This window comes from Pinus tabuliformis, chromosome 3_2 (assembly GCF_031772625.1).
Source record: "Pinus tabuliformis cultivar Carrire ecotype Pingquan chromosome 3_2, CPIR1, whole genome shotgun sequence".
NCBI classification, from domain to species: Eukaryota; Viridiplantae; Streptophyta; class Pinopsida; order Pinales; family Pinaceae; genus Pinus; species Pinus tabuliformis.
Window position 1 is genome coordinate 1,222,434,160 of NC_142302.1, and position 288,358 is coordinate 1,222,722,517.

General features: G+C 38.6%; 1 protein-coding gene and 1 pseudogene across 2 annotated transcripts; both read right to left on the reverse strand.

Moving 5' to 3' along the window:
* Nucleotides 1-72,598: 72,598 nt before the first annotated feature.
* On the reverse strand, nucleotides 72,599-193,679 carry LOC149185140 (putative inactive purple acid phosphatase 9). The gene is made up of 2 exons (XM_089417778.1): nucleotides 192,735-193,679; nucleotides 72,599-74,018 (listed from the first exon to the last, which is right to left on the reverse strand). Exons 1-2 carry the CDS (start codon nucleotides 193,485-193,487, stop codon nucleotides 72,816-72,818), a joined length of 1,956 nt encoding a protein of 651 aa, XP_089273904.1. The 5' UTR covers nucleotides 193,488-193,679; the 3' UTR covers nucleotides 72,599-72,815.
* On the reverse strand, nucleotides 125,887-127,153 carry LOC149185141 (putative inactive purple acid phosphatase 9; annotated as a pseudogene). Its single transcript, XR_016257386.1, has 2 exons — nucleotides 126,934-127,153; nucleotides 125,887-126,726 (listed from the first exon to the last, which is right to left on the reverse strand). The product of XR_016257386.1 is annotated as a putative inactive purple acid phosphatase 9 (transcript).
* Nucleotides 193,680-288,358: the final 94,679 nt, after the last annotated feature.

Below are 288,358 nucleotides of genomic sequence, written 5' to 3' on the forward strand. Positions count from 1 at the left end.
GTGAGAATCTTCATCAAGCTCAAAACCGCATGAAGCAACAGGTAGACCAGCATCGCTCAGAGTGCCAATTTCAAGAAGGGGATCAGGTCTTTTTGAGGCTGCAACCATATAAGCAAACATCACTCAAAGACAAGGGTTGTCAGAAACTATCTCCAAAATTCTACGGACCATATCAAGTACTTCAGCGCATTGGAGAAGTGGCTTACAAGTTGGCTTTGCCACCTACTGCAAAAATCCATCTAGTTTTCCATGTCTCATGCCTCAAGAAAGTGATTGGGAACAATTGCAGAATTCAAACCAGTCTACCTGAATTGGACGAAGAAGGGTCAATCTAGCTCCAACCTGAACAGGTCCTAGACACACGAGACAGGCACCTTCAAGGCCGCATGATTAGGGAAGTCCTCTTCAAGTGGAAAGACACCTCTCCGGAAGATGCAACTTGGGGAACCAACCACTATTCTTCAGCAATTTCCGCAGCTTCAGCCTTGAGGACAAGGCTAGTCTTAAGGGGGAGGGCATGTTAGGGTCCCACCCTAACCCCCTTATTTATGTAATGGGATCGAGTCATAGTCAAGAGTCAATAAAGCCCATATTAATAATTGTAAGTGGTTAACCCGCAATTAATGACGGGACCACAGTTAGTTGCAAATGGGCCGTAGTATTAGATAGATGGTATTAATAAAACCATGGTATTGATCCTTGGTATTGCATGTATGAGTCATATATAAAGGATAGAGACTCCCTGCGAGGAGCATTGTGTCTTATTTTTGTATCGAGCTCTGCTCTATTGGAGGTTGCCCCCTCGAAGAGGCCAGTGAACATTGCTTTCTGAATAATAAAATATTTGCTGTTGTCTCTCACTATTCTATGTTCTGGGTATCTTTCTTTGCATATTCTGTATTTGGGTATCTTTTGCAGGTTAAGAGCATAACAATATATAGCTGGTTGCAATCAGTTTCAAAGCACCAACTTGGACTTTTGTGAGGCTCCAACCTCCAAAGCACCAACTCTATTCTTCCAAGGCAATAGTTCTGCACTTAGGAACACCAACTCCTAAGGATTCTAGTCCTTTTAGTTCTGAGGCTCCAACCCCGTGGGCTCTAACCCAAACCTAGTATAAACTATTTTGTTGTAGTTCTCTTCTCCCAAACCTGCTGAGCTTCTGCTTCACTCCTATTCTCCTACTTCTCTTGCCTCTGCTGCCTCTGTCTGAACTTTGGCTTCCTCTCACACTGATTATTCGCGCACACTTCCATGTTTTTTCTTGTTTTTGTATTCCTATTGCCTCTGACTATTCGTTTTCGCTTCCCACTGACTCTTCAGCTTCTTCAATGCTCGCTTCAGCTTCCTCTCCACTGGCTTGTCCTTTAGCTTCCCTCTTCTCCATTGATTTGGTTTTTCGATTTCCTTTGTGCTGGCTTTCCATTCAGCCTCTTGGTTTTTCGGTCGCTGTGTGTTAAAAACTGTAACAGAGCCCTGTTTTTCAATGATAACAGGCATACACAGAGACAACACTATTTAACGGACATGCCACGTCCAATATCAATCACAATTGGCTTTAGTTCAACCTCCTGAACTATTGGGAGCATTCCTTAATGTATTTTTGCCTCCAAACCCCGTGCAAGGCAAATATTCAAATACACAGGAAATATGAGAAAAACAGGTGAAAATGTTAAAGGGCGGACTTCAAGAATTATTACACCCGCATCTATACTATATCGGGTCCATAGTGTAATCGCAATCGACGCTTGTAGGAGGACAACCCTTTGTGTATCATTGCGATGGGCGGATGCGATACAATATTAACCCATAGCACAATGTTGTAGCGGGTCCGCGTATATATGTATCGCAATCGGGGGTTTAGGGTGATGGCACATAATCGAATCGCCGATTAACATATCATCGATATATATATATATATATATATATATATATATATATATATATATATATATGTTGCTGTCGGGGGTTTGGGGTGATGGCACAGAGCCGAACCGCTGATTTCACTGTCGCTGATATATATATATATATATATATATATATAGATAGAGAGAGAGAGATAGATATATATATATGCCCACTCCGATAGTGTATTTGCATATATGTATAGGTTTTTGCCACCGATAGTGTATTTTGCGCACACATATATAAACTCTGCCTTTTCGCTCCGATAGTGTATTTTCATATATGTATAGGTTTTTGCTGCCGATGGTGTATATAGCCTATATATATATATATATATATATATATATATATATACGTTTTTTCCGCCGATAGTGTTAAATGCATGCATATATATATATATATATATATATATATATATATATATATATATATATATATGGGTTTTGGCCTCGGATAGTGTTAATGCATGCAAATATGCTCTCCGATAGCTCTGTCTACTTCCTCCAATGGCTCTAATAGCTTTGATTGCTTCCTCCAATGCCTCTATCTGCTCTTTGCTTTGTTTGCTCCTCTGGTGGCTCTGTCTGCTCCTCTTGGCTCCTCCGATAGCTTTGTTTGCTCCTCTGATGGCTTTGTTTGCTCTTCTTGGCTCCTCGAATATTGCCATATTTACATCAATGATAATCTATGTCAACACCTGGAAGAGTTAGGAACAATATCACCTATTATGTCCACTCCCCATTACTTAAAAGGTTGCTCAATGCTAACTGACTATAAAGGTAAGGATGGTTTATTTTGTCTTCCTGAAGCAGTCTGATAAAATTTGCATTTTTTTACATAGGCATGAGTGCCCTTGAATAGAGTCAACGAATAATATCCAACATGTAGATTCTTATGAGCACTGGTGTCTCCACCATTGTCTCCACCAGTTGGTCCATCATGTAGCTCCTGCAAGACTTTTTTTACTTCAGATTTTTCTAGACATCTTAATAAAACATAATCATAATTCCTCTTAAACAAGGCATCATTGATAAGATGATATTGATTAGCTTTAAGTCTGAGAGTTCTTTTCTTTTTGTAATTGAGTTCCAATGGAGCATAACCATTTTTCAAATAAAAAATTAAATCAGCATATTGAGATTCAGTGTCGATGGGGCATACCTCTGTGATTTGAACATTATTACCTGAATCTTCATTAGTTGAAATGTCATAAGCTCCAGTAATTAATATAAAAAAACCTTGACCCCTTACTATTTTAGCTGGTTTGATGTCTAGGTCATATTCTTGTAGGGCAGTAACCCAATTTGCCCTTTTCTCTCCTAATTATTTCTAGATAAGAAATTTTCTGACTGCAGGGAAAGGAACAATTACTTTTGTATGTGCTTTTAGGAGGAAAGGCCTGAAATGTTTTATGGACTTAAAGACTGCAAAGGCTTGCTTCTCAACCTCTAAATAATTTAGCTCAGCTCCCTGTAAATTGGAACTAAAGAAGGAAATTGGAGCTTCAATTTGTTGTTCATTAGGTTGAGTCAACACTGCTGCATAGGATTGTTCGGAAGCAAAAGTATAAAGAACAAATTGTTTAGAAAAATTAGGGGTTGATAATGAAGGGGCATCAATGATTGCCTGTTTTATTGACTCAAATGATTTTCTTTCGATCAATCCCCATTTTAAAATTGACTTCTTCTTGATCATAGCTTGTAAGGGAAGTACAATTTGAGAGAAATATGGGACAAATCTTTTAACAAAATTAATCTGCCCAAGGAAGGATTGCATGGATTTTTTGTTGTGTGGTAAGGGGATTTCAGATATCGCCTTAATTCTATCTGGGTCTATGCAAATTCCTTCTTTAGACATAATAAATCCTAGAATTTTACCTTCGTTAAGAGCAAAAAATGGCTTTTTAGGATTTAAAGAGATTCCAATTTTTCTACATCTTTCAAAGATTTGTTTTAAATCATGTAAATGATTACTCCTCTATTTAGAATAAATTTTAATGTCATCTAAATACACTACAATTGTCTTATTGATCAAACCTCTGAAAACAATATCCATAGCTCTTTGAAAATTAGCTCCAACATTAATCAGTCCAAAAGACATTTTTTGATAAACATAGGTCCCACACTTAGTACTAAATGTGGTTTTCAGTCTATCATCTAGATGTGCAAGAATCTGATTGTAACCTGAAAAACCATCTAAGAAAGACATGATCCGAGAACCAACAACATATTGTAAAATTTGTTCCATTGGATGCAAAGGAAAGTTATCCTTTTCACAAGCTTTGTTTAAATTTCTAAAATCTATACAAATACGAATATCTCCATTCTTCTTTCTTACTGGCACAAGATTTGAAACCCATTTAGAATGCCTGTCTGGAAAAATGATTTTAGCTTTGAGAAGCTTATTCAGTTCAGTCTTAATTTGGGCTTCCAAGTTGGGGTGAATTTTCCTAAGCTTTTTTTGAATTGGCTTGACATCTGGCAACATAGGAATGGTGTGTTGAATGATGGATGTGTCATAAGTTTTAAGATCATCATAATTCCATGCAAATACATCCTTGTATGTTTTCAATAGATGAATGAAAGCAGATCTCTGATCTGGTGAAATTTCAAGGCCTAAATTGATGTTCAGACGCTTATGATTAGATCCTAAGTTAATGAATTCAAATCTCATAGAACTTTGAAGCTTGCAATTAGTCACCTTTATGAAACCATATTTCATATCATATAATCTTCCAATTTCACTACAGGTTTAGGTAAAGAGTTTTCCTCAAAAGATTTATTTAGCTACTTGTCATGCTCATCTTCATCAATAATTTGATCAGAGTAAGACCCTTCAGATGTTAGAAAACTTAAGATGTCATTGTCATTGTTAAACACACGCCAATTATTAATATTGTCCGAATGGAGGGGCGAAAAATTAATTCAATAGGAAATCTATTGGGACTGAAATACTTTGGTGGAATGAATTTGGAAGCAACGTTTTCTAGGAGGTCAACCCCTCATTCTCTATTCTTTGGATAGGAACTATATTGAATGCATTGAAATGAGAAATGAGGTCTTGGATCAAAGATTGGTAATGTTTAAGGTGACTAGAAACACAGTGGATGTTGTTTATAACTTGTTTGTTAACAATATCCGAATCACCAAAAACTTTGAGATATTTGATATCAAGACTAATGGCTTTCTGTAAGCCATGTACCAATGCTTCATATTCAACAATGTTATTGGTACAGTCAAATTCCAATCTGCAAGCCAGCATAGTTTTTCCTCCATAAGGGTTAACTAATATGCAACCAGCTCCCGCACCTTCATTAGATTTCGATCCATCAAAATAAAGAGTCCAAAATAAACTATCATGCTTGTTTACAAGGTTTTCTACAATATTAATACACTTAGATGAATCTGTTTGGGAAAAAAATCAAATTGAGATGAAACAAATTCCACTAAAAAGACAAATTCTTGTGCTTGAAAATTGCCAAAGAAATATTCAAAAGAGTAAATTCCAAGAATGTTGTTTGTAAATACTACTGGTTTGTTTTCCTCATCAAAATTAGTCATTGAATATTTCATGTGTTTTTCCCTATCAATAGGAATTTGATTGGGTTTTCCATTTTAGGGAAGCCACATGTGTGACCAATCAGTTGCAAAGTAACCATGTAGTTTTTCAGACCAGTCTCTACTTAGAATAAGACCATAGAATTCAAGAATGTCTACAACTAATATATCTATTATTTGACAAACCTTTGAATTGGAAGATAATCTTATTAAAACATAATTCATTTCTCCCAAAACTTTGACTTTTGTGCGATCTAATTGAACAATATGAACAACATATTTCTGTGGTGAAATATTTAATTTAAGACACACCGCATAAGGCATGACATTTGATGATGCACCAGAATCTACTAGACAATTATGAACATTCTTGTTAAAAATATCAAAAGTCAATAAAAAGGGAGGAGTATGGGAATTTGATCTATCTCCAATCAAAATGGAATCTGATGGGTCAATTTTATCTGAAGAGACATTAGGAGGTTTTCCTTTCCCTTTTGAGGCCTTTTCAATGACAACAGTAGGCAATGAAGATGCGAGAACATCATTCAATTCTTTAAGTAAAATCTTCTGTTGTTGTTTTAATTTGCTAACCTCATAAAGGGAAATGTTGGCTTTGACATTTTTCATGTCTTCCACAATATTATACTCCATAGTATTAGAGATTATCAAAGTCTTAGATGAAGAAGGAGATTTGGAAGTAGTTGGAACAGAATCTGAAGGAGTAGAAGACTTCTTAACTGTACCTTTGTCTTTAGTAGGAGCAGGGGATTTCTATTTTTGATTTGCTGGAGAGGTATCAACAAGTCCCTTACTTCTAGTACTTACTGGTAAGGCTTCTTCTTCTTCTTCATTTTCTGAGGTAGTTAGAATGAAATCCCATAAACCATGAGCTTCCGCTAATTCTTCTTCTTGGGATTCTTCAGTAGATAAGGTTGATTCTTCCTCTTCATCATCTTGGTCAGATTTTGCATTTGATATAATGGCAGGTGGTTGTGATTGTGATGGTTGATTCCTTTTGAAAGGCCGAAAGGGATTTTTAGAGGATTCAACTACTTGCTTCTTAATTTCTACCATTTCGTTAGACATTATCTTCAAAACCTTTTGTAATCCTTCCAAGTCAAAAGGATCTTTGGGGGATTTCTTCTTGGATTCATATTTAAAAGAGACCTTCTTGGTCTGTTTTATTTCCTCAAGGGTGGTTTTCTTCTCAAGAGCAAGGATTCTCTTTTCCACAGATAGAGCTTCTTTCATGTTATCAAGAAATACTATTTTATTGGCTTTATCTACAAACATAGAAATATTTAAAGGAAGAGAATAAATATACCATTCAATTTGTACATCAGTTCCTGGTCTAAAAGCGTCTAGGATTTTATTCAACAATTTTTTGAATCTAGAATTAAAATCTTTAATATTTTCATTTGGATTGGCTTTAAGATTTGATAAGTCATTAATCAAAGTGGCGGTTGTTTGGCCATCACCAAATTTTAACAAAATTTGCTCTTCGAACATATCCCAATTTGTTATTGACCTAGCAGGAAGAGACAAATACCATGATCTTGCATATCCCTCAAATTTGTATGGGAAAAGACTGACAACATAATCTTCTTCTGTGACTCCATTCAGATTGATGGCTAACATGAAATTGTGAAGATGCCCCTCTGCAGTGAGCTCATCATCAAGATTAAACTTAGGAAGCCATCTCTCTGAATGTTTGGGAAGAGGGTGTAATGGGGGAGTCATCTCTATTGCCCCAGGATTGTTGTTATGAAACTAGCTTAAGAAAGAATAGAAAAGATAGATCAACGCCTTAGAATTCAGCCTCTTCGAGGGGGCAAACTCCTTTACATTACATAAATGAACAATTCTTCGATGATACAAATGAAAAGACCTCCTTTCTATATATATGAGTCTAAGGGGTCATAACATAATCAGAGCCGACATAACAATAATAATGTAAGGGCACAATAATAACAATAGTGGGCTTCTGTGTGGCACAATAATAACAATATGGGCACTACATGGGTACATCAATATAATAAGTGGGTTGTACTAATAACAATAAGGGGTTACACTAGTAGTATAGGGGCCTAACATGGCCCTCTCCTTCAAAAAGCGTTGTCCTCAACACTTGAGTAGTTCTTGATGCTTCTGTATAAAATTTTTGTCCTCCGATGTGGAATCTTCAGCGGGTAAGTTCTTCCACTTGATGAGATACTCTGAAATTGATCGATTTCGTAGCTGTCGAGTTCTTATTTCTGTGACTGCTCCAGGTTCCAATATGATTTTTCCTTCCTCTTCAATTTTTGCCAATATTTTTTGAATTGGGATCTTTTGCAACTTTTGAATAAGTGGCCATACTTCTTCGTCCTTCTTCCATTCATACCTTGCTTCGTTTATCCAATCTGGTTGGATAATAGAAATAACACAAAATAATGCTTCCACATCCTTATCCTTGAAGAGTCTTCCCATTCGGTAAGGTCGTCATTTTTTAAGTGCATGTAGTATTGCCAACATTTCCTTCTCATAAATAGCTTGCTTGAGATGTAGCAGTAAAAATACCCAATCACCTACATCAAAACATTTTTCACTATGATGTTGATCTACCTGTTGTTTCTTTTGATTTTGCGCCGAAGTGGCGTTATCCTTTAAAAGTTGGATAACTTGTTGTTGATGCTCGATGTGATCTTTCTCTGCTTGAACCTTTTTCTTCTTGATATGTCCTTCTATCTCTAGAGTTTGAGGAGTGGTAATTTCTTCCAATCCTTTACAAGATATGGTCGGATTCATTTCTTGATGCTCAATGTGATCTTTCACTTCTTGAACATTTTTCTTCTTGATATGTCCTTCTATCTTGATAGTTTGAGGAGTGGTAATTTCGACCAATGAATTACAAGATATGGTTGGATTCATTTCTTCTTTCTCGATGTGATCTTTCACTTCTTGCACCTTTTTCTTCTTGATATGTCCTTCTATCTTGAGAGTTTGAGGAGTGGTAATTCTTGCTAATGCTTTACAAGATATGGTCTGATTCATTTCTTCTTTCTCTGGGGTGGGGTCCTGGCGTATATCCTCTTCTTTTGATGTTTCTTGATCCTTTTCTTCCTCCTCTTCATATTCTATGTAAAATAATTTCTTCTCAATACGCTTATGACCTTTAGTGCATTTGCTATCACAATTGTAACAAAGCCCTTTTTCTCTTTTTTCTTCCAATTGTTGTGGTGTAACCCTTGTAGGTTGTGGAAGGCTGGGAGAAACAACACTTCCATCTTTATAGTTGTGAGGGGTATGCTTCTTAGTTTCCATAATTTTGCTTTCCACTATGTCACAAAGCCCTTTTACTCTTTCCAATTGTTGTGGTGTTGCTCTAAAGAAGGTGTTGCTCTTTGTATCCTCATAATGTGCTATCATTTCCTCCGTGAAAATTGACCACGTAACAAGTTGTTTACGAGAACAAATCCCTTCATACCATAAAAATTGATCCAGTTCTAAATATGAAGATGCAATACATATCTTTTTTAACAGTGGTACACCATGTAGATCAAAATATTGCTCCATCTGAAGTATCCAATTTACCGGATCCTTGCCATCAAACTTCCTCATCTTCCTTTTTCTTGATTTTAGCAGCTTGATCTTGAAACAACTGTAACTCTGTACTTTCGGATCTTTAAGTTCTAAAATTACGATTTGTAGTAGCCCTCTGTGTCCTCTTTCCAATGCCACTAGTCTCATCCAAATTGGATTCTCCAAGGAAGAGTTATGCGAAATCTCCCACAGTGACCTGATTATAGACTAGTTCAGTAGAGTGAACTTGTACGATGTGACACAAGTCACTGTTTCGACCTTTGGCTCTGAAAAATATATACAAGAAACTACAGTCCATCCTCTTTCTATACCTTCTTACGAAATTTCAATCCGATGCTCAGAGAGAAAGTTATGAATATTTTCCCCAGGTCACCTATTTGAAATGTAATTCAGGAGTTTGCAAAAAGACCAACTTACTCAGATCATATCTCTGCAAATATAGCGCGAAAAGCTCTGAAATTTGGACCCGAGATTCAGCATGATGTCTTATCAAATGGTTTTTTTTTTAGCTTCTGAAATGTCTTAGAAAAAAAGTTATAGTGAAAATGCCACGATGACTTATTTGGAGCAGCGAAACCCTAGAATCCAAAGGCTTTGATACCAAATGTTATGAAACTAGCTCACAAAAAGATAGAAAAGAGAGATCCACGCCTTATAATTCAACCTCTTTGAGGGGGAAACCTCCTTTACATTACACAAATGAGAAATTCTTCGATGATACAAATGAAAAGACCTCCTTTCTATATATAGGAGTCTAAGGGGTCATAACATAATCAGAGCTGACATAACAATAATAATGTAAGAGCACAATAATAACAATAGTGGGCTTCTGTGTGGCATAATAGTAACAATATGGGCACTACATGGGTACATCAATATAATAAGTGGGTTGTACTAATAACAATAAGGGGTTACACTAGTAGTATAGGGGCCTAATAATTGTTGCATGGTCTATTTTCCATTCTAGGAATATAAGGAAAAGAGGAAGTTGTAGAAGATGTTGAGGTTGATGAAGATTGGGCAGTTGAAGATACTGCTCCTGTAGTGCTATTGATTATAACAACACCAGATGTTTTTGATAGAGGAATATGGATGGATGGGATGAGAGGTTGATACGAGGAAGGTAAAGAGGTAGAGGAAGAAGCAGGGCCAAGAGAAGGTGTAAGAGGTGGAGATGATAATGTCACCTAATCCGGATTTAAACAGGAACGCAACAAATTACAGAGATAACCATAAACACAGAGTTGCAACGGAAATGATACTTCATTTTATTATTGTAAAATACTAAAATATGCTTACAAACAGAAATGGAAATAAACCGACTAGGGCGATGGTAGCTTATCTCTGAGAAAAGATGTGGTGGCTACATCCCTTTGAAATGTGTTACAATGAGGCTCGAAGGCATATTTATTGTTGAGAAACAATGGAAAACCCTAAACATCCAAAAACCTAACCCTAGAAGATGAAACGCCAAACTGTGGGCCTCGTTTGGGTAAATTGGTACATCAACTTCCCGGGGTCGTAAATTTGGCATACAATCTCCATTTGAAACACACAATATCTCGTTAGAAAGATCTATCTGAGAACTACAACTTTGGGAAGTAACCAGTTTTCCCAAAAAATTTCGTTTAGGGCCTCAAAACGGCTCTGGAAGTTCAGGACTTGAAAAATTGCTAAAAATAGTAAACTGTGCTACAATTAAGGAAATTGAAAAGCTGAAAGAAACAATGGTGGGGGTCCAAGTGGACCTGGCGGATGGCCACCAATATCCACCAGATGTTTGTGATTGAGGAATATGGATGGATGGGATGAGAGGTTGATACGAGGAAGGTAAAGAGGTAGAGGAAGAAGCAGGACCAAGAGAAGGTGTAAGAGGTGGAGATGATAATGTCACCTCACTAGCAAAAGAGTGAGTCTCTGGTGTAATTTTCTTTCTCCGATGAGTGGGTGATGGGAATTCAAAAGGTTTAAATCCAAGTTTTTCACTATGGGATCTAGTTAATACACTATAAGACTATACAGATGAAGAAACACTTCCTTCCAATATATCAGTTTGGACAATTTTTTCTCCGGAAATGGAAATTTCTTCCAATTTTTGAATTAAAGTTTGAACTTCAAGGGGCTCTGTAGGTATTTGAGTAGAAGTTTGGCCCACTGACTTTGGGAGTGTGATAGGAGTTTTGATGGTTATTTGAACAACTTCAGATCTTGGGTTAGGATATTTGGAATGTGATATGGAAGTTCGTGGTGATTTTGAGGGAGACTGACTCTTAGAATGACCTTTTAATTTAGGAGTGGATATTCTTGCCATTCATAGTCTAAATGACCTCCTTCCAGAACCAAAAATGTTGAAGGCTCGAAATTCTTTGCCTCAACATCAGGGAAAACCACCTGATTTGTAAGTTAAAGCAGCTCCTTTTCCGTTTGGAATGGTGGCTCCGACTGGGATTATGGGACCAATTTCCCTTAATAAAAGTTATAAAAATAGATGAGATATATAAGTGTGAGGCTAATGATGTAAATAAAACTAATAAATAAAGAATAAATAGACTTAAAATATCTATCTTGGGAAATATTTCTCTATATATGTGACTTTAGAAAGATCTCACATTTAACATGACAATATAGATCATCAAGTCATTTATGAGGTTAAAACAAATAAAGATAACTAATTTAATTAAATAGTTAATTAAATTAGTTGATGAAAATCATTACACATATAAGATTTCATTGTTCATGCATATACTTAAAAGATTTCAATCAAACACATCAATAGTGATAAATGCTTGATTGCTTGCAAAAATAACATATATGATAAACACAATTAAAATAACCATTCAACTCTTAAACACAGTAATAATACACAAATAGTAGTACCTGATATATCTTGACTCTGCTCATGAGAGAAACAATAATGGTTCAACTTTCTATTAAGATCACTTCAAGTTACAATAGTGCAAACTAAAATATTTCTTGCCAAAATTCAGAACCCCTTCTTCATATCAATGAAGGGGATTTATAGTTTCTAGTGAAAACACAAATATAGTAAAGTATCATAAAAGACTGGAGTGGTTTTAACAAACCACACTTAAAATAAAGTAAAAATAAAATAATAGATTTCAGTTGTAACAACTTGATTATGGCTGAGATGAAGGTTTCTCTCCCATACGCTGTCGAAGTTCACACATATCTATCATTGGTTTTAATTCGGGTGGATAATGAGGTTGTATGCACATTCGTCCAGTGAATATCACATCATTGAGTGTTGGAAGCAGATGAGTGGTCATGTTGGAGAGACACCTCAGCATTAGCCACTGACTATGAGGTTTAACTAAGAAATTCCAATGGCATTCTAAGTCAACCTTTGACAGATTCTTGATGCTCTCAACCTTCTTCTTCAATAACTCCTGCCATGTTTTAGTTAACAATTTAACATTAGGAAAAGTTTCCTCGGGGTAGTCTGGAATCAGGTTGGCTTGCAATAAACTGTCACTGATAGATTCAGTGAGATTGTTTGAAATATTCCTGGCACTAGAAATTGCCATTTCTACATGCTTGAGTTTTATTTCCCACTTTCGGAAGACAATCTCTTTCTGCGACTCTTCAATTTTATTATCTTTCCATAATATATAATCTGAAATTTTCTCCTCAACCTCCTTATAGTATGTCCTCAGATCGGACAATTGATTCACTAATGAATTTATTGATTGACATAAGTCAAGGATAGTGGCCAGTTTCTGACAGAAAATAACTTGTTGTTGAGCAAGGAGAGTATTTAGTTCTCCTTCTTCTTTCTTAATTTCAACTATCCCGAGATTCACTTTTAACTGTTCAATCTTTTTTTGAAGTTACCGAATTTGAGTATCCCGACTTTTTAGATCAGATTCATGCTGGATCTTTGAAGTCATTAATTTTTTTTTGAATCTATGCAAGCTGTGCTTACCACTGTTGAGTGATTATTTGTTTCTTATTCTCTAAACCTTGTTCTAGCTGCATAATTATTTCATCTTTCTCCCTTAGGAACTGATGTATTTTAGAGGCTTTATCAATAATAGCACTGGCATATGCTCCTACAAATTGCGAGAGCCTCCCGAGATCATCAACAGGAGTAGCTTGAGCATATTTCCAAATTACTTCAAAAGAAGCATTACCAAGGACTAAGGTCTGGGTTTGTTCAATTTTCCTTCTTTTTCTCTGTCTTCTAACCACAAATCTATGTTTTGGACTATAAAACACATCAAGAGGAGGAATTTATTCAATTTTCAAAATGACCTCAAAGGTCGGGAATACCAGGATGACTTCTAAATCATCAGTGTCCACAGATTTATCAGAAGCCCCAGTAGTAAGTGAGGTATTCCTTGTAACTTCTGGGGTCTGTATAAACTTCTTTTGAAATGGAGTCTTTATACTTTTATGATCTATTTATTTTGTGAACTCTTCCCATATTGCATCCAGATTTTTGCTTGTTAGAGTTTCTTTTTCCTAAGAAGAAGAGGAAGTACCTATGTCTTTTATTTGAGATAGACTAGGGATCTGTGTTGTAATGGCCAAAACTTTATCATGTTCTGTATTTTATTGATGGAGCTTCAATAAATCCATAGGAAAGTGGGTTATCCTTTTATTTATGTACTGATTAAATAGAGTCAATTCCTTGGGAATTAACTGTGCTTCTTCTTGTTTCTCAACCTTTGCGTAGGTAGAAGCTAATTCAATTAAATCATCAAACTTGTCTGGCTCATGCATGAATTGCCTATTTTTTTCCTGTGCAGTGACATTCCTGGAAGTATCATTAAGATCATATTGTCTATTGGGAATAGTTGGGAAATTTAAACATTGAATTTCTTCAATCTCAAGACCAACATGCTTGAAATTGTCAAGAGAATAGACACCACATTGAATAGGAAAGGTAGGCCACATTGTCTTTTTAGCATCTTTCAAAACTTTTGAAAGGTCATTCCCTACAATTTTGTAGGCTATCTCTCGGGCTAACAGTTTATCAGGAACATAAAGGGGCAACACATGAGGGTTTATAAGACTACCGAAGATTGGTATATAAGTGAAGGATTCCTCTCCAAACCATCTTCCAATTGATAATAAATCATTGTTGGCTTTAGGTGAAAGTCTAGGAGCCTTATCATCAAAGACACTTTCCTAGATGGGCAACATAACTCCATGGAAAATTTTATAGAAATTGTTAGAGCCTAGATTGACCTCAGGCTGAAGGAAGGCAGGTCTAGGGTAACATCAAACCACGCTTAACCTGGTAGCTATCCCTACCTGGTCGGGAGAGGGCTCTCTCCTTGTCAATCTCAGTGGAGATGACTGAATCAAATATAGATTTTAGGCTAGGTATAGTAGCTCAGAGGATTTGATTGGATTTGTTTTGGGTCGAAACAACAAGAGAAAGGATGATTTGGATTATGGAATTGATGTTAGTTTCTGCTGGCAAACCTGGGGCAAATTAAGTGCCATGTTCAGCCAAGTGAAAATTGTAAATGTGAGAAGTATGAGGGAGAAAGCCCGCTACCCTACAGGCATCAGACAAAGGATGAATCTGCAACAACAACTTTATATGAAAGAGAATCACGAGGTTGCTCAACAGAGCATCTAGCCAAGGATGAATTCTGCTAAGACAACCATTACAACTAACAACAAAATCATCACGAAAGGAGCATCATTATGGATGAATTCCTAACATATCACTTAGATAATGCTGAAACAAAGGAGAAAAAATAATGTGTAAATGAATTACAGGACAAAAAACATACTGAACATTTAAGCACCGTGATGAATCCCAAGCCTAAAGGGAAAAAACTGCTTTATTATGATATTCAATAAAACTTTACACAATCCAAATGCTTCTTTGCTGCCAAAATCCAAACTCTAAACTATGAAATTCATAAAATATATACATTTTCTCATCCTTGTACTAAGGGAATTGAGCTCAACCATCTTCTTCAAAATAGAATCAATTACATTAAACTTGGACCAAATTTATGAAAATAGGTGTTGAAGATGAACTCGTATCTCCTAAAACATAGCACCTGTTACAAAAATGAAAGAGGTTTTTGTAGATAAGGTCATTTTGGAAAACAACCTCTCTCAAATTTTTGAAATTAATTTCCAGTTTCTCGAAATCTGTGCAACAAAATCATCTCTAAAACAGAAAATCATTAAAAATTTAAATCTGTGAAAATGAGTTTAAAGATCTAGTCACATATCCAAATTCATGACACTTGTGAATAAAATGAAAGAGGTTTTTATTATATGACTAGTAGTTAACAAAAACCTCCTTGGGGTTTCAAAATTACTTTCCATATGTTTTAAAATGGCACCGCACTAAAATGACTAAAACAATAAAAAATATGAAAATTTTGCTTTGTTTTAATGTAGGCTTCAAACATCACTGCATATCTCCCACATAATAATGCCTGTGCATAAACTGAAGAAGGGTTTTTTTATTTGGTATGTGATGGAAAAAAACCTCTTTCACTTTTGTAAAATTCCTGTCCAAACTGATTTTGTAGTAAACTTGTCCCTGTGTGCAACAACTGACCTCAAAACATGCATAACCAAGAATCAATCATTCATTTCGATCATATATTCTGATCCAGAAACCGGTTACAGGAGTGTGATATACCATTGGAAATATCTTTCCGTGCTTCTTCTGATGGACACACTTGTGACATGTTTTGTGCTGAATATCATGTGAAAAACATCTAACCAAACCAAACCTAGTAAGAGCTCATGTTGATCCCTGGTGACAGGCTGCGAAGATTGAAACTAACATCGGCCTTATTGGGGATGGTAGCTCCTTGGAGGTGTCAAGAACACTGTATACCAAGTGCCTCATCCATTGGGAAATACGTCCAAACAACTGCAAACCCAAAACAACTCATTACAATCCAAAAACATATACATCTTGCAACCTGTACATAAACAAATACCGAAAACTGAAATGCTACCTTGGGCAGCTTATTTATTTACAAATCCACCCTACTCTGATGCAAAATCAATAGATCAAGTAATGCTATAATTCTAGACCAACCAATCAAGCCACTTTGAGAATGATGTTGTTGTTTGATAGTGTTTGAACCAGAACATAATTGGAAATCCCACCAACAATATATACCCATAGTACCTCTAGCTATGTAAAAGGCAACCTGGTTTTTCTTTCAACTTAAAAATATATTCCATATATGCAACTATAGGATCATAGAAACTGTTAGGGCCTAAATCTACCTCAGGCTGAGAAAGGCAGGATCTAGGGTAACATCAAACCACACTTAACCTAGTAGTTAGCCCTACCAGGTCGAGAGAGGGCTCTCTCCTTGTCAATCTCAGAAGAATATGATCAATAAAGCTTGAGATGACTGATATTAAGACTGATTTTAGGCTAGGTATGTGAGCTGAGGAGTTCGATTGAGTTTAATGTTGGTTTGCTGGCTCAAGTGTGAAAGGAAGATTTGGGTCGGGGGAATGGACACAGTCTTGCAGAGATCTCTATGGGGCAAGGTAGGAAAATGGTTTAGCACTTCAAATTGAGTGAGATGGAGAGATTTTAGACTGGTGAGGAGTTGGAGAGGGCATGAAAGTCTCAGGGATCCTCTTCAAACAACTGAAAACATAAATAACTAAATAAACCCTAGGTAGAGCACTGCACCTTCAATGAGTTCTACCTTTATCGTTGTTTCATTTAGTTAAGATGAACAGAGAGAGATGATGGCATACATAAAACACATGTAGACTTGCAATTACAGAAGGAAAAACAATACCAAATCAAGTTGCCACAAGAATCCCATAAAGTGCTGCAAACCCTGGTCTATTCCTTTGCCAAACTGCTGAAATGAGTGTATAATAATGCTCAAAGCATTCACTGTTAAGAAATTGACTGCATAACATAAATAATTACCGAAAGGAATAAATATAAAAATAACCAGCAATAACCATAATCACATAAACACACATGTTTATCCGGGAAAACCCCAAATCCGAGGAAAAACCCAACCTAATGATTTCTCATTAGCATTGGCCAAAACCCTGGCCAATCCGACCAAGTGAGCCTTCACCGCTCACCTCCAGGCCTACTTTACGATGAAGTCCTTCCAGCCTGTTATAAGCTCCATTACATATAATACCATGGGCAGAATACTATGGGTGCACAATACCATGTTCCCCAAAACCATCAATTTTTATCTGGTCAACTTTGACTCTATCCCGAGTCAAGTTTATCTAACAATTCCCCCCTTAAACTTGACTTGGGGTTCCTTGACTAACTCCAGCCAAACCTGCTAAGTAAGACAATCCCGCTCAATCTAGCCCTTACCCCCCTCAGAGTTTTTACCTGGGGTATTGTTAACCCGACATCCCCCCTATCACCTAGGTCTAACTAGACTTTACTAGTGATTATCCCAGGGTACACATGCCTTACCAGGTCTTACAGTAGTATGCCCATTTACATGTAATAATTTTGACTTCATTAAATATTAAATATTATTTTTTATTTTTTTAATTTAATTTTTTATATTATTATTATTGCTACTGCTATTCTAACCCATCCTCTCTCAATTTGATTTGCTCAAAAAATTTCTATTAAACTGCTTGAACCAACATCACTGTAGAATTATCATCTCCCATGAATTCCTTCATTCCTGTATCGATCTTGACTCTCGTATTATGTGCACAATTTGCAGAATGTGTGGCTGCATGGGATGAAGGCCGCTCCCTTCTGCCTCACCATGCACACACAGTACAATGGATCCAGCCCTCCATCGTGGTTCTGGTTGTGGTTACCGTCCTCCTCCACTACCTTTGCCATTCCCCTGCAGCCCATTCTTCGGTGAAGCCAATCCATCGTCGAGTATTTTCTTGGGGAATGACTCCTGCGCCTTCAAGAAATTGTCCTCTCTGAACCCTTCTTTCTCGTCGACCACGAGATACAGCCCGGAACCCCTGATCGGAAAAGCATAATGCTGAAGTGGAGTTGGCCGGAAATCAGTGTAGACGACATGGCAAGGCTGGGCGTGAAGCTTGCAGATCCACTCGGCAAATTCTGTGGCATTCGACATAGTGGCCGAGAGAAATACCATTTTTATAGCTGGGGGGAGGAAAATTATGCTCTCCTCCCACACGACCCCACGCACCCGGTCCTTCATGTAGTGAATCTCGTCAAAGATGACCCAAGCAACCTCTTTCAAAACCTCGGAACCTCTGTAAAGCATCCCTCTGAGAATCTCCATGGTCATAACGAGGCACGAGGCATTCAGAGACATGGACACATCACCCGTCATTAACCCTACATCGTCGAACTCGTGGCTGAGCTCCCGGTATGCACCCTTGTCGCCTCCGATCACAACGCTGTTAGACTAGATTCCTAGACCAATAATACCGGGTGCAATGCCCGGTATATCCAACACCGGCCGCCATGAGACATGCCCACAGTATGTACACATAAACCTGCCCCCTGCATGGTTCTGATCCCTATAAGCTGTCAAGCAATTTCTACACCTACGCGTCCCTTCTTTCTGCCACTTCGCGGCCTCCAGCGCCTGAATCCTCCTCCTGTCCCGCAAAACCGCACTCCTCTGAAACACGCAGACATTTAAAATTTTCTGATGCTACTCGTTGTTCCACTTGAAGAAACATGCTCATTATTTCATGCCTGCTATTTGGTGTCATCATTCATGCGATTTACCACGCATTCACCTTCTGCTGGGCATCCACGGACTCCCGCTGCGCTTTGTAATCACCACCGCTGCAAACTTTCAATGGAAGCTATGTAATCGACTCCTGGGCTACCATGAACAATCAATGCTTAGCATCACCCAGCCATGGCCTACCAACATGGCCTCCACGCTGCTGATATTCTCCCCGCTGGAGATAATGATGTCCTTCGACCGGTCCTTGATTTCGATATACCTATCCGGGTGCTTTACCGCCAGGTCACTGGAGTGATACCACCTACCACGGAAGCTCTCCCGTTAGCCTCCGAGTTCCTGAGGTAGCCCTTCATGTTTACCGCATGCATCATCGATTTCATATAACCATGGCCTTGAAACCCTTTCTGGGATCTCAGATCTATGCAGCTCAGGCCTGCCACATTATGGATCGGCTCTCCAACCACTTGCGCCTAGATTTGATCTGTGCCCAGATCAACATTGATCTCTCTAACGCATACGTGAGAACTGTATCACAATTCGACCACTAGTAATATAGCAGTCTCATAACCATGCTACCTCAAATCTCTAGATCGAGACCTCCATGAGTGCAGCGAATCAAATTTCTTTCATTCACTAGGCCAATAAAACCCTTGGCAACAAAAGCGTCCCTTTGAAGCCAACATTTGGCTCTGATACCAATTGTTAAGAAATTGACTGCATAACATAAATAATTACCGAAAGGAATAAATATAAAAATAACCAGCAGCAACCATAATCACATAAACACACATGTTTATCTGGGAAAACCCCAAATCCGGGGAAAAACCCAACCTAATGATTTCTCATTAGCATTGGCCAAAACCTTGGCCAATCCGACCAAGTGAGCCTTCACCGCTCACCTCCAGGCATACTTTACAATGAAGTCCTTCCAGCCTTTTATAAGCTCCATTACATATAATACCACAGGCAGAATACTATGGGTGCACAATACCATGTGCCCCAAAACCATCAATTTTTATCTGGTCAATTTTGACTCTATCCCGAGTCAAGTTTATTTAACATTCACAAGAGTCCAACCTTTACTAATGACTGAAAAACTACTAGATATAAGCAACAAACAACTCATGCTAGGCTTTAGGGGTTGAATTCATGAGTTTAGGAGCTATTTCAACAAGATCTAAACTAAGAACTGAAAAGTAGGCAGTGGAACAACTTGCCTCTAAAACCTAGGAAACTGATTCATTTAGTTGCAAACTACCTTTTCATGATGAATCTACCTCCATGAGTGAAAATTTAGCATATTTACATCAAAATCCATCAAGTCACATTAAATTACATCATGAGTTTGACTATTAGAAAGAGAAAAGTCAAACTGAGAAGAAACTAGGCGAAAAACAGAGTTTTTTGGCCAAAATGACAAAATTTCATCCTGTGCGCTGCACTCTTGTCCCTGTGTGCCGCGCTACTTTGGAGCTGATTTTGGAGGCCTTCCCGTGCACCAAATTTTCTCCAAGTGGGCTTGTTGGAAAGGTATACTTGTCTACTTTCTAGAACAAGTAGAATTTCTGAATTTGGTCTCCATTTGCCCCTCCAAAAATGATTTCTCCCAAAACTGCTTCCTGTGTGGCCAAAAAGGGGCAAAAAGGTCATTTTTGAGGTGTTTTTGAACTTTTTGGAAGCTCAAAACTTGTCAAAATTTCTTGGCCATGTGACAGAATTCATATTTTTCCATTAGGAATCCAAAAATGTTGAATTTTCCTCAAAAGGAGGTCCCTAGCAAAAGCGCGCCCCAGGTGGCACAGCGCACCAGGCAAAAAAAGCTGATTTTTAGTCCAAAAATTCAAAATTTGCAAAACGTTTCCCAAATTTCTTGAAATTTGGGCTGAGTGTCCTTCATTAAGTGCTGTGTTGGGCTAAGGAAGCCTCAGCCAAGATCTGGAGTCTATCTTGCTCTTTTCTCTTCCTCAATGCTTTCCTCAACTTGGCCTTCAAAATCCTGATTCTTGCTTTGCACACCTTGTTTCTCACCAAGTAGTGGTAGGCCATGTGCCTCAACATATTTTTCTCTCTGTTGGCCTTCTCCAACATCCTCTCCAAGTGCAAGTTTATCCTCTCAAGCCAAGATTCACGATCAGCTTGAATTTCTTGTTCTAGTGATGTCAACTTGGTTTTCCTCCTCTTGGTAGCTTGCTGGTTTGCCCTTATGTTTTGGAGCTCCATAATGGTTTGTTGATCCTCTAACTATTTGTTTCTCTACTCCAAATAGTTGATTATCCACTTGGCTCTTTCCAGGTTGAGAGACAAATGATGAATGTCATCTTGCTGCTCCCGAATGATCTCTTTGAGCTTTGAGCTCAAATCAGTGTCATCATCCTGAATAAGAATGAAATCTGCCTCTTGACCTCCTGAAGGCCCCTCATCATGTAATGGTTGCTTACCCTTGTCCTATACCTGCTCTACTGATGGAGGAAACGAGACCCCTTCCACCCCAGGTGGAGATAGTACTTGTTTTGCTGCTGCAAACAATCTCCTAGTGCCCTTTTGGTATGTGACAAACACTGGCACACTAGTGGTTTGTGTCTCATGCACCTCCTGCTGATGTGAAAGCTCTCCTGCCTCATGAAAAACTGATGGGGGAACTTAAGGACCTATAAAGACCTCATGTGTAATGAAATCCTTCCATGAAACATTCAATAAACTGAGCTGATGCAAAACCACAATTTTGATTAGTGCAAAGTGATAGATGTTGTTATACTGCTGATGAGGAGGCTTCCTTTGCACCAATGTGGTCATCTTGTTAATATTCCAGCAAATGAAATAGGGGAGGTTCATCATCCTCACCCTAGTAAAGTGCATCAACAATCTGATATGATAGGTGTACAGACGAGAAAATAGGCCCTCACGGCTGAAGTATTTGATTATGAGTTTCGTCAAGGGAGCATATGTGTCCTGTAGGTACTTGAATGGGAAGACCCTACTGACATGTCTCTGAAAACTAGCCTCGATATAAGGCTCATAATGATCTCTGTCTACCAACTGCCCCTTATTCCACTGCTCACCTACATTTGGAATACCGGTTGCTTGAGCTATAGTCTCAGGTGTCAAGGTGAATGTCATACCTATCAAATTGACTTGGCTATTATGAAGATGGAGCATAAACAGTCTGGCAAGCTCATGGTGGTATTTGAATCTTTCCACTATCTCACAAAATTGATAACAAGATTGATATTGGAAGCATGTGACAGCAAGAGGACAAGCCAACAACTCAGCAGGTGAAGTAGGCTCCTCTTGGTTATGTTTTCCACTCTTATGAGGTCTCCTTGGTGCATGAATTTCTCTGGAAGAGTCACTGACTGTTTCCTCATTTCTGTCATAATAAGAATCTGACTCCATGTTTGCCAATGCTTGAGTTTTCTTAGATGAGTATGAAGAGATTTTATGGTGTCAATGGGTATTTGCTGCTAAAAGATAGGGTATGATGATAAGGACTGTGGAGGGACTGTGTATGAGGGGTTGGGGATGCTGCTGGTAGGGTTTTTGGGGAATGAAAGGGTTTAGGGAATAATATTTAGGGTTTGGGATTGTTTGATTAGGGTTTGGGGTAAGTGAAGGTAGGGATTAAGGTTAGTAGTTTAGGGATATGCGGAATAGGGAATGGGTAAATACGAATGAAAAGGGAGGGAGAAAATGAAGTGAGGGAGTGAAAATGATAGGGGTAGGATTTAGACAGCAAAAACAGAGATTTGTAAACCCTAGGCAGTGTTTCTCAACAAACTCTGCAAATAACTAGGGTTTCAATTTTTCCATATTGAATCACCATGAATGCTAAGCAAACTCATACATTGGGCATATTTGGAGTGTGAACTTACTTGTGCAATGAGGAATTGACAATTTGAGAGCCTTAGAAGAAGATTTGAATGCAGTTCGGGCGTTGTAGACCTGTGCGCGGCACCACCTCATAGGTGCGCCGCATTGGCTCGATGCGTCGCGCCAGTACAAAATTATAACGTGGAGTGGGCTTTGTGTGCGCTACGTAGGCCAGGTGCGCCGCGCTTGCAATTTCTCACCCTTTGACAGCAAAATCGCTCCCTTGGCTTTGAAGATGCAAATGCACTTGCTCTCCTTCACTTTTGGCATGCAAATGAACCTCTTTGATATGAATACACTTTATATACCCATGGTTTTAATTTTTGACTCAAGAAAACCCACTTTCCTAATGTTTGATTTTCACTTGCTTTTTAAAACTCTTTTTTGGGCAGTTTGCTTTACTTTTTGCCTTTGATGGACTAAATGCTTTGACATTTTGTTTCTTTTGCAGGAACTGGAGTAGCAGAGGCTTGGCAAGGTGACCAGGGTTGCCTCTTGAAATTATTACATATAGAAAAATGAAATTACATGAGATTTTGTACATGAAACATAAAAAACTCTGTTTTTGTTTTGAGGAAAAATCAATCACTGAGCATGTGATTATTGAAATTATTGTTGCTGAGACTTTATTTGACCTCCTCATGCGCCTGCTGACCATTATTGAGCATTGACAAGACCTTATTGATGAAACCCTAGACCTAATGAGACCTAAAACCCTAAAAATGACTTTTGCAGATTTAAAGACAAAAAATGACTGCAAATGATCTAGATGTATGAAAATGGGCCAGCAGGTAAAGAACATGAGGGAAAATGTATAATATGCCACTACCATCAGATGATCCATGACCCTAATGGAATGTAGCTGATCGGATGAGACACCTAACATGCAATGCAACAAGAGAATTTGATCACTGATGGAGGGATGAAGATACCGACACTAACAGAAACCCGATTCTATCTGCTACCCCAGCTCATTAACATATGCCCTTGGCTGGAGATTGTCACATCCTTGCTGTAAATCATAACATCCTTCCATTCAACCATCTAAGGGAAGCCTTACCTTTTTTTCTTTGGGAGGAGGGAGAGTTTCCAAGAACTGTTTAGGGTCTTGGAATTCAAGTGACTTAATTTGAACATCCAAAAGTTCAATTTCATTTTCCAATCTTTCAACAACTAAGCCAAGAAAACAATATTTATTCTCAGGTGTGAGTCAGCTGGATTTCAAGCTAAGAAGCAATGATGTTAAAAAACTCTGATCAATCTGAAATTTTGCTAACTCATCCCTTAAAATCAATAACATTTCACTAGATAATGGATTTTCCACATACCCTGTCATCGGTGATTACCATCAACGTTTCTGAAAACTGGATTCTTTGGCAGTGAAGTCGAAGCTCAGGATCTTGAACATTGGAGTCATCAGGTAGATGATTTCAAACTTCATAGGTGTCTAACTGTTGTCCACCATCAACAATCAGATCTGCAACTTGAATGATCTTTCCTGGAGAAGATCTGTCACCTCTTCCCCAGTGGAGTCGCCACTATGTTAGAGCCTAGATTGACCTCAGGTTGAAGGAAGGCAGGTCTAGGGTAACATCAAACCATGCTTAACTTGGTAGCTAGCCCTACTAGGTCGGGAGAGGGCTCTCTCCTTGTAAATCTCAGTGGAGATGACTGAATCAAATATAGATTTTAGGCTAGGTATAGTAGCTCAGAGAATTTGATTGGATTTGTTTTGGGTTGAAACAACAAGAGAAAGGATGATTTGGATTATGGAATCGATGTCAGTTTCTACCGGCAAACTTGGGGCAAATTAAGTGCCATGTTCAGCTAAGTGAAGATTGTAAATGTGAGAAGTATGAGGAAGAAATCCCATTTCCCTGCAGGCATCAAACAAAGGATGAATCCGCAACAACAACTTTAGATGAAAGAGAATCACGGGGTTGCTCAACAGAGCATCTAGCCAAGGATGAATTCTGCTAAGACAACCATTACAACTAACAACAAAATCATCATGAAAGGAGCATCATTATGGATGAATTCCTAACATATCACTTAGATAATGTTGAAAAAATGGAGAAAAACATAATGTGTAAATGAATTACAGGAGAAAAAACATACTGAACATTTAAGCACCGTGATGAATCCCAGGCCTAAAGGGCAAAAACTGCTTTATTATGATATTCAATAAAACTTTACACAGTCCAAATGCTTTTTTGTTGCAAAAATCCAACCTCTACACTATGAAATTCATAAAATATATACATTTTCTCATTCCTGTACTAAGGGAATTGAGCTCAACCATCTTCTTCAAAATAGAATCAGTTACATTAAACTTGGACCGAATTTTTGAAAATAGGTGTTAAAGATGAACTCGTATCTCCTAAACCATAGCACCTGTTACAAAACTAAAAGAGGTTTTTGTAGATAGGTTCATGTTGGAAAAAAAATTCTCTCAAATTTTGGAAATTCGTTTCCAGTTGCTTGAAATCTGTGCCACAAAATCATCTCTAAAATAGAAAATCATTAAAAATTTAAATCTGTGAAAATGAGTTGTAAATATCTAGTCACATATCCAAATTCGCGAAACTTGTGAATAAAATGAAAGAGGGTTTTGTTATATGGCTCATGGTTAACAAAAACCTCCTTGGGTTTTTCAAAATTACTTTCCATATGTTGTAAAATGGAACCGCACTAAAATGACTAAAACAGTAAAAAATATGAAAAATTTGCTTTGTTTTAATGTAGGCTTCAAACATCACTACATATCTCCCACATAATAATGCCTATGCATAAACTGAAGGAGGTTTTTGTTACTTGGTATGTGATGGACAAAAACCTCTTTCAATTTTGTAAAATTCCGGTCCAAACTGATTCTTTAGTAAACTTGTCCCTTGTGTGCAACAACTGACCTCAAAACATGCATAACCAAGAATCAATCATTCATTTCGATCATATCTTCTGATCCAGAAACCGGTTACGGGAGTGTGATATACCGTTGGAAAGATCTTTCCAAGATTCTTCTGATGGACACACTTCTGACATGTTTTGTGTTGAATATCATGTGCAAAACATCTAGCCAACCGAACCTAGTAAGAGCTCATGTTGATCCCTGGTGATAGGTTGCGAAGACTGGAACTAACAAAATAAGGTTGGAACTTAGATTCCCAGAGTATGGCATGATAGATATGGATAGGTGTAGGGTCCTCTATGGTCCATTTCCATCCCATAGATGTAAAATCAGAGGTGAAACAGATGTCATCCATTATATAGGTGCTCATATAGAAAGGGGGAACAATGTTCTCAGAAAAAACTGTGATTTTTCCTAATCCAGGATTTGGGTGCCTATAGTATCATACAATATAGTTCCCTAATCCATAATATATCCATCTGAGGCAACATCAATTAGTGGTACCCACTGGTCTGAGAATTTTTGGGTATTAGGGTAACCATAGATTCTACACATCATAGCAGCTATATAACAAAATGGTCTAAAAAGAGAAGCAATAACATACATACCATTTTCCTCATGATTGTGTTTGTTGGGATCTCTTCTCCATTCTTTGATGAGATTTGACTGATCCTCATGTTCACTCATGAATTTATGTACAAATTGCTTGTCGTATTTTTTCTGGGGTAGCGGTAGTTGATACATTTTGCTTAAATCGTTGTTGGTAAATGACCCAACAACTGTCTGCTTTTGAGTTAGAAACACTCTCTCTGAAATATTCACACTATCAATGACCCATTTAACCATATCTGTATGATCCGAATCGGATCCATAAACGACTGTCATAGAACCATGATTACATCGGACGAAACAAATCCTTGAAGAATCCAAAACAGCAATCGAAAACACCCTGAACCAGTGGCCATGGCAGCTGGCGTGGAACGACGAGGACCTTGGTCAAAGCACGCTGACTGAGGCCCATGGAGACTGTGCAGGAGGTCAAAATAGCCCCTGGGAACCCCAGATCGAGAAAAGGAGCTGATTTTCGATGTGCGTTAGCGCATCGCTGGGCAAACAAGGCCGAAATGGGGAGCCTTACGCACTCGGTCACATTGGGAGCCAGAGGACCGTGGGCGGAGAAACGAAAAGCGCCATCGTACGAAGGTGGGACCCACGACCTGGAAACCGGCGGCATTAATCGGGGCGCCCTTGAATGGTAAGCGGTTTTGGAGAAAGCAGAGCGATCACACTCAGCGATCGACGCGTGGTAACGAAGGTGAGAGAAAAACCGCCGCGATCGCTCGTTATCGGTCGAGCAAGTCAACCGCGCTCGACGTGCGAATGACGTTGGATCTGGAGGAGCCTAGATCGGATGGCTGAGATTGTGTCTGATAGACAGAGCAGAATTGGTAGGGGATTAAGCCGCGATTTAAAAGGATTTGGAATCCGTTGACCACCACGGTGGAGTAAGAAACGAATCGATGAATAGGCTGGCGCTATTCCAGTGAGGACACGTGGCTACTTCTCGAGCATTCATGCTGACGCCGAACGGGGAATTCCAAGCACACAGGCGACAGGTGAATCGACGCAGGCGGGAGAGGAACTGAACAGGTGTGGAGGTCGAATGGCTAAAGCCATGAACATAGACAGTGAACAGGGATCAGAAGAGAGATTCAGATCGAAGAGTCGAAGCGACCAAGAGAGACAGTGAACAGTGAACCCTGAGAGGAGGACTGAGCACAGAGAGCAGTAAAGCCAACTAGAGGAGATAGAGGGCCGAGCTGACCACAGGCAGCATCGAGCACCAGAGAGCTTGAGGAATCAAGCCGTCCCATAGAGGAATATGTCCGGATTGAGCATCACAGTTGGCTCTTTCCACTGTAGACCGAGGGTCACAGAGCTGGTAGGAAGAACAAGAGTCTGTGTACTCCAAGTGGTTTGGGGAATCCAAGAACCACCCTACCAAGCAAACTCTGCTTCAGGAGAACTCATATTGAGTCCTTGCATTGTAATTTCTCTGCTGAAAGAAACAATAAAATAAGGCCACCACTAAAGCTGGACCAGAGATGTAGCCCTGGAGAATAGGGTGAACTCCTTATTAAAATTGTTTGTGTCTTTGTGTTGCTTACTGTATTTCTCTGTTGTCTTTCCATTCAAAATGTTTGTGTATTGGAAATCTGATCGATCCGTTGTTTCAATAACATAGAACACACACCAACACATGAGTCTGTAATACCTTTTGTTTAATAAATCTTAATTGAGGTCACTCATAGGGTGATTTTCAGATCACTGTATAAGGTAAGATCTTTGGCCAGGCTACAATTCTGTGTAAGAAAGAATTGGTGACATCACTCCAGGTAGACTCAGAGGTTGAGGTAGAATCATAGGCCGTAGCTTTTATTTCTGTTACCCTGGGTTTTTCATCCTCAAAAATATTGTACATAGCTTCCCATGAGGAGGTTTCAGCGTCTGGAGTGCAGGCCGTATCAAAAAATAATGCAGGCATTTCAGTAGTCTCAAGTGGAGGAGGGACTGACTGTTGTTGAACTGTGGGTTTCTTCTTAGCCTTAGCTTCCTTAGACATTTCCATTGAGATTTTCTTATCGGGGCTGGCCTGCGAAGGGAAAACATGGGAATAAGTGGAAACTTTCTTAACCAAAGAATTCCTTAGAGTGAATAACCAATTTCATATCAATTCATGTCTTTATGAGCAAAATCTAGTGACATCAAGCTGCAATAATCAAATCGTTTAGAACTTCAAAATCATAAATTTGTTACATTTGGCCATTAAATGATAAAACGTGGGTTCACATGGGTCTTTGTACATGTCATCATATTAGAGGATTATATCGGAGAAATCTTATGATTGTATCTTTGAAACATGTGATATTCTTACCTTTCGATAGGCTTTTATTATTAAAAATGTAACGGCTAAAAATATAAGCGGGAAGGGACATCAGAGGTCTTGTATCGAAGATTTGATATCGAGGGTTGAAAAGAGTGAAAGCCGATAGGAAGTTTCGATATGGATAGGAGGGGTTTATCGAAGGATCAGAGGATTGGGAATATCAGAGATCGGTGATATGAGGATATCGGAGTATCGAAGATGTAATATATTAGAGGATGGGTAAAAAGAGATATCAGAGGATCAGGATATTAGAGTATTTTGAGTGGTGCTTATATGAAAAGTTCTGATATTCAGAAGCTTCGATATGCTACGTGGAAATCCTGTGGGTCAGGCCTTTTATTATTATATTCACAAAGAAGCGCTTTATTACTTTAGGCTTAGAATATTTGAAAACTTTAATCGGGGAGGGATTTATCGCAACTTATCCTATGGGACATGTTACAACATTTGAAATATTCCGATAAATTTCTTCCTATAATGCATTTAAAACAAAATCCTATGGGTAACTTATTTATGAATATGTGTTATGAGCCTAAGCTCTGATATAAAAGCTCCAATAAGGGAATTCTCTCATTTAGTCATGTTTTTGGTGACGAAAACTAAAATTGTCTTATTTTATTAAAACTAAGGGATCTTATCTAAATTCAAAAGGGTCCCCATTCTTCATTAGTTATACTATTAACCTTAATGAGGGGGGTGTTGAGTAGTACAACATCTGCCAAGAGCAACAATCCTCTATTTTTCCTGTTTATGAAACATCAAATCAAATATTATTTTAGAACAAATATATATCACAAAAGGATACCTTATTCATATTTTATCCCTTTCACAGAGGCAGCAAATGCAATCCTAACCTTGTTTTACAATAGCACTGTCTCAATACATGAAGATATCTCAGACCCAACTCTATACGAGATTCTCTACCAATCAGATCTGACTCTTGTTGTCGCAATATATCACTGTCATATTCAAAACTTGCTCAAACAACTCTCCAAAGAGGTTCCTTAACTAGACTGCCTCACAGATACCCATGCTAACAACAATGTACTCAACCTTGGTCATGCTTAAAGCTACATAATTTTATTTCCCTGCTCATCCAAGATACCATGGAAGATCCCAAGCTAAAGAAACACCCATATGTGCTCTACTTATCAATAATGTTTACAGTCCAGTCATCATTAGTGCATCCATGTAGTCGTACATATCTTGTAATATACCTTAGACCAAGATTGATCATCCCATGCAGATATTTCAAAATGTGCTCAACGAAAACCTAATTTGCATGAAGCGACTCACACATGAATTGAATCAATTAGTTCATTACAAAGCATATATTTAGACAAGTGTTAACAAGGAACATCAATGCCTCATCTGATGATACATAGATCCAACAACATATCTACATAATTTCTTGAAATTCAATTCCATCGGGGTGTCCAAGGATTTGCATTCTATCTTTCCAAATATCTCTAATAGCTTCATGATATATTTTCCGTGAGAAAGGATGATTTCTCCAAGTCTTTGCCAAACTTCTAATCCCAGAATTTAATGCATCATGCCAATATCCTTCGTCTCAAACTTAGAGACAAACTCCCTCTTACTTTGATTATCAGAAGCTCATTATCTGCCAAGAATAGATCATTAACATATAAAACCAAAATCAAAGATGTACCTTGGACCACCTTGAAGTAGATGATGAAGTCAACATTGCTTCTAAGCTTCACCAGGTAACTGTCAATGCAAACATATATAACAGGCTCGGGGAGCTTTCTCCAAATCATACAATGCTTTATGCAAACATAACATTGGCCAAACCAATGTACCCAACCTTAAACAATCAATACTGTGCAATAAAATCAACCAAGTCTACTTATCAAGCCTTAAATTCCAAACCAAAACTAATATCAAAGCCATGAAAGTTTATGCCAATATTACTATTAAACTTTTCAATCCAAATCCCTAAATAGAGCTCACACCCAAGTACCAGGTTACAATATTATACATTTTTCCTGTCAACAACTACCATTTACCAAGCAATATTAATTAAAACTTCATAAAGTCATCCACATGATCATAATATGATTTTTTTTCATTGAATGTAAGTACATATACCAAGGACAAGTCATATGTTCAATTTGAGATTTCTGCGATAGCCATAATAAAAGTCATTGCATACTAAGGAGAAATCCTTTACTGTCATACTAGCTTAAATGATAAAAAATATATTGATATGCCTACTATAGACTCCTGCAAACACAAGATGAGTTAATACATTCACATTCTCTACAACAAGTCAAACATTCATTGTTCCTTAAACTCTCCTACCCATAGAACTTCCTATCATTTGATTCATGTCTGTAGGCTTGTCATACTCCTGGTGCGGTCCTAGTTTCATGCATAGGATTTTATTTTTTGCATCATAGATGCTCAATTGCACCCATAGGCCTTCTTTTGTGCAGCTGGGAGGCCTATAGTCGTACCCTTAATCCTTTCTCCTAGCGATTGGGGCTTGGAATAGAAAAACCCTCTCAGCCTAGACAAGAATTTTCCAAAACTAAAAAAATCAGATGATCATCTATTCATGTCCAGAAACCTTGCTTCAACAATCAAGAGCCTTCTATTCAATTTACTGCAAAAATAATGGGTGTCAGGATCTCATGGAGATTTTATACCTCTAAATGGGAAGTCTTTTCAATCATAATCAATTAAGACATCAACTTGTCTATCATTATATTGTCATGCATCGACAAAATTGTCAGATCATGAAATCAAACTATATCAGGTTCTGAGACATATATGCATCATATCCATAACAGATAATCATCAGTTTCTTCATCATCACATACGGACATGACATCAAACATTAATCAAAGGTTAGTTTCATATAAGTGTATCTTCATGCTTCAAGGATCATAATCACAACATCACTTCTTTATCATATTACTCAACCATCAAGTTAGGGCATCTAATTTTATAACATTGACAAAATTACTAAGCTTATCAAAACATAACCACGATCAACAAGAAGATCCTGAGTATCATTTTTATTATCAGGTTTACCATGCTTATCACATGCATTGCTAATAGTATCAAGTTTCCATATATCAAATTCAACGTTTCTAGGTTGCTTTATAAAATTAGGAAATCCACCATGTCTAAAATGTAAGATACTTGCCAAATATCAAGTGCACCAATATATCAAATGTACCAGAAATCAAACTTACTTTCATGTGCATGCAAGGGTTATTTATGAAGGTGATATTCTCATCATACCTCAAGGCTTAACTTGCCATCCAATATTGTAGCTAAATCATAATACTAAAACAATATGCTATACATACCTTGTAATATTTAGTTAGCTTGGACACTTATAACACTTATTGTAATTTTCATATTTTATGCTACTTTGAAATTTTTTGAAAACTTCCAACAGGTACTTCTTCCTATTCCAACACCAAGTCTTCTCTTCATACACTAGCTCTCTTTTCTCGCACCTTAGATGATCCTCAAGAAGGAGTTTTTTATCAAATCTCATCTAGGGGTTAGAAGTACTCAAATATGCAGGAAGCAAGAATAAAATCAATAAATCTAAATAAAAAATAACATAATTCTAAAAGGTACTTACCTTTCAACGAGAAGGGATCATCTCCCTCTAGATCGAGCCTTCAAAATCCATTATCCATATATCAATATTTCCAGTCGACTTCATTAGCAACCAGACCTTAAATGAGACTAGCCCATCTAGGGTTACACTAAATCTGTCACAAGAGCTAAAAAAACATCTCATATTCCAAGGTTGTAGTGTCCTATTATTTTCCTGGTAAAGTTTTGTCGCTCCTATCAAGGGTGATTTTTGACGAGTTATATATATGACAGATTGATCACTTGATTGAAGAATACTATTTTATATACATAGTTATATTTCCTTTTATGTTTATGTATGGCAGATTGATCACTCGATTGGGGAATAATATTTTATATAGTTATATTTCCTCTTATGCGTGGTATCTTTGATTATCTGTATTAGATGGTTTTGGTTAAGTAAATGTTATACATATGCTTCTCTTTTTTCCTCTGATTTATGAAGCAAGTGTATGACATGGATGGTGATACATGATTGAGACACATAGACCCATGGATGCTCATGGTTATGTGGAATAGATGGTTAATTATGATTTATGGATGATACATGATTTGTGTGATTATATATGTATAATATTGTACTAATAACGATGTGGTAGGGAACCTAGTAATTTTCCAACAAGGATGTTCAATTATGAATGATTGTGGAAGTCATTTCTTCAAAACCAAAATAACTGTGGAAGTCACGCACCATTCTTGGTAAAATGTGATTAAGTTAGTTTCATTATGAAATTAATTTCATTCCTTTGATCTATGAGATTGTAATGTGTGCAGGTCTTTAAACAAGGCCTTACTAGTGAACCATCAGATGGGTTAAAGCTCACAATCAATATCATAAGGAGAAATGCAGAGTTTCAAAGCATAGTAGATGAGAAGGCATGGAAACTAGGGCGTGGAGTCCTAAATCCAAAAATGATAAAGACATAGAATCTTGTCTATTTAGTGTGTGGAGTCTTGAATATTTAAAAAGATCAAGTTGTGGAATCTTGGATCTTTGGAGTAGATCAAGGGGAGGAGTCCTCAATGTACTAAGGAACAAAGATGCATGAAAAAGGGGTGTAGAATCCCTATTCTCCAGAAGAAAAATACCACTCATGGATGTTGAAAATCGACAGCTCATAGATGAATTTCCTTAAATAAAATTTCATTCTCACAATTCTGGAATGAATTTATAAAAATAGAAAGTCATGTCTAGCATCTCAAGCATGACTTTCCAAAAATAGTAAATCACCTTGCATAAATTGGTAATCAAGCGTAGTTGAAGGAAAACCACTTAACTTATCATTAATCAATCCTAATAGTTCAATCTTGACTGAATCCTCAATATTATTAATATTATTATTATCTTTTATGAGACTATGATATTATTATTAAAAAGGAATTACAGGTCAATTTCATCTCCTCAATCACTTCACACCTCTCTCCTTCATGGCTCTCATGGATCTATGTAACTCTCTCTCTCTTTTAAATAGTACATTACAATATATTTTATGCACTCATCAAACAATGGCATATCCCTTTCACTCATTAAAGATATGTAATAAAATATGTTGGAAATAATATTGAGAGGAGGTGGGGGGTGAATCAGTATTAGCAAGTCAATAATTTTTCATTTCCATAATCAGATTCATATACGCTACTTTAGTTAATGGAACTCGTGTGTATACGCAATTGTGTTTAAGGCAACTAGCGTATATCCTGCAAACTTATGATTCAGTTAATTCATCATATGTTGATCTTTAATCGATGCATCAGAACCATATAAACAATAACCATGTGCAGTAAAAACAGAACAGACAGTCACACACATGAACACAAGATATAAGGTGGAAACCCAATGTGGGTGAAAACCACCTGCTGCAATCGTCTCTATCTTCTTTTTAAATTAGAAACTTATTTTTACAATTTTTGTACTGGTGCAATTTTATACTAGTACACAGGCTTCTACCTGCAAAAGGCTACAAACTTCTCTCGTTCTCTAGTTTATCTTGGAAGGGAGCTACAACCCCCTAGCTCTTGTACTAGCTGCGATGTTTACTAGTACATAGGTTCCGACCTACAGAAGGCTACAACCTTCTCTTTTCTTCCAGGGACCACGTTTCATAAATTTTTAGATTGGATCGATCAATAGCATCATTCAATCATCAAATCAATCAATCTCCTTTGCACCAACCACAACTGAATCAACCAATCACTTTGACAACCCTTCAATCTGATCTTTCAGAATGTTGTAACCAGAACACAGTAACTAGAACCCAGAACACTGAAATAGCAAACAGAAGCAGCTAAAACATATTTTATGAGGTATACACTAATTCAATGTGTTGAACCTGTGTGCATACGCCATTTTCTCAAGGAAAACCTGTGTACAGATCTGAAATCAAATTTAAGATGTATACGTTGTTTTGATATGCAGAACCAGCATGTATACACACCTTTTCTAAAGTGAACCTGCGTACAGATCTGTAAATGATGATTTAAACTTCACAACAATTCCAGACTTCATTTATACCCATATCATCATATTTACAGACTACAACATGTGCTAGTTATTCAGATAAATGATCAAATCACATAAAGATACTTCACTTAAAGCCTTTAGATCTTGACCCATCATTAGATATTATCCTTTATCAAGCGCTAAGGTTCATCCTTGGTTCAGATCTAGCTATGCACCATAACCAAATAACCTGTATACTAGATCTTTCTATTCATCAGATATTCAATGCTTGAGTCCATTTGCTTAATGATCTTCTCCTCCTTTTATAGTCTTAGGCCTTTGTCAATACCATGGACCAAAACTACTTAAGACCAATACCTTGGAAAAAATACCTGGGGTCAACACTTCGGACCAGATACTTTGGACCAATACCATGGATCAAAATACCATGGACCAAAACTTAGTTTTCCAACATGTATGCAGCTTTCCTTCTGTGAAAGAGTGTGTGTACGTTATATGCTCCTTTTGGTCTTCTAACCCATGTGTACACATGGCTTGGTCGATGGGGAACCTGCGTATACCTATCTTTCTTCATTCTGTGAGTTTGAACTGTGATCTGTCATCTGAGTGGGTTGCCATCAAGGACAACACCTGTTATAGTGCCAAATCTGTGTCATAATGCCAACAATATCCCCCTTTGGAATTGATGGCAACCCCAAGTCACTCTCCCCCTTTGTCATCAAGGGCAAAGGGTTATGCTCCCCCTGAGTACATGTTGAATTCTCTGATATGCTGAAGTGTGTTGATTGAGCTCCATGATCGAGTCCATGCTCCCTCTAAATATAAGCAAGGTCTGCAAAAAGATGTTCTAAAAGAAGAACTTGACTCTATACATACATCATAAATGACCTTCCTATCACCAATGATTTATACATGTCAAAACAAGAACATTACATCATCCATCCCATGCATAGTGGGGTAACAAAATATCTGAGACAAGACCATGATAGTCATTAGAAACTATCATCAGTAGCATCTGTCAACCAACATCTAGACCAACAACCATGATCGCCCCCTGATCTTGTTCCACATGAATAAAAAACAACTGTGTGAATTTGTACCACAATCTTCTAAGATAATGCTAACAATGCAGAAGTATATGCTCCCCTTGAACCTGTGCCAGATGATCATTGTCAGATCTGATCGTTTCATATAGTAGAAGAGTTATCAAGGCATCATCATCAATCAGATATACATCAAGTTATCAACAACTTATGAGAGCCAACATATTTCCACATGTCATCCACAGACTGTAACCATCATCAAGCAGAGCAAATAATTCACTTAACCATATCAGACTCCTTTCATCCTGAGTCTGACCCACTGCTTTTCCTCAAACCAACATATACGCGACTGTATCCACAGAAAATAGCCTATGTATGCGACTGCGCTTCATGAAACTTGTGTATAACCACCTTTCTCTGAAACAGATAAGTTTTAACGGCGGGATGATGCATCAACTACTCCCAACTTCTATCTGAGATATTCAAATGTCTCTCTGGGCAGTGGTTTGGTGAATATATCAGCAACCTGTTCTTTGGAGGAAACATACTCCAATTTGACCTTTTGTTCAAGCACTTGTTCACGTAGAAAATTATATTTGATAAGTATGTGCTTGGTCTTGGAATGCATGACTGGATTCTTTGAAATACTGATGGCACTTGTATTATCACATAGAATGGGGATGGGGGGAGTACATGTGATCTGAATGTCTTGCAATGTTTGCATCATCCAAAGGAGTTGTGTGCAGCAAGATTCAACAGCCACATATTCTGTTTCGGTTTTAGATAATGCAATTGAACTTTGTTTCTTGCTGAACCAAGGCACTAATCTGGAACCCATATAGAATGCACCGCCACTAGTGCTTTTTCTGTCATCAATGTTTCCTGCCCAATCTGCATCTGTATATGCATGAAGTGTAAGATTTGTATCTCTAGGATACCATAAACCAAAAGTATGTGTCCATTGAAGATATTTGAAAATCATTTTGACTGCATGAAGGTGTGATTCCTTTGGATTTGCTTGGAATATTCCAACTATTCCTACTGCATGCATGATGTCTGGTTGGGTACCTAGTAGATAAAGCAGACTGACAATCATGGATCTGTAGGTTGGTTGATGTATTGATGTTGATTCATCATTTGAACTGAGACTGCATCCTATTACCATTGGGGTACAGACTGGTTTAGAATCTTCCACGTCGTATTTTTCAAGATCTGTTTGAGATATTTGGTTTGTGACAGAAAAATACCATCTTTATTTTGTTGAACTTGTAGACCAAGAAAATATGTAAGCTCACCAAGTAGGGACATTTCAAATTCCTACTGCATTACCGAAGCAAAATTTCGAATCATGGCTTCTTCATTGCTACCAAAAATGATACCATCAACATACACAACAAGTATTAGCAATTTATTATTGTCAATCTTTGTATATAGATTGCTATCAGCTGATCCTTTTGAAAAACCTTGTTGATGGAGTTATTTGTCAAGACGGTAATACCAGACCCTTAGAGCTTGTTTTAGACCATAGAGAGCCTTTCTCAGTCCGTATACAAGTTTTGTATCATTTCCAAGAATGAATCCATCTGATTGCTCAATATAGACTTCTTCTTCTAAGTCTCCATTAATAAAGGCAAATTTTACATCCATTTGGTATACTTTGAATTTCTGAAAACTAGAAAGAGCAAGGAACATTCTTATGGCTTCAAGTCTAGCAACAGGTACAAATGTTTCTTCAAAATCTATACCTTCTTGTTGAGCATATCCTTTACAAACAAGTCTGGCCTTGTTTCTAATAACTTCTCCATTTTCATTCAGCTTGTTTTTGAATATCCATTTAGTTCCTATGATATTCTTATCATGAGGTCTAGGAACTAATTCCCAAGTATTATTCTTTTCAATTTTCTCAAGTTCTTCATTCATGGCCTTGACCCAACATTCATCTTTGCATGTTTCATTTACATTTTGAGGTTCGGTGGAGGAAAGCAATGTTAGATAGTTGAAGCTTCTGTAATAGTTCTTCTTGTCTGCACACCTGCCTCTTTCTGTACCAAAATTTGAGTCTCTAGATGATTTTTCTAAACATACCTAGATGGAGTCTTTTCTTCTATTGTTATCTGTTCTTCTGGTGCTTCATTGGTTTCTTCTTCGGAATTAGGCTGGTTTGATGTGGGAGGATAATCCTCATCTTCTTCACAATCTTCGGTTTTTACTTGCTTTGGATTTTTGCATGCTTCATCAACCACAACATCAATACTTTCAATAGTTTTCCCAAGTCTTTTATTATAACATTTATATTCTTTACTTCGGTAAGAGTAACCAAGGAGAATGCCTTCATCTGCTCTGGGTTCAAACTTACCAAGTTTTTCATCAGTCCTTTTGATGTAACATTTGCTTCCAAAAACTTTGAAGTATTTTACAGTAGGAGTCTTACCATACCAAAGTTCATGTGGAGTTTGAGTGTTGTTTACCCAAACATTTGCTTGGTTGAGAATAGTGATGGCAGCAAATGCAGCTTCACCCTAGAAGGTTGTAGGAGTTCCAGACTCATCTAGCATAACACGAGCCATTTGTTGAATAGTTCTGTTCATTCTTTCTACCACTCCATTTTGCTGAGGAGTCCTTGCAGTGGATAATTTCCTTTTTATTCCATGTTCTCCACAAAAGTCAAAGAATTCATCCGAGGTAAATTCCCCTCCTTGATCAGATCTGAGGCATTTGATTTTGCGATCTGATTCATTTTCAACTAAAGCTTTGAAGGCTTTGAATTTTTCAAATGGTTCATATTTATGCTTTAGAAGTCCTATCCAACACATTCTGGAAAAATCGTCAATGAACAATATAAAGTATTCTTCTCCACAAGGTGACTTTTTCCTTGATGGTCCACATAAATAAGTATGAACAAGTTCAAGAGGCTTACTAGCTGATCCTTCCTTTTTAGGGAAGTGCGCTCTGGTTTGCTTACCAAATTGACATGATTTGCATATTATATTTTCTGGGATGCTGATATCAGGAAGATCATGAATAGCCTAGAATCTGCATGCTTTTCTTATTTGAGAGAAGCTTAGATGCCCCAATCTTCTGTGCCATAGCCAGTGTTCATCATTTTTGCTTAGATAACACTGTTGTTGTCCTCCCTTGAGTATGTATAAGTTGTTTGGAGTTCTTATACCTTTGATCACGGTTTCTCCTGTATCAAGCTCATGAACAACACATCCATTTGATTGAAATACTACTTCATTTCCTTGATCACACATTTGACTGACACTCAACAGGTTATGCTTTAGACCATCAACATACATAACATTCCTAGCTTTAACTTTTTCTTTTAAGAGAACAAAACCTTTACCTTTTATGACAACAAGAGTGTCATTTCCAAATGAGACCTTCTTTTCCTTTTCTAAGGCATTATATGACTGAAATTTTTCTTTGTCACCTGTCATGTGTTTTGAGCATCCACTGTCGATGTACCACTGATTTTCTTGTCCTTCTGCATACAAGGCTATACCACATCTTTCTGTTTGCAGTTCTTTCTTTCTCCATATTTTTGGACTTAGTGAAGTTTTCTCCTTCTGATATGTTTGCCAAAATTTACTCTTGCATTCAGATTCTTCATGACCAAAGTTGTTGCAGATAGAGCATTCTATTTCATTTTCAAGAAGAGAAAAGTTATTGTAGGTCCGTTTCATGATCCCTATCACATTCCTTTGATTTCATGCTTCTCTAGTCATGATGGTTTGGTAAGCAACACATTGAGCAACTTTGTGTCCAAACTTATGACATGAAAAACATTGGCCATTAAAGATGTTCCCGCGATTATCGAATCTACTGACCTGGTGATTGTAGTTTCTATTGATATTCATTCTTGAAGTAGATTGAGTATGATTTACCTGAGGTTGGTTGTAGCCTTTGTTCATCCTTGAAGTAAATTGAGCATGATTTACCTGGTGATCTGCTTTATGCCTTTGCTGACAATTGTCAAACTGTTCACTGCTCTTTGTTGCATCAAGATAGATTTTAGTGGAGATTGATAGCTTCTGTGCTTGAGATGCTTCTTCAGTATATCCAAGACCTGTCTTTATCAGAGGAGAACACTGCACTTTGATAATTTCATTTAATGTTTCTGATCCTTTAGCAAATCTAAGACTGAGAGCTTTTGTTTTCTCAATATCCTTTCTTAGACCCACAATTTCACATTCTAGTTTTTCATTATATTTTTCTCTTTCAGCAAGTTGGAATGTCAAAGTATCTATAATCATATTATTTTCTTATAAACAGATTTCGAGTTTAGAGATTTCTTCATAAAGGTTATCTTCATCTAAAGCATCCAAGAAATCATCATCTTCAAAAGCCATCAAAAGTTTATAGTCATTACTATTTTCATCTTCATCACTAATTGATAAACCATCACTATCTTCATGCGTATAGTAGCTCTTCTTACTTACACTTTGTTTTCTATTCCATTTAGTTGATTCCTTACCTTTATCAAGCTTATCTTTATGAGGATATTTGGCAGCATAATGACCGACTCTTCCACAAGCAAAACATTTGAAAGGTAGTTTACCTCTGAATCTTTCGGAACCCCATTGAAGGTTCTTGACAAAGTTTGCTTCTTCCTCTCCTTCTGAAATATGTCCTGATTCATTGAGTTCTTCTCTTCCTGAAGCTTTAAATGCGACTTCTCTCATATCTGATGGACCTCCTTTTCTCATTTCGAAAGTAGTTAAGATTTCGTGCAGCTGTGTCATAGTAATAGTCTGAAGATCCTGCTTTTCTTCTATGGCAGATACTTTTGATTCAAACTTAGTAGACAAGGATCTTAAAACCTTTTCAACTAAAGTAACTTCTTTTATCTCTTCACCCAAATTCTTCATGCAATTAACAATCTCATCTATACGTAAGAAGTAACTAGCTATACTTTCATCATTGTGCATTTTGAGAGTTTCATATTGAATTATGAGAGTTTGCAGTTTTGCACGTTTTACCTGAGTGTCTCCTTCACAGCTTAGAACGATCTTGTCCCATATTTCTTTGGTGGATTTGAACTGCATAACTTTGACAAATTTTGATTGTGACAAACTCCCCAATAATGTATTGACAACCTTAGCATTGGTTTCATATTGATTTTTACCTACCGCATCTGTAGGAATTGCTGATGGAAATGTATATCCTCCTACGATTTCCCAGACATCTGTTCCAAGAGATTGAAGATAGGTTGTGGTTCTTACCTTCCAATAAACAAAGTTGCTCCTATCAAAGATTGGTGGTCTGATGGATCCTTCTCTTTCATGGTTACTCATGATGATTTTCTAAAATCAAGAATGGTTGCTTGCTTCATAAATTTAGGGCTTCATTTCTGTATAAATGATTAAATTTAGGGCTTTACAATTGGTGTATGTAATGATAATTTAGGGCTTTACATGTCACCCAATGATAGTCTGAAGAACCTGCTCTAATACCAATTGTTGGAAATAATACTGGGGCGGGGGGGTGAATCAGTATTAGCAAGTCAATAATCTTTCATTTCCATAATTAGATTCATATACGCTAATTCAGTTAATGGAACTCACATGTATATGCAATTGTGTTTAAGGAAACTAGCGTATATCCTGCAAACTTATGATTTAGTTAATTCATCATATGTTGATCTTTAATCAATGCATCAGAAGCATATAAACAGTAACCAGGTGCAGTAAAAACAGAACAGACAATCACACACATGAACACAAGATATAAGGTGGAAACGCAATGTGGGTGAAAACCACCTGTTGCAATCGTCTCTATCTTCTTTTTAAATTAGAAACTTATTTTTACAATTTTTGTACTGGTGCAGTCTTATTCCAGTACGTAGGCTTCTACCTGCAGAAGGCTACAACCTTCTCTCGTTCTCCAGCTTCTCCTGGAAGGGAGCTACAACCCCCTAGCTCTTGTACTAGTTGCTATGTTTACTAGTATGTAGGTGCCGGCCTACAAAAGGCTACAACCTTCTCTTTTCTTCCAGGGACCACGTTTCATAAATTTTCAGACTGGATCCATCAATAACATCATTCAATCATCAAATCAACCAATCTCCTTTGCACCAACCACAACTGAATCAACCAATCACTCTGACAACACTTCAATCTGATCTTTCAGAATGCTATAACTAGAATACAGTAACCAGAACACATTAACCAGAACCCAGAACACTACAACAACAAACAGAAGTAGCTAAAACATATTTTATGAGGTATACACTACTTCAATGTGTCGAACCTGCGTGCATATGCCCTTTTCTCAAGGCGAACCCATGTACAGATCTAAAAATCAAATTTAAGATGTATACGTTGTTTTGATATGCAGAACCAGCGTGTATACGCACCTTTTCTAAAGTGAACCTGCGTATAGATCTGTAAATGATGATTTAAACTTCACAACAATTCCAGACTTCAGTTATACCCAAATCATCATATTTACAGACTACAACATGTGCTAGTTATTAAGATAAATGATCAAATCACATAAAGATACTTCACTTAAAGCCTTTAGATCTTGACCCTGTTAGGAAGCCTTTTTCAGAGCCGTTTTTTTTAAAACCGCCTATTTTTTCGAGATCTATCCATTGGAACACTTACTTTCAGCATCTTCAGCTTCAGTTTTTTTTTAAAATGGATAGCTTTCTTTTAGAATCTGGCTTTTCTAGGTGTCATTCTGACAATACTGTCTACACCAAGAAAGTGGGCACCTCTCTTATCATCCTTGTTCTTTATGTTGATGATCTTATCCTTACTGGTAGTGATCCCAACCTTATCAACCATGTGAAGTCCAACCTTAAAAAGAAATTTGAAATGACAGACTTAGGACACTTACACTATTTTCTCGGTCTTCAAGTCTTGCAATCCAAGGAGGGTATTTCCCTTTCCCAGTCCAAGTATGCTTGTGATATTCTTCGTCATTTTCACATGGAAGACTGTAAGCCAGCCCCTTCTCCCTTTCAGTCTGGAGTCAAACTTTCAGTCTCTTGTACTTCTCCTGAAGTTGATGCTACATTATACCGTCAACTTGTAGGAAAACTCTTGTATTTAACCCATACTCGTCCTGATCTTTCCTTTGCTGTTGGCCTTGTTGCTCGTTTTATGCAAAACCCCCGTGAAAGCCATTGGAAAGCAGCCAAAAGAATACTTCGTTATGTTCGAGGTACAGTACAGTTTGGGATTCATTACAGTGCCAAAGCAGCTCCTCTATTAGTTGGTTTCACTGATTCTGATTGGGCTGGTGACCCTGATGATCGGAAGTCTACTGCCGGTTATGTCTTCACTCTTGGTTCAGGACCTATTACATGGGCTTGCAAGAAACAGGCTGCCATTTCTCTTTCGTCAGCAGAAGCAGAGTATCGTGGTGCCGTGGAAGCTAGTAAGGAAGCCTTGTGGCTTCGTCAGATCCTATCAGAGTTTGGCTTTGAGCAGCAGCATCCTACCACACTTTGGTGTGATAATCAAAGTGCCATTCAGCTATGCAAAGATCCAGTCCAGCATCAGCGCAGCAAACACATTGAACTACTCATGCACTTCATCAGAAAGCTCATTCATGACCATGTTCTTGAAATGAAATATTGTTCAACAGATGATCAGGTTGCAGACATCTTCACAAAGGCTCTCACAGAGGCGAAGTTCACTAAACTTCGATATATGCTTGGAGTTCAGGAAGTTGTCACTAAGGGGGGATAGGCTCTAGTGCCTCCTTCCTTCTCCTATTGTGTCATATTTGTAAATCCTTCAATCCTATCCCAAGTTGTTCTTAAGGGGGGATGTTAGGATATTCCGACACATAGGATATAGTTAAATTCAACTTGGTCTAGTATAGAGTTAGGTAAAGTGTCTTTCTTTACCGTTGTACATTTTGTAACTTACAATCCGACGGTCACGATATGTAGTGATCCGACGGTTCACTCTCACCTCGGTATTACCGACACTTGATCCGTGGCTTGACACCTGATTGGTCCATGAGTTCTATTTAAAGCGCATGGAGGGTCATTGTTCGGGTAATCCGTGCATGAGAGAAGCTTATGTAAATTTTCATTCTTTGATTAATAAATTGCCTGTAGTAGCCACGTTGGCGCAGGCCGTGGACTGTTTCCCTCCTTGCACTTTGAGGGTTTTAACCACGTCAAAAATACTGGTGTATTGATTTGAGATCTGGTTGTGAGCGGTGTCCTTTTGGTGTTCTTTCTGAGGAACTTACCCTGTAAATTCCTACAGACCCATCAATAGATCTTATCATTTGTCAAGCGCTAAGGTTCATTCTTGGTTCAGATCCAACTATGCACCATAACCCAATAACCTGTATACTAGATCTTTCTCTTCATCATATATTCAATGCTTGAGTCCATTTACCTAATGATCTTCTCCTCCTTTTATAGTCTTAGGCCTTACTCAATACCATGGACCAAAACTACTTAGGACCAATACCTTGGACCAATACCATGGATCAAAATACCATGGACCAAATACCACAGACCAAAACTTAGTTTTCCAACATGTACGCGCCTTTCCTTCTATGAAAGAGCGTGTGTACGTCATATGCTCCTTTTGGTCTTCCAACCTGCATGTACACGCGGCTTGGTCGATGGGGAACCTGCGTATACCTCTCTTTCTTGATTTTGTGAGTCTGAACTGTGATCTGTCATTTGAGTGAGTTGCCATCAAGGACAACACGTGTTATAGTGCCAAATCTGTGTCATAATGCCAACAAAATATTCCTCTTACACTCTCTTTAATGCATATGTTACACTCTCCTTAACTAAGGCATGCATACCTCTCCTTAATGTCATAAGTTACACTCCTCTAAATGGAATACATGACATGCACATTTCTCCTCCTTTATGACAAGAATTGGTTACTCCTCCTATATATGAGTCTCATGTATTCTCACTTGGGTGTGTGGATTATGATGCCAAGAGTGGAAGAGACTTAAGGAAGATGGTGAGAGGGGGAGATATGGAGAGTGTCGAATTGCTTTAAAATAAATTTGAAATTCTTACTAAAATCCTAAGAGCTCTAGCTATTGAGATTGAACATGAGTGGTATTGAGAGGAAGTGAACATTTTCTTCCTTAGTTTGCCTTGAAAATCTCTCTACTCTTTTCTTTTGGTATTGTTTGTGAGATTTTGCAACTCGAGGGTTCCAAGGGAGAAGTTCTTCCTGGATATGGTTGGGAGGAAAACTGGGTGGTTCACAATGAGTTGGTAAGGATATTGGAGCTGAAGCATATTCTCATTGGAGCTGGAGCATACTCCCATAGTTTGGGAGTTGTATAAATTCATTGCCAGATATGTTAACAACATTATATTTTGTTTTTTTGTAGTTCATTACATGGTTTTTTCTTATTTGGTTGCTGACTGAAACTTAGATGTATATCAAACGCTGCACACTAATTGTTGAAGAACTTTTGCAATAAATGTAGTTCATTTTATGTAGGTTTTTTTTTGTACAGTTCTATTGCAAGTTGATTGACAACAGGTCTTAATGGCTGAAGCATTCAAGTTGTCATGAGTTTTATGAAAGCATGTTAATAGAATAAATCTGTTTTTTCCTTCTTCTTTTACATTTGTAGATAAGTTTGCACATTATATGTTTGACATAAGTGATAAATGAGATAGTAGGAATTTGTTTTTGGTTGTGGTTTTAAAGAATCACATTTCTGGGCATTTCTATTTCGATTCATCTTAACTTGAGGGGGTATCTATACGTTTTGGCCATGTCACCCCAACTTTTATTTTAAAAAACAGAGTTTCAGAATATGGTTATCTAATTTGGTCTATTTTGCAGATTTGTTGTTGCTGCTAGTGGTTTGTTTTGTTGTTTTTTTTACTTGTGATTTACCTGGTAATCTCTATTTATGAAACTAGCCTATTCTATGAACATGGAATTCTAGTTTTAAATTCTCAGTGGTTAATACATTGATAGTTTAAATAACTTGTGACTGCTTGTTTGATAGTTTAATAGTTAGCAGTTTGTTTTGTGACTGCTAATTGCTGTTCAAAATTCCCCAATGGCTGTAGCTACATTGTTGTGAGCTATTTGTAAAATTTCCTAAATTTGTATAGTCATTTATGTGCCTAAATTGTTGTATATGCATCAATGAAGATGGATGATAGTTATACTTATATATTAGATTTAATTATTGGCATTACTAACAATGAAAAAGAAGTTATGTAATCTTAGATTTGTGTTAGCTAATTGTTATGAAATCACCTTAAGGATTATGGTTGTAAGTGTTTGACAAAATGTCTCAATGGTTGTACATTTCATACTTGCAAATTGTTTGTCATAATGCTTCAATGGTTGATTACATCTATGAATTGTCCGTAAATATGACTAAGTGAATTTAGGATTTGCAACCAAGGTGTTTTTGGAAATATCTCAATGAATAAGTGTGATGATTCCATTGAATTAAACATCCATGCTGACAAAGTCAAAATTGGGTAAGTGAATTGTTGTAATATTAGCTCACATATGAATTCATAATCATTAGATACCACTCCTTTAGAAGTTGAATTATCTTGTTTTTCTTTCCTTTTTTTTACTAAAGAATTGATAGGCATATTATTTGGAACAAAATCAATTAGTCACCCTTAAACACATTTAATTGCAATATAATGAACAATTAGCTTATTGTTAATTGTGGTTTGTAAAGATTGATATTATTTATCCCATTAAAGACTCTATCATTTAAATGTAATTTTAACCTTGAGAAGCAAGTATTATGGTTGTAAGTTTTGGATCTTGATGAACCATGACCCTTGCAGTAGCTAGCTTTGATGAGAATATTAAAATTACCATGGGTTAGTTAGTTAGTAGAAAGTAGTGTGTAGTGTAAAGGATACCGATGGAAAAAAGTAAATATATATAGATATATGACCTTGCATTAACTTTTATGTCTTGAAAACTTAAAATAAAATAATATCGAATTTTGAGTTAGCCTTAGTATAATACTGATGGTTGGTAAGGTGGGACCTTACATATGGTATAATAACCAAGTTAAAACTTTAGGTCCTAGGGCTTTCCTGTTAATATTTATTTACTTACCTAAATTTTCCTTGGTCAGGTTAAGTAATCATGGAGAGAACATTAAGGAGGAGGAAGGAACTGTCATCTCCACCTCCCCAAGCTAAAGAATTTGAGCAATATCCATCAAGGAAGTAAGGGATATGATGTTATCTTTCTAAAAGATGATTGAAGTATTGATTAATAGGGTTGGGGGAAATCCTTCGGTGTCTGGTTCTTCATCTCAAGCAGAGAGGAAAGAAATACCATTTGATGGAGATGTACATAGAGAGTTGGAAAAAGTTAAGCTTCCCATGTTTAAGGGTACCACAAAAGGGGAGGTAGCAGAAGCTTGGCTGGAAAACATGTGCCTATGTTTTGAGTTGCGAAAATATTCTAACAACCAAAAGGCAAAGTTGGCTATATACCAACTAAGGAGAATGCACTATTATGGTGGAGGAACTTAGAATCCCAATTGGGATACTCCATGTCTACCTTGACAGGGGAACGATTTGAAGAGGAATTTCAAGCAGAGTACCTTTCTGTTGAATACTTGGAGAGAAAGTTGAATGAGTTCCATGATCTTAAGCAACGAACTAAGACAATATTTGAATATGAAGCATGATTCATGGAGTTTCTTAGATATGCTACCCATCAAAATACTGAAGCCCTCAAGGTAAAAAAGTTTTTGTATGGGTTGAATCTTATTATAAAGGAAAAGGTGCACATTTTGAGGCCTGCTACGTTGCATGAGGTAGTGTAACAAGCAATTATAGCCGAGGAAGAATTGTTGGGGAACAAAGGTGGAGATAAAACCCCAAATATATCATTCCATGGGAAACCTCCTCGAAGGGGAGGCCAAGATGTAAGAAATAATTTAGGTGGTTCACATCATCAGGGACTTCAACAGAATCATACTTTTAAGAACCAAAGAAATAACCCAAGGCAACATCTTCAAGAATCACCTAATAAAAGGGTCAAATTTATGAAAATTGCTCCCACTAATGGATGTTGGACTTGTGGAGGACCTCATTATGAGTGAGATTGCCCTGAAAAGAAGATTGGAGCACAATCAGAGTAGGAACAAGCCACTGTTAGAGATATGAGAAGATTCCATAGGATTCCTGCAGTAGTGAAAAATCACTAGGTCGAGCATCAGTCTGCAGTGCTTGAAGCATATGGTAAGCTAAATGATATGGTTATTACTATTTTGATTGATCTTGGTGCAACTGAAAGTTTTATTTATCCTAATGATTTATTGAAATGTAAATTGGTGGCAATAGAGAAAAAGGATTTTGATCGGGTTGAGATGGTGTTTAGTCAATTTAATGTTCTTAAATTGTAAGCATAAATTATCGACCAGGGTAGGTAAACTGATGAAGTACAAGTGCACTATATGTGCTAGAATTTGTTTATGTCGTTAAGGTGATTATGTTATTGTTATCTAAATAAAGGTCAAACTCTAAAATCAGTGTTGAGATGATGTTATTATCTATACTAGGATGTTATTTCTAAGATTTGTTAATTGATTACTCTAAATGATATTTCTAGAATTAGTTCCGATTGAAGTGAGCTTTTAGAATGGTTGGATAATGATTCTAACTCTTTTCAATGAATATGTTAAGTTAATATTCTTTTCAACTTATCAATTGTTTTTGGATTTTTATGCTGTAGCTAAACAAAGCTAATTAAGAAAGCATGAAATGACATAAAGAAAATCCTAATTTACCAAATTGGAAATGAATTGTGCTTGAATTCAGATGCTAAGAAAGACTATCACTCTTATCTACCGCAACTTTATTTCAATGCAAAAAGCAAAACAAAAACGAAATTACTAAGCTATGCAATAACTAAGCTATGAGTGAAATGAAATTACTGATTTATACTAGGTATGAAGCAAACGAAATGATTGAGCTTATGCTAGATATTAAGTAAATGAAATTAAAGATACAGAGATCAATCAAGTGAACCTAGTCGCGAACTTCTTTGAACTGCATCTTAAAAATATGAAAACAGGGCATCCATGAATTAAATCTATGAAATAAAAGAAAATCTAATTGCAGTGAATCAAAGACCTGATCTGCGCACAAGGGCCCACCACGAGGTAGTCAGTCGCATTAAATCAATAACACATAAAATGTATGAACCAAAATCTTTGCATTGAATGAAAAAGAGTTCTACATGATGCTCAAAATTACATATGGTGGCGCACCAGTTAAACAGAGTTGCCATTGTTTTTATAGAGTTTTAATTAACAATATGGGAAATTCAAGCCTACAGGACTTTGCTACAATCCTTATCAAAACTAAATCATATCTCTTATTTGTTGATTTTCTATTGAAAAAGAAAATCTATAAAATCTCTTGAAACTCAGACTTTGTTCTAGTGTACTATCCTATCATTGATCGTCATGGTTGACCGTGTTGTAGTGTGGATCTCCTGATGAATTGTCTTGAGTAAACAGGAAGAAATCCATGAGAGGATCATTCCCTATCTACCCATACACTCATTCTTGAGCTGGCGCACTCAAACCCTTTCAACAATGGAAGTAGCTACAAATCTGTGGATTAGCTGTAGAATCAAGTCAATTTTGTAGTTGCATGTAAACTTTAATAAAACAATAAGGCATATTGACAAAATACGAAAAATATGTCATATGAATGTTTACCTTATCAAAACCTTATGTTTATTGCATTTATTTGGATGATAGCGATAGGAAAAAGGAGGTAAATATGGACAAAAAGTATGTCAAGATAAAGCATTTCTTAGACTCTACATTCCCCCACATTGGAGGTGTTGTATGTCCTCATACAACTCATAATTGTCATTTTCCTGTATACCTTTGCCAGCACATCCAAATTTTACTTTCTTCTTCTTCTTCTTGGCAGTCACTGCCATCCTTGGTTTCCTCATAAGGATCTTATACTTCAGGTTAATGATTTCTCTTTTCATGGCCTTGTTTTCTTTCTTCAATTTCTTATTATTTTTATACCATGGACATAAGTGAAGAATGAGGTTATCACTTTTGGCAATTTGAATTCCATTTTGTGCCTTCAGCATTTGATTTTCAATATTGATGTACCTATTTAATATCTCCAACTCAAAGATTTCTTGTTTCAAGACATTAGATGCTGGAGGTTCTTGTGGCTCATTAAACTGGTTACTTCCTTCTTCTGGGCTCTGAATTGATTCTTTGGTTGTTGCTTCCTTTCTCTCCAATGATTCTATGTAATCATAGATTTCTTGTTGAACAGGATCAATACTTGGGCTTTGTACTGGACTCCTTGGAGGTGAAATGAAGGGAGGTGGTGATGCCCTTAGTGAAAGTCTCAGTGATTCTTTCAGAGAGCTCAAGATCTTCAGATTTCTCTTTTGACTCAAGATCGATATGTTCTACAACTTCTGAGCTGCTTCTTTTACTGTGTTCAATTTGGTGCTTCTTCTCAAACCTGTGGTTAGCAACCCTTGAATTTTCTTTTCTTTAACTCTTGGAATTTCTTTCTGAGGAAGGAATTTTGTTTGGGGTAAAACCTCTGTTTCCTTACTAGCTTTATTTCTTCTAAGACTTTCTTTGTTCATTTTCTGCAAAATTTCTACAATTGGTAGATCATCCTCTAACAATTCTTGTTGATGTTGCGGTTCCTATTCTATTACTGTCTCAATTTTTCTCTTTCTTCCCCTTAGGGTTTTGCTACCACTTGATTGTTCATGGGTTTTCTGTTCAAAGTGATTTCTTACTAGAAAATCTTCCCAATTATCACCTATGCTTTGAAGATGAAACTCAATCAAGATTTTTATTAACTCATGATGGTACATTGTGTTTTCTATAAGCTGGGTTTTCTTCTGAACATTTACTGACATTTTCTTAAGGCTATGCAATGGAAAGTATGGAAGATTCATTTGATGCTCTTCAAGGAAATTCATCAATAGCCTAATGTGATAGAAAAACATACACCCAAATCGACCTTCGCAAGTAACAAATTTCTGAAGGAAAAGGAGCAAATTTCTCCATTTACTTTTGAGGGCAAAACTAGGAATACCTTTTTTGAAGAAAATAGTATCCATGCTTGGGTTTTTCAAGAAAATTTTCCAGTCTTCCCCTTCGATTCCTCTGTTCTTGAACCATTTTTCTCCAGCTCTAGGCAGTCTGGTGGCTTCTGCAATCAGGGACTCTGTTACTGCGAACTTGACATCACCTATTTCAACTTCTGTTCCATCAAAAGATCGTGCAAAGGTTTTTGTCACCTCCCTGTGGAAACCATCAAAATTTTCTATGAAATCTAACCACTGAACTTTCTGTAACAATTCTCTGGTCTGGGGGTATCCTTCCAAAAATTTCCTTCCTGTTGGTTCTGTTCGAACAATAACGCCCATGGTGAGAGATGTTTCATCTCAAGAACTGTTTTACTTGACAGGGAAAATGGTCTTAGTAGGGTTTCTCTTTTAGAATGGATAGATTGTATGAATTTGGAAGAATGAGAGAACGAGAAAGTATAATGAAGGATCACGAAGATGAGTTAGCCGTTTGAATGCATTTAATTTAATGATTCGGTGATCAAATCGATGGATCCAAAATGAGTATGGGACAGAAGTTAAGGTTGTGGCAGACTATAATGGATTTGACAAGGACTATCATCAATTCACTGCAATGATTTCGGGTTCCTTTTTTTTTTTTAATGTTATTTCCACGTAATTGATATATGCAATATGTTAATCCCTATTGTAAAATTAAAATGTTACATACCTTAGATTTATTTGCTAACCTTTATTTTTCCTTTGATGTCATTTGTAGGTACTTTTCACTTTGAAAGGAGTCAATCATTTCTTCAATTTGTGCCACCAAGTGTCCCTATTAAATTGGTTGCAGAAACTTTGTCAGAGCTGCAGAAACATGTTTGAGCTGCAGAAAGTCACTAATTCTATAGCTAAAAGATTTTCAAGAAAGGGATGTTTAGAAAAGGGAATTTTTTAGAAAAATGATTAAGAGAAAATTTAAGTTGCCAACAAGAGTTGGTTTCACTTTAAATTTTCTGCATATGCATGCAAACAACTTGTTGGTTTTCATGTTTATATATATATATATATAGAGAGAGAGAGAGAGAGGGAGAGAGAGAGAAAATTAAAATTTCTAAGGTGGAAAAGAAGAAGAATTCTTCTCAACCATCTTCAATTCTAAATTGTCTTGGAAAATTTTGACAAATTCTTCTTTTGTCTATGGCTTATGATAAAGTCTAAGTCGATGTCCATTCACTAAGAGAGGAATTTTCTCTTCATCAACAATCCTGATTCTGACTGCACCATTTTCAAAGACGTTTTCAACTTCATAAGGTCCAAGCCAGTGAGTTTGGAATTTTCCTTGGAAGTTTTTGAACTTTGAATAAAAAAGTAATGCCCAATCTCCTGGATCAAAATTTATTTCTTTGATGTATTTGTCATGCCATCTGGATCTCTGTTGTTGAACTAGGATCGTCTTCTGAAAGGAATCTTGTCTTATTTCATCAAGCTCATTGAGTTGTCCCATCCTTTGCGTTTGTGCTTCTGATAAGTCAAGATCCAACTGGACTGCTATTTTATAGGTCTGGATCTGGAACTCTATTGGAAGTAAGACCTGCTTCCCATAAACAAGTTCATAAGGAGTATGTCCTGTAATGCTTCTCCATGTAGTTTTATAAGTCCATAAATCTTCTGGAAGCTTTTCTGCCCAGTCTTTCCTATGTAAGTGTATAGTCTTGGTGAGAATTGTTTCAATCAACTTGTTTGTAGACTCAACTTGTCCATTGGCTTGTGGATGGTATGGAGTAGATTTCCGATGCTTGATTTTGTACTGTTCCACGAGCTTTTGCACTAATCTGGATGTAAACTGTGTTCCTTGATCTATCACAATTTCTCTTGGGACACCAAAACAAGTGAAAATATCCTAAAAAATAAATGAAACTACAACATTTTCAGTAGCAAAAGGAAGTTCTTTAGATTCTACCCATTTAGTGACATAATCAATACATACCAGAATATACCTTTTTTGTTTTGAAGGTGGATTAATTGGACCAAAAAAATATAGTGCCCATTTCTCAAAAGGTTCAATGAGTACCTGAGGTTGTAATGGAATTTCATTTGAAAGAGTAGGTTCCCCATCCTTTGACAACTGTCACATCTCTTAACATATTCCTTGGTATCCTTGAAAATGTAAGGCCAATAATATCCTAAGAGAAGGATCTTATAAGTAGTTCTTCTGTCAGAGAAATGCCCTCCACATGGTTCATCATGGCATGCTTTAAGTATCTCCGATATCTCATCTTCTCGAACACATCTTCTGATGATGAAATCTGGTCCTGTTTCGTACAATTCTTCATTTATCCATGAGTAAGATGTGATGTTGTGAATTATCCTCTTCTTTTCTTTAGGAGGCAAATGAAATGGTAATTTCACTGTAACTAAATAATTCGCAATATATGCATACCAAGGTGATTTAGTAGATACTGCAAAAAGATATTCATCAAGAAATTTATCTTGCACAGGTTTATCATTATTATCATTCTGAATTCTAGATAAAAAGTCAGCAATTGTATTTTGTTTTTTGGGTTGATCTAGAATGGTGATGTTGAATTCTTGCAACAGTAAGACCCATCTGGTTATTCTGCCATTAGTGATTGGTTTATTCATTAGATATCTAATGGTAGAATGGTCTGTGTGAATGAAAGTTTCATAGCCAGCTATATAATGTCTAAATTTATTAATGGCATGGACTACAGCTAAAAACTCATTCTTAGTTACAGTAGAATTTAGCTTTGTTGGAGTTAAATTTTTACTGGTATGATAGATTGCATAAGGAGTAAGGTCTTTTGGTCCTGACACAGCTCCTAAGTCTGTGTCTGAAGCATCGGTTGATATATGGAAAGGAAATTTCCAATTAGGTCCTTTTAAAATAGGTGCTTAAGAGATTTTCTTTTTCAAAGTTTCAAAGGCATTTTGATAATCAGGATCCCAACTGAATTCACAGTCTTTGGTAAGTAGTTTGAAGAGTGGAGATGCAATTTTTGTGAATTTTTCTATGAATCTTCTATAGTATCCAGTAAAACCAAGAAAACTCCTAACATCTCGTTGACAATTTGGCACTGATAATTTAGAAATGACCTCTACTTTAGATGAGTCTACCTTAATTCCATCTCCTGAAATATGGTGACCTAAAACAATTCCTTCATTGAACATCATAAAACATTTCTCATGACTTAACGAAATATTTGGTTCTTTACATCTATAGTTCATAACTTTTTCTAAATTTTCAAGTTTGTCTTCAAAACAATTTCCATAAACTATGAAATCATCCATATATACTTCCACACAATCATGAATAAGACCAGAGAAAATTCCGAGAACTTCTCTTTGGAATGTTTCCGGAGCATTTCATAATCCAAAAGGAAGTACTTGGTAAGCATAAGTTCCCCATGGACAGGTAAATGTGATTTTATCTTGATCCTCAGGTGCTACCTGCATTTGATTGTATCCATTAAAACTGTCCAAGAATGAAAAATACTTTTTCCCTGCTAATGTGTCCAAGACTTGATCTATGAAAGGAAGTGGAAAGTGGTTTTTTAATGTTGCTTTATTCAATTCCCTATAATTGATACATACTCTCCATTTCCCATTTTTCTTAGGAACGATTACTAGGGGTGAGATTGTCTCATATTGGATAGATGAAGTTTACATTTAGTAGTTTTTGTAGATCCTCCTTAACACTTTCTTTCAGATTTGGATTCATTCTTCTTTGTGGTTGCCTAACTGGTCTCACACTCTGTTCAATGTAGATATGACACATGCAAGTCTTAGGATTAATTCCTCTCATATCAGTGTATTCCCATGCATAAGTAGAAGAGTGTTTTTGTAAAATTTTCGCCAATTGGGTTTTTTGTAATTCTTCCAGGTTTTCATTAATGTTCAAAGTTTTGCTTGGAAAAATTTATGTTGAAGAGTTTCCAAATTTTTCCATAGAGTGTAAAGACACTTATCTAGATGGTAGATATTTGATTCGACTACGTTCATGATGTGAGGAAGATTCATTATTTTCCATTAAATTTAAAATTTGGTCCTCCTCTCTTACTTGTTCAGTAGTGAAAACATGTTGTATATCATCATCATCATCATCTATCCATTCCTCACTCTCTATTTCTATTGTTGCTTTTGCAAGTGGATACAATGTAAACTCCTTTGTAGAACTTCCACCTGATCTACAGCCGATGAAAGCATCAGCTGTAGCTAACCAAGTTTTTCCTTAGGATTAATGGATGTCCTCCTAGATTATTCTTGGGTGTTAAAACCATGAAGTCGACATGATATTCCCAAGAATCAAAGGATACACAAACATCTTCTAACACACCATCAGGTTTAACTACAAACCTATTTGCTAATTGCAATAATGTTGGTGTGTATTGAAGATTAGGAAGCCTTAGTGAATCCATGATTTGTTTCCTCATTATGTTTATGGCTACTCCTAGATCAATCAATGTGTTTGGTATTTCAATTCCATTGATGTGAATTTTCACAATGGGGCTCCCTGGATCTAGATATTTTTGTATTGTTGCTTTCCCCATCATGATGTCTACAATTTTCCCAACTAATTGAATTCTTTTTATGTCTTTTCTTTTTCTTCCTAATCTTTGAGTACTCAATTCCTTGATTATTTTTGCAAAAATTGGTATTTCTTTTATAGCTTGCAATAAATGATTTTTTATACAAACATTTCTTAATTCGTCCAACATATCATAATCAGGCAATGTGATTTTTTTTCTACTCCCTCATCAATTTTCAACCGTTCAAGAAAAGGTGGTCTAATGGATACTAAAGGTTGTTCTATAATAGGAGTATTATCAAAATTTATAGGAACATTTTCTATTTGATTATTTTCTTTCTGAAGAAGAGAGATTTCTCCTTCTTCAGATTGATTTTTATCTTTTTGAAGATTTGTCCTTGCTTCCTAAATAACAAGAAGGGCTTTTCTTTGCAATACTCTACCAGACCTTAATTGAACATTATATAGATCTAGTGGAGTTATTACATAGGTCTGAGGATTTTTCCCCTCCATATTATAAATAGGTTGTGACATTTTATGATTTGGATTCATAAGTGTTTGAGCAGGTAATTGATTTGGTTTTTGTGCAAATGGTAGGGAGAGTTGTGGATTATGATTTTGGATTTGGACTTGAGGTAATTGATTAGCTTAAGGAATTTGATTAGATTGAGGAATCTAACTAGATTGGTGATGAGCACCAGTATTGCAGCAAGAATGCTGCAACTCCTGGGGCTACCAACTTTACTTTATCAACCCGGGGTTCGTACAAACTTGGAGGTGACAGTGTTGTATACACAAGTAAAAGTGATGGTTCTGCCCTTTTGTCACTGTTCAGCTAGCGAGAGACCACTAGGTTTTTTCAAGCCAGACTTCTATGGATTCAGAAGAAGCTTGATTACTGATGAGAGAGAGAAATCTTCTCTAAGAGAAAGCTTGTCTACTGTAATAAGGAAAAATCCTGAAATCCAATGCTAAAATCACACCATTTTCTAACTAACTGGTAAGAGACTATGATTCAGAAAGAATGTTAAGTTAACATGTATGGAATTCTACTGTCCTAAGCATGTAAGTTCAAAACATCAAACATTACTATTGTGCATGTAAATGACTAGAATAAACCTGTTTTTCCTTTTATCTTTTTTATGGAAGAGTGTGAAAGCTAGTCTCTTTTGGTGATGTGGTAGGTGGCTTAGGAATGCTAGTGGATGGTTGGAAGGTTTGGGAGACCCTTAGGTGACCTTGTCTGGCTTCCTAGAAACTTTTCCTCAATTCGGCCTCAAAACAGGCCACTACAGGAAAACCTACAGGTTGTCCTAAAAACCTACAGGATACAGTCGAGAGAAAAATGATGGGTGCTTAAGGTGATGGAAGGCTTAGGGAAGGTGGTTGGTGGATAGAATGAAGTGAGAAAATGCCTAAGATCACTCAGAACTCAAAACCAAGGTTGGGAGATGGTTGGATTTGCTCAACATGCTTGGAGAAGTTTCCTCGTAAAATGATGAAATTGGTGAGGGTCTTAGTGAAAGCAAGGAATTATCATGGATGGATGAAGTTTGAAAGAGGTTGTTGGCTATGAGATCTCTCTTTACTTCTAAAACACCTGCACTGCATCAAACATTGATATTTGCCCAAAAATCATGTAAATAAGGGGAATTTCAATAAGCTAGGAAAACATAATCTAATGAGCTAGCTGTCTACTCCATCCATGAGGAAAACTTGTAGCATAAGATGGAATCATTGATGAGATCTACTGTAAGACTGAAGATGGAAGAAATGATGACTAGGTCCTACTCTTGCAAATTGATCAAATGCTGGCTTAAGTACAGAAAACTCTAAATTCTATGAGAAAGTAGAATTCTGTCTTTTTGGGGCTACATAGGAGTCCTTTCCTCAAATCATGATCCCTGAAGGAAGAAGTGAGGCCAAAACACCTATTGACAACTTTTTTATGGTCATTTATCTCTTCTAAACTACTCCTGAAATAAAACACAAATGGAAGCAAACTAATAAACAAACTAATCAAATCTACACTACTTGCAATGAAATACTTCTAAGGACAATTTAACCATGAATCTATGAAATCAATCTAAGCATACAGATACAAGAAGAGGAGCCTTTGCTGCTAGGGTTGGGCCCTAACCGAAGAGCTTCATCCCTTTGATTTAACTCAGTACTGGATCAAGAAAAATATCATTCTCATTATCAAAATAGAAAATCAATGTCTTCCACAAGTCTAGAGCTCAAAAATAATTAGTGTTTGTACAAAAAAAAAAAAGAATCCTAATGAGGCTCTAGGCTTCTTTATTTAGACCATTGAAGTCTCCAACGACCTCTTTAAATCTAGGGAGGCTCGGCTCCCAAACTCGAGATGAACTAACTCTTTGACTGTCACTTGCTCGACTGCCTTTTGATCTTCATGACTTCACTGCTTGTACTCTGAGCTAGTATGATTGATGGAGGAATATTCGAATGAGGGAGGAGTAAATGAGTATGATTTACCTCCTACAATCTCTCTTCCTTTTCCCATTCGAGTTTCAGCCCTTAATCTTGCCAAAGTTCCCTGATTTTCTCTCACAAACCTGCATTCAATGCACATTAGTCCACTAGGCATAATATCTCACTTTGACTCATCTCATTAAACAAAATATAATCAAAACATGTAATAAATTGTGAGAATAGTTGATTTGACTAAGTTAGGAGGTGAATTAAGGTCCATATAGTTACCCAATGGTGACGCTCATTGATTGGGGGTAACAATTGTGGTGGAAAATTAGGATAGGATGGTAAATATTGTTGATATTGAGCATAAGCTCCATAAGGATTTTTCCATCCTTGATTCCAAGATTGTGATTGTGGCTGAGCCCAAGGATGCCAAGATGGATTCTAATTATTTTGTGAAGACTAAGAAAATTGTTGTGATTTAAAGCCCTGTGGTTGATTTGCTTGAGAATTCTGCCATGGTCTTTTAGCAATAAAATAAAGAGGGTCTACTTGTTCTGGTATCCCTTCATCATTAAATACAGCCTTAAGACTTGGTAGAGAAGAACATTCTTTAGTACCATGGTTATCTGCACATATGGCATAAGTTTCTATGCTTTTTAGATCTAAAGGACATTCTCTTAGAGTATGCTTCTTTCTACATCTGGGACAAAAGATGGATAATGCAACATTGTGAATTTTTGCTTGTTTTGTATTTTAAGGGTGTCAATTTGTTCACTCAGACTCCCTAAAATATATGTCTTAAAAGTATCAAGCAAACTTCCTAATTCTCCCCTACTGACATTCCCAACTATAGATTTATTGATCCTTGATAAGATAGGGTCCCTAGGACTTTTTCCAACTCGTGCTTTACCCCTTGAGATATGTACACATAAATCACAGATATCTGCAAATGGTAGTTCAGAAATATCTCCTTTTCCTGTCAAATTAAGGATATCAATCTACTCATCTTTGATAGATTTGGGTAGTAGGGCTTTCAAAGTTTCCTCATCCAGACTATCCATTTTTGCCTTTTTAACATTATAAACAAATCTCTCGACTAAGTCTTCAAGATTCTCATCTTATTTCTGTGTCATTTTGAAGACTTTGTCCCTAAAGTTGTGAGGCATGCAGTAGTCCCTATATATCTCTAAGAATGATTCTTTCATTTGTGCCCATGTCCTTATAGAATTCGTTCCTAGACTCATGAACCATTTCAATATTGAATCCTTTAAGATAGCGGGGAACAATTTTAATTTCTGAGCATCATGTAGATAATCATATGATCTCATAATACTTCAAATTCAAAGAGAAATGTCTCTGGGTCTTCACTTCTTTTTCCATAGAAATTAGGAAGAATAGAAGGTGAAACATTTTTCATTGTGAGGGTTGTATCTTCATCGAAGGTAGGAAATCCAAAAGGGTCTTGATCTCCCCTACCTCTACCTCCTCGTCTGCCTCTATCTCCACCTCCTCCTCTACCTCTACCTCCTCCAATCCTATTTTGTCCACTATTGACATTGTGTACTTGTCCTTTCTTCATCCATGATAGATTCTTCAAAACTAATGTAAAGATCTTCTACTTCTTCTGGTTCCTATATCAATGGATAATCAAGATAAGTTTCTTGTTCCTCTTCTTCTCTGGGAATTTCTAATTCTTCTCCTAGAATTTGTTCACCAGTGGAAGATAGAAAAACTACTCCTGTAGTTGGGGATGTAGGATCTTCTTCGATTATAACCTCAGAAGATGAAGTACATGAAGTTCCAGATTGGATTTCAAATCTTAAGATTTCGGGAAGTCTTTGTTGACCTACGAATGGAATTCGAGTTTGAGTGGGTGGTTGGGAACTTCGAAGTCGTGGTGGAGTGAGTGGATTTGTGGGAATTAAGCTTCTTCCTCGTCCTACAAATCTACCTCTAGAGTCTCTTTCCCTAAGCATATCATGTTTTTATTTGATGATTTTTTTTTTTTTTTTACTTCTAACTGCACTTCCCTGACAATGACACCAAAATGTTTAGTCAATTTAATGTTCTTAAATTGTAAGCATAAATTATCAACCAAGGCAGGTAAACCAATGAAGTACAAGTGCACTGTATGTGCTAGAAGTTGTTTATGTCATTAAGGTGTTTATGTTATTGTTATCTAAATTAAGGTCAAACTCTAAAATCAGTGTTGAGATGATGTTATTATCTATACTAGGATGTTATTTCTAATATTGGTTAATTGATTACTCTAAATGATATTTCTAGAATTAGTTTTGATTGAATTGAGCTTTTAGAATGGTTGGATAATGATTCTAACTCTTTTAAATGAATATGTTAAGTTAATCTTCTTTTCAACTTATCAATTGTTTTTGGATTTTTATGTTGCAGCTAAACAAAGCTAATTAAGAAAACATGAAATAACATAAATAAAATCCTAATTTACCAAATAGGAAATGAATTGTGCTTGAATTCAGATGCTGAGAAACACTGTCACTCTTGTTTACTGCAACTTTATTTCAATGCAGAAAGCAAAACAGAAACGAGATTACTAAGCTATGAATGAAACGAAATTACCGAGTTATACTAGGTATGAAGCAAACGAAATGATTGAGTTTATGCTAGATATTAAGCAAACGAAATTAACGATACAAATATCAATCAAGTGAACCTAGTCGCGAACTTCATTGAACTGCATCTTAAAAATATGAAAACAGGGCATCCATGAATTAAATCTATGAAACAAAAGAAAATCTAATTGCAGTGAATCAATGACCTGATCTATGCACAGGGACCCTCCATGAGGTAGTCAATCGCCTTAAATCAACAACACATAAAATGTATGAACCAAGATCTTTGCATTGAACAAAAAAGAGTTCAACGGAATGCTCAAAATCACATATGGTGGTGCACCTGTTACACAGAGCTGCCATTGTTTTTATAGAGTTTTAATTAACAATATGAGAAATTCAAGCCTACAAGGCTTCATTACAATCCTTATCAAAACTAAATTATATTGCTTATTTGTCGATTTTCTATTGAAAAAGCAAAACGATAAAATCTCTTGAAACTCGGACTCTGTTCCAGCACACTGTCCTGTTGTTGACCGTCATGGTTGACCATGTTGTAGTGCAAATCTCCTGATGAATTAGCTCGAGTAAACATGAATAAATCCATGAGAGGATCATTCCCTATCTACCCATATACTCCTTTGCTGAGTTGGCGCACTCGAACCCTGTCAACAATGGAAGTAGTTGTAGATCTGTGGATTAGCTGCAGAATCAAGTCAATTTCGTAGCTACATGTAAACTTTAATAAAACAATAAGGCATATTAACAAAATATGAAAAAGAGGACATATGAATGTTTACCTTATCAAAACATTATGCTTATTGCATTTATTTGGATGATAGCGATAGGAAAAAGGAGGTAAATATGGACAAAAAAGATCTCAAGATAAAGCATTTCTTGGACTCTACAGATGGCCTCAAGGCGATCTCAAAAGGTTTAATGCTTAGTTCAAGAGTGCCCTTTAGACTTGAGAGTGTTTGTCACAAATTTGAATCTTTATGTGACGCCACTTGGTCACTATGATGTGTTAGTTGAGATGGACTGGCTCGAAGTCCACTGGGCTGTGCTTAATTGTCGAAGCAAAACCTTTCATTTTTTGAGTGATGAGGGCCAATCTATGGTTCTCCATGGGGAAAGGAGACTTGTTTCTTTAAGACTTATCTCATTTTTGTAGATGAAGAGAAGTCTTAGGAAAATATGTCAAATGTATGCTACAATGACTTTAAATGAGGGAGAGCTTCCATCCTTTGAACAATATCCTTTCCTTTCATAATTCTCTGATGTCTTTCCAGAGGAGTTGCTTGGTTTATCTCCAAAGTGAGAGATTGACTTCTCCATAGAGCTAAAGCTTGGTACCGAACATATATCCAAAGCTCCCTAACGGATTTCTATTGTTGAACTTTGTGACTTGCAAGTGAAACTTCAAGAGTTATTGGATTGGGGTATGATTAGACCCAGTGTTTCACCTTGGGGAGTTCCTGTGATATTTGTAAAGAAGAATGACAGATCTCTTCGGCTCTGTGTTGACTACAGGAAATTGAATCTAGTAACTATTCGAAATCAATATCCTTTGTCTCGCATTGATGATCTATTTGATCAAAAGAAAGGATCCAACGTATTCTCCAAGATCGATCTTTGAAATGGATATCATCATCTCAGAGTTAAAGAAGAGGATATTTCCAAAACTGCTTTTCGAACTTGTTTTGGTCATTATGAGGTCTTGGTTGTTCCTTTTGGGTTATCTAATGCCCCAAGAGTTCCTCGATGACATCCTAATCTATTCAAAGTCCCCAAAAGAGCATGAGAAACACCTGAGATTGGTATTGCAATGCTTAAGAGAAAATAAAATTTATGCAAAAATGTCCAAATGTCCTTTTTTCCAATCAAAAATTCATTATCTTGGACACATTATCTCTAGTGAAGGCATTGTTGTTGACCCAAAAAAGATCATTGCAATTTTGAAATGGCCAACACCCTCTAATGTGCATGAAGTGTTTCACCTTGGGGAGTTCCTGTGATATTTGTAAAGAAGAATGACAGATCTCTTCGGCTCTGTGTTGACTACAGGAAATTGAATCTAGTAACTATTCGAAATCAATATCCTTTGTCTCGCATTGATGATCTATTTGATCAAAAGAAAGGATCCAACGTATTCTCCAAGATCGATCTTTGAAATGGATATCATCATCTCAGAGTTAAAGAAGAGGATATTTCCAAAACTGCTTTTCGAACTTGTTTTGGTCATTATGAGGTCTTGGTTGTTCCTTTTGGGTTATCTAATGCCCCAAGAGTTCCTCGATGACATCCTAATCTATTCAAAGTCCCCAAAAGAGCATGAGAAACACCTGAGATTGGTATTGCAATGCTTAAGAGAAAATAAAATTTATGCAAAAATGTCCAAATGTCCTTTTTTCCAATCAAAAATTCATTATCTTGGACACATTATCTCTAGTGAAGGCATTGTTGTTGACCCAAAAAAGATCATTGCAATTTTGAAATGGCCAACACCCTCTAATGTGCATGAAGTGTGTAGCTTCATGGGTATGGCAGGATACTATCAGAGATTTGTGGAAGGGTTTTCAAAAATAGGCAGCCCAATGAATTCATTGCTTAGGGAGGGAGTACGATTTAATTGGACAAATGAGTGTGAGCAAGCTTTTTCCAAGCTCAAACAATGTTTGACTACAGCTTTGATACTTAAGGTTCCAGATATGGATAGACCATTTATAGTATGTACCGATGCGTCAAAAGATGGATTGGGTGCGGTATTATCACAAGATGGTAGGGTGATTGCATATGCCTCTAGGAAGTTAAGGCTGCATGACAAAAACTTTGCAACCCATGATCTAGAACTAGCAGCTATAGTTCATGCCTTGCGACTTTAGTGACATTATCTGGTGGGCAAGAAATTGAATTGAAAACAGATCACAGAGGTTTGCAACATATATTTACTCAAATTGATCTGAATGTTAGGCAAAGAAGGTGGTTAGAACTCCTAAGTGAATATGATTTTGACATAACTTACATCAAGGGTACATTGAACAAAGTAGCTAATGCACTCAGTCAAAGACCGCACATCTTTTCAGTAATTCCATTGAAGATTGATTTACGAGAGCGTATCTTGAGGGCATAAGATGTAGATGAATGGTGCAAGGAAATTAAAGTTTCTCTTTGTGGGGAGGAGGCTAGGAAAAGAAAGGTAGAAGGGTATTCTTGTGATGACGACGGTATGGTGATATTCATGCAAAAGATTGTAGTTCCAAATCAAGATGGGCTTCATGAGTTCATTTTGAAAGAAGCTCATCATGCAACATATAAGGCTCACCTAGGCGTCCAGAAGATGTATGTTGATTTAAAGAAAAATTTCATTTGGGCAAGCATGAAGAAGGATGTAGCAAATTTTGTGGCAAAATGTTTGGAATGTCAGCTAGTTAAAGCAGAGCATGGTCATCTAGCAGGATTGTTGTATCTTCATAACTTTCCTGAGTCCAAATGGGAAGAAATATCTATGGACTTTATTGTTGAATTACTTGAGACAACCAAAGGCATAAATCCATTTTGGTGGTGGTAGATAAGCTTACTAAGAGTGCCCATTTTATACCTGTTAGAGATACTTACAAAGCATCAGAAATAGCACAAGTATTTATCAAGGAGATCATTAGAATTGATGGTTTTCCTAAAAATACCATATCAGGTAGGGCCTCTATATTCACAGGGAGATTTTGGACTAGTTTCCAGGGAGCCCTTCAGAAACAATTAAATTTCAGTACAACTTATCATCTGGAAACGTCAAACTAAAAGAGTAAATCAAATGTTGGAGGAATAAATGGTTAATTATGATTTATGGATGATATATGATTTGTGTGATTATATGTCTAATATTGTACTAAGCAGGATGGGGTAAGGGACCTGGTCATTTTTCGACAAGAATGTTCAATTATGAATCACTGTGGAAGTCATTTCTTCAAAACCAAAATGACAGTGGAAGTCATGCACCATTCTTGGTAAAATCTGACTAAGTTAATTTTATTATGAAATTCATTTGATTCCTTTGATCTATGAGATTGTAATGTGTGCAGGTCTTTGACCAAGGCCTTTCCAGTGAACCATCACATGGGAAAAAGCTCATAATCAATACCATAAGGAGAAACGCGAAGTTTCAAAGCACAGTAGAGAGAAGGCATGGAATTAGAGCGTGGAGTCCTAAATCCAAGAAAGATAAAAACGTGGAGTCTTGTATATTTAGGGCATGGAGCACTGAATATTTAAAAAGATCATGTTGTGGAATCTTGGATCTTTGGAGTTGATCAAGGCACGGAGTCCTTAATCTACTAAAACACAAAGATGCATAAAAAAGGGGCGTGGAATCCCTATTCTCCGAAAGAAAAATACCACTCATGGATATTGAAAATCGACAACTCATGGATGAATTTCCTTAAATAAAATTTCATTCTCACAATTCTGGAATGACTTTCTAAAAATAGAAAGTAATGTCTAACATCTTAAGCACTACTTTCCAAAAATAGTAAAGTGCCTTGCATAAATTGATAATCAAGCGTAGTTGAAGGAAAAACACTTAACTTATCATTAATCAATCTTAACAGTTCAATCTTGACTGAATCCTCAATATTATTAATAATATTATTATCTTTTATGAGACTATGATATTATTATTAAAAAGGAATTACAAGTCAACTTCATCTCCTCAATCACTTCACATCTCTCTCCTTCATCACTCTCATGGCTCTATGTAACTCTATCCCTCTTTTAAATAATACATTACACTCTATATTATGCACTCGTCAAAGAATGACATATTCCTTTTCACTCATTAAAGATATGTCATAAAATATTCCTCTTATGCTCTCTTTAATGCATATGTTACACTCTCCTTAGCTAAGGCATGCATACCTCTCCATAATGGCATAAGTTACACTCCTCTATATGGAATACAAGGCATGCACATTACTCCTTTATGACAAGAATTGGTTGCTCCTCTTATATATGAGTCTCATGTATTCTCATTTGGTTGTGTGGATTATGATGCCAAGAGTGGAAGAGACTTGAGGAAGATGGTGAGAGGGAGAGATATAGAGAGTAGCCAATTGCTTTCAAAATAAATATGAAATTCTTACTAAAATCCTAAGAGCTCTAGCTATTGAAGTTGAATGAGTGGTATTGAGAGGAAGTGAAAATTTTATTCCTTAATTTGCCTTGAAAATCTCTCTATTGTTGTCTTTTGGTACTATTTGAGAGCTTTTGCAGCTCGAGGGCTCCAGGGGGAGAAGTTCTTCCTAGATATGGTTAGGAGGAAAACCGGGTGGTTCAGAATGAGTTGGTAAAGATATTGGAGCTGGAGCATACTCCCATCTTTTTGGAGTTGTATAAATTCACTGCCAGGTATATTGACAACATTATATTGTGTTTTTTTTTGTAGTTCATTACATGGTTTTTGCTTATTTGGTTGTTCACTGAAACTTAGATGTATATCAAATGTTTCACACTAAATGTTGAAGAAATTTTGCAATAACAGTAGATCATTTTATGTAAGTTTTTTTTGTACAGTTCTGTTGCAAGTTAATTGACAATAGGTCTTAATGGCTGAAGCATTCAGGCTGCCATGAGTTTTATGAAAACATATTAATAGCATAAATTTGGTTTTTCCTTCTCTTTTACGGTTGTCGATAAGTTTTCACATTATATGTTTGACAAAAGTGATAAATGAGATAGTAGGAATTTGTTTATGGTTGTGGTTTTAAAGAATTTCTTTTCTAGGCATTTTTATTTCTATTCATCTTAACTTCAGGGGGTATTTGTACCTTAAGGCCATGTCACCCCATCTTTGATTTCAAAAAACAGAGTTTCAGAATCTAGTTCTCTAATTTGGTCTATTTTTCAAATTTGTTTCTGTTGCCTAGTGGTTTGTTTCACGGTTTTTTTTAGTTGTGATTTACTTAGTAATCTCTATTTATGAAACTACCCTGATTCTATGAACTTGAAATTCTTGTTTTAAAATCTCACTGGTTAATACATTGATAGTTTAAATAACCTGATTGCTTGTTTGATAGTTTAATAGTTAGCAACTTGTTTTGTGACTGCTAACTGTTGTTCAAAATTTTCCAATGGCTGTAGCTACATTGCTGCAAACTATTTGTAAAATTTCCTAAATGTTTGTAGTCATTTATGTGTCTAAATTGTTGTTTATGAAGCAATGAAGATAGATGATAGTTCTACTTATATATTAGGTTCAATTATTGGCATTACTGACAATGAAAAAGAAGTTATGTAATCTTAGATTCATGTTAGCTAATTGTTGTGAAATCACCTTGAGGGTTATGGTTGTAAGTGTTTGACAAAATGCTTCAATGGATGTACATTTCATACTAGCAAATTGTTTGTCAGAATGCTTCAATGGTTAATTACATCTATGAATTGTTCGTAAATACAACTAAGTGAATTTAGGATTTGCAACCAAGGTGTTTTTGGAAATATCTCAATGAATAAGCGTCCATTGAATTGAAAATTCATATTGACAAAGTCAAAATTGGGTAAGTGAATTGTTGTAATGTTAGCTCACATATGAATTCATAATCGTTAGATACCACTCCTTTAGAAGTTGAATTATCTTGCTTTTCTTTCTTTTTCTTACCAAAGAATTCATAAGCATATTATTTAGAACAAAATCAATTAGTCACACGTAAACACATTTAATTGCAATAGAATGAACAATTAGCTTATTGGGAATTGTGGTTTGTAAAGATTGATATTATTTATCCCACTAATGACTCTATCATTTAAATGTAATTTTAAGTTTGAGAAGCAGGGATTATGGTTGTAAGTTTTGGATCTTGATGAACCATGACCCCTGTAGTTTTGATGAGAATATTAAAATTACCGTGGGTTAGTTAGTTAGTAAAAAGTAGTGTGTAATGTAAAGGATACCAATGAAATATGTATATATGACCTTGCATTAACTTTTATGTTTTAAAAAATAAAATAATATCGCATTTTGAGTCAGCCTTAGTATAAAACTGATGGTTGGTAAGGTGGGACCTTACAAAAGTTTCTTCCAAACCCTAACCTCATGTTTATTCATCAAACCCTAATAACCCGATTGCCTAGGGTTTCCTTAAGAGCTAGCATTATTTTAGGTATCCTCAATCTTCTCTTGCTTCCATCAATGGTGTCTTCATAGGGGTGATCTTTAATAAATTTTCTTCAACCCAGCTCTGATACCATGTTAATCTTTCTTAGGGCTATATTTTTCTTTCCTTTAGATAATTGCATTTCGTCATTTATCATATTCACCTCATAACATTTAAACATCATTAGCAATTCTATAGAAAGAACAATATCATTAACAATGTAATGGAACATAAAGGTACAATAGAAGAAAATCTTTCACACATATAAACCCCAAGAAAAACCCCACAAGGGGGAAACCCTTTCAAATTATTCTTCTTATTAGATTTCCATAAAATGTTCAACAAAGAGAGAGTACAATAATCCAATTCTCCATTCACAAGACTATCCAGCAAAACTAACCAAACAACATCCCAGAGATGAACCCAACAATAATACTAATCAAAATCATGATTCAGAAGCCTGCGATCAATTGTTAACATCTACTGTCAACTATCAGAATCTACAATCAACTGTTAGAGAAAAAAAAAAAAAAACCCTAAGTCTGTACTGCACGAAGCTAACCGTCATGCGTGCAGTTGAAGCGATCCGGTCACATGCAGAGGCTTGTATGTGGGCAGCTGCGACCAAAAACTTCTTGTGGAAACCTTGTGGATCCAAACCAAAACATAATCCGCACGTGCGAGCTCAGACCCTGCAATTTCATACCTATGCAAACGAATTTCCCGCGAACCAATTTCAAACCTGTGTGAGCCAAAACCAAAGAAGAAAAAACAAGAATGCTTGATTATTGTCTCCAAACGAGGGTCACTTGACTTGTATTTATAGCTATCCAAGGGTGTTCAATTTCTCTTTTGGGCCGACTTGTCCTTTTGTGGACATGTGGGTTTCCATATTAAAAATATATTTTTCTCAACCAAATTAAATTCTTCCAAGAGCTAGAAGGGGTCTTCCTTGATGAGGAATATTGTCCAATGGAGGTAATTTGTCCCTGAGCTTCCAAATTAAAAGTTGTCATTATTGTCTTCTTTTCATTTCCTCCTTTCCACTTCTTCTTCCCTTCTTTAGAATCTTCCTGGTGTTCTTTCCACTTTGAAACAATCAATTTCCCTTTATTTTGGCCTATGTTTTCTAAGTATTGCACCTACACACAAGCCTCATCCAAAATTCTTGGTTTGAACAACAACATTTGATTTCACAAATGGTTGTGTAAAATTCTTAGATACTTGAGGAGTACATTTGGGTTCTTGGAAAGCCATCTTTCTTAATTTTGTGTTGTATTTTTGTACACTTTTCCCTTATCTCTGCCTTAAGTAATGCCACTGGATCCAATGGTCCTCTACATAACTTATAGAGTAGAATTGGGACTTTATGAGAGTTTTAAAATCCTCCCACTTAGCCACTGAAGGATCCCCCTTCAACCTTAGGGTTTATGTGTGGCTTTCCCACTTAGTCAAGGCATGGCCTTCTAATTCATATGAGCAAATGGAATTTTATGTTCCTCATCTATGTGGTGAACACTAAAGTAAACCTCTAACTACTACAACGAGTGATTTAATTTCAAAGCATTGATCTCACCTTGATATGGCTTGATGTTTGCCATTTCTTTCGTTTTGAAAAGAGACAGTGAATGGTTCATGATGCTCAAACTCAACCACTCTTTTTTAGGTTTCCTTGACTCCTCCTATGGTTCTTCCTTATCCCCCAATTTCCCATCCGATTTGACCTCGATGAAGGAACTTCCATCTTCTTCAAACATCCCAAGCTTATCAATTAGGACTGTCATGAGGAGGCTCACATTATGGTTTATATCTGTAACTTGTGCTTCTAGCCATGCAAACCTCTCTTTTATTGGATCTTGAGGCTCATTATAAATTGATTTGTCACCAATTATTGGGGTTTTATGACTCTCTTTAAATCAATATAATCCCCTAGAATACCCAAATGAAAACTACTATGATACCAAAAATTGTTGTGGATATTCCACTCGACAGTTTTTCATAACAAATCCATGAAAGTAAACTGAAATATATACTATGAAGGGTTAAGTCCTTTCGAGATTCCATATTTGTTATTATTATTTTGTTCTTCCTGCAAGCAATAGGAAATATGCGTAAAATAGAGAATAGTGAAATACAAACACACACCAATCAAAAGAAACACCAAGATATGATCTGGGAAACCCTTTTGGAAGAAGAACTAGTGGGGAGGTGAGGTTGCTTTGCTCCTTTTTTTTGAATGGAAATGATGCAAATAGAAAGGAGAATGTGCTTTATATGGAGTTACATGAGACCCATGGTTCATGGGCTACTATAGAGCACAAACCCCCTCTGTTTTTCTCTTTATCTACTCTCAACTACTCTGCTCTACTATGGAACAAAATGCACTAAAATAGAATGGAACTCCGTTTCCTCCCAGTGGCCCAATTATAAGACAACCCGATAACCAACTAGGGGTTATATTTGGCCCTTAACATGAATTACAACTCAACCCGTCTAGAGTCTTCTTCCTAGTTCCCACATGGGTAGCCACTTTTCCATGAGTAATGGGGGCTAACCATCTCTAAGATTAAATATTCTTTAGTCCTTTAAGAAACAATAATGAAACCCTCTAATTATTGGTTCTTGATTTTGGTAGTTGATCTATTGTTGTAAACTCTTGAGGATCTCTATCAAAGACCATATTTGATATCGTGTGAAACTTTCCAAAGGCCCTAGATGATTGTTATCCTATGTCAATCGTAATTAAATAAATCGAATCTAAAACTTATTTAATCACAAAAACAAATATTTATGAACATGTAACATCACACACATGGCCAAAAAAAGGAACAATGAAAATAATAAATGAATAACACACGTGTACAATGATTTCCCCCTTCAAATCAACTTATCATTGCAACGACCAAAGCTCACAAAGTACTTCCACACTCTGTTGTAACTTAGCAACTATATGGTAAACAAAGCACTGCAGAACAAAGAAGTATGACATGGTGAAATAGAAGTATGACTCTTCTAAACAAAGAAGGTAGCAATGATTACTGTACAACTGTAAGAAGGTAGCAATGACTATTGTACAACTGTACAGTGTTGTTGCTGCATGGATTTCCTCTCACGGTTTGCTACAACAAATCTACACTTTCTCCTCTCATATGCACTCTCCTCTTGATCTATGCGTCTCTGAAGTATTCCAATGCATTTCAACTTCTCCCATCTTTTCTTATTTATGCTTTGTGAGAAACAATTAATCTCCTCAATCCTAGCAACTAATTTCAAACATTTTAATAACCAATCACCTTAATCCTACCAACCATCTTATCTCAACAACGAGTGTACGACTAAGATTAGAACAAATCCAATTCACTAATATTCTAGATATTTTACTTATATTTCTAAGACTAGGAAAACTTGTAAAATTTGACTTTCACTTTTATTTATTTATAGTGAAATTACAAGATGATATTATTTCACTTTTATTGAGCAGTCATTAGAAGTTGTCTCGAACTACTTCTCACATGTTCACATCTAACATGTGCAAGAAGCTCCTACTCGAGCTCTATTTCTTGACAACTATGATATGACCATACACATGACATATATAGAGTTAAATTTATATGTAGGAGTAGGCCTAATAAAGGATCTACACGAGGAATGAGTGAAAATAGGTATATATATAGAGGTCCATATAGTCATTATTGAGATAGGAAAATATGGTTTGGGTACATGGATGTATTGGGGTTATTTGGAAAAGGTTCTCCCATTTTCTAAGGATTTATTGTGTAACCCATCTCTATTATTTATTTGGGAGTTGTGCAACACATACACACTTTTTTTGTATGTGGTTAACTTTGATTTATCATGCTAGTTTGAGAATTTGGTACATACTAAACATATCTAGGAAGCGCAAAAGAAAGTATAAAGCTCAACATGATAAACATAGAGTGGATAACAAGTTTCAAGTTTGCATATTTTAAAAGAAAGGCTAAAGGGGAAAATATAAAACATATATCTCTCAAGTTCGATCCACGAATTGATTGATTAAAATATTAGAAGAGGCTTTTAACATGAATATCTCCATCTATTAGCTAAACCAAGTTCTCAATGTGCATCAACTTAAGATTTATGAACTATCAATGCTTGATCCAAATGAAGGGGAAAATAAATACACGATTAGAAGAACACATACTAAATTCATCCATACATTGGAGGTAGATTGTATCCTTTAAAAAAACATGATAAATAAAAATAATAATAATGAATAAGACAAGGTATTTTGCATAGTATGAAGTTGGAGAATAAAATCACATTATTACAAGGTGAAGGTAAAAAGCTTTAACAATAAGTTGTTGTTATAAATTATTTACATCATGTGCATTCAAAATAAGAGCACCCCCACAAAAAATAGATGTCTCATAAACATAGCTTTACATAATAGGCCTAATCAAGATATAGGAAAGAGAATCCTATAGCTATTAGAAGGATTATTTGATTGATACAAATACTTTAGCTTAGCCTACTAACTTGGTTTTCTTTGCTACGACCAATGTAGATCTATTTTAACCCTATATATATCAAGTGCTAAGAGGGATCAAATCTCTTAAGTGTAAGCCTTTTTTATACTGCAAAACTTGAAGAAAAGTTTGCACCTTGAGAGTTTTGATCCCACTTGACATTTGATATATTCGGGGTTAAGATGGATCTATGCTGGTTCTGTCTAAGCATGGAAGGAATTACACATCTCATTCATTTTAAGCAACACAATAATAAAATGTTTTAATCATAATATTTTTATAATTATTTTCAATCGTTTTATATAATATATAAGTAATTATATTGAAATATTTTATTTATGGTCCACATTGTTCACATTGAGATGTTTTTTGTTATTAATATATTTTTAAATACATGTCCCCCTTACACTCAAAATACCTCTCTCTCTCTCTCTCTCTCTCTCTCTCTCTCTCTATATATATATATATATATTGCTCTATCTATTATTTATATATATAGCTGACATTTAGTATTTTACACATATATATATGTGTGGAAGGAATTACACATCTCCTTCATATTGGATAATATCAATAATATTTTAAATTAAAACTAACCAATATCTATATTTATTTGTGTTTTCTACTATAATTAACATTATTTTTTTATTCAATGAATATTTTATTTCTATTTAAAAAAAACATTTATCAATTCCAAATTAAATATATAAAAAAATTAGATATCTCTCCTACTTAATGCATAATTGATCTATGGACACCATTATAATCATGCAAGCATTTGCAATCTAGGGTTTTTGAATATTTAAATAGTCACTTTATGCTCATGCTTTTTATGGCATGATATACATAAGGATTCATAAGTCTTCATTCTTGTCCACTGAACATGTCCAAATTATAAATAGGTATCCATTAAGAAAACATGTTTTGGTGTTTGTAGTTTTTTTTTGCTAGCATAGTATCTTCGTCTTCTATGCCATCTATAAATGTTTTATGCTTTCCATCCCTTTCCATTGAACACGTTCTCTTTTAGGGTTGAATAGGTATCCACCAATAAAACCGAGCAAAGTTCCAACCAGGAATAAGCTACCCGCCTTCAAGAACCAAATCCAGTCAGAGGCTTTCTTAACACCCTTCAAGCGGATATCTAAAACATCATGCACCTGTCCGTCATGGTTCCCAATATAGGAAAGTGTCAGTGCTTCCCTAGTTGCATATAATCTTGTATAACCAAACTCGCTGCTTCGGTAAAGAGATCTAACAGGTTGTGGATAGATAGGATCTGCTGGGTGATCAGGCCTAGGTTCCCAATTTGGCTGCGTGTCTTGTCCACCCATTCCAATTACAACGTGTACGGGAAGATCAGCTTCACTGTCCATGCTTCCACATGACAAGTTTTTCAATGGACAAAATCTCTCATACTTGTGAACATGGCCCCATAAGACAAGATTGACTCCATACTTAACTAGCAGAGGCTCCAAGTGTTCAATCATTTTTTCTCGTAGGGGCCGTTCACTTAGTGCATAGTCAGTGGTATACATTGGACGGTGACCTTGAAATACTACAAATGGCGTCTTGTTTCTATCAACCTTTTTCAGGTCTTGCTCTATGAAGGTATATTGATCACTTCCTCGTAAAAAATTAGTTTCAGTGGACATATACAAGAAATGTACAACTCCGAAGTCAAATGAATAGTAGAGATTTTTAGTTGATGGGGCAGCATTTCCAGTGGGAAGAGAAGAATCACCGGGCATCTGAAACTTTAAGCTGTAAGGGACCCCACATTCACCACCTCCATCATTTCCATACATTCCGGTTGACCATTCAGGTTTCCACGGTTGTGATGGCCAGTCATAGTCATGATTCCCTATACATACATGATAAGGAACCTTGGATGCTATAGGCTCAATCTGAGTAAAGAATGCATCCCATATCCATTCATAGCCTCTGGCATAGCTCATATCACCAATATGAGAAATAAATGTAGGTTTATCCCCAAGCTTTTCAAGCTCCCGCTTTAGCCATTTGACTGTAAGCTTGCTCTCTTCCTGGCTCAAGAAAAAAGTTTTGTATGGTACATATACTCCCATGTCACCAAAGAGGAAAGCAATAGTTTCATCTGAATCTTTATCTGAAGATACAAAACTCTGAATCGAACTCCAGCCACCCTTATTGCTTCCGACCTGCCACATAAATGGTGCATATACATTCTGTTACATAAAATTCCTATGTTTGGAGCTTAACATGAGAGACTTAGGTCTGAAGCACGGCAGAAAATAAAAATAGCAACAATTAGCCGAAAACGTATTTAATGATAGACACTCACTTGATTTACAAATCCATAGCTACACCATGACTTCTGAAATATTTATTTTTATACAAGACTGAATGATTAATGAAAGCATAATCACAAGAAGTGAAAAATACTGTCCACGAAACAGAGTTTCGTAAGGTCTGTTTCTAAAACTTATGCAACATCAAATAGCCTTCTTTAGGATTTATGGCCTACTTTAGGAGTTTCCAAATCACAAGTTCAACTTCAAATTTTCATTCCAAATACAGAAAGAGAAAAAATAGAAGAAAACCAGTGCAAATAGGAGTCAAACCATTTCGTCTGGACATTTTTCTTGTATATACATAGAAAATCCAGGCCAATATATTTTCGAGAGCGAGAAGTAAAAGAATCAAGCAATCACATTGTCAGCTACACTCTGGGGGTAATGAAAAATCCAACTCCTCTTTAGTGTCGAATATTGGGTTCATCAAGAGCTAGATTTTTAGACCCTAAAAATCTTGTTGATCTGCGTTCAGTGGGGCTTTGCTACACTTGCAAAGAAACCTGGTCTAAAGGACACAAATGCAAGGTTTCCACAAAGATTCATATGATTGAGATTGTTGACAAAGAGCCTGAAACAATTGATAGTAACCCAGAGGAATCGACACCTATCCAGGAGAGCACAATGGATAAAGATGACCAGGAACGATAAAAGCGACAGTCTCCCTTGTTGCCATGTTGGAAATTACTCAATACCAGACTTTGAGGATAAAAGAAAAAGTGAAGGATAGAAATGTGGTGGGCCCAATGATTCTAATATACTTATCAAATTATAGATGCAAAGCTGAGGACATCAATGAGCATAAAAGTTGTCCGATTGAGAAATTTCCAAGTATTGGTGCCTAATGACAGTGTAATTAGTGCGGAGGGATGATGTTAAAATTGGCAACTAGGGCCAAACTCCATGTGAGTCATCTTATTTATGGCTGCTGATATTTTTCTTGGATTCCTCTCATCGAGAGGTGTAGGATTGATCTAAAGATCATCCGATTCCGACAAGTATTCATGGAGATATGAATTTATTTGTGTTACGGAACAATTCATCAAGGTCGGCCAGCAACCAAATTGCCCCCACTTGTGCTCAACGTTTTAGTATAAATAGAGGTGCCTTGAAGGTCATTTGCACACACACTTCTTGTGATCTCTTCCTCTCCACTTGTCTTGGGTTTTGGTGGGAGGAGAGATCCTAAAAGACAATGCTGCCCTAATGGAGATGATGCCCTAAAACACAGTCATGGAAGGAATGCCCTAATCCTATACGCTGTTATGGAAGGGTTCCTAATACTCTACGCTGTCATGGAGGACAGCCCTTGCCCTAATGCTACCCCATGAAGAAGCCCTAACAAGAAGGGCAGTGGTGTAGCACTCAACAAGAGCTCGTTGTAGGTGAAAGAGAACTCGGTCAAGGGAGCAGAATTTTCTGTTGTAGACGCAGCAAAGAGGCAAAGACAGCAAGGCAGTTTGGGGACTGTTTTAGGGCTCATTGAAGGATATCTGAGCTGTTGTTAGATGGCAGAAGAGCTGGCTTGAGGGCCGAGTTTCAACAGAGAATAACGCAGGTCTGTGGGGCAGTTTTATGGTGGGTTATCTATGTGTTTGTGTGGGCCGTAGGTACAGGAGGAGAGCTGTAGTAGGAAGGCTATTCGCTGTGGATGTTATCTACAGCAATCCTATATACAATCTCTTGGAGGTATGACTTTAGACAAGGACAGTATTTGGATCTGCCTGTATACCTGTGATATATATATATATATATATATATATATATGTCTGCACTCTTTCATGGTTTGATGACAGTAAAGTTTCAAAGACATTCTCTTCAGCATTCCTATGTGCTAGGCCGCAGGCCATAGCACCATAGTGTCTTAGTTTGAAGACAGCGTGATGATGAAGGCTGCAACATGATGTAATGGGGTACAGCATATATTACAGCAGTATGATGGTGTAGCATAGTGCACAGTGATGGAATAGTGCAGAGTAGTGCACAATGACAGTGGTTCAGCACAGTGATGCTTAGTGTAGTATGATGCATAGTGCAGCATGATGATGAAGAGCAGCGTGTTGGGTACATCATGATGAGGTACAGCTCAGTGATGGTGCAGCATGGTGCAGAGGGTGCAACATGGTGTGGCTCAGTGATGATGGACATGGTATGATGGTACAACATGGTGCAACACAGTGATAGGTACAACATGGTGATGGAGTCACCTTGGAGGATCAGTTGAAGCAGCATGCCTTCAACTGAGTTCAGTTAAGCTACCTCATGTGTCATCTTCTTAGAGATGATCTCTGCTCTTATTATGACAAGTCAAAATGTTGACTTCTGATGTATATGTACTATCTCTCTCTCTGTGCTGAACTTTTGAAGAACATATAAGAAGAATTGATCAAGGGTTTCCCCACATTGGGGTTTGTCCTTGGCTGGCGCCACATCTTGTGTCCTCTTGTCTTGGCTTGTCTTCTGATGTTTATGTTTATGTTCTATCTGCAATTTATTATGATGCTGATGTGATTGCTAATCTAGAATAGATATTGAGCTAAATGGAAAAATTGAAATAAATTGCTCTTTGCATAGAACATACCAAAACCTTAACATGGTATTAGAGGTGAGGCGAAGACAAAGCCCAAGAAAGAGTGAAAGAGCAATCACTGAAGACAGTTGGAAAGGATCAATGGGTTCCTCATCCCTCTTCAAATTCACCAAGGGTGAAGTCGAAGCAAAAGAGATTATCAAAGAGGCGCAGCAGAAACATCTGGTGGCCTACCTACAGGTTACTTCAATGAGAAGTCGGGATCTAAGGATGGATGGAAAGGCAGATGCTTTGCTTGCATCAAGTCTGGCCATTATGTGAAGGAGTGTCCGAGTAGAAGGGACACATCACTTGATGATGATAACAATCATTCCAAGGGTCGAAGGAATGACAGGTACAATGGCAAGGGAAAAAGGAATGCAGGTCATCTGGGAAATGACCTGGACATGTGCTGGATACCATCGTGATCTTCTGTGACAACCAGAGGGGGATTCGATTGTTGAGGAATCCCATGCTCTATGATCGCTCCCAGCATATAGACATCAGGTACCATTTTGTCAGGGATATGGTACAACAAGGAACAAGAAGGTTCCTGCGTATTGGAACTGATGTGCAGGTCGCCGATATTCAGATGAAGCCCTTGGGAAAGGTCAAGTTTGTGACTTTCCGAGAACGACTAGGAGTCGTGGAGCGACTCTCTCCTGAAGGTCCTGTATGAGATGGACATTGAGCTATGGGAGCTCCGAGGAGCTTAGGGGTATATCGTGGAGAAATGAGCAGCCATAGGGTGAGCGGTTCAGCCTTGCCCTAGTGGTCTGCTATGTAGGCAGGATGAGTGGTTCATCCTTCTCCTGCTGAGACACAAAATCATAGGGTGAGTGGTTCAACCTTCCCCTAGTGATTTGCTATGTACAGGGTGAGTGGTTCAGCCTTCCCCTAGGATACCCTATGGCAACATGTAGGCAGGCTGAGTGGTTCATCCTTCTCCTGCTGAGACATCCTACCCATGCAGTCCGGGACTCATGGGAAGTACCTCTCATCTGGCCAATGAGTAGGGAAATGAGGATAGGGACCATAGTAGTACTGATGGACGCATCGTGTATCTACCGTACTCCCTATGCTAGGATGATATTGATCTGGGATCAATGAAACTAACTTCAGGTCAGTATGAGTGGTTTGAGACACTCTCTTTTGGAACTAACTTCGGGTTAGTAAGAGTAATATAACTCACTCTCTTTTGGAACTGATTTCGGATCAGTACGAGTGATATGATACACTCTCTTTGTTTGGAACTGACTTCGGGTCAGTAGAGAATGGTATGAGACATTCTCGATCAATGTGAGTCATCATATTTATTGGCAACTAGAGCCAAACTCCATGTGAGTCATCTTATTTATGGCAGCTGATATTTTTCTTGGATTCCTCTCATCGAGAGGTGTAGGATTGATCTAAAGATCATCCGATTCCGACAAGTATTCATGGAGATATGAATTTATTTGTGTTATGGGACAATTCGTCAAGGTCGGCCAGCAACCAAATTGCCCCCACTTGTGCTCAAAGTCTTATTGTAAATAGAGGTGCCTTGAAGGTCATTTGCACACACACTTCTTGCAATCTCTTCCTCTCCACTTGTCTTGGGTTTTGGTGGGAGGAGAGATCTTAAGAGACAATGCTGCCCTAAAACACAATCATGGAGATGATGCCTAAAACGCAGTCATGGAAGGAATGCTCTAATCCTATACGTTGTTATGGAAAGGTTCATAGCACTCTACGTTGTGCTGGAGCACAGTCCTTGCCCTAACACTACCCCATGAAAAAGCCCTAACAAGAAGGGCAGTGGTGTAGCACTCAACAAGAGCTCGTTGTAGGTGAAAGAGAACTCGGTCAAGGGAGCAAAATTTTCTGTTGTAGACACAGCAAAGAGGCAAAGACAGCGAGGCAGTTTGGGCACTGTTTTAGGGCTCATTGAAGGATATTCGAGCTGTTGTTAGATGGCCGAAGCGCTGGCTTGAGGGCCGAGTTTCAACAGAGGATAACGCAGGTCTGTGGGGCAGTTTTAAGGTGGGCTATCTATGTGTTTGTGTGGGCCGTAGGTACAGGAGGAGAGCTGTAGTAGGAAGGTTATTTGTCGTGGATGTTATCTACAGCAATCCTATATACAATCTCTCGGAGGTATGACTTCAGACAAGGACAGTATTTGGATCTACCTGTATACCTGTGATATATATATATATATATATATATATATATATGTCTGCACTCTTTCATGGTTTGATGAGAGTAAAGTTTCAAAGACATTCTCTTCAGCATTGCTATGTGCTAGGCTGCAGTCCATAGCACCATAGCTAGGACTACCTTGGTGTCTTAATTTGAAGACAACATGATGATGAATGTTGCAACATGATGTAATGGGGTACAACATATATTACAACAGTATGATGGTGCAACATAGTGCACAGTGATGGAATAGTGCAGCATAGTGCACAATGACAGTGGTGCAGCACAGTGATGCTTAGTGCAGTATGATGCATGGTGCAACATGATGAATAGTGTAGCATGATGATGAATAGTTTTGACCCCCCTAAACAGCATTTTTTTGAGGTCCACAGCGAGCCCATGGTCATAAGCAAGGGCCGCAAATCCTCTAGTAGTCAGAGAGATCTTTTCAACAAGGTATTGAAGGCGCCAAACGGAGATAATATGACCAAGTTACAACCACGGGAAGTTGGCTACCCAACTAACCTCAACGAGGCCCACAAACTCTTGGTGTTCCATCTCCTAAGGTTAGAGTTTTGGTTGTTTAGGGTTTTCCCTTGTTGTTCAATAATAAATAGGCCCTTGAGCCTCATTATAACACAGTTCAAAGACATGTAGCCGCCACATCTCTGCTCAAAGATAAGCTACCAGCGCCCAAACTAGTCTTATTTCCATTCTTTTTGTAAGCATATTTCAGTATTTGATATTAATGAAATTAAGTGTCATTTCTGCTACATTTTTGTATTTATGGTTATTTTTGTAATTTGCTACATTCACGTTTAAGTTTGGATCATAGGAGACTTTCAAGTGATGGGGCCAATGTATGAAGGGGGTCATTGGGGAGAATTGATCTCAACCACACATCTTGAGATTTGGAGATTAAATCTCAACCATTGGATCCTAGGTTTAGGAATTCAATCTTTTCCAAGGAGACAAAAGAGGAAAAAAGCATTTCATTCTTCACTTCACACTTGAGAGAGAGCACGAAGAGAAGAGAGGGGAGGAAAACTTCATGAAGGAGAGAACTTGCAGCTAGAGAAGGTCTCAAATGTGAAAATTTGGATGCCAAAATTCCTACTGCAGCAACTAATTACGTTTTTCCTATTTGTTAATTATTGAACCAAATTATTTACTGTTTCCGATAGTAAACACTGAAATGAATACACTGCAGCCTTCACCATTTAAATAAAATATGAAAACAAGAAATTGAACAAGAAAGAAATACACAACACATCTACACAGTTATTTTTGGACAAATGTCCCTGGAAAACCCAATGCGGGAAAACTGTTGCAGCAACTCTGAGGGTTTTATTATTATGCAGTAGTAATTTCTTAGTACAATTCGTTGCATGGCCAACTGGCTATCCGATACAGAGAGAAACTGGACAAAACAAGTAGTGAGATGCTCTCACCCTGTCAGTGGAAGAATCCGACTCTGATCTCGCTGGAATAGAGGCTTTACGTCCCTTTTGCATCATCTTCTGCACAAAACCGCATCAACCCCATGTAGTCTCTGCGTCACCTCTGCTAGCAACTGCGATGCTCCTCCTTTGGACCCTCTGTTGACCAGAAAATTCGATTTCCAGCCTCCCAGTCTCACACCCCGGCTCTCGGCTTTTGAAACTCGATTTCCTCAGCAGGAATTCAAACTCCCTCTAGGCTATGCACTGCCATTGCGTCAGCGTTGCGTGGGCCAACGTCATCCTCTCTCTGGACATCATTTTTTCCTCTCTACCTTGTACTCTCCAGCCCAAGAAAACTCCTCCCCAGCTACTATCCCTACCCTTCACTACAAAAGATCACTTCGATTTTCTCTCCCGCAGTTGCTCTACTTCAAAAAGTCGATCTTTTGATCTCCCTTCGATGTGTGTTCTCCAAGTGCCCCTCAAGCCTCTTCTTATATCTTTTTGTTGAACAACCAACGACCCATATTAACTTCTAATCAATGGCTTAGATCATTTTGGCTTGATCCTCGTCTTCTTTTAGAAGTTACACCCACAGTTTAGATTAATACCCATTAATTATTTTAACTTCCTAAGTTTAGACTTAGGGTCCTATTAAAAATAATTAATTATTTTAATAACATTGTCTCTGGGTGGAATTTCCCAAAACGATTTCTGGGTATTGGAGAATGCATGTGTCTAAGCCTCCCTGCAAATTTTGAGACTTAGAGCACATCTGATGTTACCAGAAATCAACATCAAATTCCAAGGAGAAGGAGGCAGCCACAACAACAAGAAAATCGAGGAGAATGACAACAGGCACAAAATTTGAGGCAAGGAGGCACGAATTTCTAGGAGCTGCTGCATGAAATTCGAGGAGCAGGACAAGCCCGAATTTTGAGGAGAATGTTGCCACTATCAAGCACGAATTTCGGGACAACATACTCAAGTAGCGCAAAAATCAAGGAGGGATTTTGTTGTTGTTTGGCACAAATTTTGAGGCAGAAAAGTCACCTTTAGGCACATAATTCGAGGCTGAGTTTGCACCGATTTTGAGGCTGAGTTTGGGCACGAATTCCAAGGAGCTAAGCTGTAAAAAAATGCAGAAATTCTGGGCACTATATTTGCTGAAAATCTGAATTGTTCAATGGGCACAAATTTCCAAAAAATGCAACTAATGCTAAAGCAAAAAAGGGAGATAAGTACAGTGATTTTTTTTTACTATTTTATAATTTCTCAAACAATAAAATCCTCCTTTGAAGACTAGTTTTCCCCAAGATGTTGTGGGGTTTTTCCGGGGTCAGCTTGACGAAAAATAGGTGTCTCATATGTGTGAATGCTTTCCCAATTTTTTATATTAATTACCAAGTGATAGGAAAGTGAAAATTAGTAACACTCTTTTAATGTTTGCAATGAATGCATACTCAAATTTATATCAGCATGACAAAACACGTGGATTGGCCCTGTTACCACTCTAACTAGCAGGGGACCTAAAGGGGACCCCTAAAAGGAAAATACTAGACCAAGGAAACAAATGGAGACTTAGTCTGTTGTCACCTCAACAAAGGCTCCCTTCTATTTACGGACTTTCACTGATGGGAGGAGGCCCGGTATATTATGGAGTCACTGATGAAGTAATAAGTCAATGAGATGATGGGGGTGACCCTAATAATCCCTTTCCTGGAAGAGTTAGAAAGATAAGGCTTGCTTGCTTTCTAAGCAAGGTACAATGTCTTCTAGGGAAAGGAAGGGAGGATTTAAGGATTAAGTTTATGAGATGTGACTTATGAAGAGACTTCCCAATCCCTAAAATCCTTATTGTGATTGGTATCCTAGATGGTTCTTAAAGAATTGCCTTTTCAAAGGAGCAGGACCACACAGACCAAGTGGACCCGGTCTAGGAGAGGAGGAATGAGTATGGCGACCAATGACGTTCTTACCCTAGACAAGGTGGGGAAAGGATTAAAAAATGTATTTTCACTTGAAAGTGTTGTTTTGACCCTATGAGGTATTAGCCTTGGGAATGGCAGTGCAAGTTTTGATCCTACAGCTAGGGCTTGGATTTTCTCCTGACTCCACCGTCAAAATGGCTTCAAAATTCGTGAAGTGCTAGAGGAAAAGCCAGCGCAGGAGACCCTAGGAGATCAAATTTTTTTGATGGCTAGCATGTCAGGAAATTGATGCCCTACGTACCCCAATTTGGCTAGACCTGGAAGGAGGTGAAAGAATATGGTTTTTAGTGACCACCCTTGGTAGATCAATGCCTTAATCTTTGGGAGAATGGAGTCTATGATGAGTATGAGTAGGATTTCTTGGTTCCCAGTTAAGGAGGCCTCAAGATCACTTTACTAGCCTTCTAGGTCAAGTAGAAGCAACCTTTCAACTTTTATACTTCGATGTGCAAATGGAATGGCTTATCAAAGTCAAATTATTTGATAGAATTACCCCTAGGGAATTTCGCTCATATTACATGGCCCATACATTGAGAGATGTATAATAGTGACAAATTCCAAAATTTTAAGTAGTAAATGCATGCAGCAATTAGCCCTAGAACGGTGAAAATCCCTATCCAACGTATGTGACGAGTAAATAAGAATAACATTAAAAGGCATGTACTTACATATAACAGAGTATATCCAACCATTCACATTTGACAATAAAGAAGCTCCAAGAGAAGATAGACCAATATCCACACATCAAAACTCATCCATAAATCTCCAATCCCTCCTCTTGAAAAAGTGCAAAAATCGCAAGAGAGATAAGAGATCCAAACAAAAGTGATGATGAGCAAATTAGCTCATCTCACTTGTATTTATACACAACTAAAGAGTTTGAATTAGCTTCCTTGGCCTACATAAGCCCCAAAAATAAAATAATGTTCTAATATTACAACTTTTAGTGACAAGCCCACCAAACTAGCTCATAAATGAAAAAGTAAGCCTCTCAAGAAATCAAATAATAATCTATGCACGTCGTAGGGCCCTGTAAGAGGCCTAATGAGGTCCATGGGTGCCACAATGAAGAATAGGACCCTCAAAAGCAGTGTACAAGGGGTTGGACCCTTGTAATAACCTGTGGTGCTCCAAATTACATGTGGGGGCACACAAGTGTCCTCATGGGTCTCCAAACAAATTGAAGATGCCTGTAGATCACATGCAAGGGCTAGGATGATGGTGTAGGTGATGCCACATCATCGTGGAGTAGGGCCAACTGTGCATGATGGATCAGGTGCATCCTCCTCATCCAATAAGTGAACCACGAGCAATCTTTGAATGGCTGTGGGGATCCATGGAGTGCAATCTATTGTTGTGGAGGCCCATGGCTCTCAATGCTCACCCTGCATGTGCCAATGTAGCCCTCTGGAGGATTAGGACCCCGTATAGGAAAACCAAACTCAAGATAGAAACCATCTGCAATCCTGCATAAGATCCAATGCATCCCCTAACTTTCCAGTACAACATGTCATTAGGGAAATCGAGTAAATGAGCTTACCTAATCATGGACCACAAGTGGGGACTTCATAATGGCTTCCCCTTCCATAATGGGCTTCGGGATGTGCCAATGTCTCCTAAACTCCAAATGGGGTTAACCAATAATCCTATTAGGTGGTTTCTAAGGGAATAATATAGTCAGGGTACATCCTTCAAGAGGTGGTGACATGTGACAAATAAGTGAATGAAGTAGGGAATGAGAAGGGGCAGCCCTGGGTCAGATGTTGGGGTACAAGGGTATCTAATAGGAGGGAAACCCACACTTGGGTTTATAATGTGTAGGAGGGAGCAATCGTGGTACATGAGGTGCCCCGACCTTGATTTTTCCACCGTTATTTATATGCCTTTTGCCTTTTTATGATTTTCTTTGATTAACTGCTCGAGGCTTAAGGGGTTAGAGCATGATGTATAAGATATAACAGTGAATTCCCCCTTTTAAGGTGGGGCGGTTCATCGCCCACTTGGGATTGGGACAATCGTGGGTTCCTATATGATGAAGAAGGCTCATAGAACCTGTAGGAACCAGGGTGATGGCCATGATGATGGGGCAGAGCTCATATATTGGCTTTTACCCACGTGCTAAATGTATTTGTCTCTACCATCTTTTGCATCTGTGGTACATTTTCCTGTTGGATGTGGCCATATATGCTTTTATCATTTTTTTCAATTGATCAACCTTCGGGCTTCATTCCAAGCCATGACCCACGCTGTGGGCAAGGGGAAGGGGCAAGCTAACCCTATGTGGACCCAACGGAAGAATGTGGACCCAGGCGGGAAAAATGATGAATGGGGTAATAATGGATGGAAAGAAGATGATACAAGCAAATAAGGGAGCGGGACCACGCAACTAATATCGGGGTTCCCCATGAAATACCATCCCTAGAACCAAATGGTCAGTAAAAGAGATCCCACAGGACTAGAATCCAAGGTTAATTCCTAAAAGGGGTATAGGGGACAAAAGCACCGACCTAGACCATTCTTTCCATCGAATCCCCCCATTAATCCATGCCCAGAAGTGTCCATGATAAGCAAACTACAATACTCAATTTCCAGATGACAAGGCATACCTTTAGATTCGGGAGGCGCATCTTCAAACATACGTTCATGGCAGATGGGTGAGGACCACATGGTTGGCTCAGGTTGCAGAGAAAATGGCACAATGAACTAGCTGGTGGTTGCAAGGGTCTGCTGACTGCTGGTTGATGACCATCTTGGAGAAAAAACTTCTCCTAGGGATATTACCCACAAAATGGTGGGTAACATCTGGCTCCAACTAGGATGTGATCTCTCGAAGAAGTGGGCGAAGCTACTTGAACGGAAGGTCACGAGAACTCCAACAATCTCTTGGTTACCGTAGACCTGTCACCTGTACACATAATAGATGGAAAAAAACACGGGGCAGCATGCTTTCGCGGCGTCTCATGATTGCACACGCTATATGTTAGGCCATAAAATCAACAGAAAATAAATTATGCAACTATGCATCTATCTACCATGAGAAATATCATATGACATTAGTTCTAATGAGAAAATGAGCATGCAATACATCCTATCCTACCATGCATGTAGTAGGGTTAATACTAAGAGTAATCTTAAAGCCAGTGCAACCAACATATCATCAAGTTAATATAGATATGTTTGCCTATATGATTACTCATGTAGTAGATCCCAAAGCGAATGCAAACTGAAACACATGGAGGATGTTGTGGGTGGGAGGTGGGAAAATATGATTCCCAAACATGGATGATTATGTGAAAAGAGGTAAGAAAAGGATGTAATCTAGTCCATGAGATCTTCTCTTGCATTTGATGAATGGCAACCTCTGGCATATCACTTCCACCATTTTGCTTATTATTTACGTCGTGGCTTATGGCCTTCATTGGGTTATGATTAGTAGGAAAGGGAGGCTGACGAGATGGAGAAACACAAGTAGGTTTCACATGATGATTACACTAGAGAGGGGAGACTATGGAGTGATCAAAACCCTGAAGGTGTCCAAGGAGGAAAAGTATGATAAATGAAGGGCTTTTCCTTGACACCATACTTGGGAGGGGGAAGGGGCTCACAATTACTTGAGATCATATGACCAAGGGTGAGGGAATCACTTGATGAAGACCCAAGATGAGGACCAAGGGAGAAATAAGCATTGTATTCAACGGGTTTTGCTTTCCCAAAATCATAATCTAAAGGCTCATGTGATTTAAACATAGAATCATACTCATGAGAAGTGGGAGCCTTATCAATTTCCTTAGTATCAAAGATTGGATCTCTCCTAAAAGGAAAATTGATCACTGCCCCTCTTTATGCAAAGGCAAATGAAGATTCTCCTTCCCAAGGGTATCAATGGGTATGTCATCATAAATAGTGCCTGAGGGGAAGGAAGACCAATCTCATCCTCACCCTCCTTGTCGGTGTCATAAATGGGAGCACAATCAAATTGAGGACCAACAATTTCCCATTTCTCCTTTTCAATGTGGAAATAATCTTCAATGTCATCTTCCAAGGGGCTAATGGGATCATCTTTCTCAGGGTTTTCAAAATAGGATTCATCAGGAGTAATATCCTTGAGAAAGGTAAGGTTGGTCTCAATTTCACTTTCCATAAACTCATCCTTCCCAGCACATGTGTCCTCAAAATCATCATTTTCATCATGTGGACCCAAGGAGGACTCGTCTTCTTGCTCATTACCTAGATTCTTAATGTCTTGATGATGGTTGATGAAGGCTTCCTCTTGGATGCTTAATGCAGGGTGTACTTGAAAATGTCTAAGAAAGCCATCAATGAACTCTTTAATAGATGAGATACTCCTAGGTTCATGATGATGTAGCCATGAGTTATGACCATCGAGAGATCCCATGAACAACAACATAAAGACATCTTGGTGAACAACCTTCTCTCTTGAAGCATGTGCGTTAAATCTTTCTACATGGTCAATTGCGGAAAATGGATCACCATCAAACACGGGCACCCCACGTACCATCCTTCCCGCGACATGATTAGGATGTCCAGGGATGCTAGCAATGTCCAAAGCGGGAAATTTATGAAAGAATGACAACCTATTTGAGGTATACATGAAACATATGTAGGAGTCGCCAGGGTGAAATTAAAGATGCCTAGAAAAATGCTTGCTTCACCCTACAAGCATCGACCTTAAAGTTCAATGAAGAACTAGGGCTTCGTTCTTCCAATGGAGTTGCCAAGAATGATATGTCAATATGTCATATGGGGAACAAAACACACATTTCGTGTCCCCGGCAACGACACCAAAATGTTACCACTCAAACTAGCAGGGGACCTAAAGGGGATCCCTAAAAGGAAAATGCTAGACTAAGGGCAACAAATGGAGACTTAGCCCATTGTCACCTCAGCTAAGGCTCCCTTCTATTTACAGACTTTCACCGATGGGAGGAGACCTGGTATATTATGGAGTCACCGATGAAGGATAAGTCAATGAGATGATGGGGGTGACCCTAATAATCCCTTTCCTGGAAGAGTTAGAAAGATAAGGCTTGCTTGCTTTCTAAGCAAGGTACAATGTCTTCTAGGGAAAGGAAGGGAGGATTTAAGGGTTAGGTTTATGAGATGTGACTATGAAGGAACTTCCCAATCCCTAAAATCCTTATTGCGATTGGTATCCCAGATGGTTCTTAAATAATTGTTTTTTCAAAGGAGCAGGACCACACGAGATTAAGTGGACCCAGTCTAGGATAAAAGGAATGAGTATGGTGACCAATGATGTTCTTACCCTAGACAAGGTGGGAGGATCAAAGAAAGAATTTTAACTTGAAAGTGTTGTTTTGACCCTATGAGGTACTAGCCTTGGGGATGGCACGACAAGTTTTGATCCTGGAGCTAGGGCTTGGCTTTTCCCCTGACTTCACTGTCAAAATGGCATCAAAATTGGAGGAGAGCTAGAGGAAAGGCCAACGTAAGAGACCCTAGGAAATCGAATTTTCTTTATGGCTAGCTTGTTGGGAAATTGATGCCCTAGGTACCCCAACTTGGCTAGACTTGGAAGGAGATGAAAAAATATGGCTTTTAGTGACCAACCTTGGTATATCAGTCCCTTAATATTTGGGAGAATGGAGTCTATGATGAGTATGAGTAGGATTTCTTGGTTCCCAATCAAGGAGGCCTAAAGATCACTTTACTAGTCTTCTAGGTCAAGTAGAAGCAACCTTGCTGGGTTTATACTTCGATTGCAAAAGGAATGGCTTATCAAGGTCAAATTATTTGATAGAATTACACCTAGGAAATTTCACTCATATTACATGGCCCATACATTGAGAGATGCTATAATAGAGATAAACTCAACAATTTTAAGCAACAAATGCATGCAGCAATTAGCCCTAGAACAACGAAAATCCCAGTCCAATGTATATGACAAAAGTAAACAAAAATAACATTAAAAGGCATGTACTTACATGTAACAAAGTATATCCAACCATTCACATTTGACAATAAAGAAGCTCCAAAAGAAGATAGACCAATATCCACACATCGAAACTCATCCATAAAGCTCCAATTCATCCTCTAAAAAAAGTGTGAAAATCTCAAGAGAGATAAGAGATCCAAACCAAAGTGATGATGAGCAAATGAACTCATCTCACTTGTATTTATACACAACTTAGCAGTTCGAATTAGACTCCTTGGCCTACATAAGCCACAAAAATAAAATAATGTTCTAATAATACAATTTTTGGTGACAAGCCCACCAAACTAGCTCATAAATGAAAAAGTAAGCTTCTCAAGAGGTCAAATAATAATCTATGCATGTTGCAAGGCCCTCTAAGAGGCCTAATGAGGTCCATGTGTGCCACAATGGAAAATAAGACCCTCAAAAGCAGTGGACAAGGGGTTGGCCCCTTGTAATAACCTGTGGTGCTCCAAATGACATGTGGGGGCACACAAGTGTCCTCGTGGGTCACCAAACAAATCGAAGATGCTTATAGATTGCCTACAAGGGCTGAGATGATGGTGTAGGTGATGCCACATCATCGTGCAAGTCCTAGATCATCTTCCAAGTGTATGGTGTAGATTTGGGGCCAACTGGGCATGATGGATCAGGTGCATCCTCCTCATCTAATAAGTGAACCACGAGCAATCTCTAAATGGCTGTGGGGATCCATGGAGTGCAATCTGCTGCTGTGGAGGCACATGGCTCTCAACACTCACCCTACATGTGCCAATGTATCCCTCAAGAGGATTAGGACCCCATATAGGGAGACCAAACCCAAGATGGAAACCATTTGCAATCCTACATAAGATCCAATGTGTCCCCTAGCCTTCCAGTACAATAAGTCATTACAGAAATTGAGTAAATGAGCTTACCTAATCATGGACCACAGATGGGGACTTCATAATGGCCCGCCCTTCCATAATGGGCTTCAGAATGTGCCAATGCCCCCTAAACTCCAAACTATGTCACAGGGTTCACCGAACTTGAAGGTTCAGGTTCGAAATTCGGCGAACCTGAAAACAAATTTGAAATTCGTTCAGGTTCGCCGAACCTGAAATTCGAACCTGAACGGCGAACCTGAACGAATTCGAACCTAATCGAACCTGAAAAATCGAACCTGAACGTACTTTAATGCGAATTTCAACGATTTTTTTTGAGGTTCGATGGTTTTTTTTTGCGGTTTTATTTGCCTAGAATATAAATGAACTGTAAAATATAAATACCTTGAAATCTGGTTCTCACAACATCGAGGGGGTGGAGAGCAGTAACAGTGGTGAATCAACAACTGCCCTTGCCGTTGCATTCTCCCAGTGCCATTGCATCCTTCTTCCTCTTTCCTGCTCGTCTATTTGGCAAGCAACCCATTCGAAACGAACATTAATGTTCTGGTGTTAATAAGGAGACAAGAAAATTCGGGTAGGTTATAATATTCAAACGTCCGAAAGTATCCATACTGGCATCATATATTAAATTCAAAGTAACTCTCTGTTATAGGACTATTCCCAATATTATAGGTGGTTTTTTTAATGTATAAATTTTACATGGGTTTTACTAAAGAAAAAAAAAATCACATGGTTTAAAATGCAAATAAACAATATTTAATTATTGTCTAAATTTTATTTATATGTTTTTATCAAAATTGGTAAATGATATAATTTAAAAAGATGTGAGGATAGAATAGCAGTTGTATAATTTTTTTTTTAAATAATAATAATCTTGTGTTATATTTGTATGTTAAATATGTATTATTGTAAAATGTGTAATAATTTTTAAATATTGTTGGGTTTTATATTTGTTGATGATTTTTCATTCCTTTGGGTGCTATATATTGTTGATGTCGTATAAGTGTGAATGTTAGTGTTTTGGTATGCATAAGACATTAATGTGGGTTACAAAATGTTAAGGTGAGTTTGTATATGGCATTGGTGTGTGCATATACAAGGTGTTGAAATGTGTGTGTGCGCAATGAGATTTGGCATGCACATCTAGGATTCAATGCATCAAATATTGTAGAACTATCGTAGGTGTTTGTCAATAGTGCTACATTTTGGACCCAAGTCTCTAGCTCATGCACACAGTTGGAGGGTATTGTAATGGTCAAGATGGAAGAGATTGACATGGAGAATGGTCACTTCTTGGTGTGCACAAGGCTATACATCAAAAACTAGTCACTACACTAGCAGTAAGAGTAGTCATTGGGATATTTGAAGGTAGTGGTCAAAGATGTGAGTTAAGTATAGCACTACTTGAGTCATTAAACTAGGAGTTAAGGTAGTATCAAACATGCGAGTCAAGTATACACTACTTGTGCGCACATAGGTAGACCAAATCCCACCTCCATGTTCTTCTCGAAGCTTATCAAAATTTCAAGGATTATTCCATGACCAATTGGAAAAATCTTTATGCTTGTATTGGAAAAGTTTAAAGTCCATATCTAAACCAAGTGTATATTCATCTGTTTACATTTAACTAGATGTTAGAATGATTACATTATTCATGTATGTTTACTAATAAGAATTTGTATTCATGTGTTTATGGATCGATTTTGAATTTTCTATTACTTTGTCATATATATATATATATATATATATATATATATATATATATATATTGTAAAATATGTATAGTCGAACCTAATGCCGACCTCATTCGAACCTGATCGGAAAATTTGAATTCGAATCGAACTTAATCGTTGTCGAACTCGAATTCAAACTTGAACCGTGTGACATAGACTCCAAATGGGTTTAACCAATAATCCTATTAGGTGGTTTCTACTTCTAAAGGGGATAATATAGTCAAGGTACATCTTTCAAGAGGTGGTGGCATGTGATAGATAGGTGAATGAAGTAGGGAATGAAAAGGGGCAGTCCTGGGTCACATGCTGGGGTACAAGGGTAGTTAATAAGAGGGAAGCCCACACTTGGGTTTATAATGTGTAGGAGGTTTATAATGTGTAGGTTTAGAGCATGATGTATAAGATATAGCAGTGAAATCCCCCTTTTAAGGTGGGGCGGTTCATCAGACAATCATGGGTTCCTATATGATGAAGAAGGCTCGTAGAACCTGTAGGAACCAAGGTGATGGCCATGATGATGGGGTAGAGCTCATGTATTGGCTTTTGCCCACGTGCTAAATGTATTTGCCCCGACCATCTTTTGCATTGTGTGGTACATTTTCCTATTAAATGTGGCCATATATGCTTTTATCATTTTTTTTAGCTGCATCAACCTCCGAGCTTCATTCCAGGCCATGAACCAAGGTGTGGGCAAGGGCAAGGGGAAGGGGCAAGTTAACCCTATGTAGACCTAATGGACGAATGTGGACCCAGGCGGGAAAAATGATGAATGGGGTAATAATGGATGGAAAGAGGGTGATATAAGCAGATAAGGGAGCGGGACCACGCAACCAATATCGGGGTTTCCTGTGAAATACCATCCCTGGAACCAAATGGTCAGTAAAAGAGTTCCCACGTGACTAGAATTCAAGGTTAATTCCTAAAAGGGGTCTAGGAGACAAAAGCACCAACCTAGCCCACTCTTTCCGCTGAATCCCCCAATCCATGACCAGAAGTGTCCATGATAAGCAAACTACAATACTCAATTTCCAAATGACAAGGCATATGTTAAATTATAGTATGTTCTATGCTTAGAGCAGTTTACTTATTTTCTTTAATATTATCCACGGATTAGCAATCACATGTGCATAAAATAAAGTGCAGATAGAACATTAAACGATCAACAGAAAACAAGCCAAGACAAGAGACACAAGATGTGGCGGCTAGCCAGGGACAAACCCCAATATGGGGAAACCCTATGATCAAATCTTCTTTTATCTTCAACAGTTCAGCAGAGAGAAATAGTACAAAATCTGATTTTTGAAATTTTATATCAGCAGCAGCGAACCCTAGATTAGCAAAGTCAAACTTAGTCAAATGAGTGAAAATTGACCTCCAATATGCTTAGTCAATTTCCAGTCAACTTGCCCTTGAACAGCCTGAAGAAGCAACCCTAGAACAGCCCCAAAAGTTCAGTCAAAGTGCAGATTTCTGAAGTTGACTGCAGCGCTAAACTAGGGCAGTCAATACCGGTCAAATCTGAGGTCAGATCAGCTCGATTTTTGTGCCAAAAATTGCAGCCTGCCTAGGAGAGGCAACCACACCTAATCCACACTCCTTAGAGGGTCAACGCTGGTCAAAGATGCTTGCTGTCATGTTTTTGCGTCCTTTTTGCCCTAGGATGACTTCCTTTTCATCCACACATGTGAGAGAGAGAGAGAGACTCTTTCTGCACAGGAGGGAGAGAGAGATGTGTGTGACAGTGTAATGTCCAAATGAGGAAAAGAGCTCCTTGTATTTATATGCAAAACGTTGAGGTTGAATAGACATGACTATTGGGCTTCTGAGCCTACATAAGTCGCTGGTCAACTTTGATAATTTTTCCATAATCAAAATAAATTCATATCTCCATAAATACTTATCGGAATTGGATGATCTTTTTATCAATCGTACACCTCTCGATGAGAGAAATCTAGGAAAAATATCAGTAATCACAAATAAGGTGATCCACATGGAGTTTGGCCCTAGTTGCCAATTTTAACACTCCCTCTCAACTAGGGAGAAGTCCATCAGCAATCCATCTAATTGTTGCTACTATTCATCCATCAAATGCACAGACCTGTATAGCTTGTCCCCTGCTCTGCCCTGTTTTGCGTTGCTCTGTTCTTCTTTGCTCTGCTCAGCTCTTGCTCAAACTATGAAGAAGAAGAAATGACCGAGGATGTGTCATACCATCCTCCACTGACCCAAAGTCAGTCTTAGAGTGTGCACCACTCTCACTGATCCCAGATCAATGGAGGTCTTGGGACTGATGACCAGGTCGTCGATATTCTTACGAAGCCCCTGGGGAAGGTCAAATTCTTAACCTTCCATGAACGACTTGGAGTCAAGGAGAGATATGAGATGGATGTTGAGCTTTGGGAGCTCCGGGGGGCTTGGGGTACTTCTTGGAGGGATGAGCGACCATAGGGTGAGTGGTTTACCTTCCCCTATTGGTGTGCGATGTACAGGGTGAGTGGTTCACCTTCCCCTGTGATACCCCATGGTGGCATATGCATAGCCTGAGTGGTTCACCTTCTCCTATGGCATATGAGCAAGATGAGCGGTTCACCTACTCCTGCGAGCACATCCTACCCATGCAGTCCAGGACTCATGAGAAGTACCTCTCATCTGGCCAATGAGTAGGGATAGGGACCATACCAATGGATGCATCGTGTACTATTGTACTCCCTATGCTAGGATGTTGATATTGATCTGGGATCAATGAAAACTGACTTCGGGTCGGTTAAGAGTTGTATGACACACTCTCTATTATTGGAGACTGACTTCGGGTCAATGGAGAATGGTATGATACATTCTCGATCATTTCTTCTTTCTTCATAGTTCAGCAGAGCAGAGACAGTGATGGTACAAATTGTCAGACAATTTGGCAGGTGAAGTTCTCCCTAGTTGAGAGGGAGTCTTAATTTTGGCAACTAGGGAAAACTTCACATTGGACAGCTCATATGAGGCAGCTCATATTTTTTTCGGATTCCTCTCTCCGAGAGGTGTAGGATTGATCTAAAGATCATCCCATTCTGACATGTACAAATGGAATTATGAATTTATTTTGATTATGGACAAATTGTCAAAGTCGGCCAACAATCTCATGTAGGCTCAAAAGCCCAATAGTCACATGTATTCATCCTCAACGTTTGCCTATAAATACATGATGCCTCCTCCTCATTTTGGACACTCCACTCACTCACATCTTCTCTCTCCTTCATTGATTGGGTACGAAAATCAAAAGCTGCTCTCCACAGGTGCGAAGGGAAGGAAGGGTTTTTTTATTCCAGTGGTTGACTAGATTTGGCCGAAAAATGTAGAATCTGTTTTGACTTGAGTAGACCAATCGTTGACCTGTTTTGGTGTTGTTTGGGTGGAGGATTTCCTTTCTAGCAGGCCGCAGTTCTAGGCACAAGAACCGAGGCCATCTGACCTCCTATTTGACCAGCTTTGACTATACTAGGGCTAGTTGCAGCATTGACTTTTGTTGACCAATTTTGACTGGACTTTTTCGCACTGTTTTTCGGTTAATTAGACTTACTATTGGAGGTTGAAGTTGACTGGGTTTGACCGAGCTGAATTGAGGAAGAAATTTGCCCTGTTGACTAGCGTTGACTTTCTGGTTAGGTCTTTCTGTTTCTGTTGTTTGACTGATCAGAGTCTCACTGTAATTGGACACATGAATATTATACATTGTACTCTCTCTCTGTGCTAAACTTTTGAAGAATTATAAGAAGAATTGATCAAGGGTTTCACCACATTGGGTTTATCTCTGGCTGGTGCCATATCTTGTGTCCTCTTGTCTTGGCTAGTCTTCTACTATTATTGTTTATGTTCTATCTGCATTTTACTATCATGTTGATATGATTTCTAAACTGGATATTGATATTGGGCTAATAAAGAAATTGAAGTAAAACTGCTCTAAGCATAGAACATACCATTGTTATCCTAAAATTAACAATATGCCTACCACTATTTGAAGTTGGTTGCTTATTTTGATCTATTGAGATCTAGCCTTTATTCTAAAGGAGCCATCAATTCCCAGTGCTTTGGGCTAATGATAGATTCAATCTATGGAAATCCACGTCATGATTTTCATTGACAAAATCATTCTTTTAACTAAAGGTGGACTGAAGTTTAGATGCATGAAATTGTAGAAGTTCTTTCTAAATTGTTATCTCTATAGCTAATTTTTTTCTTTGAAATGATACACGTTTTCACAACATGGTTGACATATGTTTATGGTGTGGAGTATCCTCAATAATTGCATTCTTCAACAACTTGAGTTCCATTCCCATTTTGTTTCCTACTCCATTTCCTTCATAGCCATTGATATATAGGGCATATTGGCATGATAGGTGAAGATTACTATTACTGCAATATTTTCTTCTTATCTAGATCTCAGCTCAAAGCAATATTTGAAAAACACACGCTCTTCTCCCCATCGCAGTGTAGTATTGACTAGCAAATAGAACTAGCAAGAATGGTTCAAAAAGATCAGGCACACCCTCATCTTGATCTGAGTTTAACAAGGGAACGAAAGGAAATACAGATTTAAAATCAAAAATAGAGATACAGTGCACTGAACTTCATTTAATAAATAGAAATGTTGAAACTATTTACATGCAAAATGAAAGCAATCTAGCTCGAATGGTGGTAGCTTATCTCTAAGAAGAGATGTGACGGCTACACGCCTTCTTGAACTATGTTACAATGAGGCTTAGAGGCCTTTTTTATCATGAAGAAACAATGAGAAACCCTAAACATCCAAAATCCTCACCCTAGGAGATGAAGCGCCAAGGCATATGAGCCTCGATGGGGTAAGTTGGAACGTCAACTTTTTATGATCGTAACTTTGGCATACGATCTCCATTTGGCACACACGATAACCTATTTGAAAGTCTATCTGAGGAGAACAAATTTCAACTACATTGGCTCATTTCCCCAAAAACATTGTTTAGGGCTTCAAAACGGCTCTGGAAGTTCAGGACCCAAAACTGCAAAAATAGAAAACCACCAAAATAGGAAAATTATGTTGCGAGCCAGTGACATAGGTGGGTGGCTACAAATATTTGTTGAATTTTGAAGAGTTTTTTATATTGATAATTTCTTTTGGTGATTTAATTATTTTAAACATTCTTATCCATGATTTCATCATTAAGCAACTTACACAAAAGATATCAACCATATAACATTTACGCAGTGTTCCATGTGGACACATCCCCCAGGGTGGGGGACACGCCCTGGCACTCCCCCACGCTTTGGGGACGGGGAAACTCCTGGGGAAACAATTCCCCCACATCCCCTTTTTGGGCAAACTCCAGGGGGACGTTTTTCTAGCAACGAAACGTGACTCCTTTACAGGGGGGACACAAGGGAGACGCATATGCATCCCCCATTTTTTTTGTCTAATAATTTTTATAAAACATTAAAAAAATACAAATTTAAATATATGAAAAAAAAAAACGAAACCATATTAAAACTTAAAATTTGTCAAAACTTGAATTTTTTTTTAAATAAATTAAATTGTATTAAAATTTAAAACTTAAAAAAAAACGATAACAAAAATAAAAAATAAAGTACATTAAAACATAAAACTTAACATTTATTAATATTATTTAGTACTTTTTGAGAAATTTACTAGTATTTCATCGCTCAGTGCTTTCTATGTTTACTTTTAGTTTATTGTTCTATGGCTATTTTAGACTTCAACATAATGTCATTATCATTGTCATATGATGAATTTACTTTTTATTGTTTTTGAAAATTTGATATGCATTGCATAATTTCAATTGTCAAATGATGAATTTATTAATTTAATTTAGATGTACTTTGCATCATGCCAAATGATGAATTTAGATGGAACATTGCATAATGTCAAATGATGGATTCAATTTAATAATTTACTTTTAGATTTACAATGCAGAAATGTCAAATGATAAGTCATAAATGATAATAGTCTAATATGTAATGATGATCATATTTAGTTTTTAGATGTACATTTCATAATTATTAAGATTTTCTATTTAGTTATTGACATATTTTTGGGATTTTATTTTTTATTTTTATATATTAAATTTTTAATAATTTATAATTTTATAATCTCGTTTCCCCGAAAATTCCCTGAATTTTGGGGTTGCTTATATACATCCCCCTTGTGCATATCCCCGCTCCTGCGTTTCCCCATCCCGGAAACTCGGTGGAACATTGCATTTAAGACAATAGGATCATAAAAAGACAACCACACAAGAACGCAAAGATTTACCTTGGGAAAACCCACATGGGGAAAAACCCAACAACCATTTTCAATAAAGAATTATCCAATTCAATAGAGATACATCTAAGTCAACAACTAGGTCGAACCTGGTCCATCTTCCTGGCCAATTCAATTTGCCCACTGAAGTCTTTGATTAGGTCTGCATCAAACTCTACCTTCTAAAGGATCTTTCCACAGAGATTTGGTCTCTCACAAAGGTTCTGCCCAACAGATATTAGGCCTCTATCATAGAGATATAATTCGTCATTTTCACAAAGGTATAACTCAGACTTCACTGCATTAGGGATGCCCTTGTTCGTTGCCTCAGACCGTTTGATCTTGCTACAAACTTCGCTCCTTTTTGTTGCCTCAGACATACGAGTTGCTTGCCTCAGATATGTGAGCTTCTACCCTTAGATAAGCAAACTTCTATGCCTCAGATATGAGATATGAATTGGTTCTTGTGAGAGGTTGAATGGCTCTTATATATATACTTTTTGTTAGTTGAATGGGTGCGTATTTCAACTGAGCCGACATGACTAGGAGGAGGCCGACTTCATTTATTTGGAGCACAAAAATTCAATTTTACAAATTCGAATTTCTTTTTTTTCAACCGACATGAAGAACATGTCTCTTTAACAAATTCTTTTTAACCCAAGCATGGAGAACATGCTTTTACAAATACATAAATGACTCAAATATACATTATGAAGACCAACCGTAATAACAAAAATTCAACAATATCCACCTGAATCAATCCTTCCCCCATAGGAAGCAATGGTCTCCATTGCATTGAGTGCCTCCATGAGATGGGAAAACTTCTATTGAACTTGGTCCCTGGTGAGCCACTTGCCTTGGTGTAGGAGTTGGTTTGCTTTGACAACCCGATGCAGATGGATCCCCTATTGGTGAGTGTTCTTAATTTGTGTATCTATGATTTGATCAATTGTGGCAAGTTCAATGCAATCTGGGTTGAGCTTTGTCGGTGTCAGCTACTCTCAATGTCTGATGTGTCCAATAACAGTGGAAGTATGGCCGAAGGCAGTCCACATTGAGCACTGAGTGCAAGCCAAGGAATGGAGGGATACTTAGCTCAAAAGCTTTGTCACCCATTGCCTTGGTTATGGTGTAAGGTCCATAGCAAAGTGGCCAAAGCTTTTGATGGGCCCCTGCAAGGCTTTCCTTCTGGAAACGTAATGAAACCTTATCTCCCACCTGAAACTTGTGTGTCACCTAGCGTTAATCATGACGTTGTTTGTACTTAGCATTGTCTTTATGCAATATATCATGGACCCGATGGCGGATGTGTTGAATTGTTCAATAAACTTGGTAGCTTTGTCAGCTTCAGATTGAACATGTGCATGGGTAGTTGCAAGGGGCAATGCGACATCAATCAGACACAATGGTTGAAATCCAAAGCCCACCTAAAAAGGGTTGTGGCCAGTTGAGCTATGGAGAGCTCTGTTGTAGTCGTGTTGGACATAGGGGAGATTCTCATCCCATGTTCGTGGATGATTGAAGTTGTACATGCATAATATGTGCATGATCATTAAGTTGACGACCTCTGTTTGGCCATTAGTCTTGGGGTGGAAGGCAGTCGACTTAGTGAGCTTAGTGTCCAACAGTGACTAGAGGCTTGACCATAATGCACTTAGGAATCTGTTATCCCGATCTGATATGATGGCCTGCAAAATGTACAAACACCCGTTCGAAGAAGAGCTTGGCAGTGGCTTCTGCTATGATACTCTTCTTGCAGGCAGCCAGAACAGCCATCTTAGAAAATCTATCAACGACCACAAATACACAGTCATTACCATGCTTGGTAGAAGGAAGGCCAGACATATAGTCCATCGAGATGGATTCCCAAGGTCGATTAGGATTAGGCAAAAGGGTGTATAGACCTTACTTCTTAATGCTTGGTTTGGTGATGGTGCAAGCACTGCAAGATTTGATATACTTTCCAACATCCAAACAAAGTTTTGCCCAATAAAAATACTTCTGCAGTATGTTGATTTCTAGTAGCATCGAATGTGCTCTAACTCTCAAATTTTGCAGGGAGGCTTAGGCACATGTATTCCAAAGAACCTAGAAAGCGTTTTGGGAAATTCCATCCGAAGACAGTTTTATTAAAATAATTAATTATTTTTAATGGGACCCTGAGTCTAAACTTAGGAAATTAAAATAATTAATGGGCATTAATCTAACTATGGGTGTAACTTCTAGAAGAAGACGAGGATCAAGCAGAAATGATCTTAGCCATTGATTAGCTTCTAATCTGGGTCGTTGAATATCAACGAGAAGAATATTTAAGGAGGCTTGAGGGTCATTTGGAAGACACGCTGAGAGTTGATCAGTCAGATCGAATTGCTAAAGCTAGAGGCAGCGCAGTGATTTCGTAGTGATCACGCAGAGAAGGGCAGAGAGAGTTTTGGCTGGAGGATCTTCTCCAAAGCCAAGAATACTCAGCAAAGAGGCAGAGAGACACACAGAGGAGGCAGCGCAGAGGCCAAAGAGGGTGACATGGAACCAAAAAGGGCTCACGCAGAGCAACGCAGAAGCCTTCCACGTAGAGGTCCGAATTTGCTGGAGAGTTGGACGTTCTAATCCGGGAGGGCTGGAATCATCTCTAGAGAGCAAAGTGATTCCCAACAGAGGTGACGCAGTGCCTTAAAGGCTGACGCAGGCCCACGCAGGGGCAGCGCAGAAATAGCCAAGGAACTCGTTGGATCAGCCAGGACTTGCAATGTAGAGTGAGGTAATCTCACTAATTTCTTCTGTCGAGTGATATTCTCTGTACTGGATTGCCAGCAAGGCATCCAAAGATTGTATTCAAAAATAACTTCTGCTTAATAATAAAAACCCTCAGATTTGTTGCACCGGTTTTCCCACATTGGGTTTTTCTGGGGACGTTTGTCCAAAAATAACTATGTCATTTGTGTTGTATCTTTCTCTATTTTTCAGTTTCTTGTTTCGTCATATTATTTAGTGGTGTAGGCTACAATGTATGTATTTAGATGTTTGTCTTAGTAAACTGCAAATAACTTGTTCATGTAAATCTAACAAGTAGGAGAAATATCATCGGTTGTTGCAATAGGGATTCTAGGTTTAGGAATTTTCAAATGGTATCAGAGCAGTGTAGGTGAAGCAAGAAGAACAGTGCCAACCCAGCATTGAGCAGAGAAGGAGATCGAATAAGCTGCAGGAGGCAGCAGTGTGAATCCCTAGAGGGATTGTGCAGTCCAAGCCAGGAGGGCAGAATTTTCGAGGTAAGTCTCTCTTTAAGTGAGTCGACAGAGAGGAGGGCTTCCAGATCGAAATCTTGTTGTGGCAGAGGAAGCAGCGTTGAGCCTCAGCATGAGGAAGAGCTAGTGGGACGCAATTTTTCAGTAGGCATATTGCTAGGCTGAAAGACATCAGAAGGGAGAGGAGAAGCACAATGAGGGAATTATTCCTCAGTAGACTTCCCGCCAAGAAGTCCATTTTCTTATTGGTTAAGCAACAACTGTAAGAGGCAGAGAGGAGCAATTCGACATTTTTTGTGGCAAAGATGGCAACCAATGGGTTGAGAGATCAGGACAGGTTGGATGGGGCATCCAACTACGTCATCTGGAAGTCAAGGATGTCATTCCTTCTAGATGAGCATTCTCTCGAGACCTATGTCGACAGTGTGGTGGCTATGCCTGCAGATCCAAATCCATTGAAGAAGTACTGAACAAAAATGGCGAAGGCCAAGAGGATGATCCTGGATGAAGTAAAGGATCACATGGTTTGTCACGTCGCTAGCAGAGGGACTGCTAAGGAGATGTGGGATGCCTTGGCAACGCTATATCAAGGATCTTCCGAGCAAAAGAAGATGTACTTAGAGCGGAAATTGAGATCTGCGCAGATGCAGAAGGGGAAGCGCATAGATTCGTTCCTCACGAAGCTTTAGGAGACCCGGGACGAGTTAGCAGTTGTGGGGTCTACACCTCAAGGGTGCGAGTTGGTAAGACTGACCCTAAATTTTGTTTCTAAAGATTGTCAAGTCTTTGTCCAAAGTATCCTGGGCAGGGCGACTTTGCCAAATTGGGATGAGATGTGGGAAGCACTTAAGCAAGAGGAGATGAGGAGAGATCTAGTCAAGTGTAAGCTTGATGGAAGCCCAAGGAGGCGGAAGAGAATGCAGCGCTCGCATCCAAGGGGCAGTAGGAGCAGCAGAGGCAGAAGAAGGACGTCTTGAAGATAAAATGCTTCAGGTGTGGTGAAATGGGTCACTATGCAACACAGTGTCCTCTCAGGAAGGACAAAGATGAGAAGCACGATCTGAAGGATGTTCCCATGAAGATTGAGGAGGAGGAGTTTTCCATGACAGCCGAAATACCTCCAGGAGGGAGGTGGGCTGATTTGGAGCTGTAGTTCGAAAGAGCTACAAATGGACAAGATCCTTGAGGAGTCCACCTCTCGAATCAATTCCTTGCTACAGGAGCCCAAACTAGTAGTAGCAGGATGGACTAAGTGTCAGTTGGTGCAGAGGAGTGTTGGAGCTACAGATGCAGTGGCTAGAACGCCAAGTCTGAACAGCACAGTGCAGAGTTGCAGCAGTGCAGGGAGGCACAGTGCAGCAGCAGCAGCGCAGTGGCTTCAGAGGGATAGCGTGGGATTGGTAGCAATCAGATCTTCAGCATCAAGATGCATCTATGCTGAACACTTGTTCAGTAATTTGGGATGTTTTTCCATTGTTGATGCAGTAGCAGTAGTAGTTTGCAATGCAGGGGAAGTTGGCAGTGGTAGTGCCAGTAGCATCACAGATGCAAAAATTCAGAGGGAGTTTTAGTACGGGTGCAGTGTTGACAGTGGCAGTGTCAGCGACAGTACAGTTGCAGCAGCAGCGCAATGGTTGGTGGAAAGCATGTCAGACATAAGCTGCGCAGAGGACGATGTTATGAATTCAAGGTGATGCTTCAGTGGGAGGCATTGCTAGAGAACATTCCTCGCTAAGAGGGAGTGTTGATTTCTGGTAGCATTGGATGTGCTCTAAGTCTCAAATTTTGCAGAGAGGCTTAGGCACATGTATTCCACAGAATTCAGAAAGCGTTTTGGGAAATTCCACCCGGAGACAGTTTTATTAAAATAATTAATTATTTTTAATGGGACCCTAAGTATAAACTTAGGAAATTAAAATAATTAATGGGTATTAATCTAACTATGGGTGTAACTTCTAGAAGAAGACGAGGATCAAGCAGAAATGATCTTAGCCATTGATTAGGTTCTAATTTGGGTCATTGAATATCAACGAGAAGATTATTTAAGGAGGCTTGAGGGTCATTTGGAAGACACACTGAGAGTTGACAGACAGATCGAATTGTTGAAGCTAGAGGCAGCGCAGGGATTTCGTAGTGATCACGTAGAGAGGGGCAGAGAGAGTTTTGGTTGGAGGACATTCTCTGCAGCCAAGAATACTCAATGGAGAGGTAGAGAGACACACAGAGGAGGCAACACAGAGGCCAAAGAGGGTGACGCAGAGCCAGAAAGGGCTCATGTAGGCACCACGCAGAGCAGGGTAGAAGCCTTCCACGCAGAGGTCCGAATATGCTAGAGAGTTGGACGTTTTGAGCTGGGAGGGCTGGAATGAACTCTAGAGAGAAAATCGACTCCCAGCAGAGGTGACGCAGTTCCTTAGAGGCTAACGCAGGCCCACGTAGGGGTAGCGCAGAAGTAGTCGAGGAACTCGTTGGTTCAGCTATTGGATCAGCTGGGACTTACAGTGTAGAGTGAGGTAATCTCACTAATTTCTTCTGCCGAGTGATATTCTCTGTATTGGATTGTCAACAAGGCACCCAGAGATTGTATTCAGAAATAACTTTTGCTTAATAATAAAAAACCTCAGATTTGTTGCACCGGTTTTCCCACATTGGGTTTTTCCAGGGACGTTTGTCCAAAAATAACTATGTCATTTGTGTTGTATCTTTCTCTATTGTTCAGTTTCTTGTTTCGGCGTATTATTTAATGGTGTAGGCTGCAGTGTATGTATTTCAATGTTTGCCATAGGAAACTGCAAATAACTTGTTCATGTAAATCTAACAAGTAGGAGAAATATCATCAGTTGTTGTAGTAGGGATTCCGGGTTTAGGAATTTTCACACAGTACTGCCATTGCCTTCTCCACACAAAAGTGCCCTGTGACCCGACTGTAATGCGCCTCCTAGATCAGCTTGACACACTCGATTGAAGGAACACAAAGGTGTCCCATGTAGCACAACAGTCCATCCTGAAGGTAGAAGTGTGGAACTGGTTTGCTAGTCATCAACATCTTGTAGGTGGCAACAAATTCCGAGTCATTATCGTATAGTTTCGTCCATCCAGAGGACTCGTGCCCACAAGAGTTGAGAACTGTGTTTAGTGCCACAATCAAGGGCCGACTAAGGCACTATGCCACGTGATTGGTGCTACCCTTCTTATATTTAATGTTAAAATGAAATTCTTGTGGATATGTGGACCATTTATGATGGTGATCATTCTGCAACTTCCCCTGTGTTTGCATAAATTTAAGAGGCCAGTGATCCATTTGGATGATCGTCTCATTCCCCAGAATATAATGTTTCCATTCCAGCAAGCCTACACGATGGAATACATTTCCTTATCGTAGGTGGGCTATCTTTGGACAGTTTCAGAGAGATTTCACTGTGATAGGCCATCGGATGCCTTTACTAAGTCAGGACTGCACCAATAGCATAGTCGGAGGCATTTGTCTCAATCTCAAATGGTTGTTGTTGGTTTGGTAGGGTGAGGACTGTTGCAGACAAAAGGCAGTGTTTCAATTCAATGAATGCCTTTTGTTGAGACTCGGACCAAAAAAACTTTGCTTTTGCTCCCACCCTTAGCAACTTGACTTAAGGGCCAACTCATATAAGAGAACCCCAACACGAATCTTTAGTAGAAATTAGAAAGATCCAAGAAGTTGCGAAGCTTTGTTAGAGTTGTCGAGGGCATCCAATCTTGAATGACTTGGATCTTAGCTGGGTCCACATGCACACCTTGCTCATTAGTAATGTAACCCAGATACTGAACCTTGTCCATGTCAAAGGAACATTTTTCCAGGTTACCACATAGCTTGTGTTATCACAGAGTGTGAAGGACCTGTTGAATATGTTACAAGTGCTCTTCCCAACTCTTGATAAAGATGAGGATATCATCTAGACATACAACCACGAACAAGTTGGTGAAAGGCCGCAAAATGTCATCCATCAACCTCATGAAAGTTGCAGGGGCATTCGTTAAATTGAAGGGCATGACCAACCACTCAAAAAGACCCTCCTTGGAATTGAAAGCAATCTTCCATACATTCATGGGTTCTATTGGAACTTGGTCATGGTCGGACTTCAAATAAATCTTGCTGAAGTACTTGGCCCCCTTGAGCTGGTCAAGAAGGTCATCAATGGAATTAGGTATTTGTTCCTCGTTTTGATTTTGTTCAAAGCCTAATAGTCAATGTAGAGTCTCTAAGTCTCATCCTTCTTCTGTATGAGTATAATTGGGCTCCCACAGGGTGAGGAACTTGGTCGAATGTGCCCTTTTTGTAGCAACTCCTGGATCTTCCGCTTAATTTCCTTGTTTTCTAGAAGAGAGTGGTGGTACATTGGCCCATTAAGTAGAGGTGTGTCGGGGGTGAGATTGATCAAATGCTTGACCTAGCAGTGCAAAGGTACCCCCGTGGGTGAGGAAAAGATGTCCCTGTACTCTTCCACAACCTTATCCACTTGTTTTTGTTGCGTGAAGGAGCCCTTTCTAGAGGCCATGGATGTGGCCATGATCTTCCCCTTACTTTGAGAGCAAATCAGGAAGAAAATAAATTTCCCAGTTTGGGCGATGATCTTACTGCATTGCTTAACAAAGATCAAAGAAATGGCAGTAGGCGGGGCTACCTATGGTATCTTGTCTAGTTTTTTGCCCAAAGTAATAAAACAGTATGAGGTCTAGACTCATACACAGCATGACGCTTCCATGAGTATGATTGGCCTAACAAAACATCACAAACTTAAAGGGAAGCGACATCACACAATACCTCATCTGTGAAGGCTTGATGTTGTAGGCTAGGCGACATTATTAACTGACACAAAGATCTCGCCCGTGGTGGAGCCACCCGATGGTGTATGATTGTGGGTGTGGTATTGTCGGCAGGCACAACTGCTTAACAACCTCTGCTGAGATGAGGTTCTTTTGACTCCCACTATCAATAATGAAACACAGTGAAGCACCCTTCGCCCACATCTGTGAGTGGAAGAGATGCTCACCTTCCTCTAGATATTTGAGCTCGCTTTGCTTGATCTTGGTGGTGGCAATGGTGGCACTGGGTTTAGCATCAATGATTTGTTTCCCCTTGTAGAGTCAGAATCTATGTTTGACTCTGTAGCTTTTAGCTTGACCACCAGTGATTGCTTTGAACGACATTCATTTGTGTTATGAATGGGGCTCACGTGGAACTCACAACTTTCCTGTGTCTTTCTTTGTCTTCCTATTATTATTCTTTGCCTGCAACTTCGATGGGTTGTCTTGGGGTGTTCCACCCTGGGTCTATCCTTTGTTTTGCGATTTGGGGGTGCCCTTGCCCTGCTTTGGATTCATAAATCCAAAGTCTTGCTTTTTTTGTTTGAATTTTTTCTCGATTTTGACAATATATCGGTATAATGCACCAAGCGAGATGTCCAGGAACTCCATTTCTGCCTATATGTATTTATGCATATACCTACGTTACTTGAGCACCAAATGTCACTCAAAGTCCATGATACCTAGCTTCGTGCATAAGGTATGAAAGATATTCGTGAACTCTGGCACTTCTTGGTCCCTTTCCTGCCATAGTGTGGTCCATTTTATGTACTTGTTGAAAATAGTAGTGAGAAAGGTTCCTTGATTTGTGTCTTAATCGAAGGGACCAGAGCGAGTTTCTCCTTAGCATGCTCGAGTTCCCTATAAGTTAGGACAAATTCCTATAATTTAGGATTTGTTCCTAAAATTTAGGACAAGTTATGAGGTAGTTAACTAATGAGCAGAGTCGTGTTTGTTGTCTTCTAGTGCGAGTTAAATTGGGAAAAGAACGAGTGATTAAATGATAAAGTTTTGTGCAAACAACCAGTCATCAAGCACAATAATCATTATTGCATCTGTTGTCGCCCGGATTGTACAGGCACCACAACAACCGCTCAGGGCAGGGGCTGTCACTCTGATCCCCGCCCACTCTGTTCTAGCTGTCACCCAACAACAAGCTATTGGGGGTAGTCCCTATGGAATGAGGTGAAGGGAAACAAGTCGAGAACCAACTTGTTTAGGAGACACATATGAGTGGCCTAACTAATCGGTAGAATTTAACAAGATTAATGATTAGATTAGATTTTATCATTTTAAGTATGAGACCAGTGCCTTATGGAGTCACAATTCTTGCTTATTACAAATTTAGACCAAGTAACCAGATGGGCACCCGCTGCTTAATATGATAAACTAACCTATATGAGATGCACTTCCTAAGAGTTAGTTGTGATGCAAGGATGTTGGTTATTTTTAGCTTAAATGCCTAGTCTAAGTTGAACCTCTCCCTTAATTGTTTTAAGAAACAATCTTTAAAGTAGGTTGTGAAATGGAAGCCAACGAGAAGCAAGCAGTGGCCTGATTAACGATACCTCCCCCTGTGTTCCACCCACCTAGTGCCTCTGGCGCTGCAGAGACTGTGGCTCTGACGACTGCAAGGTCACTGTGTTAACCACTAAGAAGAGTTGAATCCCTCAAGCTAATTGGAAAAGGGTTTCCCTAGGAGTCTATCAACCAAGCTTATGCTTGGAGGTAAATTATTAATGCAAACTAAGTCCTAGGATGCTTATGCAAGATAGATTGAGTGAAGTCTTCTTGAGTTAAGATTGTTTATGTTATTTAAGTACTTAGTGTGAATTATCTTATAGCCAGAGTACTTAACAATGATTAGATAACAATCTTAAGACAAGACAGGTGCTTAAAGATACAAGTGCCAATATTCAACAATATTCCACAAGATGCTTAGAAAATGCCAAATGACCAATGTTGAGATGCTTACTTAGAATGATAACCAATGAAACTTAAGATGCCAAGTGCTTAAGATAGACAACCAAGATATTAAAGCCTCTTAAGATTATGATCTCTAACTTAGAGAAATTATCCAATGATTTCTTAACAATGCCTCAATTAGATGTCAAACACAATGATGTCAATGTTGTAACAACTTAAACCACCAATGAGATTTAAAGACTTAGATGTTGAGTGTGTTAAGTGCCAAGTTAACAAATTCTCAAGATAAGCAAGTGTTAAATTCCAAAATAAACAAAAACATTTCAGCACTTAATAGTTCTAGGACAACAGTAAGAAAATCACTTTAAATCAAGGTCACTTGGGAGAGGGAGCAAAAGCGAGGAGCGGGGCTGAGGAGCGACATTTTCAAAAGCTCCCGATTCGAGAGCGAATCAGGAGCGAATTTTTATATAATATATATTTTTATATATTTTGATGCATATATGTCAACAAAAGCATGTAGAATGATGAATTAGACATAAAAAGCATAAAAACATAGATTGAACCATATAACATCAATCATCTAGAAGTTATAATCTTCATCAACCACATCCACAAGTTAGTAACATACAACATATCGAGTCTCATGCTTCATCAATCTTAAAGTTTCAAGCTTTCAAAATTCAATACACAACATTTATCATCATTGATCACTAAAATTCAATACATAACATACAGCTTGAGTGGGCCTATTAGTTAAGAGCACGTGTTTCCTCCTAAGAGGTCACAGGTTCAAAATCAAAGGGGGGTAGAGTATGTATGCCTTCGTAGACTTAGCAGTCAAATTACTGCGCGAAGGTGGGTCCCTTGTCCCACAAACAAGGGGGTCTGATACACTTATTTGGTGTTTGGCTTGGCCGTGACCTTAAAATTGGATAATAGTAATAATAACAATAAAAAGTCTAACATGAAATGAAATGTTATAAAATGAAATGAAATGAAACAACTTTCAACTTTCATGAAGCATCATATTCATAATTCCTTACCAATGAGTTATAATTGCCAACTTCAAACTTCAAACTTAAATTGTCATATATTGTTTACAAAAAATATCATAATAAATATGAAAGAGTCAACAGTTATAAAAACTACTAGAAACTAGAAAAGACAAGTAAATCTATCATCTATTGCTAATGCTTGGGCCTCTTGCTACCACGAGAAATGTCTAATATTTTAGTCTTGTTGGAAAATCAAGATCTGTGTCATTAATATCACCCTCTAAGCAATAATATCGAGAGGTATCTTTGTCATTACCTCTAGATCTATATAGGGATCTTTGTCATTAATATCACCCTCTAAGCATTAACATAAAATAGAAAAAACATAGCATGTCAAGTCAATATTTTGTTTGAATGATGGGTACATTTTTAGTAGGGTCATGATAGAGGAGTTCGACAACCAATGTCACTAACATCAAAGTACATAGAGGGATTGGTGCTCTTGATTAAATACGAGTTCCATACCCTAATACATGACAAACTCCAATGAAAACATTGCAATCCCCCCAATCTTGAAATCTTGAAAAACTGTTAAGACTGTTGGATTTTGAATGAGATCTAAAATTATACTTTCTTCATATGAAATCCAATGAGGTCGGAACCACTCTCAAACATCCTGAGTCATTTCATGGTAATGTTAAAAATTTAAGTAAAGGGATAAAAATGATGATCAAGGAGAATCACTTTTACTTTTAAGGAGAACCTGTGGGAGCAATTTCAGGAGCACGCTCGTGGGGTCGCTCCCAAAGGGAACGTGCTCTGGGAGGGGGGTGCCTCTCGCCCGCAACCCTGCTTTAAATCATGAAATTTGCCAAACTTATGAGGTAGAAAATTTCCCAATGCTTAGCCAATATAGATTTATAATTTTCAGACCTCGTAAGATGTTATATGCAACTGTTATGACAGCAGCAAGAAAGTGATAACAACAATGAGGAAAACACCCTAGATCCAATAGATAACAAGCCGCTAGTGACTAGCAATGATCAGTAAAATGCCCAACAACTTGCCAAAGTAAAATATGAGTTTTAAGCCACTTTAAGATACAATATTCAGTGCTAGATCAGATGTGATATATCTACAGCAATAAACAAATTCGTAGATAAACAAGCTAATGATGCTACAACCAATGCCTAGGATGCCCAAAAATACGAAAATTTTACCAAAAAAATAAAAAAATAAAAATAAAATAAAATAAATAAATCAATTTTTTGAGCCCTCTTTAGGTATGTGATTCAGAAATTGTAGATCTGATTCAGTGACTTATGCAGAAAATTCCAGTAAGCAAATTTTTAAATCTAGGCTAGATCTAAGATGCCCAAGTGGCCAAAATTTAGGAAAAAATAAAATTTACAATTTTGAGTGATTTTGACCAACTCAAATGTGCTTTTAGGGCTATTATATCACTGTTATAATAAAAACATAGGAAAAATGAGGGTTTAGAGATCAAACCCTAGGCCTAAGGCCTTGAAGATCAACTTGCCCAAGTAGCCCTTCATCTTGCACCTGAAAACAAGTTTTTGAGCAAATTTCTCCTGCAAAACCACCAACAAATCAGTCTTGAAAATTTTAGATATGGAACTAGGGCAAAATAGGCCAAGGAAGGCCAATGTTTGGCCTAAAAGGACTAGCGTTGAGGGGAGAAGAGGCCTGGAGGTCAGATCAAGGGTCAAAATGGAAAGAGGAGACTAGAAAAGGCTAACGCTGGAGAGCTAAGGCCTCAAAAGGCTAGATGTAGAGGCTATGGGGAGTTTAGGGCCCTAAAGGGCCACGACTAGCCCAAATGACAGTCGTCTAAGGCAAATGAGGGGGGCCGAGGCTCCTTAGGTCCACGACCAAGCCAATTAAGGCCTCAAAACCCCAACATAGGGGCTAGGAAGGAGGGCAGAGGCCCTTAGATGCTACGGCCTACCTCTAAAAGGCCAAAAAAACTGACGCAAAGACAAAAAGGGTTGATGCAGGGGCCTTAGAGGCTGAGGCTGGGCTAGAGGAGGCTGGATCTGGGCCCAGGAGGCCCACAAAATAAAACCCTTGCCTTAGAAAAAAAATTCTCTTCCCGATCTGAATTTTGCTACAAATTTCTCAATGGCTAGCCCTACAAAAAAATTCTAGACACTAGATCTTACCCTCAAGGGCCCAGATTTAGCTCTACTTCAATATTTTCTCTTGACTTCAATAGATCTCACCTACAAAAATGAAAATAAAACACTCAAACCCCAAACATATACAAAATTTTAAAATCCCAAAAGCCCAATTAGAAAAAATAATTTACAAATTATTTTACAAATTTACAAATAAACAAGGATTTTGAAAATTTAATTTTTTGAGAAATACAATTTTGTGGTTATTTTCTTTGATAAATGGCTAAAAACACTTTAGAAACCCCATGCACACTATAGCCTTAGCGAAGATTTAATCCACCACATAAATATTCAAGATCCAAGTAAAATTGATCCCTGCCCAAGTTTGTGAACTTGGAAACCAAGGACTAAAGCACCTGGAAACACTACGTATTTATCTCAAAATAATCATATATTAGCACAACATAGGAAGCACATAGTCAATACACACCACAAATCAATGAACATGGACACCTCGAGTTGCGCCCCAAAGTCTTTATTATGATAGAAAAAATAGTTCCCAATAGAACAATAGTTTACACAAATGCTTCAGCAGCAATTCCTTAGCCAGAAATCAGATGGCTAGAAACTCAAATGACTCTCTAATTTATAGATAAATCCTCCAAGTGAAAAATAACGGCTAGTTTTCTTGATCCTTGTCAAAATAATCCTGGTCATCAGAAAATACTTGATCATCTTTTAATCTTAGCTGTTGAATTTTTATTTTTGAGGAATTTTTTGAATTTATCATTTAATTCCATTTAATTAACTCAAAATAATTATTTTGAGCTAATTTCCACAAAAATTTGACTTTGACTTAACCACCAAGGCCCAAGGGTCTAATTTTTCTTAAAATATTCAATATTCCCTTAGTGAAGAACCTCCAAAAATTAATTCTTTTAAGACCCACGAATTTTTCACTAAGAAAAATTAATTTTCCTGAGACATTTTAATTTGACTTTAATTAATTAAATTTATGGCTTAGAATTTTAATTTAATTTAGCCAAAAAATTTAATTAATTGACATATGAGGGGATTAATTATTTTTTCCACCCTCTAATATTTTAACCATGGCGTTAAGTATGAGGGACCATGCATTAAAATATTTTTTACATAAGATTTACAGTTTCAACCTTCAAAGGGGGAATACCCGTTCAGCTTAGACCCTCAAAAAACATACCCAATCTGCGACATAGTATGAGCTAGTAGACCAAGTGATTTGCAATAAAATAAGTTAGCCAATTAACTTAAATTATTCTCAAATCACTTTTACATAGGATTCGACTAGAACACTAGGACTCATCTAAGACTTTGACGAAGAATTCCACACTAGCTTTGGCGTGAGGTTGTGTTAGTTTTTTGTAGCATCGAATGTGTTATAGCCACAAAATTTGGTGGAGGGGCTAAAATACTTGAGATATCCAAAACCCAGAAATCGTTTCTAGAAATTCCACCTAGAAATGACTTAATTAAATTATTAACCAGTCTTTAAATATTTCCTAAGTCTAAACTTAGGGAATATGGTTAATTAATCAATGTTAATTAAGTTAAGACGAGAATCATCTAGAAAATCACACTGATCAATCCAGAGATGATCCTAGTCATCAATTATGTCTTAATCTTGGTTGTTGGTGCTCCAACATAGGATTATAAGAGGAGGCCGATGTCGTGATGGAGAGCACACTTGAGCATTTCGATTTCTTGGTATATCGATTTCAAGAGTAGCAATAGTCAGTTGCCGGAGAGAGCTAGAGATCGAAGCAGTGAATGAGGGGCAAACACAGTGAGGCTGGAGGAAGCATTCCAGATCCTGTGAGTGCATTTGCGGAGAGGCAGAAGAGCTACAGAGAAGCTGACACAAGGGCAATGCAACAACTTCTAGAGGCAAGTTCGATTTGCTGAGAGGGAAAGACTTCTTCAGTTCCAGAGGCCAGGAAGGAATCCTAGAGTGCCAGAGAAGCATTTTCCCAGCTAGCAAAAGGCAAAACGACTTCATCAGAGACCAGTCAGAGGCTTGATGTTAAGAAGGTTGTGCAGAGGCTGACACAGAGGGTCAAAGGGCCGAGTTTCTGAAGGCAAGTTGTGCCGGGGATTGCCTGTGGAGTGAGGAAATTCCTCACTATATTTTTGCCAGTACTTTTCTCTATAGGATTGCCAAATTTCGGCATCCAGTTGTACTCATAGTTTCTCATTGCTAGATAATAATAAAACCCTCAGTTGTTGCATCGATTTTCCCACATTGGGTTTTTCCAGGGACTTTTGTCCAAAAATAATTGTGTTAATTTTGTGTGCGCTATTTCTTAACTTCCAGCGTTTTATTTTTCAGCAAAATTTGTATTTGTGAATGTTGCAGCGTATTTATTTCAATATTTATCGTAGCAGATAAATTGTTAATTAATTAACAATTAGGAGAAATAATATCAGTTGTTGCAATAGGGTTCCAGTTTGGAATTTTCACATGGTATCAGGGCGCAATTGATCAGCTGGAGAGCTCAGCGAGAAAAAGAAGGAATTTTGATGCTCAGTGTGGGCAACAGGCTGAAATTCCCAAGGGTAGTGCAGTCTTTTTCTAGGAGGTCGAGTTGCTTGAAGAAGATCGATTTTTTTGAGGGGCAGAAAAGTTCAATCCTTCCAAATCGAGTGATTCCAAAGGCAGAGGGAGCAACTCAGATTTTTTCTTTGGGCAGATCTCTAGCTGGACGCAGAGGTTTTGCAGCAGTATGCTAGAGTAGAGCCAACGTCGGGGTGGAAGAGAGAAGAGCACACACAAGGGGAAAACCTTCCTCAGGGAACTTCTAGTCTCAAGAAGTTTGATTTTTTCCTTGCAGATCGACAGTAGTTGTGAGCAGTTCTTCTGACTCCAGAAGGGAGTGCGAATAGCAGAGCAATAGCCAAGCAAAAGGAAAGAGGAAGTTTTCGATAGTTCGTTGAGATGGCCACTATTGGGCTTCACGATCAGGATAGGTTGGATGGAGCTTCCAACTACGTCATCTGGAAGGCAAGGATGCCCTTCCTTCTAGATGAATATGGCCTTAAAACCTACATTGATGCAGTAGTGGCAGTTCCCTAGGATGCAATCAACAGAAAGAATACAAGAAGGAGATGGCACGGGTGAAGCGGTTGATCCTAGATGGAGTTAGGGATCATGTTGTCTCATATATCGCTGGCAAAGATACTGCCAAGCAAATGTGGGATGTTCTCTCCACGTTGTACCAGGGTACTTCCGAGGAATGAAAAAAGTACCTAGAGGAGAAGTTGAGACACATCAAGATGCATAAAGGGGAAGGCATAGACCCCTTCCTTACTAGGATTCAAGAGGTCCGAGACCAGCTATCAGTTGTTGGAGCAGCGCCTCTGTTGGAAAATCAAAAAGGCAGTGAATATTTTCTCGATCCTAATAATTACTTGTGATGTTTCTTATTATTACAATTCTTTATATCTTCTTTCTTTAGTTCATCAAGCAATTACCAAAAGCAGCAACACATAAAACAATGAACACAAGATGTAGGCACATGCCAGGGAAAAACCCCCCTTGAGGGGAAAACCCAGTCAAAGTAATTCTTCCTTTCAATAGTATTCTTTGAGACTCTTCACCCTAGACCTTGACCAGACCTTCCCTCCACACCAAGTCAGCCTCCAGAAGATTGACCTCTTCCCAGCAACTTCGACTATGCAACAACTTGCAGCAGCCAGCAGCTTCCGGCAACAGTCCAACTTGGAAGACTTCGTTCTCCTAATCCAGAGCACAAAACAGAGTGAGACCACCACCAAAATTTCAATTTTTCTCTTCTCCTTAGACTCCCCCAAACTCACATTCACTTCGGCTTCCCGACAACAGACTTTCCCAGCTATCCACTTCGCACTTCTGCCCAGCAACAGGATTTTCACACTTCTACCCAGTAGATGAGAAGATGAGAAGTGATGCTCCAAATGAATTCGTAGTCCTTCCTTTTATAGGCTTCTTGTGGGGTAGAATGGGTCCTTAGGCCAACTTGATCTTCTCTTAGGTCGACATGGTGTGGAGGTTCCGTAATTCATATTTGACTCATATTAAACCGATTTACATGATTCAAAAGCCCAAGAAGGGTCTCTTTAAATGTACAATAATTTATAGACTCAGAATAAATCCTAGAAGTTGCCAGACTTTGACCTAAAACATGGTGACCCAAGCATGAAACCCATGCTTTAATAGGTCACAACAATAATAATAAAAATTATTTTCTTTATTCTTTTCACAAGTACATTACATAATGACTCAAGTACATTATTGAAGACCGAACATAGTTACTTTTTTCCAACACTCCCTCTTAACTATGGAGGTATTCATAATGTACAAATACAGTGGAAGATCTCAAACTATATGAACCATGAAGAACTTTAGGCACCGCAATGCCATGGACTAGATTCCTGACCAGGGCAATCTATCCAACTAGTCACTCAATAGTTTAGGCACCGCAATGCCATGGACTAGATTCCTGACCAGGGCAATCTATCCAGGTGGGACTAATATGGACTCAAGCTTTCAGCCCCTCTAGGTACCATCAGGCTTACTTGCTAACCATCAACCCAAAAATCCAGGTGTGTATCCAAAACATAGCTCTTTGATCAACACCACCTTTCCAACTTCTAGACATCAACACAATGTGTCGGCCAGATGTCCTCTGAGGCAATGCTTCACTCACAAAGCCTCAACACCCCTTGATCCAACAAATCAAGAATGACCAATCTCTCCCAATCAAACTAATTGGTAACCACCATGATTTTCTTCGACAGATTCCCTGTACAAACACAACCCCAATCAATAATATACTTTCATATGTACATAATCAAATACAAACCTCCGGGGTCTTCCAGGCAACATATGTTGCTTCTCAACTTTCCATAGTAGGACTATCAACCGAATCTTTGACAGAAGATTCCTCATTCATACAATTTTCTTCCTACTTCATATGCAGCAACATATTCTTCAGTCAGATCCTGCTTTCCTTCTTTCAGCAGCACTTCAAAAATGCATTCTCCAATTTCCTTTTCCTGTTCATGGCCTTCACTCAAACTTACGGCTGTTAGTCCTAGTCTAGTGCATGACACATGAAGCAGAGAACCATATCTGTCACTCCCTCTCAACCAGGAAGCACCTCTTTATCCAGACTCCCTCTTAATATTAGGGAGATCTCTTCTATTCATGCTTCCTCCAGGAGATCAACTTCTTCTTTTCGACATCGGAGAATCTTTCGTGGCTTCCAACCATTTCATCAGAGTTATCATCATCCTCATCATGCTTATCACATCAACGAGCATCTCCACCAAGTTGGAGATTGTGTACCTACACAACTTAAATAGCAAGTACAACCAAATCTATAGAAGCATGATGTTAGCCTAATCAAAATCACGGAAGTATTTCACCTTTATACATATCATATACCCAAACTCAATTACAAACAAGAGATATACTCTTTCAACATCTTGCTAGGGATTTTATACACCTTAGACTCCTTCATAAGATCATTCATTCCATCTAGGGTTTCAATATGTCTTCCAAAGGTATGACATACCTTACTACAACATATAGCAAATCCTAGAAACCATTCACACAAATATGGATCTACAAATCATCTAACAACCTTCAAAATACATGTGTTAGACTTCTCACTAGGGATTCATACAAATCCTAGATTTCATAAAAAAGAATCAATCAAAGTCAATCACAGCTTAGTCATTAACCTGACTAGCTTCCACTGGGGTTAGTTCCAAATGCCTAGATTTTCAATCAACCATCAATCAATTACTAACATGACCAACTACTACTAAGGTTAATTGCAAACCTTAGATTTCCAAGCAATCATCATACTCAACCAAAAATTCAAATTTCAACAATTTCTTCACAAATCTCAAATCATTATATTCCAGAGATTTTACTTTGACTAAGGTTTAATTCCAAAACCTTAGAATTCCAATATCAACAATCATTACATGCATAAATCTCATATTGTTACATCACACATACTAGACAATTTTAACTTCACTAGGGTTTAGCCACAACACCCTAGATTTCCAAATATCCTCATCCAAGAATCTCAGACAAGGACTTCAATTAAATCCTAAAACTCATGACCATCAATGACTAGGTCAACACACATATTTAGGAATTCATAACCATACATAAGCATATCATAAGTCCAACAACATTAATACATCTCACTTAGACCAAGCTAGGGTTTCAATTAAAAGTACATATGCTTAGATTTCATCATCATGCAAGTACATTTCGTATCATGTGTTAGTCAAACACAACTTCACAAATGTCATCAAGAGTTAGACAAGCAACCATCTTCATTATACTTAAGGTTTGATCAAACAGACACACACATACCAAAGGAAACATTTCTAAGACAATATAAGGGTCTTACTCACACATTCCACCAAACCCCAATGAGCTAGGGTTCTAATGTAGAATCACACATACCACCAAACCCTAATGAGCTAGGGTTCCAATTTAGAATCATAGCAAACCCAACATTACCAAAACTTCAAAGGTTCGGATTTATAGACCTCATCATTTAGCCCTAACAAGTTAGAATTTCCTAATCATACCAAAAACCCCAAACATGACATTATCAATAAAGCTTTAACTAGCATATCATACTCACCCTAAGCAGCTTAGGAATTCAGACATTCACATTAGCATACCCTTCAGTTAGGGTTTTCCAAAACCTATCTAGGGTTCTACCAAATCATATAAGAGTGGGGTGGGTAGATTTATCAAGAGATGAATCACCCAAACAAGAATCACTAGGATTCAATATTGCTAGTCATAACAAGGTTAGTAATAGATCATCAAATGAATAATCCTTTCAATCAATGAATTCAAAGCATACCTTTGTTTCTTGACTAACCTTGTCTTGAGAGATCCTCCTTCTTGCAGATGTTTTCCCTAATCAAGACAATAGAGGGAAAAAGGTGATTAGTATTTAATATAATTAAAACTAAATGAGTACATGAACCCAAAACAAAAAAGACATGAAATACTTATCTTTGAGAGTTGTTGAGAGCTCCCTCCAAAGCTTGAGGGAAACCTTCAAACTTAAAAAAATACAAAAATGTTTTTTTCTAAAGATATGTTAAAAACCTATGAATTCTAAAACATATAAAACAAGTTATGTAAAGCAAATGACTTAATAGTGTAAGTCTCTAATGTCGGATTCTTCAGGCTTGACTTTCTTTGAGTCTCCTTCTTCAGCAAAGTTGGCTTGATCTCTTCCTCTCTTCTTATTCCTTGGATTCTCGGGGCAATCACTCTTGTAGTGACCTTTCTTATGACATTGATAGCACTCTATCTGAGACATGTCAACTTTCTTCCTTCGTCCCTTCGATCTCTTTTCTTTATGATGAGCAACATAAGCATTTGATACTTCTTCAAGATTGGCAACCATTGAGATCCTTAATTCTTCTTGACTACATGCGGTCCATAATTCTTCAAAGGTGGGAGCTACCTTCCAACTATTGAGACCTGAAGCAAAAGCACTCCAAGAGGGTGGCAATCCTAATATAGCAGTGATCACCAATTCTTTGTCTGGAATAATCTCATTGATGGCTAAAAGATCATCCCTGAGTCTAGCTATCTTTACAAAGAAGGTTGCAACAGTATCTTCTTTAGTCATCTTTGTATTCCTCAACTCATTCTTTAAACTTGCTACTTGACCAATGTTCTTAATAGTGAACAGCTTCGACAAGGCTTCATACATCTCTTGAGCATGAACGATGTTAGCTATGAATGGGACAAGATTGTTTTTTATCCCTTCTACTATTAGAGTCATAGCCACCGATTCTAGATCCCTGAATTTCGCTTTGTCGGCATCACTCGCTTCTTCGGTAGGCTTCTTTATATTTGCTTTTACCAGATCTAATACCTTGTTCTTCTCGAGGATTAGGTCAATCCTCTTCTTCCAGGATCTGAAGTTAGATGCTCCTTCAAGCTTGTTCTCACCCTTGATAGAGTTAGACATCTTCCTTGAATATAATAGATTCCTTCCTTGAGATAGTGCCTCTGAATGGATCTGCCTTTTTCTTCTTTCTTCACCAAAGCTCTAATACCATGTTGAAAAATCAGAACGGCAGTAAGATTTTCTCGATCTTGATAATTACTTGTGATGTTTCTTATTATTACAATTCTTTATATCTTCTTTCTTTAGTTCATCAAGCAATTACCAAAAGCAACAACACATAAAACAATGAACACAAGATGTAGGCACATGCCAGGGCAAAACCCCCCTCGAGGGGAAAACCCAGTCAAAGTAATTATTCCTTTCAATAGTATTCTTTGAGACTCTTCACCCTAGACCTTGACCAGACCTTCCCTCCACAACAAGTCAACCTCCAAAAGATTGACCTCTTCCCAACAACTTCGACTATGCAGCAGCCAACAGCTTTTGGTAGCAGTCCAACTTGGAAGAGTTCGTTCTCCCAATCCGGAACACGAAACAGAGTGAGATCACCACCAAAATTTCGATTTTTCTCTTTTCCTTAGACTCCCCCAAACTAGCATTCACTTCGGCTTCTCGGAAATAGACTTTCCCAGCTATCCACTTTGCACTTCTGCACAGTAGATGGGAAGATGAGAAGTGATGCTCCAAATGAATTCGTAGTCCTTCCTTTTATAGGCTTCTTGTGGGGTAGAATGGGTCCTTAGGCCGACTTGATCTTCTCTTAGGCCGACATGGTGTGGAGGTTCCATAATTCATATTTGACTCAATACTAAACTGATTTACATGATTCAAAAGCCCAAGAAGGCTCTCTTTAAATGTACAATAATTCTATAGACTCAGAATAAGTCCTATAAGTCCTCAATGGGGACTTTGAGCTAAAACATGGTGAACCAAGCATGAAACCCATACTTTAATAAGTCACAACAATAATAATAAAAATTATTTTCTTTATTCTTTTGACAAATACATTATTGAAAACCGAACATAGTTACTTTTTCCAACAACCTCAAGCCATGGAGCTAGTGCGATTGGCACTCAACAACGTCTCAGAGGATTGGCAGGTCTTTGTCGAAAGCATATTGAGCAGAGATAGGCTACCAGACTGCAATAGAACATGGGCCGATTTGCAGCAGGAGGAGTTGAGACGAGCTCTGTTAAAGAACTCCATCAGTGGCAGCAGCAGCATATTGAAGATGTTGAGAGAGGAGCAGAATGTGGCCCTCACATCTAAGGGTCCCAATTAGGGATAGGGGGAGCAGAGGAAGAAGAAAAAGGACATGTCAAAGGTCAAGTGCTTCAAGTTTGGTGAGCTCGGTCACTACAATACCCAGTGTCCTCTCAGGAAGAAGGACAAGGAAGAGAAGTAGGCAACTTCAACAGAGATTGATAGGCTTTCCTTCAGGCTGGAGGAAGACTTCGCTATGTTCGTCGATATAGTGAGGTGGGATGACTTGGTGTTGTAGCCCCAGAGCACTACAGTTGGGCAGGATCCTTGAGGAGTCCACCTCATGGATCAATACCTTGCTACAGGGGCCCACATTATTCAGTAGCAAGATGGATCAGTGTTAGTTGATTAAGTCAGATTCCAAAGTGACAGTTACAGAGACTAGTAGCAGTCAGATGCCAAGGAGCGCAGTGCAGAGTTCACAGCAGTACAGTTGGCATAGTGCAGAGTCAGCGACAACGCAAATCCTTCAGTGACAGTGCAGTTGCTAGTAGTAGTCAGAGGCTCAGGAGACAGATGCATCATACTGATCACAGTTGATTCAGTATTTTGGATGTTTTTCAGTTGCAGATGTTGCAGTTGCAGCAGCAACAGATGAGAGGGAGTTGCAGTGCAGATGCAGTGTTGGAAACAATATGGCAGGGTCAGGAGCAGCACAGATGCAGCGTATATCAGAGTTGCGCAGTGGTTGGTGAGTAGTTTGGCTAGACATCAGCAGCATGACAGGAGATGATGCAAAGACAGGGTGTTGTGGCAGGGAGTGCAGCACTAGAACAGATTCCTCGCTAAGAGGGAGTGTTAGTTTTTTGTAGCATCGGATGTGTTCTAGCCATGAAATTTGGTGGAGAGGATAGAATACATGGGATCTCCAAAACCTAGAAATCGTTTCTGGAAATTCTGCCTAGAAATGACATGATTAGATTATTAACCAGTTTTTAAATATTTCCTAAGTATAAACTTAGGGAATATGGTTTATTAATCACTATTAATTAAGTCATGGCAAGAATCATCTAGAAACTCACACAGATCGATCCAGAGATGATCCTAGCCACTGATTATGTTTTAATCTTGGTCGTTGGTGCTCTAACAGAGGGTTATAAGAGGAGGTCGATGTGGTGATGGCGAGTACACTTGAGCATTTCGATTTCTTGGCAGATCAATTTCCAAAGTAGCAGCAGCCAATTGTCAGAGAGAGCTAGAAATCAAAGTAGTGAGTGAGGGACAGAGACAGTGAGACTAGAGGAAGCATTCCAGATCCAACGAGTGCATTGCATAGAGGCAGAAGAGCCACAGAGAGGCTAACACAGGTGCAGTGCAGCAACTTCTAGAGGCAAGTTTGATTTGCTAAGAGGGAAAGACATCTTCAGTTCCAGAGGCCGGGAAGGAGCCCCAAAGCACCAGAGAAGCATTTTCCCAGCCAACAGAACGCAGAATGACTTCATCATAGACCAATTAGAGGCTTGACATCAAAATGGGTGCACAAAGCAGCACAAAGGGTCAGAGGGCCGAGTTTCTGAAGGCAAGTTGTGCCGAGGATTGCCTATGGGTTGAGGAAATTTCTCACTAGATTTTGGCTAGTATTTTTCTCTGTAGGATTGCCAGATTTCGGCATCCAATTGTACTCAGAATTTCTCATTGTTACATAATAATAAAACCCTCATTTGTTGCACTAGTTTTCCCGCATTGGGTTTTTTCGAAGACCTTTGTCCAAAAATAATTGTGTTGATTTTATGTGTGCGCTAGCATTTCTCAGCTTCCAGTGTTTATTTTTCAACATAATTTATATTTGTGAAGGTTGCAATGTATTTATTTCGATATTTGTCGTAGCAGATAAATTGTTAATTAATTAACAATTAGGAGAAATAATATCAGTTGCCGCAATAGGGTTCCAGTTTGGAATTTTCACGGGCTGGAGGGAAAAACTTTGTCGACCATCTGTGTTTAGAAACAAAAATGAGTCATTGAGACGAAAGACCGATGAAACTCTTGCAAAAATAATAGGCTTACCTAGGTTGTTACATACATTCATGGTCTTACTAGCATCGTTTACATTACATAACTTGTAGAATGGGTTTACAATGACACATGAACTGCTGATAGATGATCCGATCTTGTTGAAAAAATTAGTACTTCCGCTTCTTTGGAACTTTGACAAAAACTGTGCAACATCTAGCTCCATATGGGGACGTGTTGCTTCCATGAAGTCACGTGAGAATCCCAAAATCCTGCATCCAAGAAAACAGAAGTCCATGAAATATATATCCATTCAAAATCGAAATCATCATGCATACATAATAAATGTCGCTAGAATAGAAATTTCTACTCTAACAAACTGAAACATTAAAGACATAATATAAATGTATGAAATAAAACTATACAATGGCATGAAATAAAAAGGAGTAGGGTTAGAGATACTATACAAAAGATTCCCCATGGCATCAAACATCTTCAACATAGTGCATATTGAGCATCTATCGGCTCTCTGACAGGTCTGGAAGCTGCTTCTCTGATGTGCCATGCCTGATCCTGCATATCATGGGACTTTGTCTTATCCGAATATCGAGTTGCTCTCGATCATCAGATGCATCAAACTTCTTCCTTCTCTTCTTTTCATTTTACTTTTCTTCCCAGTGGCAATTGATGTCAATAATGAGACCACTATAGATTTCTTGTTTTCAATATGCTCGGATGAAAAATCTGAAGAGCCTGAAGTATGACCAACCTTATTCTGAATATACTATGTTAAAGGTGACACATAAGTTTGATCAATTTCTTTTACAATCATGGCATTTCTATTCAACCTATTTCCAATGGGACAAGAGACCTCTTTGCAGTGAGATGAGAATCGTTATGGTGGATTGGGAGGCTTATGATATGTCAAAAGTTCTTTGTCCCTCTCATCCTCTGATCTATGTTGAAATTCTTGCACCTACAACCTTTCCATCTTTTGTAATTTTTCCATTTCTTCCAACCTCCTCTGCATGGAGCTCATTTCCTTAGCATGTCTAACTATTAATTTTGCTTGATCGATTTTTGTCTTCACGAATCTGTTTTGAAGAGTGAAATGCTTAGCTTCCAAGGCTTTGATTTCTTGTGTGTAATTGTGCTCCATGGTCTTTATCTTGTCAGAGCAGTTAACCTCCATGGCACTGATTACCTGTAATTTCCTTTGTTCCATTGTTCTTATTTGTTGTGTGTGATCATCCTTCATGGTCTCAATCAAATTTTGCAAACTATCCTCAATGCCATTCATTTGGTTGAAATGTTCATCCTTAATAGCATTGATTTCCCTAGCATGATTTTCCTTCATGGTGATCAAATGGTCTTGCATGGTGGTCATCTGATTAGAATGATTAGTCTGCATGATTTTCAGTTCTTCAGCATGCTTTTCTTCTCTAGCTAATAACCTATTCTGAAGAGAAACCCGACTAGCTTCCATGTCCTTTATCATTCTATTATGGTTTTCTTGCATAGAATTTATTTCTTTCTTGTGTTTTGCTTTTATGGAGCTTAGCTCCTCAACACGCTCCTCCTCCATGGTATCCATCATGTTCTGAAAATTGATCCTTTGACTATACTGAGCAACTTCCATTGCCTGTAACTTGTTCCCCATAGAACTCATTTCTCTGGCGTGATTTGTTATTAATCTTGCTTGAGTAGATTACATGTCTTTGATCATTTTAGCTAATTCCTAAACAATATGCTTATCATTTTCCTTTTCATCGTCAAAATGATTAACCTAGTTACTAGTCCATGCCTTTCCACTATCAAGGACTCTTCTTGCAATGGCACAAGTGGATTCATCATGAAAGTGGTCACAAGGTCTGCAATATGGCAATTCTTGATCGTTATCATATAGCAACTCATCCTCTTGAAACTTCTTCATGCAATTCTCTATATCAGCGAGTTGACCTCTATGCTCCTCTCACATACTTTTAATGATTTCCTTTAATTCATCAATCTGATAAATTTCCTCCTCGGCTTCTTTCTTTGGAAGGTCATGAGGGTGACCTTGAATGTTAGTAAAACGACAAGGGGCAGACAAGTCATCAATGGTGACTTGCTTAAAGGGAAACGGAGCTAATGGATGTAAGAGAGAAAGATCCTTGTGTTCAAGAAATCCACAAGAAGCAAGCTTCTAGCAGGAACTCTTGTAAGAAATGAAAGAAGTGGAGTCACCACTTGAACATGAATCTAACTCCAAAATCCAAAAGGCAAAAAACCGGAAAGTTACTGAGGGAGAAACAAATAGATATCAAGGAGGGCTTCCTGTCTGAGAAAAATTTGAATGCTTACTAGAATGTAATTTGCTTAACCGAGCTCTGAGAGCGGAGTTAAACAAGCTACCAAGATTCTTTCCAATGTAAGTTTTTGTGAATGGATGAATAAGTGGAGTCGCCACCCAAACAGGGAACTAACCCAAATGTCCAGGTGCTAAGGTGCAAACAAAGAAGTGAACAAGGTGATAATAAGATTAGTGAGATATCAAAGCGCCCGCAAATGTGGTGCTTGATGGATTAAGATGATGAAAATGGATTAGGAGATTATGAGGATTGACGGTAGATGTCGTCAACGCTAAGGTCCAAAAAAAAATGGTCCCCAACAATGGCGCCAAAAAATGTTGTCCCCTGGATTGTACAGGCACTGCAACAACCGCTCATGGCGGGGGTTGTAACTTTGATCCCCGCCCACTCCGTTCTAGTTGTCTCCCAACAAAACACTATGGAAGCTAGTCCCTATGGAATGAGGTGAAAGAAAATAAGTCTGAAACCAACTTGTTTGGGAGACACAGATGAGTGCCCTAGCTACTCAGTATAATTTAGCAAGAATAATGATTAAATTATATTTTAGGTATGAGACCAGTTCCTTATGGAGTCACAATTCTTGCTTATTACAAATTTAGACCAAGTAACCGGATGGACACCCCCTTCTTAATATGATAGACTAACCTATATGAGATGCAATTCCTAAGAGCTAGGTGTGATGCAAGGATGTTGGTTATTTTTAGCTTAAATGCCTAGTCTAAGTTGAACCCTCTCCCTTAACGTTTTGAAAAACAGTCTTCAGAGTAGGTTGTGAAATGGAAGCCAATGGGAAGCAGGCAGTGACCTGATTAACGATACCTTCCCTTGTGTTCCACCCACCTAGTGCCTCCGGTGCTGCAGAGACTGTGGCTCTGACAACTGCAAGGTCACTGTGTTGCCCACTAAGAAGAGTTGAATCCCTCAAGCTAATTGGAAAAGGGCTGCCCTAGGAGTCTATCAACCAACCTTATGCTTGGAGGTAAATTATTAATGCAAACTAAGTCTATGATGCTTATGCAAGATAGATTGAGTGAAGTCTTTTTGAGTTAAGATTGTTTATGTTATTTACGTACTTAGTGTGAATTATCTTATAGCCAGAGTACTTAACAATGATTAGATAACAATCTTAAGAAAAGACAAGCGCTTAAAAATATAAGTGCCAATATTCAACAATATTCCACAAGATGCTTAGAAAATGCCAAATGACCAATGTTGAGATGCTTATTTAGAATGATAACCAATGAAACTTAAGATGCAAAGTGCTTAAGATAGACAACCAAGATATTAAAGCCTCTTTAGATTATGATTTCTTAGAGCAATTATCCAATGATTTCTTAACAATGCCTCAGTTAGATATCAAACACAATGATGCCAATGCTCTAACAACTTAAATCACCAATGAGATTTAAAGACATAGATGTTGAGTGTGTTAAGTGTCAAGTTAACAAATTCTCAAGATAAGCAAGTGTTAGATTCCAAAATCAAGAATAACATTTCAACACTTATTAGTTCTAGGACAACAGTAAGAAAATCACTTTAAACGAAGGTTAGTTGGGAGTGGGAGGTAGGTATAACCAACCCTTCTAACAAAGGTATGTATATCCCAACATAAAGCTACGCTCAGGTAAGATGGACATAAGCGAATCATCTATCAAAAAAAGTCAACTTCTACTTACATGAGTTTAAAAGGTTGATAATTTCTTCCTTGAGTAAAGGATTGGTCCTGAAAGGTCTATCGTGTCTAAGGATTGGCCTTAAAAGGTGAACACTTTATTATATAAGGGTTGATTAAGATCATATGATCAGGATTTTACAGGTTGATTAGACACTAACACAGGCTTAACACAGGCTCACCTAAACCCATGGTCTCACATGCCCTTGAGGTTGCTAAGATTGAGATCGCATATCTTGCGTTCCCATATTTGATATCTCTGCCAATTTGTGTCAACTTCGGATATGCATTTCGTAGCAGGAATATCTGGCCCGGTTTTAGATGGGTGGGTTTAAAGTAGTTGAATAGCAAAAGAGAATTATGAACGTGCCCAATTGAACTAGAATAAATACCTGATAAAAATAGCGCTTGCCTGGCTCCAGTCCCTGCATTACAGCATCATAAATATACCCCGGGTCCCCCCATCCCAAACTTGTATTAGCAGGTTCATGCACATCTCCGAGCGGGTATAGGCGACGGAATGAGCCCTTGCCACGCTAACCAGCTCCCCCTCATGTATTCAGTATCTGTCATAGCTCTTTATGCCATCCCTTGTCAGGAACGTGACATGCATTTCATCCTGATCGAAGGTAAAGGCCGTGTGTAGTTGAGCTGGATCGTTGAGATTGCGAAAACTAACAGCGTCGCTCCTCGCCAGAAAATGGTCGGTGGAGGGCAGGGGATTGTGATCCTTATCCACCCGTTGGATATCTCAGACTATCCCCATTGAAAATCACGGCTCATAAGGCCTTCGCAGATGGAGGAGAGGAAGATCCAAATAACATGACCCCTCCTCCTTCATCCAGTTTGAGCAAAAGGAAGACAGCAGGACATAACCTATGAAATGCACGTATGCGGAATCTGGAGGATTATAAATCCCTAGCCTGTCCATGTCAGAAGAAGAGGAAGATGAATTTGCAGTCCAGGTGAGAGTGAACGTCACATTGTCTCCCGAGCGGTTCAATGGTTTTGGAGAGGATTCCAAAGTTAACAACCCACCCGCCGGCCCGATCATCAGATTCACCACCACTACAAATACAATTATCTTTGGTTCGTCGAATTTCGTTCTTCGACCCATTTCATCTGGCAACCAAATTTGCTAATGCAACGTAAACTACCTGGGTTGCAACATATTTGTAGAGGATAGACACAGAGAAACAGAAAAGTGAAATCAGGGTTTGAGTTTTAAGAAGGCTCTATATAGCCATCACCCAGCAGAACACCAAACTTGCATTGTTTTAGATTTTCGAAAAAAAAATTTAGATTTTCGAAATAATTCAAAAATTTTAATCACTAAAAGATGATGCCCTGAAGTTGACACTTACAGTATCGCAGAACACAGGTGGAACTACTTGCAGAGAACCTCTCACATAGAAACTCGATTTTTAGGGAGAGCCGTTTGGTGCAGAGGGCAAACAAGAAGAAGCACTAGAGGGCAAACCAGAAACTCGATTTTTAGGGAGAGCCGTTTGGTGCAGAGGGAAAACAAGAAGAAGCACAGAGGGCAAACCAGAATCACTGGAAGTTATAAATTTGAAAAAATATATTATAATATGAATGAGTGTGCACAAGATTAAAAATAGTGTATAAGCCTACTATTTTCTATGTTTTTGTTTTATGTAATTCTATCATTTTCTTATTCAAATTGATGACGATGCTTTGACACAGTTTTCTAACCCTCTTTTTAGTGAAAAGACAATGTCAAGGAATTGATAGTAATATAGTGTTATAACTGTCCTTAATGTCTCTGAAAGCATCACATTTCAAAATGAAATGTTTTTCCCATTCCACTACTCAAGAAGTGCAAAATGTACACACCCGTTCTTTCCAAGCTTCTTTAGGCCTATTCCACCGTCTCCAAGCTTCTTTAGGTCTATTCCACCGTCTGGTTTCACACAGAAGTTGATGCGAGTTAGTTTTTAATTGAGCAATAAGAATCTTTGCTCTCCATGGAATGTTAGCTCCAATGTACTCTTTTTGTTGGAAGTCCAACATATATAATGTGCTTACCCAATTTGCATAAGATTTATGCATTGAGCTATAGTGATACTGTAATATCTATGTATAAAGAATATAATATTAAATAATAATAGTATTGGTATTAGTGTGTTATGTTAGTGTTATGGTTTGATTTGTGCATGAGAGTAAATTTATTTTTAATAAATTAAGTGTTAAGAGGGATGAAAATTTTTGAAGTGTACATTTTTTTTACAAAGAAATGATTGCATTTAAAAAGATTTTATTTATCTTGGTGCTCTATAAATTTGAACTTAAGATGAAAAGAATTATACATCTTTTTCATTTTGATTAATATACTAATAAAATGTTTTAATCACGACATTTTTTATTATTCATATTGAAATCTTTTTTTATTATTAATATATTTTTAAAATATATGTCTCTTTTAGACTCCAATATTTTTATATATTTTCAATTTTACATATCTATCTGTTTATATAGTTAATATTCAAGTATTTTACTTGATACTTAATACTTGGCATTTATGTTGATAAGCTTGAAGAGTGTGCGGACGATGTCGGATGCAATGGCCCCAAGCTTGCTAGTACAGTCATTACTCTTCTCCTTTATGCTGACGATATCGTTTTTCTCGACAGAACTCATAATGATCTCGACAAGCAGCTTAAAGTCCTCCATGATTACTGCTCCAAGATGTGTATGATTATTAATACCGACAAGACTAAAGTCATGATAATTAAATCCAAAAAGATCAACCATGATAATTTTATCTATGATAACAATTACTTGGAGAATGTTTTTTTATACTTGAATATTTAGGTATTGACATTCATCATCAACTCAAATGGAATAATAGAATTAAGAAAAGGATTATTGAAGGCTCTAGAACTTATTATGAGCTTGAAAATAGTTGTAAGTTGACCAATCTTTGGGTTTGGAGTAAAAAAAAATTCCTCTTTTAGACTCTCGTTGTCCTTGTTATTTTATATGGCTGTGACATTTGGGGTTGCAGTATATCTAGAGAATTGTAGAGGAAGATCGAGTTGATCCAAAAGCAATTTTTAACCTACAACCTCAAGATTAAAGGAAATACTCCCCATCATATCCTCTTGACCGAAGCTAGTCTTTCCCCCATTGAAAGCATGGCTATGTTTCAGTATTTGATGTATAAGAAGAAGCTTTTCAACATGAAAGCCAAGAGGTTCCCTAAAATGTCTTTTGTCTCTAGCCAAACCCACACCTTCGGCTCAAGTGAGGATGGCACAAGGATGCCCAATCTTAGCTTGACCATTGGGTGATAAAGGACGAGATCATCTTGGAGAAGAAGGATAATGAACCACACTGGTTGAACCACACTGGTTGGTTCGAAACGCGTCGACAAAAGATTGATTATGTGATTTTGCCGAAGATATCCAGACAATGTTATGGATCACAGAAGTCTAAATTCCTTAAGAAGGATAATGTTAAAAATATTATCACTTCCAAATTTAAAGATAAGTTGTGGGATAATAAGGGGTTAGAGGGGAAAAGGAAGTTAAAGTATTATAAAGAGGTGATCAACCCCACTCTTGCTAACCAGAATTATCTTTCCACCTTGACCATTGCTAAGAAGAAGATAAACATTGCGAAGATAAGAACTAATTATCATGAGCTTTGAAGTGAAATCGGGGGTTGGTCCATCCCCAAAACACCTTGGGATGAAAGAATTTGTCAACTTTGTGATACTAAGAGCGTTGTTAGAAAATTCCTTGAACTGCAACAACTGGATATTATTCTCCTAACTTCAACAATTTATTTGTCTTTTCTAATTATTATTACGACAAATAGTGAATAATTCACACTGCAATTCTTCACAAATAAAATGTGATGTGGAAATAAAACAAGAACTGAAAAATAGATGCAAACACACACAAAATAATGACACTGTTGGTTTTGGACAATTGCCCCTAGAAAAAACTTGAAGGGAAAACTGGAGCAGCAGATGAGGGTTTTATTATTATGCAACAATTTGAGAGAATTATTACAACTGGTTTCCCAACTAGAAAACCTCTAGTAATCAATTGGAAAATATGTTGGAGACACTTTGTCTCCCTCTGCAATCACATTGGCCTCTCTCCATCCACTCACAACTCCTCTAGGCTATTCGCACCTCTACTCAAAATGCGTACTAGTGACTCTAGATGAACTTGCACAACCCCTAGAACCCTTCTAGGTGAGTCGTATTGCCTCCCTCTGTCTATGGAAATGATTCGCTCTGCCTCTCATATACTGATCTGGCCTCTGGAAATTGAATTGAACCTCTTCCGTCAACTTGCACTAGGTTTTCTGGCTAACTCGCTCTGCACAAATCAACCTCCTCTATAGAAAATTTGGTCTCCTCTTTTCCTACCTCCTAGACACTAGAAAACTAAAGAATATATCATTTGGATCTCTGCTCCCAAATCTCTATTTCTCCCTCTCTCTGATTCTCTTTCGGCTCGAACTGCACCCTTGCTTAATACCGTGAACTCGGTAGTTCGATCTACCTTCCTCACTCGATGTAAATTGTGTCTTCTCCAAACCCCTTTAACTTTCTCTTATAATATCTCATTAGGGCATCAATGACCGAGATCTAATCATGATCGATGGCTCAGATCATCTTAGACTCTGTCAAATCACTTTTCTGGAAGTCACTAGAGCAAAAACAATTTTCTCAATTAATACCTACTAATTAATCAATTTTCCTAAGTTAGACTTTAGACTTAAGAAATTTTTAATTATTGATCAATTAATTTAATTGAGAGGTTTTTAAGTGTTTTACTTGATACCTTTTCTGAGGTTTGGAGATCTTGTGTTCCTTAGCCTCTCTAACACCTTAGAGACTAGAACACATGTCTGACGCTACCATTTCCATAAAAAACTAACACTCCCTCTTTGCGAGGAATGTGTTCTCCACTCTCCACTATCCATTCTACTCATCTTCTCCTTAATGAACAACCTGTAGTTGGACTAACTCACATTTCACACAATCTCTGATTCAGTCGCTACAACATGTAACTAAACCATCTCGTGCTACTACTACGCAACTCTGATCTCACAATGTTGATGCCTCTGTGTTGTAATGAATCTAGTTGGAATTGTACATTCGTACTACATCTACACTGCTACCACCACACACCTATGTGAATTGATCTCTCATATCCTAAAGATCCAGCCTCCATAAGGCTACTACCTCTTAAGCTAGACTCCCTCTGAGTCTCTATTGTGTCTTTGCAATTGTCCCTTGAGTATTTGTCTAGAAATAGCTCTGCACTATCCACTAAGCACCTAACTGCACCCAACTAGCTTTGCAACTACCTCCTGAGCATCTAACTATAACTAGCTTCGCACTGTCTCTCAAGTATCTGATTGTTCCTTGTTGACACTTCAATCCTCGTGCTGCTCTACTATTGGTGACTCCCATAGCAAAGGTATTGATCCATGTGAAGAACACATAGCAATTGGATCTGATCTATTGATCAAGCTTACTATGGCTAAATCTCGACCTCTTGCTACTCCTCCCACAGACCCTGCCTGATCCTGGAAATCTGGAGTATCATGATCCCCTTCTATCTGGAGGTATTGTCGCTATCAATGTGAATTCTTCCAATCTGGAGGTCAACTCATCGATCTTTGTCGAAGATGTTGTCTTCTCCACCTTCTTGTCCTTCTTTCTCTTAGGACACTCGCTAACGTAGTGACCAAATTTACCACATCCAAAGCATTTGACCTTTGACAAGTCCTTCTTCTTCTTCTCTCCTTTAGAGTTCTATCCCTGACTAGGACCCTTCTTCGCTTCTCCTTTACTTGCAAGAGCAACATTCTCCTCCTCCTCCACTTTCGATCCCTTGCCACTACTGCTTATAGTACATTCTGCGAGACTGAGCCTTAGCTCCTCCTAAGTGAAGTCACTCCATAGGCACTCCCAACCTGGAAGCGTGTCTCATCCAGAAATCACTTGGATGAATGTACACCACTGCTTGGATAACTCATTGAGTTTCGTGCACACCAGCTCACTGTCTGGTGGTTTCTCTCCTACATTTGCAAGTTCAACTCTAATTCCTTGAATCGTGGTGAGGTATGATGTAACACCCTCACCCTTCTGCATTTTGACTGACCTCAACGTCTCCTTGAGATTTATTTTCTGATTCTCAAATGGATCTTCATACAACTTCACAATGGCATCCTGTTAGGGTCCTATAATTTTTATAGGATTGCTTGATTATAGTTGATCATTATTATATTTTGGATGTTGTAAATAATATTCCATGTTGTAAATTATTTTCAAAAAAGGTCAAAACCTTGAGAAAATAAAAAAATATGCTTATATGCCATTTTATCCAAAGTTTTAGTGACAATGTAAAAAGCAGAAAGGCATGAATGGATAAAGTATTGGACATATTTTATATTTCTAAACCTTTATCCTAAGTTCAAAGCAAGAATCAAAAGGTGCAAGTGGACAAAGCTCTTTTGTCGCTTATGGTTAAAGTACAACAACATTGAAGGCATCGGGATGTCATCCCACTCTTGATCAACGGACTTCATCCGTTTTCGGCCCCCCCTCTCCATCCTAGCTTTACCACTAGGGGGGGGGGGGGGGGTCTGAAAAGGTGGTATTCCCCACCGGGTCCCATGGCTGCGTGTTCGCTCCCCTACATTTCGCACCCCCCCTCACGATATCGCCTACCACTCCAACCCCCCTCCGAAAACTGCTTACCACTCTCCTTTCCCACCATCTTTCCTGCGCACTCCTGGTTATGTTACCCTCCATTCCCCGACTGCCATGTCACCTCCCGCATCGACGTCATTCATTTGTCTCATGATCAGTTGAAACTATGCTCTTTCCTATACGCCACATTTATTTAAAACATGGTTCCAAACCAATGAGGAAGAATTTTTAGAAACTGAAAGAGGTTTTTGCTTCCAACATCCTCATATACAAAAACCTCTCTCATTTTTCTAACAGCGATTATGGTTTTGGATATACAGATGAATTTTTACAAACATATTTTCCCAAATTTTCCTATTTAGTCATACTTTTGCATAACATATTGTGGTCAATCAGTGATGACTCTTGATAAATTGGAGGAGGTTTATGTTCCTAAGATGCTAAAGTAAAATAACCTACTTCATATTTTACATAGCTATTACAGAATGAAGGATACATGTACATCTTTACAGCCTATTTTTTTGGACTGTGCAAAGTCCTGTTTCAGTCACCTTTTTGCAAAGAATATTGGGAACAGCTAGAGCTTAATTTTGGCAATATGAGAGAGGTTTATCTCAAGAACGCATTTATATACAATAACCTCTCTCACATTTTACAAATCTATCTCAGATTGAGATATACAAAGGGATTACTGGACCGTATTTTGCAGAATTTTGGGAGAAAAATGCTCAAAGACAGTTAGCCACCTCATCAACTAAGAGTTGCAATCAAATTCAAATTTCTCTTCTTGGCCAACAAAAATCCATAATGATAGTGCCAAGTAGATACATTAGTTTTGAATTTCCTACATTTAATTTCTTTTTGTGTAAAAGAGTTTAGGATATTTGTAAAAAGATCTTGAGATTTTTATCAAGATATTTTAGTTTAGAATTTGTATAAATACTTCATCATTTGAAGTAAGAAAGGGTTGGGGTTTGTATGAAGAAATCTATTGTCCAATGTAAAGCTTCTCATTGAGCTCAAATGGACTGATCAATAATACAAAGACTTTTCACAGGATTCTTGTGTTACACTTTACTGGTGATGTTTTTCTTATTGTAATTGTTGTTTCCATTGTTATTCTCTATATGTTTATCATCTGAAATCTAATTGTAAAACAGGAGATGTGAAAAATAAGATATGTTAATTGAACACATTATTTGGACTGTTTTTACAATCTGTATGTTTTCTCTTGAAGTCGGATTGAAAAAATCTTAAATTCTTTTCAATCACTACTGAAACACACTTTTTCTCCATTTCATAATTCAATTTAAAAGATCCAGTAAATGCAACTAGCTTGCCCTGTGATTACTCTTGTAAACATTTGATGCAGCGTCCAGCTTTGTTTGACTCCATTTCCCATTGGATTCCTCTTGATCTTCCAACCAAACCATTTCCAAAATTAAACTTTGATCCCAATAACTAGCCTGAAATTCCCAGTAAACAAAGCTAAATCTCACAGAGAGATCCCTCTCTGAGTTTAGGAGGGCTAGATCCTAAACTCGAAAGCGGTTTTGATGTTGCCTCTGTGGTTTTTTCTTCAGCCTTGAAATTACGGAACACTAACACATCCCACATGTCCTTTGTTGTATTCTTATCTGCAATATTGATCCAAGTGGATATTGGTGGCCACCCACCTATTCCACTTGGATTCCCACCATTGTTTCTTTCAGTTTCCTTAATTGTAGCACAATTTACTATTTTTGGTAGTTTTCGGGTCCTAAACTTCCAGAGTCGTTTTGAGGCCCTAAACAACATTTTTTTTGGAAAACGGGAAAACCCACAATGTATGGTAGCAATTTGTAGTCGAAAGTTGTAGTCTTCAGATAAATGTTTCTAACGAGGTATCATACGTGTCAAATGGAGATCGTATGCCAAAGTTACTACCTCGGGAATTTGATGTACAAATTTACCCCAATGAGGCCCACAGACTTTTGGCGCTTTATCTCCTAGGGTTAGGTTTTTGGATGTTATAGGTTTTCCGTTGTTTCTTAATAATAAATAGGCCTTTGAGCCTCATTGTAACACAATTCAGAAGGCATGTAGCTGCCATATCTCTTCTCAGAGATAAGCTACCATCACCTGAGCTAGTTTATATCCATTCTGCATGTAAACAATTTTTAATACCCTGTTATTAATTAATCGAAGTTATTTTTTCGTTGTATCTCTGTGTTTATGTTTATATTTGTATTTAAATTTGTTCATTCATAAATCTAGATCAACAGTATCATAGCGGTCTATGCTTTCTTTGTTTTCTGTGCATGTCGCCAATGACGTCGGGGTATAAGGAGTTGGGACTTGAACTGGTTGAGCCTTTGCAAGACTGTCCCCGCTAACACTGATGGCCTCCCATGGAGAAAGAAAAGAAAGATGATGGAGTAGGAGATCGTATCAAATTATTGCTCAAAGAAGCTCTTGAGCAGCAAAGGAATGAGATGATGGACAACTTTGCCTAGATCCTTCGGCGGATGCCACAGGCAACGCATCTTCATCCAATAGTCACTTCAAAGATGTCGCCCCCTTCAAGGTACAAGGGAACTTCGATATACCTATATTCAAAGGTGAAATAGATGCAAATGTTGTAGATAAATGGTTGAATCTGTTAGAAGGTTATTTTTTACTCCATAGTTTCTCCGATAGGGAAAATATTACTTTTTCACTACTTAAGGTCGCCCCCCATGTCAAGGACTGGTGGGAAACTTATAGTGAGAAAAGGGCTAAGGAACCCTCTATTTGTAGCCACCCCCTCTTAGAACTCTTTCTGAGACATTGTGAAGGAACAATATTACCCCGTGGGGAGGTATGAGGATAAGTACATACAGTGGACCACACTACGATAGCAAAGGGACCAAGATGTGCCTGAGTTCACAAATATTTTTCATACTCTACACACAAAGTTGGGTATCAAAGACTCTGAGCGACTTCTGGTGCCCCAAGTACTGCGGTTGTCTGCAAAAACACATTCAGGAAGAAATGGAGTTTCAATACATCTCCTTGCTTGGTGATGCATACCAATACGTTGCCAAGATTGAACAAAAATTTAAACATAAGAAGTGCGACTTTGGATCTGCGAATCAGAAGTAGGGCAAGAGCACCCCCAAACTGCAGAATAAAGGATGGAGCCATAGTGGAGCGACCCTGACAACCCATCAAAGTAGCAAGCAAAGAATGGCACCACGAAGACGAAGAAGGACATAGAAGAGTGGTGTGAGTTCCACAAGAGCCCCACTCACAACACAAATGAGTGTTGCACCAAGCAGTCATTGGTGATTGAGCTGAAAGCTTCAGAGTTTGATGCATGTTTTGATTCTGAGCCCGAAACAGACAAAGGGAACGACAAGGGGGAGCAGATTATTGATGTAGAACCTAGTGCCATCATTGCCACCACCAAGGTCCAGAAGACTGAGCCCGAAGATCTAGAGGAGGGGGGATGTCTCTTCCACTCACTGATGTGGGTGGAGGGTTCTCTGTTGCAGTTCATTGTCGACATGGGAGCCAAAAGGACCTCATTTTAGAAGAGTTCATAAAGCAGTTGGGCCTACTGACCACACCACACCTGCAATCGTACACCTTCGAGTGGCTCCACCAAGGACGAGATCTCCACGTAAGCCAACAGTGTCACCTTCCCTACAACATCAAGCCCTTCATGGATGATGTATTGTGTGATGTTGCTCCTCTTGAAGTTTGTGATGTGTTATTAGGCCAACCATACTTATGGAAGCATCATAATGTGTATGAGTCTAGGCCTCGCACTATTATTATTACTTTCGGCAATAAGTTATACAAGATATCGGAGGTAGACCCACCTACTGCCATCTATTTGATATATGTTAAGCAATGTAGTAAGATCATATCCCAGACCAAGAAATTTGTTTTCTTTCTTATTCTCTCTAAAAGAAAGGGGAAGATAGTGGCCACATCCATGACCCCCGGGAAGGGTTCCCCCACACAACAAAAGTAGGTGGATAAGGTCGTGGAAGAATACAAGGACATCTTCTCCTCACCCATAGGGGTACCTTTTCACTGTCAGGTTAAGCATTCGATCGATCTGACTCCCGGAGCACCTCTACCCAATGGGTCAATATACCATCGCTCCATTATGGAAAATGAAGAAATGAAATGGCAGATCCAGGGGTTGCTGCAAAATCACACATCTAACAAAGTTCCTCACCATATGGGAGCCCGATTGTACTTGCACAAAAGAAAGATGGAACTTGGAGGCTTTGCATTAATTATTGGACACTAAACAAAATCATTGTCAGGAACAGGTATCCAATCCTATGGATTGATGACCTTGTTGACTAGCTCAAGGGGGGAAAGTATTCAACAAGATCAATTTGAAGTCTGGTTATCACCAAGTGCAAATACAACCCACAGATGTATTGAAGACCGCCTTCAAATACAAGGAGGGCATTTTCAAGTGGTTAGTCATGCCTTTTGAATTGGAAAATGCCCCTGCAACTTTTATGAGGCTGATGGATGACATATTATAGCCCTTCACCAAGTCATTTGTGGTTATATATCTGGACAACATCCTCATATTCAACAAGAGTTGGGAAGAGCACCTACAACACATTCAACAAGTCCTTCAAACCCTACGACAACACAAACTGTGTGCCAACTTGGAGAAATGCACCTTTGGTATGAGCCAAGTACAATATTTGGTCTACATCATTAATGAGCAAGGCATGCATGTGGATCTTGCTAAGATCCAAGTCATTCAGGATTAATAAGCCCTGAACACTCTAACAGATCTTCACAGCTTTTTGGGCCTTGCCAACTTTTATCAGAGGTTTGTGTTGGGATTCTCTCATATCACTTTCCCTCTAAGTCAAGTTACCAAGGGCGGAGCGAAAGAAAAGTTTTCAGGTCTCAGTCCCAACAGAAGGCGTTCGTTGAGTTGAAGCACCGCCTTTGCTCTACATCTGTACTCACATTGCAAGACTTGCAACAACCATTTGAAATTGAGACAAGCGCCTCCAACTATGATATTGGTGCAGCTCTCACCCTGCAAGGGCATCCAGTGGCCTATTACAGTGAGACACTTTCCGATACAATTCAAAAATACCCCACCTATGATAAAGAGATGTATTATATCATGCAGGCATGCCGAAAATGGAAGCATTACATTTTGGGGAAGGAGACAGTCATCCACACAAATCACTGATCTCTTTAGTTTATCCAGACACAAGGGAATTTGTAGAGCGATCGGCATCAGAAGTGGTCTACATATATGCAACAATTCCACTTGAACATTAAATACAATAAATGCAACACCATGTTAGTTTTTGTAGCTTCAGATGGTGTTCTAGTCTTGACAGTTGTTAGAGAGGCTAAGAAATACTAGGACTCCATAACCCAGAAAAGATTTCAGGAAAACCCACTTAGATATGCCTTAATTAAGTTAATTAATCAATAATTAAATTTTTCCTAGGTCTAATTTAGGGAAAATGATTAATTAACAATTGATTGAGGAAGATAATATTTCTCTAGAAACTCACACGGATCGACTAGGAAATAATATCAGTCATTGATTAAGTTTTAATCTTGGCTGTTGGAGTCCAAAATGGATATTATAAGAAGAGATTGATGGGTAGATGGAGGAACATACTTGAGATCGATTTCCTTGGGTTGTTCGATTTCTCCTGAGAGCAACAACATTTTTCCAGAAGAGTACGAGCCAGAGAAGGGAAGAAAAGACGAAGAGGGGAAGAGACAATGAGTCCAAAGGAAGTTTTCCAGATATGAAGAGTAGCTTGTAGAGTGACAAAGATGGCCACAGAGAGATTGACGCAGGGGCTGCGTAAAATTCTAGAGGGCAATTCGATTTTGCTGGAGAGAAGCTAGTTTTTAGTGCCAGAGGCTGGAAATATTTTCTACTGTGCTAGAGAGATAGTTTCTTAGTCAGCAACAGACATGACGACATGAGAAGCGGTTTTCTAGGCAATGTGTATACCAGTTCTACGCTAGGGTGATGCAAAGTCTGCGCATACCAGTTTGGATAGCTCACTTGAAGTTGGCAATCAAAGCCCGGATTGCCTGTGGGGTGAGGAAAATTCCTCATAATATTTTTGCCACTATTTTTATCTGTAGGATTTCCATATTTCGGCATCTAGTTGCACTCAGAATCTCTCACTTCTGCTTAATAACAAAAACCCTCAGTTGTTGCACCAATTTTCCAAAGTTGGGTTTTCCTAGGGACAATTGCCCAAAAATAACAGTGTTATATATATTTTTTGTGCTATTATTTTCTCAGTTTCCAGTTTATCTTTCACAGTATTTTTATTTGTGAATATTTTAGTGTGATTAATTCGTTGTTTCCGTAGCAATAAACTATTAAAATTAATTTACAATTAGAAGAATTATGTCCACACTGCAATAGAATTTTAGTGGTGAAATTTTCACACTGTATCAAAGCAATTTTGATCAGATGGGGAAGTTTAGAAACAAAAAGAAGAAAAATCATTGTTTAGAGGGAGCAACAGGACAAATTTTTTGGAGGTTGCGCAATGCCTAGCCAGACAATACAAATTGTTGGCAGTTCGATTTTTTTCAATGCAGTGTTGTAGAAAAAATCGGCTTGCCAAAGAGAGTGATTTCAGTAGGCAGAAGGAGTAGCAATCCAGTATTTTCGCAGGGAAGATTCCTTGTTTGGTTGCAAAAGGGTTTTGCAGCAATTGCTAGAGCAGAATCAACGCTGGGTGGAAGAGAAAGTGCACACACAGAGGGAAATTTCTCTCAGAGGGTTTCTAGCCTAAATATCCAAATTTCCAGTTGCAGTCGGAAGTAGGTGCAAGCAGATTGTCTCACTCCAAAAGAGAGTGTGAATAACGTAATTCAGCAGTCGAGCGGGTGAAAGAGTGAGTTTTCTGTTCCAGTTTTAGAAATGACCATAGTTAGGCTTAGAGATCAGGATATGTTGGAGGGAGCCTCCAACTATGTCATCAGGAAGGTTAGGATGTCCTTCCTGTTAGATACTGTTGTGGAAGTATCGAATGATGTAGATCAAGTAAAGGAATACAAAAAAAGATGGCAAAGGTGAAGCGAATGATCCTAGATGGAGTCCATGATCATATAGTTTCACATATATCTAGCAAAAGCACTGCTAAGGACATGTGGGATGCTCTTGCTAAGCTATATCAGAATCCTTTTGAGCAGCGGAAGATGTTCTTGAAGGAGAAGATGAGAAATCTCAGAATGCATAAGGGTGAAGGCATTGATCCCTTTCTCACCAGAATTCAGGAAATCTGGGATCATCTTGCAGCAGTTGGGGAGGTGCCTCAAACCATAGATCTTGTGTGTTTGGACTTGAATAGTGTCTCTGAGGAATGTGAAATCTTCATCCAAGGCATTTTGGTACGAGATACATTACCAGGGTGGGACAAGATGTGGTCAGACCTACAACAAGAGGAGATGAGGTGAGCACTTGTGAAGACCTCCATCAGCGATAACAGAAGTATGGGTGAGAAGGGTGAGAAGGAGGAAGAGAATGTGACCCTTGCATCAAAGGGTCCCAGACAGGGATAGGGTGAGAAGAAGAAAAAGAAGGATCTATCTAAGGTCAAGTGCTTCTGGTGTGGTGAGTTTGGCCACTATAGTATTCAGTTTCCTCAAAAGAAGAAGGACAAGTTGGAGAAGCAGGACCAGGCAGAAACATCCGCAGAGATAGACAAGTTGTTCTCTAAGTTGGAGGAAGACTTTGCCATGCTTGCAGCTATACCTCCAGGAGTGAGGTGGGGTGATATGTAGCTATAGTCCCAGAGTTGCACAAAGGTTTTGGCAGGGTCCTGTTAGGATTCCAAGAAACTCTCCTAGGTTGGAGCTTGGAGATGCCTGGTAACATATAAATTCAATTTTTGTTGTAGATTTAATGGAAGGAATGATGGTTTGGTTCAAGCCAGATAACCACTTCTACTTTGTTTCACTCTAGACATGCATGAACACCCTCAAACTACAAGGCTTTAGACCACCAATGCTCACAATTTTAGATATTAGGTGAATATGGAGAATACTAAACACACCAGTAGATACACAAGACCATGTGATGGCCCGCTGCTACTAGTAAAGAAACCTGTAAATCTAATCTATTAATGCAAAGACAGGATGACAGATCTCCTGCATTAGATAGAAAGAAACTTGGGTAACCTATTCAGTGATACATCCAATATTTTAACACAGAGATAAAATGATAGTTATCTAGTGCTAAACATCAAAAGATCAAGAATACAACATATCAGGTACAAGCTTAGAATAGAGAAAAATGGATAGTGAGCAGTTAACAACAAAAGAATCTTGTATTTGCTGAAAATGAAGATGAGATGCTGCACGTGACAAAATGCCTACAGTCTCCAGAAGTTGAACCTTACATCAAATGCCAACCCTGATTACATCTTTTTTCTGGGTATTTATAAGTTTTTGTTACAATGGCACTCGGCCGTTTAGGTATGGAGGGGTCATAATTGACCACCAATTGCATTTAACCGCTTGATGGAATCTCTGAATGAGGTGGCTTGTTTCAGTGGATGAATCTGATCTGCTTAGGTGATGTGCTGTCCTTTAAGCAGTTGGAGTGCTTGTACCAGTGGAGTCCATGACTGATAAGTTCAGTTACAGAGTCATGCTTGTCCCTTTCTCCCTTGGCCAGGCTTTCTATTAAATATGGTTGTTGGGGGTCTGATAGTGGCTGATGATGGTGGAACTGGTCATCTCCTTCTTCAGGCAACAGAATGGTCAGAGGACGTGGAATGCATGGGTGGGTGGACGACTTGGGTGAGCGAGAAGAATGGCCGTTGGATCAGGGAAATGAACAGCGGAGATGGCTCGACGGAGGCTATCGGCCGAGGTGAGAGCGGGGTGAGTGGGGGCCGTTAGATCTCCAGTGGACAGATCGGACGGTCATCGGGCTACGGAGCTACACGGACGTTTATCAGGCAGGACGGATTGGTTGGGCGGTAATGGTATTCATCGCACCGCTTTCGGGTGTAAAGTGGTAAAAGTCCGGGGCCGAGCAATTCCATTCAACGATCGACACATAGCAACGGATGAGAGAGAAAAACCGCTCTCATCGCGCGCTATCGCTCGATTAAGTTGCTAGCGCGATGAAAGCGAAGACCGTCAGATCTTAGCGAAGATGATCTGATGGCGGAGAGTGGTAGAGTGGGTCGCCTTTATCGAGTGCGATGGGAGCCGTTGGATTGGTGGGACGATCAACGATGAGGATGCGGCGCGACAAGTTATGAATGTGCGAAGACATATGGTAGGGTTTTATGGTTGGTTTGGGGTTTTGCACTTGGGGCTAAGGTCAAAGGGAGTTACTTTTTCGGGTTTAGGAGGCAAACAGGGGAATGGAGGTGGTGGAGAGTAAGCGGGGTAGGAAGAAAAGGAAGAATGACCAAAAGTGAGGCCCCTTTGAGGACACCACCCAACAGACCAAGCTTTTCTCTGACATTAGAAAGTCAGCGCTGCATAGCAAGGCTAACAGGTCCATTGAGGTGTATTCTTCATTGATCATTACCTTGCTACGGGGCCCACAATATTCAATAGCAGGATGGTTCAGTGTCAGTTGATGCAGTCATATTCCAAAGTGATAATTGCAAACTAGTTACAGTTAGGTGCTGAGGAGCACAAAGCAATGTTGACAATAGAGCAAGAGGTTTAGCAACAATGCAGATTCCTCGGTGGATAGTGTAGAGGCTACTAGCATTCAAATGCTTATGAGATAGTTGCAGCACAGAGACACAATTGATTTAGTATTTTGGATGTTTCTCAGTTGCAGTAGTAATAATAACAATTGAGAGGAAGTTGCAATGAAGATGCGGAGTTGGCAACAATATAATAGTGTTAGCAATATCATAGATGAAACATTAGAGTTGTGTAGTGGTTGGTGGGAAGTGGCAGGCAATCACAGTAGCCATACATCAACAACGTATATGAGAGATGATGCGAAGAAAGGGTTTTGGAGAAATTCAACACTAGAACACCTTCCTCACTAAGAGGGAGTTTTAGTTTTTGTAGCATCGGATAGTTTTCTAGTCTCGACAATTGTCAGAGAGTCTAAGAAACACTAGGACTCCATAACCCAGAAAAGGTTTAAGGAAAATCCACCTAGAGATGCCTTAATTAAGTTAATTAATCATTAAATTAAATTTTTCCTAAATCTAACTTAGGGAAAATGACTAATTAACATCAATTAATTGAGGAAGGTGAGATTTCTATAGAAACTCACACAGATAGACTAGGAAATAATCTCAACCATTGATTAAGTTTTAATCTTGACCGTTGGAGTCCCAACTGGAGATTATAAGAAGAGGTTGATAGGTAGATGGAGGAATATATCTCAGATCGATTTCCTTGGGAAATTCGATTTCTCCATAGAGCAACAACATTATGTCGGAAGAGTCTGAGCTAGAGAAGGGAAGTAGAGACAGTGAGTCTAAAGGATGTTTTCAAGATCTGGAGAGTAGCTTGCAGAGAGGCAGAGATAGCCATAGAGAAGCTAATGCAGGGGTTGCACAAAAGTATCTAGAGGGCTATTCAATTTTGCTGGAGAGAAGCTCACTTTCAGTTCCAGAGACTGAAAATATTTTCCAGAGTGCTCGAGAGATAGTTTCTCAGTCAGTAGCAGACAAGACGACTTGAGAAGCAGTTGTTCCAGGCAATGTGTATTCCAGTTTTGCACTAGGGTGATGCAGGGTCTACGTAGGCCAGTTTGGATGGTTCACTTGGAGCTAGCAGTAAGAGCTCGGATTGCCTGTGGGGTGAGGAAAATTCCTCGTAATATTTTTGCCAGTATTTTTCTCTATAGGATTGCCATATTTCTACATCTATTTGTACTTAGACTCTCTCACTGCTACTTACTAATAAAAAACCTAAGTTGTTGCACCAGTTTTCACAAGTTGGGTTTTTTCAAGGACTTTTGTCCAAAAATAACGGTGTTATAAAAAAAAATTGTGTGCCAGTGTTTTCTCAGTTTAAAGTTTATCTTTCATAATATTTTTATTTGTGAAGATTGAAGTGTGATTAATTCATTGTTGTCATAGCAATAAACTGTTAAAATTAATTTGTAGTTAGAAGAATTATTTCCAATTGCTACAATAGAATTTCAGTCGTGAAATTTTCACACACCAATCATGTTGCAAATTGCCTTAGTCAGCCCCTAGTTGCAACACTGACTATTGTTCTCAACTCTTGTGGTTACGAGACCTTCAGATGAATGTGACTATACAAAAATGATATTTAGTTCATCACCACATACCAGATGCTAGTGGATGCAAGCAAGTTCCAGATTCCACCTCCATGACACATTATTATGTTATATAGGCCACCTTTATGTTCCTTCAAGTGAATGTGGAAAGATGATTTTGGAGGCACACTACAGTCGAGTCGCAAGACACTTTGGTGTGGAGAGAACCATGGTCATACTACAAAAGTATTTTTATTAGCCAAAACTCTGAAAGGACGTTGGAAAATATATTAGATCCTGCACTGCATATGCCATCGTCAAGCAAACCTTCAAGAAGCACGACCTATACACTCCTTTGCCTACTCCTAGCGAGCCCTGGGATTCCATTTCCATGGACTATCTATCAGGCCACCCTTTTACCAGGCATGGTAATGATTGTGTATTTATGGCCGTGGACTAATTTTATAAGATGGTTATATTGGCAGCTTGCAAGAAGAGTATCACAATAGAGGACACTGCCAAACTCTTCTTTAAACGAGTATGGGTACATTTTGGGATCCCGTAACCATTATATCAGAACGAGATAGTAGGTTCCTGAGACATTCTGGTCGAGCCTCTGGACATTACTGAACCACAAGCTCACCAATTTGACTACAGTCCATCCCTAAACTGATGGCGAGACAAAGGTCGTCAACATGATGACAGTGAACATACTACACATGTACAACTCCAAGCATCCACAAACTTGGAATGAGAGCCTTCCTTATGTGCAACAAAGTTATAACAGATCTCTCCATAACTAGAATGACCATAGTCCTTTTCAATTGGGTATGGGATTTCAACCATTATGTCTGATTGATGTTTCCATGCCTCATGTGACTACACAAACATAATCCACACATGTACAATCTGAGGCTAATAAAGTAACCCAATTTATTGAATGCATCCAACACATCTTCCAACAAGTGCAGGACATATTGGATAAATCCAATGCCAAGTACAAGCAACGACGTGATCATCATCAGGTGCCAAACAAGTTTCAGGTGGGAGACAAAGTTTGGTTGCATTTAGAGAAAGAACACCTTACTGGAGCCCATCAAAAGCTTAGAACACTCTGATATGGGCCTTATACCATCACCAAGGTTGTGGGAGACAATGCTTTTAAGCTCAACATTCCCCCATTCCCTGGCCTGCACCCAGTGTTCAATGTGGACCTCCTTTGGCCATACTTTCCACCATTGTTGGACACATCAGACATTGCATAACAACTATAACAAACTGAGCTAAACCTACTCGGCATGGAACAGGTCACAACTAATCAGATCACGAACATGCAAATCAAGAACACTTACCAACAGAATATCTAACTATATCGTGTTATCAAAGCTAACCAACTCCTACACCAAGGCAAATGGCTCACCAGGGACCAAGTTCAATATAAGTTTCCCCATCTCATGGAGGCACTCAACATAATGGGGACCATTGCTTCCTGGGGGGAGGACTGATCTAAGTGGATATTGGTGGCCACCCGCCTATTCCAATTGAACCCCCACCATTGTTTCTTTTGGTTTCCTTATTATTTTTGGCAGCTTTTCAGGTCCTGAACTTCCAGATCTGTTTTGTGGCCCTAAACGACATTTTTTTGGAAAACAAGCAAACACATTGCTTACAATAGGGCTTTGTAGTCAAAATTTGTAGTCCTTGGATAGATATTTCTAACGAAGTATCATACGCATCAAACGAAGATCGTATCCCAAAGTAACGAACTCGGGAAGTTGATGTACCAATTCACCCCAAGTGGGTCCCCAGACTTTTGGCACTTCATCTCCTCGGGTTAGGTTTTTGGATGTTTAGGATTTACCATTATTTCTCAATAATAAATAGGCCTCTAAGCCTCATTGTAACCTCAATTCATAAGTCATGTAGTCGCCACATATCTTCTCAGAGATAAGCTACCATTGCCTGACCTAGTTTATTTCCATTTTGCATGTAAATAGTTTTTAGTACTTTGTTATTAATGAATTGAAGTTTTTTTTTCATTGTATCTTTGTGTTTCTGTTTATATCTGTATTTCAATTCATTCCTTCATAAATCTGGATCAAATATGTTAGGACAATATGATTCAGAACTCTGTCTATGACCATCCTCTTGGTCTTGGCCATCTCTTTATTCAAGGTTGCCAACTGTTGTGGATTTGTCTGCTCATCCATGACATTTGTCACAAATTCCTTCAAGCCATGCTCATCCAATAGGAATTTCATCCTGGCTTTCTAGACGCTGAAATTAGAGGCTCCGTCAAGTCTGTCCTAATCTCTAAGCCCTATTGTGGCCATCTCTACGCAACTCAAATAAATCAGAGAACTATATGCTGGAAATATCCTTCTCCTTCCGGAAACTTACTCAACCTTTCTGTCTGTTATAAGCAATTTTGTAACATCTGGTCAATAGGCCTTCAAACAGGATCATTCACATCCTTTGAACACTTTGTCATCCTCCCTACATAAAGCCCTAGGTATGCCTCCCTCATATCCATGCCTCTTTTCAGTCATTTTTGTTAGGATATTCCGACACATAGGATATAGTTAAGTTCAACTTGGTCTAGCATAGAGTTAGGTTAGAGTTAGGTAAAGTGTGTTTCTTTACCGTTGTACATTTTGTAACTTACAATCCGACGGTCACGATATGTAGTGATCCGACGGTTCACTCTCACCTCGGTATTACCGACACTTGATCCGTGGCTTGACACCCGATTGGTCCATGAGTTCTATTTAAAGCGCATGGAGGGTCATTGTTCGGGTAATCCGTGCATGAGAGAAGCTTATGTAAATTTTCATTCTTTGATTAATAAATTGTCTGTACCCACGTTGGGACAGGCCGTGGACTGTTTCCCTCCTTGCACTCTGAGGGTTTTAACCACGTCAAAAATACTGGTGTATTGATTTGAGATCTGGTTGTGAGCGGTGTCCTTTTGGTATTCTTTCTGAGGAACTTACCCTGTAAATTCCTACAATTTTTAGGCCCAACTCACCCTGGCCCCTCATTAGCCTGCATTCACCTACAAGTTGTCCTACTCTAGGCCTTGTTACAGGTGAAACCACCCTAGGGTTTTGGGTTGAGAACCCCAACAGAGCAGAGGGCAAGCCTCAACAATAAATGCTCAAACAATCATCAAAAATCCTTATTCTACTAAATCGTGTAGGAGTTTCCTTACCCGGATGTCCTTTGTTTGCGTAGGTCCCGCAGGGTGAAAACCCTCAGCTTCTTTGGATGTTCTTGAAACTTGAAAATTATTCAAATGGAACATACATGACAGTAGAAACATAAAGCATATACATGATGTTAACTTTAAATCATATAAATGAATGACTAATTATACATCAATATAAGATTCATAAATGAATTGCAGCATAATTTTGATGCATAAGCACATTTCATATCGGAAACATAATAACATTCCTTTTATTGAAGTAAGCTATAAATAAGGTGGAGAAATACGACCTGAGTCCTTCTCCGGCTCCAAGCGGAACCGTCCTCCAGATCCGTCCTTTCCCGGCCTTCAACAATCTTCCTCCATCACCAATACAAGGATATCTCAAGCAAGATGGGGGATATCTATAATCAAGGAAACAAGGGTTTCCTAAAGCTTTGGGGAGTGTAGGAGGCATAGGGATTCTTCAGACTTGATCAGGGATAATCTCACTATAGTATCAATATCTCATCCTTTCTCCCTTAAGGCCTTCCCATGGAGGTTTATTTATACCTCTCCAAATTAGTTTTTTCAATTGGGAAACAGTTGGGCCACGGGCAATAGGAGGTGAGTAACAGGTAAAAGCTGTGAACTTCGCTCGAAATTAAGGAATTTTTTTTTTAAGTGCTTTAACATATGTACGCAGGTTGGATATATGCTGACCCGTTTGTACATGCTTTTATCACAGGGTAAAGTAGCGTATAGGGAATAAAACACTGTTTTTTAGATTTTGGACCAAGTCTGGAAAGAAGGGTTGCCCTAGGCCATAATCAAAGAATCAGATCTACCAAGAGTGGCGAATGGTGCTATAACATGCCTGCATTGATCACCTATAGGTTGCCCTATGTTGGGGGTGCGTTGATTCCATAAATTCGGGAAAACAAAAAAGAATCCCAAAGCTTCCTCTTCCAAAAGCTTCCGGGATCTTTCATAACTATTTACCTTGGATAAAATTCTCAAATCCTATCCTATCCTACCTTGGAGTTTTCATACCTTGTCCCTTGATCTCATCCTCCCATAAAGAGTGGATCTCAAGCATAGATTGGTAAAATGATAGGAATTCATGAACTACCTCCCTCATCTATATATTTACAACCATCCATAAGTAGGAGGTTGGCTTTTGGAGATTGATTCTACCCTTGTATTTCTGCTGTGAGAGACATTATTCCATGCATTAGGGTGACTAGAGGTGCACTTTGTGGCAAGGAAAGGATAAGTCAACTTGGAGGATCTCTTCTACAAGATCAAGACCTATTTTTGGTTGCAATTCACTCCATTTTTATTAATGCAAAGAGTTCTTTGTTTTCCTATATGTGATGTTATGATTCATGTATTTCAATACCATGTTGATCTATTGAATAAAATGATTAGATGATGTACATAGATCCTGTAGATCGTTGGCTCGTGTTGTCTAATTGTGTAGGTTCTAATTATAGCGATCGAAGCTAGGATTGGAGCATACAAGCCAAGGGAGGAGCGAAGAATACAACGGATTCCGGGTAGGCTTCATCATGTTATCTATTTATTTTATGGAAAATATGAGCTTCTTTGTCTTTTTGTTATTCTAGATTAGTCCACTAGGCCTAGGGAAGATACTTTTGTCCATAGTCATAGATTCTGTATAACAAATTGGCGACGATGATGGGGAACAATGTATTCCCTTGGTAGTTTCTTTGTCCAATGTGCTTGTCTTACCTCTTCTTCTAACCTTCACTATCTTATTCAGTCAAGAACAAACCTAGGAAGACCCTTCATTGAGTTTCAATTACAATTTTTGTGTCGGAACATTGTATCGCTTGACCAACGCACTCTCTGGTCTAGAGACAGAGTGTTGCACCCCAGTTGAGCCTTTTTTGTGCCCGCATTGCAAAGCACTGGTGCCTCCTTTTCACCTACGTTGGCCCCTGTTCACGCAAAAATTTTCTTTTGTCTTGATTTTCTCTCTGATCAACCTTCTTCTAGCTGATCTTCCTTAAGTCTTTGAGTGTCTTATGGTCTCTCAAAAGCCTCCATATGGTTTGCTTATGGTTTTGATTGCCTTTGATGAGAATTTGTTTAGATTTTCCTTTGTTCTTGTCATTAGGTCATTAGCGAACTGATTTTGTTTATTCATTGAGTGCTTGAACGAATTGGTGTTCCAGTCATCATTATGAAAAGTTTTCTTTTATCAGTGATTAGACATGCATCTTAGTTTTCTCTCATTTTGAAAATTATTAGGAAATTGAAAATAAAAATTCTCTTTGCATTGCATCTAGGGTTTTGTGTGTGAAATTTATATGAGTGTTGATTGCCTCTGAGTGTGGTCACCTTTTTTGATAAGATTTTGTTTCGTTCTTTCTTTCTTCTTGTCAATTCAGGTTTGTACGTGATCCAAATCGATCCTAGAACGCTCTCTAAGTTTTCATGAACTCTCTAAAACTCACGCCAAAGATTAAAAGTCTTGTAAAGATCAAGCTATCAGAGGGAATCCTCAGACAGTTGCAATGGTGATCAGCACGGATCAACAAGGGCCGTCGATCTAGCGCGCAGAGCGGCGGACCATGGTAACGCGCGCTGACCCCAACCAGCAAATGCATGGATAATTTTAAGCAATGAAGGTAGTTTCCGATGTGTCGCTAATCACATATCGCAGGGCAAACCTCTCATTGAAGAGAAGCCCCAAGCACCCAGACCCGAAATAATTATAAAACATGAAAAGTTTTGTTTCGGTTCCGTCAGAGCGGGATTCCACAAAACCGGCAGGATATCGGAGGGGCTTCGAGCGGTATGCGGTTTCAACCGATTTCCACCTGATGCCATACAACGATTGCCACGCTTCCCGGGGAAGAGAGAGAGAACTGCTCACATCGGACGGGTAAACATCATGCTACTTAGCCACCCGATATGAACGATGACTGTAGGATCTGGGGCCCCCAGATCAACGGCGGAGACGCATTCCGATGGATGACCGGATTTGACAAGATTATGAAGCGAGGTCACATAGGATTTGAAGTCCGATATGGACGATGCGTTGGCAGAAGGTCATGTTTCGTGGGTATTCTTGGAGTTAACGGCAAAAAAAAGAAGAAGAAGTCGTTTCAAATATGTCCAAGAGAACTGACACTCATCCGTTATGAAATAGGTGGCCACCTCCGTGTGAGGTGTTATACAGTGACTGATTACGCAGGACAGAGGGATTCAACGGACAGAGGCAGGGGAACCGGAAAGCCAGGAAGCAGAAATGAACAGTTAGGAAGCAGATTGGCTTAAAAGCCACAAACTGACAGAGAGAGTAAGCAAGCGAAGAAAGCAGTAGGCAGTAAGCCGAAAGCAGAGAGAAGAAGCCAAGCTGACCTACAGAAGCAAAGGTAGCATCGAGCCAGAGTTAAGACAGAGATAGAGAGAGTCAGAGAGTCTGTGTACTCCAGAGAAGGCTTGAGAGGTTCAAGCGCACTCCTCTGTAATGCCTGTCATGTATGAGTCTCAGATTGGGCTCATACTACTGTGACCAATAGAGGTCAAGAGTTTAGTGAGGAGAGTCTATGTACTCCAGAGACTTGGGGAATCCAAGTACAGTCTTACTGATTTATATCTGTTGAGTGAGACTCAAATTGAGCTCACTGTTGTAAAAACTCTGCTTTGAAAACATAATAGAGAGGCCACCACTGAAAGCTGGACCAGGAGACGTAGCCCAGGAGTATTGGGTGAACTCCTTATTAAACTTGTTGAGTTTATATGTTTGCCTGTTATATTTTCTTTAACTGCTTCATTGCCTGTGTATTTCACAATATTATCAATCCGTTGCATAAAATAACATAGGCACATCCATGCACATGAGTCTGTAATACCTTATTAATTGTCTTGGATCAATTCCAGATCAGTATGCATAGATTGATTGTTGAATTTGAAAAGTAACTTTTACATTACAGTTAAAGTCTGTGTGGTTTCTTTTCATCAACGATCAAGTTGCATTCATATGTTTCTTTGCATTTGAAACATTAAAAGAAAAGAAAAGAAAAATAATTATTTTCATTGCATATAGGGCTTTGATTTTGATTGGAATAGTGAAGTTGAGGAGATCGATTGTTGCATCACTTATTTGTTGCATTGTTGATTGATTTATTCTTCCCCTACTTAGTTAGGCCTTTCATTATTAAAAGGAAAAGGAAAATGAAAAGATTTATTTTTTCATATTAGTTGCATCATAGGTGTGTTAAGGTGACATCGAGTTTTAAGCCTTTAAATCGAAACATAATTCAAGATAAACTCTAAAATTCACCTCAATTAATGTAAGGAGAATTTGAAACTTAATGACACACATAAAAGTCTAGGCTAGAGACGTGTTCCGACGTATTTAAACATAGGAGCTGTCATTTTTTGCCAACGTTGCATCCCGAGGGTGAAATCCCGTTCCACGTATGTAAGTGTATCAGATCATTCTTTGTGTACCTTTGGGTATATTGGATGACGCTCCACGCATGATAAGTATATGGGAATGCTTTCATCAAACGGTTATGCATTAGACAACACTACTACGAACTGCACTTCTATGTACCATCGAGTATATTTTGGAAGTCCACCTTAGGTTTCTCTCCATCCATAGGTAACCAAGTCGGCCACCTTGCACACTGTGACACACCAAAAACAACATTCAGGGAGATTTCCTGCACATACGTTAAGTCCTTGGTTCTCCAAGGTGTATATTGCAGTTCACAGTTGCTTGGTAAACCTTTTTCCTAGTTTACCCCTTTTTTTATTTTGTGTTGTTAATTTCTAAAATCAATTAATTGATCGTGGAACAACATCCTTACCATGGAACAACTCCTTAGTAGATCTTAGGTTGAGACTAATGGCAACAGTTCCTAAGTCCACCAGTCAAGGAAACCCCCCTGACAGGAATCCTGGTCCTTTTCCTTCTTTTGGAAATATTGGTGCTCCTTATATGGAAACGTTGTCCCTTCCCAAATTTACCATTGGTTTGCCAGTTTGGTTGCTTTCGACCATTACGGTTTCGAACATCCAAACTACTTCTCAACCAAGTTCTCCTCCACCTGAACAATATCAACCTCAAGTTGATCCTAAAGTTGACCCTTTTCCTTCTTCGCTTGTTATTTCTTCATCCCTTTCTTCCTCCTCGCCTAGTGAAAGTATTGATTCTAGTAACTAGGAAGCTAAGAAGAAGAAGAAATGGAAGAAGAAGAAAGGGAAGAAGAAGAAGAAGCAAAATAAGCAACGAGAAACCAAGCAACCATTGCTATAGATGAAACTAGTATGGAGGAACCTTCCAATCATCCTCGCAAAGTTAAATTCCCTTGCATGTTATGTAAGGGTGACCACCTTCTTAGAGATTGCCCTGGTATTCCCAAGGTATTAGAAGTGTGGTCCACAGGCTCACGTCGACCTTTGTCGTCAACTTCTGGAGATCATGTTGATGACAAACCTTCAACTAGTGATAGTAATGTCCATGGGAAAAAGGGTAAAGTTAAGTTTCCCTATAGGTTATGTGAAGGGAATCATCCTATTAGCCTTTGTCCCTATATGGATGAAGCCTTAAAAGTGTTGGAAAACCTTACAACTTATTAGCCTCGTCTTTTAGTTGGTTATCGAAAGCTTTCTCCCAATCCTCCACTAGTTAATGAAGTGATTGATCATAATCTATCTCCAGTCAATCCCACTCTCTCTGAACGTGAATCCCATGAGTCTGTTCCTGACCAAACATTGGTTGAGAAAATGGTTTACCCAATTTCACCTTCAGTCAATCGTAATTTTTCCATAGAGAGTGAGGATAATACCACTCAAGTTCTTCTTGTTTCTTCTGATTCTACCAGACAAGGGGGCATTTCTCTATTCTTGCAAAACCCCCTCCAAAAAACATGCCATTGCCTTTGATTGGATTCGATTGAAAGAACCTTGTCTCCCTTCTCAAATGCCTTTTAAGATCATGGTAAAGGCTTATGATAAGAATATCCATCACACTATTATAGATGAGGGAGCTTATGTTAGTATTCTATCCTCCACTACTTGGCAAGCTTTGGGTTCCCCACAACTTGTGTCCGTCGCTCTGAATCTATTAGCTTTTAACAGAAGAACCAGTCAACCCTTAGGGATCCTTCCTCAGTTTCCTGTTACCTTGGGAGGAAAAATTGTATGTATTGATGTTATGGTTGTCATGGGCCCTTTGGACTTCAATTTTCTCCTAGGGCAAGACTATGTTTATACTATGAATGTTGTTGTGTCCACACTCTTTCAAGTGATGTGCTTCCTACATGATGGAAGGATTGTGACTATCGATCAACTTTCATTTGTTGGTCCTAATTTGACTACCAATCATCCTACTTCCCTAAGCATTCCAAATGTGCAAGTGGTATCTTCCCTGCCACAGGTTAATTATGTGGCAACCTATCCCATTCACATACCTACTGATGAAGATGAGCCTTTCACTGTCTGCTCAACTTCTTTTGACTTAGATCTAGTAGGTAATGTAGTGCATCATGTCTTGGGGGCATTGGAGCCTGACCTTTCCATTATATCTGTTGATATGTATCCCTTCCAAATTTTTGTCCTCCCATCTGATGAGAGCCTCTTGGAAGCCATGGCCTTCTGCAGGTCATGATCAAGGTGTCAAAGCAGAGTTCCTTTTCTTGTGTCAAGCTCCTTAAAAAATGAAACAAGGTGTCGGAGCAGAGCTCCTTTTCTTATGTCAAGCTTCTTAAAAAATGAAGCAAGGTGTCCGAGAATAGTTATTTTTCTTATGTCAAGCTCCTTAAAAAATAAAACAAGGTTCTCAGAGCAAAGTTCAATTTCTTGTGTCAAACTCGTTAAAAATGAAACAAGGTCCTTTGAGCATAGTTCTTTTGCTGCGTCAATCTCATTAAAAAATGAAACAAATCCCCTTTCAATTCGATTCTTTGATTAGATCTCGTAAATTCCCAGTTGATTCTTTCACTTGATCTTATAAATGAACCTTCATTCCATCCACCTGTTAGTAGCTGGTATTCTACATAAATGAATGAAATAAATCATGGGGGGCATGTACCTTGAATTGAGTCATTATGTTGGGAGCATACAAACTTATTTCAAGCATAGTTTTCCTCTGTTTCAAGCTTGTGTAAAAATGAAACCAATTTCAAGCATAGTTTCCCATTTTTCAAGATTTTATAAAAATGAAACCTTTTCATCCTATCTCTCGTGATTTCCATTTTTATCAGCCTATTTTTGCCAGATGAGCCTTGGTTTTCTCTTTCCATCGTCACTATCTACTTGGCCAATCATATGTTTTCACTTGGTTTTTACCCTTGCCTGAGGAACAACTGCGATGAGTGGTCTTGTTAGCCTACCTCTTGAACTCTATATGTTTTGAGCAGTTCCATCATGATTTGAACCAGTTTCTACCCTTTATCCCACTCATTCATGTAGTAGGAGTTCTCTTTCATCTCTTTTCAAACTCCCAAAATATGAAAATATTGCTCACTTGTCTTTTTGAACTCATTAAAGGAAATGAAAAGACGTCTAGTCAGTATAAGTCTAACCATTTTATGGACTGAGATAGACTATTTACGAAAAAGGAATACCGTAGTTGAACATGGCTAAGAGGTTCTCTTGGGTATTATTTTCTGCCTTTTCGGACTTAAGGGACTATCTACGAAAAGGAACATCTTGAGTTTTCTTTTTCACCTCTTTTTCAAACTCTCTAAACATGAAAAAGATGTCGAGTTATACCTTTGTTGGACTCGTAAAAACATAAAACAATGATGGAATCGTTGTTTATGATGGGAATGAACCACTCCTTCTCTGGGTTCATTAAATATTCTCAGAGGGATTCATCTGAAGGATGAATTAACAGATCAAGAATATGTTATCCTCCTCAAGCTTGTTAAAAATAAAGAGGTACTGAACAGTATGGTTGGGGAAATTGGGAAAACATGGTACTCCATTTGTTAATGGCAGCGAGTCGCTCTTGAACATGACACTCTTCAACTTCATCTTCGTGGCTGTCGGGTTTGGGAAATTTTCTTTTCTTTTGGTTTATCATACTGTTTCAAAGCCTCCGTTTTCCGTTTTGGGTCAATGCTGCCAACTCCATTCAATTTCGTCGTTGTGTTCAAGAGAAGTCATTTAGTCAATATTTGCTACAATACTCTTAAGCCTTCATTCCATGTATTCCTCTACTGCTCTAGCTCTGTATCAGCATCATTTTGATCATTTTGTCTCAAATCATGATACCTTTTTCATGTCATTGATGGGGGATACATCAAGGACCTCCTGTGACAGGTCGCTTCCTGTCTACATCAACTGATTATCCAGGAAGTTGACTTAGAAACACCCCTTGGTACCTTGGTGCTTGCATACGTCAATGGCAAGTTTCCTCACTCTTAGTGACATGTTTACATCATTGGCCTTCGACTGAAAGATTCTGTGTGGTGTTTGACATCAATTCATTCATTCACACCATGTGGATTGTACTAGAATACCTTGAGATCCATTAACATCATCAGTGGTTTCTCTTGCATCTGTTAATGACTTATATCATTGGCCAATAATCATATGGTGTCTTCCATGTTCAACTTCAACTCATTGATTCACGTGGTTAGACTCGTACATTGGCTAGTCGTGTGAATGAGATAGAAGACCCTGGATCTAGTTTCATCTATTTGAGCTGCAATTTTAGGAGTAATACAAGATCAAAATGTATGATGGCTATGATCGTATAGACAATCATCCAATCATGGGTCCACCATCAGTCATCCGTGGACATGTCTTTTGGTCATTGTACATGTAATGTTAGCTTATGTGCTAAGTATGGGTATGCCTCCCTTAACAAAGATGTCATGATGTAAATGTATTGTACCTGATGATGATCGCACTGTTTGTTCTTGATCCTGAATTGTCACAAGGTAAAGCACTTTAGTCATCAGTTGTTATTTCTAACTTTACGCTTTAGGGGTAAATTTGTTATAGGCCATTTTGTCACATTTGGTCAATAGGCCTCAAATAGGATCATTCACATCCTTTGAACACTTTTTCATCCTCCCTACAAAAATCCCTAAGTATGACTCTCTCATATCCTTGAGTTTATGCCTGAAACGGCCTCATTTTAGTCATTTTTAGGCCCAACACACCCTGGCACCTCATTGGCCCGTGTTCACCTAAAGGTTGTCATACTTTGGGCCTGCGTTGATAACCTACATGTTTCCCAGTGTTGGGGTAGTGTTGATTCTAGAAATTTGGGAAAACAAAAAAGAATCCCAAAGCTTCCTCTTCCACAAGCTTTCAGGGTCACTTGTAACTATTTACCTTAGATAAAAGTCTTGAATCCTATCCTATCCTACCTTGGAGTTTTCATCCCTTATCCCTTGAGCTCATCCTCCCATCAAGAGTGGATCTCAAGTCTAGATTAGTAAAAGGATAAGAATTCATGAACTACCTCCCTAATCTATATATTTACAACCATCCATAGGCAGGATGTTGGCTTTTGGAGATTGATTCTATGCTTGTACTGTGTTGATTTCTGGTAGCATCGGATGTGGTATAAGTCTCAAATTTTGTAGGGAGGCTTAGACACATGCATTCTCCAATACCTAGAAATTGTTTTTGGAAATTCCACTCGGAGACAGTTTTATTAAAATAATTAATTATTTTTAATGGGACCCTAAGTCTAAATTTAGGAAATTAAAATAGTTAATGGGTATTAATCTAAATTGTGGGTGAGCCCCACAGGGGTAGGCGAGTTGGTAATCACAATGCGGTGAAGTTCGTTAGAAAGGCGGGCTCCGTACTGAAGATCACGAGTTCAAATCCCTCAGACTAGCCCGGAGCTATGGAGAGGGGCGGGCGTAGTTCCCAAGGGTTATAGTGGTAGCGGTCAGAATCAACCCCGTGTTACGCGAGTTGCGAGGCTGCTCTAGTTGCCGATTCCTCTGTAATAAAAAAAAAAAATCTAAATTGTGAGTGAAATTTCTAAAAGAAGGCAGAGATCAAGTCAATATGATCCTAGCCATTAATTAGGATCTAATCTGGGCCTTTGACTGATCAATGAGAGGATTATAAGAGAAGGCTTGATGGGCACTTGGAGAATACACTCAGGCAGATACTCAGTTACCCGAGTAAGATCGATTTTCTCACTGATCGAAGTTCGGCAAGAGAAAATCGGATCAGAGGGAGAGTTGCGGGTGAGAAAGGAAGAGAGGGCATCAACATCTTTCGAGAGTGCAAGGCAAGAAGACGCAGAGCAGGGAGAGACATCACAGAAGTAGGTTGACACAGAAAGACGCAATGTGGAGGCAAGTTGACGTTGGTACTACGTGGGCAGTTTGACGTTGGGCCAGCATGGAAAAATTGACGCAGAGGGACTTGTTTATGAGATAATAAGTATAAGAAATAATATTAATCACTAAAGTTGGATTTTTATTGAGAATTTTCACATGGTATCAGAGCTAAGGTAAAGCAGAAGAAAAGATTCGGACAACCCAATGTTGAAGGAAGAAAGGAATTCAAAATTTTTGTAGGGGAAGTAATTCGAATCTCCAAGGGGTTTGTGCAGTTCAAGCTAGGAGGATTAGATTTTCGTGGTAAAACTCTCTCTGAGTGAGTCGCTAGATCCTAATCGACATCTGTTAGTGACAGAAGGAACAACGCAACAAACGATTAAGTAAAGAGGGGTTTTCTCAGGTGGGACACATTTTCTCCTGCAGTAGTTGCTAGGGCAGGATAGTGTCAGAAATCGACATAAGATGGATACTTAAAGTGTCTAAGAATTATCTACAAAATTAGAAGAATAATTTGCATGCCTAGAAAATTCAATGTCAGCAGATTTTTGGTACATTGATAGCGGGGCTTTAGCTCATATGACTAGATTACGAGAACATTTCTCGAGCTATCAAGAACAACAAATGGACTTCCAGATTACTATGGGAAATGAAACAAAATGTACTCCAGAAGGGAGAGGCACCATAGCATTTTAGGCGGAAGCAAGGACCAACATCTGAGACACCAATGTTCTGCATGTGCTAGGATTATGAATGAACTTGATTTTAGTGTCCCAGTTACAGGACAAGGGATACAATGTATACTTCATAGGAAAGAAGGTATACGTCAAGCATCCAAGATGGAAGAAGAAAAGACAAATTGGGATTCGAAGCAACAAATTGTATAGGTTGTAGCTTGAGTCACCAATGGCACTGATAGGAAACAACTATAATGGTGAAAAGGAATGAAATGAATTATGGCATAGGCGAATGGGACACTTACACCATGGAGCACTGAGGATGCTCAGAGAAACTGTTACAGGAGTACCAACCCTTAGTAGTGAGCATGATGACTTATGCCGAGGATGCGTGCTAGGGAAGTACGCTAAAGCAACTTTTTCTAGAAGTAACAATAGAGCAGAATGTGTATTGGGATTGACACACTCAGATATCTGTGGTCCAATGTCCACAAGAGCTCTTAGTGGTGTCACTTTTATTGATGATCACTCTAGAAAAACTTGGATCTATTTCTTAAAGACCAAGGATGAGTTCTTTAATCGATTTAGAGAGTTTAAGGATCTTGTAGAAAGTATGACAGGGAAAAAGATAAAGGTATTGCGTTCAAATAATGGTGGAGAATATACGGATAGAGACTTCACATATTTCTACACAAAGGAGGGCATCAAAAGAGAGTGGACAACTCCATATTATCCAGAGCAAAATGGAGTTGTAGAATGGAAAAATAGAACTATTGTTGGGGCAACCAAAGCTATGTTGTATGATCAGGATCCACCTAAGTATTTAGTGGAATAATATTGCAACACAACGATGTATATCCAGAATATAACTCCTCATAGAGCATTGGGGAAGAAAACGCCCGAAGGGGTCTTCCGAGGGAAGAAGCCAGAAGTCAGTCATCACAGGATATTCAGAAGCATGGCATATTGTCACATTCCAAATGAGAAGCGCAGTAAACTAGATTAGACTACAAAAAAGGGCTATCTCATAGGATATAATGAGACCTCAAAGGCATACAAAATCTACATTCCTAGAAATAGGAAGATTGGAGTGAGACGAGATGCAAAGTTCATGGATAATGGAGCTTTCAGGAAATCTCGAGAGATGCTTGCAGAAGATCAGCTAGGAGATGTTCCACTAGTTCGGGAGCATCAGGAGTAGTAAGTAGGACAGGTAGGACGACAGACACCTTGATCGAGTACAGTGACTAGTACCAGTATTTCCTCAGAAGGAGGAAATCCAGATAGTTCACAGTAGATGGAACAACAGGATCAGGAGGAGGAGTTGATTGAGCCTCCCACCACTAGTGGTAGAACCAACAGAGAAGTACGACAAACACTGAGGGATGCAAAGGACTTTGTTGGATCTCCTAGAACCGAGAAAAGGCAGCATAGACAACCTGACAGAAACTAAGTATTAGTAGCTCAGATTGAAGAACCCTCTAGCTTTCAGGAAGCCATTCAACACCAAGTGTGGGAGGATGCCATGGTAAAAGAGTACAACTCTATCATGACAAATGATGTCTGGGAAGTAGTACCTAGACCAGAGGATAGATCAGTTGTTGGATCACGATGGATCTACAAGATCAAGTATGCTACAGATGACAATGTAGCGAAGTACAAGGCTAGGTTCGTGGCAAAGGGGTACGCTCAGAAATAAGGAATAGACTATGAAGATACCTTCACCCTAGTTGCTCGATAAACCTCTATCAGATCCGTTATATCCCTAGCAGCTTAAATGGGATAGGAGATTCACAAAATGGATGTTAAGACAACATTCTTGAATGCGGCGATAGAAGAGGAGGTGTATATAGAACAGCCAGAAGGCTTCGAAACTCATGAAAAGAGAACTCATGTTTGTAGACTAAAGAAAGCCTTGTATGGGCTCAAGCAAGCACCCAGAGCATGGTATGGTCAGATTGATAGTTACTTGCAGCAATTGGGATTTTTCAAAAGTGATGATGATCCCAATCTTTACTACTTAATGATAGAGAATGAGCCACTTTTTCTGGTATTATGTGTGGATGAATTGTTTTTAACAGGGTCATCCAGGCTCATACAAGATTACAAGAAGAATCTTGAAGCTGAATTCGACATAAAGGACATGGGGTTGATGCATTATTTTCTAGGGTTGGAAGTTTGGGAGAAGAATGGGGAGATATTCCTTGGACAAGGAAGATATGCTACAGATATTCTGAAGAGATTTAGAATGCAGGATTTTCGACCCATGGCTACTGCCATGATCACTAACTGGAAGAAAATAGATGCAACAAGAGACAAGGAAGTGGACCCCACCTTGTACAGACAACTCATTGGGTCGCTCATGTATCTTGTCAACACTAGGCCAAACATTTGCTTTGTTTTCAACACTCTTTGTCAGTTCATGGGGGAACTAAAAAGGGTGCATTGGGCGGTAGCTAGACACATTCTCAGGTATGTGTGTGGAACAGTCGGATATTGGTTGAAATACTCCTGAGGGGAGGATGTCATATTGAATGGGTTCATAGATGCAAATTGGGTAGGTAGTTCCGTAGAACGAAAAATTACCTCAGGGTACTGCTTCAGTGTTGGATTAGGAATGATATCTTGGTGCAGGAGGAAGCAGAAGTCGATAGATCTGAGGTCAACAGAAGAAGAATATACGGCAACCAATATAGCTACGTACGAAGATATATGGCTTAGAAAACTGCTTGTGAGATTGTTCAGAAAAAGGATGGGAGCGCGCAGGGTTTACTGTGATAATCAGAGTTATATCAAACTCTCCAAGAATCCAATATTTCATGATCAGTCGAAACACATTGATATTAGATGTCACTTTATCAGAGATTGTGTTCAGTGTTGGGTAGTACAACTATAGTATGTTGCCACAGGAGATCAAGTAGCAGACATACTCACAAAAGCTCTAGGAAGAGCTAAGGTCATTCATTTCAGAGAGAAGATAGGTATGGTAAAGAATCCATTTCAGTAGTAGAAACAGGTGATTTCTCAGTTACAGTGGCAGAGGGAGTTGCAGTACGGATGCAATGTTGATCATGGTAGGGTTAGCAATAGTACAAATGCAACATTTGCGTAGTGATTGGTGGACAACATGTCAGACATCAACAATGTAGAGGGAGATGTTACAGAATAGAGTGATCCTTCAGCAGGTTGCATTACTAGAGCACATTCCTCGCTAAGAGGGAGTGTTGATTTCTGGTAGCATTGGATGTGCTATAAGTCTCAAATTTTGCAGGGAGTCTTGGACACATGCATTCTCCAATACCTAGAAACCGGTTTAGGAAATTCCGCCGAGAGATAGTTTTATTAAAATAATTAATTGTTTTTAATGGGACCCTAAGTCTAAACTTAGGAAATTAAAATAATTAATGGGTATTAATCTAAACTGTGGGTGAAACTTCTAGAAGAAGGCAAAGATCAAGTCAATATGATCCTAGCCATTGATTAGGATCTAATCTGGGCCGTTGATCCATCAATGAGAGGATTATAAGAGAAGGCTTAATGGGCACTTAGAGAACACACCAGAGGCAGATACTCAGTTACCCGAGTAAGATCGATTTCTCACTGGTTGAAATTCGACAAGAGAAAATTGAATCAAAGGGAGAATTGCAGGTGAGAAAGGAAGAGATGGCATCAACATCTTTTGAGAGTGCAAGGTAAGAAGACATAGAGCAGGGAGAGACAACGCATAAGCAGGTTGACGTAGAAAAATGCAGCGCAGAGGCAGGTTGACGCTGGGACTGTGTGGGTAGTTTGACGTTGGGCCAACGTGGGAAAATTGACGTAGAGGGATGTAGAAGGACTTAGAGGGAAGAGGAGTACTTCTCCTAGATCAGAGATTTTTCAGGAAGCGTCTGTAAATTTTCTCACTTCTGTTTTGCTGATTGTAACTTGTACATGAGATTTTGTTGAAGAATAATAAAGAAACCCTCATATGCTGCACTGATTTTCCCACGTTGGGTTTTTCTGAGGATGATTGTCCAAAAATAACTGTGCCATTGTGATTGTATTTGTGCCAATATTTTTCTTTACATTTACTTTTTGCAATATTTTAATTATGAAGGTTGCAGTAGAATATATTTCGATATTGGTCGTAAGAACGCTGTGAATAACTTATTTTTGAGATAATAAGTACAAGAAATAATATTAATCGCTGTAGTTGGATTTCTATTTAGATTTTTTCACATGTTGTTGTGAGAGACATTATTCCATGCATTAGGGTGACTAGAGGTGCACTTTGTGGCAAGGAAAGGACAAGTTAACTTGGAGGAGCTCTTCTACAATATTAACACCTATTTTTCATTGTAAATCACTCCATTTATATTAATGCAAAGAGTTCTTTTTTTTCCCATATACGATGTTATGATTTCATGTATTTCAATACCATGTTGATCTACTGAATAAAGTGATTAGATGATGCCACATAGATCCCATAGATCATTTGCTTGTATTGTCTGATTGTGTAGGTTTTGATTATAGCGATCAGAGATAGGATTAGAGCGCACAAGCCAAGGAAGGAGTGAAGCATATAGCAGATTATAGGTAGGCTTCATCATGTTATCTATTTATTTTAAGGAAAACATCAGTTTCTTTGTCTTTTTGTTGTTCTAGGTCAGTCCACCAGGCCCAAGGAAGATACTTCTGTTCAGAGTCATAGATTATATATAACACTCTCTGCTACTCACACTCCTAGAATGCACAAATTTGATTCTTCACTTTCCTCTAGTGTCGTTCTCGGAACTTGCACTACCGTCTATTCCACCTCTGAGTAACTCGCTCTACCTACGAATTTCCTTCTCTGGATCTGGAACACGCATAACTGACCCCGTAATTTTCATTGGCTAGGTTGTAAAGTCTGCTACAACCTACGATTGCTGGAAATTATGACATCCTTTCCTGCAACTAGAAAATTGGAAACCCTTTGAGATTTTTTGGAAAAATCCATCTTTGTGTGCTTTTCTCTTCGTTCCCTGTTTTGATCTACTACTGCAAAACAACTGCGCTATGTCTTCTCTGCTCACCGAAAACCTTTTCTCTAGTAATCCTACTGCTTATTACTAAATATATAAGGAAAATTGAATTTTTTCTCCGCCCTGAATCTGGAAATCAAATTTCTGCCTCTCTACTGCTCGCACTCCCTGGTTGCCCTATGCAGATTTGGAAATTGGTGCTTCAGGTCTCCCTCTAAAACTACACAATATCGCTTCCTTCATTTTTGAGCCACTGATATGATCTTCAATGCTCTGATACCATGTGAAAATTCCTTAAACTATAGCAACTGGATATTATTCTCCTAACTTTAACAATTTATTTGTCTTCTATAATTATTACTACAACAAATTACATATAATTCACACTGCAATTCTTCATAAATAAAATACGTTGCTGAAATAAAACAGGGATTGAGAAATAGATGCACACACACACAAAATAATGACACCTTCGTTTTTGGACAATTGTCCCTGGGAAAACCCCCAAGGAAAAACTAGTGCAACAAATAAAGATTTTATTAGTATGCAACAATTTGAGAGAATTATTACAACTAGTTTCCCAAATGGAAAACTTCTGGCAATCAACTAGAAAAATATGCTAGAGACATTATGTCTCCCTCTGCAATCACACCAACCTCTCTCCAACCACTTGCACCTCCTCTAAGGTATTCACACTGTTGTATCTCTAAGATGATAATGGTTAGCTATCATGCCAGGGCATCTAAGATATTTGTTTTGGGGGTTTTGTTTTAATTTTGGAAGAACCGATGTATGAAACAACTATAAAACAGTCATACCTAACCCTTTGAATAGTATTAATATTTAAACAGAGGGCTGCTATTAAAATCCACATAGTGATATAGCTTGTTTAGTGATGAGCAAAAATTGAAAGATGATATGACTATTACAAGTTTCAAATAGAAAATTAAATAATCATAAGTAAGAAAACCTTCAAACAATGTTCAGAAAGTTTAACAGAATATGCCTAAGATTACAAAAGATGCTGATGATTTTATGATTTAGAGGGAATTAATTAAAAAAACAGTTTATATAATTCATTCTCTTTAAAGGTGATCACTTTAGAAGCTTATAGGAGTAAATTGAAACACAATTATTCCTACCTGTTTATCTCTGTAAAACTTAAGAATATGAAGAAAGAACACAATGAATGAAAACTGGAAAACTTACAGGGAACACAAAACTATATGAATCGAAACTTAGAATCCTTTGCCTTTGTATTAATGATTCAGAAAAAGCCAAGTACATTTAATGCTTACAAATGTTTCTTTCAAGGGTGCAACCCTTAATAACTCGTGGAAGGGAGTTATTTATACAATCTTAGAGCTGAGAAAACATCTTAAAGAAATTTACAAAAATAGATCAACACAAAATCAAGAATATAAACTGATAGTCGATCTGTCACTATTTTGGTGTTGAGTTGTTGGTGACTGTTCCTGGAAAAGCTGAAAACTGCTGAACTGTTGATGACCTGTTCCTGGAAACACTGAAGGCTGTTTGATCCTTTTTTCAGTCAAGTAAATCAGTTAACTGTTCCCAGTGTTTCTTATCTGGGATAGACAACTTAGTTACTCTTCGGTAAACTTCATACCTAGTAAAAGTAGGTTTTACTGGAAATATATGTTTGATTTCATTTAGAATGAAAAAGGAATCTCTGAGTGCATTCAGCACAACCCTTGGTGTTGTTGCACCTCTTATGTTTGAAACTGAAGCTGCATTGGTACCTACCTCTGTAAGCTTTCGAACATAATCTTCAATGGGCATTAATTTGTCGTTTATCACAAGCATAGAGGGCAAACCCTTGCTGGTCAAGGGTTCTATCCTACTGAAAAATATTTGAACTATGACATTAACATTGTTGCATTTTTCCTCCAACTGAAGAATGAGGTTTTTCTTTGTGATGATTTTCTTCACTTCAAGTATGGTTGTTGTCCTGTCATTTATACCTAATTCTTCAAGCTCATAGCTATCTTTAGAATTCAAAAACTTGATTACCTCAGTGGAAACTTCTGGCATGTCCTCAATTTCCTTGGAGATAGTTTCAATAGCTTCCTGAGCTTTCTCCAACAAGTCTTTTTGATCAAATATTATCTTGATATAGGGCCAGATATCCTTGACTGATTCAGTAATTTCTTCCCATAGAATCTCCTTTGCCAAACCTAGTTTGTTTCCAAGGTAAGATTCTTTGATTTCCTTCTGCAAAACTTCAATTTGACTTTTTGTCCTCTGCAACTCGGCTGCATGTGAACTGTTTGCAACTGCCTTCATATGTTTTAATTCCTTTAGTTCATCTTGCAACTTCTTAATTTCAACTGTCTGAATGGACAGATTTTGAACAACTTCTGCAAGTTGTTCAACTCCTTCTGTTGTACCTGTAGTTGGTGTTGTGCCTGAAGTAGAAACTCTGGTTATAGAGACTGCTGAAAGAGGAACTACATCCATTGGAATTTGAGTCCTTTTCACAACTTCCTCTTTCTCTTTGACCAATTTTTCCATTTGCTCCTCCATCTGTTTTATTTGTAGATTTTGTTCCATGATGAGCTTCATCATGTCAGATTTCTGAGTCTCGGTTTCTTCAATCTCCTTGGTCATTGGGTCCTCAGAAGCTGGCAGTTTGAGCTGCTTCCTTAATGCTAAGAGCTCAACATTTTTATTCTTGACAAGTTCTTCTGCAACATTTATATTTAAGGGATCATATCCCATCTTCAACACCAGATCTTCCAAGGATTTGATCTTGGTGTCCTTTGCTTGTAAGGACTCTGGACACCACATATCTCCACAATGGTATGATATTGTCCACTTTGGGCCTAAGCCCTCATGGATTTGCTTTTGGACTTACCCCAAAAGGCCTCATACCAATGGAGATATTTGTCCATCCTTATATATCCATGATCCTCCCCACCTCTAGTCAATGTGGGACTTTGGTCGTATACCCAACAATCCTCCCCTCGAACAAAGGACCATCGAGCCTCCCCTCAAACGATTATCCATCCATCCACTCTCTACCAACCAGGGTTCTCCGCTCCAATGTGTTGGAAGCACACGCCTTACATGGAGCACCACCTGCCTCGAGAGCTTGCTCTATCCCAGGGCAACTCCTCTTCACCGTGTTGGGACCAGGACACGTCCATGAAGAATCCGGAGCACACCGCCTGTCTAACCGAGCTCATCCACAGATCCCATCGTGATATTACCATGGCCCACCACCTTCGTTCGGTATTCCAAGGATTCATCCACTTGGCTAACTTCGGGGCATGGCTCTGATACCTCTTGTAAGGACTCTGGACACCACACATCTCCACAATGGTATGATATTGTCCACTTTGGGCCTAAGCCCTCATGGATTTGCTTTTGGACTTACCCCAAAAGGCCTCATACCAATGCAGATATTTGTCCATCCTTATATATCCATGATCCTCCCCACCTCTAGTCAATGTGGGACTTTGGTCGTATACCCAACATTGCTAGTGAAGAAACTTTTTCCAACTTGAGCTGTGACTGTGTATTGGCCAAGGTGACCTACAACTTTGACAAACTCATGGCAGTATGAGTTAAAGTGGAAGAAATCATCTGGCCAGTTTGTTTGTGCATCTCAATTTGGTCAATTGGATGTACATCTTTTACATTAAACTCAAATGAGGATTGCTTCTGATAATGTGCAGGAGTCCTGGGCTATGGAATTTGAGCTTGTAAGAAAGCCATTTGCATCTTACCCTTCTCAGAGTCAAAGACTGAAATAAGTCTAGCTTGAGAACTGGAAGAGTGTTTCCAGAATTGAGTATAAGTGTTTAGCTTCAATTCCTCATTCTTCTTCTTAATTTCACTGAAAACATGGAAGATATCATCTTCTTTGTCCTTCTGACTAGTTCCACTGGTCTGAATCACTTGCTGTTCCTGAGAAGTAGTGGAATGAGTGGGGGACTGTGTAGATTGTCCACCAGACTGTGTAAAAATAAAAGTCTCCCCAAGTCCATCAAATGTTGTTTTTTGTTGCTCATTTGTTGCACTTACCTTCACAGAGATCCTAGGTGTTGAAATGTTGCAACAAGAATATTCCAATTTCAATTTGTCCTTGAATTAAAATTCGAATTCAGTCTCACCAGCTGCTTGGAAATAATTAATTAATTCATTATGGATTAATTAGTTGGAGAAATTAAAGTTAGAAGTCTTTATGAAGTCATGCAACAGTTATCCCTTAATTAAGGAGATAAGATTGAGTTATATTTGAGTTGTAATTACTTAGCTCAATTTACTGAGTTAAGTCCAGTTAAATTAGTTCCAAACTATTTGAGGAACTAATTGTGAGTTATCAGTCAGTTGATGCATGCATGCATTCAACCAGTGTACTCTAGATAACTAAAGATTCCCTCATCAGTAACTCATGCATGTCTATTTTGAGAAAGACCCAGTTGAGCTAATGTCAAGGACAATGTACTATTAGTTGCATGTGTTTTCCTATAAAGGAAACTCATGCATGCAGAAGTATTAATGCACAGGAGGATTGTGCAGTTCTGATAGGGTGTGAGATCAATGTTCCACTTGGTAATAGGAGGATCACCTAGGAGAAACTGCACAAGGAAATAGGAGCTTGGAGGGCAGAAGAAAAGGCTTGTGAGAAGCCAAGTTTGCCTGTGAGCATCCAGGAAGATTGTACTGAGAGTTGGCTAGCCGTGAGAGCTAAGGCTTTGTATAATATTGACGTATTTCCACCTTGTATGATAATACAGATAGTGGGGTTTTTAGCTGAGGCTTTCCCATGAGTATTTTCATGTGTATTGTGCATTGATTCTTCTTCTTCTGGTTATATGTGTTCAACTCTGATTCAACTCTATCTTTAAGCTTCCGCAAATTGATAGTAGAAGTAGATTATAGTATTTTGCTTTGGTATATTGCATTATCGGGTTAATATACAGTCAGATTTTCTACAGAGATCTCAGAGGTAGATTTATAGAGAAATTTCTACATGGTATTAGAGCCATGTTTATCGGAGCTATGAACAGTATACGACGAAGAGAATTCGAAGTTTGAAGTTCGGGGTTGCAGGAGCAAATCGAATTCATATCATACTTCAAATTGAGCTGGGACATTATGCGACTAATTGCCCATCGGAGAAGTCCAAGAAGGGATCCTTGGTAGGATCAGAAGGTGAGGCATTAGCCTCTTAATTCGAAATGGACTTTACCCTCATCGCATGCATGGTGTCATTGATGATGGGTTGTGTTTGGTATATTGACAGTGGAGCCTCATTCCACATGACCAATGATAAAAGTTTATTTAGTGCCTTGGAGGAGAAAGACCTCATGATGCACATAGAGATGGGTGACGACGGAAAGTATAGTGTTTCAGGAGTGGGCACGATTGCTTTTCAGAGGGAGCATGGAGCTCCTCTCATCTTGACAAATGTGATGTATGTGCCTAGACTAAAGAAGAACTTGGTATTGGTTGCGATGTTGGAGGACAAAGGCTACGATGTTGTCTTCAGTAAAGGAAAGGCGTTCCTAAGACACATAGACACGGGTCAGACCAAGAGGATAGGGATTCAGGTGAAGAATCTCTATAAACTAGAGGTAGATGATTGTGCAGCATTGAGTACGAAAGCAGAATTGGTGCAAAGCCAAGACATTGGCGAGTTGTGGCATAGGCGGTTGGGCCATTTGCATCATGGGGCTTTGAAGATAATGCAACAGATATCTACAAGACTTCCCAAAGGTAAACTTGAGCAAGTTGACACATGCAAAGGTTGTACCTTGGGAAAGTACACCAAGTCTTCCTTTAATTATCGAGACAGTTGAGCAAAGGCTATCTTAGAGCGAGTTCATACTAATGTGTGTGGACCATTCTCGACGGCATCCACAGCGAATCAAAGGTTTTATGTGATTTTCATTGAAGATTTTTCTCGTAAATTCTAGATTTATTTCATGCAGAAGAAGGACCAAACCTTCTCAAAGTTTTGTGAGTTCAAATCTTTGGTCGAGAAAGAGTCAGGGAAGAAGATCAAGGCCTTGAGAAGTGACAACAGTGGAGAATATGTCTCTCGAGAGTTTAAAGACTTCTATGTAGCGGAAGGAATTAAATGAGAGTTGACGACACCTCATAACCCACAGCATAATGGGGTGGCTGAGAGGAAGAACAGAACTATTGTAGGTGTAGCACGGGCGATGCTGCATGACCAAGGCCTACCACTTCACTTGTGGGCTGAGGCATGCAACACAACAGTCTATTTGTAGAATAGAAACCCGCATCACATACTTGGGATGGAGACACCAGAGGAAGCTTTCTCTAGTAAGAGACCAGATGTGGGTCACTTCAGGATCTTTGGCTCATCGGTATATTTCCATATGACAAAGGATGCACGGAAGAAGCTTGAGCTGACAACAGAGTTGGGGATACTTGTGGGGTACACCGATACACCTCACAACTATCGGGTGTACTTGCCTACTAGTCGGAGGAGAGTGGTTCGCAGAGATCTCAAGTTTGATGAGTAGAAGGCCATGCGAGTTTCCCTTGAGAGGGAGCTCCGACTACAGGCTGTGGAGGAACTGGTGGTTCCTAAGGAGGAGGAGCCTCAGACTGATGCAGAGTAGCCACATGTAGAGGTTCCAGGAGTGGAGACATCCACTCAAGCAGAGTCTTCAAGAGATGGACATAAACACACAAAAGAAGCTGACAGATTGTTGCAGGATGCAAGAGAGAATGTGGGAGAACCATCTTCTCAATGCAGACAGAGGAGGTCACCCGAGAGGTACACTGGATACATGGCCCTTGCTGGGGAATGTGTTGAGACCGAGCCATCTTCCTTTGAGGAAGCAGTGCAACAGCCGATTTGGGTTGATGCTTTGGTGGAGGAGTATGACTCCATAGTTCATAATAGTGTTTGGGACGTGGTTCCAAGATCGGAGAACAAGTCAGTTGTGAGTTCCCGTTGGCTTTACAATGTAAAGCAAGCTGCTAATGGTAGTGTGGAGAAGCATAAGGCAAGATTTGTTGCCCATGGCTTTTCATAGGTCGAGGGGATTGACTATGATGAGACTTTTGCACTTGTCGCAAGATACTCATCTATCAGATCTATGTTGGCACTATCAACACAGATGGGTTGGAAGATCCATTAGATGGATGTGAAGACTGCATTCCTTAATGGCGAGATTGAGGAAGAGGTGTACATAGAGCGGCCGGAAGGTTTTGAGACCTTCGATCATGAGTCGAATGTGTGCCGACTCAAGAGAGCGTTGTGCGGATTGAAGCAAGCACCTCATGCTTGGTACACCAAGATAGGCAACTACTTCACCGGGTTGGGCTTCACAAAGATTGAAGCGGATGCGAACCTGTACAACATCGTGGTGAAAGGTAAGCTATTGATCATCGTTCTTTATGTTGATGATCTCATATTGACTGGTGATGATCAGTTGATCGTGTCTTGTAAAGAGGACCTTGCAAGAGAATTCAAGATGAAAGACATGGGTCTCATGCATTACTTCCTTGGCATGGAAGTGTGGCAGAAGTATGGGGAGTTGTTTGTGTCTCAGGGCAAGTATGCCAACGAGATACTCAAGAGATTCCACATGGAGAAGTGCAAGCCCATGCAGACTCCTCTAGCAGGTAATTGGAGGCAGGAGGATGCTACTTCAAGAGAAGTAGTAGAGGCTACTGTGTACAGGAAGCTTGTGGGTTCACTGATGTACTTAGTGAACACATGACCAGATTTGTGCTATGCAGTGAACCAGCTGAGTCAAACAATGGTTCAGCCTACCAAGATGTTTTGGAAGGTGGAAAAGCATGTATTGAGATACCTCAGAGGCACATCTCGTATGGATTATGGTACAAACGGACAGAGGGAGTGAAGCTACAAGGCTTCATTGATGCAAATTGGGCGGGGAGTCCATCAGACCGGAAGAGCACATTAGGAGGAATTTTCAACCTTGGGTCAGTGGCAGTTTCTTGGTACAACAGGAAATAGAGGTCGGTTGCACTCAGCTTGGCAGAGGATGAATACATGGCTGCAAGTCAGGCAGCATGTGAGGCCATTTGGATGCAAAAAATCCTAGTTGGTTTGTTTGATCAGAGGATGGATCCAACTGTGATCTATTGTGATAATCAGAGTTGTATCAAACTCTCTGAGAATCCAGTATTTCATGATAGGTCCAAGCACATCGACATCTGGTATCATCATCTCAGAGACTGTGTAGCGAGGAGGATCATGTTACTGCAGTATATTTCGACAGAGGAGCAAGATGCTGATATTTTGACAAAGGCATTGTCAAAGTGTAAATTCGAGTTCCATAGAAACAGGATCGGGGTGGCAGATAATCCCTTTCTTGTTGAGAGGGAGCGTTGAAATGTGGCAACAAGAATATTCCAATTTTAATTTGTCCTTGAATTAAAATTCGAATTTAGTCTCACCAGCTGCTTGGAAATAATTAATTAATTCATTATGGATTAATTAGTTGGAGAAATTCAAGTTAGAAGTATTTCTGAAGTCATGCAACAGTTATCCCTTAAATTAAGGAGATTATCCCTTAATTAAGGAGATAAGATTGAGTTATTTTTTATTTGTAATTAGTTAGCTCAATTTACTGAGTTAAGTCTAGTTAAATTAGTTCCAAATTGTTAGAGGAACTAATTGTGAGTTATTAGTTAGTTGATGCATGCATGCACTCAACCAGTGTACTCCAGATAACTGAAGATTCCCTCATCAATAACTCATGCATGTATATTATGAGAAATACCCAGTTGAGCTAAATCTCAAGGACAATGTACTATCAGTTGCATTTGTTTTCCTATAAAGGAAACTCATGCATGCAGAAGGATTAATGCACAAGAGGATTGCGTAGTTTTGACAGGGTGTGAGATCAGTGTGAGAGATTAGTGTTCCACTTGGTTGAGAGTCTTCCACTTGGTAACAGGAGGATCACCCAAGAGAAACTGCGCAAGGAAATAGGAACTTGGAGGGTAGAGGAGAAGGCTTGTGAGAAGCCAAGTTTGCCTGTGAGCATCCAAGAGGATTGTATTGAGAGCTGGCTAGCTTTGAGAGCTAAGGCTTTGTATAATCTTGATGTATTTCCACCTTGTATGATAATACAGATAGTGGGGTTTTTAGCTGAGGCTTTCCCTTGAGTATTTTCATGTGTATTGTGCATTGATTCTTCTTCTTCTGGTTATATGTGTTCAACTCTGATTCAACTCTATCTTTAAGCTTCCGCAATTTGATAGTAGAAGTAGATTATAGTATTTTGCTTTCGTATATTGCATTATCGGGTTAATCTATAGTCAGATTTTCTACAGAGATCTTAGAGGTAGATCTATAGAGAAATTTCTACACGAGGTCTCTTCTTTCTATGCACAATTCTAAAGCCCCGGCTTGATGCTTCAGTTGTAGGGGATGACTGTTCTTCCCTTCCTCGCTTGGCTGTCTTTTCCTGTGCAAGTGGAGTTTGTACATTTGAAGTAGAGACTTCCTGTTCTTCTGCTTCTTGAAGGGTGTTCTCCTTCCATTCTAACTAATTTTTGTACTGCTCTATTTTAGGCCTAGTTGTATGGTGGTATGTAGTGAATTTATTTTCAACCCTGAGTTTTGAAATTACTCCCATTGGGTCATAAGACCAAGTGAAGCTGAGACCAAACTTCATTTCCTTCAATAACCTGTCTGCTTCTTCTCCTGTTGCTCTAGTGTTGCAGATGAAAGGACCAACCTGAGCCTTTAGCTTGAATTTTGATTTCTTCTTTGCAGCTACAAAATGTACTTCATCTGCATTTAACCTCTGCCTAATATATTCCAATGCAAATATTTTGATAGGGAGGAACTTAGGAAGTTTGTAGGGTGGAAGCTCACAGCCATAGACTCTGATTTCTGTATAGTTTTGGTAAAGATACCAATCTCCTGTGGTGGCTTGATCAACCAGCTGCAATACTTTCACAATTTCCTCACTAATTCTTGGCACTAGAGTGCTACTCATAAGAGTAATAGCTGGATGAATAAACAATTCTATGAACTATTTATATGTAAATTCTTCCTTCTCCTTCATTCCCATTGAAGTCCAAAAGATCACTGATTGTTGGTTGCCTTCCTCATCTAGCTTCTATAAGGTGAATGGAAACTTGTCTCCCTGAAAATATATAAAAAGGTATACAAGCACTGAAGCATACTTGAATACTTCTTCAGTGTTAAACTGGACAAATTGTTCATGTATGGCTTCATCTAGGAATTGGTTGAAGTTATAAATAACAGTGGGTTTGGAATCAGCAGAAAAGATAGACAAGAAACCTAAGATGGCTTCATTAACATATTGATTAGAATTGTAACCAAGCAGATAAGGCAGAATGGTGGTGATGTGCTTGGTTCTGTTCGGGAACATGGATGAATCATGGGGGGGTTTCTTTTAGGCAAAGGGCTATCTATAGCTAGGAAAAGTTCAAGGGTTTGAGATATTTTAGTAAAATCTAGCTTTTGATAGGCTTCTATCAAGATTTCATGAGAAAAAGGATGGGTTGGTGCCATAGTTGGGGCCTGCAACATATTTTCAATGGACTTAGCATTGATGAAACAGAGGATTTCTCCTCTGGGTGAAATGATTGCTCTCTGATTGGGATCATAGGATTCATGGCATTTCCTGACAAATTTAGGTGCTCTGTGTATCTGAGGGAAAATGTAATGAGGAAGGTGGGAGTCCCAAAGTCCTATTTCATCTGTTTGATCAACTAATTGATCTTCCATCCAGCAGTAAATTTCATATAAATCAAATTGAGAGAAATACTCGATGATTTTACAATCTTTGTCGAATAGGGGAGTATGATGGAAGTAAACTTGTGGATGAATGAGAGGATTTGGGATTTCAACAATTTCTTTTCCCTTAGGAGGCATCTTGTTAAGTGAATTACAGGTTGAAAGTGACAGGAATGGAAGAAATCGGTCTGAAACATAGTGATAACAGAAAAACAGTATAACTGAAAGTAGATAGGTGGACCTAGTTGTCGGCTTGGTTCTGAACAGAATGACGAATTCGGTTGAATGATGAGTTTGTCATTTAGGCTGCAAGCACGAAATCTCCAGTGATGAATTGAGTTTCAGAAATATACTGTGTAACGGTTTTCATGAAGGAACAGGGTTTATAATGAACAAAAATGGAGCGGGGTTGTTTAATGAACGGATAAATCCTTATTAATTATCCAACGGGACTGATAAATAGGTCTATGGGGCATAAATTCACGGGAGTTGTGAATTAAATGAATAACGGATAGGCGACAGCTGATTGGATGGAGGAAGTGACATGGAGCGGACATGGACAATGACGTAGGAGTGGTGGTAAATGGTCAAATGTAAACCGTGTTCGGGAGCGAGTTAGAGCGGTAAGTTGTTTCGGGATTTTAAGTCCCGAAAGACTAGGATGGGGGAAAAACAGTTTTGGAGGGTGGTTTCCAAAACTGCCCATTTCGAACCCCCCCCGCTGATAAAGTTTGGATGACAATTGAGGGCCGAGGAGCGATGTGGGCCATCGGATTTCGGGGGAGTGTGCGGGATGTAAGATAAGATGAATGGGATTTAACAATGGAGGCGGAAAGTGATGGTGGGGTCAAGATTTATGGCGGATGTGACAATTATGGGTTGTGGGCGAATGAATGGATGAAGTTAGAATATTTGCATAATTACATTGATAATTAGGATTTATGGTTAATTAAAACCCATACCATATGCACATCTTTGCAATGTTATAACTTAGGATAAAATCCTTTCATGCTCCAATTGTATTCCATTTGTCTACCTACCCTTATCTTTCCTAACATTTTCTCACTTAGTTCTCCGAGTGCATTTAGACTAGCAACTCAATATTTTCCTTTTAATGACTAATCTACTTCTATCCCTTATTTCCTCCATTGGCTCAGATTAAACTGTTGAGCCAATTTTAATTGCTACCTATTGACAAACAATTTAAATCAAATCCAATCATGATTAAACTGTACAATTGGATTGTATGAACTAGTGTGGCATTTAAACAATCTGCACACAACCTTTATTTGCAAAAATAAAATTGACTAAGAGTAGTGGCATTTGGATTTGCAACACTTTCAGAATTTATTATTTTTCTTTTATTTCTAGCCTAACATTTTATTTTTGCCTTCATTTTTTAGGGCATCTATTCTAACATTTTATTTGATATGGACTTATTTATCAAATATCCCTAACATTTTTTATTTAATATTCTTTTTTTCCACATCCTAACTTAACATTTTTTGAAATATATTTTCATTTTTGACTAATTGATACTAACTTACCAAAACCAAAAAATTCTACAACACACACCTCTGCCCAAAATTCATACTAGTGACTTTGGATGAACTCGCACAACCAATGTAACCCTTCTAGTTGTGTCGTATTGCCTCTCTCTACCTATAGAAATAACTCACTCTGCCTCTTGGATATTGATCCGGCTTCTGGCAACTAAAACGAACCTCTTTCGATAACTCGCACTAGGTTTTCTAGCTAACTCGCATTGCACAAATCAACCTCCTCTTTTCTTGCCTCTTGAATTGTGAAAAACTAAGGAAGATCTCCTCCATATCTCTGCTCCCGAATATCTATTGCTCCTTCTCTTTAATGTTCTTTCCTTGGCTTGAACTACGCCTTTGTTGAATATTGCGAACTGAGTAGTTCGATCTTCCTTGTTCACTTGATGTAAACTGTGTCTTCTCCAAGCCCCTTTGACTTGCTCTTATAATCTCTCGCCGGAGCATCAATGACTAAGATCTAATCATGATTGATGGCTTAGATCATCTTAGACTCTGTCAAATCACTTTTATGGAAATCTCCAAAGAAAAATCGATTTTCTCAATTAGTACCCATTAAATAATCAACTTTCTTAAGTTAGGATCTTTTTAATTATTGGTTAGTTAATTGAATTGAGAGGTTTATAAGTGTTTTATCTCGAAACCTTTTATGGGTTTTGGAGATCTCGTGTTCCTTAACCTCTTTGACACCTTAGAGACTAGAACACCTGTCTGATGCTACCGTATCCATAAAAATCTAACAGGTTGAAGATAGAAGCACTTTCTCTTGGATTGCTTGGCTCTTACTCACATCTGTTCTCATTTCCAAAACATTTGCCACACTAGCAACCTTCTCGACTTATTAAGTCAACAAAACTATAATAATGTAGGAACGCTTCTTTCCCTTCTTTTTGATGACAAAAATAAAATATTGAAGAGTCTCAGTTAATCTCTTACTTTTTAAGGTATGATAGACCACATTGGTCTTAGTGATGTTTATCATCATCACCAATAATATTGAAATGTTTTATTTATGACTTACATTGAAATATTTTACTCATTTTTCTTATTAAAAGTAATTGAATTTTTTTTGTTTTCAATTACTCATTCTCTTTATATATATCAAGTGGATATAAAATTGTTTTATTTATGGTTAACATTGAAATATTTTATTTATAGTCAACATTAAATATACAAGTATGTATGAAGTTGATATTGAAATATATTTATTAACGTGGATATTCAAATATTTTATTTATGATTTGCATTGAAATATTTTTAAACTGTAAAATATGCATCTTCATATAGGAAAGTGAAAATTTTATATATATATATATATATATATATATAATTGTTTTCTTTTTAATATAAAATTATGTTACTTAATATAGACATTTAAATATTTTATTTATGGTTGAGAGTGATGTTTTTTTTAAAGAAGGAATTCCATGATCTTTCATTCATTCATAAATATATATATTACAACAAAGTAGATCTATCTTTGCCTAGATGTAAAAACTTGAAATTTTTTTTTGCATATTTAGAATTTGGGAGCTCTCTTAGACTGTCGATAGATTTAGGGTATATATATATATATATATCATAATGAACATGGAAATACTTGCACATCTCCTTCATTTTAAAACACCCCAAAAATATTTTAATCATAAATTTTGTTTTATTATTTTCGATTGCTTTATATAATTTATGCATATAGCGCACATTGAAATATTTTACTTAATATTTTTGTTTTTTACTTTTTCTATCTATTCCCTCTCATTATTATACACATTAAAATATTTTTTCTATTATAAATATTTTTAAATGCACATCTCTCTTATACTGGGAAATGGAAAGCATATCCATGAAACATAATCTCTTTCCTTGCATATCCATGAAACAAAATCCCTTTCCCTTCTCTCTCCCCCTACCCCCCAACACACATATTTTTAATAAATATATTTTTAAATGCTTCACATCAACTCCATATAAGATAATAACATGTAAGCCGTCATACTTTGAAATAAAACACAACTATCCATAATATAAGAAATGTCTCTCTCTCTCTCTCTCTATATATATGGTGCATATTCGAATATTTTATTTATGGCTTACATTAAAATTTTATTTTTATTAATATTTTTAAAATATCATATTTCAACTCCATCTTAAGAATTTAATGAATTACATATCTCCCCTAAAGTAAGAAATATAAAGTAATTACCTTTCTAACATGAATATTTAAATATTTGATTCAAAATTCCCAAATTAAGAAGCACAAGAAATTTTACTCTTGGAATTGAAGAGTGCTTGTATTTTTTTTACTATCATTTTTTTAAAATATAAAATCGTGTGTGTGTATATATATATTATCTTTTAAATACTACATGTCAATTGTATATTGATCACGAAACAAATTACATATCTCCTTCATAGTTCATTAAAACTAATTAAATATGTACATTTTTTTTTTGTAAGCAGATAGGGGCATTTTACAGCGCAATATGAAAGAGATGTACTTATTTTATTATTCAACTTGGAGTTGACGTGTGTTATTTTCAAAATAAAAATAAAATATTCACTAAATAAAAAAACGATGTTGGTTATAATAAAAAAACATAATTAAGAATTATAGTTGATTTTTTTTGTAATAAAAGTCTTCCATTAAGAAAAGATTATAGTGTTGATATCATTATTTTAAAAAATAATACTAGCCTTACTCTTACCACATTTGTTGGCTGGTATGAAATGACCCATAATTCGACAAAAAAAGGAAGAGATTGTGTCTCCCAAAAAAAATATTATAGACGTGTTTCCCAAAAACAAAATATTATAGTCTTGGAGTACCAGAGAGAGTCTATACCAGCTAAAGGATGAAACCATTCTAGGATGCTGAAAAGGTTACAAGAGTAGGATTTTCCAGTTTGGTGCCAAGGGGGATGGAAGCTTGAATTCACATTGGATGTGCTTTTACATATGAGTCAGGTGAGCATCTAAGCTATCAAGATTGTCCTGTATTTGCCATTAGTTGTATTGGATGTCATTGAGAAGGAAATTATATTATTTATGTCCTCGTGTTTTTCTTTCAAAATACACCCCAAATGAGTCTTTAGTTCCCAATGAAAAGTAACAATATGTAAGTATTGGTTTCTCCAACCCTTGGAATTCCCTGGGTCAGGGAGCTAGTGAGAAACTTCATCAATAAGGTTTGATCCAAGAAAGCCTATTTATCCCAACGAACCTGCCTTTCTAGCCGATGAGTTTCTTCCGGAGTACTGGGCAAAGGTCATTGCCTGGTAAGACACAACTGCTCCCTGGGCTAGAGTCTCATCATGAGACCTGCTAGTTTTCCCATGATCATCATTCCCACAATGGATTGGTCCTCGCCAGTGAGGCATAATGATTTACACTAACAACAAAACACAACAGAATGCTCATGGTTGTAAAAACAATTCTTTGACTGTCACAGCAAAGACGTTCCTTTGTGCATATACAATAGAAAATGGAAACTAAAAAGAACATGTTTCTCTCCCCCTTCACTGCACCAGAAGACCACAACAAACCAAACTACATTGACATTGCAATGAAAGGGAAATGAGAGGCAACATGAAAGCCAAAAAAAAGAACACAAAAATATAATACCGAGACAATAATGTTGGGTGGATTTCAACCCAAAAGAAGGATCCAAATCCAAACATGCCTAAATTCTTAAAATCAAAATAGTCGGAATAAACCCACTATTCACCATTGGTGATTGCATAAAGAGTCAGGTGTTCATAATTACCTTGTCCTGGTGCCGAGGGAGAATTGAAACAAGGTCTATCTACAAACTAGATCCTAGGACTTTCACTTCATCTCTACACCTTTCCAAAGCAGACACTGCCTTGAGAGTCTGGGCCAACCTCCAAAGTCCATTCTTATTGTCCTCAGCCTAAACCCCGATATAGGGAGCTTCAAAAGACAAAAGGAAACCAGTAACACATGGAATGGACTACTGATAGAGTTTGGCAAGCCTTATCCATCAAAAAATTTCTAGATCTGTCCCCCTCTCCCTTATCCTCACATCATTTGAATAGCTTAAACCCAGGCTCGCAAGGGCATAAAAATGCCCCTTGTGTACCATAAAATCAACATACATAATACAAAGAGTTGTTGTGCATCGGGGAAACTGCGAAGGAAGGTGCTAGAACCCAACCATCCATCCAACCTGATATGAAACGATTCACATGTATCTTGAGATTCAGTGGGGTAGTAAGCACCCCCCATGTCCAATGGAATTTGGTCTTCCACCCTCATTGGGGCATTTGGTTAGTTTTGATTAAGAGCATTATAAAACAACAATAATTTTGTGTCTATGTGTAGTAAATAATTGATGATATTATGATCCAGGTGGATATTGGTGGACACCCACCTATTCCACCTAAACCTCTAGTTGGTTTCATCCATTTCCTTGATTATAGCAGTATTTACTATTTTTAGCAGTTTTTCGGGTCTAGAACATCTGGAGTTGTTTTGACCCCCCTAAACGACGTTTTTTTTAGGTCCACAGTAGGCCCATATCCATAGGTAAGGTATTATGACAAATCATGTAGTACTTAGAGAGATATTTCCAACGAGGTATCATACGTGCCAAACAAAGATAATATGAACAAATTATGAACCCAGGAAGTTGGATTCGCAACTAACCCCAACGGGGTCCACAAACTCTTGGTGTTTCATCTCCCGGGGTTAGGGTTTTCCCTTGTTGTTCAATAATAAAAAGGCCCTTGAGCCTCATTGTAATATAATTCAAAGGCATGTAGCCGCCACATCTCTTCTCAGAGATAAGCTACCATTGCCCGAGCTAGTTTATTTCCATTCTGTATGTAAGCTTATTTCAGTTCTTTGATATTAATGAAATGAAGTTTTATTTTTGCTGCATATTTGTGTTTATGTTTATATCTATATTTTTTTGCGTTCTTGCATAAGTTCGGATGAGTGGTATCAGAGCAGTCTGTTCTTTCTATGTTTTTCTTTGCATGTCCCCAAAGAGGTCAGGGTATAAGGAGTTAGGGCTCGAACTGGTTGAACCTTTAAAAGACCAACCTCATAAACCCCAACAACCTCCCATGATAGAGGAAAAGAAAGATGAGGGGGCAGGATATACTTTCAAGAATCAAAATATTTCTCAAGGAAGCCCTCGAGCGACAGAGGAATGTGATGATGGATAACTTTGCCTAGATCCTTCGGTGGCTACCCATAGGCAACACATCTTCATCCAACAGCCACTCTGGAGGCACCACTCTTTTGAATGTACAAGTTAACTTTGAAATTCCCATATTTAAAGGCAAGATAGATGCTGACGTTGTAAATAGATGGTTAAATCTGTTGGAAGGATATTTTCCGATTCATGACTTTTCAAATCGAGAAAATATTACTTTTACACTCCTCAAAGCTGCCCCCCATGTTAAGGACTGGTGGGAAATGTACTGTGAACAAAGGGACAAGAGGGAATCCTCACTGTTTTTAGTCGCACCCACTTGGAATTATTTCCGAGACGCCAACAAGGAACATTATTACCCTGTTGGGAGCTATGAAGATAAATACATAAAGTGGACCATGCCGTGACAGGGAAGGGAACAAGATGTGCCACATTTCACAAATATTTTCCATACCCTTCGCACGAAGTCAGGTATCAAGAATTCTGAGCGGAATTTGGTACTTAAGTACCGTGACTATCTACAAAAGTACATCCAGGATGAAATGGAGTTCCTGGACATCTCCTCGCTTGGCAACGCCAATCGATACACTGTCAAAATCAAGCAAAAATTTAAATAGAAGAAGCGAGACTTTGGATTTGTGAATCTAAAGCAAGGGAAAGGCACCCCAAACCGCATAATATATGAAAAAGTCAAGTCGAGGTGACCTAGGACAACTCGCCAAAGCTGCAAGAAAATAACAACAACACAAAGACAAAGAAGGACACAATGAAATTGTGTGTTCCATAAGATTCCCACTCACAACACAAGTGAGTGTCTAGCTAAGCAGTCACTAGTGGCTAAGCTAAAGGTTTCCGAATCAGAGGCATGTTCCGACTCTGAGTCAGAAAGAAATAAGCGGAATGACAAAGGGAAGAATATTATTGATGCAGAGCCTAGTGCCACCATTGCCACCACCAAGATCCAAAAGGTTAAGCCCGAAGATCCATAGGAGGGGAAGCGACTCTTCTACTCATAGACGTGGGTGAAGGGATCTCTGCTACAGTTCATTATCGACAGTGGAACCCAAAAGAACCTCATTTCAGCAGAGGTCGTGAAGCAGGTGGGCCTACCGACCACACCACACCCGTAACCGTATACCATCGGGTGGATTCACCAAGGGCGAGATCTTTGCGTCAGCCAACATTGTCACCTTCCCTACAACATCAAGCCCTTCACAGATGAGGTATTGTGTGATGTTGCTCCTCTTGAAGTTTGTGGTGTATTATTAGGCCAATCATACTTGTTGAAGCATAATGCTATGTATGAGTCTAGGCCTCACACTATCATTATTTCTTTGGGCAATAAGTTATACAGGATACAGGAGGTAGCACCGCCTACCGCCACCTCTTTGATCTTTTTGAAGTAATGTAGTAAGATCATTTCCCAAACTAGGAAGTTTGTCTTATTTATGGTTCACCCTCAGGGCAAGAAGAAGATTATGGCCACATCCATGGCCTACAAACAAGGCTCCCCCTCATGGCAACAACAGATGGACCAGGTTGTGGAAGAGTACAGGGACATGTTCACCTCACCTACAGGGGTACCTCTACACTACCAGGGCACGTCGCTACCCAACGGACTAATCTACCGATGCTATGTTCTAGAGAATGATGAAATTAAGGGGCAAATTCAGGAGCTGTTATAAAAATGGCACATCAGGCCAAGTTCATCACCTTGTGGAAGCGCAATCATGTTGGTACAGAAGAAAGATGGCACCTGGAGACTCTGTATTGACTATCAGGCGCTGAATAAGATCACTATCTGGAATAGGTATCCAATCCCATGGATTGATGACCTTCTGGACTAGCTCAAGGGGGCCAAATATTTCAGCAAGATTGACTTGAAGTCTGAGTACCACTAGGTACCAATTGAACCCTCTGATGTGTGGAAGACTGCTTTCAAATCTAAGGAGGGCCTTTTCGAATGGCTAGTCATGCTTTCGGGTTGACGAATGCCCCCGCAACCTTCATGCAGATGATGGATGAAATATTGCGGCCCTTTACCATCCCGTTCGTGGTAGTTTACATGGATAACATCCTGATCTTCAACCGGAGTTGGGAAGAGCACATACACCATATTCGACAAGTCCTCCAAACCCTGCGACAGCATAAATTGTGTGCCAATTTGGAACAATGCACTTTTGGTATAACCCAGGTTCAATATCTGGGGTACATCATTAATGAGAGGGGTGTGCATGTGGACCCAGCCAAGATATAAGTCATCCGAGATTAGCAAATCTTAACTACTCTAACAGAGCTCTGCAACTTTCTGGGCCTTGCCGATTTCTATCGCAGGTTCGTGTTGGGATTCTCTCATATCACTTGGTCTTTGAGTCATGTCACCAAGGGAGGAGTGAAAGAAAAGTTCTTTTGGTCTGAATCCCAAGAGAAGGTGTTTGTAGAGTTAAAGCATCGCCTCTGCTATGCGCCAGTGCTCACATTAACATACCTACAACAATCATTTGAAAGTGAGACAGACATTTCTGGCTATGCTATTGGTGTAGTTCTCACCCAACAGGGGCATCCGGTGGCATATCACAGTGAGACACTTTCAAATACAGTTCGAAAGTATCCCACTTATGACAAAGAGACTTTCAGATACAGTCCGAAAGTATCCCGGTTATGAAAAAGAGATGTATTCTATTATGCAGGCTTGTTGACAATGGAAGCATTACATTTTGGGGAAGGAAATGGCCATCCACCTAGACCATTGACCCCTGCGGTTCATACAGTCACAAGGGAAGTTGTAGAATGATCACCATAAGAAATGGTCCACATATCTGCAACAATTCCATTTGAACATCAAGTACAAGAAGGGCAACACCAATAATGTTCCACACTGTCTTAGTCAACCACTAGTCATGGCGATGATTATTGTGCTCAGCGCTTGTGGACATGAGACTTCGGGGTGGTTGCATCTTTACAAGAGTGATCCTGAATTCAGCAACACCCACCAGATGCTCCTGGAAGGCAAGAAAGTTCCATATTTTCACCTCTAGGGCACACTGTTATGCCACATGGGGCACATTTGTGTTCCTACAAGTGAGCGTGCCAAGATGATTTGGGAGGCACACTACAATAAGATCACAAGACACTTCATAGTAGAGAACAAAATGGCAGTGCTAAATAAGTATTTTTATTGGCTGAACCTTCGATGTGATGTGGGGAAGTACATTAGATCCTGCACTTCCTGCGCCATTTCCAAACCAAAAATCAAGAAGCAAGGCCTATATACTCCTTTGCCTACACCTAGTCAAACTTTGGAGTACATCTCCATGGATTACATGTCAGACCTTCCTTCTACTAAGCATGACAACAACTGTATGTTCGTGGTCGTCGAAAAATTCTCTAAGATGGCTATTCCAACGGCCTGCAAGAAGAGTATCACAACAAAATCCACTGCTAAGCTCTTCTTTGAATGAGTGTGGGTGCATTTTGGGATCCCATAGTCCATCATCTCAGATCAGGAGAACAAATTCTTAAGTACATTTTGGTCAAGCCTATGGTCGATGCTCCATACCAAGCTCACTAAGTCCACAACCTTCCAGCCCCAAAATGATAGCAAAACAACGGTTGTCAACAGGATGATCATGCAAATTTTGTGCTTGTACAACTCGAAGCATCCACACGCATGGGATGAAATGCTTCCCTATGTCCAACACAACTATAATAAAACTCTCCATAACTCCACCAGCCACAACCCTCTTCAGGTGGGGTTGGGATTCCAACCACTATGTCCCATTGATGAGGTCATACCATTTGCAGCTACTCAAGCAGATTCGGCTCATGTCCAGTCCGAAGCTGATCGGGCTAACAACTTCATTGCGTGCATTCAACACATCCTCCAACAGGTCCATGACATATTGGACAAAGCTAATGCTAAGTACAAGCAATGTCATGATCAACATCGTGTTGAAAATGCAACAAGATGATGGAGCTCAGTGGAAAGGAGTCGCCTTCACTAAGTGGGCCCACAGGCTATTTTTTGCGCAAAGTCTATTTTTAGACATATGGATCATGGTCTATGAGTTGCAGGATGTTATTTGTGGATGATTGGTTATGTTGGTAAAAATAGATTGACTTCTATTTTTAGACATATGGGCGGATTCTATTTTTATACTGCCAAGCTAAAAATAGAACAGTCGAATATTATTAGCTCATAATAATATTTGGACTATAAACATTATCTTATCCTCTTGGAGCACTTCAGTTTGAGCTACAGATGTGGCACATGCAGTTGTCAGAAGGAAATACGCTTTTCTTGTGAGTTAGTTGAGCTATTGCATGTAGGACTTCAGTTAGAACTCATGTGGTTGAGTTTGGTGGAGTTGATGGAGTTGTGTTCAGTTTGACTTGGTTGAACTAGTTGTATTTAGTCTAACTGCAAAATACACTAGTGATGAGTGATGTGAATTAATTATTAATTAATTCACTAATTATTAACTCATAAATCAACTAAAGAATACATCAGTTAACTCAGTGCATGGACAGTTTAGTGGAGACAGGTGTTAGAGGTTGAGATTGCTATCAGTTGTGACTATAGTTGTGCATGAGATCTTGCACAATCAATGGGATTGAGTAATGCCAATGAGGATTGCGTGGTTCAACCAAGGAAATACGAGTTTTCTTCAGCCATTCATCATTATTCTCTTGCAGGATTGCGCAGTGGAGGCAGGCAAACAGTGGAGAAGATTTGAGGCATCAGATCTGAGCTAGTTTGTGTGTAACAGGTGGAGATAGTACTGAGTACTTGTGAGGAGTATTGTAATATGTATTGTTACATGTTCTCTATCATTATAATATACAGATAGTGTGGGGTTTTCAGCTGTATGCTTTCCCCGGGTTACATACTGTGTTAATGTGTGCATGCGATTGATGTTTCATTGTTTTTGATGCTGCTAAATTGATGATCAACGTAGAGGAGATTATGTATTGTGCATGTATTCCGCAATATTGTATAATCGGGATAATCTCTGTGAATAAGTGTTTAATTATTCAAAATTTCTACACATCGAGTGCCACATAAGTTCAAGGTGGGCGACGAAGTTTGGTTACATTTGGAGAAGGAGCGCTTCGCTGGGCCCCACCACAAGCTTCACCCACTCCGATATGGGACATACATCATCAACAAAGCTATAGGGGACAATGCCTTCAAGATCAAAATTCCATCGTTCCTTAGTCTGGACCCAGTATTCAATGTGGACCGGTTGCGACCATACTTTCCTCCATTACTGGACACATCTGACGTCGAGGAGTAGTTGAGACCAACAGAACTCAACCCAAGATGCATTGAGCAGGACACAACGTACAAGATCACGGAAACAGATTAAAAACGCTTGCCAATAGAGGATCCAACTATATCAAGTTGTCAAAGCAGGCCAACTCCTTCACCTGGGCAAGTGGTTCACTAGGGACCAAGTTTAACAGAAATTTCCTCACCTCATGGAGGCTTTGCACGCAATGGGGACCATTTCTTCCTAAGGGGGGGGAGTGATATAGGTGAATGTTGGTGGCCACCTGCCTATTCCACCTAGACCTCCAGTCGGTTTCATTTGTTTCCTTGATTATAGCAACATTTATTATTTTTAGCAGTTTTTCGGGTCCTGAACCTTCAGAGCTATTCTGACCCCATAAATGACTTTCTTTAAGGTATGCAGCATGCCCATAGCCATCAATAGGGGCTTGCAACAAATCCTGTAGTACTCGGAGAGATATTTCCAATGAGGTATCGTATGCACCAAACAAAGATAATATGACCAAGATACAACCCCAGGAAGTTAGTTGCCCAACTAACCCCAACAGGGCCCACAAACTCTTGGTGTTTCATCTCTTGGAGTTATGGTTTTGGTTGTTTAGGGTTTTCCCTTGTTGTTCAATAATAAAAAGGCCCTTGAGCCTCATTGTAACACACTTCATAGACATGTAGCCATCACATCTCTTCTTAGAGATAAGCTACCATCACCTAAGCTAGTTTATTTCCATTCTATATGTAAGCATATTTCAGTTCTTTGATATTAATGAAATGAAGTTTTATTTCTACTGCATCTCCGTGTTTATGTTTATATATGTATTTTTTTGCATTCCTGTATAAGTCTGGATCATATTACAACCTACTATAGATATTATAACCCAATATGAAGGATATATGTAATCACTTTAGCGGTTAACATAGAGTTAAATACAAATCTTCAATATCTATATTAAGTAACATTATTTATGACAACTTCATATATATATATATATATATAGATAAAGTAATTGAAAGTAAAAAAAAATATATTATACTTTCACTTTCCAAATGCAACCCTTAAGCAAAATATTTGAATGTCCATGCTAACTAATATTGGAGTAAAATATTTGAATTTTCATGTTAACTGATATACTTGGGTATCAACTTCTTTGCATAGATAGGGGCACTCTACAACCCAATATGAGAGATGTTTAATTAGTTTGGTGTTCCTTTTAAAATAAAAATAAAATATGCACTGAACCAACGTAAATCCTTCTTAAGTTCGGATTTGTCAAGCTAAGAGAAGAATAAAATATTTTGATGTGCAAACCTTTCCTCAAGTTTTGCACTCAAAGAGAGATTTACATTTTAAGAGATTTGATCCCTCTTGATATTGATTTATTTTCAATTGCTTTATATAATATATATATATAAGTGACATTAACATATTTTATTTATGTTCCACATTGAAATGCTTTTTTGTTTTATATATATATATAAACTATTCTCTATCTATATAGTTGAGGTTGAAGTACTTTATTTGAAATATTTTACTTAATGTTTGTCTTTAAATATTTTAATTGTGGCCCACATTGGAAGATTTTTTAAACATGCACTTTGAATGAGTTATACATTCCTCTTTTTTTTTTTTTTTCGAAGGTGGCAAAACCTATCAAACTCAGGTGTCAAACCAACAAGTAATTATACATTCCTCTTATCAACAAGTAATTGATTTTTTTTTTTTTTTAAATTACTTTCTCTTTCTATATATGGTATAAAAATATTTATTAAATTAGGTATTGAAATATCCTATTAATGGTCAACATTAAATATATAAATATATATGAAGTTGATGTTAAAATATATTTGTTAACATGAATATTCAAATATTTCATACAATAATCATTGATATTACAAACCAATATGAAGGAGATGTGTAATTCAAGTGATACATGGTGTACACATACACATACAAAAAGAAGTTAAAGTAAGATCTATCAAGTGCAAAGAGGGATCAGATCTCTCGAGGTGTAAATTTGTCTTCAAGTTTTGCAATGTAAAAGATGTTTGCACTTCCAGAGTGTAAATCTGCCTTCAAGTTTTGCAATGTAAAAGAGGTTTGCACTTCCAAAGATTTGATCCCCTGAGGCTCTTAATAAATCCAAAGTTAGGATCTATATATATATATATATATATAATTTAATCCCCTGAGGTGTTTAATAATCCAAAGTTAAGATATATATATTTCAGTGTTCACCTTAAATAAAATAATTTTATATCAACTTGATATATATGGAGATAGCTTGAGGCAATCATTTATTTAAAAATATATTAATAACAAAAAGAAATATTTTAATGTGAACAATGTGGGCCATAAATATAATATTTCAATGTCTATATTAAATAAAGTATTCCAATGTCAACTATGTATAAAATAATTGAAAATAAAATATTCCAATGACCATGTTGAATAAAATATTTCAATGTCAAACTATTTATATATTATAGAAAGTATTTGATTTTTTTTTTTGTTATGGTCAAAATATTTTGTGTAAGTGTATTTTCTAATTTTGTTTGAAATGCACTATTTCAAGTTTAAGCTGTGTAATTACACCATTGGAGTGCCCCATAGGATTTTAAAATCTTGAATCTATTTATGCATTAAAAATGCAATTTAAACAATGAAGAATTATATGTTTGGAACAATTTATAATAGTGTTGCTCAAAATGAAGGAAATGCATAATTCATTTCCTTTCCATGTTAACATGGAGTTGATACATGGTACACACATACAATCTAGATCCATATTAATTAGTTCGAGGTGCAAATCTCCTTTTATAGTGTAAAATTTGAGGAAATGTTTATTTATTACAGTGGACATTGTTTTTTATTTAATGAGTGAATATTTTATTTTTACTTTAAAATAGACGTGTCATCTCCATGTTGATTATGAAAGGAATTGCATATCTCCCTCATATTGGGTTGATCTCCATGTTGCACATGAAAGGAATTGCACATCTCCCTCATAGTGTGTTGTAGAATGTGTCTCTTAGCTCAATCAATAATGTTTTTGATTAAAACTAGCCAATAAGTATATTGTTTTTGTATTTTACTATCGTTGTCATTCTTTTTTATTTAGTGAATATTTTATTTTTATTCTAAAAGAAACACGTGCCAACCCCAGAATGAGTACGAAAGGAATTATACATCTGCATTATATTGGGTTGTTGAATTCACTGATCTACACAATAACATTTAATTAAAACTAATCAATATGTCTATATTTTATATTTGATTCTAGAAAGTGATTGGTAAAACTAGAGATAAAATTTGATTCTCTTGAAGAATTGTAATATTTACCTTAAAAACCTTTGAATTACCTAATGCCATGAACACCATTTTTAATGGCCCTATAGAGAGTGATATTTTTTCCTTAGAAGACATTGATTTGGGGTTAAGGTCACTAATGGTAAAGCTAAAGATATTGAAGACTACCAAGTCGAAATTTTTAAAATGGGTGGGTCTATCCTCATACCTCACATACACATGCTTTTCAATTTGGTAGTGAAGCAATGCTTCCGTAAGCCTTGGATGCAGAGCCCTATTGTGCATATCTTTAAAAGTGGGGATAAAAGCACACCCTCTAATTACAGGACCATTATGCTTAGCCACATCTTAGCCAAGCTATACAAACTTGTTTTAGAAAAGAAAATTAGCCTTTGGCTTGAAATCCATGGTAAAGGAGTTAAATGCTAAGTTGGGTTTAAGAGACATCATATAATTGTGGACCATCTTGTTACTCTTAGGATAATTAGTGAGGGATGTTGTAGCAATAAACATGATATTTTATGTTGTTTTGTTGACTTTGGAAAATAATTTGACACCATTCGTGGGACAATGCTACGAAAGAGGCTAGAATAAATAATGGTTCCTCTCAAGTTGAATGTTGCTTTGACAAAGTTGTATAAGAATGTTGTTGCTAAGCTTAGGACCACTAAGGGTTGGCTAAAAGAAATTAATTACAATATCAGAGTCAAGAAAGGGTGTTCCTTAGCCCCTATCCTTTTTAGAATATACATTGATAAGCTAGAAGAATGTTTGGAGGAGGTAGGTTATGTTGGCCCCATGCTCACTAGTATAGTCATAACTATTCTCTTTTATGTTAATGATATTGTTCTTTTGATTAGGAGTCATTATGATCTTGGAAAGCAACTAAGAACCCTCCAAGGATTTTTCTCCAAGACGGGTGTGATTGTTAATGCCGAAAAAACTAAAGTCATGATAATTAAATCCAAAAAGATCACCTATGATACTTTCATTTATGACAACAACTACTTGAAGGAAGTTCCTTCACACAAGTAGCAGGGAATCAATAGTGATCATAAGCTCAGTTGGAATTATAATATTGAGAAAAGGACAAATGGAAGTTGAATAAGTCGATAGATCTTTGGACATGGGAAGAAAAAACTCCTCTTGAAGAGGGATCATATCATGTGTTATAGCACTAAATGTATGCTTGAATAATAAGTTGTACAACAACCTTGGGGAATACAACTTGCCTATGGCTGGGATTTACAACTTGGAACAAACACTCTTGTGTTCATGCACTAAAATGTTGGCTCCTTCACCAGGTCTCAGTACCATCAACTCCATCTATGTTCTCACATCCATGCAGTTACATGACCTTTCTCTCACTACCCATGCTTTTGAGTACCTTTCTATTGTGCCTCCATTGTGCTCTTTTCACTTTGACCTAACCTTCCAACATCATCTGCACTCGCTAGATCCATGCAATCTCTCATTGGCCTAGGCCTCAAATCTAATTTTAAACAAATCCATCCACCATTGAGTAACTTGTCAGTTGTCAGCATCAGCCAATGCCATCCACTATTGAACATGCCATGAAGCCCAACCACAACTAATCTTCTTGACTTGCTTTTTTATCGACAACATATGTTCCAACACCCTCTTTAACTAGTGGAGCCACTTTAATGACTATCAAATCCGAGGGACGTTGCTTCCCACACATGTAGACACAAAAACACCCCTTTGCACTAAACCAAAAGTGTCAATCACAATGTTGTCCAAACATAAGGAACAATGCTTATGTTCAGCTTCGTCCTTGATCTACACTCACACAACCATCCTAGCCTTCTTCTTATTGCCACACTCCTTCAGATCACTTGATAGCTTTGATACCAGTTGTTATAAAAAGGGTGAGATAAATAAAATATAATGGCACACAAATAAACAAAAATCATGGCAAAATCATAGGGCTACACTCATGGAGAAATGGACACGCCCTTTGATGATATACCATGCTCTCACAATGACCCAAAGGCATCTTAAGATGGATTCCATCATGCCTTAAATAAACTACATAACATGAGAATACCATGGGTTATCAAAACCTCTAGCCCCTAAATTGCTAATGGCAAATTGGCTTTATGACTGATTCAAGTTTACCTAACTACCCAACATTCTAGTGCTGCTCCATTTTAAGATGGATTCCACAATGCCTTAAATAGATTACATAACATGGGGATGACTACATAACATGAAAATACCATGGACAAAACCATGAGTTACCAAAACCTCTAACGCTAAGTTGCAAATGACAAATTGACTTTATGACTGATGTTGGGTATACGACCAAATAGTCCCACATTGACTAGAAGTGGAGAGGATCATGGGTATATAAGGATGGACAAATATCTCCATTGGTATGAGGCCTTTTGGGGTAAGTCCAAAAAGCAAATCCATGAGGGCTTAGGCCCAAAGTGGACAATATCATACCATTGTGGAGATATGTGGTGTCCAGAATTCTAACAATTGGTATCAGAGCCATGCCCCGAAGTTAGCCAAGTGGATGAATCCTCGGAATGTTGAACGAAGGTGGTGGGCCCCAGTAATATCACGATGGGATCCGTGGATGAGCTCGGTTAGACAGGCGGTGTGCTCCGGATTCTTCATGGACGTGTCCTGGCCCCAACACGGTGAAGAGGAGTTGACCTGGGATATAGCAAGCTCTCGAGGTAGGTGGTGCTCCATGTAAGGCGTGTGCTTCCAACGCATTGGAGCAGAGAATCCTGGTTGGTAGAGAGTGGACGGATGGATAATCGTTTGAGGGGAGGCTCGATGGTCCTTTGTTCGAGGGGAGGATTGTTGGGTATACGACCAAATAGTCCCACATTGACTAGAAGTGGGGAGGATCATGGGTATATAAGGATGGACAAATATCTCCATTGGTATGAGGCCTTTTGGGGTAAGTCCAAAAAGCAAATCCATGAGGGCTTAGGCCCAAAGTGGACAATATCATACCATTGTGGAGATATGTGGTGTCCAGAATTCTAACAACTGATTCTATGTCCATTTTAACAAAGTAAAATACATTTTAACCTTTTAAAAAATTCCTTATTAGTTCTAGAAAAGAATGAAAACAAATCCCAGCCTCTAAATTCAGTGTTCATGTCCGTGTTTTCAGGGTTAGTTTGGTTCAGTCCGACTCTAGCCTATGTTTTCAGGACTAGCTTTGTTTGGTCCGGGTTAAAATTTCTGTTGATACCAGATTTCAACATTCATGTTCAAATTCTCAAACCAGTTTGGAGAAATATTCAGATTCAACCTATGTTTTTCAACATTCATGTTCAAATTCTCAACCCAGTTTGGAGAAATATTCAGATTCAACCTATGTTTTCAGGATTAGTTTTGTTTGGTTAGGCTTCAACTTTTATATCAGCAGATATAGTTAAAATTTCTGTTAATACCAGATTTCAGCATTCATGTTCGAATTCTCAACCCAGTTTCGAGAAATATTCAGATTCTAGGAGAGATAAAATCTCTTAAAATCAACCCAGTTTGGAGAAGAATTCAGATTCAGAATTCTTGAATTCAGATTCAGAATTCTTTCATTTTTAACAGCAAGTTTATTGGAAAATAATATTCAGAAACTAAGGGCGGAGATGGTTTTAAAGTTTTTGAATTTTTATGTATTTTTTCAGAGTGGAGGAAAGGGTATGTAATTTTTGTTCCTTCAGATAAGTGAAGATAGAAGAGTATTTTATTTTAAAGAGAAACCTTCCATCACCCAAAGATTTTGGCGATTAGTTCTTGGAATAATCTATTTAGGTAAATGTTTGTCCAAAAACTGAGAGAAAATTCATTACAAAATTTCACAATAAAAAAACTACATACATTAACAAAATGTCCTCTAAACTATATTTAGTCCAATACACTTTTTTTTTTTCTGTTTCTCCAGATTTAAGAAGAAATATAAACGTGCCCCATTGAATTAGAAGAATACCTGATAAAAATAGCGCTTGCCTGGCTCCAGTCCCTTCATTACAGCATTATGAATATACCCTGGATCCCTCCATCCCAAACTTGTATTCGCAGGTTCATCGCACATCTCCGAGCGCGTATAGGTGACGGAATGAGCCCCTGCCACGCTGTTCAGCTCCCCCTCGCGTAACCCGTATCTGGCATAGCTCTTTATGTCATCCCTTGTCAGGAACATGACACGCATCTCATCTTGATTGGAGGTGAAGGCCAGGTGGAGCTGAGCTGGATCATTGAAATTGCGAAAACTAACGGCGTTGCTCCTCGCCAGAAAATGGGCAGTGGAGGGCAGGGGATTGTGATCCTTGTCCATCGGAGTCCTGTTAGATATCTCGGACTTGTCCCATCGAAACACACGGAACTGGTAAGGCCTTCGCATATTGATGAGAGGAAGAATCAGATAACATGACCCCTTCTCCTTCATCCAGTTTGGGCCCTTCATCCAGTTTGGGCAGAAGGAAGAGAGCAGGACATAACCTATGAAATGCTCGTTTGCGGAATCTGGAGGATTGTAAATCCCTAGCCAGTCCATGTCAGAAGTAGTGGAAGATGAATTAGCAGTCCAGGTGAGAGTGATCGTCACATTGTCTCCCGAGCGGTTCAATAATTTTGGAGAGGATTCCACAGTTAACAATCCAACCACCACCCCGATCATCAGATTCACCATCACTACAAATACAATTATCTTTGGTTCGTCGAATTTCATTCTTCCACACATCTCATCTGGTAACCAAACTTCCGAATGCAATTGAAACTACGTGGGTTACAACACATTTGTTGAGGATAGACACAGAGAGAAATCAAATCAGAGCTCGAGCTTTAAGAAGAAGCCTGTACTTGCCTGTCTGCGCAGTGGAGCACCAAATTTTTATAAATATTTTAAAATCTGTAATTAAGATAAAAATAAAATTAACAATGTTTTGTTGTCTGGGGAGCTTAAGTAGCTATGGTTGTGGCGGTTAAGTAGCTATGGCGGCGGTGGAATGAAGTTTCACTAAATCTAAAATTTTGGGTTGCTTTTCATTATAAAATGAATAATAAACCTGTAAACTCAAAATGGGAGAGTCTTACTAAATTTAAAAAAATAATAATATTTCTTTATTTTTTCACATACAAATAATAAACACTTAAAAAAGCGTAAATTTACAGCCTGCAAAAGATTATCTTCCTTCAGTATACCCAATTTGTATGGGATTTATGCATTTCTCGATCAATCATGACAGCAGTATGTGCCATGAATATGGAATATAACGTGAAAGAATATACCCAATTTGTATAGGATTTACGCATTGCTCGATCAATCGTGGCAGGGATATGCACCATATATATGGAATATAATGTGAAAGAATAATAGTATTGGTATTATTGTGGCCATATATATATGGAATATGATGTCAAAGAATAATACTATTGTTATCAGTGCGTGCTACATATATGGAATATTTTGTGAAAGAATAATAGTATTGGTATTAGTGTGTTATGTTAGTTGAATTATTTAAATTTCAGATTTACGGAAAGGTAAGAGATTATTTTTAAAATATTTTTTTTAAATGTAATTTTTTTAAGGTTAAATTTTGGATAATGGTTATCATTTTTTGAAGTTTAAGTGTGTATGGATTTTTGATTTTCTAATTCTTTTTTTTTCATTTTTGATAATAGATGATGAGCTCACTCTAATTATTGGACAATTGAGAATTTATACATTATTCAAATTTAAGTTTATGTAATCTATATTTTGATTATTTGAAAACATTTTTGGGAAAAATCATATTGGTAGATTTAAGTCAAAAACTATTTAAATCTATACATTGTTAAATTCCAAGAAACTAACAAAATCATTTTTCTAATAGAAAGAATCATATCTTTTTCATGAATATACTAACAAAGTTTTTGAATTATAAGAATCATAAGAATTTTTTTTATTTTCAATTACTTTATATAATATATTTTCATATTTGACTTTGAAATATTTAATTTATGGTCTACATTATCTACATTGATTTTTATTAATTAATATATTTTTAAATAAATATTTATGTATATATTTGATATGATTTCATCTATCTTTTTATATAGTTTATATTTAAATATTTTACTTAACATTTATATTGAAATATTTAATTTATGACTCACATTGAAATATTTTTTAAATGTGTGCTTCTTACTTTATATTAAAAATTAAATAAATTATACATTTCTATTTAAAAAAAACAATTGATTATTATTATTATTATTTTCAATTACTATATATATGATCTTTGAAATATATATATATTTTGATATTGAAATATATTAGTTAACATCAATATTCAAATATTTTTGTACAATGCAATATGAAGATGATGTGTAATTTCTTTTATATATAATTTTTTCACTAAATTATATATCTTAAGCAACATAAATAAATAAGTGAATGGACATCTATAATTCAAAGTTAAAACTATAAATAAATAAATAATTATTAATTTATTGCAAAAGAGATTATTTTACTTTATTTATTATAATAATTTTTAATATTAATTATGGATAAATATGATTTCCTTTACATTATATTTTATATAATAAAAATATATTTTCTCTTAAAAATTATAAATATTTCATTTAATAGAAAATAATAATAATAATTTGAATGTATATCAACATATCTATACCATATTTAATATTACTAAAAGTTTAGTATCATTTTTTAGTTAATTTTCTTTTATTTATACATTGTAATTATAAATATTTAACTATATAATATCGTATTTTGTTAAAATACTAATTGCATATTTTTGTTAAAATACTTTTTAATATGAAGTTACTCGTTCAATTTCCACCCATATAAATATCTAAAAAATAACCTTCGTTTGATGTACCCCGTTTGTATGAGATTTATACACTACCATATATATATGGGATATAACGTGAAAGAATATACCCAATTTGTATAGGATTTATGCATCGCTCGATCACTCCAGGAGTATGTGGCATATATATGGAATATGATGCGAAAGAATAATAGTATTGGTATTATTGTGTGCCATATTTATGGAATATGACGCGAAAGAATAATAGTATCGGTATTAGTGCGTGCCATATATATGAAACATGATGCCAAAGAATAATAGTGATGGTACTAGTGTGTTCTGTTAATAAAATTATTTAAATTTCAGATTTACAAAAGTTAGTTAAAATGTAATTTTCATTTATTAAGATTAGATTTTTTTGGAATTTTTTTATTTTATTTTATTTATACTAAATGAAATGATATTTTAAGATCTATGAGATTAAAAATAGTCTATGAGACCATTAACTTCATGTTTTTAGTTTGTTGTAATTTAATTTTTTTTCTGATTTAAATTGATGATGAGCTGGTCCAACTTTCCAACAATCCCCTCGCTAAGAAGACAATGCCAAGAAACTGATGTTAACATGTTCTCATAACTTTCTCTGATGTCTTTGGATGCATCGCATTCCAAAATGAAATGCTTTTCCCATTCCATAGCCCCAAACGTGCAAAATGTACACACACGTTCTTCCCAAGCTTCTTTAGGCATTTTCACACACACGTTCTTCCCAAGCTTCTTTAGGCATTTTCCACCATCCTGTTTCACACCGAAGTTGATGTGAGTTGGTTCTTAATTGAGCAATAAGAACCTTTGCCCTCCACTAAATGCTAGCTCCAATGAACTCTTTTTGTTGTAGATCACACTTAGGGTTGAATTCCTCAATGTAATATTTTTTCTTTCTACCCAACTCTTTTCCCCATACCTTTTTACGAAACTTCTCCATAACAAAATCCTTTAGCTCCTTGCTATTGGTGGGATAGGCCTTGAGGTAGATATTCCATTTTTGCATCCATGTGTAGTTTTGTTTCATCCATGTTTTCTTTCTTTCACTCATGCCTTCATTGAAGATAACATTAGGCCATCTACCTACTCTCACTTGCTCAATTCTTTTTAGATATCTTATCATCCGCACCATAGCAATTGCTTCAATGGGAATTGCTCCAGTTTCACTCAACATTATCTCATAAGGTACTGAACTTTTTATTTTAAACTTGCTCATGATCAAGCGTTTTTGGATTTTCACAATTTGTTTTCCAATCCCATAACTCTGCCTCTCTACATCTATTTTGAAGAGCATATAATGCTTTCCACCCTCCTAAAATTCTCTTCTTTCTGCAGTCCTCCCAATTGAGTTTGTTGTTGAAATCAATCCCAAGGTACTTGTACTCATTTACTTCTTCAAGAATGTTGTCTTCAAAGAAGAAAGTATGTTGGCTCTGCTTCCTTTTATTAGAAAAAATCATTATTTTGGTATTGCTAGTATTGACTTGCATCCCCATTGCTCTATAAAAATGCAAGGGCATATAAGTGCATTTGCAATCCATGGGCCGATTTAGAAATCAATACAATATCATCAACATATAAAAGAAGCTATATCACAAACTCCCCCAACCGAACACCATCTCCACCTTGCTAATTTACTCACTCTTCCAATTTATCAATATATAGACCAAAAAGAGTAGGGGATAGAGGGCAACCTTGCTTGACTCCAATATCACTTCTAAAGCTTTCTGAAATACCTGTTGAGGTTTTAATTTTTACTTTCACTTCTTCATAAAGTCTATGGACAACAGCTCTATAATGCACAGGAATTTCAAGTTCCATTCTACGCCACAACTTATCCCTAGGGACTATGTCAAATGCTTTTTTGAAGTAAAAAAAGCAGCAAAATACTTCTTCTTTGTCCTCCCAAACCTTTTAAACAATGTGTCTCAACGTGATGCCATGATCCACTGTAGAATGTTTCGTCCTAAAACCCGCTTGTCCTCTTGCCCTCTTTTATTTTACTTCTGCCCAATTACTAATTTTGTCTTCTACCATGTTGCCGAAAAGCTTTGCAAACAAAGGATTGATCATAATTGTTCTATAGTTGGATGGATTATTAATGTCTCCACTTTTAAAAGGGGGGCATTGCTAGGCTAGTTTTCCAGTCTCTTGGGAATCCTTGCTCAATGATGTTGTTGAATATTTCCATGATGTGCGGTGCAAGAGCATTCATTCCCCATTTTAGATACTTTGCTTGAAGTTCAACCAAGTCCTTTGCGTTTCATGTTTTCAGTTTCTTAATTCCATTCTCCACCTCCTGTAATGTGAAGAGATTTGAATTTGTGTTGATCCAAGGGGGGACTCCACCTCAGATTCTTTCTCATAGAGTTGCCTTGCATATTCAAACCATTGATTGGCTGTAATACTATTTTCAATTTGCTTCTTCCTTGGTTGCAATTCCCGCCAGAAAAGATTTGGATTATTCTTGCTTAAATATATTAATTCATATTTTTTCCTTTTTAGTATCTGCTTATATAACTTTACATTCATTTTCTCCTTTCCCGCCTTTTTCAAGGTTCTCCTTGCCATTTTTCATTCCTCATCAAACGAAGCATTTACAGGAAAACAATTTGATTCTGATTTCTTATTTTTTGATCTTTTGCACTTCCCAAGTGCACTTTGAATTACATTTGTTAACTCATGACTGTTAAAGCTTTTGAAACCAGTTTTCTCCTTCCGAATTAATCTCTCTAACATTGTCTTGAAGACAATACAATTTTCTCGTGTTAGAAGAATTTTGCCCCTTGATAGTGATTGTCGAGAGCATTGGGTTTTCCTCCTATGCTGCCTTTCTTCTAACCATGATAACCTTATATAAATTGGGTTATGGTCTAATTTTAAGTCCCAAATATGCTCTCCAATACTAACTTCGTCTATCTTTTCTATTAAGCTTTGTGAACACATCACATAGTCAACGACACTTGCCCCATTGTATGTGTTGCAAGTGAAGTTCCCAAACCTTTTCCATCTATCTAGACCATTGCAAATAATTAAGTTGAAAGCCCCACACAGTGTAAGAAACTCCTCTCCAAAATGATTGCTAACTTTGTCATCTTTTGAACACCTCACCCATTGGTGATTCTCCTCTTTAGTGAGCCAAATAGGATTGTTATTCTCTTTGCAACAAAGAATGCTAGCTTGATTATTTGTTGTTTTAGCATTGAAATCTCCCACTAAAAGAACTTCTCCCTGCTGAGAGTACACGACAATATCTTGTTTTAAAGCTGCATACGGATCCTTGTTGTCAAGCCCCTTATTTTTGTAAGTTTTTGAGACTTGAGGGGAAAAATAGCATGCTACAATTCTTATGTGATTCTCATTCTCCAATATTTTCAACCATAAATATTATTTACTAATAAAATATTTGAATTATAATTTTTTTCTAATATTATATATATACATATACACATATATATATAATTATAATTATAATTTTATCTATCTATTTATATAGTTTATATTGAAGTATTTATTTAATATTTATATTATTTATATTGAAATATTTAGTTTATGATCTATATTGAGATTTTTTTTTTTAAATGTGTATTTTTACTTGATATTAAAATTAAATAAATTACACATTGTAATTGTAATTTTTTTATTTTCAATTACTTTTTCTATATATATTAAGTTCATCATTAAAATTATATATACATAATATTGATATTCAAATATATGTACCTATAAATATATTCTATAATGTAATATGAAAATGATAGGTAATTCTTTTTATATATATGTACCCAACATAGATAAATAAACAAAATCATTTCATTTATAATTTAAACTTTAAACTATAAATACAATAAAAGATTATCGATTTATTGCAAAAATAATAATTTTTAATATTAATTATGAATAAATAGAATTTTTTTATATTATATTTTATATAATAAAAGTATTTTTTCTTTTAAAAATCATAAAGATTTCATTTTAATAAAAAACAATAATTATAATTTGAATATATATGAATAAGATATTTGAGATTACTCAAAGCTTATCAAATTAATATGTTCTAAATTATTGTCTTTTTAAAGTTAAAATATTTTTATTTATATAGTATAATTATAAATATTTAAGTGTACCTTACTACATATAAAATATAACTTAAATTTAAAAAGCATAAGAAAATAAAAGAGAAATAAATACTAAATGAAATGAATAGCAAAACTGTTTATATTTATATGTGAAATTTATTTTAATAAATTTAAATATTTTTATGAATAATTTTATGTAATTTAAAGAGAGAAATATGATAAATCTATTTTATCAATTGAAATAAGAATTTTTATTAAAGCTGGCATTTGGAGAGCATAAAGTAGATTAGACACATTAGACTTTATCACACCATACTAGTTGGTTTGGATAAAAGAAAGCTTTAATCTAGAATATGGCTACAAAATTCCACCTATATATATTTTCTATATTAGAGGTTCATTGTAAAGTGAAGAATTTCTAAAAGATACCTAAAATTTTACAAACTTTGAACTGGTTCATTTAAATTTGGAACAAGTAAAAGAGGAGAGTTGGTTGTTGTACAAGCTGAAGAGAGTGTTGAACTTTGTTTTCTTAAAGTCATCTGGTTATCCTCCACTTTTTGGAGAATGCCATTGACTTCATATTCTAATTTCTCAATTAAATTACAATGATCAATTAATATTTCCATTTAGGATGTTAAGTTGGAGACCATTTGATTATGATTCATGTGAAGCAAAAAAATATCTTTTTGTAATTTTTGTAACTGAATCCGCTGGTAATCATCTATTACTATAGAGAATCCAAAGGAAAGCTAAGGAATTCTTTTATAATTCACAAGAAAATCAATACTAATCAAATCCCTTCCACAGACTAAGTGACACTAATGCCCAAACACACTGTATATAATCAAGCAACCATGTAATGAAACAAGTGTCTAGATGTAGTGACTCCCCCCAATTTCAAACTCGTCCCTATGCAAATTATAACAACCCAATCCAACTTTAGACGCCTAACATACCCTAACTTATATCCAAATCTAACCGTGCAGATCTAAAGAAACCTGAATGATTCCAAATTAACAACAATGCATAGAGGGAAGACATGCTATGATAACATTAAGAGGAGAATCCAACCCCACACAAAAATAACATATTTCAATTGTCCATAATATTTTATCATATACACAAGAATGCGAATAATAGAGACGAGAGGAGATCCATTGAGTATTAAACATAGAGAAGATACTTGAGATGAGGAATTAATTAAACCATCCTATGACCTTTAAATGAGTTTCACCTTGGCAAGCTTAAAGAACTAGCTACAATGAATAATCTGAGGAGAAAACCCACAGGTAAAAGCTATAGGATTAATCGAGAGGAGGAAATAATGCTAAAAGATCCAGCTATCACCCATATTTATTATGGGGAGAAACCTCATCCATGGGCATCATTCCCAGTTTCTTGCATAAAGATACAATTCCCATCCACAAAAATTTATGAATTCTAGGCTGTAAAGTGCTAAAAAAAACAGACCTACTTCCATAAATAATTTGATAATATTTCTCCACACATGTTGTTGATCCATTGTAACATGAAGAACAACCACCAAACCAAGCCTAGATATAACAATGATACTTTGAAAGCGCTTCTCATTATGCAAATTAACTCTAATAATTTCCCTAATCCAATGCACCTTAGCATAGTATAGGTCAAATGTAACCCATCACAAGGGGAAGAAGATTGACAAGGGAAGAAATGAATGCCAACTATGTTTCTACTTCCCACAACCTGCGTTGAAAAATTTCCTTTCGTCCTCATGAGATCAATCCTAATGCAACAAGGGATTTTATGTGAATGTGGCATAAGATCCCACCCTCTTTCATGATTCCACCTTAATTGGAAATCATCGTACTCACAAAGATGATGAAGATGCGAATTAAATTCTATCTTCTCTAAATGATTAACTTCATCCATGCATGAATTAGGCCATGAACTAGTGCCACATTTCCCATGCTTTGAAAATAATTTGGGTTGCCTAAGGACCCTTGTTTACCTTGGTTCATAAACATTTCATCAAGGGAGAGGGCACAACATAACTTGCCAATTAACTATGATTTCCTATCTTCAATTGAACCCATTTATTATCCATGATATCAACTTCTTGGTTATTAATCCTTAGCACATGATCAAATTTAGTGAAGAGAAAAAGAGGGATGCGGCCTTTGATATTCTTAACAACATTCTTAATCATGTTGTCCTTGGGGAGGGTATCAATAAAAATAGATTGAATAATTAGTTTTGAATCCACAATCACAATTAGAGAAGAAATATGATGATCTTTTGCTATCAATATCCCTTGAAGCAATGCATAGGCCCCCACAAGATTATTGGTGAGAGAACTGATACTGCTAGCATTATGATACTTCTATATTTCCATAGGAGTAAAATATCACCCCTACCACTAGCTCCCGCCACCCCTAATTTGATAAAAACATTAATATATTTGAAAAAAAAAAAAAGATATCTGAAAAATTAAAATTAACACACACACACATTTTTTTTATATAATAGTTGTATATAATTCAGAATGACAAATTTAACAATTCCATTTTATAATAATAATTATAAAATAATATACCTCGATGGGGTGGGAGAGCAGGAGGTACAACACCTAGCTCCAGGCGGGAGAAATAAATTGATATGACACATACTCGTAGATGAAGAGGAGGCCACACCAAGTGGCACCATCACATTCGAAGCATCAAGAAGGATAAGGGTCCCTTTATACCTTGTCAATTCAAAGTTTTCCACTGCATTTGGTTTTTTGGCATGGGCAGTTGGGAGAGTGGTTTCACAAAGGCTGAGTGTGAAAAATCTCTTCACTTGTGCGTGCTCGTTGTTTTGGGAAGTTTTTCTTTAAGGGAAGTTGGCTACTAGTGTTGCATTTGAAATGTGGGGATCGTTGCGATGCCTATTAGGGTGGTGTGGGATCCTGGGGAGATGAGTTGGGAATAAGCTTAGTGGGAGGCTGGAACATCGAGTGTTTCTTATGCGGAGGGAGATCAAGTGACAAAGTTCAACCCCGGGCATAACTTCTGTGTCTTTGGAGAAAATTTGGTAAGTGAGGAATTTCCCTCTTGCTGAAATCACTCTTGGTTTTATGTTTTTTATCAATGTTCGGCTACTCCAGCTAGTTTCCCTTCTCAAGAGGGCACTGCTCTGAGGCTTAGCTTCACTTTGGGGACTTGTGGAGGCCGAATTGGGAGGATCTCCTTTTTTGTAAGTCTGCTTTTGGGTGACTGTGTGAATTTGATTCATAGTTGGTGGGTCAGAAACGACCATCACAATTGTGCATGTTGGGTGGTTGAGCTCCCTCTCAAGGCCTAGAACAGTTGGAAGAGTGGGCACGGGTTGGGAGCTTCTTTCTCTTTGACTACCTAGTGTTGGGATAAAGCGGTAACTATGCACCGCCAGAGGGGGCATGCCTAGCATGGAGTTGGTCCTCAAGGCTTGCCTGGGAAGCGAGCCGACCAAGGGGTGAGGAACGATGATGTGGAGGGGCATGCATATGTGGAGGGCGAGGTTTCCCACATCCATGCTCAGTCTCTCGGATGTGTGGAGCAACTTCCTATGCTTGCCTTGATAGTTGACCAACTGCATGATATATTGGCCAGTCTCAATGTCATTCACCGGCAAAGGTATGATGATAGAAATGAGATTATTGCTTATATAAATTATGTCCAATTCAGCTAAGGGGAAATTATGGGCTGCCTTGATTCTGTGCGACGGAGCCAGTGCCAAACTAGTGAGTGGCTTGATGAGATTGAGGTGTGGATTGCTCACATTGACTTCCATTGCATGAAGGTCATGACCATCTTGCGGCCCAAGGTGCTGCTCATGCACCAAATCCTCCCCCATAAATGTTATCTGCTAGTTGTTTTTGGTTTTGCTCGTGTTTTGGGCGATATGACTTTTTTTCCCTTTGGAGTTCATGTAAAAAAATGGTAATATATTCTCTGTTTCTGCATTGTTCTCCCGACGAACAAATCTGGTCGGAGTGAAGCTAAGAGAGCATAAAACCTATGGACTATAAAATATATCTTTTTGATGAATTAATGAAGATATTTTGACTAACCAAAAAAGCTAATTATAAAATAATGTGTTTGAAAAATTAAAATTAAATTGTTTATACATCAATGGCCATGGGTAATAATTGTAATATATAATCACATTTTTTATACCTTATATAAACATTGTGTAATTTAAATTGAAAGCATAAATAAATAAACATAAAATTATTTAAAATAAATGATAAATGCCTTCAAGTAAAATAGTTTTTATTTAACAATGATTAAATAAATAGTTTTTATTTTGAAGGCAACATTCTAGAAGAAGTTGCGATTACAAATACCTCAGAATTGACTTCAACAAAAATCTAAGCTGGAATGGTTGTAGAAAGAAAATAACTTTGGAGGGTTGGAAAGCATTTTATGCTTTTCAAAATAGGTGTAGAGAGGCAGAGTTATGGGACTAGAAAACCACTCAAACTCTTTTTGGGCTTCTAGTGATTCCGATGATTCTCTATGGTTGTGAACTATGGGCCAGCAATACATCCGACATGCAGTGGAGACAAATTGAGAAAATTCAGAAGTGTTTGATTACAAACAAATTCAAGATTAAAAGTGTAGTTCCTTATGATATCTTGTTAAGTGAAACAGGGACTGCTCCTATTGAAGCAATTGCTATGGTGTGAGTCATAAGGCATGTAAAAAAAATTGAGCAAATGGAAGAGGGTAAATGGCCTAAGGTTGTCTTTAATGATAGATTGCGCAAGAGCAAATAAACTTGGATGCAACAAAATAATAAATGGTTTAGTAAATGGGGTATTTGCTTGAACGCGTGTCCCAGAAACAACAAAGAGATAAAAGCTTTTGTTATGGAAAAGTTCCACAAGCGTACTTGGGATAGGGAGCTAGGAAGAAAGAAAAATTACCATATTGAAGTGTGTAATCCCACTCATAGTCATCAACCAAAAGCATACATAGAGGCCAATATCTCTTGGAGAGCCAAAATTCTTATTGCTTAGTTAAGGACTAATTCTCATAAACTCCGTTGTGAAACAGGGCATTGGAAAAGGCCAAAGGAACTGTGGGAGGAAAGAGTATGCATTTTTTTTTCTTCTGGAAAAATGGAAACAAAAAAACATTTCATTTTAGAATGTGAGGCCTTCATAGACAACATGGAAAGTTATGCAGATATGCTGACAGCTAGCTCTTGGCATAATCTATTTAGCGAGGGGTTTGTCAAGAAGCTGGGAGCATTTATTTTGAAGCTTCACGAAAAAAAATTCGAATACATCAAGCAGATGAAGAAGAAATCTGTCGCATAGGCTATTTTTAGCCTCGTGACATTAAAATAATTTCTTTCTTTCTTTCTTTCATACACATTTAAAAAATAATTTATTTCTTTCTTTCTTTCATATACATTTCAAAACCTGAGTAGGTATACAAAACTTCTATTAGTAGGTTCAACGCACATCTCCAAACGCGAATAGGTGACGGAATGAGCCCTTGCCATGTTGTTCAGCTCCCCTCATGTAACCCGTATCTGTCATAGCTCTTTATGTCACCCTTGTCAGGTTCATGACACACATCTCATTTGGATTGGAGGTGATGGCCAGGTGGAGCTGAGCTAGATCGTTGAGATTGCGAAAACTAATGGCGTCGCTCCTCGCCAGAAAATGGGCTGTGGAGGGCAAGGGATTGTGATCCTTGTCCATCGGAGTTGTGTTGCATATCTCAGACTTGTCCCATCAAAACACACGGAACTCGTAAGGCCTTTGGAATCGCGTAGTCTAACGAGGCGGAGGAGTTGCTCGGAAAGTTATGGAAATTCCGGTCATATTTAGAGAAAATCCGGCAAGGATTTTTGTAAATCCAAGTTATAGTTGTTAAACTTCAAAATTTTAGGTGTCCTAGATGTTTTTGATGGTGCTGAATCCATTTCCACCATCAAAAACACGATTCAAACACTGTCTCTACAAGATTTTTTGAAATTTTTTTTACCCGGATTCCGGCCACTTTTGGCTGTCCGGACAATTCCTCTGCCTCGTTAGACGATTCCCTTCAGAATTTGTGGTCTATATTGATTTTTATTGATTATTATGTTTTTAAATAAATATTTTTATTGGACTTTAATATCTTTATAATATATATCTATTTGATATGACTTTTATGTATATAGTTGATATTAAAATATTTTATTTATAATATTTTACTTGAAATATTTAATTTATGTTTTATATTGAAATATTTTTTAAATATATATTTATTTTATATTAAAAAATAAATAAATTATACATTTCTCTTATTTAAAACGTAGTTTATATAACAAAAAGGAATGTGTAATTTATTTATTTTTTAATTATAAGGTAAGAAACATACATTTAAAAAATATCTCAATATCTATAGTTTAAAAGTAAAATATATTTGTTAACATGGATATTCAAGTGTTTGTGCTTAAAAAATTTACATATAATTCTTTTTATATATTAATTTTTCATTAAATTATACACTAAATAAAAATATAAATAAATGACAATTTATAATTCAAAATTAAAAATATAAATAAAATAAATAATTATTAATTTATTTTATATATATATAAATTTTTTTATTATAATAATTTTTAATATTAATTATGAATATATATGACTTCCTTTATATTAAATTTTATACCATAAAAAATAATTTTCTTTTAGAAATCATAATATTATAAAAAAAAATACTTGAAACATCTTGCCTTTATTAAATAAAGGAAAAATCTTAGATAATAAATATGTAATTGTTTATCTATTTTTTTTTAAATTAATGAATGGAGAGTATTCAAGATTTATTATTAAAACAAAGTAATGCATATTATGTTTCGGTAGTTTACTTGAAACATCTTGCCTTTATTATATAAAAGCAAATCTTACATAATAAATGTGTAATTGTTAATCTATTTATTTTTTTAATTAATGAAGGAAAGGTATTTAAGATTTATTATTAAAACAAATTAATTGATATTATCAATTTTAATATGACATTGAGTTTAATTATGTTATGTATTTTTTTGTTGATTAAATCATTTAGATTATATTACTGATGTTAAAACAAATATATATTGTTGGTCATCAGCTTGTCTTGTTTCACTCTGATTGGATTTGTTGGCGAGGGGTCTGGGATATACAATATAAGATTTTTCAATTTGCACCTTATTTCTAGAGGGCTTCTCAGCCATACAATCTAAAAGATTGCCAAAAATAAAACACAGCCTAGCACATTCATATCAAGGTAGTGGACGCGGTGGATGCATCTCTGCATGAGCTTGGTGCTCCCTTTGCATCTGCTGGTCATGTTAATGAAATTCAATGTGCTCCAAATGCTCCTCAATCTCACGTAGACGCTCATGAATTTTGCGCTGGATTCAACGAACATGTGCTAATTATTCAAGGATTTCCTCTTGGGTGAACTAGATATCGTTCCAATAAGCAACATTTTCATTGCGGTCTTCATACCTATGGTCCTAGAGAATGTCCAAGTTGGCCTGGATCCTCCTTAGCTATTTGGTAGTGGAGTCCAATGAGGTGTCCTGGACTACGTGGCTTAGCGGCATTCCAGGAAACTAGGGGCGCCCCTCCTCTCTATCCAGGCTAGTTGAATGTGCCTCACTGGAGGAAGAGGCATCACCACCTCTGCTCTCAACACACCTGTGCTGGGCGCCCCCGCATTGGGGCTGTCCTCTTTGTCTTTGCAAACTTGAAGAAAAATATGTACGACACTCCCTCAAGCCCAGGCACTTGCAATACTCCCACAGGTACTAGTTCTCCCACCGACACTGGCACTCAGTTCCTTCCTTCCTGCACTCGCCCGTAGTTCTTCCTAGAGACCGCAACAGGGAGTTTTCTGCTAACCTACAGGCTTCCCCTCGACACCCAAAACCATAACAAGGCTTCAATTCTTCAGAATCACAAACACACAATAACTAAACAACGCACTTCCACAGTTCGGCACAGACAACCCCCCTAGTTTGGGTGGGTCTAAAAGTTCGACACTTCCTCCCACTGAACACACCCAAGCACAATAGCTTTCCTCCTCGAGACCCCAAGACACAACATTCTCTAGACCGAGTGGACCTACTAACGTAGGGGCGAGATATATGAACACACAGAAGGAACTCAGGATGCACATAGATCGATTTGACAAGGGCGTAGACAACATACATGCAATTTCCTCCCCTCCCCAGTGACCCCTGTTACCATTCACATAACACTTAGACTTCTTCTTCGTTCGGTCATCGGTCATGGCCCAACCAAGCCATCGACCCCCTTGAATAATGACCCTGAGATTAATAGCAGAACCAAAATCAAAAGTAACCCACAAATGCCAAATCAGGTGAAAGAGAATAACCTAGACTTGCCAGATGATAACTTCCCACTATTGTAGCCCACAAGCGGCCAATAGGTGGAGATGCCACAAACCTAATATGGTGTTTACAACTGCTCGATCTCCTTCTACTGCTTGCGTTGCTCGGAGATACCGCACGAATTCCTGGACAAAATACCAAATGCATAGGCTCCCCCCTCGCCCTTTGGCTTTCGCCAGAGACCAGGCCAGTGAACAACACTGTCTCCCTTCCTTTCCCCCCACGTTCTTATCGCCTGCCACAACCACTCTAAGGGTGTCCTCCTCTTGATCTCACAATAAAACCTCTTGTTCTCTCTACAGTTTCATTAATGGGCCAAGAACCCTTCATCATTTCTCATTACTCCTCGCATGAATAACAACTGACAGAGGGTGGGAATCCCGATAACGCCTCTATCGTGTGTCCGTCACCCCCATTGGGGGTATGATTATGTTATGTTATATATTTTATTTAAATTTGTAAATGTAATTGATTTAGTGTGACAAATTTATGTCTATTTATTAGAAATGTTGAAAGATGAATTTAAAATCTCAATGATTAATGTTTGTTTTGTATCATCACATTGCTTGTACATTGAATAATGATGTATATAAGAAACCATGTTTCTTGTACACTCAATGATGATGTATATAAGAGAGAAATGTGTAATAAAATATTATAAATTGATGTTTGAAAAATGTAATAAAATAATAATTTGACTATTTCATTATGCCATTTTTGCATAAATTATGTTTTTGCATAGATCTTTAATTATATTAAAAACTGTCAAGAATACATAAATCTAAAATCTTATTGTTTTAATCAATATGAAAATTTGATTCATCTTTTACATTTATCTATATGCTTAGTATTTCAATTAATGAGTTATTATGGAACACTATGTAGATGAAGGCGCATACTGTGGTGTGGGGGCATGGGTAGCTGACATGGAGCGTTAGGAGGCTTAGAAATGCCTCATCAGCTTTGAGTCCAAGAGGGGTGAAGACAATTTTCCCTCCCTCACAGAATCAATCACAGTCAAACCTAAGAAGAAAAAGAGCCAAAATTTGGGCATGATGGAGTTGTAGCCTGGGAGATCCGTTGGGAAGACCAAGTGTTTTATGGAGGATAAAGGGTTGAATAAGAAGGAAATGATGGTTCACCCCACCAGCCCCCAGGATAGAATTGGGGAGGAGCCCGAATATGGTGGTGAGGATGTGGGGGGTGATCTGAAATGCAAACTTGAAGGTGATAGGAAAATTTGCAAGTAAAATTTTATGTCTTTTAGGCAATGGATCACTTTTCAAAAGCACATAAAATAATGGTTTTAAAACTCAGTTAATAGCATAAAAACATAGACAAATATACCATATACAGTAACATAAGACAAAAAAATGATAAAGGAGTTCACCCCTCCTGGGCTACATCTCCTGGTCCAGCTTCCAATGTTGGGCCTCTTTCATTAAGTGCTCAAATTTATGTTTACATGGATTTACAATGCTCATAATGTAAAAATAATGTCTCCAATGGCTCTAGAATAGTAAAAAAACCCCAAGTTGGGCTCTTGTTGGGCTCAATTTGGCCAAAAACTAAAGAAGTTATGCTCTAGAGAAGTTTTTCTACTAATTGCTCTACAAACTGGACCCCCCTACTAACTGTTCTACGAAGTCTGCTTTTTATGGAACCACCAAGCGTCTTTTTTTCCTGGCAGTGGTGAGTTTCGCATCGAATTAGGTGCAAATTATCGCCTCATTTAAATGCCCTTCGACCCCTTTGGGCGGGAAAATAGGGCCACATGGGCTATACACTCGGGGGCTGGGGATAAGCACTTGCCCCCGTCGGCATAGGCCCCATGTAGCCCACGCCAAGGTTTTATCACACCATGTAGCTTGGCGCTGGTCCTCGACTTATGCATCGGTCTGTTATTCCGTGCCCACGGTTATATCATGCACCATATGGCCTGGTCGAAGACCTTATCCTGCGCCCCTGTTGACAACACTCAGTTCCCGCTAGTGGTTTGGTCTCGTGGTAACTCATATGCCCTCAACCTAGGTCTCATACCTTAGTTCCCGACTTGTTAGCGTTGATCCATTTCTATTATGGTTATATGGTCTATCTCGTGACTTGGGGGCTGGGGCTAAGCCCGAGCCCTCGACCCTCCGCCTGTGGTCTCATGGGTGTGGGGTGGCCGGGGGCTAGGGCTTAGACCCGACCTCGTCCCCCAAATGCAATATATTTAAACTTTAAATATGACTTGAAGGCATAGTATGTTAAGATCCTGTTGACGGTGCTGGACCTGCCAACATTCATGGGATCTCCCCAGTATGAAGTCCCAACTAAACCTCACACCGTTTGGTGTAGGAGTCCCATCCGATATGATGGCTCGGTTGCCATTGTCTTAAAGGTTTTCCTTAGCTCTTTCTTGTCAGCACATGAGAGTGGTCTGCTTTGTCTTCGAACAACGAGGTTCACGTGCTTGGTGAGTGCTTAGTGTTACTTGTGTCAAGGTTCTTTCACCACAGAGGGAGAGGGTGGAGGTGAGTCTCAAAGAAAATAGTCCCAACTTTGTCAGAGACACACAACACAACAGGACACGCTCAACTTCCAGTGGAGTAGTCCACACGGATGTGGCAATCACAACACGTAGTGAATGGATAACACGTACAACACCCAGTAGAATAGTCCACACAAGTGCGATGGTCGTTATAACAAGTTTATGGTAAAGGTTCTGTCGAGTGTCAGGCGGGATAGCCCACATAGGGGAGACAACGTTAACAAATTATACAACACATTTTTGTAAGAATATGTATTAAAAGAACCGAAATAGCTCAACTTTTTTTAACACAGGTTAAAGCAACATGCATTACAAGTGTCCAAAGAATAGTCTTATAAACAAATAAAATACATGTGTAAAAATGTGTAGGCCTATTATCAGGCTTTTGAATTAAGAGAAAGTTCCAAGACACATCGGTACACCATACATCACTAACCCCGATAGTGGGCATTGGAGCCACTGCTCGCTTCTCAAAGAAAAGGCTATAGACCCTCAAGGCTATGTGGGAGGAGCCAAGGTGAAAAGTCCTTTGTATATACAAATGAGGGGTATTTATAGTCAAGGGTAAAGCTAGCCCTTATGATTGTTCAAATTCCCTCATGACTGTTTGACTTACATGGCTCTTCAGATTACATGTGGGTCTCTTGGACTTCCACGTTACATTACATTGATTACAATAGTGTGGCCCACAGTAGTGATGTGCCCGAGATGACTCATGACACGACTTGACACGACAGAGTTGGTGTGTTCACGCTGCTGGTGATGTGCATGTCGAGCTACGGTGCTACTGAGTGATGGATGTGCTCTTCGTGTATCATAGCTTTCACCTCTGCATGGCAAGATGTGAAGAGTCTTCAATGGTCTTGGTGTTTGCTTGATGTTGCATGTGCACATCACTCCTTCGCTTGTACTTTGACATGCTTCATGTGTTCATCCGTTCATGAACAAATCATCCCGCATGCATTCTTTGTTAGTCTGTTCGTGAAACAATCTCCTCGCATGCGCCCCTTGTTCATCCCATTCATCATCGCGTCATGTCTCATCCATGTACCTGTATCTGCAATCACTCATGACGAGATGACATCAAATCTAGAAATCTCCTAGTTTACCATGATGCATTGTCTTTCACTTTCGGATGTAGGTGACCAAGAGAGAGGACAAGGCTCTGAAACTATGCAAGGAAGATTTCAAGCCGGGATGTGGGCTTCAGGTAGTGTTCATGAAAATTGCGCAGAGGTCACTGGGAGGCTGAGATGGGAAATCGATATCAACAGTGACTATCTGCAGGAGGGAAGATCCGCACAATTTTTTGAAGGAGACAGTGCAGGCAACAAAGGGAGACTGGCAGCGGGCTGCGAGAGGCTGCTTGGAAAAATTGCACAATTTTTCTGGGGAGCTAGTAGAGGGCTAATGGAAAAATATGTGCAATGCTGGGAGGCTGACCTGTTGGACATCCTTGTGTAGTTTCTGAGCTGAGCGGGATGTTGGGCAGTTGGGGGACTGCTCATGAAAACTGCGCAGTTTTCCGGGTGAGTAACAGGCCAACTAACTGGGTGTCTGGCTGGAAAAACTGCCCAATTTTTTAGGGCAGTGAAATGATGGACACAGGGTGTCTGTCCGACATGTTTGCGTAATTTCTTCAGTTAGCAGAGTGGGCATGCTTTGCAGCTTTTGCACAATTTTTTGGAGGAGTGAGGTTTGGGGTCACTTCCCAGTCAAACTCTCTAGTTGACCAGCTAGAGGCTCGGTTGATGTGCTTGAGGGAAACACAGATTGAAATGGCTTGCGAGGAAACTTATACGATGTTCTGGATGACATTCGATGGATTTGATTCCAGGGTTGCGTAGTGCAGACTTCCTGGGAGGTAGCCTCAAGCTCTACGCAATTCTAGGCAACAATACATAATCACTGAGAGCTGAAACTGTGCAATGTAGCTCAACGGATGTCCATCTGTTGGAGGTTGGTCCGGTCGACATAGTTCCACAAAATGACCAAGTGTGTGAAAGAGTGACTTCGTACATGCATGACCTTGCAAACACACACTCAACATGACTTGACGATGAGGTGCCTCGAACCATCAAGACAACATACACTCAGCGTGACTGACCAATGGTGCGAGCGACAAGCGTGACACTTGTGATAGATCGTTGAAGGACCGTGACGAAACTTGCGCGACAGTGCATACAACTTCGTGTGTGTATGCGATGAATGTTTACATAGTGAATACAACTTGTACACACGCAGAGGGACTTTGTGCATAGCCAGAACATGGCTGCAAGCATGACATTGTGACCAACATGTAAAAAGATGTCTAATGAATGGTTAAGTGAGGAGGGTTCAAATAATCAACAAGAGCTCATGGGATGAGCCTGAGTGTTTGCAAACATCAAGGAAAAACCCAAGGAAGGCTCCAAAATTGGATGCAAGCCAAAAATTTTGAGGGTGTTGTAGCCGCTACAACACTTGGTAACACATTGGTTGAATTCCAACTTCTTTGTTTTGGTCTATTGACAGCACAGGGCCTTAGTCTTTCAGGGAGTATTGAATCGCTATTCAGGTTACTTTGGCTTCCACACCTACCCATGGATAGACATGGTTCACCTTTTTCTAGCTCAATTAAACACAACAACAAGTTTCAACTTGATCAAAGTGTTTCGAAATGGGGAAGGGTAGTTTGGCTCGCGAGTTAAAAAAAAATTCAGAGTATAAGTTTTCACCTATGGTGTTTCTCTGCTGCCACCAGTCCTGGACAGTACCCCAGCAGAGTCACATAGGAACACACACATTTCTCCACTGCTAGCGAGCCTAGTCAGTACCCTGGTGGAGTTGCATGCTTCACCTCTCTGCGTAGGAAGCCTTTCTCTTCTTTCGCCTTTGTATTTTTTTTAAAAGAGGAATGTGCATAGGAACTTATTTATTTTTGGGGCGAAAGAGGGATCCCGACTTATTGAGAGCATAAGAGGTTTTCCTTCAGAGAAGCATTAAAGACCTTTGACATATGTTTGCTCGTTTAGATTTTCACCTTCTTCATTTCTACTAGTTGGATGAGCTTGATCATATAGAGTAGAAGGCCGAGTACAGGAATGGGGTTTCCCAGTGTGGACACAGTGTTACAGGGAAAAGTGTCTACACAGAACTGCTTATCCTACTAAGGTGTGATAGCTACCTTAGAAACAAACAAAGTAAAGCTACTTTCGTTTTTCCTTTATGAAGTATAGATGAGAGAAGAACAAAGAAGACCAACCTCTGTCTTGCGCTAATCTCCTAGTTCGATTCCTCTCTCTCTTGATAGTCTTTCGCTACTTGTTCCCTTGCATGCCTAGCTTCACAGAGTACCTGTAAGATCACAGTAGCATAGCACTATACAAGAACATGGATCTATAATCATAAACAATCTAGGATCAGATGTAAATTGACCACACAAATGCAGCAAACATAAATGACACAAGAGTATGGAGGAAAACTTGAATAGCTTTTATTGATAAACAAGAAAGAGCCAAGGGAGTTACAACCAGTTGTTCTGACCCAGCATCATCCCCTCAGCAAGGAAGCCCCTCTTCTCCTCATACAAAGCTTAGATCACCCAACAATCTGATGTTGTCTCAAGAAACCAACAGTAATTCCTTACAATATGCAAAATTCCAGCCTCTGGATCTCTGGGATGAGGGATCCATATATAGATATCTGTAAGGGAGATGAGTCAGCTTGTGATTTGATTAGTGTCTTCCCTCTGATAGTTCTTGCTTCCACTTGGAGATTGATGATCTCTTACTCATCCTTGGTCGAATTCAGAGAGGCAAGTGTCACAGGAGAAGTTTCTGGAAGATTCCATGCCTCTCCACCTCACGGAATGACACTGCCATTTGTCATTTCTCGCCCATCGCACCCCATAGAAGGGATTTTTGAAATGCAACGCACCCACACATTGTATTTAGGTGAGATGCAACACACTTTGCCTATGGAGCAGCTGAAATGATCCTGTTTTGACCAGTTATGAGCAATTTTTCATGGAGAACTTCTGGGAGAAGCTGTAATCAGTTGACCTTGTTCCTTTAGGGGTTAGAACAACACTTTTAGGGACTTAGGAGCCCTTGGTTTATGGACATTTCATGCTTGGGGTTGTAGTGCCCAAAAATGTCTATAACAGTTTCCCCCTAAAGCATGAGGTCATTAATCTTTTGATGTCGGGTGAAATGCTTTATTATGAGGATCCGAAGTTCTTTCAAGCTGGGAGGAGACCTGTAATAAGATACAATACAATACATTATCTTCATAATATTTTCATGATCTAGCTGAGGCGGGCATTCCCATGCTCAACTTTATAAATTCGTTTTCATGTACATAGGACAGACAATCGTCTGAGTGTAGACTGATGATTCTGGTAGAGCCATCATCCCTTTGATTGGATGATTATCTGTGCAGTAATGATGTACATTTGATGTCTTTATTTCCCTGAATATATATCGCAGCCCGGATGGATGAAACTAGATCCGGGGTCTTCAATCTCATTCGATCTTCACTCGAAGTACAAGTCTATCCATGTGAGAGATGTTCTGGAGTCGAACATGGAAAGACATCGCCTGATTACCAGCCAATGATGTAAGCTGTTAACAGGTGCGAGAGGAATCACCGATAATGATAATGACCCTCAAGGTACTGCAGTACAATTCACGTGGTGTGAATAAAGGACTTGGCGTCGAACACCACGCAAAATCTTTCGGTCGAAGGCCATTGATGTAAACCTGTCGCCGGAAGTGAGAAACTTGCCATTGAGGCATGCAAGCTTCAAAGTACTGAACGAGGTGTTCCTAGATCGACTTCTTGGATAATGAGCTGATGTCGACAAGAAGTGATCCGTCACAGGAGGGCCTTAATGAATCCCACATCAATGACACAGAACGGAGCAAATGATTTTAATGGAGGTGAAAACGATCTAATGACATACGGTTCAGGGTGGCGGTCATGAAAGAATGGAGTGTAAATGTATTGTAGTGGGTGAGACACAGGTGAATTCTCTGAATGACTTCTCTTGAACATATCGGCGACACTGACATGATGGATTGGTAGCATTACCCCAAATGTGGATGGTGTGATGGGACCATGGTGATGTGACCGGTGAATGAAACAACCCAACCCGACTTGGATGTGGAGTGAAAGTGTCATGTTCAAGAGCGACTTGCTACCAACAAAGTTTCTTCAAGTTTTCTTCCCAATTTTCCCCAGTCATTGCTGACCAATACCTCTTTATTTTTGTCAAGCTTGAGGAGGATAACATATGCTTGTTCTATAATTTTCCCTTCGGGCAAACCCATCGCTATGTTTTAACGAGCCTAGCGATAGTGAAACTCGTTCTTGTCTGCTATGGACAAGTTTGTCGCTATTAAGTTTTAACGAGTTTAACGACAAAGATAACTCGGTCCTTTTCAATTTTAGAGAGTCTGAAAAGGAACGTAAAGGAAACTCCAAAATTCCTTTTTCGTCATCTGATCCCTTAAGTCCGAAAAAGTATAAAACCATACAGAAGGGATGAATTTTCGATACTTTTAACGAGCCGAATAAAACAAGCACTCGATCTTTTTGTGTAATAATCCCTCAGGTCCAAAAAGATTAAAATTTAGAGGAGGGATAGCACTTCCGGTCCCTTTAACGAGTTGGAGAGGCCAATGGCTCGGAAATCTTTTCATATTTTACGAGTCAGTGGAAAAGAGCTTAAAGGAGACTCGTCTTTTGAGGAATGAGTGATAAAACTGGGTAGCAGCTGATTCCAGGTAAGGATTGGAATGTTCCAATCACGGCAGTGTTACAAGGATGGCTAGTGAGATCACTCTTCGCAGCTGTTCCTCAAAAGGGGTAAACAATCAAATGGAGGTGAATGATCGGCCAATACAGAGTGGAGGTGATGATGAGAACACGACCAAGGCTTTTAAAGGCTGAATTACTACATTCACGATGGTTATTTACCGGGAAATAGTTCATTTTTTAGTGAGCTTAAACGCGGGGGGGAACATTTGCTCATGGCTTATGTTTATTTTTTAACGAGCTTGAACTATGCGCTAAAACTGCTCGATGCGGGTTTATTTTTTAACGAGCTTGAACCTTGCGGTAACACTGCTCGATTAATCTAGTCATATAATAAGAATGTCCCATTTAAAAATGGAAATTTTTAGAGTTTTGCCCCACATCCTTTCTTTATGCAAGATAGGAAACGACCAATCCAAAAAATAGATAAATGATCGCTCTTTGCTTGCATGCCAAAAGGTTTGCATGCCCCCAAGTATAAAATAAAGTTTCAAGGCCACCTTTTGTTCTACCGACAAAACATTTGTTTTATCAGGAAAGGTAATCGTCTTTCAGGTTACCAAAGATTGTTCTATTTGCAGCGCAAACAAAACATTTCTTCGGCGATGTCTACCGAAATAGACAAAGGTGAGACAATCCACTCACATAACTTTGACGAGAGAATCTTGTTCCAGTCTAACCCCCTCTTCCAATCACGGACGGGAGTACAGTCAAGTCATATATCTCTTGCGGAAACCTACCCTATACCCGAAGTTTTCCTGCCGAAGCAGACCAGGGTGCATGCCCCCTGGGTTTCAGTCATGTCTCCCGAATCACTCGCGCTCATCAGGTGGACGGACTGGAGATTGATGAGACATTCCTTGTGTGAAGAGACCATTCAGGGATGGTATATGACTATTTTCTATGCGTGATCCGGGAAATGAAAGCTGGTCTACGAGCTTGACCACTCTTCCTTCGTGCGGAAAACACATTACTCTAAAGAGTGATGAGACAATTGCTCCCATGCAATAAATATAGTCTCATCCAAGGAGTAGATTATAATCCAAGGGTCCTTGGACGACCATTACGTTCATGTGAACAGTTTTCCCTCTCAATGTTATGGGCACATTGGGAAGGATCCCTAACGGTCGACTGGTTCCTTTGTCAAAGCCTGTTAGATTTCTCATCTCAGGCAAAAGCACTGGCGAACCAAGCACTTTCCAAGCGGTCGAGGAAAGGATACTCACAGAAGCCCCTTCATCTATGATGGTACCGGCCATAACCATTCTATATACTTGAGCAATAATTCAGAATGGTACACTAGCTGGTAAACGGGGTCTGCCTAGTTGATTCCAGTCGAAGGAGACAACTAGGTTGCTTGGAGGTGGGACCGAATAGACGGCCGGGTACGACTCTGACGAACTTCCTTCCTGCGGTAAAGGAATGGGTAAATTGCCCCCATGTTCATCGGAGTCTGTGCTTACGAAAAGAATTTGGACGGTGTCATCCTTATTCTCTTCTGTGACTGTATCATCTGAAGATGGAACCTCTGAAGGCAAGACTGGGTCAACTGCCACCTCGACCTTTTGACTTTCGTCTGGTATGGGTTTAGATGGTTTGTCTTCAATGATAGATGCTTCGGCCGACCACCTGAGCGGGTCAGCCGGCTTTTCAACTAGTGACGGACTCGGCAAGAGTTTTTTATATCCAGGAGGAAGTCGTAACGGTGAGACCGAACAATCGTCCAAAACTCTTTTAGCCTCGTCTAAGAAGGGACAACGATGGACGGCATGGTCGCCTTCGCACAGTTTACAAGGAAATCTGTATTTTCCTTTTTGTCCTGGGGCTTCACTTTCACTAGTCGACGGTGTGTTTTCAACATGATCATCAGAGGTTGACGACACCGGGTTGTGCAAACGAGGAGACCAGTCCCTTAAGATCCGAGGGATGCAAGGACAATCTCTATGATAGTGGTCTCCTTTGCAAATGACACATGGCGATTTAGGCCTGGTCGGTGCAGTGTGTGGATTTTCGCTAGATGACGCTTGGTTGCCCCCTTTCACTTTTGGCTCCTTCTTCTTCTTCTCTTTCTTCTTCTTTTCCTTCTTCTTCTCAAGTACTTGATTTTTGGCTTTACCAGCCCCATCAAGCGAAGAAGAAGGAGGAGAGGAAGAATTGGAGGAAGTAGAAGGTTGGTGGGTAACTCTGGATTCGTCTAGCTGCTGACTCGATTTTTCAGGAATTGCGGTGTTCTGAACGACAGAGGTTGAGAAGAGCCATACGGGCAAGCCGATTGTCAATCCTGGAAGTGACAATGTGGCCATATGGGGTGCACCAACATCTCCCCAAGAGGAGAAGGGACTAGGATTTCCTCCAAGGGGAATTCCTTGGTTGGTGGGTTCCATTTTCTCAACCTAAGATCAACGTAGGAAAGGGTGATGATTATTCCGTTTAAAATAAATTTTAGACGCTTTGACACAACTTGTTTTTTCAATTTTTAAGAGTCGAGAAAAAACAAAAGATGACTCTAGTCGCCTTCGATTTTTAATGAGCCTGAAGTGACAAGTGCTCAGATGGACCTTTTCCGTTAAGGAGTCTGAAAAGGAACGAAAGGGACTGCTATGGAAATCTAGGTAGAGGGATTACCAAACCAATTGCAAAACTGCAGAATACTTTTTACGGTACGGCAGTCAATCTTCCCGAATGCTGTGTTCAGTGCATTGCGATCGATAGGGCGGTAGACACGGCTTCCTATGGATAAAGGATTAAGCCTATTGTGGTCTCCCAAAATATACTCGACGGTACGTGGGAGCACAAGTCCGTACTGGAACTTATCGTCTCAAAGTGGAGGAATCACCCAACCATCAGTGAGAACAACAGTTACCAGGCTTTACGACGCCGGAATACGTCTCTAGCCTAGACTTCTAAATGTTGTGCGTTAGGTTCCAAAGCGTTGTTAGATTCATTGAATTTATTTTATAGTTGATCTTGTTTATGAAGTTTGCCTTTCAGGTTCACCGCGAGATGTAGATGTGTAATTCCTAAAATGCAATCTAAGATGATAAACAGTCTTTTATCTTCTTTGTGCAATGAAAATCCTAGCTACTAAGGAAAGAGAGACAATATTCTTTCACAAAGAGCAAAGAGCACACTCTAAATGCACTTTCCTAAATCAAACCAATCAAACAGTCTAAATGCAAATGCACATGCATGTATTTGTTTTTGGCTTTCTTAGTATGTGAATGGAGAAAAGAAAGCTAATGCACAAATCTGAATTACTTTTCAAGCGACAATTACCAACAAGTTTCTTTTCGAAATAAAAAATGGAGACAATCACAACACTTTACGATTTGGAAATGAATACTTGCTTTCGACACTAGAAAAATTACAAATTCAGACCAAATACAATAGTAACAGGATAATCGACTATCTACAGCAACCAAACTCTTTCCTATGCCTGAAAACGACACTTGCGACGCTTTCAAATCAAAGGACGACAGTACGATTACGTTACTTTTGCAAAGGAGAACTGAAAATGACTCAACAAATACACAAAAACATTTACAGTTCTTTTGTACAAAGGAGGCGGAATAATAGCAAGGAAAAGGGGTTTCAAACAGAGATATACTGATCACAGGCAGCAAAATTCATGAATAGAACTGGAAAGAATGAATCACAGAAACCAAAACTGAACAATGCCTAGTCTGATCAGTGCACCTGTAACACAGGGAATTTGAAATGCAGCACACCTACTACACTCGGGAAGTGCACTGAATTTCAGATTCACAGAACAGTACCTGTGCTGGGCCAGAGACGAGACTTTGCTTGGGTTCCGGGTCACAGTTTGCAGTTCAGTTCATGGGTTTTGGCCGAGCAAATGGTAATTAGTAATGCAACAATCAGGGGTAGATCTAAGGAGGATCTAAGAGCTATCACAAGGGGCAATCAGAGAGTTTGTAAATCAGTTGTTTAATTTATAAACAAATCCCGGAGATTGACTGAAGCGACATTTATCTACTTTGCATTTGCATAGCAAATGCAGTTCGAAAGCTACCTGGCTCGACTTCAGGCTCCGTCTGTAAGTTTATAAAATAGACAACAAGGAAGATAAACAAACAAACTAATTCATTCTCCCCAGCGGAGTCGCCATTTTGTTACAGGGAAAAGTGTCTACACAGAACTGCTTATCCCACTAAGGTGTGATAGCTACCTTAGAAACAAACAAAGTAAAGCTACTTTTGTTTTTCCTTTATGAAGTATAGATGAGAGAAGAACAAAGAAGACCAACCTCTGTCTTGCGCTAATCTCCTAGTTCGATTCCTCTCTCTTGATAGTCTTTCGCTACTTGTTCCCTTGCACGCCCAGCTTCACAGAGTACCTGTAAGATCACAGTAGCATAGCACTATACAAGAACATGGATCTATAATCATAAACAATCTAGGATCAGATGTAAATTGACCACACAAATGCAGCAAACATAAATGACACAAGAGTATGGAGGAAAACTTGAATAGCTTTTATTGATAAACAAGAAAGAGCCAAGGGAGTTACAACCAGTTGTTCTGACCCAGCATCATCCCCTCAGCAAGGAAGCCCCTCTTCACCTCATACAAAGCTTAGATCACCCAACAATCTGATGTTGTCTCAAGAAACCAACAACAATTCCTTACAATATGCAAAATTCCAGCCTCTGGATCTCTAGGATGAGGGATCCATATATAGATATCTGTAAGGGAGATGAGTCAGCTTGTGATTTTATTAGTGTCTTCCCTCTGATAGTTCTTGATTCCACTTGGAGATTGATGATCTCTTACTCATCCTTGGTCGAATTCAGAGAGGCAAGTGTCACAGGAGAAGTTTCTGGAAGATTCCATGCCTCTCCACCTCGCGGAATGACACTGCCATTTGTCATTTCTCGCCCATCGCACCCCATAGAAGGGCTTTTTGAAATGCAACGCACCCACACAGTGTATTTAGGTGAGATGCAACGCACTTTGCCTATGCAGCAGTTGAAATGATCCTGTTTTGACCAGTTCTGAGCAGTTTTTCATGGAGAACTTCTGGGAGAAGCTGTAATCAGTTGACCTTGTTCCTTTAGGGGTTAGAACAAAACTTTTAGGGACTTAGGAGCCCTTGGTTTATGGACATTTCATGCTTGGGGTTGTAGTTCCCAAAAATGTCTATAACACACAGGTTTATGGTTGGACCCAAGCTTCCCTTATAGATGGCTTGTATTTCCTGTCAAGACTTTATCAGTTGAAGGTTATAACAAAGCATAGAGAAGACGAACGCAGGACTGGCCAAGTGTTGTTGTGTCACAAGACTCTTTAGATTTCAGCCACATACTGATTCAAAAGCTAGAACTCAGGAGAGGGCAACACTGGTTTACTAAAAAAAAAATAACATGATACTAAGAAAAGAAAAGAAAACAAAAAAAATATATTAAACAAAGCGGAAAAGCCAAAACAATAAACAGTAAACAGACTATGTACATGGCGCGGGGCGCGGCCCCAACTTATTTAAAATAATGGTTGAGATCTTGGTCGTTGACAGGAAGGTTGTCAACCCTCCTGTCAAGTGATTGTAGATGGTACGTGTGTGGGCCAAGCTTCTTTTGAACCATTATCAGACTATCAAGTTCCACTACTGGAACTTGGTGGTATCCCAAAAAACCATTAAGCTAAGACAACAATCCTGCTCCAGATACTGCGTGTAACATCGGTTCCGATGACAGCACGAGGTAGTTATTTTTGTTCTGAGAGTGATTCAAGTTTCAGAAATCTATGCATAAGAAGATTCCCCCATATTTCTTACATACAAAATTTAAATTAGAAACCCATGTAAAATAACAAACTCTGTAAATGATTCAAGTATCCAACAACTTAGTCAATTCTTTCTATATGAGGGGTTCAAGTGATAGATGTACTTTACTCATTTTTTTCTACAATGGCTTGACTCCTTCTTTGATTGGAATCTCATGTTGGATTATTCGTGTGTCGTATGTACTTAGGTCATCATATGCCCACACAAACACATCCCGGTACTGTTTTAACAAGTGGACAGAAACTTGCCGCTCTTGCAGTGTGTAGCACGTACCGAGACTAACGAACTCTGGATTGTGGTCTGTTCCTAGGTTGATATGTTCATTCATCATGGTGGAACTGTGGTTTCTGCTGTTTCTTGACCCTTCAAAGAGGTTATGTAAGTCATAGAGCCTGTTGAGAGAAATCACACCCTTGGGGATGAGGTTTCCTTTATTGTCATCAGCTGCAACTTGTAGGGATTGCTCGTGCTCATCTTCATTAGCTATTGCATCCTTGAAGGCATCAACGTTGTCCATGAAGTGCAATATCTGTTGATCATCGTCAAAAACATGTAAATTAGTTATGTTATCAGGGATAGAGGGCTTGTATTAAATTTCAACAACAAATCTATCCCTAAGAGGTGACATTCTAGAGGTTGCGTTTTCTAAAGCATTGGCAGTTGCATTATGCGTTCTTGGCACAACAATGATATTAAATGCTTGGAAGTTAGAGATTAGTTGCCATGTCTCTTGTTGGTAACTCTTTAGATGAGGTGATAAACAATGTATGATGTTACATACCTACCGTACCACTATTTCTGAATCTCCTACCACTTTGAGCGTGACCACGTTGAGGCTAATGGATTTTTGCAAGCCCAACATGAGTGCTTCGTATTCAACAATGTTGTTTGAGGCACTCGAACTCCAAGCGGCTCGAGATTAGATGTTTCCTGTTTTTTGGGTGGATCAAAACACACTTGGCTCCAGAGCCATCCTGTGTCTTTGATTCGTCAAAATACATGGTCCACAACTCGTCTATACATGGACAGTTCAACACGCTTGTACTAATGCTACTGCTGTTGCTGCTACTGCTACTGCTACTAGTATTACAATGTGTTGTACAAGTTTCATTTGCATTAGTTGGGGAAGGAAGGAGACCCAACTGTATGTTTGGTGGGGTTGGAGTTGGCTATGCGAGATAACACCCCAACGTTGTTTCCAAGAGGCAGTTGCCAAACATGAGCTCTGCGAAAGCCAATGGTTCATTCTCGCCATTGATGGGAGTGATGTTATGCCTCATGTATCTCTCAGATAACACCTAGATTTGGTTGCTTTTTCCCTGGTATAGAAGCCACAAGTGTGAACAATCTATAGCAAAGTATCCGTTCAGCTTGCTAGACCAATCTCTGTTGAGTAGTAAGCCATATGCTTTTGGTATGTGCACAACAACAATGTTTATGCACTGGTGAAATTGACCATCATGAGATAGTCAGATGATTACATCCCGAAGTTCACCAATGGATGGTACGCATGTCTGATCGAGTTGGATGATCTGCGTGGATGTCTTGCTCCATTGCGCATTCATCTTCCTGGAAATGGAGAGCGGCATGACATTGGCTAATGAGCTAGAATCAACCAAACAGTTGTGAACATTGCAGCTAAAGATTTCTAATGAAAGCAAAAATGGAGGGCAAAAAAAGTTTTCTTCTTCCATCTGGAGTGTGTTTAGCACAGTTGTGAGTGATCCAGGAGATGTGTTTGTTCCCTTGCTAGTAGAGGCTGCACTGTCTGTAGATGTCTGCCCCAGTGCATGCAGTGGAATATCCCGCTGACTCTGAATCTTAACCAACTCGAAAAAACTAATGTTTGCATGAGTCTCCTTCATGTCTTCCATGATATTGTAATCTATAGTGGGTAAACTCACTGAGATGTCTGGGGTGAGACTTGTGGTCGTGTTGTTTGAAAGAGTGTTATGCAGTTTGCTGCTCATGGACGTACTCTTGTCCGCCATTGTCTTCCTGGGCTTGATTTGTGTTTTCTTCTTTTGGATGGCTGGTGGATAAACCTTCCTTAGCAGTTTGAGCCTTTGTTGCATTCCCCCAACTGTAGGGAGAGACCGTTGACTTCTGAGATTGTATCGACCATTTTGATTTTGGGGCTGCTTCTCGGTGGTTGTCTTCTACGCTGCTCATGAGCACTGATACATGTTTATCACATGCCCAATGCTTGATGTCTCATCAGGTGCAGCATCTTCGTCATCATCTGTGTCTCTCGGTTGGCCCTGTGAACTACTCACTATATTTGGCATATGGTCGCATATTGAGCCTGCAACTCGTTTCCAGTCCGAACAAGACCCTTCCGGGTGCTTATCTTCATGAAATGAGAAAAATTCGTTGTTCGCGCACTGTTCTACCTGGAACACTGAGCTGGAGCTCTGCGCAGTTTTAGTCGGGAAGCGATTGCTGCCTAATGACATGCTTCCTTATCTTTGTCTAGGTGGTTGGCTGCTCGCAGATGTGTCGATTGTTCGTTGTTTGAGCTCAGACACTTCTGTTGTCAAGTTCTTGACAAGACGAGTAAGGGTTTCAATATCACTTGCTTCCTTTTCCTTACCCTTGCTCGTTGCAGCTTGGGGCTTCCTACTCGCATCTCTAGAGTCCTTCATTGGTTCGTCATCCTTGATAACTCCAATCGTGTGTAGGTCCTTCTCTACAGCGATTGCCTCTTCGTAGTTTTCTAGTAATGTTGGTTTCACAACTCACTTGATGAACTGCGCTATGTTGGTTGGCAGTGCAAACGTGTAGTAATCGACAGTGATGGAGTCATGAGGTTTCGTGTCTGCTACAAACTTGTCCAATATGCGCAAAAACCTCTTAGTGAAATACTTGATCTTTTCTTTTGCCTCCATCTTTAGGCTGCCCAACTCTTTGAGAAACATGGCTGGGGTCATGTCATCAGCAAATTTCTCTAGGAACATGCGTTTGAACATACCCCAGTTATGAATGGAGTTAACAGGAAGGCTGTGATACCATATTGCTGCGCTGCCATCCAAGGTACATGGGAACTGTCTGCATGGAACGTCATCTTACCGTACCTCGAGTGGGTCATACTTTGTGAGAATTTTCTCCGAACGCTTTGGCATCCTATGCAAAGCACCCGGGAGAGCCAATGGTCCCTGAGTCATCCATTCCAAGTTTTGGTCAGCCATGTCTTCTTCTTCTTCGTCCTCCTCCTCTTCTTCAAAATCTGACGGTTCTGGCTTTGAGTCTGTTGGTTCGTCTTTGCCTCCACCTCCTCCGCTTCCTTCCCCTCCGCCTCTTGTACCAGAATATGAGCCCAAGATCACGAGGGTGTCTCATTCTCCCTGTTGGAAGACTGGAGGTTCCTCTCTGTTCTCAACAGCTTATGCCAAACCTTCGAGTGTGGAAAGAACTGCTTCTTCCACTGATGATACAACAACTCCTGTGGGAGTGGTCTTTGGCTTTCTTGATGCGTATGGAAGATCTTGTATTTTTTGGATCAGTCCGACTGCTTTCATGAACTGACGAGTGATGGGACGGATGGAGTGGAGGTGCTGATCTAAATTTTGTGTTCACGTTTTGGAGGTGAGGAGTAACCAAATTTAGAGACGTGCATAGGTTAGAGGGAGTGTGATTTACTGCCTTGACCAGATGATTGATGCATGGGGGTGAGAGGACATTCAACCGTAAACAACTAGCGGCCCTCCTTCTAGCGCCAGAAATGTTGATGGTGCTGGACCCGCCAAACTTCATGGGATCTCCTCGCTATGAAGTCCCAACTAGACCTCACTTCGTTTGGTGTAGGAGTCTCATCCAGTATGATGGTCCAGTTGCCATTATCTTAAAGGTTTACCTTATCTCTTTCTTGTCAGCACATGAGATTGGTCTGCTTGTCTTCGAACAACGAGGTTTGTGTGCTTGGTGAGTGCTTAGTGTTACTTGTGTCAAGGTTCTTTCACTATAGAGGGAGAGGGTGGAGGTGAGTCTTAAGTTGAAAGCGAACAATCCCGACTTTGTCAGAGACACATAACACAATAGGACATCCGCAGCTTCCGACAAAGTAGTCCACACGGATGCTGCAGTCATAACACACAATGAATGGATAGCATGTACAACACCCAACGGAATAGTCCACACAAGTGCGATAGTCGTTATAACAAGTTTATGGTAAAGTTTCTATCGAGTGTCCGGCGGGATAGCCCACACGAGAGAGACAACATTAACAACTTATACAACACATTTTCATAAGCATATGTATTAGAACAACAAAAATAGTTCAACTGTTTTAACACAGGTTAAAGCAGCATGTATTACAAGTGTCCAAAGAATAGTCTTATAAACAAATACAATACATGTGTGAAAACGTGATGGCATGTTATTAGGATTCTAAATTAAGTGAAAGTTCCAAGGCACATCGGTACACCATACATCACTAACCCCGATAGCGGGGTGTTGGAGCCACTGCTCGCTGCTCAAAGAAAAGACTACAGACTCTCAAGGCTATGTGGGAGGAGCCAAGGTGAAAAATCCTTTTTATGTACAAATGCGGGGTATTTATAGTGAAGGGTAAAACTGGCCCTTGTGACTGTTTAACTTCCCTCATAACTGTTTGACTTACATGACTCTTCAAATTTACACGATTCTTCAGATTACATGTGGGTCTCTTGGACTTCCATGTTACATTACATTGATTACAACAATGTGGCCCACGGTAGTGATGTGGCTGAGATGACTCATGACATGACTCGACACGACAGAGCTAGTGTCTTCACGTTGCTGCTGGTGTGCATGTCGAGTTGCAGTGCTGCTGCTCGATGGATGTGATCTTGGTGTATCATAGCTTTCACCTCTGCATGGAAAGATGTGCAGAGTCTTCGATGGTCTTGGTGTTCGCTTGATGTTGCATGTGCACGTCGCTCCTTCGCTTGTACTTTGGCATGCTTCATGTGTTTGTCCGTTCGCGAACAAATCTCCTCACATGCATTCTTTGTTCGTCTATTCACGAAACAATCTCCTCACATGCACCCCTTGTTCATCCTTTTCATCGTCGTGTCATTCTCATCCATGTACATCTATCTGCAATCACTCATGATGAGCTAACATCAAATCCAAAAATATCCTAGTCTACCATGATGCATTGTCTTTTGCTTTCGGATGTAGGCGACTGGGAGAGAGGACAAGGCTCTAAAATTGCGCAAGGCAAATTTCAAGTTGGGATGCAAGCTCCAGGCACTGTTCATGAAAATTGCATAGAGGTCACTCAGAGGATGAGATGGGTAATCTAGATCAGAAGTGACTGTCTGTGGGATTTGTCTCAGCTGGAGGGAATATCTGCAAATTTTTTGAGGGAGATAGTGCAGATTGCAGAGGGAGGCTAGCAGTGAAAACTGCACAATTTCTCCGGGGAGCTGGTAGCGGGCTGCAGGAGGCTGCTGGCAAAAACTGTGTAATGCTAGGAGGCTAGATTGCTTGACATCCTTGCACGGTTTCTGAGCTAAGCGGGATGATGGGTAGCTGGGGGCTGCTCATGAAAACTGCACAATTTTCCGAGTGAGCAGTAGGCTAGCTGACTGGGTTACTGGTTAGAAAAATTGCGAAATTTTTGAGGGAAGTGCAGTGACGGACATAGGGTGTTTGTTCGACATGTATGTACAGTTTCTTCAGTCAGTGGAGCGGGCATGCTTTGCATCTTCTGCGCAATATTTTGGATTGGTGAGGCCCGTGGTCACTTCCTGGTCAAACTCTCTGGTTGACCAACAGGAGACTTGGTTGATGTTCTTGCGAGAAGTGCAAATTGAAATGACTTGCTGGGCAACTTCTGCGCCATTTTGGGTGACAATCGGTAGAGTCGATTCTAGGGTTACTGATGGGCCTCTAAATTAGACATAAATTAAGGCCCATGCCTCTAAATTAGACATAAATTAAGGCCCATCTAACCATCCTTCAACATATTAAACCTCTCTTTTTGCATTAGATAATGTATTTTTAACTTTAATATGTTCATTAGGAAGGTTTATGAATAATTGCATATTTGTGCCTAATATTATTTATTTTTGTGGAATATTATGAGAATATTGGGAAGATTATGAAGATTTGGAGGAGGAGATAATTTAGGGACTTGCTCCCTACTATAGGAGGATAAATATTAAATAATAAATCAACAAGATATTATGGAATTATGGCACATATTGTGGAACTCCAATGATTGAGAAAATCTAGGAATGTGTTCCCTGCCATTTAATGCATATTCCTAGTATTGGGAACCAGATCCACTAATCAAGAGATTTTGGTGGGGAAAACTTCCTCCTTTCATGGGGAATGATTCCTAATCATTTTTTATAAGTACCAAGTCGAATTTTCCTCTAGGGGTGGATTTTTATTAGTCTTCTTGTGGAGAGAACTCGTATTTTTGCAGCTCCATTATATTTTCTTACAGGGATGTAATTGTATTGATGAAAATAATGAAGATTGGTGTCATGTTCAGCTTCTAAATCTTGTTCTCCTCCATAGGTCTCTGAGTTTCCTTGGGCTTGGCCATCCCAAGAGCCTTAGAGCCCTTTTGTATCATTTGTTTTTATTCTTTTCACTTCTTATTCACATGCATCTCTTGTTCTTGTTTCTTTCTATTTCTGCATTTAGTATTAATGATTTCTTGTTGTAGGATTAGGTTAAATGGTTAATGTAAGTTATTTTGCAGGGTCACAAGCATCATTTCATCCTTGGAAAAGATTTGGAAGGTCATAGTAATCATTGAGCTGCTTGGATTAGTTTGCTTATTCCCAAATCTAGATTTCTGGAACTCCTTTGTGGCAAATAGAAACAAATTTCTACTATTTTTTAGAGCATGCTAATGAGCTTCAATCAAGTTGATTCCACTTGAATTAGATCACAAAAACATTCTAGTTAATAAAAAAATTTACCCCATTGCATTTGCACTTGATTAGGTTAGGCATTTGATAGATTTACTAGCTCACTAGTCCTCAAATTTCTGGATTTTAGCTAGTAATTTTCCGTTGTTTAATAAAATTTTCCCATGTATAGATGAATTTGTGGACATATGCAGACAATAATGTTTGTTGTTGCAGGAGATTCTACATTGTAGGGAGACCTCATCTCGTTCGACTCATCCAAGCCTCATCCACCCATGTCGCCAAAATCCACTAAAATCTCAATCCAAATTCTTGTAATTGTCATTTCCATTGAGCAAATCCACCCATCTTGAAGCCCTTTCTTGAGTTCTGGGTAGTGTCCACCACCTCCATACCTTATTCTTCCATTATCCACCTTTCCCAAGCTCCATTCCACCTTCTAGACCACTTCCTAAGCTTTCGGTCTGTTCTTGTAATAAAACAGGGGATCCTGTAGGAACTAGTACATCCTGTAGACATCATGTAGGAAATCCTGTAGTAGCCTTTTTTGAGCCCGAATTGAGAAAAATCATCATTTAAGCTAGGATTAGGCCTCTAATTGACCTCCAAGCCATCAAAACCGTTGTACCCCTCTTCCTCCACACCTATCTCTCCTACCAAAGAACAAGGAAAGATTAGCATTTGCATTTATAAAATGAAAGATAAAGAAAAATAGTTCTTTTTGTTTCTTAATTAGCACATGCATGCAACAGTTAATACTCCCTAGATCAGATTCCATGCTCAATTAGTTTAAATCATCACATGTGATAAATAGGGTTGATTTAGGTTTCTTTTACATTTAGTTCATGATCTTTATGCAATTACAATATGTTTCTTTCCTTGTACTTTATTTCTTGCAATAGGTTAGGGTTTCCATTTCGAGCAGTTTATTTTTGCAATTAGTTTAGGATTTGATTTCAGTACATGCACTCCATTACATCATGACAGGAAAGGAAGGACACATTTTATGCTACACATATAGTGCCGATACCTCTTAAGTTTGTACGAACCTCAAGTTGATAACTAAAGTCGGTAGCCTTGGGAGTTGCAACATTCTTGTTGCAATACTGAGGCTCATCAGTTGCACAATGCAGACTGCCTGGGAGGTAGCCTCAAGCTCTACGCAATTCTGGGCAAAATTACATAACCACTGAGAGCTGAAACTGTGCAATGCAACTCAATGGATTTATGGTTGTTGGAGGTTGGTTTGGTCGACATAGTTCCACAAAATGACCAAGTGTGTGAACAAGTGACTTTGTACATGCATGACCTTGCAAATACACACTCAACATGACTTGACGACAAGAAGCATTGAACCATCAAGACAACATACACTCAGTGTGATTGACCGACGGCGCGAGCGATAAGCGTGACACTTGTGATAGATTGTTGAATGACCGTGACGACACTTGCACGACAGTGCATACAACTTTGTGTGTGTGTGTGCGACATATGTTTACATAGCGAATACAACTTGTAAACACACAGAGGGACTTTGTGCATAGCCAGAACATGACTGCAAGCATGACATTGTGACCAACATGCAAAAAGATGTCCGATGAACGACGAAGTGAGGAGGGTGCAAATACTCAACATGAGCTCATGGGATGAGCCCGAGTGTTTGCAAACATCAAGGAAAAACCCAAGGAAGGCTTCGAAATTGGATGCAGAGAAAAAATTTTGGAGGGTGTTACAACCGATACAATAAATGCACCATTGGTGCTGTGGTAAGGCGTTGCATTGTCAGGCTTGACGTCTCATGTTTGACCCCCATAGAGGCCTGTTCAGCCATATTTTTTTTTAACAACACCAGGGTGCTAGGTGGCAGCCTGTGATTGGGCCATGTGGCACCAAATCATTGGGCCATGAAAACTTCAACAACTAATTATATCCTACTAATTCGGACCAACGATATCTTTCCAATTCAAACCAATTAGGTGAGGCCACTTTGCAGCCTTCCATTGGCCTACGAGGTACAGTAAGCTTGCCTAGTTAGTGTACGGATTACCTAGTTAGCAGTCCTGCATCCAACCTATAAAATTTTACCTGTTTGGGAAAATGATCAGAATGTGATATTGGGAGCATACAATATTGGTTTTGAATTATTCAAGCTGTGTTGGATTCAGAGCGACGAGATCTATGTTTTGGCACTAGTTTTCAGCACTTTTGAACACTTTGGATTTTAAGCACTTTATTGATCCCCGGATCAGGGGGTGTTTTCAGGGATTATGGGCGCAACAAGGTTCACAAAAATTTACTATCAGACTTGGCGCCCAACACTGCTCCTCTGGTTCTGGAGGATGTTTTTACAGGAAAACTGTGAAAATTTGGTGACCCAAATCCCCTATTGCAACAAACTAATATTACTTCTCCTACTTGTTAATTCATGCAAGTTATTTACTGTGTTACACTCTAAATATCGAAGTAAATACGACTACAACATTCACTAATTAAATTATATGTGGAAACAAGAACTGAGCAAGAAGAAATAACCACACACACAATTGACACCATTGTTTTTGGACAAATGTACCCAGAAAAACTGAATGCAGGAAAATCGGTGCAGCAGCTGAGGGTTTGTATTATTATGAAGTAGTTTCTGAATACAATCCTTAGATGCCTTACTGGCTATTCGATACAAAGAATCTGACTAACAGAGAAATTAGTGAGAAATACCTCACACTATCATTGGCGAACTGACACTGATATAGGCCTTGAATGGCTAGCCCCACACTGTCTCTGCACAGCCTCTGCATCAACCTCTCTAGGGTTTGTGTCACCTCTTCCATGGATCTTCTGCTGTTTGGAAATTTGTTCCTCTGGCCCTCCGGTCTCACACCTCGACTTCTGGCTCTAGAACTCGACTCTCCAACAAATTTTGAATCTCCTCTCAGGCTCTGTGCTGCCTCTTCTAGATCTCTCTCTGCCTCCTCTCCAATGTATCCCTAGATCATGAAAAACTCCAACTGGAAAAAATATCACTACCCCTCACTACAAGAAATCTCCTCGATGACCTCTCTGGAAACTGCTACACTGTTGTCTTGAGAAAATTGATATCTGATCTCTCACTCGATGTGTTTTCCAAATGCCAATCAATGTCCTTCTTATAATCTTCTCGTTGGGTAATCAACGACCTAGATTAGATTCTAATCAATGGCTTGGATCATTATGACTTTATCCTCATCTTCATCTAGAAGTTTCACACCCATTTTAATTAATTTGCTTTAATTATTTTAATTTCCTAAGTTTAGACTTAGGCATCCATTAAAAATAATTAATTATTTTAATAAAACTATCTCTGGGTGGAATTTCCCAAAACAATTTTTGGGTATTCTGGAATACATGTGTCCTAACCTCCCTTCGAATTTTTAGGCTTAGACCACATCTAATTATACCATAAATAAACAATCCCTACTAGCGAGGAATGTGCTCTAGTAACATAACCTATTGAAGCATCACCCTGACTCTGTAACATCTCCTTCTGTGCTGCTGATGTCTAACATCATTGCCCACCAAATAATGTGAAAATGCTGCATTTGTGATGCTGTTGACTCTGCATGTTACCACCAACTGCATCTGCACTGCAACTCCCTCTCATATGATGTTGTTGCAACCGAGAAACCATCCAAAATACTGAACCAAAGGTGTTCAACGTGATGCATCTGTTTTTGGAGTTCTGGTTGCTGCTAGTGTCTGCGCCGACCCTCTGAAGTCTCTGCATTGCTGCTGACTCTAAATTATGCCAACTGCACTATTACCAACTCTACTCTACACTGCTCAGTCTCTGGCACTCCTAGCCATTGCAAATCTCACTCCGCATTCCTCTGCACCAACTGACACTAGTCCATCCTGCTACGTCTGATATGGGCTCCTGTAGCAAGGTATTGATCCAAGAGGTGGACTCCTCAAGGATCTTTCCCATCTGTAGTTATTTTCGAACTATAGTAATAGATCACCCCACCTCTCCCCTAGAGGTATCTGGGCAATCATGGAAAATGCCTCCTCCTCCATATTTGTGGTTGCAGCTTACGAATCATGTTTCTCGTCCTTCTCCTTCTTCTTGAGAGGACACTGCATAACGTAGTGACAAAATTCACCACATCAAAAACATTTGATCTTTGAGACGTCCTTCTTCCGCATCCGTTTTTCCTGCTGCCCCTTTGATGTAAGGGTTGCATTCTCCTCCTCCTCCTTGGGCTTCGTCCCACTGCTATTGCTACCATCAAGTTTTCACTTGGCTAGGTCTTGCCTCATCTCTTCCTGTTGAAGAGCGGCCCACATCCCTTTGTTGGAATTAACCAATCTCTTCATCTGAACTACACTTACAATATTGGCACTGATTTTGGCATGATGAGCTCTAACAATGTATTCCACCTCATCTTTTGTGAGATGATACTTGTTTTCATGGCGAAATAAAACTGCTTTCCTGTCATACAAATACGGACTTCCCAATACAATACCACAAATATTGAAGGGTACAACATCAAGATCAACCTCATCTACTAGTTTGGATGAAATCAAAAATCTAGCTCTACACTGCTTGGTTACATGTAATTTTTCTTTATCACACACCCAACCAAGCAGGTATGGTTTCAGATGAGGCTTGGTCTCTAATCCTAACTTTTTAACCAAGGATTCTGAAATCAAATTTTCTTGTGAGCCCGGATCAAACAAGGTTTCCACTTTAGTATGTTTCATTATGACTCTAATGTGGAACAATTCAATTCTCTTTCGTTCATTAACAAGAGGCTCATTTGAAGAACTTGTACTTGCATGTGATTCAGAATTTTCATTAACATGAAGAGAAAGAATACCATGTGCCCATTTTTGTGATCAATGTCTTGTCATCAGAATCAGATCCAAGGTCCTGTTGCGCAGTTGCCACCGTCTTCTGCTTGTTCTTCCCACCAAATCTCTTTGGCTTCAACTCTGGATGCAAGTTCCAACAATGTTCATCATAATGTAATTACTTCTTGCAATGTGTGCAAGATGGCTTTGATCATTCCTCCTTCTTGGTGTAGCTGCTTTGTTGTCCTTTCCATTTCCTTTTCCTTTGAACTTGCCATTATGAGGTTTGAAAGATGATTTCTTTAGTTACTCTTCTTTATCATTCTTGCCCCTGATTTCAAGGTGAATGGTGCTCACAATGGCCGCATTGATAGTGGTAGGCTCAAATAATAACAAAGAATGTCTGATGTAACTATGTAAAGCACCAATATACTTTAATATAGTTTTTGGTGAATCAAGTGAAATGCCCAAATTCAATGCTTGTTTTGTAAACTCTTCTATGATGCTTTGTACATTTTGACCCTTTCGTTGCCTTAAATATAGCCATTACATTAAATCTTTCTGTCGATAACCAAAAAGATAAAATTGTTCTTTTAATGTAGAAACAAAATTGGACCAAGAAGAAAGGAGATTACCCAAGTTTTTGTTGCCTTTCTGCAACTTGCTCTCCCACCAGACGAGATCAATCCTACTCAGCTGAAGAGATGCTAATTGGATCTTTGCCTCATCTTCCTCGATTTGTTGAATCCAGAAATAAAAATTGATCTATCTAATCCAATTGTTTAGTTTCTCTGCATTACATTCTCCATTATATGTGGGCAAATCAAACTTTACATCTAGCTTAAAAAATGGCTTCTTAGATGTATTCCTATGATGCATGTTAGAGTGATGAGAAGAAGAAGAAGAAGAATTGTCACTAGAGGATGGAGAGGGCAGTTCAGGAGGCTCTCCTCTTCCACCTTCATGATTTACCGATGCATGGTCATCTAGATCTTTCTTCTCAGGCTTGATTGTCTTCTCATACTCTGCAAACAACTTGTCAACTTTCTCTGCCATGGTGAAGAAGATCTTGCGATAATTTCACTCTTCCTCCATTCGAGCTTCCTCATTTTCCATGTTCTGTCTTCATGGTGCACGCCCCACTTCAGGATCAAAGGATTTAAGTTTTCCTTCTCCTCTTTGGATATTTTTTCTGGTTAGCATTTAATCATGCAACTCGTAACAAGAAGACCTTCTCTGATACCAAACTTGATCCATATATTTTAACTTCAAGGATGCATATAGAATTGCATATAAAAGAACATATTAACCAAGTAACTTATCACATGAAAATGAATTAGAAATCATAAAGCAACCATGAGATCAAAGGAACACAAACAATTTGATTACAGATTTCACCCAATGTGGGCTACGTCTCTGGGCCCTGCTCAAAGTGGGGAGGCCTTCTTTCATTAAATGGAAACAAAGAAATGAATTACAAGAAAATTTACAAAAATGACCCTTATACCTCCAATTCGGATGATGTCCTGAAAATGGAGGCCTCGGATGGAGAAGCTACCTACACGGTTTGATTCTTGGCATGAAAACAACAAAATTGACTATAAACTTTTCAAATTCTGACATTGGTACCTCTGGCCTTCTAGTGGAATCTTTTCAGCATCTTGTAAATTCCCTCACTCATGGTTCTGACCCTCTTGACTGCTTAGGGTTCCACTGATTTACTCCTTTGCTGCGTGGTTGAATGCGTTTGATTGTGGTTTAAGTAATATTGGTGGGTGTAGCCACCAACTTCCAGGCCGATGGCCCATTAGTTGGCAGCATTGTGTTAAGGTAGATGGGTTCCAGAAGTTCCGAGGTCCAATCCCCACGGGACCTTGTTATAGCATATGGTTCAGACGCATTTGTTGGCAACGCTAATTTTTTGGTAGTGGCTCGTTATATGGTTGCACATAATGCGGGGCTGCCCGTTGGGGGTTGACCCACATGGGTAGGGCGGGTTCAATCCCCTTCGACCCCATCATAAGTTGACATCTGTCGTGTGGGGGTAGGTCCACCGGCCTCCATGTTACAATATATTCATATATATGATATAGGGAATAATGCATGGGTGGTTGTGGCTAGGATACCCTCAAGGATATTCTTGGGATCCTTGGCATACATATCAGATTAACTACAGTTGGCACAAAGAAACATATACATATCCATATTAATGTACGATATTCAAATAAGGAGGGAAGAAATTACCTTAGATATTGATGCTGTTTTGCTAGAGAACCCAATGTAGCAGAGCGGAAGACCTCTCTACTAGCTCTTAGATCAATACCTGCATATAAACAAGATAAGAAGTAATACTACAACATCTAAACTTTTATAATAGAAACAAAAATATATAAGGATATAAAATAACATGCATCTAAGCTACTCATAAGCTATGGCATTGCATCAACATGTAATTGAATCACAACATAAACACCATAGAGTAGACAACACAATTGCAGGTCTATATTATTAATAGGAAATGATGATTACAACCATCTAGTGAATCAAGCTTCCCTTAAGCCTCCATGTCCTTTCTCTCTCTCTCTTCTTAACCTCTTGGTAAACCACTATGTCTCATACAAATTTTCGACAATAAGTTGGCAATCCTTCAACCTTCTGACCTCTTTCACAATGCCCCAAGCCTCCAATATATAGAATGAGAGGCTAATCCTTGCCAACTCTCTCATGAGTTCCCTTTGGAAAAAGCTAGGATGTTTCCTTACTTTATTTCTCTTTCCCTTTCTATTAGACTCCATTAGAAATAACAATATCCTCAAATAGGTCGAAGATGGATGTTTCCTGCTTTTCAGGTTGACATATGAGTAAAAAGTGGGATATTATTCAGTCAACCCGCTCCTTTGACCTCCGGAACCTCACAAAAGTTGACTAACATTGCCCCTAAGGCAACATAGAGAGTTACCCTAGGGACTAACGCCCCTGTCTCATGCATGGGGAGTGTTATAACTCATCTTGCTAGTTCCTGGGGAGTGTTACCCTAGAAAATAGGACTGTGAACTTGGTCAAACCTTCAGTCAAACTGTCTTCCTCCTTTGAGCTGATGAGGAGGTCATTTTCCTATATAACAGATGCCCCCTAAAGTGTGAGATCAGAGATGAAGACGATGGCTGAAATACTTTAGAATTTCCATGTTGGAAAAAAGAGAGAGAGGATCAGAGCTTTAGGACTACGAGAAACCTGATACAACCACATATGTTAAAATCTAAAATCATGTCTTGAGTCGGGCATTCCCACGCTCAGTAGCTATGTTAGAGTGATTTCTCAACAAAGAGGTATGACGATCATGTCCATCGATAAGCACAATGTGGAATTGTGTCATAATAGGATCATCCTGATGAGTTGTCTCCGAAAAACAATATACGCAGCTTGGGAGAGGAAACAAGGCTGAGTGATGTAAGCCTCTACCCAAGGTCTTGATTTCTGCTTCATCTCAACAACATATTTCAACACATGTGAATAAAGGCATTGAGGTCGAACATGTGCGAAATCGTATGATTACTAGTCAATACTGAAAACTGTTAACAGACACGAGAATGGCCACCGATAAGGATGATGGTCTCCAAGATGCGCAATATAATCTAGCGAGTGTGAATAATGATGTTGTCGTCAAACACTCATAGAATAATTCAAATGGGAGCCAATAATGAAAACCCCCAATCAAACCTAAGTTAACCTGCCACTAATGACTGCAAGTTCCAATGCACTGATATGTTTCTGGATCTGCTTCCTAGATAGAGTGTTGAAGTCGATAGAAAGAGATTTTTCGCAAGGTAGGAAATAATGTGTCCTACATCAGTCGACATGAAACATGACAAGAATGGTTGTTTTTGAAGATAATTGTGAGCAATGGGTCAAACCAATTGAGGGCATGATGGAAGTATATGGGTGATGTTTGATACAAGAAGTAGAGGATAAAGGAATCCCTTAAACAATAGAAGGCACGACACAAAGGTTTAACCAGGCAACTTTAGACTCATGAACACCAAAGAGTGTTAGGATACAGGGATGCAAGAACATTGGAGTATATAGGCTAAACTCATAGGATGGTAAGGTTCATCTGAGAGGCTGACAAAAAGGAGGTTTTGCTGAGGGAGTGCCATGTTCAAGGGAACAACTGCTGCCAAAAAAATATTTCCAAATACAGACATAGAGCAATTGTGTTGTCCAATTTTTCCCCATCTGATTAAGTTTAATGAGTCCAGATGGGTAAACTCGGTGGTATTTTCATATTTAGAGAGTCTGAAAAGATCGTAAAGAGAAACTCCAGGGGGGTCCCTTTGTCATGGTTGATAACCAGGTGCGACAAAGGTTTAATAGTATACCTGACACAATTCCTTTTCTATAAGTTAGTCTATTGAGTTCGGATAAAGTGATAAACCTATTCTCAATAGACGTTTGCCTCATTTTGTTACGAGTACGAGGGGATGGAGTAAACTTGATATTCTTCGTGAAATTTTAATGAGTCACACAAATAAAAACTCAATAGATCTTCATTAAATGTTAACGATTCAAATGAAGAAACCTTGTTATACAGGAAAATGACCTCCTCATCAGCTCAGAGGAGAAAGGCAAGATGACTGAAATATTGACCAAGTTCACAGGCCTATTTGCCAAGCTAACGCTCCCTAGGAACTAGCAAGGTGCTTTATAAAGCTTCCTAGCCATGAAACAGGTGCATTAGTCCCTAGGGTAACTCTTTGTGTTGCCTTGGGGGCAACGTTAGTCAACTTTAGTGAGTTTTTGGAGGTCAAAGGAGTAGGTTGACCAAATAATATCCCTATATTCACTCATATGTCAGCCCATAAAGTAGGGAAAAATCTAGATTCGACCTGTTTGAGGAATTACTATTTCTAACAGAGTCTAACAAATATGGAAAGAGCGTTAAAGCATGGAAACATCTCAACGTTTGCCCAAAAGAACTCATGAAATAATTGGCAAGGATTATCCTTTCATGCTATACATTTGAGGCTTGGGTCATTATGAAGGAGGTCGAAAGTATTGAAAGGATTTCCTATTGACTGTCAAAGCTTTACATTAGACATTGGATCACCAAGAGGTTAAGAAGAGAGAGAGAGAGAGGAGATGGAGGAGTAAGGGAAGCTTGATGCAACTGATGGTTGTAATCACTCTTTCCTATCATTAATATAGACCTACAGTTGTGTTGTCTACTCCATGGCATTGGTATTGTGATTTATTTACATGTTTATGCAACACTGTTGATTATGAGTAGCTTAGGTATATGTAGTTAGATATCCTTATGTATTATTGTATTGATTATCAAAGTTATATGTTGTGATATTACGATTTGTCTTGTCTATGTGCAGGTATTGATCTAATAGCTAGCTGAGAGGTCTTCCACTCTGCTACTTTGCGTTCTCCAGCAACACCACATCGAGATCTAAGGTAACAGTCTTCCTTCTTACTTTGATTATCATTTCATTAATACAGATATGTGCATGTATCTTTGTGCCAGCTGCAGCTAATTTGATCTGTCTTCCAAGGATCTCGGGAAGATCCTTGAGGGTATTTCCACCACAATCACCCGTGCATTAATCCCTATAGCAAAATTGGCGACAATACTGGGGACTAAACTTAGTTCCCGTTTTTCTCCCTAAAAGTTCCCAAATCTCTCTTTCTTCTAGGCCCTCCTATACTTCTTGATCCCCTTTCTGACCACTCAGGACTATACAACACCTTTCTCATAGTGCTCAACTTTTGATCTGATCCCAACAACCTTGTTTTAGAGCCTCTACCACACTAACGCACCCCAATAGTGAAACCAATGCTTTATAAAGCACTGTTGCCTTGCAAACAGAGTGTTAGTGAAGCCATTAACTCTCCGTGTTCTCTATTGAAGTGCGTTAGCTAGCCAAATATTGCCAAACAACTAGCTCTGTGAACTCCTGGGTTGGGAAAGTTGCTTGTAGGCTGATCAAGGATCTGCAGTTGTGCATGTTTGTTTGGCTGTCTGTTTCCTGAACAATTTTTTCTTTTTAGGAAAATAGCTTTACTGCTTAAGTTTTTCATAAAAAAGAAAATACAATTTTTTTACAGTTTTTCTGCTTAGTTGGTTAGATCCTGCATTTATTTGGTTTTAAAAGTTGTTAGAGAGCATTTCATTTCTGTCAGTTATGCTTGTGTTTTACTGTACTAGATGCATGGTATATATTGATGTATAAATGACCCTTTCCTTGTAGAAGCAACTCATTCATTGAAGTGAAATTAAAAGCATTTTTCTGCATGGTTTGTGTTAGAGTCCCACATAACTCCATACGTCAACACCCCCACCGAAGACATTAACAAAGTACATTTAAAATTTACATCGTAATAAAATCAATCAACAACTCTTTTATGAGTAAACACACATATTAGTCTAGGCTAGGATCTTGGGTTAGGCAGTTGTGAGTTAACTACCCAAGATCGTAAATTGAGACTAGTGTCATTAACGAGGGAAATCCTTCTGCACTCATACTATCTGGGACCACTCCAGTCAAAGCAGAGCTAAATGCGAGACAACATTGGAATGTAAAAGAAGGTAGCCCACCTTTGATTACATCTCCTTTGGGTATTCTATGTATCGGGGATCCCTTTGGGGATATCGGAGTTGAGTCAAGGACTCAGGTATCCTGCCCACACAATGTACTGTCTACGACCATGTCCCCCCTTGGTAGTGTCTATGATTTGAGGTAACCATAGTGGCCATACTTTTTAGGGACGAACACAAGGTGACTGGGATGGGCTGCCCTGGTACCTAAACAGACGAACCTACTTTCTCTTCGGGTTTTGGGAGGGTACTCGTCTTCACGAGAGTACTTGGCTCCTTAATCTGAGGTTCGGGTGAAGCTCAAGAGTAATCATAATTACAAATTTGGCCAAATCTCTCTTTTATCCATTGTGATGTTGGGTTTATTCTCCAGCAAACAGTGGTTATTAGACAGAGTCATACCCTTTGCTTGTTGAATGAATTATTTAGAGTATTTTATTTTTATTTTTTTAGGTGCCAGTTTTTTATCACTGAGACTATAATAAGTATCACTATAAAATCTTTTGATAAAATCTATCGGTCACCATGGCTACATACAGCCCTCATCGTTAATCTAGACAACTACAAGGTCTTCCTCCACTAACTATGGAGGATCCACCGAGCCCTAGTGAGCCAGATTACCCATCTTCAAGTAATCAGTCTCCAAGATCTAACACTGAATCAATCTATACATCCCACGACTCAAGTCTACCGGAAGATTTCTTTACTGAAGGTTTTATCCCTCCATATAATCCTTCGATCACTAATCCATTAGGACCGCTATTGATTCAAGTTGCACCTGTACCTCCTATGTCTTCCACTGTACCTATACCCACCATCCCATCGACGACTAATGGGTCATGGGCTTTTGTGGACACTTTTGGTCCACCCTCACTTCCCCAGTCGACAGTCAGTACTACACCACTGATGGAAAACCTTGCTATCCCAACTGTGCTAGGTCCAAGCACCATAGTTACACCCAACATGAGCAAAACCCAGTACATACCAATTTCTTCCCCTTTTGTGTCAGCTCCTAGACCTTCGGAAAGTGCTCCACATAGTTCTCCTTATAGTGATCCATATAGCGTGGTTAGCATGGGTCCATTCAACAATCCCTTAGGTTGGAATCCTTTGTTTAGTTCCAACCCCTAGGTTCAAACTCCTGGGGGCACCGTTCCCAACATGCACATACCGGCCGGGAACATAATAGTTCCCCCTTCGTTTACAGGAAAAACTGGTCAGTCATTGATTGACATGAATCCTCCATATGGCAGTCACATGCGAACGACTAACTACGTAGCTAGCGGGATCCCTCAACTTGGTCTCGCTCAATCCATATGGGCACCCCATTCTCAACCTCAAATGATTCAAGGGGGAACTTATTATCCTGGGGGGAATCAAGCTTATATCCCCTAGTTTAACAACCCCAATGGACAACCACAATATATGACTGTGCCCCAATAAAAATTATTATTACACAAATTCTGTGTATAATGTTGGGAACAACATGATGGGAGGGTCGCAAGGACCCTCAAGTTATTTGTCATCACCTTGGTCTAAATTGTGGGCATCAAATACTTTGACTTTTTTGGCAACACTTGAGATCCCTGATTTATACAAGCTCACCAATGACCCCATCTTTCATAACTTGCTTTGGCCTCCAATCCTGCACAAAATTCCCACCGACATCCCAAAGTTTGAAGGGAAACAAGGGGAGGATCCAGGTACACACATCAGCACCTATCATCTATGGTACGTCTCTAACTCCATGGTGAATGATAGTATCCGCCTTCGGCTTTTCCCCCGCACCCTTACTATCAATGCAACCAAGTGGTACATTGAGTTACCATGCACGTCAGTCAATACCTTTGGCGCTTTAGCGATGGAATTTTTAAAGCACTTTCAGCTACCCATCCGCTATGAAACCAGGACAGAACTCCTTACTACTTTACACCAAGACACTGCCACCCACATCTCCAATCACATCCATGAATGGAGACGTAGGTGGAGGCTAGTCAAAGCACCCCTCCCAGATTATCTATTAGTGGATTGGTTCTGCAAATATCTTCTCCCCCAAATCGCTAAGGATGTTGCCTTAGGTGGTGCGGTCACGGAAGACCAATCCATTCATTGTGCCCAACACTTAGATTTGATTTATTCACAGTCTGGCACATTATACGACGTCATTCCCAATGCCCCCAGAACTTCCAATGCTCCCGCTACTTAGCAACCTGATGTGCATGCTGATGGTATTATCGGTGCTACCTCCGGGGCTGCTGTAAAAAAACTTAGCAGAGAAATTGCCCAATTTTCTGTTGATCCGGCTACCCAATCGATTGATCTTCTTACTACCGTAATAAAATCTGTAGAGTCTACACAAAAACCCAATGATAAGAATAAGAAGAATAAGAAGAAGACGCTCCTTCTGAAGAGAAGTCAGCCAAGTAGTCCAACCCAAAGCAGAAAGTTGTTGTGCCACCTGATAGTGGAAAGGACAAAGCTGTCAAGTTCCCTTGCAAGATTTGTGCGGAATACCATATGACACATCGTTGTCTGCACCTCCAAGAATGCACAGATCTCCTTGCTCAAAAGGACACTGGTCAGACCCTCGCAGTCCTAAACAACCCTTTCCCTACTCAATAATAGCAGCATCTTATTGTGAACCATCCTCAACCCCCACAAGGGGGAAATGACAGTTCCCATCATCCTTCAATTGGTGAAGGACCATCCACCATTTACACCTTTGAAACGGTCGATCTTCAAACGAGAGCCAAAACTTATGGAGCTCTAGTCGCTAATGCTGAGGAAGCTTCCTCGAGTTCAAACCCACTATCGCCAAACGATATTCATATTGAACGATCAGTTTCTAATCTTGTGATTCACCCCCCAAAAAGGGCACTTTGTCACACAACACATAATGCATATGCACGTGCTGCCTAGAACTACAATATTGTAGAAGATTTGGTGCAAGAACCGTCAGCTATGTCGGTGCTCGAAGCATTACAAACTTGTCCGGCACAAAGGAAAGATCTGCTTTCGACTATTGGTGTAGTTGTCCCTCAGGATTCCATGGTAGCAATATTAGACATGGAAAAATGTAAACCTCTTCTTTCACACCAGCTTGCATTTCAGGTGCAATTTTTTTCGAAAGGAAGGGGAGTACATAGAACTGTCATTGACAAAGGTGCTTCGACCTGCGTCATGGGACTTCATGTTGGCTCACTTTGGGTTCTCCAACTGTCTCCTCATCATCAAACTCCCTTAGAGGTCTTGATGACCACACTTTCATCGCAAAAGGTTACCTTGACAACTACCCCATCACTTTGAGTGGGAAAATGGTAACGGTGGACATCTAATTCGTGGATTGAAAACTCGACTATAATCTACTATTGGGTCACAGTTGGACTTATTCCATGACTTCCATTGTGTCTCCTATCTTTCATGTCATCCTATTTCCATTGGATGGAAGGATAGTCACAGAAGACCAGCTATCCTTTTGCACCCCAGATTACTCCCCGTTACCTAGTGGTTTTGTACCTTTAGTGGATGGCATACCTGACTCTTATGTCAGTATCAGTACCGGTATTTTGAATGGTTCTTCCCTGATGGGTTGTTTTCCTCTCCCACTGCTTGTGGTTCCACATATGGTTTCTATGGTCTCATCTATTCTTCATGAACCAATCAATCCCTGGATCCTCCAGGCCCCTTCAGATATTGACTCTTACAAAGAACAAATGCTGCTGTCACTAGCCGAATTGGCCTATCAAGCCATTCAATCTGCATCCGATTCTCCAGTCACTTTGGTTATGAACAACGGTACCTCCTCCTCTCCCATAAGTACTCCCTCTAACGATATCCTCAATCAAGTCCTACCTTTGGGTGAAACTATTCGAGAGATCATGTGTTTAGAGGGGCGACCTTGGGAAAATTCTCACCATCGCATTTCGATATCTGATTTAGACGCGACACTTATACAAATCCCATCCTTTGAACCACCTGAGATCGTTCCCTCAAGTTATACAACCCTCCCAGATTCATAAGGGAACATGGGAAATCTTTCAAAGACACTGCTCATTGATATTTCAGTCAAGACAGGCATCGCGGAAAACATACATATTGGGGCCAATTTCACTCCTGAGGAAATTGTAAGCTTCACCTTCCTTATCAAGGAATTCCACGATGTATTTGCTTGGTATTGTGAGGAAATTCCCAACATAGATCCATCTATTGTCGAGCATGAGATCAAGGTTTATGACAATGCCAAGCTTGTCCACCAAAGACTTCGATCAGTCCACCCTCGAAAAACTGCATCCATCAAGACTGAGGTGGAAAAATTATTGTGTGTTGGTTTTGTTTATCCCGTTCCCTTAACGGATTGGTTTCCAACTTGGTTCTTGTAGAGAAAAAATAGGGTACCATCCGCGTCTGTGTCGACTACCAGGATTTGAACACTACGTGTCCAAAAGATAATTATCTAACACCATTCATCGACCAAATAATTGACGATTGTGCTAATTGCGGATCCTTCTCATTTATGGATTGTTTCTTAGGTTATAACTAGATCGCCATAAAACCCACAGACCAGAACAAAACTGCCTTCATTTTCCCTTGGGGAATATTTTCATATATAAAACTCCCATTCGGTTTGAAGAATGCTGGAGAAACATTTCAACGGGTCATGGAATACGCATTCCATGATATCAGAAATATTGTTCAATCTTACTTGGACGACCTTCCAACCCATTCCAAGAAGCGAACTCAGCACCTAGTTCATTTACGAGCAATTTTTCTTAGGTGTAGGTTCTATAACATACGTATGAATCCGCACAAATTTGTTTTCTTTGTTGAGTCTGGACGCCTACTTGGTTTCATTATCTCCAAACATGAGATTAGGGTTGATCCCGATAAGGTAAAGGAAATTACTCAATTTCCCAAACCAAAATCCATTCTACAACTCCAACATTTGCAAGGGAAAGCAAACTTCTTACAATGATTCATCGTAAACTATGCCGAGCTGACGAAAGGCTTTATGCACCTACTAAAAAAGGGAGTACCATACTTGTGGGATGATCAAGCCCAACGATCATTTGATGCCTTGAAACAGGCACTTATATCTGCCCCACTGCTTAGTGCTCCCAACTATGCATGCAACTTTCTCCTCTATCTGGTAGCCTCGCCATCCTCTATTGGAATGGTGTTGGTCCAAACTCATGATGATCTTGAAAGGCCTGGCTGGGCTCGAACTCAGAGATTCACATGTGGAAAAGCTGTCCTTGGCAGTTGTCTTTGCTGTCAATCGTTTCTGACACTATATACTAATGTGACAGGCTACCATCATCGCTTTGGAGAATCCAATGAGACACATTTCGTCTCGTCATGTCATTGGAGGAAAATATTCCAAATAGATAGTTATCCTCCAACAATTTGATTTGGTTTTCACCACTTCCAAGGTGAAAAAATCCTTAGTCTTTGTAGAAATATTTTCAGATATTACCATTGTTGATCCAAATGAGATAGCTCACGATGCTCTTCCAGATGAATCTATCTATCATATCGAATCAACTGATTCTTGGTATGGTGACATTCTAGTCTACCTCCAAGCGCAATGATTCTGCCCTGAAATATCGTCAGGTGACCATCATGACATCTGCCACAAAGCTCGGCACTATTTAACATTGAAATATACTTTATATCATCGTGGCACTAATACAGTTCATCAACGTTGCCTAACACATGAAAAGGCGGAACACGTTTTAAATGGCTGCCATGCTGGGGCATGTGGTGGTCATCTTTCTGGCATATCCACTACCCAGAAAATTCTACGTGCAGGATACTACTGGCCAACCTTGTTCAAAGATTGTGTCAAGGCAATCCATTAGTGTCACCGTTGTCAAGTATTTACAAAGAGAATGCGTGCACCCATGGCCCCCTCCACCCGGTTATCTCTATCATCCCATTTTCCAAATGGGTATTGACTTTGTCACATGCAATCCCGCTTCCTCTGATGGACATAACTACATTATTGTCATTGTGGACTACTTTACGAAATGGGCTGAAGCCATTCCCACTTTCCGGGTTGATGGAGAAATCGCGACATTACTCTTGTTCAATCAGGTAATTTGTCATTTTGGTGTGCCCCACACGATCATTACAAATCATGTCTCTCACTTTAAGAATCACATGATGTCTAACTTAACATTGTTTCTCAGTTTTCGTCAAGAACAATCGTCCTCCTACTACCGCCAGGCTAATGGCCAAGTGGAAGCTGTTAATGGCGTCTTAAAAACCATGATCCTCAGGTTAGTGGGTAATAAAAAAACACACTGGCACCACATGTTATATCCTGCATTGTGGGCATATCGAACTGTAGTCAAAACTTCTACAGGCTTTACTCCATTCCAACTCGCTTATGGACTAGAAGCGGTACTACCTATCGAGTGCCAGATTACTTCCTTACAACTTGTTGTTGAACTCTTGCCTGACATAACAGCCAAAGAAGAGCATTTTCTATATCTAAACTAGCTAGACGAGACCCGCCGAGATGCCACACTTGCACTCGAAGCCCATAATCGTCAGGCCAAAGCCCAGTATGACAAAAAGGTCAATCCTCGTTCTTACCAAGAAGGTGATCTTGTTTTACTCTATGATAAAAAAAACGACCTCTTGGGGGTAGGAATGCTTCAACCATTATGGATATGTCCATATGTCGTCACCAAGGCCCTCTTAAAAGGGGCTTATGAACTTCAGGACTTTGAAGGAGTCCCACTTGCGGAGCCTCGAAACAGGCTCTATCTCAAAAAGTATTATGCCTAGTATTGCACTAGGCATGTGCTTTGTAATTTTATGTATTTATAAGTTTTTCTTCTTTTTGCTGTGATTGGAGTTTTGGCAACATTTTGGGTATTTGTCTCATACATGTTTCTTTTTGCGCAAATGTCTTCATTACCCTTACCATACATAGGATATACAGATGGTGCTAGTCATCACACACGACACATTGCATCAGTTGCTTGGGTCATTTACACACCTGAGTCAGAACTACTTTGTTCTGGGGGAGTCTTTCTTGGTATTGCCACCAACAATATTGCTGAGTATATGTCTGTAATTTCACTTCTCACTGAAGCGTCATCTCAAGACATCTCTAATCTGGTGGTCAGGTTAGACTCTCATCTTGTTGTTATGCAATTGACAAATCATTATCACATTCACAATCCAATCTTGTTACGTCATTATTTAAGGGTACGACTCTTGGAACGTCAATTTGAGTTTATTACATATGAACACATTCCTCGAGAATTTAATACAGTTGTTGACTCATTAACAAACTATGTATTAGATTGGCATTTATCTCATTTATTATAGATACATGCATGAAAGTAAAGTTTTACATAGTTAAAAATTTACAAAAACATTAAAAAACATTTACATCATAAAAACACCAATATATATATATATATATATATATATATATATATATATATATATATATATATATATATATATATATATCAAATCCAGTCTTTTACATCAGAAAATTCCCAAAACTTGGGTGTTTTAAGTACAAAATGTCTCTACTAAGCCTCGTTATAACACCCACTGGCTACGCCAGGCTACTACTAAAGAGTCTATTGCTCATGAAAACTTGAAACAGCTCTAGCTATCCTCCGAAGAGGAACCAAAAACTTCTCAAGCACACCGACAATGTGTCGTTGCATATGAGTGGGAATATCCCTCATGGGAAGAGGAGGAACACCCATGCTCAGGCCTTCGAGGTTCCTCAGAACCTCACAGAGACTCTGTGCATAATATCCATCTTCAGCAGCTGCTTCTCCCATGCCAGCTCCAGGTAGCCAGCCCCCTCGCCTCGCTTGGCAGGGCATGCCTGTAGGTTGCACTGGTGCCACATTTGTGTCAAGAAAACACTTCATGTCAGTACTTGTTCACCCATAAAAAAAAACATTACATAAATATTCAAAAGCTAAAAAATACTTTAAAGTACTCTAAAAAAACCTTCTTACCTTAAGGCCCCCAATGTGTGCTAGGTGGCAGCATCAAGTCTAGATCTCCTGTAAAGTCCATGCCTTCATAGGCATAGTCATCAATCATTAAGATCTAGCTGCTAAGCCACTTGAAGAAGTCCTCTTCGAAGAAATGTCAGATCGATCCCCCTCCTGTACGAGGATCAAGGGAAGCCCATCACCCTTGCCTTGGATCCCTGGGATCAACCTGACCCACACTCATCCGCGGCCTCATCATGGGCACTCTCTCAAGTAGGAAGGACACAATGAGAGTACCATACCCAAATGTCATTTGGGTACGAGTCTTACACGTTGTCAACTCTGCCTTCAACTGACAAAGAACTGCCTCACACCAGTTGAATATCTGAGGTTGTAAGCAGTCAATAGCAAGTAACAGTTGGGCCTTCATCGCTACATGAGGACTCTTGGACCCCACCAAGCATATGATCATCCACAAAATGGCCCTCATGGGCCTTGACCTGATCCACTCGATGGGGACCCTGTTGCTCACTAAACCACTGTCAGGTCTACAATAAGTTTGGACCAACTCGAGGGTGGACCGTGGATCTATCCTGCCCTCAGTCAAGTTTTCTCATGCGCCTCTACAACGATAAACCCGTTAGAAAATAGATATCATCTCTATCAATCGAGAGCTCATGATCCCCAATTCGTAACACCCCTTGGTGTTCATCCCACCATTGGATGATCCAACTTAGAAGTTCTTCTCGACCCTTCATTAGGTCAAGTGTGCATACTTCATCAATCCACATCTTCGCAACGCAAGTATGCATGATGGATCATTTAGCATACATAGTCCTCACTATCATGAGCTCTTTCTCTCCATAGACTCATGATGATGGCTGCAAACCTGCACAAAACACCCAAAAATCAGTCAAAATGATGGATAAATACCAAAGAAATCATATGTTGGGGTTTGGAAGTGCGCCCATATAGCCTAACGCCACCCTTTAGGGCCCACAAGGTGAGCTAATGCCCCTATAGACCTAGAGGGGAGCATTAGGCACTGATCAAGATTTAAACAGGAACACAACAAATTATAGAGATAACCATAAACACAAATATGCAGCGGAAATAATACTTCATTTCATTAATGTAAAATACTGAAATATGCTTACAAATAGAAATGGAAATAAACGAGCTAGGGCGATGGTAGCTTATCTCTGAGAAGATATGTGGCGGATACATGCCTCTGAACTGCCTTACAATGAGGCTCAAGGGCCTTTTTATTATTGAACAATAAGAGAAAACCCTAAACAACCAAAACCCTAACCCGAGGAGATGTAACGCCAAGAGTTTATGGGCCCCGTTGGGGTGAGTTGGACAAACAACTTCCTTGGGTCGTGACTTAGTCATAGTATCTCCATTTGACGCGCATGATAACCCATTGAAAATATCTCTCCGAGGACTACGACAGAATAGACGATTTTAGACAAAAAATCGTTGGCAGTAGATTTCCAAAAAAACATCGTTTAGGGCCTCAAAATGGCTCCGGAATTTTAGGACCCAAAAAACTGCTAAAAATAGTAAATTGTGCTACAATTAAGGAAACTGAAAAACTAAAAGAAGCAATGGTGGGGTTCCAAGTGGAATTGGCGGCTGGCCACCAATATCCACCTGCATCAGGCGCATAGTATGAGCTAGGGCTTCCCCAAATTCAAAACATCCACCCCTAATGCAGTTGAAAAAGGTTAAATAATGCAAGATAAAGGTTTTGCCATCTACCTGGAACAAACAGCACGTCGAATGGTCCTCTTGCAAACACCCAGGGAAGATCTGCTCCTCTTTCACTCCAGAACACTCTCACAACACTCAAATGATGCAAATGGTGAAAATGGAGGCTAAAAAACCTCCTTATAGTCACTCTGGAGGTATGACTCACCTTAATTAGTCATTGAAATAAAAGTTGTTCATTTCCTATGCTGTTTATCATGCACCATTTCGATATATTGTCAATATTACTCATGCTTTGATGAAGGGGTTTTAGGGCTAAATTGCAGAAACAACCATGTTCGATTCACTATGAGCGCTTTCTTTTATGGGATCTTTTCTCGCTCTTGAATTGAAAAATCCTCGAGTTTTCATCATCGGGCTCGTAAAACTCCTACGACGACAATATGAGCGATTTCTTTTTTGTGACTCTTTCTCGCTCTTAAATTGAAAAATCCTTGAGTTTTTCCCTTCTTCGGGCTCTTTAAATCTACGAAAAAGGCATGAGTTATTTTATCTCTTTTCCTCCCTCATTAAAGTGAAAAAGATACCTTGATTTTTCTTCATTTGACTCGTTAAAATTTGATGAAGATCTATTGAGTTTTTCATCGCGTGAATCATTAAAATTTCACGTAGAATATCGAGTTTATTCCATCCCCTCGTACTCGTAAAAAAATGAGGCAAACGTCTATTGAGCATAGATTTATCCCTTTATCCGGACTTAGTAGACTAACTTACAGAAAATGAACTATATCACGTATACTATTAAACCTTTGTCGCACCCAATTAACAACTATAACAAAGAGACCCCCCTGGAGTCACTCTTTACGATCTTTTCAAACTCTCTAAATATGAAAAGACCACCGAGTTTACCCGTCTAGACTCATTAAATTAATCAGACGGGAAATTGGACAACACAATTGCTTTAAGTCAGTATTTTGGAAATAGTTTTTTGGTAGCAGTTGTTCCCTTGAACATAGCACTCCCTCAGCAAAACCTTCTTTTTGATGGCCTCTCAAAATGAACCTTACCATACTATGAGTTTAGCCTATATAGCCCGATGTTCTTGCATCTTTGTATCCTAACACTCTTTGGTGTTCATAAGTCTAGTGTTGCCTGGTTAAAACTTTTATGTAGTGCCTTGTATTGTTGAAGGGATCCCTTTATCCTCTGTTTCCTCCATCAAACCATCAAACACATACTTCCATCACGCCCTCTGTCGATTTGACCCAATGCTAAAACTATTATTCAATAAAAATTAATTATTGTCTCGTTTCGTGTCGACTGATGTAGGACACATTATTGGCTACCTTTCGATAGGTCTCTTCCTATCGACTTCAATACTTTATCTAGGAAGCAGATCTAGAAACACATCAGTGCCTTGGAACTTGAAGATGTCAGCGGTAGGTTACCTTGTGTTTGATCATGGATTTTCATTATTGGCTCCCAGTTGAATGATTCTACGAGTGTTCGATGACAACAACATTATTCACACTCGTTAGATTGTACTGTACATCTTGGAGACCATCATCATTATCGGTGGCCCTCCTCACGTCTGTTAACCGTTTTCATTATTGACTGGTAATCAGACAATTTCATACATGTTTTGTTGGAAATAATACTGAGAGGGGGGGTGAATCAGTATTATCAGATCAATAATTTAATTTCCTAAACATATTTGTATACGCCACTTCAGCTAAGTGAACTAGCGTGTATACGTGACTGTACTTAAAGCAACCAGCGTATACGCAGAGAACTTTTGATTTACCCAAGTTATCATGCATTGAACTTTAACCAGTATATCAGAGATTTATTAGACAGTGCAGTAAAAGCAGAATAAAGCATCACACATAAGCAACACACATGAACACCAAAATATAAGGTGGAAACCCAATGTGGGTGAAAACCACTTGCTGCTATCGTCTCTGTCTTCTTTTAATAATAAGAAAATCTATTTACAATCTTGTACTGGTGAAAACTTATTCCAGTACGTAGGATTCTACTTGAAGAAGGTTACAACCTTCTCTCGTTCTCCAGCTTCTATTGGAAGGGAGCTACAACCCCCTAACTCTTGTACTAGTCGATATGTTTACTAGTACGTAGGTGGCGACCTACAGAAGGCTACGACCTTCTTTCTTCCTCCAAGGACCACATTTCATAAATTTTCAAACTAGATCCATCAACAACATCATAATTTATAAGGTATATGCTACTTCCATGTGTCGAACCTGCGTGTATACGCACTTTTCTCAAAGCCAACCAGCATATACATCTGCAAATATTAATTCATAATTCTGAAGCTATTCTAGGCTTCAGTTATACCTAGATCATAATATTTACAGAATAACACATGCGTCAGTATCAGATCTAGACTATACATGATCAAACCACATAATGATAATTCATTTCAAGCCCTAAGATCTCGATCCATCATTAGATCTTATCCTTCATCAACTGCGAAGGTTCATCCTTGGTTTAGATCAAGCACAACACCATAAGCCAATAACCTACATACTAGATCTCACACTTCATCAAATATTCGATACTTACACACTTGGCCTAATGATCTTCTCCTCCTTTTATAGTTTTAGGCCTTTCTCAATACCATGGACCAAAACCACTTAGGAACAATACCTTGGACCAAATACCTAGGGTCAATACCTCAGACCGGATACCTTGGACCAATACCATGGATCAAAATACCATGGACCAAATACCTTGGACCAAAAACTTAGTTTTCCAAGGTATACACAATTTTCCTTCTGTGAGAGTGTGTGTGTACATATATGCTACTTGTGGTCAGTGAACTTGCGTGTATACGCAACTTGGTCAAGGTGAACCTGCATATACCTCTCTTTCTTTATTCTGTGTAGTCTGATTTGTAATTCTTTGTTGTTAACCTACTATACTGTGATCTTTCATCTGAGTGAGTTTCCATCAAGGACAACACCTGTATCATAATGCCAACAATCTCCCCCTTTGGACTTGATGGCAACAATAACACCAAGTCACTCTCCCCCTTTGACATCAAGGGCAAAGGGTCATGCTCCCCCTTTGACATACATTATGTTGGTCATGCTCCCCCTGAGTACATGTTGAATTCTATGATATGCTGAAATGCACTGATTGAGCTCCCATGATTGAGTCCATGCTCCCCTTGAGCACAAGCAAAGTCTGCAAAAATATTTTCTAAAAGAATAACATGACTCTATACATACATCACCAATGACCTTCCTATCACCAATGACTCATACATACATCCATCTCCCAACCACATGGGGATATACCAAATTTGACTCATACACCCAACCAAGTGGGGATATACCAATTTTTTATACATGACAAAAACAAGAAATATTACATCATCCATCCCATGTAAAGTGGGGATATGAATTACATCATTTGTCCAAGAGGACCCATTCAAATGTATGAGAAGACATATCACATCTTAGACTTTTACATGACTTGAGCAGCCAATGGTATAAATATCTGAAGCCATAACTGGAATCGACAACCATAATGCCAACAATGCTGAATGTACATGAAGGTTAATGCTCCCCCTGAACTGGTGCTACCTATGCATTGTTATCAGATCAAAGATCAAGGCATCTTTGTTAGTCAGATAAAATTAATGAACAGAGCATATCATCAATATCAGTTAGAGCACCCATATTAGAGCCTGCCCCACTATTTTTCTTGTCTGAAAAACATATACGCTCCTTGACCCACAGAAACCTGTGTGTGTACATGACTTCACTTTGGGAAACATGCGTATAATCACCTTTCTCTGAAAAGTTTGATTTAATAGTAGGATGATGCAACAACTACTCCCAACTTTTGTCTGAGATATTCAAATGTCTCTTTGGGTAGTGGTTTAGTGAATATATCAACAACCTGTTCTTTAGAGGGAACATATTCCAATTTGACCTTTTGTTCAAGCACTTGTTCACGTAGAAAATGGTATTTGATGGGTATGTGCTTGGTCTTGGAGTTCATGACAAGATTCTTTGAAATACTAATGGCACTTGTATTATCACATAGAATGGAGATGGGTGGAGTGCATGTGATTTTAATGTCTTGCAATGTTTGCATCATCCAAAGTAGTTGTGTGCAGCAAGATGCAACAACCACATATTCTACTTCAGCTGTAGATATTGCAATTGAACTTTGTTTCTTGCTGAACTAAGACACTAACCTGGAACCGATATAGAATGCACCACCACTAGTGCTTTTTCTGTCATCAACACTTCCTGCCCAATCTGCATCTATATATGCATGAAGAGTAAGATCTGTATCTCCAGGATACCATAAACCAAAGTTTTGTGTTCCTTGAAGATATATGAAAATCCTTTTGACCACCTGAAGGTGTGATTCCTTTGGATTTGATTGGAATCTTCCAACTATTCCTACTGCATGCATGATGTCAGGTCGGGTACCTTCTAGATAAAAAAGACTGCCAATCATGGATCTGTAAGTTGGTTGATGTACTGCTGTTGATTCATCATTTGAGTTGAGACTACATCCTGTTACCATTGGGGTACATACAGGTTTAGAATCTTCCATGCTGTACTTTTTCAAGATCTGTTTGAGATATTTGGTTTGTGAAAGAAAAATACCATCTTTATTTTGTTGAACTTATAGACCAAGAAAATAGATAAGTTCACCAAGCAAGGACATTTCAAATTCTTGCTGCATTACTGAAGCAAAATTCTGACTCATGGATTCTTCATTTCTACCAAAAATGATATCATCAACATAAACAACAATTATTAGCAATTTATCAGTGTCAATCTTTGTATATAGATTGCTATCTGCTGACCCTTTTGAAAAACCCTGTTGGTGTAGATATTTGTCAAGGTGGTAATACCAGGCCCTTGGAGCCTGTTTTAGACCATAGAGAGCCTTTCTGAGTCTGCATACAAGTTTTTCATCATTTCCAAGAATGAATCCTTCTGGTTGTTCAATATAGACTTCTTCTTCTAAATCTCCATTAAGGAAAGCAGATTTTACATCCATTTGGTATAATTTGAATTTCTGAAAACTAGAAAGAGCAAGAAACATCCTTATGGCTTCAAGTCTAGCAACAGGTGCAAAAGTTTCTTCAAAATCTATACCTTCTTGTTGAGCATACCCTTTACAAACAAGTCTGGCCTTGTTTCTAATAACTTCTCCATTTTCATTCAGCTTGTTTTTGAATATCCATTTAGTTCCTATGATATTTTTATCATGAGGTCTAGGAACTAATTCCCAAGTATTATTCTTTTCAATTTGTTCAAGTTCTTCATTCATGGCCTTGACCCAACATTCATCTTTGCATGCTTCATTTACATTTTGAGGTTCGGTGGAGGATAGTAATTCTAGATAGCTTGAGGTTTCTATAATAGTTCTTCTTGTCTGTACACCTGCCTCTTTTTCCCCTAAAATTTGAGTTTCTGGATGATTTTTCTAAACATACCTGGACGGAGTATTTTCTTCTACCGTTATCTCTTCTGGTGTTTCATTGGTTTCTTCTTCAGAATCATTCTGATTTGATATGGGAAAATAATCCCCATCTTCTTCATTGTCATAATCTTCGGTTTTTATCTGTTTTGGATTTTTGCATGCTTCATCAACTACAACATCAATACTTTCAAAAATTTTCCCAAGTCTTTTATTATAACATTTATATCCTTTAATTCGGGAAGAGTAACCAAGAAGAATACCTTCATCTTCTCTGGGCTCAAACTTACCAAGTTTTTCATCAGTCCTTTTGATATAACATTTGCTTCCAAAAACTTTAAAGTATTTTACCGTAGGAGTCTTACCATACCAAAGTTCATGTGGAGTTTGAGTGCTGTTTACCTGAACATTTTCTTGGTTGAGAATAGTTACGGCGGCGAATGCAACTTCACCCCAAAAGGTTGTAGGAGTTCTAGATTCATCTAGCATAGCTCGAGCCATTTGTTGAACAGTTCTGTTCATTCTTTCTACCACTCCATTTTGCTGAGGAGTCCTTGCGGTGGAGAACTGCCTTTTTATTCCATGTTGTTCACAAAAGTCAAAGAATTCATCCGAGGTAAATTCCCCTCCTTGATCAGATCTGAGGCATTTGATTTTGCGATATGATTCATTTTCAACCAAAGCTTTGAAGGCTTTGAAATTTTCAAATGCTTCATCTTTATGCTTTAGAAGACCTATCCAACACATTCTGGAAAAATCATCAATGAACAAAATAAAGTATTCTTCTCCACAAGGTGACTTTTTCCTTGATGGTCCACATAAATCAGTATGAACAAGTTCAAGAGGCTTACTAGCTGACCCTTCTTTTTCAATGAAGTGAGATCTGGTTTGCTTACCGAATTGACATGGTTTGCATATTGTATTTTCAGGAATGCTGATATCTGGAAGATCATGAACAACTTGGAATCTACATGTTTTTCTTATTTGAGAAAAGCTTAGATGTCCCAATCTTTTATGCCATAGCCAGTTTTCATCATTTTTGCTTAGATAGCACTGTTGTTTTCCTCCCTTGAGTATGTATAAGTTGTTTGGAGTTCTTGTACCTTTGACCACGGTTTCTCCTGCATCAAGCTCACGAACAACTGATCTGTTTGATCGAAACAACACTTCATTTCCTTGATCACACATTTGACTGACACTCAACATGTTTGCTTTAGACCGTCTACATACATAACATTCCCAACTTTAACATTTTCTTTCAAGAAAACAAATCCTTTACCTTTTATTACAAAAAGAGTGTCGTTTCCAAATGAGACATTCTTTTCCTTTTCTAAGGCATTATATGAGTGAAGTTTTTCTTTGTCACCTGTTGTGTGTTTTAAGCATCCACTGTCGATGTACCACTGATTTTCTTGTCCTTCTGCATACAAGGCTATACCACATCTTTCTGTTTGAGGTTCTTTCCTTCTCCATATCTTGGGATTTAATGGAGTTTGCTCCTTTTGAGATGTTTGCCAAAATTTGCTCCTGCATTCAAATTATTCATGGCCAAAGTTGTTATAGATTGAACATTCTATTTCATTTTCAAGAAGAGAAAAGTTATTATAGGAAATTTTCTTCATCCCTATCACATTCCTTTGATTTCGTGCTTCTCTAGTCATGATGGTTTTGTAAGCAACACATTGAGTAGCTTTGTGTCCAAAATTATGACATGAGAAACATTGACCATTAAAGAAGTTCCTGCGATTATCGAATCTATTGACCTGGTGATTGTAGTTTCTATTGATATTCATCTTTGAAGCAAATTGAGTATGATTTACCTGAGGTTGGTTGTGGCTTCTGTTCATCCTTGAAGCAAATTGAGCCTAATTTACCTGGTGATCTGCTTTATGCCTTTGCTGACGATTGTCATACTGTTCACTGTTCTTTGCTGCATCAAGATAGCTTTTAGTGGAGGTTGACGGCTTCTGTGATTGAGATGCTTCTTTAGTATATCCAAGACCTGTATTTATCAGAGGAGAACGCTGCACTTTGATAATTTCATTTAAGGTTTCTGATCCTTTAGCAAATCTAAGATTGAGAGATTTTGTTTTCTCAAGATCCTTTCTTAGACCCACAATTTCACATTCTAGTTTTTCATTGTGTTTTTCTCTTTTAGCAAGTTGGTATGTCAAGGTATCTATAATCATATTATTTTCTTCTAAACAGATTTTGAGTTTAGAGATTTCTTCATGAAGGTCATATTCTTCTAAAGCATCCCAAAAATTATCATCATCATAAGCCATTAGAAGTCTATGGTCATTACTATTTTCATCTTCATCACTATTTGATAAACCATCACTATCTTCATGAGTATAGATCTTTTTTCTTATACTTTGTTTTCTATTCCATTTTGCAGATTCCTTCCCTTTATCATATTTATCTTTATGAGGACATTTAGCAGCATAATGATCAACTCTACCACAGGGAAAACATTTGAAGAGTAGTTTACCTCTAAATCTTTCGGAACCCCGTTGAAGCTTCTTTACCAAGTTTACTTCATCTTCTTCTTCTGAAATATGTCTTGATTCATTGAGTTCTTCCTTTCCTTTTGCTGAAGCTTTATATGTGGCTTCTCTCATATCTGATGGCACTCCTTTTCTCATCTCAAAGGCAGTTAAGATTCTGTGAAGCTGTGTTATAGTGATAGTTTGTAGATCCTGTTTTTCTTCTATGGCAGATACTTTTGATTCAAATTTAGCAGAGAAGGATCTTAAAACTTTCTCAACTAAGGTAACTTTATCTCTTCACCCAAATTCTTCATACAATTAATAGCCTCATCTATACGTAAGAAGTAACTAGCTATACTTTCATCATTGTACATCTTAAGAGTTTCATACTGAATTCTGAGAGTTTGCAGTTTAGCACGTTTTACCTGAGAGTCTCCTTCGTAGCTTAGAATGATTTTGTCCCATGTTTCTTTGGCTAATTTGAGCTGCATAACTTTGACAAACTCTGATTGTGACAGACTTCCCAATAATATATTGACAACCCTGGCATTGGTTTCATATTGCTTTTTACCTGCCGTATCTGTAGGAATTGCTAATGGAAATGTATATCCTCCTTCCACGATTTCCCAGACATCCGTTCCAAGTGATTGTAGATAGGTTGTGGTTCTTATCTTCCAATAAACAAAGTTGCTCCCATCAAATATTGGCGGTCTGATGGATCCCATGCTTTCTTGATTACTCATGATGATGGATCTCCCTTCAAGCGATCAAGCTTCTTCTGAAGGACCTACTCTGATACCAATTGTTGGAAATAATACTGAGAGGGGGGGTGAATCAGTATTATCAGATCAATAATTTAATTTCCCAAATAGATTTGTATACGCTACTTCAGCTAAGTGAACTAGCGTGTATACACGACTGTACTTAAAGCAACCAACGTATATGTAGAGAACTTTTGATTTACCCAATTTATCATGCATTGAACTTTAACCAATATATCAGAGATTTATTAGACAATGCAGTAAAAGAAGAATAAATCATCACACATAAGCAACACACATGAACACCAAGATATAAGGTGGAAACCCAATGTGGGTGAAAACCACCTGCTGCTGTTGTCTCTGTCTTCTTTTAATAATAATAAAATATGTTTACAATCTTGTACTCGTGCAGACTTATACCAGTACGCAGGGTTCTACCTGCAGAAGGTTACAACCTTCTCTCATTCTCCAGCTTCTACTAGAAGGGAGCTACAACCCCCTAACTCTTGTACTAGCTGTTATGTTTACTAGTACGTAGGCGGTTACCTACAGAAGGCTACGACCTTCTTTCTTCCTCCAAGGACCACATTTCTTAAATTTTCAGACTGGATCCATCAACAACATCATAATTTATAAGGTATACGCTACTTCCATGTGTCGAACCTGCGTGTATACGCACTTTTCTCAAAGCCAACCAACGTATACATCTGCAAATATTAATTCATAATTTTGCAGCTATTCCAGACTTTAGTTATACCCAGATCATAAAAATTACATAATAACACATGTGTCAATATTCAGATCTAGACTATACATGATCAAACCACATAATGATAATTCATTTCAAGCCTTAAGATCCCGATCCATCATTAGATCTTATCCTTCATCAACCACTAAGGTTCATCCTTGGTTCAGATCAAGCACAACACCATAAGCCAATAACCTGCATACTAGATCTCACACTTCATTAGATATTCGATACTTACACACTTGGCCTAATGATCTTCTCCTCCTTTTATAGTTTTAGGCCTTTCTCAATACCATGGACCAAAAACACTTAGGACCAATACCTTGGACCAAATACGTAGGGTCAATACCTCAGACCAGATACCTTGGGCCAATACCATGGATCAAAATACCATGGACAAAATACCTTGGACCAAAAAAATAGTTTTCCAAGGTATACGCGCTTTTCCTTATGTGAAAGTGTGCGTGTACGTATATGCTACTTGTGGTCAGTGAACCTGCGTGTATATGCAGGTTGGTCAAGGTGAACCTGCGTATACCTCTCTTTCTTCATTCTGTGTAGTCTGATTTGTAATTCTTTGCTGTTAAGTTGCTGTGCTGTGATCTTTCATCTGAGTGAGTTGCCATCAAGGAAAACACTTGTATCATAATGCCAACATGTTCGACCTCAATGCCTTTATTCACATGTATCGAAATATGTTGTTAAGATGAAGCGACGATCAAGACCTTGGGTAGAGGCTTACATCACTCAACCTTGTTTCCTCTCCCAAGCTGCATATATTATTTTTTGGAGACAACTCATCAGAATGATCCTATTATGACACAAGTTCCACATTGTGCTTATCGGTGGACACGATCGTCATATCTCTTTGTTGAGAAATCACTCTGACATAGCTACTAAGCGTGGGAATTCCCGACTCAGGACATGATTTTAGATTATATATGTGTGTGTGTGTGTGTTGTATCAGGTTTCTCGTAGTCCCGAAGCTCCAATCCTCTCTCTCTTTTTTCCAGAACACGACAATTATAAAGTATTTCGGCCATCGTCTTCACCTCTGATCTCACACTTTAGGGGGCATCTGTTATACAAGAAAATGACCTCCTCATCATCTCAGAGGAGAAAGGCAAGATGACTGAAAGATTGACCAAGTTCACAGGCCTATTTTCCAAGCTAACACTCCCCAGGAACTAGCAAGGTGCTTTATAAAGCTTCCTAGCCATGAAACAAGTGCGTTAGTCCCTAGGGTAACTCTTTGTGTTGCCTTGGGGGCAGCGTTAGTAAACTTTAGTGAGTTTATGAAGGTTAAAGGATCGGGTTGACTGAATAATATCCCTATATTCACTCATATGTCAGCCCATAAAGCAGGGAAACATCCAGATTCGACCTGTTTGAGGAATTAATATTCCTAATGGAGTCTAACAAACAAGGAAAGAGTGATAAAGCATGGAAACATCTCAACTTTTTCCCAAAAGAACTCATGAAAGAATTGGAAAGGCTTATCCTCTCATGCTATATATTTGAGGCTTGGGGAATTGTGAAGGAGGTCGAAAGTATTGAAAGGATTGCCTATTGACTATCGAAGCTTTGCATTAGACATTGGCTCATCAAGAGGTTAAGAGAGAGAGAGAGAGAGAGAGAGAGAGAGAGAGAGAGAGAGAGGAGTTGGAGGAGTAAGGGAAGCTTGATACAACTGATGGTTGTAATCACTCTTTCCTATCATTAATATAGACCCATAGTTGTGTTTTCTACTCCATGGCATTGGTATTGTGATTTATTTACATGTTTATGCAACACTATTGATTATGAGTAGCTTAGGTATGTGTAGTTAGATATCCTTATGTATTCTTGTATTGATTATCAAGGTTATATGTTGTGATATTATGCCTCATCTTGTCTATGTGCAGGTATTGATCTAGGAGCTAGCTGAGAGGTCTTCTGCTCCGCTACTTTGAGTTCTCCAGCAACACCACACCAAGATCTGAGGTAACAATCTTCCTTCTTACTTTGATTATCATTTCACTAATATGGATATGTGCATGTATCTTTGTGCCAACTGTAGCTAATCTGATCTATCTGCCAAGGATCCCGGGAAGATCCTTGAGGGTATTTCCACCACAATCACCCGTGCATTAATCCTTATAGAAAACCTCAAGATATCTTTTTAAATTTAATGAGCGAGGGAAAAAGAGGTAAAAGAACTACTCATGCCTTCTTCGTAGATTTAACGAGCTTGAAGAAGGAAAAAACTCGACGATTTTTCAATTTAAGAGCGAGAAAAAGTCCCAAAAAAGAAAGCGCTCATACCATCGTCATAGGAGTCTTATGAGCCCAATGATGATAACTCAGGGATTTTTTAGTTCAAGAGTGAGAAGAGATCTCATAAAAGAAATCGCTCATATTGAGTCAAACATGGTCGTTTCTGCAATTCAACACTAAAAATTCTTCATCAAAGCATAAGTAATATTGACAGCATATCAAAATGGCGTATGATAAACGACATAGGAATGAAAAACTTCAATTTCAATGACTAACTAAGGTGAGTCATACCTCCAGAGTGACTATAAGAAGGTTTGAAAGCCTTCATTTTCACCATTTGAGTTCTATGGAGTGAAAAAGGAGCAGAAATTCCCTGAGGAATTGTGAGAAATCCAGGTGACCATTCAACATGATGTCTATTCCAGGTGGATGGTCTAACCCTCATATTTCATTCTATTACCTTTTTCAACTGCATTTGGGTCAAAATTTTGGATTTTGGGGAAGTGCTAGACAATTTATTATGCCTAACACGGCCTCCTAGGGCTGGAGGAACATTAAATGCCTTGTATGGGTGCGTTAGCATGCCCTGTGGGCCTTAGGGGGTAGCGTTAGGCTGCCTGGGCACATTTTAAAACCCCAATGCATGATTTGTTATTGATTTCACCATCATTTTGACTAATTTTTGGGTGATTTTATGCAGGTTTTGAGCCATCATCATGAGTCTTTGGAGGGAAAGAGCTCACGACAGTGAATAACTACAAATGCTTAATGATCCGACATGCTTACTTGCTTTGTGTAGATGCGGTTTGATGAAGTATGCTAGACTTGACCTGATGAAGGGTCAGGAAGAACTTCTCAACTGGATTATCCAATGATGGGATGAACAACAAGGTGTGTTCCGGATCGAGGATCATGAGCTTGCGATCGAAAGAGATGAAATTTACTTTCTTACATGTTTATCATGCAAAGGTGCACGAGTAAACTTGACTGGTGGCAGAGTAGATCCACGAACCACCCTTGAGTTGGTCCAAACTCACTGTAGGCCAGGCAGTGGATTAGTTAGTAACAGGGTCCCCATTTAATGGATCATGACTAGGCCTATGATGGCCATTGTTTGGATGTTCGTGCGCTTGGTGGGGTCCAAGAGCTGACATGTAGCTACAAAAGCTCAACTGTTACTATCCATTGACTGTTTGCAGCCTCATATATTCAACTGGTGTGAGGGAGTTCTTCACCAGGTGAAGGCAGAACTGACAGCTTGTAAGACTCGTACCCAAAGAGAATTTGGGTATGGTACTCTTATTGTATCCTTATTTTTTGAGAGAGTTCCTGTGATTAGGCCACATATGAGTTTGGGTTAGGCTGATCCTAGGGAGCCAAGGCAAGGGCGATGGGCTTCCCTAGTTCCTCGGACTGGAGGGGGACCAATTCGACACTTCTTCGAAGATGATTTATTCGAGTGGCTTAGTGGCTCGATTCTTATGATCAATGATTATGCCGATGTAGGCATGGATTTCACGAGAGATCCAGAGCTAATGCTGCCACCTGGCACTCAATGGGGGTCATAAGGTAAGAAGGTTTTATTAGATTACAAAAAGTATTTTTTAACTTTTGAAAGTTATGTAATGTTTTTGATTTTATGGATGAACAAGTACTGACATGAAGCATTTGCTTGACACAGATGTGGCACTAGTTCTCCCTGCAGGCATGCCCTGCCAAGCGACGCGGGGGGGCCAGCTACCTGGGGCTGGAGTAGGTGTGGCAACTGCTGAAGAGGGAGATGACATGCAGAGTCTTCGTGACGTTCTTAGGAACCTCGAAGGTCTTAGCATGGACGTGCCACCTCTTGCCATGAGGGAGATAACTGCTCATATGAAGCGATACACAGTGGGTGTGCCTGAGCGATTTATGGTTCCTCTTAGGAGGTTAGCTAGAGTTTTTCTAAGCTTTCATGAGTATTAGTCTTTTAGTAGTAGCATGGTATAGCCAACGAGTGTCATAGCGAGGCTTAATAAAGCCATTTTGTACTTAAAACACTCAATTTTGGGAATTTTTGATGTAAAAGACTGGATTCAATATATATATATATATATATATATATATATATATATATATATATATATATATATATATTAGCGCTTTATGATGTAAATGTTTTTTAATGTTTTTGTAAATTTTTAACTATGTAAAATTTTACTTTCGTGCATGTATCTATAATAAATGAGACAGATGCCAATCTAATACATAATTTTTTTTTTTGACAAGATCGGTTAATTTTATATTTCCAAAAAGAAAGGGAGGAGCTAGCTCCTATTACATTCGAGAGTGTTTGGAGTCAAGCCATAGGAGGAGAATGGGAACACAGTCCTTGAGGCCTGTAGGCTTGATTCCCAAAATTCTAGAAGAGCCTAAAACTATTCTGGCATATTGCCTTACAAACTGAAACAATAACAAGATAAACTTACATGACATATTACTTAGAGACTTTTAGAAAACTTAATAGCTGATTAGTATTGATTTACAGAGTGTTCTTGCTGAGACCTCGCTTGTTGCCTTGATATGTTGAGTTTTCTCCCTCCTGGCTCAGAGTGGTGTTTTTGAGGAATGTAACAGCCTCCTCCAGATGTACACATTTGTTTTTGAGGGAAATAATTTCAACTTTCTGGTTCTCAAACTGCCTCTTTTGATAGCTGATCTCCATCTTCATCTCAGATCTAAGGTCTTGGATTGTTTCTTTAAGTTTGCTAATCATGAATTTATTTGCTTTGCAAGTGGCGCAACTATCATTCTGGGCAGCTTTCTCCACCGGGTTGAACTCCATTTCTATAGTATGGTTCTCTGTGATATTGTATTGCTTCCTGAAGTTCCTGTTTGTGTTGAGCCTTAATCGATTTTCACTTCCCTTGAACAGATGACTCCACTTCTGCTTTCTGTTGTCTGGATGATTTATTTTCCTTCTTTGAGCTGTTGACAGGGACTATATTAAGACACCAATGCGGAGCTTGATTGAACTACAAGCTTGTTGAAGAATTGAGATGAGGGTAGCGTATTCGAAAAAGCTCTCACCCTCAATATACTTACAACACATAGGATGTATATTCAGTAGTTTAGTTAGGGCACTGTCAGCAGTATGCACGCATAAGGAAGAGGACTCTTTGCACTGGTAATTTGAAAGAGACTTGATGAGGGAAATGCCTAGGATTCTTAGATGGGTTATGCAACCAGAGGACCGATGAGGAAAGTGTGGAACAGAGGCTACAAGATTATCATTGACAGGGCTGCGTATGGGTAAGGATAAGGAGGGCTCGTAATTTAAAGAAGGAAGGCAAGTGAGATAATGATCATGAAAAATGTGGTTCATGCATATCTGCAAGGGAATAAGTGGCTTAACCTCCTTGAACTTCGGGCTAAGACTGAGCCTTGATTTTCTCAAGATTTTTTGATAGAAGTCACGAGACCTCCATGTTGTTTGAGCTGTTGGTATCTCTGTGCAGTGATTTGCTATGGTCCTTCGAATCTGCCTCTTGTTGATCTTCTGATTTGTTTGGAGAAATGTGTATTTTTTCATGATCATTGATTGGACAGTAACTATGGGATCGAATTATGATAAACCTCCTCATTTTCTCTTATTTCTCCTTCCATTCTGGTAACTTCCATGTTAGCATAATGATCAGCTGTGCTGTTGTTCTCTCGCAAGATGTGTTTGAATGTGACTTTGCCTAAACTTACCAGATTGTTCCTGATTCGTTTGAGAATCATGTTCATGGCTGCATTTGATGGATTTCTGTTGTTGACCATTGCTTCAATTATGATTGCCGAGTCCCCCAATATTATTGGGTCTTTGATCGTTTTTTTTTAAGTATCATAGAACCCAATAACAAATTGTAAGCCTCTGCCCTATTATTTGAAGTTTCCCCCAGACCCCATTCATAGGAGATCAACATTTCCCCCCAAGGATCATTTATGATGCCTCCAACACCTGCTTTTCCCGGATTATTTTTAGAGGCCCCGTCGAAGAACAGGCAAAATCTATTTTGATTTCCTTTCCAAATTGTAAACTCTTCCTCATTTAATCTGATTTTCCAATTCTGTGTTGGAGGTCTATCCCTGAGATTTTTATTTCCATTGTTTCTTATTGTCGCCTTGCTAATCCAGTCCCTTTCTTCTTGTTGTAGAAGACTATTGTCAATTGTTGTTGTTCCCTTCATATTTAAAAATTCAAAGGTAAGTCCCCATGTTTTTGACAATATCTTCCCAATTTTTGGTGCCTGATCTTTGAAGATGATTTTGTTCCTTGAGAGCCATATTTTCCAACAAAGAACAGCTGGGAGGCAGTCCCAAAACCTTTTAATGGTTTCCTTGTTCTTTGTCGAGTAGGGATATGTTTTTTTCCATTCTATGAAGAATTCCATGAAAGTTCTGGAGAAATTTAGATCAACTTCCAAAGGACTGGTTAGTTGCTTCCAACATTCTTTGGTGACAGTGCAGTCCAGAAAGAGGTGTTGAATAGATTCTTCTTCCTTTAAACACATCAGACACCTTGACGGGCCAGAGAATCCTTTTCTTTTGAGATTTTCAGCAGTGAGTATTTTCCCTTTTAGCAGGGTCCATGTGAAAATTTTGATTTTTGGGAGGCTTTCAATTTTCCATATAGACTTCCAAGGAGCCCAGTCTTGTTGATTTTGTTGTTCTTGTAGAGCTGTATATCCAGTCTTAACTGTATAGCTTCCTCCACTCGGGTCCCATACTATTGTGTCATCCTCCTCCATGCTCGTTGGTGCTGCTCCTTTGAGGTGGTGCAGAAGGTTGTCCCATTGACTTTTTAGATTTGGAGGGATACCTGGAATATACCACTCTTGCCAATTTCGATTTTCCCAATGAGAGATGGAGTGAAGAGATGTAATTCCTCTGTCCTTCATCCAATTTTGTATGTCTTCATGGCCTGAAAGAAGGTTTAAAGGCTCCTTCCCCATTATTCTATCATCCCATACCTTGATATTTTGGCATTTTTGAGATATATTTGTTGATTGTTGGTATCATTTTCTTCACAAGCTTCCAGACTTGCGTGCACGGTCTTATTGGAACATTTTCAAACAACAGATTTGTTCTTGGATGGTTCATATATTTTGAAGCTAGAGTTTTTTTCCACCAGCTATCCTTGCCAATTATCATTCTCCAAATGATTTTAATCCCTAGAGCAACATTCATCAAGCTAGGCAGCCTTATAGATAAGCCTCCTTTATCATAAGGCAAAGTTACTTGCTCCCATTTTACCAAACTGAATTTTTTATTCTCTTGTTTCCCTCCCTGCCAGAGGAAACCTCTTATGATTAGTTCCATTTGCTTGTGTGCACTAGCCAGAGCCAAAATTGTAGCATATTGATATATTGGGAGCACCGTGAGCATAGCTTTAATTAGAATTACCCTGCCTGCCATGTTCAACCACATCATTCCCCATTTTTGAATTTTCTCTTTCATTTTTTCAATTTGTTTACTCCACAACTCTGCCTTCATATTTTCTTTTGATATGGGTAGTCCAAGGTAGAAGAAATGGTTCCAGCTTTCTTGTATAGGGATCTCAAGAATTTGTGAGATTCTTTGCATGGTTTGGGAAGAGGTATTCCAACCATAAATTCTACACTTAGTATTGTTTAAAAGACCCCCAGAGACCTTCAAAAAATTATCCATGACTTTTTTAAATCTTTGAGCAATTATGCATGAGGCACCTCCCAACAAGAGAGTATCATCAGCAAACAAGGAGTGATTGATACTTTTAATTCCTTTCGAGATTTGCAGGCCAGTTAAGATTCTTTCTCGCCTTTTTTTGTCCAGTGCTCTACTTAGAGTATCAGCCATTATTATATATAGAAACAGAGAGAGAGGGCATCCCTGCCTCAATCCTCTGGAGCTTTGGAAGAAGTCATTGGGTCTTCCATTTATAAGCGGTGCTATCCATGGATCAATGATACAAGCCTTGATGACCTCGATAATTTCTTTTGAGAACCCGAATTTCTTTAGGACAACCATGAGGTATGGGAGGCTTACCCTATCAAAGGCATTGGCCATGTCTAATTTTATAATAATTCCTTTTTCTTTTCTCAGCATGCTTGAATGAATAGCTTCCTGGACCACTATTACATTATCAATGATCTGCCTGTTTGGGACAAAACCTCCTTGGTTTTCTGAAATTATCTCTGGGAGAACTTTCTTTATTCTATTGGCTATAATATTTGTTACTATCTTGTAGGAAGAATTGCATAAGGAGATTGGCCGAAATCTACTGAAAGTGGAAGGGTTAGCTTCCTTTGGTATTAATGCCAGATAGGAAGATTTAGTGTTGCCTCCCATTTTTTTGTTTTTGAACACATTCCTTACCATTCTTAATAAGTCCTTTTTTATTGTTTGCCAGTGCTGCCTATAGAAGGCGATTGTGAAGCCATCTGGGCCCAGTGCCTTATCCGGGTGAAGGCTCCATACTGCTGCCTCTACTTCTTCTTCTGAAATTTCTTTCATTATTTCTGCATTTTGTCCTTCACTTATCTTGTTTGGAGTATGTTGCAGAAAATTATCATGGTCTACTGCTTCTCCATTTGCTGTTAGGAGGTTTTTAAAGTGGTTGTGTGCCTCTTTTTTTAGTTCCTCCACTCCCTTAATTTCTTGTCCGTCTACTTGGATTTTATCAATTTGATTTCTTTCTCTTCTCATTTTCATGGAGTTGTGAAAAAATGTTGTGTTTTTATCCCCTGCTTTCAGCCATAGGCTTCTTGACTTTAATCTCACCTCTTCTTCTTCTTTTCGATTTTCTCTATATATTTCCCAAAAAAGTTCCTTTTCCTGTAGATGATCTTGTTTATCCTCCTCCTTGTTTTCCTTTGCCTCTTGTAAATTATCCATCTTTTTTATCAGCTCTTCCCTTCTTTTTTTTATTTTCTTTTCATTTTCTCTTGCCCATATTTTCACTTCCTTTCTCAAAATTTTATAGCTTGGTTTCCCACACAAAGTAAGGCGAACCTGTGACCTTTTGTGACCATACTTCTGAGATTAATTTTCTGAAATCTTCACTGTTGTTCCATATTGGACAGTATTTGAATGGTAACGGCCCTTGGTTGTCCATCATTCCCAAAGTGGTTGCAACCGGCTTGTGGTCAGATGCCGTGGTATGTATAATTTTTGATCTTGTTGAATTAAAACTGGAGATGATGTTTTCTTGTACCAATATTTCTTTTATATTAATTTTTCCAACCCTTTTGTTATTCCACGTGTACTTTCCATTACTTGGGTCTGCATGGTAGGTCCCTCCAAATTTATCCTCTATATTTAGGACCAGACTGAGGTCTCCTCCCAAAATTACTTTTCTATTTTGTGTTTCATTTAAATTTTCTTGAACCATGTTCCAGCGTTGCTCTCTTTCCATGTAATGGTTGGGAGCATATATGTTGATCAAATAATATTTCTCCTTGGTGTTTGTTTCCTTTAAATCTGTTCGGATCCAGTATTGTTCCTTTTTTTTGTAGCATTTCCCATTTTCCTTTCTTCCATAGTGTACAAATTCCTCTTGAGGCCCCTATGGCTTGTTGAGCTGTTCCTTCATCAATTTTTAATTTTATTATTATTACTATTATTTTTTTTTTTCTCTGAATCCTGGCAGCTTGTTTTGGTCTCCTGAAGCATGAATATATATGGGTTTTCCTTTGCTAGAATATCTCTTGCTACATTCACTTAAAGGGTGTTCCCAGACCACGACAATTCCAGGAGACCACAATCATTACTTGTTTGTTTGGTGAGATGAGGGACCTTTCCCTCTTTGTTGATTTTGATTTTTCTCATTATTCCCAAAACTTTTCCTAAAGAAAGAATCCATGGGTTGCTGCGTTCCTAAGGCCATCTCTTTAGCTTCTGCTTCATATCTCAACTCCTTGTTGGATTTTCTTCCTGCTTTATTTTGGTGTTCAAGGGTTTGGAGGGATTCCTTGGATTGATTTCTAGTTAGTATTTTGTCCATTGATGGAGGAGGTGGAGTGCGGTGGATAATAGGGATTGAAGGCGTGAGTAAATGGGAGGAGGAAGGGAGATGAGGGGAGGAGGGGGAAAATCTAATACATAATTTGCTAATGAGTCAATGACTATATTAAATTCTCAAGGAATGTGCTCATATGTAATAAACTCAAATTGGCATTCCAAGAGTCGTACCCTTAAATAATGACGTAACAATATTGGATTGCGAATGTAATAATGATTTGTCAATTGCATAACGACTAGCTAAGAGTCTAACTTGACCACTAGATTAGAGATGTCTTGAGATGACGCTTCAGTGAGAAGTGTAATTACAGACATATACTCAACAATATTGTTGGTGGCAGTGCCAAGAAAAACTCCCCTGAAACAAAGTAATTCCGAATCAAGTGTGTAAATGACCAAAGAAGCTGATGTAATGTGTTGTATGCGATGAATAGCCCCATCCACATATCCTACATATGGTAAGGGTGATGAAGACATCTATGCAACAAGAGACATGTTAGGACCTGGATTGAACCTCAGGCTGAATAAGGCAAATCCGGGGTAACCACAAACCACGCTTAGCCAAGTAGCTAGCCCTACTAGGCCAAGAGAGGGCTCTCTCCATAAGGATCTTAGCCAAAATGATTGGATCAAGAAACTGATATTAGGCTAGGTATAGTAGCACAGGGTTTTGATTTGATTTTTAAGGGTTTTGCTGGATCAGGAGGAGCCAAACAGTTAGGGCAAGGAAATTAGGTCAAAACTGCAGGGTGTTCGATGGGGCAAGGTAGGCACAATGATCAGAACCTTAGGGTTTGATGGATGAGGTGAAAAGACAGGTGAGGGGCTAGGAAAAGCATGTAAACCTCATGGATTCTTCCTAAACTGAAGAAAACACAGACTATGAAATGTCTACCCAAAACAGAGCATAAAAGTTATGGATTCTACCTTTCAAACTTGTATACATTCACATAAGAGTATGAAATGATGAAATGGAGTCAACAATACATTTTAACACATGAAAACATAAGAAAAACTGAACTGAGCATCATACCACATGGATCCCAAAGAAATAGCTGCAATTTTTCATTAATCTCTTGCTGTAACTGATACAAAATGATATTTTATCAAAGCATAAGCATCCCATTGAGTCCAACCCCTACAATGACTGAGGAAAACCATCATATAGACCCCAAACAACTTATCCTTGTCTCAGGGAGTCGAATCCATGAGAGGAGGAGTTGTTTCTAAGAAAATCTGAACTACTAACAAGAAAATAGGGTGGTCAAAGTGACTCATCCCTAATCCAAACAAACTGATACATTACACCTCGTAAATTTGTTTTACCTAATGAATCTACCCTAGTAAGCTCTAGAAGCATCATAATTACATTCAACTTATCAATTACAAGGGTAAAAACATCATTTTCCATGGTAGAAGTGAAAACTGGGTCGAATTTGCAGAATTCTGGGCAAAGTGTCAAATGCACAGCGCCAAGTGCCAGCGCGTAGCGCCAAGTGCAGGCACGCCCTTCAACTTTAGCTGCACTTTTGGAGGCTTTCTCGATGTCCAAATTGGGCCCACAATAGCTTGTTGGAAATCTCTGCCTGTCTACTTTCCAGAACAACTTGAATTTCTGAATTTGGATGTCATTTTCCCAGTCAAAAACCAAATCTCCCAACACTTCTCAGCGCGCAACGCCCAGGGCAAAAAGAGGGCAGAAAGGTCATTTTTTGGGTTTTTTTTGACCTTTTGACCAACCAGTTCTCCTCCAAATCCTTAGAAAAAGTATAGGGTGTATGTACTCATCACTAGAAACCCAAAAATGCTAACCTTTTTTTGATTAGATGCCTCAAAAAAGAGCGCAACGCCCAAGGCGCTGCGCGTTTGCCTTCCATGACTGTGCAAAAACTGAACTGAAAAACACAACAACTTCCTTCAAGCTCAAAAATGGTCCAACATGCCCAAAAATTTGTTTTTATGACTGATCAAATGTTAGAAGCATGTAGGGATGCCTCAACAAGTATGTCAAGTCTCCTCTTCTCCTCTTGCTTGGTTAATTTGTCAATTTTCTCATGAGCTATTTTGAGCTTAATCCTTGCCACTTGGTTTCTCCTTGCATAATACTTGGCCATCTTCCTTTGTAACTCAACATCTTTGTTTGCTTTATCAAAGAGAGTATCCAAGTGTGTGTTCACTCTCTCAAGCCAAGAATCACTGTTCTTGCTATGTCCTTGACCAATTTCTCATCTAGAGTGAGCTTCTCCTCCAATTCTGCCTCTTTTTGTCTTTCAAGCTCTAAGGATTTTTTCAATCCTCTTGTTCTTGGCCTTTTTCTTTGTCCCTATTCATCATCTGGCTCTCCATAATCTCCATAAGCCTCATCAAGCTGAAACTTGGCTTTCTCAGCCTCCCTCTTTGCCTTGATGTACTTGGTTTGCATCAACTCCTGCTTAACCTCTAGCTGCTTGTTCTCTTGCTCATAAAAGGAGATAACATATTGGGCTCTTTGTAAACTGACCTCAAGCTCCCTGATTTTGGCATCCTTTGCTCTCAAGGCAGCTTGAGAAGATTTGTTTCCCTCCTCATCACTAGTGTCCACAAGGAGAAACTCCTTTTCAATGTCATGTTCTTCATGTTGTTGTTTGACCTCTGCTTCCTCTACCATTTTCTCTTTTCCTTTAACCTATAATGCTGATGATGAAGGCAAGGCCCCTCCCACTTTCCATGGGGTAAACACTTGCCTCTTTCCCCTCTGATAGGTGAAAGCAAATGGCTGCAAACTGTTCCTCTGTGGTATACTACTCTGACCATGCTCAGTGTGTACATCATGTCCCTCACTGCCATCATGCTCATCATGTTCCTCATCACTGTCATCATCTCCATTGGGTGAATGAATGGCTACATGAAATGGTGATGTAGATGGTGTGGAGGTGTCTGGTGAAGAATGATCTGTTGAGGATGAGTGATAAGTAAGCTGTGGTGAATGAGAAGAAGTAGATGGATGATGGAGGAATGCGGGGAGTTGGCTGAGTAGGTGGTTCATTGAATATTTCATTAGCTATGAAGGTCTCCCAAGAAATGCCTAGTTGATCTAAGTGATGGAGGACTATCATTTTGATAAGAGAATGATGGAAAATACTATGCATCTGATGAGCTGGATCCCTTTTCTGAGCAATATATGTCATCTTGTCAATACTTCTGAAAAGGTAATATGGCAAACTGAGCATTCTTACCCTGGTAAAGTGCATGAGAAGCCTGATATGATATGAGTATAGTCTGGAAAACCTACCCTCACATGTGAAATACCTCATGATGATCTTCATTAATGGCACATACTTGTCCAAAAGATAAGAGAAAGGGAAAATTCTTTTCTTATCATTTTTGAACCTTGTCTTAAGATATGGCTCATAAAAACTGTGATGCAGATTTCTTTGCTTGAACCATTTCTCTCCTGCATTTGGAATTCCAGTGGCCTGTGATATGATGACAGGAGATATAGTGAATGTGACCCCGGCTAAATGGACCTGGTTGTTTTGCGAATTGAGGATGAACTGCTTGGTTAACTACTGATGAAAATTCACCCTTTCAACCCTTTGGCAAAACTCAAAACAACCCATGTACTTGAAACATGATACTGCAAGTGGTGATGCCATAAGTTCTGTAGTATCAGTGGGTTCAAATCTGATAATTCTCCCTCCTTTCTTGGTTGGCCTCCTTGGCTATCTTTCCCCTTCTTCTAAACTACTGTCTTCTGCCATGGTTTTTAGGTGAAAACTTGAGGGACTAATATATATGTCAAGGTGAGTGAAACAGTGAGGAGGTGGAGTGAAATATAGTCAGGATGATTGGAAGGTGACAAAGTCTATGAAGTGTTGTAACTCTGATCAAATAGGTGATTTTGGAAACATACAAGAGAGCTTTGCTAGGGTTTCAAAATTTAGGGTGCCAATTTGCTTAATTGATGGAGAAAAAGAGATATTGGGCCACTTACTTGTTGTATGCAGGTAATTGAAGCTTTTGTGGCTTGAGAAAATGAAGGAAAGTGATGTTTTAGCGCTCCTAGGGTTTGCTAGGCTCCTCTAGCCGAACGCACAGCACCAAGTGCCAGCGCACAGTGTCCTCAGCAAACACGCCCTTCAGCACACAGGCGCACAGTGCCGTTGAAATCCACATTGACTGTTTCGGGCAAACGCACCCTTCACTGCATAGGCGCGCAACACCTCTGCCTAGTGTGCAGCGTCATACTGAAACACGCAACACCTCTGAAATTTTCAAATTCTCACTCAATTTCCTCTTTGGCAAGGAGAGCTTAGGGTGCAAAAGAGCTAATGAAGTTTGAAAGATGCCTTGAAGATCTTATATAGAGGATGAGTTTGATTTTTCCTTAGAAAAACCCACTTTATAATGTTTGTTTGGAACTTTTTACTTTGTCTTCAAATCTCTGTTTGATGCTTCTTTTTCTTTATCTCTTTTTAGGTGGATGATGCTTTGATTGAGCTGATTTCTTCAATGGCTCATTTCTTGCAGCAAGGAGAAATGCTTGGGCAGCTTATGGGAACAATTATTACATAAAATGACTTGAATTACATCAAAAATATGAACAAACTAAAATACTCTATTTTCATCTCAAAAACATGTTTTTGAGATGAAAATTACATCAGTGAAATAAGAACTTTGTACAATAACCATGACTTGCTACCAATCACTCTTTGTTTATTGGTCTTCCTCATACCTTTGCTGCCCTTTATTTACACTGAAACTATGCTTTTGACCTTGGAAATGAACCCTAAGACCTAATGGAAACATGACTGCCTTGACTCTAAAAATAACATAACTGAAACCATAACTGAATGCAACATAAAGATGGGTTAGCAAATGTACCTCATGAGGGAAAATTTGATTTTCTAAGAAGAAGACAACCATCAGTGGACCATTTTGGCATGACATAGTGGAATAATAAAAAATTCAGTATGAGACACCTAAAATGAAAATGCAAAGAGAAGATTTGATCCCTGATGGAAGTATGCATATATTGACACTAACAAGACAAATAGTCATAAAATGCCAAAAACTCCAGTCACAACAAATAAGAAAAACTTATAAATAAATAAAATTACAAAGCACATGCCTAGTGCAATACTAGGCACAATACTTTTTCAGATAGAGCCCATTTCAGGGCTTCTCGAGAGGCATTCCTTCACAGTCTTGAAGTTCATAGGCACCTTTTGAGTGGGCCTTGGTGACAACATATGAACCGATCCACAATGGATGAAGCATTCCTACCCCCAAGAGGTCATGTTTTTTATCATAGAGTAGAACAAGATCACCCTTTTGGTAAGAACGAGGCTTGACATTTTTGTCATATTGGGCTGTGACTCGATGCTTGTGGGCTTCAAGGGCCAGTTCGTCATCTCGACGAGTCTTGTCCAACTTATTGAGATATAGTAATAATTCTTCTTCAGTAGTGGTACCAGGAAAGAGTTCAACAATGAATTTCAGTGAAGGAATCTGGTGCTTGATAGGTAGCACTGATTCGAGGCCATAAGCGAGTTGGAATGGTGTAAATCTGGTAGCAGTCTTAACTGAAGTTTGGTATGCCCGCAATGCATGATATAACATTTGGTGCCAGTGGGTTTTGTGGTTTCTACTAACTGATGGATCATGGTTTTTAGGACATCGTTAACAACTTCCACTTAGCCATTAGTTTGGGGGTAGTAGGAGGAAGATTGTTCTTTCCTAAAACCAAGAAACGATGTTAAGTCAGAGATCATGTGGTTTTGAAAGTGAGAGCCATGGTCTGTAAAGATTGTGCGGGGCACACTGAAATGACAGATCACCTAATTAAATAAGAATAACATCTCGGTTTCTCCATCGGCCTGGAAAGTGGGAATGGCTTCGGCCCATTTCGTAAAACAATCCACAACGACAATAATGTAGTTGTGTCCATCAGAAGAAGTGGGGTTGCATGTGAAGAAGTTGATGGCCCATTTGGCAAAGGGGACGATGGAGATAACTGAGTGTAGGGGGTTTGTGGGTGCACACATTTTCTTTGTAAATATTTGACAAGGGTGACACTACTGGATTGCCTTGATATAACCTTTAAACAAGATAAACCAATAGTATCCTGTGCGTAGAATTTTCTGGGTAGTGGCCATGCCAGAAAGATGACCGCCACATGCCCGAACATGGAAGTTATTGAAAATGTGTTCTGCCACTTCATGAGTGGGGCAACATCGAAGAAATGTATCAATGCCACGACAATATAAAGTATTGTTCAACACTAAATAGTGCTGAGCTTGGTGGTGGATGCGACGATGGTCACTTGACGATAGTTAAGGGTGGAATCGTTGCGCTTTGAGGTAGACAAGAATGTCACCATACCAAGGGCCAGTTTATTCGATTAGATAGGCAGATTCATCCATAAGAGGATAATGGGCTATCTCATTTGGATCAACTATGGGAAGATCCGACAATAGTTATGCGAATACTAAGGATTTTTTCGCCTTGGCAGTGGCGAAAACCAAATAAAATTGCTGGAGGATAACAATCAATTTGGAATATTTTCCTCCAATGAATTGATGAGACAAAATGTGTCTCATGGGATTCTCCAAAGTGATGATGGTAGTCTGTCGTAGTATTATATAGTGTCGGAAGTGATTGATAACAAAGACAAAAGCCAAGGACAACTTTTCCACATGTGAATATCAGAGTTCAACCCAACCATGCCTTTCGAGAGATAATAGATCACATGCTCACTGATATCATCATGGGTTTGAACCAACACCATACCAATGGAGGATGGAGAGGCTGCCAGGTATAGGAGAAAGTCATGCGAATATTTTGGAGCGCCAAGTAGTGGGGCAGATATAAGTGCCTCTTTCAAGGCATCAAGTGATCATTGGGCTTGATCATCCCACAAGTATGGTACTCCCTTCTTCAGTAGGCACATAAAGCCTTTCGTTAGCTCGACATAGTTCACGATGAATCGTTGTAAGAAGTTTGCTTTCCCTTACAAACATTGGATCTGTAAAATGGATTGTGGTGCGAACAATTGAGTAATTGCCTTTACCTAATCGGGATCAACCATAATCCCATGTTTGGAGATAATGAAACACAGTAGGCATCCAGACTTGAAAAAGAAAACACATTTGTGTGGATTCAGATGTATGTTATAAAACCCGCACCTAAAAAAAATCGCTCAAAGATGAACTAGGTGCTGGGCTCACTTCTTGGAATGGGATGGAAGGTCGTGCAAGTAAGCTTGAAAAATGTGTATGATATCATGAAATGCGTAGTCCATGGCCCGTTGAAAGGTTTCTCCAACATTATTTAGACTGAATGGGAGTTTTCTATATGAAAATATTCCCCAAGGGCAAATGAAGGCAGTTTTGTGTCGGCTTGCAAGTTTTATGGCGATCTGGTTATATCCTGAGAAACCATTAATAAAGTAGAAGGATTCGAAACTGACATAATCATCGATTATCTGGTCAATGAAAGGTGTCAGATAATTATCTTTTGGACACGCAATGTTAAAATATCGGTAGTCGACATAGAACAGGATGGTACCCTGTTTTTTATCTACAGGAACCAGATTGGAAACCTATTCTGTTAAAGGAATGAGGTAAACGAAACCAGCACATAATAATTTTTCCACCTCAGTCTTGATGGTTGCAGTTTTGCAGGGGTGGATTGGTCGGAGTCTTTGGAAGATGGCCCTGACATTTTCATAAACCTTGATCTCATGGTCGACAATAGATGGATCTATGCTGGTAATTTCCTCATAAGACCAAGCGAATACATCTTAGAATTCCTTGAAAAGGTAGGTGAAGCTTGCAATTTCCTCAGGATTGCAGTCAACACCAATCTATATATTTTCCACGAAGCCTGTCTTGACTGAGATATCAATGAGAATTGTATTTGAAATATTTCCCATGTTCCCTTCTAAATCCAAAGTTTGGACAGTTGTATGACTTAAGGGAAAAATATCAGGTGGTTCAAAGGATAGGATTTGTATAGGGGCCGCATCCGAATTAGATATCGAAACACGATGGTGAGATTTTTCCCAAGGTCGCTCCTCTAAACACATTATCTATCAAATAACATTGTCTGAAGGTAGGAATTGATTAAGGAGATCAATAGAGGGAGAAGTTGTGGGAGAGGAGGTGGTACCATTGGCTGTGACCAAAGTGACAGGAGAATCGAATGCAGATTGAATGGCTTGATAGGCTAATTCTATTGTTGAAAACAACTTTTTTTCTCCATAAGAGTCAATGTCTGAAGGGGTCGAGAGGATCCAGGGATCGGTTGGGTCATGAGGAATAGTGGAGACCATAGAAACCGTCTATGGAACTGTGGGCGATGGGAGAGGAAAGAAACCCATCAAGGAAGAACCCTTCAAAAGACCAGTACCGATATTGACATAAGAGTCAGGTATGCCACCCACTAAAGTTATAATGCTGCTAGGCAACATGGAGTAATCTGGGGTGCAGAAGGACAGCTAGTCCACCGTGACTATTCTTCCATCCAATGGAAATAGGATGATGCGAAGGACCGTAGTTACGATGGTAGTCATGGCATAAGTCCAATTGCGGCCCAAAAGTAGATTATAGTTGAGTTTTCGATCCACGACTTCAATGTCCACCATTACCATTTTCCCACTCAAAGTGATGGGGTAGTCAACAAGGTAACCTTTTGGGATGAATGTATGGCCATCGAAATATTTAAGGGAATTTGACAGTGGAGAGAGGGTTGGAGAACCCAAGGCGAGCCAACATGAAGTAGAAATGGCGCATGTTGAAGTGCCTTCATTAATGATAATTATGTGTACACTCATCCTTTCGAAAATATTTGCACCTGAAATGCAGGCTGGTGGGAAGGGGAAAATTTACATTTGTCCATGTCGAATATTGCTAGCATGGAATCCTGAGGGTCAACTGCACAAATAGCCGAAAGCAAAGATTTCCTTTGTGCTGGACAAGTTTGCAATACTTCGAGTGTAGACATAGCTGACAGTGCTTGCGCCAAATCTTCTACAATAATGTAGTTCTAGGCAGCACATGCAGATCTCTTATGTGTTGTGCGACGAAGTGCCCCTTTTGGGGTGTGAATTACAAGATCAATGACCGACATTTCGATATGAAGATCGTTGGATGACGATGGGTTTGAACTCGAGGCAGCGTCCTGAGTGTTAGCGACTGGAGCTCCATAAGTTTTGGTTCGCGTTTGAAGATCAACCGTTTCAAAGGTGTAAACGATTGACGATCCTTCAACAACAGAAGGATGATGTGAATTGCCATTTCCCCCTTGCGGGGGTTGAGGCAGGTTCACAATAATATGTTGCTGCTGCTGAGCAGGGAAAGGGTTGTGTAGGACTGCAAGGGTCCGACCAATGTCCTTTTGAGAAAGAAGATCTATGAATTCTTGGAGGCGCAGACATCGATTTGTCATATGGTCTTCCACATAGATTTTGCAAGGGAACTTGACAGATTTTTCCTTTCCACTGTTAGGTTGTGCAACAACTCTCTACTTTGGGTTGGATCGCTTGGTTGGCTGCTCCTCAGAAGGAGTGGCCTTTTTCTTATTCTTCTTATTCCTACCGTTGGGTTTTTGTGTAGACTACACAGAGTTTATCACAGTAGTAGGAAGAGTAGTTGATTGGGTAGCAGGATCAAAAAACAACTGGGTAATGTGCCCGCTAAGTTTTTTTACAATAGACCCATAGGTAACATCGATAATACCATCAACGTGTGCGTTGGGTTGCTGAGTAGTGGGAGCATTGGATGTTCTAGGGACATTGGGGATAACATCATATAATGTGCCAGACTGTGAATAAATTAAATCTAAGTGTTGGGCACGACGAATGGATTGGTCTTCAGTGATCACACCACCTAAGGCAATGTTCTTGGCAATTAGGGGAAGAATAGATTTACAGAACCAATCTACTAATAGATAACCCAGAATGGGAGCTTTGACTAACCTCTGCTTACTTCTCCATTCATGAATTTGATCGAAGATGTGGGTGGAGGTGTCTTGGCGTAAAGTATTAAGGAGTTCCGTCCGAGTTTTGTAGCGGATGGGTAACTGAAAGTGCTTTAAAAATTCCATCGTCAAGGTGCCAAAGGATTAATTGATGCTCGTGGTAACTCAATGTATCACTTGGAGGAATTGCCAGTAAGGGTGCGAGGGAAGAGTCGGAGTCAGATACTGTCATCCACCATGGAGTTTGATATGCACCATAGATGATAGGTGGTGACATGTGTACCTTGATCATCCCCTTGTTTTCCTTCAAACTTCGGGATGTCGGAAAGTATTTTGTGCAGGATTGGGGGCCAATGTAAGTTATGGTATATGGTATCATTGATCAGTTTGTACAGATCGGGGATATCAAGTGTTGCCAAAAAAGGAAAAATATTTGGTGCCCCTGACTCTAACTAGGGCGATGACAAATGATTTGAGGGTCCTTACGGTCCGTACATCATATTTTTCCCAACAATATACATAGGGTTTGCTGAATAATAGTTTCCTTGAGGATCAATCATATAGTGTGGCTGTCCATATGGGTTGTTAGGCTGGGGGATATAAGCTTGTTTCCCCCAGGATAATAATTCCCCCCTTGACTCACTTTGAGGTTGAGAATGGGGTGCCCAAATGGATTGAGCGGGACCGGGTTGAGGGATCCCGCCAACCACGTATTTGGCTGTTGACACTTAACTGAAATATGGAGGATTGATGTCAATCAATGACTAGCTAGCTTGTCCTATAAACCGAGGGGGAACTATAATGCCCCTTTCCGGTATGTGCAGGTTGGGAACAGTGCCCCCTGGAATTTGAACCCGGGGCTTTGAACTAAACAAAGGATTCCAATAAAAGGGATTACTAAAGGGACCTGTGCTAACAATGGTATTTGGAGCGCTAGTCGAAGGTCCAGGAGCAAAAACAAAAGGGGCAGAAACTAATATGTACTGGGTTCTACTTATGTTAGGTGTAACTAAGTTGCTCAGACATGGCACAGTTTGGATAGCAGGGTTTCTGATCAGTGGTGTATTACTGACTATCGGCTAGGGAAGTGAGGGTGGACCAAAGTTGTCCACAAAAGCACATGGCCCGTTAGTCACCGACAGAATGATGGATATAGGTACAATAGAAGACATGGTAGGTACAGGTGCAACTTGAATCAATAGCGGTCCCAAAGGATCAGTGATAGGAGGATTATAAGGAGGTACAAAACCTTCAGTGAAAAAATCTTCCGACAGTATTGAGTCTTGGGATGTATTGATTGATTCAGTGTTAGATACTGGAGACTGATTACCCAAAGATGGGTAATTTGGTTCACCGAGGCTTGGAAGATCCTCCACAGTTAGTGGAGGAAGACCTTGTTGTCACCGAGATTAATGACAAGGGCCATATGTAGCCACAGTGACCGATATTTTTTATCAAACAAATTTTATGGTGATATTGATTATAGTCTCAGTGATAGCAAACTGGCACTTAAAAAAATAAAAAATACTCTAAAAAATCAATCAACAAGCAGGGGATATGACTCTGTCTGATAACCACCATTTGGTGGAGATGAAACCCAATATCGCAATGGATAAGAGAGAGAGTTGGCCAAATGTACAGTTATGATTACTCTTGAGCTTCACCCGAACCTTAGATAAAGGGTCCAAGTACTCTCGTGAAGACGAGCACCCACCCAAAAACCAAAGACATAGTAGGTTCATCTATTTAGGTACTAGGGCAGCCCACCCTAGTCACCTTGTGTTCATCCCTAAAATGTATGGCCACTATGGTTACCTCAAATCATAGACACTATCGAGTGGGACATGGTCGCAGATAGTACGATGTGTGGGCAGGATACCTGAGTCCCCGACTCAACTCCGATACTCCCGAAGGGATCCCGATACACAGAATATCCAAAGGATATGCAATCGAAGGCGAGCTAACTTCTTTCACATTCCAATGTTGTCTCGCATTTAGCTCTTCTTTGACTGGAGTGGTCCCGGATAGTATGAGTGCAATAGGATTTTCCCTCTTTAACGACACTAATCTCGATTTTATGATCTTGGGCAGTTAACTCACAACTACCTAGCCCAAGATCCTATCCTAGACTAATATGTGTGTATACTCAAAAGAGTTGCTGATTGATTTTACTATGAGATAGATTTTAAATGTACATGATTAGTGTCTTCGGAAGGGGTGTTGATGTATGGAGTTTTAAGGGATTGTGACACAAACCATGCAGAAAATGCTTTTCAATTTCAATTTGATGAATGAGTTATTTCTATAAGGAGAGAATCATTTATACATCAATCAGTATCATGCATCCAGTGCAGTAAAACACAAGCACAACTTGTAGACATGCAATTCTCTCTAACAACTAAACCAATAAATGTAGAATCTAACCAACTAAACAGAAAAAACTTTAACAATATTTTAATTTTAATTTTAATTTATTTGTTTATTTATTTATTTAATTTATGTTTATTTATTTAATTGTTTGTTTGTTTTTTTTTAAATCATAAGCACTTAAGCTATTTTCCTAAAAAGAAAAAATGCTCAGGAAACAGGCAACCAAAAAAAAGTGCACAATTACAGATCCTTGAACAAACTATAGGTAGCTTCCCCAACCCAGGAGTTCACAGAACTGGCTGCTGATCAAGATATGGCTGGCTAACGCACTTCAGAAGAGGGCACAAAGAGTTAGTGACTACACTAACGCTCTATCTACAAGCCAGCGGAGCATTATAACTCTCTGATTGCACTGTTAGGATGCGTTAGGGGGGCATAAGATCAAAAATAAGTCTTTTAGGATCATAACAAAAGTTGAGCATAGTGAGGAGGCTGCTGAAGGGTCCTGAATGGCAAAAAATGGAACCAAGAAGTACAGGAGGGCCTAGAAGAAAGAGAGATCCAAGAACTTGGTAGGAGAAAATCAGGAACTAAGTGTAGTCCCTAGCGAAGTCGCCAATTCTGCTATAGGGATTAATGCACGGGTGGTTGCGGCTAGAATACCCTCAAGGGTCTTCCCGGGATCCTTGGCAGAAAAATCAGACTAACTGCAGCTGGAACAAAGAAACATATACATATCCATATTAATGTATGATATTCAAAGCAGGAGGGAAGAGATTACCTCAGATCTTGATGTAGTTTTGTGTTGAAAATAGCAACAAGAAATGATAAAAATAGAATCCAGAAATCCCAGTTTAATTTGTCCTTGAATTAAAATTGAATTTTACTCTCATAACAACTTGTAATAGTTAACTAGAGTGAGTTGACTTAGTTAACTTAGGAATTTTCGAGTTGGAAGTCTTTCTGAAGTCATGTATATATTCTCCCTCTATTATAGGGGTCCAGGATGAGTTAAGTATGAGTTGTAATTAGCTAACTCAGTTTACCGAGATAAGTCTAGTTAAATTAGTTCCAAACTGTTTGAGGAACTAATAGTTAACAGTCAGTTGATACATTAGTGCACTCAACTAGTGATACTCCAGTTAACTAAAGATTCTCTCATCAGAAACTCATGCATGTCGATTTTGAGAAAGACCCAGTTGAGAGTAGCAGAGACAATGTACTATTTGTTGTATAATTTTTTGAGTTGTACAAATGGTGCATGCAATCAAGAAATGAACCTAAAAGGGATTGCACAGTTATGGATGAGGAATTTCCCTTTAAATATGGGCAAATTCTCCCAGGAATTGTGCAAATAATTAGAAGCTTGGAGGCTTGGAAATTTGGCTAAGTATTGGCCAAAGGAAGTCATCAGGCGGAGGATAGGAAATACTTGTGCAGGTTAAGCTCAAGGTTGAGCAGAGCATATTGTACTTGTCCAAATTATTTGACCAAGGGCACAAGTAAATATGAGGCTTGGAGAGCAGAGAAGAGGCTTGGATTTGGCTTAAGCTTGCTTGTGAGATGGGAGATTGATTATATTGAGTGCTGGGATTGTTCTTGTGAGAACAAGCATTGTATTATCATCTTGGATTTCTGATTAACGCAATATAGATAGTGGGGTTTTGAGTTGTGGCTTTCCCCGGATACTAATTGTGTTATGTACCATTGATGTTCTTGCTCTTGTTGATTATTGTTTTGCTCGATCTTTTTCTTCCGCCGTAAATAGTAGAAGTAGATTCTTGTCTCTTGCTTTAGCAAGTTGCATTAGCTTGTGAATCTATAGGATTTTCTACATGGTATCAGAGCATGATTTTGTTTTAGGCCGTGAGTTTGCAAAGCAGATATGAAAATTTGTGTGCAAAATTTTCAAAAACAAATAATAGATCTGGATTCCTTGCAAAACAATACACAAATTTAAAAAAAGAAGTCGGTCGAATTGGAGTTTGGATGAGGGAGATATTGTTGATTTAAAATCAGCGCTTTTTCTAGAAAATTCTGTGATGGTGGGACAAAGGAAGATATGGTGAGCCTTGCTCTTCTTGGACTCCCAAAGAGTTGGCATAGTTCTCAGGACTCTGTCAATGGTTGGGAGAAGCTTCCATATTGGGAACGACTGTGTTGAATCTAATGCAGGAGGAGATCTAGAGGAACACTAGAGATGGGACCTCTTCCAAGGAAGTGGAAGAGGATTTTTCCTTAGCGAGTAAGGCAAAGAAGGCCAAGGGAAAGAAGTCCCAAGGCGAGGAGGGAGGAAAGAAGATGGACTTGATGAAAATCAAGTGTTTTCACTATCACGAGCACAGGCACTATGCCAAGAACTTCCCACAGAAGAAAGAAAGCAAGAAGGAGTCGACAGTAGCGGCAGCAGGTGAAGCTCTAGCTTCACAATTCGAACTTGATTTCACTCTCATTGCATGCATGGCCGACACTGCCATGGGAGGCGTGTAGTATCTTAACAACGGTTCCTCATTCCATATGATGGGGAATAGAGATCTCTTTAGTGATTTTGAGGAGAAAGACCTCAAGCAGAGCATAGAGTTTGGAGATGACGATAGGTATAAAGCTACCAGGATCAGTACGGTTACCTTTCAGAGGGAGTCTAGCTCCCCTCTCAGGATCACAAATGTGATGTATGTTTTAAGACTAAAGAAGAATCTTGTTTCAGTTGCGGTATTGGAAGACCATGGCTATGATGTGGTTTTTTAGTAAGGGAAATGTTTTCCTTAGACACATCAACATGGGACAGGCGAAATAGAACACTGCACGGGTCAAGAACCTGTATGCTCTTGAGGTTCAAGATGCATGCAAAGCCTTGAGGAGAAAGGAAAAGGTTAGAGACTTTATGGTTGAGAGGAGATTAAATTACCTCTCGACATGCAGCCCTAGAAGAAGCCTCAGAAGCAGCTTCAGGAAGTTGTGGAGCAACCACAACTAGAGAAGCTAAGAGGAGACCGAGTGGAGAGATTTGCTCAAGCAGAGAAGAAGCAGTCTCAGACAATTGTGGAGCATCCACAATTGGAGAAGTCGAGAGGAGACCGAGTGGAGGCATCTAATCATGTAGAGACCTCCAGTAGGGGGAAATTTCAAGCCAAGTGGGCAGAGGGATCACATGTAGCCATACCTCCAGGTGTGAGGTGGGTGATTTGAAGTGATAGTCCCAAGAGGGCTAAAATTGGGCAGGGTCCATTGAGTGGTTTTATCTCATGGATTGTACCTTGCTACGAGAGCCCAAAGTACATAGTAGTAGGAGGAATCAGTGGGATTGATGCAATCAGAGATCAAAGTGACAGAGGCTAGAGAAGTCCAATACTGAAGAAGTGTAGAGAGGGTTGACAACAATCCAGAAAGGTAGATTCAATAGAAGCACATAATTTTCAGTCGACATAGGCAATAGTAGTCAGAGACTTTGATGACAAAGGCATAATCTTGATTCAGGTTGGATGTTTTTTGTTTTTGGAGTTGTTAGAGCAACAACACTAGAGAGAAGTGTTGCATGCAAAACATTCCAAAGGTTCAGGATTGGGATCGAGTTGAATTCCTTTCTTGTTGAGAGGGAGTGTTGAAAATAGCAACAAGAAATGATAAAAATAGAATCCAAAAATTCCAGTTTAATTTGTCCTTGAATTAAACTGAGAATTAAAATCAAATTTTATTCTCATAGCAACTTGTAATAGTTAACTAGAGTGAGTTGACTTAGTTAACTTAGGAATTTTGAGTTGGAAGTCTTTCTAAAGTCATGTATATGTTCTCCCTATATTATAGGGGTCCAAGATGAGTTAAGTATGAGTTGTAATTAGTTAACTCAGTTTACTAAGTTAAATCTAGTTAAATTAGTTCCAAACTGTTTTTAGGAACTAATAGTGGGTTAACAATCAGTTGATGCATTAGTGCACTCAACTAGTGCTACTCCAGTTAACTGAAGGTTCCCTCATCAGAAACTCATGCATGTCGATTCTGAGAAAGACCTAATTGAGACTAGAGTGCAGGGACAATGTACTATTTGTTGTATAATTTTTTGAGTTGTACAAATGGTGAATGCAATCAGAAACTAAACCTAGAAGGGATTGCGCAGTTATGGATGCGGAATTTCCCTTTAAATATAATTCTTCGAGGAATTGTGCAAATAATTAGAAGCTGAGAGGCTTGGAAATTTGGATAAGTATTGGCCAAAGGAAGTCATCAGGTGGAGGATAGGAAATATTTGTGTAGGTTAAGCTCAAGGTTGAGTAGAGCATATTGTATTTATCCAAATTATTTGACCAAGGGTGCAAGGAAATAGGAGGCTTGGAGAGTAGAGAAGAGGCCTGGATTTGGCTTGAGCTTGCTTGTGAGCTGGGAGATTGATTATATTGAGTGCTGGGATTGTTCTCTTGAGAACAAGCATTGTATTATCATCTTGGATTTCTGATTAATGCAATACAGATAGTGGGGTTTTGAGCCGTGGCTTTCCCCGTATACTTATTGTGTTATGTGCCATTAATGTTCTTCCTCTTGTTGATTATTGTTTTGCTCGATATTTTTCTTCTGATGTAAAGAGTAGAATTAGATTATTGTCTCTTGCTTTAGAAAATTGCATTAGCTTGTGAATCTACATGATTTTCGACATTTTGTTGGAGGACCAAATGTAGCGGAGCGAAATACCTCTCTGCTATTTCCTAGATCAATATCTGCATATAAACAAGACAAGAAGTAATACTACAACATATAAAATTTTATAATCAAAACAAAAATATATAAGGATATCAAATAACATGCATCTAAGCTACTCATAAGCTATGGCATTGCATCAATATGTAACTGAATGATAACATAAACACCATAGAGTAGACAACACAACTACAGGTCTGTATTATTAATAGGAAAGGGTGATTACAACCATTTCGTGAATCAAGCTTCCCTTAATACTCCATCTCAAACCTTTAGTCAATATATCTTCCTCCTCTAAGCTGATGAAGTCATTTTCCTGTATAACAATATATGCGAATTCCGTTGGGGGATGGTGGGGCTGGCAGCTCACCACCCCAAAAATTTATTTATTTATTATATATTTTTTAACATAATAGATAAAAATAAAATCCACCAAAAATTAAGGTTTATTAGAAAAATTAAGGAGGTGAAAAATTCGCCTTTTCTTACCACCATTTTCCATGCACCGTCCCTTTGCCAATTTTTTTCCTCGTTAGTGACTGCACTTGGCTCAGTTTGACTAGAACTTTGACCAGCTATAACTTGAGCATACCAATCGGATTTGAGTGTCGTTCACACCATTGGAATGAGGGTGATGAACACTATGATATGGTCCCAGTTTCACTTCCATCTAATGAATTTTATTTTTTGAGATATTTTCAATGCCACTTCTGTTTTTGGATCCCACCCAGATCATATACAGTCATGGGGTTTATCCCTCTTATGCTCGTATGCGTATTGAGTGTTTCATACTTGCCATGTTACTATAATATGGCTCTTTCCTTATAAATCAGAACACATCCACTTCCTTCAACAACAATTATTTTAATACATTTGATGTGTAAGGTCTGATGGAATATTAATGGATATTAATTCTATTCCCACTTTCTAGTAATTGGTTATCTTATTATACTCTCACATAATATCCATTCTTGTTATCATCACAAGGAAGAGTTTCTTGCCTTGTTCCCATTATGGCTTACAACTAATGATCCATTCATTTGGCACCATCATACTTTTATGATATCAAACATGTCACAACAACATATTACCAAGTTCTAGGGAAATTACTTCAACTTACCACTTTTACAGTTAATATTATCTTTTCATAGTTATAAATGTACCACCCGATGATGATCTTTTTCTTTTCCACTAGGTTGTTTCACGTTATAAAATATTGCAATTCCGTTTAGGGGGTCTCTGGGGAACCAAATCAATGTTTACCTGTTTATACTACAACATCACCTCTATCAGTCTTTACTTAATTGTCACACCAATATGTACCTCATACAGATCCAATGACCATTATATTAATTAATTATTTTTATTTTTTTATTAACTATT

Excerpts from the sequence above, each read along its gene's own strand:
- LOC149185140 (XM_089417778.1), bottom strand. The coding sequence starts at position 193,487 with ATGTGTGGAAGAATGAAATTCGACGAACCAAAGATAATTGTATTTGTA. Across the intron at positions 74,019-192,734 it reads GCAAGCGCTATTTTTATCAG|GTCGGAAGCAATAAGGGTGG; the intron begins GTATTCTTCTAA and ends TTTATGTGGCAG.